The sequence below is a fragment of the Lepidochelys kempii genome, chromosome 6 (assembly GCF_965140265.1).
Source record: "Lepidochelys kempii isolate rLepKem1 chromosome 6, rLepKem1.hap2, whole genome shotgun sequence".
In the NCBI taxonomy this organism is placed as follows: domain Eukaryota; kingdom Metazoa; phylum Chordata; order Testudines; family Cheloniidae; genus Lepidochelys; species Lepidochelys kempii.
In genome coordinates, this window is record NC_133261.1 from 13,701,359 (window position 1) to 13,960,293 (window position 258,935).

General features: G+C 54.0%; 6 protein-coding genes across 38 annotated transcripts; 4 read left to right on the plus strand and 2 right to left on the minus strand.

The window, feature by feature from the left end:
- Window positions 1-2,823: 2,823 nt before the first annotated feature.
- SLC43A1 (solute carrier family 43 member 1) lies at window positions 2,824-17,732 on the plus strand. 7 transcript variants are annotated; one of them, XM_073346781.1, is made up of 16 exons: window positions 2,824-3,085; window positions 4,966-5,142; window positions 6,293-6,331; window positions 6,407-6,590; window positions 6,949-7,004; window positions 7,612-7,688; window positions 9,631-9,723; window positions 9,922-10,055; window positions 10,319-10,497; window positions 12,996-13,142; window positions 14,657-14,692; window positions 15,186-15,324; window positions 15,672-15,813; window positions 16,028-16,101; window positions 16,529-16,652; window positions 17,526-17,732. In XM_073346781.1, exons 1-16 carry the CDS (start codon window positions 2,875-2,877, stop codon window positions 17,718-17,720), a joined length of 2,007 nt encoding a protein of 668 aa, XP_073202882.1. In that variant the 5' UTR covers window positions 2,824-2,874; the 3' UTR covers window positions 17,721-17,732. The 7 variants fall into 7 exon arrangements, with proteins under 7 accessions (XP_073202882.1, XP_073202887.1, XP_073202883.1 ...); XM_073346786.1 differs by lacking the exon at window positions 10,319-10,497 and having other exon boundaries at window positions 12,996-13,120; XM_073346782.1 differs by lacking the exon at window positions 6,293-6,331.
- Window positions 17,733-35,494: 17,762 nt separating this feature from the next.
- RTN4RL2 (reticulon 4 receptor like 2) lies at window positions 35,495-43,065 on the minus strand. The gene is made up of 3 exons (XM_073350585.1): window positions 42,446-43,065; window positions 38,377-38,864; window positions 35,495-37,331 (listed from the first exon to the last, which is right to left on the minus strand). The coding sequence occupies exons 1-3, from the start codon at window positions 42,474-42,476 to the stop codon at window positions 36,540-36,542; spliced, it is 1,311 nt and encodes a 436-aa protein (XP_073206686.1). The 5' UTR covers window positions 42,477-43,065; the 3' UTR covers window positions 35,495-36,539.
- Window positions 43,066-101,408: 58,343 nt separating this feature from the next.
- On the plus strand, window positions 101,409-135,337 carry SLC43A3 (solute carrier family 43 member 3). 12 transcript variants are annotated; one of them, XM_073346788.1, is made up of 13 exons: window positions 101,410-101,514; window positions 109,912-110,150; window positions 110,728-110,857; window positions 115,941-115,987; window positions 116,937-117,013; window positions 119,972-120,064; window positions 122,338-122,477; window positions 123,156-123,301; window positions 124,266-124,448; window positions 125,156-125,275; window positions 125,411-125,597; window positions 125,841-125,964; window positions 126,274-132,052. In XM_073346788.1, exons 2-13 carry the CDS (start codon window positions 109,961-109,963, stop codon window positions 126,481-126,483), a joined length of 1,647 nt encoding a protein of 548 aa, XP_073202889.1. In that variant the 5' UTR covers window positions 101,410-101,514; window positions 109,912-109,960; the 3' UTR covers window positions 126,484-132,052. The 12 variants fall into 12 exon arrangements, with proteins under 12 accessions (XP_073202896.1, XP_073202889.1, XP_073202891.1 ...); XM_073346790.1 differs by having other exon boundaries at window positions 126,796-132,052; XM_073346794.1 differs by having other exon boundaries at window positions 125,392-125,597; window positions 126,796-126,888.
- A 16,405-nt stretch (window positions 135,338-151,742) lies between these two features.
- Window positions 151,743-176,659, minus strand: P2RX3 (purinergic receptor P2X 3). The gene is made up of 13 exons (XM_073346821.1): window positions 175,785-176,659; window positions 174,857-175,044; window positions 172,321-172,456; window positions 159,652-159,723; window positions 159,341-159,407; window positions 158,822-158,915; window positions 157,768-157,845; window positions 156,650-156,791; window positions 156,250-156,386; window positions 155,613-155,706; window positions 154,926-154,991; window positions 152,386-152,463; window positions 151,743-152,102 (listed from the first exon to the last, which is right to left on the minus strand). The coding sequence occupies exons 1-13, from the start codon at window positions 175,929-175,931 to the stop codon at window positions 151,989-151,991; spliced, it is 1,413 nt and encodes a 470-aa protein (XP_073202922.1). The 5' UTR covers window positions 175,932-176,659; the 3' UTR covers window positions 151,743-151,988.
- SSRP1 (structure specific recognition protein 1) lies at window positions 176,488-191,214 on the plus strand. 4 transcript variants are annotated; one of them, XM_073346819.1, is made up of 17 exons: window positions 176,488-176,636; window positions 177,524-177,753; window positions 179,349-179,534; window positions 181,683-181,788; window positions 182,661-182,851; window positions 183,007-183,237; window positions 183,520-183,623; window positions 184,111-184,239; window positions 184,769-184,990; window positions 185,287-185,359; window positions 185,918-186,056; window positions 186,343-186,388; window positions 188,875-188,992; window positions 189,556-189,726; window positions 190,085-190,176; window positions 190,396-190,558; window positions 190,652-191,214. In XM_073346819.1, the coding sequence occupies exons 2-17, from the start codon at window positions 177,700-177,702 to the stop codon at window positions 190,718-190,720; spliced, it is 2,094 nt and encodes a 697-aa protein (XP_073202920.1). In that variant the 5' UTR covers window positions 176,488-176,636; window positions 177,524-177,699; the 3' UTR covers window positions 190,721-191,214. The 4 variants fall into 4 exon arrangements, with proteins under 4 accessions (XP_073202920.1, XP_073202919.1, XP_073202918.1 ...); XM_073346818.1 differs by lacking the exon at window positions 176,488-176,636 and adding an exon at window positions 176,673-176,749; XM_073346817.1 differs by lacking the exon at window positions 176,488-176,636 and adding an exon at window positions 176,731-176,815.
- Window positions 191,215-191,305: 91 nt separating this feature from the next.
- On the plus strand, window positions 191,306-224,167 carry TNKS1BP1 (tankyrase 1 binding protein 1). 13 transcript variants are annotated; one of them, XM_073346807.1, is made up of 16 exons: window positions 191,306-194,432; window positions 197,203-197,394; window positions 197,769-197,929; window positions 199,355-199,572; window positions 200,194-200,349; window positions 201,267-201,417; window positions 201,888-202,665; window positions 203,837-203,909; window positions 205,657-207,213; window positions 208,348-210,038; window positions 214,336-214,639; window positions 215,326-215,473; window positions 215,904-216,040; window positions 217,042-217,208; window positions 217,409-217,515; window positions 218,514-218,602. In XM_073346807.1, the coding sequence occupies exons 6-15, from the start codon at window positions 201,315-201,317 to the stop codon at window positions 217,500-217,502; spliced, it is 5,052 nt and encodes a 1,683-aa protein (XP_073202908.1). In that variant the 5' UTR covers window positions 191,306-194,432; window positions 197,203-197,394; window positions 197,769-197,929; window positions 199,355-199,572; window positions 200,194-200,349; window positions 201,267-201,314; the 3' UTR covers window positions 217,503-217,515; window positions 218,514-218,602. The 13 variants fall into 13 exon arrangements, with proteins under 13 accessions (XP_073202908.1, XP_073202903.1, XP_073202914.1 ...); XM_073346802.1 differs by having other exon boundaries at window positions 200,194-200,253; XM_073346813.1 differs by having other exon boundaries at window positions 200,194-200,253; window positions 217,442-217,515.
- Window positions 224,168-258,935: the final 34,768 nt, after the last annotated feature.

Below are 258,935 nucleotides of genomic sequence, written 5' to 3' on the forward strand. Positions count from 1 at the left end.
GGGGATTCCACCACCTCCCCAGGTAACGCATTCCAGTGTTTCACCACCCTCCTAGTGAAAAAGTTTTTCCTAATATCCAACCTAAATCTCCCCCCACTGCAACTTGAGACCATTACTCCTTGTCCTGTCATCTGCTATCACTGAGAATACTCTAGATCCATCCTCTTTGGATCCACCTTTCAGATAGTTAAAAGCAGCTATCAAATCCCCCCTCATTCTTCTCTTCTGCAGGCTAAACAATCCCAGCTCCCTCAGCCTCTCCTCACAACTCATGTGTTCCAGACCCCTAATCATTTTTGTTGCCCTCCGCAGGACTCTCTCCAATTTTTCCACATCCTTCTTGTAGTGTGGGGCCCAAAACTGGACACAGTACTTCAGATGAGGCCTCACCAATGTCGAATAGAGGGGAACAATCACATCCCTCGATCTGCTGGCAATGCCCCTACTTATACATCCTAAAATGCAATTGGCCTTCTTGGCAACAAGGGCATACTGTTGACTCATATCCAGCTTCTCGTCCACTGTCACCCCTAGGTCCTTCTCTGCAGAACTGCTGCCTAGCCATTCGGTCCCTAGTCTGTAGCGGTGCATTGGATTCTTCCGTCCTAGGTGCAGGACTCTGCACTTGTCCTTGTTGAACCTCATCAGATTTCTTTTGGCCCAATCCTCTAATCTGTCTAGGTCCCTCTGTATCCTATCCCTACCCTCTAGCGTATCTACCACTCCTCCCAGTTTAGTGTCATCCGCAAACTTGCTGAGGGTGCAATCCACACCATCCTCCAGATCATTAATGAAGATATTGAACAAAATTGGCCCCAGGACCGACCCTTGGGGCACTCCACTAGATACCGGCTGCCAACTAGACATGGAGCCATTGATCATTACCCGTTGAGCCTGACAATCTAGCCAACTTTCTACCCACCTTGTAGTGCATCCATCCAGCCCCTACTTCTTTAACTTGCTGACAAGAATACTGTGGGAGACCGTGTCAAAAGCTTTCCTAAAGTCAAGGAATAACACGTCCACTGCTTTCCCTTCATCCACAGAACCAGTTATCTCATCACAGAAGGCAATTAGATTTGTCAGGCATGACTTTCCTTCCTCTCCCACACCTTTTATCAGTTCATTCTTTCCTTTCTGTCACTCTTTCATTCTTTTCTTCTTTCTTTCCCCTTTTAATTTTTCTTTCCTTCTCTAATGCATTCTTTTATTTCTATAGTTCATTCTTTAATTCTTTTTCTCATTCATTTTTTTCCTGTTTTCTTTCCTTAATCCTTCTTTCTTTCATTTATTCCATCTTTCACTTGTTTTTTCTTTCCTTCTTTAGTTCTTTCCTTCATTCCTTTGTTCTTTCTAACATTTTTTTCACTAATTTTTCTTTCCTTCTTTAGTTCATTCTGTATTTTGTTTCTTCTATCTTTTGTCTATTCTTTAATTCTTTCACAAGAACATAAGAATGGCCAGAGCGGGTCAGACCAATGGCCCATCTAGCCCAGTGTCCTGTTGTCCAACAGTGTCCAATGCCAGGTGTGTCAGAGGGAATGAACAGAACAGGGAAATTATCAAGTGATCCATCCCCTGTTGTTCAGTCCCAGCTTCTGGCAGTTGGATATTTAGGCGCATTCAGAACATGGGGTTGAACCCTTGACCATCTTGGACAATAGCCATTGATGGGCCTGTCCTCCAGGAACTTACCTAATTCTTTTTTGAACCCAGTTGTAGTTTTGGCCTTCCAAACATCGCCTGGCAACGACTTTCACAGGTTGATTGTGCATTGTATGAAAAAAGTACTTCCATTTGTTGTAAATCTGCTGCCTATTCATTTCGTTGGGTGACCCTTGGTTCTCCTGTTACGTGAAGGGGTAAATAACACGTCCTCATTCGCTTTCTCTATGTCAGTCCTGATTCCATAGACCTCTGTCATGTCACCCCTTAGTCACCTCTTTTCCAAGCTGAACTGTCCCAGTCTTTTTAATCTCTCCTCAGGTGCCAGCTGTTCCAGACCCTCAATCATTTTTGTTGCCCTTCTCTGCACCTTTTCCAATTCTCATGCATTTTTTTTGAGATGGGGCGACCAGAGCTGCAGGCAGTGTTCAAGGTGTGGGCTTACCATGGATTTACATAGTGGCATTATGATATTTTCTGTCTTATTATCGATCCCTTTCCTAATAGTTCCTAACACTGTTCGCTTTTTTGACTGCCAGTTCACATGGAGCAGATATTTTCAGAGAACTACCATGATGACTCCAAGGTCTTCCTTGAGTGGTAACAACTAATTTAGACCCCATCATTTTGTATGTAGAATTGGGGTTATGTTTTCTGTGTGCATTACTTTGCATTTATCAACACTGAATTTCCTCCAATTCATTTTTTGCTTGTTTTTTCTTGAATTCATTCTTTTTCACCCATTCTTTCCTTCTTTAGTTTGTTCTTTCATTTCTTCTTTCATTCATTCTTTAATGCTTTCGCTCATTCTGTCTTTCCTCCTTCAATTTGTTCTTCATTGCTGTTTTTTTCTTTAATTAATTTTTTCACTCATACATTCTTTCCTTCAGTTCATTCTTTTTTTCACGTTTCCTTCTTTAATTCTTTCACTGATTCTTTCTTTCCTCCTTCAATTCATTTTTTGCCTGTTCTTTTTTTAATTTGGTCTTTCTTTAATTCACTCTTTCTTTGCTCATTAGTTCTTTCATTCTTTCAGTCTTTCTTTAACTCATTCATTCTTTTATTCATTTTTCAATTCCCTCTTTATTTTGTTCTTTGCCTTTTTAGCTCCTTCATATTTCCTTATTCTTCTTATCCATCTCCTGGCTCTTGCTCTCTCTTTCTCAAACACATATGCAGAGTTGATGCCCTTATAAAGCAGACAGGCACATGCTCTTTTCACTTCCTGCACTGCTAGACACACACAAGCGCTCTTCAACTCCGGAGCCGTTTGTAACCCCAGCTGTTAGCAAACAGCAGGCAAAAAAAACAACCCGCTTAGCCAGTGGCTTGAGGCAGAGGGAGAGTTTGCTCAACCTCTCCCTGCCCCGGGATCACCGAGCTGGGCCTCCCCCCAGCCCCGACCCTTTTCTTCAGGAGGGTAAGTTTGGGTGGGAGGTGCCAAGGGGGAGCGGTGTGAGGGGAGGTGGTGGCTGGGGAGGGGGCCAGCTGGGCCAAGGGGACTGGAGTGTGTCACACGTGTGAGACTGGGGCAAAGCGATCGTTGTGCGGTCCACGTGGCAGGTCAGCCAGGCCGGGCCCAGCCCAGCCCTGTATTGACTCTGGGCTATTTTTGGGGAGGGGTAGGGCCATGTGGCTGGCTGTGCTGGAACAGGAAGAGAAGGTGAGGGGGACTCACGGAGGCTGCCGGGTGGTGGGAAGCCATGCTGAAGAGGATGCTTGAGTCGATTACAGAGCTGGGATGTTGGAGGGATACAGGGGCATTGGAGAGGAGACCCCTGCGATGGGGGTACCCCAGAGTGCTGCCAGAGAAGCCTGACATGAGAATCCTGGCAGCTGGGGAAGGCCTAGCACCTCCACTCCCGCCAGGGGGTTGTGGGACAGCCCAGGGGCAGGGCAAGCCCCTCAGGTACACGGGTTGGTCTAGGGGCTGATCTTCCCCCAGGGAACAAATCTTTGGCTGGATCCATCCCCCTGTAAGGGAGCGACAGGGCTCCTGGCTCTTCCCCCAGGGGGCTATTCCCCTTTGAAGCCATTTTCCCACCTAAATTCCTCTTTCTTAATGTTCTCTCATCCCACCTTTGGAGATTTGCAAACTCAACAGAGTTCCAAACATTTTGTCTCCCCTTGGAAATGAGCCCCATGTAGGATCAGCCCCAGCACCAGGCCAAGGGCAAGCCTGGCTGGGATGGCGTGGTTTCCAGCCCCATGTTGCTCCGGCCTCTTCACTCCAGCTTCCAAACTTGTGCCTCATTTCGGGGAGCGCTGCCCCACTCCCCCACCTTGGTCTCTTTCAAAGTCTCTGCCCTCAGCCCCGGTGGGGGGGCGCCTGGCTTTGGGATCGGGTTGTTCCAACTGGATTGGCTGCCGCTTTCCCCAGTGCTTAATTTATGCCAGGGCTCAGCCCCGGCACCTCAGAGCTTGGCAGATCATAGCCCCCACATTGCTGGGCTTGGCAGATCATAGCCCCCACACCTCTGAGTTTGCTGTGTCAGTTAAGAAAGCAAAACAATTGCTTGAGCCTGGCAACTCTTTCGTTACAAATCAAGCACTGGCTTTCCCATGTGAAATCCCGTGTTGGTATTTGAGAGTCACAGATCCCAAGGCCAGACCGGCCCACTGTGAACCGCTCGTCTGACCTCCAGCTGCCTTGACTGAGTCTGTGTTTGAAAGAGAGAGACCAGGTAGGTGAGGTAACCCCGCTCATTGGACCAACTTCTGTCCAGTTTTCCAGCTCTACAGAGACCAGCACAGCTACAACGACCCTGCAAACACTGCTGAGCTAGAGCAGATCTATAAAAACAGCCAGTCTCCATTTCCTGCCCAGGTGGACTAGCTCTCCCAGCCTGGTGGGTATTTCCCTGGCCTGGCTCATAGCATCTGTTACTTTCAATAGGAGGAAGGATGGCCCAGTGGTTAGGGTGCTAGCCTGGGACTGAGTAGACCTAGGTTCAGTTCCTTGCTCTGCCACAGACGTGGGCAGGTCACTTGGCTTTTCTGTACCTCAGTTTTCCCCATCTGTACAAAATGGATAATTGGCCTGTCTGTGTGAGGCTACAAAGGCATTGAGGGGCTCAGACACTACAGGCCAGGTAAGTCTCTTTGACAGATGGATACTATGCTGTTTACTCCCTCTTCCAGACTGGTACGGCAGAGGTTAAATAAGACCAGATCTCTGCAGCACCCCCCTCCTATGCTTTACCATTTATTTAGAGAGGGGAGGGGCAAGGAGAGAAAGTGGGAGCGGGCAAGCAGGGGACGGGAGGGGCAAAGAATGAGCCAGTCATTCTGTGTCCTCAGCCTGTGGCCCCAGTGGAGCCAGGATGGCACTGACTCTGCAGCAGGCGTACCATCGGCGCTGGTGGATGGCATGCACCGCCGTACTGGAGAACCTCTTCTTCTCCGCCGTGCTGCTGGGCTGGGGCTCCCTGCTCATCATGCTCAAGCATGAGGGCTTCTACTCCCACATGTGCACAGGTGAGAGGGGAGGGGCCCAGGGAAAGTGAGTGGGGTTGAGTGAGAGAGTGGGAGGGACCAAGCTGGAGACGAGAGAGGAAGGTCAAAGAGAAAGTGGGAGGGGCCAAACATGAAAAAGGAAGGACAACAATAAAATGGGAGGGGCCAATCAGCAGAGGAGTGGGGGATGATATGAGGAATGGAGGGCAAAGGGAAGCAGTGGGAGTGGGCAATCCGAGGAGGAGCTGAGATGTGGACAGGTGTGGCCAAGCAGGGGACGGGTAGAGCCTGAGATGAGATGGGGCAGAGCTGAGATGGGGTGGGAGGAGCCACAGGAAGATGGTGGAATGGGGGAATGTGGGTGTGTTTGGGGCATGGCTGGGGCTCAGTCCCTGCCAGAGGCCCCACATAGCTGGGTTCCTCCCCAGATCAGCCGGGCTGGTTCTGGCCCCTCATTGCAGGCGGGTGGGCAGACCCGGCGGGGTGGATGGATCTGACAGGGTCTGGGTCCTCTGCCTGGCACGAGGCACAGCCAGCCAGACACAGCCCGGGGAGGCACAGACGGACCTGTGGGGGATTGACAGGCACCATGCCTCTGGCTCCTCCCACTGACCCCAGCTGCTTAGGGCCAGGCCAGGCCAGGCCCCCCTCAGTGGGCCCTGGGCACTGATGTACATGTCTGCCCTGTGCCAGGCTGTGCAGGGACACATCCTGCCTTGGCCCCCCTGACATTCACCCCATGGGGCTGCAGCATGCTTGTGGACAGGGTGACAGCAAGACCGGCGCTTGTCACAGACCCTGCCAGGCGTGATGCCGTACAGCATTCCTGAGCCAGGGCTGGGAGGCTGGAGACCCGCAGGGACACCTCTACTTCACTCCTGCCCCCAATGGGATCCTGCTCCCTGCATGGGAACCCCTGCCCCTCCCATCCCCCCTTGCCTCCTGTTTCCCCATGGGAACCCTGACCCTCCCCCTGACAGCCCCCTGCTCCCCCTTTGCCCCTTATCCCCCATAGGGCCCCCTCAACCCTCATAGAGACTCTGTTGCCCCCATTGAGAGTTCTGCTTAAATCTCATGAAACCTCTTGCCTCCTGTTCCTCCACTGAGAGCTTTCCTGCCCCGCATGAGCCTTCTTGCTCCCTGACGAGACTCTGTGCTTCCCCCCAAATAGCTTCCGCCAGGGGCCCCTGCCTCAGTCATGGAGTGAGAGGTGGGTACGGCCCTGGGGCAAGGGGGGTCAGGGTGAGTGGGGGGGGGGCTGGTCTGACACTGCAAATGTCCCCAGGTGAAAACGGAACCAACGGCTCGGCTCTGGAGCTGCCCCCCAACCACTGGCCTAGCTGCGTGGAGCAGGAGGAGATGCTGAACCTGGGCTTCACCATCGGGTCCTTCCTGCTAAGCGCTGCCACCCTGCCCCTGGGGGTGCTCATGGACCGTCTGGGGCCCCGGCCCCTCCGCCTCCTCGGCAGGTGCGGGGGAGTCCGGGGGTCAGGAACCCCCTGGGTGGGGGTGTGTGGAAGCGGGGCCCATGGATTGGGAGCTGTGGCCCTGAGGAAACAGGGCTGGGTCCTAAGATGGGAGAAGTGGCTGGGACAAGGTAAATGGAGGGGGAGGTGTCTACTGGGGATGTCCCAAGGTGGGGGGTGCAGGAGGTGCCCATGGGGGAGGCTTGGTCCTGTCGGGGGGAGGGGGGGGGCTCAGGGATATGCTTAGGGTGGCTAGATCTCAAGGTTGGGGGCACTGTGGGAGATGGCCATGGGGATGGAGGGATCCCAGGGTTGGGGAAGGGCCATAGGGGATGCTGATTACTACCCTGTGTCCCTGTAGTTTCAGCTTTGCTGTCTCCTGTGCTGTGATGGCCCTGGCTGCCTACAACCCCCCAGGTGAGGTGAGGGCCCCTTCCCACAGCTCCCCACCCCTCTGTCTCCCCAACCTGTTTCCTGAAGCCGATCCATATCTCCACTGACACAGTCCCCCCATCTCCACTGCTTATCTTGCTTTCTGCCGTCCCCTAGTCTCCCAGCCCTGCGCTCCTCTGCTCCCCAGTCTCCCAATACCCCAGCCCTGTGCTCCTCTGCTCTGCCATGCCCCAAACACCCAGCTCTGTGCCCCTCTGCTCTCCCATCTCCCCAAATCCTCGGCCCCACGCTCCTCCGCTCTCCTGTCCCCCACCAAACACTAGCCCTGCTCTCCTTTCTCCCCAAATCCCCAGCCCCGCACTCCTGTCATAGAATCATAGAATATCAGGGTTGGAAGGGACCTCAGGAGGTCATCTATTCCAACCCCCTGCTCAAAGCAGGACCAGTCCCCAATTTTTGCCCCAGATCCCTGAATGGCCCCCTCAGGGATTGAACTCACAACCCTGGGTTTAGCAGGCCAATACTCAAACCACTGAGCTATCCCTCCCCCAGCCCTGTGGTCCTCTGCTCTCCAGTCTTTCAAGTTCTCCAGCTCAGACTCATCTACTCTCCCCATCTCTCTCTCCCCCAGTTCTCTCCCCACTGATTTTCCTCGGCCTGTCCCTGAATGGCTTCGGGGGTATCTGCCTGACATTCACCTCGCTGACGGTGAGTGTGGGATCTGTGCCCCCCTGGGAAGAGGGGCTGTGCTTGTCCCTGTGGGGCAGGAGGGAGTGCTGAGCCCCTTGGGAAGGCTGGCTGGGGGGAGCAGAGGGGAGGAAGAGGTAGCATGCCAGCCCTCCCCAGGGGCACAAAATATCTTTGGTCCCAAGGCTCCCCCTTTGATGCCCACAGGGGTCAGTGCCCTGGTCTCCTCCCAGGTCTTGCCGTGGGGGCCTGAACCCCACAGCTGAGTACCGAGGAGGCAGGTGGCATGACAGGACCCTGGCCTGGAGTCACATGGCAGGGGAGTGACTAGCTCCCCTGCCTGTTTTTGGGTCTCCACGACTCCCTGCTGTGCTGTGCCCTGCCCCGCTGAGGAGGCCTGTGCCCAAGAATGGAGGCGTCACAGCTCACTCAGCCACTCCTGCCCCATGTGAGATTTGGTTCAGGAGCGTGGCGAAGCACCCAGCTTTCAGGGTGGGGCCCAGCCTGGGTCCCCAGTGTGTGTGTGTGTGGGGGAGTGCGAAACGTCGTGCTCACTGGCAGGGGGCTCTGTGCTGTCTCTCGCCATCTCCCAGGCTCAGCATGCTCTCCCCTCATTGCTTCGGGCTGATGTGCCACTCGCCTGCCTTCCACGTCCACGGCTCCCATCGCTCTGGGCCAGGCTCTGAGCCATCTGCCTCCTGGCTTCCTCTGCATGGGCCCGACTGGTGGCTTGTCCGGTGGGGCAGGGGCACTGGCCCGGCACCCAGCGTGGCTGGGTGGGGCTGGTTGCCCTGTGGGGTGGGGACAGGGCCAAGCTCTGAGCCTGGCACAGGAGGGCCTTGTGCGCCCGCTTGGGTCAGGTGGCAGCTGGGGCTGTGTTCGCCCCATGCTGAATGCTCCTGTCTGTGTTGGTTTCTGGGGGGTGCGCAGCTGGGCACTGCGGTTCTGGGCACACAGAGAAGGCCGGTTGGCGGGAATGTCGCTGCAGGGTTTCCATTGGGGGCGGGGCTGGGTCCCCAGTTGGTGGAACTGGTCTGGGGTGTTCTTGGGGGCCATATCCACATGCCAGCTGCCAGCATGAGCCCGCACGCTGCCCTCTGTGATGGGGTCTGACCTGGGGGTTGTGCACACGCTGCATGCAGCACTCTGAGTGGGGAAGTGTGGCAGCATTGGGTGCCAGCGAGCTCTCAAGGCCGGGCTGCCAGGTGACCTTGGCAAAGGGATGGGAACTGCTCTATATGGGCAGAGCAGAGCAGAGTGGGCAGTGCTGCAGCCTCTGGCATGGGGCACTGCCTGGGTCAGGGGAGGGGAATCTCTCCATCCAGCATATGAGGGGTTACACACTCCCCACCCCTGTGGGGTCATGTTGCATCTTGGCACAGGCACAGCCCCGCCCCCCCACCTGCCAGCAGTCACGTGACCTGGGCAGGTAGCTGGGCAGCCAATAGGAAGGCAGGATCGTGGGGCACACCCCCTTGCTGAGGGGATGGGAGGCAGGGCACGTGTTGGAGCTGGGCTAGGGCCCCAACCACGTGCTGGCCTGTTTACTAAACCAAGGTGCCCTGCTGCTTGCAGCTGTATCTGTGGGAGGGGAAGAACAGCCCTGATCCCCTTCCCCATGGGGCCCCGACACTGTCCAGAGTGGGATCCAGCCCTAACCCTCCCCCATGGCACCCTAACCCTGTATCTAGGATCCCTCCCCAGGGGGAATCCAGATCTCCTCTCCCCTTCCCCCACCCGCTGCTCCCCTAGTGAGACACCCCCCTCACCGGGGGTCAAAGGGAAACGGCTACCCCAGGCCTGAGGAGAGCTGGGCCCCTCAGGGCAAGTGGGCCTGAGCCGGGCCCGGGGAGGGGCCTACAGCAGGGAGAAGTGGTGTCCATGGGCTGGAGGGGGAGGGAGCTGTCCCTCACCCCCCCGTGCCTCTCCCCCCACTAACCTCTCTGCTCTGTGTCCTCCCCAGCTGCCCAACATGTTTGGGAACCTGCGCTCCACCTTCATGGCGCTGATGATTGGCTCCTACGCCTCCTCGGCTGTCACCTTCCCCGCAGTCAAGGCAGGTTCAACCCCCTCTTCCTGCCCTAGAGCAGTGGGTGGCCTGGGCTGCTGGACTGGGGGGCTCACAGAGAGCTATCAGCACCCCTGGGTTACGTGGGGAGAAATCAGGGGTATCGGGGTGACCCCTGCCCAAGAGGCCAGCCAGATCCTCCCTGTCCACATCCGCCCCCCTAACCTCCTGCTCCCCTGTTCCCAGCTGATCTACGACGCTGGCGTCTCCTTCATTGCCATTATGCTGACCTGGTCAGGCCTGGCCTGCCTCATCTTCCTCAACTGCCTGGTCAACTGGCCCAAGGAGTCCTTCCCGGCACCCGAGGAGGCGAACTACACGTGAGTGAGGGTGGGGGAGCTCCAGCCTTTCCCAGCAGGGGGCGCTGTAGGGAGCAGGGCGGGGGCACTGGCTATGGGGGGAGCTCCCGGCTACTCCAGCTTCAGCTTCTCCTACCAGGTGTTAGTGGCAGGTCTCCCCTAGCAGGCGGCGCTATGGGGACAGTGGCTGGTCTCCTGCAGCAGGGGGTGCAATGGGGGGCAGTGGTAGGTCTCCCCCAGCAGGGGGCGCTGGTTCTCCTCTCACCCCCCCTTTCCTGGGTCAGGAAGAAGATCAAGCTGAGCGGGCTGGCACTGGATCACAGGGTGACAGGCGATCGGTTCTACACCCATGTCACCACCGTGGGGCAGCGCCTGAGCCAGAAGGGGCTGTGCCCGCAGGAGGGCAAGGAGCTTTGCCCATCCACGCAGGACCTGTGCCATGGGGCCACGATGCCTGCCGAGTGTGAGTGCCAGCTGGACCCAGCCTGGGGTGGCCCCAGCACCCATGGGGGCAGATCTCAGGGTACCTTGCAGAGGGCAGGGTCTCTGGGTGAGGGAAGTCCTGCTGCAGCGCTCCCTGCTGGGCTGTGTGCGCCCCGGGTGGGCAGGGTTTGGGGGCTGCTGGGCTTCCCCAGAGTGTGTGGGGGGGAGGTTCAAGGTGTTAAGGGGGAAGGGCTTTGCCAAGGTGGGAGGCAGCGCTTCCTGAGGACGGCAGTATGACAGGGCCACCCAAGAGTGTCTGAGGGTCTGACACCCCCACGGGGAGCAGTGTGTGTGAAGGGGTTCTGTCAGGCTGGGGGGTGCGGGCAGGTGCGGGGCTCTCCCAGGCTGCGGCTACAGGAAACTGTAGGGAGTTGCAGGGCTCTCCCAGGCTAGGATTGCATGGGGGTGCAGTGCAGGCAGGGCCAGATTAACCTTTTGTGGGCCCAGCACCAAACATATCTGTAGGCCCCCATGAAGGCAATGGAGCATGGCGCGGGGAGGTCAGTCCCTAGAGCAAGGCCAGCCATGGGCAATGGGACATGGCATGGCAGGGGCGGCCCTGCTCCACCCAGCCCAGTGCGAGGGCACTATTTACAAACCAGCAGTTGCCAGGCGCACAGTGGCCTGCCTGGCCCTGTGCTGCCAGCATACCCCTTTTCCTCGTGGGGTGGGCCCATGCTGTGCCACACAGCCCCCCCCAACCAACACTTCCCGACTCCCTATGGCCAGGGCTCCCCTGGATCCACTATGCCCAGTGCCCTCTCCACCCCTCCATAAATGCACAGCGCCTTGCACAACACCACCCCTGCCCAGAACCCCATCACAAGTGCCCTGCACCCCCCGTAGAACCCCCACTCCTAGTGCCCCAACACACACATCTTCCCTGCCCCCTTACAGCCCAGCACCGCCACAGAGAGAGACCCACTCCCCCACGCCCTGCCTTCTGGCCGCGCTCACCAGCCCTGCTGGGAGGTGGCTGTCTGCCAGGCTGAACTGTCAGCTCAGCCAGAGCTGGTCCCAGGTCCGGGAATCGCTCTGGCCCCTTGGGAGTGGCGCGATCAGCCAAACAGGACCTGCCCCGGCTGGGCTCCCTGAGGACCCACTTGCCTGGAGAGGCCCACCAGACCCCCTCTCCCCACCACTGTCATCCCCCCGCACCGGCTGAGACCTGAGACTGGCCAGGCTTTTGCACCAGTCCCAGGCGGCTCAGCTGTGGGGAGACATGCGGGGCCGCACAGGTGGTGGGAAGCAGAGACTGCTCGGAGCCAGAGATGCACTGGAGGCCAGCCGGGGGCAGAGAGAAGCAGGGGGCTGGGGATGAGGATGGAGAGGAGCCCTCGGCCAGCCAGTGGGCAGGCTGAAATGAGCAAGTGGTGGGCAGGGAGCCAGTGGGGTCTCGGGGCACAGTGCAAATGGAGCAGGCCAGGGCCCCTTCTGAGCATGGGCCCGGCTCCATTGTAAACCCAGCACTGAGTGCAGGGCTCTCCTAGGCTGGGGGTACAGGGCACCGTAGGGAGGTGCAGGGCTCTCCCAGCCTGGGAGGTGCCAAGCTCTAACAGGCTGGGTGCTGCAGGGGCTCTCCCAGGCTGGGAGGTGCAGCCTGGGGCAGCAGGTGGTGTGTGCGTGGGGCTTCCCCAAGCTGTGTGTGGGTGGTGCCAGCTATGCCCCCAACCTGCCAATTTATGGCCCGGCAGCTGCTCCGCGCAAGGCCACTGCATCAGGCAGTGACTCTGCAGGCCAAGGGGCGCTGCCTGGGTGTCTGACTCCACCTGCTGGAGGGATCGGGGAGCCTGACCTTCCCTGGCCATATGCCAGACGCCGATAAGTTGCGCTGGGTTCTGCCTGCGGGATCTGGGGCGGCCCTAACCCACAGGGGGAACGGAGCATGCAGTCACCCACGCGGCCAGCCTCCTGCGCAGCTGCTAGACTGGGCTCAAGGTTGGAGAGAACCCAGGAGTCCTGGCTCCAACAACACCCTCCCCCCGCCCCAACCACTAAATCCCACTGACCTACCAAAGCTGGGCTACAACCAGGAGTCCTGACTTCCACCCTGTAACTAGACCCCACTCCTCCCTCTCACAGAGCTGGGAGTAGAAGCCAAGAATCCAGCAGTGTTGAGATTCACCTTTCCCACATACAAGAGAAGAGGTGGGCTGTGACAGACACCCCTGTCTGTTTGTAGGGGGGTGATGGGGGCTGCGGTGAGGAGAGCATGGGAATGACTCTGGCTGAGGCTGTTGGGGGGATGGGGGCTGCGGTCAGGGGAGCGTAAGGATGACTCTGGGTGAGGCTGTCGGGGGGACGGGAATTGCGGGGAGGGGAGTGTGGGGATGGCTCTGGCTGAGGCTGTGGCGGTGATGGTGTCTCTGATGGTGGGTACTATCATGTCTGGTGGAGGAGATGTGGGGGTTGTCTGGGGCAGACAGTGACATCTCCTCCTTGCCTTCTCCCTGCCCCTGCCCCCGCCCCCACCTGCAGACTTGATCCCCTTCCGCCGCAGTGTCTGCTCCCCCATCTTCCTGTGGAGCCTGATCACCATGGGCATGACCCAGCTGCGCGTCATCTTCTACATGGCAGCGATGAACAAGATGCTGGAGTTCCAGGTGACAGGCGGCGGCCAAGACGGTGAGGGGAGCAGAGGGGTGCAGTGGGGTGTCATGGATCCACAGGCTCTGCTCTGCTCCATGCCCAACCTCTCACCAGTCCTTGGCCCCCAAGGCCCCACCTCGTTCCACAGGGGCAGGCCCATGGCCTCTAGGGCCCCAGCAAGCCCTGTCTGTCTCCGTGGCTCCCTGCAGCGAATCCAGCTGAGCCAGTCCCCTGCGGGAGGTTTGTGCCCTTTGGGGCGCTGTACTGTCAGTGATATCTGCAGCAACAGCAGCAGCCTTCCCAGGCACGGGGGAACAGCGTATTACCTGCCTGCCCATGGCATCGGAAAGGCCTTGGGTTAACACAGAGAGGCAAAGGTTGAGCTATAGTCCAGCCTGGCCAGCGCCGGTGCAATTAGCCAGCCAAGCTGTTATGGCCTCGATCTCCATCTGGCTCCTTGTCAGCCCCGAGGCCTGGCCACCAGCCTCCTTTCCCCTTTGTTCTCCCTCTGGGGCCTTTGCGCTGCTTCCCATCTGAGGGCCAGGGGAATATCTCCCTCCTCCTGGCTGGTGGCTGCTGGGGTGAACAGCACGGTCATTGGGGTTCTCGCTCTCTTGCTGGATTCTCCATTGATGTGGGTTGGTTTTCGCCAGTCCTTTGCCTACCCTTTGTACCACCCCAGCCAGCCACGGGACACACCCACACCTCATGGTTCTTGCTCTGCCCCAAGAACAGCTGGTTAATCCTTTGTACTCCTGTGCAGAGCAATCAAAGCACAGGGAAACTGTGGCATGCATAGGGCTCATAAACATAGTACAAAATTTCCACTTGGTCACAAGGGGACATAGGCCAGGTGGAGGCGTTAGGTGGGGGCCTGCTCTCATGGACCCACAGGGTGCGTACTGTGCCCTGACGTTTCCCCTGTCCCTCGGAGGAGCCCCACAGAGGGCCCCACTCTTCCTTAAGGGCCAGTCACGCGGCCTCCCTGCCTCTTGGCTCCACCGGGAGCTCTGTTCAGTGAGGCCGCGCAAGCCAGGCTTCTGGCCACAGACACATCCACTCTTCGTGCCAATGTGATTTTCAGCACAAACCTGCCCTAACTCTCAGCCCAGCTGGCTCTCAGTTTGTTGTCCAAGGGCTGAGTTCGTCCATCCACCTGCAGGAGGATCCCAGGGATCGCTGGGGCTCCCACTGGCTTTACAGACCCTCAATCGATGTGGAGCCAGGCCCCAGGCTGTTATGGGACCCAACACCTCCTGTCCCCAGAACCTCTTTTAATCCTTTTGTGCCCACAAGTAGCGAGGGAAACTGAGTCATGCATAAAAATATCTCAGAAAATCATCACTTCATCACAGGAGGGCATAGAGCACAGAGGGAGCTGTGTGTGTGGGGAGTTGGGGTAGGAGGGGGAGGCAGAGGCCAGCAGGAGGAGCTGGGTTTGGGTGTGGGGAGGAGAAGATGTTGGAGGGACATAAGCTAGGATGAGGGAGGGGACCTTCTCTCCAGGCCCTTTATCCCCTGTCTGTGTCTCTCCCCCTCTTTGACTCTAGTGCCGGAGGAGCGGATGGAGCAGGCCGAGGACACAGGTAGGAGCGGCTGGGGGTAGCCAAGGCCAGCCCTGCCCTTCCAGCCTTGCTAGCCAGGCCGGGGTGGAGAGAGAGGCAGTGCTGTGGAGCATCCCAGAGTCCTGTCCCTGGCCCCAGCTCTGGCAAGTTATGGAGCTGCCAAGAGACTGGGGAGCCCCAGTCCGCAGTGGGGCAAAAAGTGGAAGTGGGGTCTCCCACATGGGGTGGCCGATGCACTGATGCCCTCCCCAGGTGATGTGTGGGCGGAGCCTGCAGGCAGGGTTCTCCCCTATAGGGCAGAAGGATGGGGTCTGGGTGTGGTGTTCTCCCCCTGATGGGGAAGGGCATGGGCATGGGCATAAGGGTCTCCTCCCTGATCAGGGACTGGGGGTGGGGACTGGGCACAGGGGTCTCCGCTCTGATGGGCGTGGGGTCAGGGCCTGGGAGTCTCCGTGGCAGTGGGGTTGGGGGCGGGGCCTGGGCACCGGGTTCTCACAGTCTCCCTGATGGACAGTTGGGTTCTACGCCTCCGTCTTCGGGGTCATGCAGCTGCTCTGCCTCGTCACCTGCCCCTTCATCGGCTACGTGATGGACTGGCGCATGAAGGACTGTGTGGACGGGCCGCTGGGCATGGGTGCCATCGCAGCAGCTGGGTGAGAGTGTGTGCCCGGAGCATGGACCCTGCTGAGGGGCTGGGAGTGTGAATCCTGGCACTAGTCCCTCGGGGTGCAGACCCAGCTTGGGGGTCTGGGGGTGCGAATCCTGGTGCTGGTGCCCCAGGGCGCAGACCTTAGTGGGGCTGCTGGGGGGTGAATCCTGTCTCTCATGCCCGGGGGCATGGACTCTGCTGAGGAAGCTGGGGGGTGAATCCTCACACTGGTGGCCCGGGTCATGGACCCTGCTGGGGGGACGGGTGTGTGTATGTGTGAATCCTGGTGCTCATGCCCCAGGGCGCTGACCCCGCTGGGCTGGCTGGTGACTCTTCCCCTGCCATTCCCAGCGCCAGGGCCGAGAAGTCACCTGCTAGGCCCCGTTACCGCAAGATCCAGAAGCTCACCAACGCCATCCGGGCCTTCACCTTCACCAACCTGCTGCTGGGGGGCTTTGGGGTCACCTGCCTCATCAACAACCTACCTCTGCAGGTACCGCTGGCACTCTGCCCTGCTCCCCCATGGTGCCCCAGGCAGGTGCCGCCCCTGGCCTGCTCCCTCCCACCCCATGGCCCGCCAGAGCTGGTGCCGCACTGAGTCTCCTGACCTTTCCCATTGTGCCCCAGGCCCAATGGTCATTGTCTGCTGCTGATCCCCTGTTCTGATGCCCCCATCTCTCTCTCTCTCTCTCTCTCTCTCTCTGCAGTTTTTGACCTTTGTCCTTCACACCATGGTGCGAGGCTTTTTCCACTCCGCCTGCGGTGGTCTCTACGCGGCTGTGTGAGTCGCCCCCCCCCCAGCTCCGCCCCGACCTTCCTGCATACCCCGCCACACCCAGTCCTGGAGCACTGGCCGGGGATGCCCACAGGGGCATGACCCAGTAGCTGGGGACCCCGTCTCCCTCCCTCCTTAATCTTCCTGGGGGTCCAAGCCCAGCTGGCTAAGGTTGATGGAGTTCGGTGTGGGTTAGTTGTTCTTGATGGCCAAATATATGGGGGGAGGGATACAAACCAGCTGGGATGTGGGGCAGGCGGGAGGGGAGATGGGGGGTTGCCCCCTTGAGTCCTCTCGTTCTCCTGTCTGCTGGGGCCAAGGGGAGAGGTTTGGGGGTCACTAATCAAGGGGGCCTCACTCCTAGGACTTTGGTTACCCGGAAGGAGCGCCAGGTGGGCAGAGCCCTCATTGGCCGCTTGGCCTGTGGTTGCAGGTTCCCGTCCAGTCACTTTGGCACTGTAACTGGCCTGCAGTCGCTGATCAGCGCCGTCTTTGCTCTGCTGCAGCAGCCACTCTTCATGGTTGTGGTGGGGCCCCTGGCCGGCGACCCCTTCTGGGTAAGTGAGAGGGCCATGACCTGGGGCCAACCCTGTCCTGGGATCCCCTTCCCACAGGCCTCAGGCTGGGGAGCCCCCGCCCCCACCCCATGGAGCTAGCATATGGCAAGGGGGCAGGGCAATACCAGTTCCTGACCCCACCCCCAAGGGCTTAGACTCTGCCCTGCTCTGGGGCTGATCCACCAAGGGGTGAGGGAGGCTGGGGCGGGGGGTTGGATCTGGTGCCCTTTCCCCTGGCTGGGCAGGGGGCTCTGTGGAGCACCTGGCCCCGTTAGACCAGAGGTTGCCATTTGCCCCAGTTGAATGCATTAGCTGACACTGGAGAGGTAAGGGGTGGGGCTAGACCCAGGCTCCTCCTACCATCCTGGAAGGGGCCACAGGGACCTCCCTGCCCTTGGAGAAAAGGAGCATCTTTTGGTATACTGGGTGGAAGGAACAGGATGGCTCAGGGAAGAGGGGAATGGGACATAGGGCCTTTCCCTTTTACGAGGCACTGGCTCTGATCTGACCCCAGGATGGGGTCACTGACTGGCTTGGGGGGTAAGACCCAGAGTCTTTGCCCTCTAGGGAGTGCTGGCCCCTGCGCCTGGCTGGCTTGGAGTGGGACAGTCCCTGGTGGGGCAGGTGCCTGTGTCCAGATTGGCAAAGCTGCCCAGTTGGCACTAAAAAGGTCTTGCCCCCCCCAGGGGAGGAGTGCAGGGCTGTGGAGCGGGCCCCTTTCCCAGCATGCCGTGCAGTTAATAGGGGGTGGAGAAGGAACATATTTTGGTGGCTGAATCACTGAGTGGGTAGCTCAGCTGTGAGATGAAATCACTGATTTCCCCCCCCTCCAAATCTCTCCCACTTGCTTTGCACCCCCCCTCCTCCCCGCAGGTCAATTTTGGCCTCCTGATCTTCTCTCTCCTGGGCTTTCTGCTGCCTCTCTACCTCTGCTACTTCCGGCGCACCCTGCTCCAGGACCAGACGACGCTCAGAGAGATCCCGGACCTGGCTGAGAGTGCCCAAGTCAAACTCCAGGATGGCGTGGCCCTCAATGGCATGCTGAGCGCTGATGACACTGAGGCATAGGGGGGGCTGGAGAACGGGGGGGGGCGGGGGGGAGAGCGTGGGTGACATAGAACAAAATGCCAGATCCGCTCATCAGACGATTGCCGAACAGATGGGATGAGACACTAAGAGCAGGAAAAAGAAACACTTGTAGGTTTCAATACGCGGGAGCCATGGAAATAGCCGAGCTGCGTCGAATTTCTAATAGTTTTTTTATATATATCTAGAGAGAGAAAGAGAGATCTATATATTTTTGCAGTGAACTTTATAAAGCTCTATGGCTGTAAATAGCTAACCAAAGATCGGGGTGCACTCCTAAGCCCCAAATCAGGACGCGCCTTCCCATAAAGATCTGCCCCATGGAAAGGGGTGCTGGATCAGGGCATTCAGGATAATAATTTCTAGCACTTACCTAGCCACTTTCATCTGTCAAACTGATGGGTGAGTATCAGAATTCCCCTCCTCCCCCCATGTTATAGATGGGGAAACTGTGTAGCTGCCAGGTCCTGGGTTTGAATCACAACTTCCCCCTCTCTGCCCTGCCTGACTGAGCCTTCACCTATCTGCTAACATGGAGGGGTCAAAAAATTTCCTCACCCTGCTAGGATGTCCCTCATTGGCTCACACTGGGTTGTTGATAAAGTTTCTTTTAAAACAAATGAAAGGAAGTATTTCTCCACACAACACACAGTCAGCCTGCTGGAACTCTGCCAGAGGATGTTGTGAAGGCTAAGACTAACAGGGTTAATAAAAAAAGAACTAGATAAATTCATGGAGGGTAGGTCCGTCAATGGCTATTAGTCAGAATGGGTAGGAATGGTGTCGCTAGCCTCTGCTTACCAGAAGCTGGGAATGGGCAGCACAGGGACTGTCCCGATGTTTAGGTCTTTGTCCCGCATTCCGACCGATGCACGGTGGGGACGCCATTTGTCCTGATATTGCGGCTTTGGCCGCTCTGGCGTTTTTTTTTTGCTTCATCAACTCCGGCCGCTTTTTTTTTTTTTTTGCTTCCCCCATGTGTCCCGATATTTTCTTCATTTCATCTGGTCACCCTAGGGCAGCAGGAGATGGATCACTTGATGGTTACCTATTCTGTTTTGTGTCCAGTTTTGGGCCTCACACTACAAGAAGGATGTGGATAAATTGGAGAGAGTCCAGCGAAGGGCAACAAAAATAATTAGGGGTCTAGAACACATGACTTATGAGGAGAGGCTGAGGGAGCTGGGATTGTTTAGCCTGCAGAAGAGAAGAATGAGGGGGGATTTGATAGCTGCTTTCAACTACCTGAAAGGGGGTTCCAAAGAGGATGGCTCTAGACTGTTCTCAATGGTAGCTATGATTCTTGTCTCCTGACACTGGAGTGCTGATCAGGTTTCCCCTCCCCTATTTTATAAGCTATCTCGCTGTGTATGGTGGCTGTGGATCCCACCCCACCCCAGCAGAACCAGTCCCTGGGAGGTGTCTGGGGTGAGTGGCTGCCGGGTGCATATTTCTCAGGTACTCCTATTCATCTCTTATTTGGGAGAGAGCAAACGTCCATGTCCACAAATAGTACTAAGGGTGGATCAGATCCAACAGTGGGTTCTGAGTCTGGCTGCGGCCTTCTCGGGGGATGGGTGCAGGCGCTGGGTTGGCAGTACTGAAGGGAGGTGCTTGAAATCATAGGCTATCTCTGTCATTCCGGGCAGCATTGGGGAGCAACCACAGTTGGCCACCTTCCAGTGACATCCATGGAGGCGTTGCATCCATTCTCTGTGGTGCTGCATCCCCTTCCCGGGGGCCAGTAAAGGGGTTGGCCAGGAAGAGGTGGGAATGGGCCCCTGCCCCCCTCCTCTCTGTAAGCCCCACTGTCTCTCTCCTCCCCCATCGCTGGTGCTCCACAGCCGGGGGGGGGGGGATTTAATTTATTGTTCTGCTCATATGTTTCAGAGGAAATAAAAAGGCAAATATGAGGCCTGGTGGTGATTGTGTCTAGGGGATCTGGGCCCCACCCCAGTGATATCCCATCTCTCTTGGGGCTTCCAGGAATCTCAGGACAAGGCTCCTCGGGAGGTGGCATCTAAGGAACAGGGGCTCAAGTCTTGCCCCAGATCAAAAACGGGCCAAGAGGCAGGAATCAGAGAGCAAGATCATCCTGGCAGCGGGTTAATGCCAGGTCTGCTGGCTCTGCACCGGTTCCTGTGTCTAAGCGCTTAGAGTGCTGGCAGAGAAGGTTAGTGGCAAAGCGGCAGCAGCTGCAGTGGAGAGCACACCCAGGGCGTGAGGTCAGTCAAGGCATAGCGAGGGAGCCCAGAGGGACAGGAACGGGCGACATGCCAGGAGCTGGAATTCAGTGTCTGCTCAATGCAAGGAGATGGAAGAATTTGAACCCCACGTCCCACCTGACGGGTCTGAAATAATTGTTGCAGCTCAGAAAGGGGCCTGGGTGTCATTGCAGACAGATCAGTGGAGAGCTCTGCTCAATGTGCAGCCACGGTCGGAGCAGCAAAGCTGTGAGGATGCCGAAGGAACGAGATGGTGAATAATAGTGAGGATATTATAGTGCTTTCCTATCAGTGGATGGCGCAGTCTCCTCTGGACACCATGCGCTGCACAAGTCGCCTCATCCCCAGAAGGATAGTGCAGATCTTGTGGGGTTCAAGGAAGGGTGACAATGATCCAAGGGCCTGGAAACATGCTCCAACAATGAGAGAGTGAAGAAATGGGGGATTGTTACCTTAGAAGGGATGTGGGCGCAGACGGGATGGAAGTCTATAAAATACCAAAGGGAGAGCTGGAGCTGCTGCTTTCCTTGTCTCCTGATACAAGGGGACAGTTGGAGATGTGGAAAGGGGGCAAATTCCCACCTCAAGAGTGGAAAGTCTTATTTTATACAAGAGACCATTAGCCAGGGGAACTGCCTGCCACAAGATTGCAGTGAGGCCAACAGCAGGGCTCCAAAAAGGGACTGGCCATTTCTGTGAGTAACAAGATTAGGCTGAGTTTTAGTGAATGCTGCCTGCGTTGGGGCAGGGATATTAGAGCTCCGGCTGTGAGGTTTAAGCCAATCTCTGATTACTAGTGATGATGATGAGACCTAATGTGTGTGTGGGGTGGGCAGATTATCCCACATCGGATCCTATGGGATTCTTTACACTTTCCAGGGTAGCCGCTGGTTCCAGCCACTATTGGAGATGGGAAACTGGGCTAGATGGCCCTGGGCTCTGCTCCAGTTGGCTGGGCTCCGTGTCCTCCATGGTGATTGGCCGCACCACTCGCTGCAGCCTCATGACACCCTGTGATCACCCAGTCAGAACAGGGTTGGGTCTGGTTAGTACTGTGGTGGGAGGTGCTGTCCCCTCAGTCAGTGCTGGCTTCTATGCCCCAGCGTGGTGCCAGGGGGCGCTGTGCTGTAGGGAGCAAGGGTGGGGTGTCACGGATCTACAGGTTCTATGCTATGCCTTCCCTGGAAGCCCTCACTTGGGAAGACTCCTTTAAACACGCCAGACCCCCAAAGGGTCACACCTTTGCACCAGGACAGGCCATGTGGCTTCAACGCCTCCAAGACCAAGCCTCTGTCTCCAGCCCTCCTCCTTCATCCCGCAAACTGCGCCCAGCATGTCCAGTTGAGCCAGACGCCTGGCCAGTGACCAGCGCGCCTCTACACTTATCTGCAGTGATCCCAGGCTGCCATCTCCAGGGTTATTAGTCACCTGGCCCCACGCATGGGGAAGGCCTGAGGTCAGCAGGGAGAGGCAAAGGGTGAGACAGAGCTCAGCCTGGTCTATGCCAGGGCTCCTTAGAGCCATGCTGCTCTAGGAACCATCCTTGGCTTTCTGGCTTCGTCTCGGTCCCAGGGGAGAGCACCAGTGACTCTGGGAGGCCAATATTCACTGCAGGTTCCTGCTACTGCTCTGCTCCGGATGGTACTGGGCTGCGCTGACATGTTCAGCTGCCTCTGTAGGGAGGCATTCAGCTTCACTTGCTGGGGACGGTGTGTGCAGCGAAACAACTGGCAATCGCGGCTCTTTGGTGGTGGTCATTGGGGTTGCCATTGTCTCTGTAGGCTCTGCCAGTGATTGGCATTGGTGCCAGTCTGCCCTTAATGAGTCCTTCAGATCACCCCATGCAGTTACACATGCCAGACGCCTCGGGTCTCCTGTGCTTTACACTCCGTGTATAGCCAGCCGCATGGAGCACTAAGAGAAATTGAGGCACGCATTGAGTCATACAAATATGACAAAAATTCCTAAATTTGTCACGGGGCTCAGTAGGGGGCACTCTTCCCTCCCACTCCAGACTGGCCCCAATGCCCCACTGGAGTACTGGGCATGCCATTCTACAAAGAGCAGGGTATGGGCTCTGTAGGGCTTCATCTCGCCTCACAGTCAGTGCAGCCTCCAATGCCCCAGCGCAGCACTCGGGGACACTGTGCTGCAGGAAGTGGGGGACTAGATAGGGGGTGCTCTCCCCTCACAGTCAGTGCTGACCCCAATGTGGCATTAAGGGGCTCGGTGCTGTTTTAGGTTCTAGCTTTCAGATGAGACTGACAAATGAGGCCTGGCTTAGGTGCAATAACAGAAGAGCCTGTTTACTTTCCAAAAGCACAGGGGCATTTCCTCGCTCCCCCCTCCCCACAACTCCAGCCCTGTATTTATCTTCTGCTTCCCCTCACTGCCCCATGGAGTTTCATTTCGGCAGCGCTTTGGTCTGTTTCTTTGCCTAAATGCTTCTGCTGTGGTGTTAATAACAGCTGCTGCGCCTCCCCCCCAGAGGTGGCTGCATTTGCATTTGCCCCTGGAAAGGGCTGTGGGGGGTCCTTCGGACTGCAGTATCAGTGACATGGATGTTATTGCCCCATCCTCTTCTTAGTGGAGCTGAAGCCCAGACCCACATGATTGCCCAGAGCTGGGTTTGTATTTAGGGGGACTGTCCCCTGTTGCTGTCCCCTCAATATCTTGGCAGCACAGTGTGCTCCCAGTCACGATAGGCGTGGCATCTGGATCCCACTCTGCCGCTCGATGGGCTGCGTCTCTCAGTGCCAGGGACCCGCTGGCAAGCATGATGGACGCACTGACTGAGGGCGAGGCTTGCCAGCAGGCAGGGTAAGGGAAGGAGCAGAGTGGGGGGAGCAAGGCTCCTGGGAGGGGGCTCCCTCATGAGCTGAGATTCCTGGAATGGGGTGGGTAGAGGGGCTAATGGCTGGGGGGCACCTATGAGTGGAAGAGGAGGTTAGGCTCCAACTACAGGGGTCTGTGTCAGGGTGCAGCCTCCAGGCTCTGTCTCTTCAAGCTCTGTGGGGAAATCCCAGCCCCTGTGCCCTAGTGCCCATCTCCTGCCGACTCTGGTGGGTCCAGCCCCCGCCTGCCCTCCCCCGTGCCACCACACACTGGTGCCCTCGTGTCTCCATAGGAGCCAGCTCCAGCAGGGCTGGTGCTGGGGTCAGTCACGTATTAGCCTGTACACACTATGTGGGGTCCCTGGCCCCTTTCTTCCCCTACGCAGGGACCAGCTGCTGATGCCATGTGTGGCGGGGTGGGGTGGGGCAGGGCTCTCTCTCTCACATACTCTCATGCTCTCTCTCATGCAATGCAAAGCAAGGCTGGATGGTGCCCTGGTCAGAGCAGCCGAACCCTGCAGGAAGTTTGGGGTTAACAGCAGGTGTTTTGCCTGGGGGGAAGGAGGAGAGAATTTCCTTTGCTTTTCTTTTTTTCAAAAATCAAAGGAGAATTCAGTGAGGTAATGCAGGCCGTGCCCTCAGCCAGTGACCCGAACAGTCAGCCCTTAGTAGGGTTTCAGCATATTTCCCTATGCTGATGTAACCCTTCTGCCCGTCAGAGTTGGCAGCAACAAGGGCCGGGTTCAATATCTAGGGGTTCCATTCCAATAACACAATGCAAACCGGCTCGAGCCCCCACCCAGTGACCTGGGACAAATCTATACCACCCCCGCTGGGCGCCTCCAAGAGGCAATACTTCCCCTCTCGCAAGCACATAGTCTGAGTGTAGGAAAAGCCTTTTAATAACAGAGAGAAACAATGTGGCATTATGTTGGAAAACACCACCAACAGGATTCATAACACAACCCATGAGCAAAAACAACCCCACCCCAGGCAAATTGGGGCATGCCCTTTTCCCTTTGGTTCTTGAGTCCAGCAACCCCAAATCACCCAAAGTCCCAAAAGTCCAATGCCCCAAAAGCCTCTGTCCTTGGTCAGGGCAGCCCCAGAGTTCGAAAGTTTATCTGTGGAGCTTTACCTCCCAACCTGGGTGGAAATGGGACAGGGGTCGGAGGCACCTTACATGATCTGAAGCTGACCGCCCCATAGCGGCGCTCCGCTCTGCCAGCCGCCCCACAAACTCCTTCGCTCAGCTGCACTCCACTCCGCCAGCTGCCCCACGAGCTCCTTCGGTCAGCTCCATGGCCCACAAGCAGCTCCTGCCATCCACAAACTGCTCCACGTCAAACTGCTTCACCAGCCATCCCGCAAACTGCTCCACAATATATCTTCAGGCTCCCCCACTACTTAAAACAACACTCAGTGATTTCAGCTCTTAGGTGAATTCAGCTTGTAGTAGGGAGAGCCCCACTGCTGGTGCACTGTCAGCCCAAAGTGAGCTCAGCAGCCTATAACTAGACTTCTAATGAAATCAAAATTAGTTCTGATATTCCACAGTGGAGAGAGGAGGAAGTGCAATTAGCATGTAAGACCCTCACCAAGGGGCCCATACCACCAAGTATTAATACTTGTCCCAAGCCTCTCTCCATTCACACAGTTTTGGAACCCATGACCCTTGCCTAGCGAGTGCTACTTAGTTGATGGTGAATCCCTCCATCATAACAAAAGGCCACGTGCAGTTCCAAGCACAGTTCCCATAATCAGGGTAATAACAATTTATTCTTCCTGCCCCAATAACAGAGACATTGGGGATCCCACAGCAGCCAAAGTGACCATTTGGGCAGCTATGGTCTCATTCTAGGCGTGGTGGGTGTGCCTATGCAAATGAGGTTGGCCCCTGAAGTTCTTTTCCACAATTTGCCACACCTCACCACCAGATGTCAGGGTGGAGCTCATCCTGACACTGCTTACACTGAATATGGGAAACCTGAAAAAATTACTAATATTCAAGTGAGTTCAACAGTAATCAATCAGAACTATATAGTACAAACATTCAAATTAACATCAAGTTGACTGAGCTCCTGTTAAAAAGAAATACTGCCTAGTTGGATTCTTGCTATTTACCTTCTTATCTTTAAGGCAGGAAGGAGCCTGCTGGCCCAGCTGCTAGTGAGCTGAGTGCTCCAATGGAGGGGGGAGCACCACACAGCGCTGGAAGTGGGACGTGCCCCACCAAGGGGATATGGAGGAGCAGCGGGGCTGGGGGGGGGTGAAGGGGCAAAGCAGGGAGAGGACAGCGAGAGGGGGAGCACGTAAAGGGCCAATGGGTGGGCAGCAGAGGCAACCCGTAACTGGCCACTGCCTGGTTCCTGCCCACACTCACCAGCCACGGCAGTTTGCAGTGTGCAGCTAGCGCCAGCTGGAAGCGGGACAGGGGTTGGGGCCCTGCAGGCCCAAAGCCAGCATGCAGCGGGGGCTGTGCTGACGGACCAGCAGGGGGAGTGGCCAGCCCCGCATGCTGCATCTTCACCCCGCCAACCAGCCTTGCACACCCACCCACATCAGCGGCCACTGGATTCCCCCCACTCCACTGGTGGGCGGGTGGCTGGCGAGCAGCGATCTGACCAGCAGCCGGACCTGCCAGTACTGATGGGGGGGAGACGGAAAATATGGGACAATTTGCGCATTTTTAAGAAAAAATCGGGACGCCTGCAGGAGGGCCTAAATATGGGACTGTCCCTTTAAAAACAGAACATCTGGTCACCCTAGCCTTGAGACCACCTCGCCCTGTGCCCATGGCAATCCCAGACCCCTCTCCTGCCTGGTACCAAATCCTCCCATACATACTAAATTAAAAAAAAAAAAAGGGGGGGGGGGAGGGGCTTGCCCATTGCCAGAAGAGTATGTATCACATCCAGGTGCAAGGATGTGATACACTGAAGAAGATTAAAGCACTGGGGTGGGGGCCAGGACTCCTGGGTTCTATTCCTGGCTCTGACCTTTTGGGTGACCCTGGGCAAGTCCCTTCCCTGCTTTGTTCCTCAGTCTCCCCATTTGTCGAAAGGGAGTAATGGGAGGGTCATGTGGCTAATTTGTTAATGACAAAGGACTTTGACCTCTGGGGCTGGAACAGGCTAGAGAGGGGAAAAGGGAAATATGATTTATCGGCTAGGGCTGAATCTAAAGGCCATTTATGTTAATAAACGCAGAGTTTCTTTTTCTCTTTCTTTCTTTGATGTTCTTGTCTCACGTCTTTCCTCTGGCCCAGCGCCACGCTGGTGGCTGCCATCTCAGTTCATGCCAACGGATGGCAGGGAGATGCAGCAGGTAGACTTCCATCAGGTGGGGGTGCTCCTATACGCTGGGCAGGAAAAGGGCAGAGGCAAGAGGGAAAGCCAGGCCCTATTAACTCTTTGGCTGCTTCCCCAACCACAGGGGCAAGAAGGGAACGCTCTGCTCCCCTTTCCGACACTGCTTCAAGGAAATAAGCCCGGGGTGAGATCCAAGTTTGCCATTAAAAGATGGGCTCCAGGGCAAAGCCTGCTCCACCGCTGGGTTTAATGCACTCACCCGCAGGGACGGCAGGTGACACAAAGGGCACTTGGCAAATACCCATGAAAGGAGCCTCCCCGTCCTACCTGTGGGGTGGGTAAGTATTGATCTCCTCATGGGCCAGATGGGGAAACTGAGGCCCAGAAAGGCGACGTGACTTACCCAAGGCCAGATAGCACGTCAGTGCCAGAACCAGGAATAGAACTCAGGACTCTGACTCCCAGGCCCACCCCTGCTCTGTCCCTAGACCCCCAACCCCCCCCCACCCCTGCTCTGTCCCTAGACCCCCCCAGAGCTAATGATAGAACCCAGGAATCCTGGCTCCCAGCCCCCCCTCCCGCTGTAACCACTAGACACCACTCTTCTCCCACTGGTAGGGTTTCACTAGGCCTTGTGCCCCCACACTAGGGGCGGCTGCCCCCACAGCGACCCCTTGTGTTATACGACCTTTCTCACCGTTGTCTCTCACTGAGGTTATTCCATGGGCAGAGATGCCAGGACCCCGCCCCAGTACTTCCCAGGGCAGTTGCACACAAAGCCCGTTGGGGGTGGGGCACAGAGCCAGCTGCCCGGGGGCAGAGGAGGCCACCTTGGGGGCAGCGGGAGCAGGAGAGCGGCGCAATGGCCCATGTGTGGCTGGCTGCCCAGTGAGATCTCCACCCACAACATCAGCCGGGCAGGGCGGGGGCAGAGGCTTGGCTGGTGCCCATTCAATCCATGGGTGAAGCTGTGGGTGCCAGCAGGCGCATGCCAAGCCGGTGGTGCTGCAGCACCATGACCAGACAGACCATGCTGCCCATCCTGTGTGGGCCACCTTCCCATGGGCACAGGGGGCCGCCATTCTGCAGCCCTGGGGAGCGCAGACACCAGTTGGGGAAGGTGTGGAGGGGTCTCACCCGGCAGCCGCAGGCGCAGCCCAAGTGGCCAGAGCAGGGCCATCCACCTGGCAGTGGCAGCACCATGCTGCTTGTCGGGAGGGACCACCCCAGGGTGTGGCACTATGCCACACCTCCCCGATCTGCAGGGGAGGCAGCCAGGCAATCAGGGCAGGCCCACCCCGGGCCCAGCCAGAGCCCTTCACTTCCCTCTCCCTGCCCATGCTAATCCTTGCAGGAGGAAATAATTCCCCTTGCAGGGAAGATTATTAGAAGAAGCCGGACTGCGCCCCTTCTAATCCCGGCACCCGAGGGGGGGGTCATGGGCCAGGTGGGGAGGGGCTGGGGGGGTCAGTGTGGGGGCTAGCACAGCCACATGCCTGGGGTGGTCTCTTCCCCAAGCAGGGGCACGAGGGACCTGACCCTCCTGGGGAGGGGGCAATCAGGCTGGGGTCTCCAGGCCACAGGGCCCCCGCCCCCCCCTCCATTGTCTTGGTTCCCTGGGAAGGCAGCCTCCAGTATTAACCCTTGAGGGGTCAGGCCCAGCAGAGCTGGGTGTTGGCAGGCAGGGACCAGGAATGCCATCTCCCACTTGGCTGCTGTGTAGATGGGCACTGGCTGCGGTCAGGGCAGGGAGAGACGAGCAGCACTGGGCACTAATGCCTAGGGCATCAGGACAGGCCCCTGTGCCCTTGAGGGTCAGATCATCCTTGGTGATGGATCTCCCCCACAGCAGCATGCCCCACACACCCCACTCTGTTTGCCTTCAACCCATGCCCTGGTGTGGAAAGGGGACCCCATTCCCATAGGGACCCCCGATTGCTCATTGCAGGGCCAGGAGGGGAGGGCTGGCTTGAGGAGGAGGGTCTTGGACATGTGGGGAGGGGCCCAGATGTTATTGGGGGTGAGGGCTGGACTCCTCCCCCCGAAGCTGGCATGGGGGCAGGAGGCAGCGATGAGTAAACAAAGGTGCTGGGAGGGGCTAGAAAAGGGAAAACAACCCGATTTTTGCAGGGAACAGATGCTGTGAAAGGGCTGCGTGTTGGGCGAAGGGATCATGGAGGAGGGTTGAAGCCAGGGAGCAGGGCTGAGTCCCCTCAGCACTCCTCTGCGCCCCCAAGAATCCAGGGGGTGAGGCTGCCCCCCAAGCATCCTCACTGCCCCAGGGCCATTGAGATAGGGGTCCCTGAGCAGGGGATCTGTGCCCTCTGGGCACTGCCCTGCCAGTGGGCAGTGGGGGGCCCCTGGTGCAGCTCTGCCAGGAGGAAAAGCCTGCCCCACATACACATGGCTCCCCCCGCCCTCTCCACGGCTCCCCAGCCAAGTTTTAAGGATGCTTTCTGCCCATGCCCCCAGCGTACCTTGTTCTGATTGGGAAGAGGGGTGCAGCACCCCCTCCGAGCTCTCTGTCATTGCACCCCCTTCCCAGCAAGGGCAGCCTCCCCCCCCACCCCAGCTGGAGTGGGGTCAGGCAAGGGTTAACAAAGGCCAGGCACTGTGAGTGGGAGGTTCTCGCTTAGTCAGGGCTGCAAACGCCTGGCAAGGTGTTGGGCTTGCACCACAGGAGGGAAGAGGCGTGAGCTGGGGGAGGGCAGGGGGAGGGGCACAAAAGGAGGGAGGGGAGACAATAGGGACCAGGCAGTATCACAGCAGGAGGGCAGGGGCCTGTGTGTGCCAGGTGGGCACTTCAGGGGCTGTCAACCCCCTCCGACCCGCATGGGGCCATGGGGGGGAGGGAGACGAGAGCGCCCGCCAGCATGCCCTGGGTTCACCCCACCTGCCCAGCACACCCTGCACTAACCCCAAGCCGCAGCCCCAGCCCAGGATTCCCGGGTTTGCATCCAGCTCCGCTGGCAGTTAAAAAAGCAGCAGCAAGTTTCTTGCCTTCGGAAAACACATCAAATTGTGACCCTGGTGTGAGCGTTGCAGTGATCCTGCCTGGGGCTGCACATAGCCTGAACCCATCACTGGGAGGGGTGTGAACAGCCCCGTGTGTAACTGACACGCTGCCTGACTCTGCACAGGGCCTGAGCTGATCTCTCTGAGAGGGGTGAACTGCCCCATGGGTCACTCTGGGGTGTTAACTCCAGTGTCCTAGGGCCATCTCTCCTCCCCCCTGTGCCTGTCCCCCTTTCCCCAGCCTATGCCTCTCCTCCCGCCCTCCCCACACTGAGCAGTCAGGTCCACACTGGCAAGGGGCGTGCGGGGTGCATGGGGTGAGCACCGAAGATCATGGCGGGGGAGGGGGTCAGGCATTTAATAGCACCAATAACTGAGTCTGGTCCTCCTCCCCACAAAGGGATTCCCCCCTTCTTTGACTGCTCCCCCAACTCCTGGGGGGAAGGGTTCTTTCTGGGTATGCCCCCCCCAGCATGGGAAGGGTTAACTCCCCTTCATCTGCTTTGGGGTGGGGGGTGCGGGGCTGGTCAGTTGTGCCCCCTGCGGGGAGGAGGGCAGGCAGGTGTGTGCCTGGGACAGCGGACGACAGGCCAGGCTTGGTGTGCAGATCTGGGCAGGATGATGAAGGGACTGTCCCCAGGGAAGAGAAAGAGCTGAGCCCGCAAGACCAGGGGTCACCCCCGCAATGGGGGGGCAGGAGAGAGACAGAGGATGAAGAGAGACAGAAAGGGGGGGATAGAGGGGCCCTTGGCTATGTTCTGGGCAGGCTGGACCCTACTGTCCCCCGCCCCCTTGTTACTTGGGGCAAAATTGTTTCTCTGTGTCCCTGTGTAGGGAGGTTGTGGGGTTGGGGGGGAGTACAGAGAAGGATCTGTGGTCCCAGAGGCAGTGGGGGGTGGTGGTGGGGAACCAGAGACAGGATCTGGGGGCCAAAGGAAGTGGGGGCCCCAGAGATAGGAGCTGGGGCCCAGAGGCAGTGGAGAGGACCACAGAGACAGGATCTGGAGAGCCCAGAAGCTGCGGGAGGGACAATGAATCACGGAGGCAGCTGAAGGTGGGAGGGAGGGAGGGGATCAGCTGCCTGGCTGTGGGGGGAAGGGCCCAGCTGGAGTGGGGGGCGGGGGCGTAAGGTGAGTGGCACCTCTAGGGTTTCAGAAGGTCTGACAGGGCTGTGGGGTATTAAACATTCATGCTGGTAACCTGACCCGCTGCATTGTCTGCACTGCCACTGGCATGGGTCACTTTACAGACTTCGGCTCTGCCAGCTTGCCCACGGTGCTGCGACCTTCCTCACAGCAGTGCCAGCCTTCCCACAGCGCTGCGAGCTTCCCCGCAGCAGTGCCAGCCTGCCCATGGTGCTGCGAGCTTTCCCACAGCAGTGCCAGCCTGAGCACAGAGCTGCAAGCTTCCCTGCAACAGTACTAGCTTGCCTGCAGCACTGCGAGCTTCCCCGCAGCAGTGCCCATTGCGTGTCTTTCTGTGTGTGAGCATATGTATCTGATGTTTCTGTGCGTATTGTGAGTGCGTGTGCATTGGTGTGTGTGTGCATGTCACTCTATGTGTGTGTGTGTGTGAGTGTGTATCATTGCATGTGTGCATCAGTGCGTGTGGGAAGTGCCCCGCGTCCCAAGGATCCTGTGCTCGTGGGGCTCGCTGACTGGCTGGAAAGTGGGTCAGTGAGCTGCTGTGATGTCACACGCAGTGCTGTGCTCTGGGCACCGGGGGCCCGGGAATCTGGGCCAGACACAGGGAGAGCGTGGCTGTAACCTGCCCTGCCAGTGCCCCCTGCACAGAGAGTGCGCCCTGCTGTACTGTGCAGAGCCTTGCCTCTCCAGAGACTTCCTGCCCAGACAGCACCCCTCCCACACCCCAGCACTTGGACAATCCGGGATTTGTCATTTTTTGGGAGCAGTATGGGGCCCATGACACACATCTATGCTCCCCTCCAGCAGAGGGCGGTGGTGGGCTAACCAAGGGGCTCTTCCCAATGCAACGGATCCTCTGCAGAATTGAGGAGGGGAAAGCAGATGCAATCCTGGGACACATGATCACAGAGAGGATCACTGGAGGCAGGGGGGTCAACTCTTATTGCAGAGCGTGAATTGGTCGGGGAAGGGGGAATCGGTCTGCCCCAAGGGCCTGTCTCTTTCCTACCCCTCAGCCTGTTACACTGGGCACAGCACCCTCAGACATGGGCACACACAATGCGCTGTCCAGTTGCAGTTCGTTTCTTCTCCTGCCCAGACTCTGATACCTGATCATTCCAAGGCCTGGCTCCCTGGACTCCTGGCTCCCTCCTAGATGCCAAGGCCATTGTGATCCTTTTGTCTGATCTCCCGTGTAACACAGGCCAGAGACCTGCCCCCAAATCATTCCCAGAGCAGAGTGGAGAAAAGTGGCCCCTCTTGATTGAAAAATTGCCAGTGCTGGAGAACCCACCACAAGGCTCCTAAGTGGGTCCAGTGGTTAAACATTTACACCTTGTTCCCAGGCTGAATTTGTCTTGTTTCAGCTCCCAGGCATTGGATCATGTTAGATCTTTCCCTGCTAGACTGAGGAAACCATTAGTAAATATCTGTTCCCCATGTGGATACATTTAGACTGTGATCAAGTCACCCCCATAACCTGCTCTTTGTTAAGCTAAATACCTGCTCTTCCTTTGCCTGTCTCCTCAGATCCCTGTATGGGCATCAGCTGCCCGCAGCCCCATGTGCTTGCTCTCCAGCTCAGAAGCTGAGTGCATTGGGCCACTTTTCTGCACCCACGCCCCACAGCTGCCAGCATGGCCCCATGCTGCCGGGCTAAGAACCGCCCATCTGCCCCCTTCTTTGAGTCATCCCTCTGCCCTGGCCCTGTAGACCACCATAGGGCAGGGGAGACCCACCCCAGCATGGTGGGCAGGCACCAGGCTGCATTCACAAGAGGAGATGTTCTGGGGCATGAGGGGGTGTTGTCTGTGCTGGGCCTGCGCTACGGCTCATGTTCCCCCTGCCAAGCCCCACCAGGGTGGATCTACCCCCCTGGCGTTACCACAGGGGGGTTGGTCCCATCAGGCAGCGAGACTGTAGCTTTGATCAGCACCCCTGGCTGGTCCCACCAGCTGCCAGGCTATGGGGATCCCTACGGTGCAGCTGGCTCCCTGAATCGTGTCCCGTACTTTCTAATAGCCTTATGGCTTTAAGATATAAAACCATTGAAGATGTTTATCTTTTGCTTTCCTGCCGCTTAATCCCCTGATCCCGCGGTGAACAGCTGTTCAGGCCATTAAATTGGAACTTCATTAATGGGAGATCGCATGGCTGCCCAATAGGTTGTGTGTGGCAATTCCCTGATGACCCCCAGTAGAGGCTTCCCAGCTCTCTCCTGGCACAGGGAGTGGGAGAGAACATTACTATTTGTAGCACCTACAGGCAGCAACCAAAATCAGGCCCCTGTCATGTCAGGCCACCGTGCAGTGATAGGCCCTCCACAGCCCTCCACAGGGCCCCCATTGTGCCAGGTGCTGCCCAGACCCCCACCAGGGTTGGAGTCCTCCAGCCTCTGTCTGGAGGCTGCACAGACACACAATGAGAGACAGCCCCTGCCCCAAAGAGCTCACAGCTTGAATAGATGAGGAGTGGGAGGGGAAACTGAGGCCCAGAAGGGAAAGTGACTTGCCTGAAGTCATGCAGAAGAGCCAGGAATAGAACCCAGGAATGCTCTAGCTACTGGACCATGTTGCCCATTGGGCTGATCCTGAATGCTCACAGCTCTGCCGCACCTTCCCATCTCATGGCTCTGCAGTGAGGTTATTCCCGGGGCTTGGCCTGCCAGAGAACATAGCCACAGAGAGCTGCCTTGGACCCTTGTGTTACGTGTCTCCCTGTCCTCGATATTTTCCCAGGTGCTTCCGCACAGCCAGCGCCTGGCCCAGTTGCTGGAGAACAAGGTAGCAGCCTGGAAGAGGGGCCAGCCAGCTGGGCGGTTACTGGCTTGAGCCGGGCTCTGCGTGGCTGAGTGGCAGGGGGTTCGATGTGCAATGGGCACTGGCTATGAAGATCTGCGGAGGGCAGCTTTGGGGTGCTATAGGGACCCCAGAGCCCCGCTGCTGCTCCCCATGGTATGTGGCTGTGCCCCCTGTTGGCAGGCACTGGGCCTGGCCTTGACCCCAGCTGCAAGCTCCATCCTGGCTCACTGATTTAAAGGGTTTAAAGGGCCAGCCCCATTCTTCCCAGCTGCCTTGCCGATGCACTCCCCCTACTTTAAAGGGCCAGCCACATTGCCTTCAGGTGCCTTCCTCCCCCACCAGATTTAAAGGGCCAGCCCTGTTCCCTCAGCTGCTTCCCCACCTTCAGCTGCAAGTGTGTTCACAATAGCTGTTGTGCAGGAGAGTGTGACACTGGGGGGGGGGTGTGAATTTGGGGCTGGCAGTGGCTGGGCAGACCTCCCTTACTATCCTACCACGCTGCACTGTGGTTGAGCTGCAGCCTCCCAAGCCCTGTCCCCCAAACCAAGACCCACCCCCAGGAGTACAAATCTCTCTCCATCCTTCCTCTGCTTCCTCACTCACTTTGATCAGCAGCAGAGCCATGTTTCACTGGGTTGGCACCACAGGGGTCACCAGTAGACTCCAGAGTTGACAGCTCCATGTGATGAATAAGGGTGGCTAGTACCCATGCTAGAGCTGTTGTTTCAGGCTGCGGGCAGACTCAGGCATGCAGCACTCCCTCTGGTTAGACTCCGTTCCCATTAGCTTCCCACCCAGGGGCATCATTTCAGAAAACTTTTTTTGGGGGGAAGGGGAATTGTGTCAGCACACAGAGTCGCTCTGTGCCTTGGTTTCCCTCTGTACGATGGGGAGAATAGCCCTGTTGCATGGGGCAACTGGTAACTACATTACAGATGGAGACGGGAGGGGGCCAGAGAAGTGCTGAGATACAGATGCACTGAGCTACCTTAGCTGCCCCTCAGCCAAGTGGTTTTTTTTGAGAGAGGGAGGGAGGGGAGAAGATAGCTCTGGGCTAGAGCCCCTCACATGGTGGCTCACACCAGCCAGCCTGCTGAGGGGAGGCTGAGCCAGTTCCTGCCCTGTGTGGCTTTAACTCCTCTTGTAAACACAAAAGCTGTACCATGGCCAGACCCGTCCCTCCTGCCTCCCTGGTGTCCCCAGGCAGGTGGTTGTTCTGTCCTGGGCTCTGTTCTCCCCCCATGGCTGGCCAAGCCCCCTTGAGCCTCATGAGGATTGGGGTAGAAGGGGCAGGGGTGGGACTGGGGTTCATGTGGCATGAGGCGACCCCTGGATGCTGATGGGGGAAGGGAGTGCTGGGTTGCCCTGCGGGAAGGCTCTTTCACGCAGCCGTGCTCACTGGCTTGTGTTGCTGTTCTGCAAGAGAGGCCATGAATATTTCAAGAGGAGAATGACATGACCTGGAAAGGCAGAGCCACCCCCTCTGGCACAGCGCCAGATCTGCCTATGCCGCCACAGCACAGGGCTCCAGTGAGACCCTGCCTTGACCCCCCTCACTGACCTCCAACGCCCATCCCCATGTGACCACCCCACCCCATCCCTCACCTCCACCCCATGATCAACCTCATGCTCACCCTGCACCCACCCTAACCCCAATAATGGGGAGACAGAAGTGGCGGGGGGCAAGAGAACACGAGTGAACATGGGGTCCAAGCGTGCCAGGCCCCTGAAGGTAGATGCTGGGCAAGGGGCTTTGGGCAGCAACCCACAAGTTCATGTCATTTTCAGTGAGATCACCATCCTTGGGTTCCAGAGTTAACAGCCTACTCAGCTGAAAGGGACACCCCCAAGGCCATCGGCTCACGCTGGCTGCAGACTCAGGCAGCAGCATGCACGTCACGCCTCTGTGGGGTTCTCTCTACGATGCTGAGAGCGAGAGCCTGCAATGGGGATAGTCATCAGGGGCAGGGAGGCGTGGGGCCAATAGGTTGGGCCACCAGGATTCCCCCAAATCACTGCCAGCTTCAGGAGACAGAAGCTGCTGTTTTGAAATGAGAGCAGATTCTGTGGGCAAGAGACCAAAAGCTGCCAGAGCTGCTGCTGCTCACCTCCTCTGCCTGCTGAGTCCATGCCCGCTCTGCGGGGATGGGAATCTGTGCCAGCTGACATGAGGAGCTGGTAATGAGGGCACCTACCCCATCAGGACTCAGACCCACCAGGCTTGGCACCCTCCTGGCCTGAGATGGGATCCAGAGAGCCAGCCAGGAGCCAGCAATCTGAATACCCCTGTGCTGCCCGGACAAGAGCAGGCAAGCTCAGGAACTGGACTCCAAGGCAGCTGCTGCCCACGTGCTTGAGTGACTAAGTCCAACAAACTGGCCTAAAATAATAGAATTTTTTTTAATAAATAATTTTCCAACCCCCCCCCTTTTTTTTTTTTGCTTGTTAGAAGGGGGCTGGGGTGAGCAGCAGAAAAACATCCAGCATCAGACGTGTCGGCAAAGGGGGGGTCAGAGCCGCAGAGCGGGGCTTGGGGGAGATCCCACCAGACTAAGAGGAGGGAAGGGGAGAAGGAAAGAGCTTTCATCCCTGAGGGCCAGTCCAGGAACACGGAGATGGGGGAAGGGAGAGGTGGGTGGGGATGAGGGGGGGGGTGTCATGTGGGAAAGGGAAAGAAGGGGCTGGGAGTACTGTAGGGGAGGGGACGCTGCTCCCTCTCTCTCTCTCCATTAGGAGGCAGTGGGGGGGGGAATTGTGTGTGGGGGGGAAAGCAGTAGCTTGGAGTGGAGATTATAGGGATGTGGGGAATGGGCTGGGGGGGCAGCTGTGGGCATGTGGGAGCAGGGGGTGGTGTGGCTTAGAAGGGACAGTAGGGGATTAAAAGGACACTGATCCCCCTCTCTCTTCAGCAGGAGGGGAGCTATAACTCCTAGGGACCATGCTGTGGACTTTTGCATGGGGAAGAGGCATCCAACAGCTGGTCCCCCTGCACAGTTTGCTCTAGCCAGGGTGGGAGAGATGGTGCAGTGGGTGGGGGGGGGTCCAGTGAGCAACATCAATGGGGTTGGGGGCTAGCATGGAATGGTCCCTTGGGGTTGGGGTCCTATGTGGGTGTTCCCTGGAGGTGTGAGGGCCTAATGGGGAGGGAAGCTGGGGTGCCAGCAGGGGGTTCTCTGGGGGTCCTGTTTGCACTGATAGGCTCCCATCCAAAAGCAGACAAGCAGCAGGAATCCACTGGGCATCGAGAAAGCACCCGTTGCTCAAACTCCACATTCCCCACTAGCCAGCTGCCCACAAGGGCAGGTGTGTGTGAGTGAGTGTGAGAGAGAAACAAGGCAGGCTCAGTCCCAGAATGGGGGCTGAGGGCCTGCCCCCCGTCTCAGTGCCATGGGGGGTTATTTAGGGTCTGTCCTCCCCTCCTCCCACAGTCGCTGTCCTTGCTCAGTCCGGGGCAGTCTGGTGGGGCTGGGTCAGAGCCCGGGGGGCCCCAACAGCAGCAGCAGGAGTGGGGGTAGGGCTGCGGGCAGTGTGCCTGGCTGGCAGGCCCCAGAGTCCAGCGGGGAGCAGCCAGGCCCGGCACAACCCTCCTTGAGCCGGCCCTCCTCACTACCATAGCCGGCCCAGTAGTCCACCTCGGTGGGCGAGTCGTACTTGGGGCTGCGGATGTCACTGGCCGGCAGGTCCCGGTAGAAGGAGGAGGGGTCGGCGGCAGGCGCCCCAGCTTCCCCCAGCCCATACAGGTGGTTGGAGGAGCTGTTGCTGCGGGGCCGGCCTGCCTCGGCCTCCCCACCCCACTTCGGCTTGGTGCCCCCGGCAGGCTGGGCCGGGCCGTGGTTGGCCGGGAGGCAGTCCCAGAAATCAGCCTGGCTCAGGTGGCGCAGGTCACGACCCTGGCGCTCAGGCGGGGTGGCACAGGCCACGGCCGAGCTGGAGACGCGGGAGTGCTGGAACCAGGCCCACAAGGAGCGGGCGCGGCAGTCGCAGGCCCAGGGGTTGTTGTTGAGGCGCAGGAACTCCAGTGAGGGCAGCTCGGCCAGCGTCTCGCCTGGCAGCGTTGCCAAGCTGTTGTTGAACAGGTAGAGGATGGTGAGTTTGGCCAGGTCGCGGAAGGCCCAGCGGTGCACTGAGTGCAGCCGGTTGACATGCAGCAGCAGCCGGTCCAGCCCCCACAGCCCCCGGAACACGTGCTCTGACAGCACCCGGATCTTGTTCCCGTGCAGGAAGAGATGGCTCAGGTTGGCCAGATCCATAAACAGGTCGTCCTGAGAGATCAAGGTGGGAAGGATGGAGAGTGGGGAAAAAAAAGGGGAGGAGGGGCGGATGGAGAGCCGAGTAGAAAAAAAGAAAAAGGAAGGGAGAGAAGAGGAGAGAAGGGGTAGAGATGGATAGATGGAGGAATAGATGGAGAGGGGGTGGATGGATGGAATGAAGCACAGATGGACAGAGGGGGTAGAAAGAAGGGAGAGAGGAGTGGTAGAGTTGGATGGATGGAGGAATAGATGGGGGTAGAAGGTGGATGGAGGAAGGGAAGGGTGGATGGTGGAACAGAGGGGGAGGAATGGAAGGAAGGATCCAGGGATGATAGAGGGAGGTGGAAGGAAAGCAGGAGGAGAGGAAGAGATGACAGAGGGATGGAGAGAGAGAGGTTGGAGGAAGGGAAGAGGGGCGAGATGACAGTGAGAGGGAGGGACGGATGGCAGGCAAGTCAGATGACATGACACAAGCTTTGCCACCTAACCACCCAGCTCCCAGCCCTGTGATCTCTGCAGGGCAGGGCACGCTATGCTGAAGGCAGTGCTGTCTGGCAGGGCCTCCCTCTCCTTGCCCCCCACCCTGGTGCAAGCTGCAGGGGCTGGGCTGCTCCTTTCTGTGGAGGAGCCGCAACGCCTGGGGCCGGATGGACTGTGGTTTGAGAGTAGCTGGCTGGCAAGGCACCAAAGAGCCCCTCTGCTCCCCGCAGCCTGCCTGCAGGAGAGTGGGGGAGGGGAGCTGCATCGGCCGGGAAGCCCGACTCCCAGCAAGACGACAGGTGGGGATCTCAGCCTAAGCCCAGGGAATACAGCCCCCAGCTCAGCAGGACTGTAGCTGGTGCCCCCTAGGAGGGAAAAGTCTCCCAGGTCCCACTCATCACTTTCTGAGCCAGCCAGTGTGCCCGCCCTGGAGCTGGGTGGGAACTGGCGCCCCCTAGAGGGGAAAGGCCATGTCACATTCCCCACCCCTGGAGCCAGCCAGTGCCCCAGTCCGAGCTGCTGGCACGCAGGCATCTGTATGTCCATCCCTGTGGCCAGGATCCCTGCCCCCACCCACCTGGAGGTAGAGCAGGTTGTTCTCCTGCAGGTACAGGTACTGTAGGCTGAAGAGGCTGCGGAAGAGGGTGCTGGGCAGGCTGCTGAGCTGGCAGCGGTAGAGGTGTAGGGACTGCAGACGCTCCAGCCCCCGGAAGGTGTCGGGGTCCAGGCTGCGCAGGTTGCGGTTGTCCCCCAGGTCCAGCTCCTCCAGGGCGGACAGGTGGCGGAAGGTGCCGGGTTGGATGGAGGAGATGTTGTTGGAGTACAGCCAGAGGGTGATGGTGCTGGGCCCGAAGGTGCCCGCCCGCAGTGCCCCGATCAGGTTGTTCTGCAGGAAGAGGCGCTGGGCATTGGGGGGCAGCACCAGGGGCACCGACGAGAAGTTGTTTGCTTGGCAGCTGACCGTGGGTGGGGAGAAGTAGCAGGTGCACAGCATGGGGCAGGTGGGCACCCCCAGGGGCAGGGCCGCCATCAGTGCCAGAAGGCAGAAGAGGGGGGTGACAGAGCCTGGAAAACAGAGAGGCAGGAGGTGAGAGGGGCTGTTGCACCAATACCACCCAGTGCACTAAAGCCCCAATTCCACCCAGCCAGGGCCACCCCCACGCCCCTGCCTTGCATGTGCTCTCCTACCCAAGCATTGTGATCCTGGTGTGTGTGTGTGTGTTGGGGTGTCCTTTGGGTACCTTCCAATATGGAGTCTCCATTCCCAGGGGGATGGGGGAGTATTCCCAGGCCTGGGGCCATGGGTGCTCCTGATCCCAGGCGGCAAATGCGCTCGTGTGTTCTCGTGTGAACACTTCTTTGCGTGTGTCCCATGTGCAAATGCATGTGCCCAGAGCATGTGTAGGTGGGCGGCTGACGCCAGAGCGAGTGACACAAGCTGCTGCCATTCCTGTTCACACCACCTCCTCCTCCTCCTCTCCCCTTCCCCACTCAGGACCCACACGTGTTCCTCTCCCCACAAAGCAGCTCCAGCCACACACCCAGTGTGTGTATGTGCGTGTGAGTGGGGCTTACTCAGGGGGTGATCCCCACACTCAGACCCCCCAGGCTCAGTCAGGTATAGGACAATCATAGAGCTACCCAAGGACGATCCCAATCACATCATGCTCTGGGTTTCCCTAGCCTCTGATTGCCAGAAGCTGGGACTGAACAGCAGGGGATGGATCACTCAATAATTGCCCTGTTCTGTTCATGCCCTCTGAAGCACCTGGCATTGGCCCATGTCAGCAGACAGGATACTGGGCTAGATGGTCCATTGGTCTGACCCAGTGTGGTAGTTCCTAGGAGCATTCCTTGCTAACTCCACTCCCTGTCTCTCACTGAGGGGTGTTGATAAAGTTCCCCCAGGCCCTGTATAGGGCACTTCCTGTCTCTCTCTGGGAATCTCAGGAGCTGAATTCTGATCCCTTAATCCTTCTCAGAGGATTAAGCAGTGTCCCCTTAGGACTGGTCCAGCAGTGCCTCCTTAGCACTCCTCTGGGGATGGGCAGGAGTCCAGCAATGCCCAGTGCCTGGGGGGCTGTTCTGGGCCCCCACCCCTGGTAGAGCAGCTGTAACCCAAGAAGCCTCATCCATAATTCAGGCCTGTGGCTCTCTCTAAGTGCAGGTTGAGGGAGGGGGAGGGGGGCTGGAAGATTCTCAGCCTACCCACCCTCCCAATTCTGTATGGCCATATCAGCATTGTCTGTGCCATCAGGGCAGCTCTGCCTGTGCCCCTGGGCTCATCTCCCACAAGGCCTGTCCTATTCTCTCTCCCTGCTCCAACCCTTCCCCCCTCAGATCCCCCTCTCCCAAGGCCCTGTACCTGCCCTAGCTGGGCTGCCGCTCCATTCACTCCCTGCTACCAGCCAGTGGGCAGGGGTCCCTTACTGGAGTCTGACTCCGCTCCCCAAAGAGAGGCCGGGATGGCACCCCTCACCCAGTCTGCATTTCACCAGCCTTCCTGCCTTATCAGCACCTGGCCCCAGGGTGGGGAGGTTGGCACAGCTGCCACCTCTCCCCTCCCGCTTACCTTGTGGGCCCCCTGCCAGCACCCCAGAACCCTGCCCAGGCATATTCCCCATGCCCTCCCCCAGGACTGTGGCAGTCCCTCCTTTTCTAGATCTCCAGCCACTTTCTTGGCTCTTTGCAGTGACCCAGGCACCGGCTGTAGGTAGCTCCCTTGGGGCTGTCCCATCCCCCTCTCCCTCCTGCCGAGGGCTGGGGCAGTGTCTGTGCCACCCCAGCTTATGCCCAGTTGAGCAGCTGACCAACCAACAGGGGAACCACTGACCCAGGAGGCAGAGCTGCGGGAGTGGGGTCCCCAGGACATGGCACGTGGCCATGGAAAGAGGGGAGCAGGGAGGTGGGTATAGAATCTGGTGGGCATGCCCCCCCCCCCGCAAACCAGGGCAGTGAGCCCTGGGGGAAGGAGAGATCAAGGGGGGGATCAGAAGAAGGGGAGGGGAAGCAGAGGGGCAGAAACTGCAGATCTAAAGCCTGGGGGAGCAGTCCAGCCTCCCACAGAGGAAGAGGATGGTGGGGATGGAGGGTGGGAGCAGTGCAGAGATGGCTACTGATGGGAACGAAGGTGAGGGGTGGTCCCCATAGGATCAGATGCTCAGACAGATGTGGAGTGGGGAGCCCTAAGAGGAGGCAGCTGGCTGGCAAAGAAGGCTCCACAGCTGAGGGAGCCCCCGAAGAGAAAGATGGGGTGAGGATGAAGGCTCTGGGGAGCAAAAGGGCAGGGGGCAATACCTAAAGAACAGCCTCCCACACTCCGCAGCAGAGCGAAGGCTGGCAGGGAGGCTGTGGGGTGGTGACGCAACGTGTGATGCAGGCGAGGGGGCTCCGTGCTGCCGGGAGCTGCTCTGTGCTTGTCCATAATTTAAGACCCCCAAAATAAGCTGCTAGCCACGCCAGGAGCTCTTGCAGAATGCAATGGCTATAAATGGCACCGGTCGCCTGGGGCACCAGGACCAGGCCAGCAGGGGGCAGCACTGCCAAGCCTACCCCCAGTGCCAGGGGAGCAGCAACACCAGACCCACCCCTTATGTGCTCAGCTCCTCTGATCCTTGCTTCGCCCCCTCATATCCCCCCTGCCAATCCCTCCCCATCTGCCCCCTCCCTCGACCCATCTGTCTCCCTCCCCCTCTCATCAGCTGAGTCAGCTCTGGAGTACCAGCCCCTGAGCACCAAATACCCTAGAGAAGAACATGCCCCCCCATCCACCCCAGCCCTGTCCTGCAGGGGGCACAGCTGGAACGCCTCTCACAAGATGCGTGCATTTGGGGGTCTGGGAGAACACCCCCCCCAGCCAGCCAACCCACCCCTCATCTCCATGGCTGAATCAGAGCCAGCACCCCCTACAGGGGAAGATCCCATGGCCCATTCCCTGGCCTACCCCAGGTAACTAAGCAGCTGGGTGTGTGGCGAGGAGGGTGGCGCCACCCCTGGCCTCGGGAGCAGGGGGTGCTCAGCTCCCCCGTTCCCTGTCCCTGTGCTTGCTGGGTGGGGGGAGACAGAGTGTGGCCTGCACTGCTCTGGCTTCCCCCTCCCCCATTGCAGTGCCCTGCACCCCCCAGGCCAGGGCATGAACAGTCCCCACCCACCCCAGGGCTTGTCTTGCTCATGCACCCAATGCTGTGTGTCCTGCTGCCCCCTGGCACCCTCCTGTCCACAGCTGCCCTGTACCCTCCCATCCTCCCCGCCGCTATCCCCTTCCATGCCCGTCCAGGGTGCTTGTGTTCTCCCCAGCACCACCGCAGGGAGCTGTGCTGTCAGTGCCCCGTCACAGTTCCCTCCATCCCTGACACCCCCCCCAAGGGTGCTGTGTCTCCCACTCAGCAATGTCTCATCTGTACCCCCCCAGCACTGTCCCTCTCCCCCTGCCAGCAGTGTCCTGTCCGTGTTCCCCTCACCCAGGACACTGTGTCCTCCAACCCTAACACCGCCCCATCTGTGCCCCCCCCCCGCATTGCCCTCCACCTGGTAGTACCCCTCAGCACCATCCTATCCTCCTCATGCTGCCAAGCCAGCAGCAGCTCCCGTCCGGTCCCACCGGGCCCCGGGGTGAAGCCTAGGAGCCAGCTGGCAATGGCGCTTACCGTGCAGAAGGTGTACCGGCCGGGGCAGCATGTTGCCAAGGTAAGCGAAGAAGGGCAGATGGACGGAGCAGGGCAGGGGCAGATCCAAGCCTCAGTGACCCTCGGCCAGCAGCATCCAGGTGCCCAGCGCCGATCCAGCTGGATGCGGTGTTTGCCAAAGCCCAGCCTGCAGGGGCTCAACACCAATGCACGGGGGACTCAGGCCACTGCCAAGTCTGCAGGGCTTACTGGTGCCCAGGCGTGGGGTTCTCAGGCCACAGTGCTCGCTGGTGCCTGGGGTGCTCGGCTCCGTGCCAGTGCCCAGCCTGGTGCTGGCGCCTGGGCAGAGGGCACTCAACACTCTCTAAGGCCAGTGCCGGGTGCGCTCAGCCTGCGGTGCTCTCCAGCGCTCGGGGGGACTCAGTCCAGTGCCCGCGCCTGGGCAGGGGCGCTGAGCGCACAGCACTCTCCAATGCTGGCACCCGGCGCTCTCTCTGCGCCCCTGGAGGGCACCTTAGCCCCCGCTGCGCCGGCGACAGCGAGCGCACGGCGGCCTCATGCCGGTGGGGGTGGGGGCGCGAACGGGACGGGGCGTGGCGGGGCTGGGGGCGCTGCGCTCCGGACACCCTACGCTGCGCTCCCGGCAGCTCGCGGGGAGGAGTGAGCTCTGCGAGCCGCGGAGCCTTATCCCGGCCCGGCGGCTCCTCCCCTTGCCGCGGGGCCGCCGCTTTTAGGGCCGGGCTCCGCCCCGCCCCGCCCCACCGGGGGCAGCCCAAGGGCTCTGGGCTCCAGATGCCAACAAAGGGCGGGGAGCGGGGCAGCCAGTGCCCCTTGCAACAGGCGAGATCAGTGGGCAGGACACCGCCCCCCAGCCTCGCCACCCTTGGGAGGGCATCACCGCGGGGTGGATGGGATCTGGCACCCTCACAGGGAAAAGGCCCCACGTCCCATTCCCCACCCCCCTGAGCCAGCCAGTCCCCTGCTCTGGGTGGGATCAGATCCAGCGTCCCCGAGAGGGGAAAGGCCCTGTGCCCCATCCCCTGCCCCCCTGAGCCAGCCATCCTGGGGGCTGGGCTGGCTCACCGTCTAGCAGGGCAAGGGAGCTGGGGGCTGAGGCGGGGCTTAAGGTGGGAAGTGGGAGGAGCCAAGAGAGGGATCCTCCCCATCCAACCCCTCTCTTGCTCTGGGGCTCTGACGGGCACATCTGGGAGCAGAGCCGGGTGGGAGGGGGAGGAGGAGCCGCTGCCAGAGAGCTGGGAATGGGCACCAGCTGGTGCTGGCGTTGCCAGGGACTCATCTGCCAGCAGGCAACACACTCCCAGGAAACCAACCAGCAACTTTGGCCCTGTGCCCACCCTGCCCCCCTTCTCTGCTCATCTTGCCATGTCGGGGCAGTTCTGGAGCCGTATGCCCAGCTGAAAGTAGAGGGATCCATGCCCCAGGGCACCAGCACCAGGATTCACACTCCCAGCCCCCCCTCCCCCCACGAAGGGTCCGTGCCCCGGGGCACCAGCGCCAGGATTCACACTTCCAGCCCCCCACCAGCCCAGCAGTCTGTGCCCCGGGGGGTTGAAATGAGCTGTACCCTGTGGCTGGCAGGGCTGTGTGTGCCCCAACCATGGCCATGTTGCCCAGGGCTGGACAGGGGGGTGGGGGCCTGGGTTGGTGGGCTATGCCAGGCTGCTGCGGCACAAGCTGGCGCAGGATTTGTTTGCTGCGCTGCCTCCGGTGCAGCTCCCGGGGAGTGAAATATCACAAGATGGAGAGACAGACGCTGCGGGTGCGGGTGGGCGGTGGGTGCTGACTCAGGGGGCTGTCATCCGCTGCTGGCCATGTGCTCCGTGCCCAAGAGGGACCCAAAATGCACCGGGGACCCAAGCAGGGATGGGCTATGCAGAGTCTGGGTGCTTCCCAATGCCCTCCATGCCCCCTTTTCCAGCATACCCAACCCCCCACTGTGCCCCCCATCCCTAGAGCTACCCGCCCCTCCAGCACACCCAACCCCCACCCCACATAGCTACCCACCCTCTCCACACACCCCCATTACATGTCTGGGCCCCAAAGGGTTAATTGTCAGTGAGAGGTAAAATTCCTTTGCTTCCCAGCATCTTTTGGGAGCCTTATGTGGGGCAGAGATGTCCTCACCCCCACATGCAGAGCCTCATGCTGCCTGCCCCCCGCCCACCAGAGAGGAGCAGGCTGTGGAGCTGGGCACCCCAGGGGCAAGGTGGGGTGTCTGTGGTGGTGGGGACCAGCAGCCTCTGGCACTGTAGCCCCTCCCCTGGCACCAGGGCAGGTATGGCCTGGTCTCTGCATGAATGGGAAAGGCCCAAGTGCAATATCCCTCTAGCATCATGGGGTGAGGAGTAATGCCCCTGAGAGGATCCATGGCACTGACCTCTGACCACCGTGTCAACATGAGTTCATAGAATCATAGAATATCAGGGCTGGAAGGGACCTCAGCAGGTCATCTAGTCCAACCCCCTGCTCAAAGCAGGACTGATCCCCCATTTTTGCCGGAGATCCCTGAATAGCCCCCTCAAGGATTGAACTCACAACCCTGGGTTTAGCAGGCCAATGCTCAAACCACTGAGCTATCCCTGAGAGCTGTCCCCCAGGACCTGAGCTGGACAGACAGACAGACATGTATGGGATAGATGTGGATGTGAGCAGATAGGTAGAGACAGAGGTGCTGTAGGGGATGTGGGGTGAAATCTATAGTTAGAAGTTCATATAGAAAGACAACTAGACAGGTGTGTATGGGTAGATATATTTATTGTCGTATTTGAGATGGAGGGATGGATAGATGTGCACGTGACAGATAGTTGGATAGAAAGATTGATTGATGTATAGCTATGGAGATTGATGGATTGGTGGACAGATAGCTGATTGCCTATGCACATGGTGCTCTCTAACACCATACGCTCACTTAACCTTCATTAACCCCACTACCCACCCGCAGCTCCCAGCTCACTGTTGACAATCCCCACGTCAAGATGCTTCTGTGGCCCGCTAGTGACACAACGTACACAACTCAGTGCTGAAATGAGGCAGATCGGATCTCCCCAGGTGCACGTGCACCGCTCCTGTGACCACACACATGGGGGGCTGGGAGAGAGGCTCACATACAACCCCAGAGGGGCACAGCCTCCAGGGCACCTCATGTCACAATCACAGCTCTGCCAAGCTGCTTCAGCCAACCTCTCTGTCATTCAGTACAGCAACACCTAGCCCAGGGACTGCAGCCAGAGTGCATGAAGAGAATTGCCAGTGACTTCAGCCGGCTCCAGGGGTCAGAGTTAAGGTTGCGGCGGCATCTACCTTCATACTGTAGCTGCAGGTTTTCTGAGATTTAAGTTTAGTTGAACTTGATGTTCTGTAAGGGCATGAGATAGCACCGGGCATGCATCACTCTGCATTAACAAAGAGTTTTGCTATTTAATAAATAGGCAGACAGACAGTCGTGGCGCCCCAGCGCTGCTGTCGTTAATATTAAGACTAGCATTCTGTTTACAGCTCAACATTTGTAAGTGCTCTGAGGGCCACGCAGCCTCAAATGGCCTCCAAATTTGGTGTCCCCTGGGGGGGGGGGGGCGCATGGGCAGAGTTCAGTTACTGAGCCAAACTGGGGGTTATTTCATAGACTCAGAGTGTCCAAGGCCAGAAGGGACCACTGTGATCATCTAGTCTGACCTCCTGGAAAACACAGGCCAGGGAACTTCCCAAAATCATTCCTAGAGCACAGCTTTTAGGGAAACAGCCAATCTTGACTTAAAAATGGTCAGTGATGAAGAATCCACCAGGACCCTTGGTAAATTGTTCCAACAGGTAATTACCCTCACTGTTAAACATTTACACCTTATTTCCAGTCTGAATTTGTCTAGCTTCAACGTCCAGCCATTGGATTATCCTAGACCTTTCTCTGCAAGATTGAAGAGCCCATTATTAAATATTTGCTCCTCATGTAGATACTTAGAGACTGTGATCAAGTCACCCCTTAACCTTCTCTTTGTTAAACTATATTGAACTCCTTCAGTCTACCACTATAACATTTCTTTTCTTTTCTTTTCTTTTCTTTTCTTTTCTTTTCTTTTCAAGTGTTTGTTATTTTTTAGAAAGATGTGTAGAAAAAACAAACATAACAAAACATACATAAACTTCTCATAATATATTAACCATTTGCTATCTAACCATTGTGATACAGTAGACATTTAATAAGGCAGGTTTCTAATCCTTTAATCATTCTTGGGGCTCTTCTCTAACCCCTCTCCAATTTCGCCCCATCTGTTAGAGGTTTGCCGTTCCAGGATAGCCAGGTCCATGGCTGGTTAGTTTGTGAGATCTAAGGAGATCACAAGAATCATAGAATATCAGGATTGGAAGGGACCTCAGGAGGTCATCGAGTCCAACCCCCTGCTCAAAGCAGGACCAATCCCCAATTTTTGCCCCAAATCCCTAAATGGCCCCCTCAAGGATTGAACTCACAACCCTGGGTTTAGCAGGCCAATGCTCAAACCACTGAGCTATCCCTCCCCACAAAGGCAATGTGGTGGCAGATTGACCCTGGGGGTCCTGAGATACAGGCAAAAAAAATCTTGTCTTAAAGTTAAAAGAAAAGGAGTACTTGTGGCACCTTAGAGACTAACCAATTTATTTGAGCATGAGCTTTTGTGAGCTACAGCTCACTTCATTGGATGCATACCGTGGAAAATACAGAAGATGTTTGTTTTTATACACACAAATCATGAAAAAATTGACATGTTTTGTCTTTTTTTTTTTTTTTGTAGATAGCTGGAGATCAAACCAGAGTTGAGATCGTCACACCAGGATCTCAAATGCTCTAGAGTTACCCCAACTGAGTTCACCGTACCCCCATCCCTGGGGGCGGAGGAGCGGGGGGAATCAAATTACAATGTTATGAGTCAAAGGGTGTGGTTCTCCAGTTAGAAGGGCTAAGGCCATGTCCACACTTACAAGCTTACACAGCTGTGCCGCAGTAAGAGCACTCATGTAGCCATGTTATGCCAGCAGGAGAGAGCTCTCCTGTCGACATCATAAAACCAGCTCAATGAGCAGCAGGAGCATTGCTGGCAGGAGAGCATCTTCCACCAGCACAGTGCTGTGCACACAAGTGTTTATGCCGACAACTCTTATGTCGCTCAGGGTGTGTCTGTGTTTTTTTCACATCCCTGAGTGACAAAAGTTTTGCCAACATAAATGCTAGTGTAGGCATGGCCTAAATGGATAGTGCTGTGCATTTGTGGAGAGAGCGGCTGTGGGGGTGGAAATGTGGCTGTGATCTGTTGGGTGTGAGTGGTTCAAGGGGGGGGCTGTTGTTGCTGCTAAATCTCAGTGTCACCCAGGCACTAACAGTTCATATCTGCCCAGGGCAGAAATCTGAAATGAAGAAAGGAGGCACCTTGCTCCAAGATGGCCAAGGGGTTTTGACTGGGGGGGGGGGGGAATGTAATTGGAAGGCTGCTAAATATTCAGAAGGCATTGGCACTATTTTTGATCCCCCCAAAAAACATGCAAATGTTGGCTGGGAGGTGATTGGGGGTGGAGGAATAGGTGGGAATAGGGGGAGAGGGTTTGGGCTTCAGTGAAGGGAGGGCAACACTAGGAAGTGGGATACATAGAGCTGGGTAGGTAGGAGAGAGTTGGTGGGTGGGGGAGGGGGGTTAGATGGAGATGGAAGTGTGGGGTCAGGCACTGGGAAGGTGGACATGGGGGTGAGTGATAGGGGGCTGGAGCATAATAGGGGCAGCTGCCAGCCCCCCATTACCCTCCCATGGGTTCCAGGACATAGGGGGTATCTCTCTTTGGGGCTTTGAGCATCTCTCCCTATCTTTCAGAGTAGCAGCCGTGTTAGTCTGTGTCCACAAAAAGAAAAGGAGTACTTGTGACACCTTACAGACTAACAAATTTGTTAGTCTCTAAGGTGCCACAAGTACTCCTTTTCTTCTCCCTATCTTTGTGTGTGTCCCAGGATCTGGGGATCATCTGGGATCTGGGGGGATCTTGTCCCACTATGGGGGTCTGAGCCTGTCTCCCTAACCCCCATGTGTGCCAGGATTGGGGATGCCCTGCCCCTCTGGGTATGAAGCTGAGAACAAGCAAACTGGGAGCATGCCCCAAGGACACAGTGCTGAGGAACTGAGACTGGACATGCTTGATGCATATTACAGGCTCTCCAGGTCTGGCGCAGGGGGATGGGAACACCTACTGACATGCATGGAGCAGCTGAGACCTCTCCGAGCTATTGTTTCAGGCTGTTTTCATCTCCACGGAGTGTTCTCCTTCAGCTGAGAGCATCACATTGGGAGATGGGCCCTGTCCCACCACTTTGAGCCTGCTGTCCTGTGGAGAGCTGTGTACAGCCCCTTCCCTCAGATCTCCCACTAGTATAGTAAATTGCCAGGTATATTTCTATCCGCAATCAGCTTTCAGTTTAAAGCTTGGCTCTCCTAAGTGGTCTAAAATCTGCCCAGATAGTCAGATTGCCTTGACCTTTGATGTGCCTCATGTGGGCGAGGGCAAGGGCTAGGGTTAGTGAGCCGAACTTGGGGTCTTTTGAGCTAGAAGTTCCCAAGATAAAGCTCCCCTCCCAAAAAAAAGCATTTCACAAAGTTCTACCAACATCTTTGGTGCCCACCTGGCTCCTCAAAGGCTAATGGCTTAATGGGATGGGCAGAGGATGGTAAACTGAAACTGTGGGGAGTGGGGTATATGTTGTGAGGGATTGTGGGGGTGGGGAAGGGAGGAGAGAACCACACCAGTCTTCTCTCACAAGCTTAAAGTTCCTGTAACGATCATGTAATAAATCTGTCAAATTCTTGGGCCATGGACCAGGTCTGAGATTTCTCACCAGCCTTTTAGCAGCTATACCAGTGGTTCTCAAACTTTTGCACTGGTGACCCCTTTTTCATAGCAAGCCTCTGAGTGTGACCCCCCCTTATAAATTTAAAATACGTTTATATATTTAACGCCATTGTAAATGCTGGAGGAAAAGCAAGGCTTGGGGTGGCGGCTGACAGCTCGCAACCCCCTATGTAATAACCTCACAACCCCCTGAGGGGTCCCAACCCTCAGTTTGAGAACTCCTGAGCTACACACTCCAAACATTTCAAAGCATGACCATTATCCCCATCCCACCATAACAACGTGTACAGGGGGACCGTGTGTGTGTTGGGGGGGAGGGGAGGGGCGCATAGAGGCCACATAGCAATTGTGTGGCCTAGTGGGGACAATGGTAGATAAGGCCTTGTGAAACCTGGGCTCTGCTACTGATTCTGCCACTGGCCCGTGGGATGACTTTGGCCACATGTGTGATAGGGTGGGCAACAGCAGCTGATGCTGGTCACTGCAGCTCCAAGTAGTTGCTCGGGAGGATCCTTGATTTGGCAGACCTGTGCCTGACTGGTGGATTGGGACAGGCTGAGGAGACCACAGAAGGCTCATTTACCCATTACGCAAGAGGTGGAAAAGGCACAGGAAGGGTGTGCCTGGCAGGTTCTTCAGAGCCAGGAGAGATCTTTCAGGGGGAAGATAACGTCTGTCTCCCCCATCCTTGGCCGAGTGAACTATGGAATGGATGAGATTGTAAATACAGGGCTGTACCAGTTTGTAGAGGATGGTGGGGAGAACATGAGGTGTTTGACCAGAAGGTCTATGAGTGGTTTGTTGCTTATAAAGAGACAGGAGTGGGACCCTGCCCTGTGACACCAAGACACTTTGTCTCTCTGTGCCATAGTTTCCCCACCTGTACAATGGGGTTGATGATGTTTCCCTCCTTGAGATCTCCTGATGAAAAGCGCGGTGTAAGAACTTGGTATTATTATCATGATCTAGCCAGAGAAGTGACCAAATTGCACATCCACATAATAATTACAACTGCCTAAAGAACCTACCAACAACGTTTCACTTTCTGTTCAGAAAACTAGGAACTGAAATGGCAAAAAGCTTTGTTAATGTTGCCTGTTTTGTATCTTGTGCCCTTCTAGAATGGTGAGTTCAGCAAAACTCAAACCTCTGAAAATGAGGAAATCCAGAGTTAAGGTATGTGCCATCTTACCCTCACTCTGCCCTCTTTGAGCGATGCCCCACAACACCCATAATATGGACTCACACTCTGCCTTTGACCTTTGTTTAGAAAAGAGATGAATGGGAAGAATATGACAGAGGTCTATAAAATCATGAATGGGGTGGAGAAAGTGCATAGGGAAGTGTTAATTACTTCTTTGCATGACACAAGAACCAGGGGTCACCTGATGAAATTAGCAGGTTTAAAACAAAGTCAGCAGGTTTAAAACAAACAAAAGGAAGCACTTCTTCACACAACACACTGTTGACCTGTGGAACTTGTTGCCAGGGGATGGTGTGAAGGCCAAAAGTATAACAAGGTTCAAAAAGGAACTAGATAAGTTCATGGAAGATAGGTTCACCAATGGCTATTAGTCAAGATGGTCGGAGATGCTACCCCATGCTCTGGTGTCCCTAAACCTCCAACTTCCGGAACCTGGGACTGGACAACAGGGAATGGATCACTAGATAACTGTCCTGTTCTGTCCATTCCCTCTGAAGCACCTGGCACTGGCCCCTGTTGGAAGACAGGATATTGGGCTAGATAGGCCATGGATCTAATCAAGTATGGCCGTTCTTATGCACCAAAGAGGAGCCCCTTACACTTAAATACTGAGCCTGCTCCACAGGAAGAATCCCACAGCTGCTGAAATGTACAACCCCTTCAGCCCCTTTTACGGGTCCTTCTCCCTGATCCTTGGGTGGGGGAGGAGGGATAGCTCAGTGGTTTGAGCATTGGCCTGCTAAACCCAGGGATGTGAGTTCAATCCTTGAGGGGGCCATTTAGGGATCTGGGGCAAAAATTGGTGAATGGTCCTGCTTTGAGCAGGGGGTTGGACTAGATGACCTCCTGAGGTCCCTTCCAACCATGATATTCTATGATTCTATGTGCACCATGCCATCTACCACTGTACCTTCACTTAACCTTCATTAACCCCACCTCCCACCTGCAGCTCCTACCTCACTGCTGACAATCCCCAAGGCAAGACGCCCCTGTGCCCTGCTAGTGACACGACGTACGGAAATGAGGCAGACCGGATCTCCCCAGGTACATACTGTGACACAGAGATGTCCAGGTGTGTGCTGGCAGGGATATTACAGCTCCGTCCGAAGGTGGAGAAAGTGGAGAAAGCTACTGGGGAGAGGATGCTCTAGATTTGATTTTGACAAATAGGGAGGAACTAGTTGAGAATTTGAAAGTGGAAGGCAATTTGGGTGAAAGTGATCATGAAATGGTAGAGTCCACGATTCTAAGGAATGATATGAGGGAGAACAGCACAATAAAGACAATGGATTTCAAGAAGGCAGACTTTAGCAAACTCAGGGAGTTGGTAGGTAAAATCCCATGGGAAGCAAGTCTAAGGGGAAAAACAACTGAAGACAGCTGGCAGTTTTTCAAAGAGACATTATTAAGGGCACAAGAGCAAACTATCCCACTGTATAGGAAAGACAGGAAGTATGACAAGAGACCACCCTGGCTTAACCAGGAGATCTTGAATGATCTAAAACGCAAAAAAGAGTCCTACAAAAAGTGGAAACTTGGTCAAATTACAAAGGGTGAATATAAACAAATAACATAAGTATGTAAGGACAAAATTAGAAAAGCCAAGGCACAAAACAAGATGAAACTAGCTGGGGACATAAAAGGAAACAAGAAAACATTCTACAAATACATTAGAAGCAAGAGGAAGACCAAGGACAGAGTAGGCCTGTTACTCAATGAGGGGGGAAAGACAATAACAGAAAATGTGGAATTAAGCAGAGGTGCTTAATGACTTCTTTGTTTCACTTTTCACCAAAAAGGTTGGTGGCAATTGGACGTCTAACATAGTGAATGCTAGAGAAAATGAGGTAGGATCAGAGTCTGAAATAGAGAAAGAACAAGTCAAAAATTACTTAGACAGGTTAGATGTCTTCAAATCACCAGAGCCTGATGAAATGCATCCTAGAATACTCAAGGAGCTGACTGAGGAGATATCTGAGCCATTAGCAATTATCTTTGAAAAGTCATGGAAGATGAGAGATATTCCAGAAGACTGGAAAAGTGCAAACATAGTGCCCATCTATAAAAAGGAAATAAGGACAACCCGGGGAATTACAGACCAGTCAGCTTAACTTCTGTACCCGGAAAGATAATGGAGCAAATAATTAATAAAAAAATAATTTGCAATCAATTTGCAAACATCTAGAAGATAATAAGGTGATAAATAACAGTCAGCCTGGATTTGCCAAGAACAAATCATGTTAAACCAACCTGCTAGCTTTCTCTGACAGGGTAACAAGCCTTGTAGATGGGGAGAAGTGGTCGATGTAATCGCCTTCTATGATGAGATTACTGGTTCTGTGGATGAAGGGAAAGCAGTGGATGTATTGTTTCTTGACTTTAGCAAAGCTTGACATGGTCTCCCACAGTATTCTTGTCAGCAAGTTAAAGAAGTATGGGCTGGATGAATGCACTATAAGGTGGGTAGAAAGCTGGCTAGATTGTCGGGCTCAACGGTTAGTGATCAATGGCTCCATGTCTAGTTGGCAGCCGGTGTCAAGTGGAGTGCCCCAGGGGTCGGTCCTGGGGCCGGTTTTGTTCAATATCTTCATAAATGATCTGGAGGATGGTGTGGATTGCACTCTCAGCAAATTTGCGGATGATACTAAACTGGGAGGAGTGGTAGATACGCTGGAGGGCAGGGATAGGATACAGATGGACCTAGACAAATTGGAGGATTGGGGCAAAAGAAATCTGATGAGGGTCAATAAGGACAAGTGCAGGGTCCTGCACTTAGGACGGAAGAACCCAATGCACAGCTACAGACTAGGGACCGAATGGCTAGGCAGCAGTTCTGCGGAAAAGGACCTAGGGGTGACAGTGGACGAGAAGCTGGATATGAGTCAGCAGTGTGCCCTTGTTGCCAAGAAGGCCAATGGCATTTTGGGATGTATAAGTAGGGGCATAGCGAGCAGATCGAGGGACGTGATCGTCCCCCTCTATTCGACATTGGTGAGGCCTCATCTGGAGTACTGTGTCCAGTTTTGGGCCCCACACTACAAGAAGGATGTGGATAAATTGGAAAGAGTCCAGCGAAGGGCAACAAAAATGATTAGGGGTCTGGAACACATGACTTATGAGGAGAGGCTGAGGGAACTGGGATTGTTTAGTCTGCAGAAGAGAAGAGTGAGGGGGGATTTGATAGCTGCTTTCAACTACCTGAGAGGTGGTTCCAGAGAGGATGGCTCTAGACTGTTCTCAGTGGTAGAAGAGGACAGGACAAGGAGTAATGGTCTCAAGTTGCAGTGGGGGAGGTTTAGGTTGGATATTAGGAAAAACTTTTGCACAAGGAGGGTGGTGAAACACTGGAATGCATTGCCTAGGGAGGTGGTGGAATCTCCTTCCTTAGAAGTTTTTAAGGTCAGGCTTGACAAAGCCCTGGCTGGGATGATTTAATTGGGGATTGGTCCTGCTTTTGAGCAGGGGGTTGGACTAGATGACCTCTTGAGGTCCCTTCCAACCCTGATATTCTATGATTCTATGATTCTATGTGGTATATCTTGACTTTAGTAAGGCTTTTGATACTGTCTCCCATGACCTTCTCATAAACAAACTAGGGAAATACAACCTAGATGGAGCTACTATAAGGTGCGTGCATAACTGGTTGGAAAATCGTTCCCAGAGAGTAATTATCAGTGATTCACAGTCATGCTAGAAGAGCATAATGAATGGGGTCCCGCAGGGATCGGTTCTGGGTCTGGTTCTGTTCAATATCTTCATCAATGATTTAGATAATGGCATAGAGAGTACACTTACAAAGTTTGTGGACGATACCAAGCTGGGAGGGGTTGCAAGTGCTTTGGAGGATAGGATTAAAATTCAAAATGATCTGGATAAACTGGAGAAATGGTCTGAAGTAAATAGGATGAAATTCAGTAAGGACAAATGCAAAGTACTCCACTTAGGAAGGAACAATCAGTTGCACACATACAAAATGGGAAATGACTCCCTAGGAGGGATGTGGACAAACCGGAGAAAGTCCAGAGAAGAGCAACAAAAATGATTAAAGGTCTAGAAAACATGACCTATGAGGGAAGATTGAAAAAATTGGGTTTGTTTAGTCTGGAGAAGAGAAGACTGAGAGGGGGACATGATAACAGTTTTCAAGTACAGAAAAGGTTGTTACAAGGAGGAGGGAGAAAAATTGTTCTTCTTAACCTCTGAGGATAAGACAAGAAGCAATGGGCTTAAATTACAGCAAGGGTGGTTTAGGTTGGACATTAGGAAAAACTTCCTAACTGTCAGGGTGGTTAAGCACTGGAATAAATTGCCTAGGGAGGTGGTGGAATCTCCATCATTGGGGATTTTTAAGAGCAGGTTGGACAAAGGATGGTCTAACACTTAGTCCTGCCTTGAGTGCAGGGGACTGGACTAGATGACCTCTCGAGGTCCCTTCCAGTTCTAAGATTTTATGATTTTATCGCTCTTACTGCAATGGGGATTGTGTGGGGTCTCTGCCGACAGCGATAGTCGAGCTGATTGCCATGGTTATTGCAAGATGTTTGTCCAGGAAACACCTGTAGAGTTACGGAACACTCGGATCTTGTGTTCCAAATCTGATGCCTGGGAGCGAAACCTAGCACCTGAAGAGGGGAGGTCTGAGAGCTGAGCCAATCAACATGAGAACAAGGGACACCCCTGGAGACAGCTGCTGTTTACTGTCTGGAGTAGATGCAGGCCCTGTCTACACTGGTAAGTTTCTGGGCAGTAAAGCAGCTTTCTGAGCTGTAACTCCTGAGGTGTCCACACTGCCAAGCCACTTAGTGCACAGAAACTGTGCAGATGTAGTGCTGTAACAAAACCACCCCAACGAGAGGCGTCAGGGCTACAGTGCTGCGGTGCCAGACACCATGGTCGATTACAGCGCTGCGACTGGCCTCCGGGAGGTGTCCCACAATGCCTGTTCTCGCCCCTGTGGTCATCGGTTTGAACTCTACCCTCAGGTGACCAACCGTCATCCCCACCCCATAAATTCTTTTGGAATTTTGAAAGTCCCCTTCCTGTTTGCTTGGTGATGTGTGCAGTGGTCTAGCGCATCTTTCCAGGTGGCCATGCCTGCTCCACACAGGACTGGAAAAAGTATTTATTGCACCTGCTGTTTGCATACAGGGAAGTGCCCCAGGAATCCACAGGGTTTTCCTCGTTCAAGTTGCTGTATGGGAGGAGAGTGAGGGAACCCCTGGACTTGATGAGGGACGAGTGGGAGGGGAAGGCCTCTCCCAATGGAGAGTCAATGTTGGAGTATGTACTGACCTTCCGGGAAAAGGTTGCTGAACTCATGAGCTTGGCCAGGGGAAACCTAGCCAGGGCACAAAGGAAGCTGAAGGTCTGGTACGATCGCTCAGCATGTGCACAATCCTATGCTACCGCGGATCAGGTGATGCTTCTTATCCCCATGAGGAAGAATAAGCTGCCTGGGACGGTCCCTTCAAGGTCATCAGACAGGTAAATGAGGTGAACTATGGAACTGTCCAACTGGGCACACAACCACTGGGTGTACCATGACCACATGATGAAGCCATACCGGGACAGGGAGAAGTTGGGGCTGGCTGTGTGTGGGCAGAAGGGAGAGGATCCCCGGTGGGTCTCCTCCCTGAGGCCGGGGCTGACCCCTTTCTGGAATCAATTCCCCTATCAGACAAGCTAATCCCTGCCCACAAGGCTGAGATCAGAGGGGTGCTGCATTCATACCGGCAGCTGTTTTCCAACTGACTTGGGCTCACGAACCTGGCTGTTCACTGGGTGGAGACGGGAGTCAACCCTCCCATCAGGTGTTCCCCGTTTCGGGTCACTGGGAAAGCAGCCCAGGACTTGGAGAGAGAGGTTGGAGACATGCTGGCTTCAGGAGTGATCCAGCCATCCTCCAGCCCCTGGGCCTCTCCCGTGATGTTAGTGTTGTGCGGACTATAGGAATCTTAATGCTATCACCATGTCTGATGCCTACCCCATGCCTAGGGCTGATGAGATCCTAGATAAGTTGCGGGCTGCCTGGTACCTCACAACCATGGATCTCACCAAAGGCTACTGGAAGTGCCTTTGGACCCAGAGGCCAGGGCGAAGTCTGCCTTCACCATCCCAATAGGGCTCTTCGAGTTCCTGGTCCTGCCTTTTGCCCTCAAGAGGGCACCTGCAACCTTCCAGCACCTGGTGAATCAGTTACTAAGGGGGATGGAGGACTTTGCTTTAGCGTATATTGATGATATGTGTATTTAGCCAAACCTGGGAGGATCATGTGTCCCACGTGAAGAGGGTGCTGGGTTGCCTCCAGGATGCAGGGCTGACTACAAAAGCTGGAAAGTGCAAGGCGGGGATGGCAGAGGTGTCATACCTGGGCCACAAGGTGGGGAGCAGCCACCTGAAGCTGGAGCTGGCCAAAGTGGAGGCAATCAAGGATTGGCCTGCTCCCCAGACTAAGAAGCAGGTCCAGGATTTCACTGGGGTGGTGGGGTACTACCAGAGGTTTGTGCCCCACTTTAGCTCCCCTGACAGAGCTTTGTAGGAAGGACAAGCTGGACAAGGAGGTCTGGACCGAGCAGTGCCAGAGGGCTCTCTGTGCGCTGAAGGGGGCACTCATCCAAAGCCAGATGCTGGTAAACCCGGATTTTAACAAACCCTTCCTGGTGTTCACCGACGCCTCAGACACCGGGCTGGATGCAGAGCTGATGCAAACTGATACTAAGTGGGAGAGATATCCCATTGTGTACTTGGGCAAGAAGCTGCTGCCCTGGGACCAGCATGATGCAGCCATAGAGAAGGAACGCCTGGCCATTAAAAGCCGCAGTCATATCTATTTGGGGGGTGCTTCACTGTGTACACTGACCGTTCACCTCTAATGTGGCTACACCAAATGAAAGGGGCTAATGCCAAGCTCCTGAGAAGCGGCCTGCTCCTGCTGGGTTATGACTTGGAGGTGGTCCATGTGAGGGGGAATGCCAATGTTATAGCCGATGCTTTATCATGGAGCAGGGCCCCTGAACTTCCCCAGGTCACTGGCTAAGTGACAACGCTCAGTTCAGACTCCAAGGGGGGAAAGATGTGATGAACTGGGGGATTTTCTTGGTTTTTTTTCTGGGTTTTTTCAATGATTTGCATGGAGGAGGGGTGGGGCTCTGTTTCCCTGGGTGTTACTGGTTTAATGAGGTGATGGGAAAGGGAGTTTGTTGTTACAGAGGACCAGCAAGGGAACTTGGGACCCCGGCCAATGGCTGGGAGAATGGATACTCCAGCGACTGGTGACTAGTGGACAGAAGGACTAGCTCGGATGCCACAGCTGGTTCTGGCCAGTGGGAGGACAATGGGCTGTCGGTGACCTGATCAGCCGGTTCCAGCCAGTGGGGAACAAAGGATGGATGAGAGGAGAGGCTGAGAGGAGAGGAGGCCCAGGTGACCCTGTTTATCTGGACAGAAGACAATGGACAGAGGCAGGGCTTGGGGGGAGGTGATATCAGATGCCCAGCTGGAAAGCACAGGCTCTTTGGACTGGGGAGAGAGAGCAGGCAGAGCCCACCTGGATGCCGGAGACACCAGGCCTCAGGGCCCTGAGAGTTTCCTATGCTGTGTTCGGATGTTCAATAAACCCTTCTGCTTTACGCTGGCTGAGAGTCACTCCAGTCTAGAGAACAGGGTTGCATTATTCCCTCTGGGAGTGGAGGCCCCAGGGGTCCAGAGTGAGTGGACTCCCTGAGAGGGCCCACGGTGAGAGACAGGCGTGCTAAAGGCTCAGAGAGGTGCAGTTCAAGGAGACGGAGGGGGCTTAACCTCCGAGAGAGAGTGGACCCCTGAGAAGGGCTGTCTCATTGAAGGGGGTTCCCCCCAGGGACCCTATGGGGCCAAGAGTGGGCATGACCTGTGAGTCCGTGACACCATGCACCATAACAAGAAAAGGACTACTTAATAAGTACAGTCTATTGATTGCATCTGATATTTTTATTTTTCCTGTAACCTGATGTTTCCAACTCCTTACACCTGCTTTTATTTGAATCTTTCCCTCTAGTTCTATTTAATAAACTTCAGTTTGGTTCTGCTCTAAACAGGTTGAAGTGCCCTGTGCTAAGGAGAGTGTTGAATCAAATCCAGTGCCTGAGGGCAGCAGATCGATGTGCATGGCAGGTGTCCAGAAGACAGGGGACTGGGCACCCGAGTGTAGCAAAATGAGGTCTGTCAATTGCTAGCCTGCACTGGGAAAGAGCCGGGCTCATGGAGCATGGTGCGGTGCGACTCTGCTGCCAGCAGCTGGTGACTGGGGTGGGTTTCCCTTGGTGGGCACAGAGAGGGCTCCCTCCTGCTGTCAGCAGGTGGCAGTGATTCCTCCCAGAACCTTGGCTAACCCCCAAAAGTGTCCCACCCACACACCTCTTTCCTTTGATCACACACAGGGGGCAGGGAGAGGGGCTCACCAACCCCTCTTGAGAGGTCCCGCCCCCGCAGGTCACAATCACAGCCCTATCAAGCTGCACTCACCAACCCCTCTGCCATTCAGTACACCTAGCTCAGTGACTGCAGCTAGAGTGCATGCAGAGAACTGCCAGTGACGCCAGCCGGCTCCAGGGGGCAGAGTTAAGGTTACATGAGTGTTTACCTTCACGCTGTAGCTCCTGGTTTTCAAAAGTTTAAGTTTGGCTGAACTTGATGTTTCAGGAGGGCAAGAAGTAGAGACAGGCAATCCTCACTGGGCAGTAACAAAGATTTTTGCCATTTAGTAGACAGACAGACAGCTGGATAAGGGGGTGTGATAGGTAAATTGATCTCTATGGGGCAGGGGGATAGATCCATAAATAGAGGCTTATGAGTTAGATAGAAAGTCAGATAGATGATTGTATATGGAGATAGATAGAGGGTTAGGTAGCAATATGGAGCCCATGGGACTGGCTCCCACGGGGAACTGCAGGCCTGTAGCCCCTTGGCAGGGTGACCCGGACTCTGCACTCCAAAACCCCGGTGGGATTGTAGAGACAGAGCTGGGGGGTCAGAGGCAGAATGGCCCAGGGTCCAAATCACTAGCCTGCCGCTCAGGAGACTGGGATCTCTGGTTCTCATGGGTGACTTTAATTTTCCTGATATCTGCTGGGAGAGCAATACAGCGGTGCATAGACAATCCAGGAAGTTTTTGGAAAACGTAGGGGACAATTTCCTGGTGCAGGTGCTAGAGGAGCCAACTAGGGGGGGAGCTTTTCTTGACCTGCTGCTCACAAACGGGGAAAAATTAGTGGGGGAAGCAAAAGTGGATGGGAATTTGGGAGGCAGTGACCATGAGTTGGTTGAGTTCAGGATCCTGACACAGGGAAGAAAGGTAAGCAGCAGGATACGGATCCTGGACTTCAGGAAAGCAGACTTCGACTCCCTCAGGGAACAGATGGGTAGGATCCCCTGGGGGACTAACATGAAGGGGAAAGGAGTCCAGGAGAGCTGGCTGTATTTCAAGGAATCCCTACTGAGGTTACAGGGACAAACCATCCCGATGTGTCGAAAGAATAGTAAATATGGCAGGCAACCAGCTTGGCTTAACGGTAAACGTAAAAAAGAAGCTTACAAGAAGTGGAAGGTTGGACATATGACCAGGGAAGAGTATAAAAATATTGCTCGGGCATGTAGGAATGAAATCAGGAGGGCCAAATTGCACCTGGAGCTGCAGCTAGCAAGAGATGTCAAGAGTAACAAGAAGGGTTTCTTCAGGTATGTTGGCAACAAAAAGAAAGCCAAGGAAAGTGTGGGGCCCTTACTGAATGAGGGAGGCAACCTAGTGACAGAGGATGTGGAAAAAGCTAATGTACTCAATGCTTTTTTTGCCTCTGTCTTCACGAACAAGGTCAGCTCTCAGACTGCTGCGCTGGGCATCACAGCATGGGGAGTAGATGGCCAGCCCTCTGTGGAGAAAGAGGTGGTTAGGGACTATTTAGAAAAGCTGGACGTGCACAAGTCCATGGGACCGGACGCATTGCATCCGAGAGTGCTAAAGGAATTGGCGGCTGTGATTGCAGAGCCATTGGCCATTATCTTTGAAAACTCGTGGCAAACGGGGGAAGTCCCAGATGACTGGAAAAAGGCTAATGTAGTGCCAATCTTTAAAAAAGGGAAGAAGGAGGATCCTGGGAACTACAGGCCAGTCAGCCTCACCTCAGTCCCTGGAAAAATCATGGAGCAGGTCCTCAAAGAATCAATCCTGAAGCACTTACATGAGAGGAAAGTGATCAGGAACAGTCAGCATGGATTCACCAAGGGAAGGTCATGCCTGACTAATCTAATCGCCTTCTATGATGAGATTACTGGTTCTGTGGATGAAGGGAAAGCAGTGGACATGTTATTTCTTGACTTTAGCAAAGCTTTTGACACGGTCTCCCACAGTATTCTTGTCAGCAAGTTAAAGAAGTATGGGCTGGATGAATGCACTATAAGGTGGGTAGAAAGCTGGCTAGATTGTCGGGCTCAACGGGTAGTGATCAATGGCTCCATGTCTAGTTGGCAGCCGGTGTCAAGTGGAGTGCCCCAGGGGTCAGTCCTGGGGCCAGTTTTGTTCAATATCTTCATAAATGATCTGGAGGATGGTGTGGATTGCGCCCTCAGCAAATTTGCGGATGATACTAAACTGGGAGGAGTGGTAGATACTCTGGAGGGCAGGGATAGGATACAGATGGACCTAGACAAAATTGGAGGATTGGGCCAAAAGAAATCTGATGAGGTTCAATAAGGATAAGTGCAGGGTCCTGCACTTAGGACGGAAGAATCCAATGCACAGCTACAGACTAGGGACCGAATGGCTAGGCAGCAGTTCTGCAGAAAAGGACCTAGGGGTGACAGTGGACGAGAAGCTGGATATGAGTCAGCAGTGTGCCTTTGTTGCCAAGAAGGCCAATGGCATTTTGGGATGTATAAGCAGGATAGCGAGCAGATCGAGGGACGTGATCGTCCCCCTCTATTCGACATTGGTGAGGCCTCATCTGGAGTACTGTGTCCAGTTTTGGGCCCCACACTACAAGAAGGATGTGGATAAATTGGAGAGAGTCCAGCGAAGGGCAACAAAAATGATTAGGGGTCTGGAACATATGACTTATGAGGAGAGGCTGAGGGAGCTGGGATTGTTTAGTCTGCAGAAGAGAAGAATGAGGGGGGATTTAATAGCTGCTTTCAACTACCTGAGAGGTGGTTCCAGAGAGGATGGTTCTAGACTATTCTCAGTGGTGGAAGAGGACAGGACAAGGAGTAATGGTCTCAAGTTGCAGTGGGAGAAGTTTATGTTGGATATTAGGAAAAACTTTTTCACTAGGAGAGTGGTGAAACACTGGAATGCATTACCTAGGGAGGTGGTGGAATCTCCTTCTTTAGAAGTTTTTAAGGTCAGGCTTGACAAAGCCCTGGCTGGGATGATTTAATTGGGGATTGGTCCTGCTTTGAGCAGGGGGTTGGACGAGATGACCTCCTGAGGTCCCTTCCAACCCTGATATTCTATGATTCTATGATCTAGTCCTGCCTCTGTTGGGTTACTGTGAGCAAGTCACTGCCCTGCTCTGTGCCTCTGTTTCCCCATCTGCCTTGTCTATTTGGAGTGTGAGCTCTTTGGGGCAGGGCCTGACTCCCACTGTGTCTGTGCAGTGCCTGGCACAACAGGGCCCTGATCTCAGCTAGGGCAGGGCCTGTCTCTCACTGTGTGTCTGGGGAATACCTGGTGCAAAGGGGCCCAGATCTCACTTGGTGCAGGGCCTGTCTCTTGCTGTATGTCTGTGCAGCACATGGCACAATGGGGCTCTGATCTCTGGGTGCTACTGAAATAGAAACAACAGCCAAACGGCAGATGCCCGCAGAGCCCAACAAATTGTTCCCATCGTTTACTCTGAGCATTTCCATCAGGCCCAGTCTCGGGGGATCCATCTGCAGGGCTGTGACCAGGAGGCTGGTGGGAATCCAGGCAGGGCTGCCCACACAGTGCAGTTTGTGATCCCCACTTGGGGGCTCATGTGATGTAGCCATATGGCATGAACACAGCGATCACCAGTGCCATTAGGATGGGGTCCATTGGGAAACAAGCTGTTTGTGCCAGCAGAGGCCCCAGGGACTGAAAGGGACCAGGATCAAGGCGGGGAAGGATTGTGCTTCCATAGCGCCAGGGAGAGGGGCCACAGGATGCCCTGCTACCCACCCACCCATCGCCTCGCCCTCTATATATCTCATATGCACCTGCTAGCCTTTCACCCTTCTGTTCGTGTATTCCATCTGCACCTTCCAACCCCACACTCTGCACATGTCCCATACTCACCCTCTATCTATCTATCTATCTGTAACCCTTCTGCCTGTCAGAGTTGGCAGCAAGAAGGGCCAGGTTCAGTATCTAAGGGTTCCATTCCAATAACACAATGCAAAACCGGCTCAAACCCCCACCCAGTGACCTGGTACAAGTATATACCACCCCCGCTGGGCACCTCCAAGAGGCAATAGTTCCCCTCTCACAAGCACAGAGTCTGAGTGTAGCAAAAAGCCTTTTAATAACAGAGAGAAACAATGTGGCATTATGTTGGGGAAACACCACCAACAGGATTCAAACACAACCCATGAGCAAAAAACCCACCCCAAGCAAATTGGGCCGTGTCCTTTCCCTTTGGTTCTTGAGTCCAGCAACCCAAAGTCCCAAAAGTCTCTGTCCCTGGTCAGTGCAGCACCAGAGTTCAAAAGTTTATCTGCAGAGTTTTACCTCCCAACCTGAGTGGAGATGTGAGGGAGGGGGTTAAGGGGCACCTTACATGGTCCAAAAGCCAATTGCCCCACCTCTCCATGGGGCTCCACTCCAGCAGCCACCCACATGAGCTGCTCCAGCCATCCTGCAAACTGCTCTGCAATCTATCTTCAGGCTCCCCCACTACTTAACACAACACTCAGTGATTTCAGCTCTTAGTCAGTTCAGCTCTTTTGTGATTTCAGCTTGTAGTAGGGGAGCCTCAGTGCTGGTGCACCATCAGCCCAAAGTGAATTCAGCTCAGCAGCCTGTAACTAGACTCCTAAGGGAATCAAAATTAGCTCTAGTATTCTACAGTAGAGAGAGAGGGAAGGATAACTAGCATGTAAGGCCCTCACCCAGGGACCCATACCACCAAGCATTAATACCTACCCCCAGTCTCTCTCTATTCACTGGATTTTGGAACCCATGACCCTTGCCTAGCAAGTGCTGCTTAGTTGATGGTGAGTCCCTCCATGATAACAAAAGGCCAAGTACAGTTCCACTGTCCTTGAGTCACATAATCAGGATAATAACAGTTTATTCCTGCTCCAATAACAGAGAAACTGGGGCTCCTACAGCAGCCAAAGTAACCATCTAGGCAGGGTGGGTGTGCCTAAGCAAATGAGATCAGCCCCTGAAGTTCTTTTTCACAACTCATCATGACTCGCCACCAGATGTCAGGGTAGAGCTCATCCTGACTCTGCTTACATATCTATCTATCTATCTATCTATCTATCTATCTATCTATCTATCTATCTATCTATCTATCTATCTATCTATCTTCATAGACTCTAAGGCCAGAAGGATCAGCTAGCCTGACCTCCGGTTTAACACAGGCCAGAGCGCTTCCACAAATCATTCCCAGAGCATAGTTTTTAGAAAAACATCCCCTCTTGATTTAAAAAATGTCAGTGATGGAGAATCCACTGTGAGCCTTGGTAAGTTGTTCCAATGGGTATTTACTCTCACTTTTAAAAATTACCCCTTATTTCCAGGCTGCATTTGTCTAGCTTCAGCTTCCAGCCATTGGATGGTGTTAGATCAAAGAGTCCATTATTAAATATTTGTTCCCCATGTAGATACTTATAGACTGTGATCAACTCACCCCTGAGCCTTCTCTTTGTTAAGCTAAATCGATTGAGCTCTTGGAGTCTGTCACTATTGTCAAGGTTCCTTCCCCACTCTGAACTCTAGGGTACAGATGTGGGGACCTGCATGAAAGACCCCCTAAGCTTATTCTTACCAGCTTAGGTTAAACGCTACCACCACCAAAGTGTTACACAAAGAACAGGGAAAGAGCCCACTTGGAAACGTCTCCCCCCCAAAATATCCCCCCAAGCACTATACCCCCTTTCCTGGGGAAGACTTGATAAAAATCCTCACCAATTTGCATAGGTGAACGCAGACCCAAACCCTTGGATCTTAAGAACAATGAAAAGCAATCAGGCTCTTAAAAGAAGAATTTTAATTAAAGAAAAAGTAAAAGAATCACCTCTGTAAGTTGAGGATGGTAAATACCTTACAGGGTAATCAGATTCAAAACATAGAGAATCCCTCTAGGCAAAACCTTAAGGGTACGTCTACACTACGAAATTAGGTCGAATTTATAGAAGTCAGTTTTGTGAAAAGCATTTTTATACAGTTGATTGTGTGTGTCCCCACACAAATGCTCTAAGTGCATGTAGTCGGCAGAGTGCGTCCACAGTACCGAGGCAACCATCGACTTCCAGAGTGTTGCACTGTGGGTAGCTATCCCACAGTTCCCGCAGTCTCCGCTGCCCATTTGAATTCTGGGTAGCAATCCCAATGCCTGATGGGGCTAAAACATTGTTGCGGGTGGTTCTGGGTACATATCGTCAGGCCCTCGTTCCCTCCCTCCCTCCCTCCGTGAAAGCAAGGGCAGACAATCATTTCACGCCTTTTTTCTTGAGTTACCTGTGCAGACGCCATACCACGGCAAGCATGGAGCCCGTTCAGCTAACCATCACCATATGTCTCCTGGGTGCTGGCAGACGTGGTACTGCATTGCTACACAGCAGCAATTTATTGCCTTTTGGCAGCAGACAGTGCAGTATGACTGGTAGCCGTTGTCAGTGTAGTCTTGGGTGCTCTTTTAACCAACCTCAATAAGGTCAGGGGCGCCTGGGCAAACATGGGAGTGACTCAGCCAGGTCATTTCCCTTCTAAGTTTTGTCTCAGGGCAATTGAGTCCTACCAGCAGTACGCTGTCTTTTAAGCAGCAGAAGATAATAGCCAGCAGTCATACTGCACCGTCTTCTGCCGAGCACCCAGGAGATGACGATGGCTAGCGGTCGTACTGCACAGTCTGCTGCCAGCAAGATGTATAAAGATAGATGAAGTAGCTCAAAGCAAGAAATAGACGAGATTTGTTTTGTATTCATTTTCTCCTCCCTCCCTCCATGAAATCAACAGCCTGCTAAATCCAGTTTTGAGTTCTATCCTTGAGGGGGCCATTCAGTTTCTTGCAAAGCCACCCCCTTTGTTGATTTTAATTCCCTGTCAGCCAACCCTGTAAGCCATGTTGTCAGTCACCCCTCCCTCCGTCTGGGCAATGGCAGACAATAGTTCCGCACCTTGTTTCTGTGCAGAGGCCATACCACGGTAAGCATGGAGCCCGCTCAGATCACTTTGGCAATTAGGAGCACATTAAACACCACACGCATTATCCATCAGTATATGCAGCACCAGAACCTGGCAAAGCGAAACCGGGCGAGTAGGCGATGTCAGCACAGTGACGAGAGTGATGAGGACATGGACACAGACTTCTCTCAAAGCACGGGCCCTGGCAATGTGGGCATCATGGTGCTAATGGGGCAGATTCATACGGTGGAACACCGATTCTGGGCTCGGGAAATAAGCACAGACTGGTGGGACCACATAGTGTTGCAGGTCTGGGACGATTCCCAGTGGCTGCAAAACTTTCGCATGCGTAAGGGCACTTTCATGGAACTTTGTGATTTGCTTTCCCCTGCCCTGAGGCGCAAGAATACCAAGATGAATACCAAGAATACCAACCTCACAGTTGAGAAGCGAGTGGCAATAGCTCTGTGGAAGCTTGCAACGCCAGACAGCTACCGGTCAGTCGGGAATCAATTTGGAGTGGGCAAATCTACTGTGGGGGCTGCTGTGATGCAAGTAGCCCACGCAATCAAAGATCTGCTGATATCAAGGGTAGTGACCCTGGGAAATGTGCAGGTCATAGTGGATGGCTTTGCTGCAATGGGATTCCCTAACTGTGGTGAGGCCATAGACAGAACCCATATCCCTATCTTGGCACCGGAGCACCAAGCCGGCGAGTACATAAACCGCAAGGGGTACTTTTCAATAGCGCTGCAAGCACTGGTGGATCACAAGGGACGTTTCACCAGCATCAACGTGGGATGGCGGGGAAAGGTTCATGATGCTCGCATCTTCAGCAACTCTGGTCTGTTTCAAAAGCTGCAGGAAGGGACTTTATTCCCAGACCAGAAAATAACCATTGGGAATGTTGAAATGCCTATAGTTATCCTTGGGGACCCAGCCTACTCCTTAATGCCATGGCGCATGAAGCCGTACACAGGCAGCCTGGACAGTAGTCAGGAGCTGTTCAACTACAGGCTGAGCAAGTGCAGAATGGTGGTAGAATGTGCATTTGGATGTTTAAAGGCGCGCTGGCGCAGTTTACTGACTCGCTTAGACCTCAGAGAAACCAATATTCCTATTGTTATTACTGCTTGCTGTGCGCTCCACAATATCTGTGGGAGTAAGGGGGAGATGTTTATGGAGAGGTGGGAGGTTGAGGCAAATCGCCTGGCTGCTGGTTACGCACAGCCAGACACCAGAGTGGTTAGAAGCGCACAGGAGGGTGTGGTGCGCATCAGAGAAGCTTTGAAAACCAGTTTCATGACTGGCCAGGCTATGGTGTGAAAGTTCTGTTTGTTTCTCCTTGATGAAACCCCCTGCCCCTTAGTTCACTCTACTTCCCTGTAAGCTAACCACCCTTCCCTCCTCCCTTTGATCACTGCTTGCAGAGGCAATAAAGTCATTGTTGCTTTACATTCATGCATTCATTCATCACACAAATAGGGGGATAACTACCAAGGTAGTCCAGGAGGGGTGGTGGAGGAGAGAAGCACCAGGAGGGGTGGTGGAGGAGGGAAGGACAAGGCCACACAGCACTTTAAAACTTTAACACTTATTGAATGCCAGCCTTCTGTCACTTGGGCAATCCTCTGGGGTGGAGTGGCTGGGTGGCCGGAGGCCCCCCACCGCATTCTTGAGCATCTGGGTGAGGAGGCTATAGAACTTGGGGAGGAGGGCAGTTGGTTACACAGGGGCTGTAGCAGCGGTCTGTGCTCCTGCTGCCTTTCCTGCAGCTCAACCATACACTGGAGCATATTAGTTTGATCCTCCAGCAGCCTCAGCTCATTGAATCCTGCCTCCTCTCATCACGTTGCCGCCACCTTTCAGCTTCAGCCCTCTCTTCAGCCTGCCACTTACTCTCTTCAGCCTGCCATGTCTTCTCCTGGTCATTTTGTGCTTTCCTGCACTCTGACATTGTCTGCCTCCACACATTCGTCTGTGCTCTGTCAGTGTGGGAGGACAGCATGAACTCAGAGAACATTTAATCACAAGTGCGTTTTTTTTGCCTTCTAATCTTCACTAGCCTCTGGGAAGGAGAAGATCCTGTGATCCTTGAAACACATGCAGCTGGTGGAGAAAAAAAAAGGGACAGTGGTATTTAAAGACACATTTTATAGAACAATGGGTACACTCTTTCATGGTAAACCTTGCTGTTTACATTACATACATAGCATATGTGCTTCCGTTCCAAGGTCGCATTTTGCCTCCCGCAGTGCATGGCTAGCCCCTTCCCCCTCCCCGTGGCTAACAGCGGGGAACATTTCTGTTCAGCCACAGGCAAACAGCCCAGCAGGAATGGGCACCTCTGAATGTCCCCTTAAGAAAAGCACTCTATTTCAACCAGGTGACCATGAATGATATCACTCTCCTGAGGATAACACAGAGAGATAAAGAATGGATGTTGTTTGAACACCAGCAAACATACACTGCAATGCTTTGTTCTACAATGATTCCCGAGTACATGCTACTGGCCTGGAGTAGTAAAGTGTCCTACCATGGTGGATGGAATAAGGCTGCCCTCCCCAGAAACCTTTTGCAAAGGCTTTGGGTGCACATCCAGGAGAGCCGTGAATGCCAGGGCAAATTAATCATTAAATATGCTTGCTTTTAAATCATGTATAGTATTTTAATAGGTACACTCATCAGAGGTCCCTTCTCCACCTGACGGGTCAGGGAGGAAGTCTTGGGTGGGTTCGGGAGGTACTGGCTCCAGGTCCAGGGTGAGAAACAGTTCCTGGCTGTCGGGAAAACCGGTTTCTCCCCTTGCTTGCTGTGAGCTATCTACAACCTCATCATCATCATCTTCCTTGTCCCCAAAACCTGCTTCCATGTTGCCTCCATCTCCATTGAAGGAGTCAAACAACATGGCTGGGGTAGTGGTGGCTGAACCCCCTAAAATGGCATGCAGCTCATCATAGAAGCGGCATGTTTCAGGCTCGGACCCGGAGTGGCCATTCGCCTCTCTGGTTTTCTGGTAGGCTTGCCTCAGCTCCTTAAGTTTCACGTGGCACTGCTTCGGGTCCCTGTTATGGCCTCTGTCCTTCATGCCCTGCGAGATTTTGACAAATGTTTTGGCATTTCAAAAACTGGAACGGAGTTCTGATAGCACGGATTCCTCTCCCCATACAGCGATAAGATCCCGTACCTCCTGTTCGGTCCATGCTGGAGCTCTTTTGCGATTCTGGGACTCCATCATGGTCACCACTGCTGATGAGCTCTGCATGGTCACCTGCAGCTTGCCATGCTGGCCAAACAGGAAATTGAAATTCAAAAGTTCGCAGGCCTTTTCCTGTCTACCTGGCCAGTGCATCTGAGTTGAGAGTGCTGTCCAGAGCGGTCATAATGGAGCACCCTGGGATAGCTCCCAGAGGCCAATACCATCTAATTGTGTCCACAGTACCCGAAATTCGACCCAGCAAGGCCAATTTCAGTGCTAATCCCCTTGTTGGGGATGGAGTAAGGAAATCGATTTTAAGAGCCCTTTAAGTCGAAAAAAAGGGCTTCGTCGTGTGGACGGGTGCAGGTTTAAATCGATTTAACGCTGCTAAATTCGACCTCAACTCCTAGTGTAGACCAGGGCTAAGTTACAAAAAGATACAAAAACAGGAATATACATTCTATTCAGCACAACTTTTTTATCAGCCATTTAAACAAAACAGAATCTAACGCATATCTAACTAGATTGCTTACTGACTTTTTACAGGAGTTCTGACCTGCATTCCTGCTCTGGTCCCGGCAAAAGCATCACACAGACGGAGAGAACCCTTTGTTCCCCCCCTCCCCCAGCTTTGAAAGTATCTTGTCTCCTCATTGGTCATTTTGGTCAGGTGCCAGCGAGGTTATCTTAGCTTCTTAACCCTTTACAGGTGAAAGGGTTTTTCCTCTGGCCAGGAGGGATTTAAAGGTGTTTATCCTTCCCTTTATATTTATGACATGCCCCCCAAATCACAGATAGGGTGAAACGCTGGGTGTGATTTCTTCCTGGAGCTCTAGGAGAAAACAGAGTTAATAAGACACATGCACCTCTAAATATACTACAAAATATATAAAGACTAACAATATTTTCCACATCTGAAGGATGATTTTAACCAGTTGATTCTGGGAAACTTTCACAGGAGAGTGCATCAGCCACTTTGTTAGAAGCTCCTGAGATGTGTTGGATGTCGAAATCAAAATCTTGGAAAGCTAAACTCCATCGAATAAGTTTTTTGTTATTTCCCATGGTGGTATGAAGCCACTGTAGTGTAGCATGGTCGGTTTACAGGTGGAAACCTCCTTCCCAAACGTATGGGCGTAGCTTTTCCAGAGCATAGACAATGGCGTAACATTCTTTTTCACTGACTGACCAGTTGCTTTCCCTCTCAGACAGCTTCTTGCTGAGAAACACAACAGGATGGAATTCTTGATCTGGTCCATCCTGCATTAAAACTGCTCCCACACCATGTTCGGACACATCTGTGGTTACTAGGAACGGTTTGTCAAAGTCTGGGGCCCTTAGCACAAGGTCAGATGTGAGTGTCGCTTTAAGCTGGTTAAAGGCCTTCTGACACTCTTCGGTCCACTGAACAGCATTTGGCTGTTTCTTTTTGGTTAGGTCTGTCAGTGGGGCGACGATTTGGCTGTATTGAGGTACAAATCGCCTGTAATATCTGGCCAAGCCTAACCTGTTTCTTTGACTTTGGGACAGGCCACTTTTGGATAGCATCCACTTTGGCCTGTAGGGGGTTGATAGTTCCTTGACCCACCTGGTGTCCAAGGTAAATCACTCTGTTTAGGCCTATTTGACACTTCTTAGCCTTAACAGTTAGTCCTGCCTCCCGTATGCGCTCAAAGACTTTTTGTAGATGTTCCAGGTGTTCTGCCCAGGAATCCAAAAATATGGCCACATCGTCAAGGTAGGCTACTGCATGTTCTCCTAATCCCGGTAGGCGATCATCTACAAGTCTTTGGAAGGTGGCGGGTGCATTCCGCAGCCCGAAAGGGAGTACATTAAATTCATACAGCCCGACATGTGTGATGAAGGCTGACCTTTCTTTGGCGGATTCATCTAGCGGTACCTGCCAGTACCCCTTGGTTAAGTCCAAGGTAGAGATGAACTGGGCCCATCCCAGTTTCTCTAATAGTTCATCTGTGCATGGCATTGGATAGTTGTCTGGGAAAGTTACAGCATTTAGCTTATGGTAGTCCACGCAGAAACGTATCTCCCCCTCTGGTTTGGGAGCTCCAACCACTGGAGATGCCCAGACACTGCCAGAGGGGATCTTTTCCCTTCGTAGTAGACACCTTCAGGCCACTCAGCGTCGTCTCCTCCCTGGGCTGTAAACTGACAAACCTTTAATTCTCTGGAAGAAAAGGGCTTTAGAGAATTAATATGGTACACCTTAGGCTTTCAGTTATAGGTAGGGAATGCTATGAGATAATTAACAGCTCCCAGACGCTCCTGGACCGTGAATGGCCCTTCCCATGACACTTCCATTTTATGGGCCTGGAGAGCCTTTAAGACCATGACCTGGTCCCCTACTTTGAAGGAACACTCTCTGGCATGTTTATCATACCAGGCTTTTTGCTCTTTTTGAGCATCCTGTAGGTTTTCTTTAGCAAGGGCTAAAGAGGTTTGGAGGGTGTTTTGTAGGTTGGTTACAAAGTCCAGAATGTTAGTTCCTGGAGAAGGTGTAAATCCCTCCCATTGCTGCTTCACCAACTGTAATGGCCCCTTAACCTCACGGCCATATACAAGTTCAAATGGTGAAAACTCTAAACTGGGATGTGGTATAGCTCTGTAGGCAAAGAGCAACTGCTGCAACACTAGGTCCCAATCATTGGAGTGCTCATTTACGAATTTACGTATCATGGCCCCCAAAGTTCCATTAAATTTCTCCACCAGGCCATTTGTTTGATGTCGGTAAGGGGTGGCAACCAATTGATTCACCCCATGAGCTTCCCAAAGACTTTCCATAGTTCCTGCCAGGAAATTAGTTCCTGCATCTGTGAGGATGTCGGAGGGCCAACCTACTCTGGCAAAAATGTCTGCTAGTGCCTGGCACACACTTTTAGCCCTGGTGTTGCTTAGAGCTACTGCTTCCGGCCATCGGGTGGCAAAATCCATGAAAGTCAGTATGTACTGCTTTCCTCTGGGTGTCTTTTTCGACCCAGGACCCAGAATATCCACAGCTACTCGCTGAAATGGAATTTCAATGATGGGGAGTGGCTGGAGAGGGGCTTTGACCTGGTCTTGGGGTTTTCCCACTCTTTGGCATACCTCACAAGACCGGACATAGGTAGAAACATCCTTGCCTATTCCCTCCCAGTGGAATGACCTCCCCAGACGGTCTTTGGTCCTGTTCACCCCAGCATGGCCATGAGGATGATTGTGGGCTAAGCTCAAGAGCTTTACCCAGTACTTAGTTGGAACTACCAACTGTCTCTGAGGATGCCAGTCTTCCTGGTGTCCACCAGAAAGAGTTTCCTTGCATAAAAGTCCTCTTTCTACAACAAACCTGGAGTGATTAGAAGAGCTGAGAGGCGGTGGGTTGCTCCGTGCCGCCATCCAAGCTCTCTGAAGGCTTTCATCTGCTTCCTGTTCGGTCTGGAACTGTTCCCTTGATGCTGGAGACATCAGTTCCTCACTGGATTGTGGACCTGGGCTTGGTCCCTCTGGAAGTGATGTAGGTGATGGGGCTGTTTCCATTGTCTGTGAACCGCTCTCCGCTGGTGCACTGTGTTGGGGTTCAGGCTCCGGCTGAGCCTCTTGTGTAGAGTTATGGGCTGCTGCCGGTTCAGGTTCGGTGGGGCCCTCTGGTGTTGAGGTTGCAAGTAGTGGATTCAATGCTGGCAATGGGTCTGGTGCTAGTTGTTCCGTCGGTTCCGGTTCTGGGGCTGGCTCTGTCTGGGTCTCTGGGACTGGATCCACTACTGCTGTTGCAGACGTTGGCATGGGGTCCAGTTCCATCACCTCTGACTGGGACCTGGTAGAAGTTTCCGGAACAGAGCTAGGCGTGACGGCTTGTTTAGCCTGGCTGTGGGTGACCATTCCCACCCTCTTGGCTAGCTTTACATGGTTGGCCAAGTCTTCTCCCAACAGCATGGGGATGGGATAATCATCATAGACTTCAAAAGTCTACGTTCCTGACCAGCCCTTGTACTGGACAGGCAACTTGGCTCTAGGCAAATTGAAAGAGTTGGACTTGAAGGGTTGAATTGTCACTTGGATCTCTGGGTCGATTAAATTTGGGTCCACTAAGGAAGCATGGATAGCTGACACTTGTGCTCTGGTGTCCCTCCATGCGGTGACCTTCTTCCCACTCACACTCACAGTTTCCCTCTGCTCTGAGGATATCTGGGAGGTATCTGGGCCTGAGGACCTCTGGTGTGATTCCCGTGCAATGAACCATAATCTGTTGGGGTTCTTGGGGCAGTTGGCCTTTACATGCCCCGTTTTGTTACATTTAAAACATCATCCAGCTGATGGGTCACTGGGGCGAGGTGGCTTGCTGGAGAATGGTGTGGCAGGACAATAAGGTGTCTGGAGTATTCCTTGGTGTGTAGTTGGGGCCTTGGGCTGCCCCTGGTAGTAGGGTGTGGTCTGAGGGTGTCCCTTCTGGTATTCGCTCCAACTGCGACCAGGGTTGTTCCTCTCTCCTCCCTCCACCTGTTTTGTTCCAGCTTGCCTCGCCTCTTTGGCGGTCTGGGACTGCTTGTATCAATCAGCATAAGAAGCAAGACTTTCTGCTGAGTCCAATTCCTTATCCCATAAACACTGTTTTATTTCCTCCTTGGACATATTCAGGAATTGCTCCTGAGCTATCAAATCACACATTCCTTCAAAGCTAGTGACACCCCTTCCTTGGACCCATTTATCTAACAGATCCTTCATCTGGTTTAGATAAGCCACATTACTTAGTCCAGGCCCTCTCTTAAGGGTTTGAAATGTTACTCTGTAAGTTTCAGGTGTAATTTGAAATAGTTTTAAAACCAAATCCTTGAACTTATTATAGTCAGAAGCCTCATCAATAGGCATCTTATTGAATATGTCCAGAGCTCTTCCAGTCAATTTTGTGACCAAAGTGGTCATCTTGTGAGCTTCAGGAATTTTATGGAGAGTGCACAGTCTCTCAAAGGTGAGAAAATATTCAGCAATATCACTGGATTCATCATACTGTGGACATAGTCGCTCCCATTTGTGGATTGTTGGGGAAAGATGGTTAGGGTGATCCAGTAGATTAGGCTCAGCCCTTACCTTCTCCAACTCCAGTTCATGCTTCCCCTCTTTTTCCTTCTCCTCCAGTTCTTTGTCCTTTTCCTCCATAGCTCTCCTGTGGGCAGCCTCTTGGTTTTTTTCTGCCTCTTTTGCTGCCTCCAGTTCTCTCCTGTGGGCAGCCTCTTTGGCTGTTTCTGCCTTGGGCTCTGTCATGTTTGCCTCTCTGCTTTTAACTAACTTTACACCCGAGAGGTAGATATAAAACAAACAAAAAACTTGGCTTGTCAAAAAAAAAAATAGGTTGTGCTGTCACCGGATACTGATGTTCTTGGATAGGGATTGTCAGCCAACAGAAAAACCCTTTTAAAAAAAAACCCTAACACCATCTTTGTCTCCAGGCAAATAGACAGAAAAATCCTCTAGTTTCTCTTAGCTAAAACAAACAAACTAACAAAAAAACCTCTTCAGGTCTGTGAAAAACTTGGCAATTTCCCTGCAGGAGGTTAACTACCTTGCCTTTAGGTAGAGAAACTCCAGCTCACAAAAGACAAATCCCTTTTGTTATGCTTGTTACTTTGTCCTCTTTTATAAAACCCTTTAAAATCTTTTAAAATCCTTCTGTGTTTCTGGTTCAAAAAAAAATCTCAAAATGATTTCAAATAAATCCCACTTCTAACACCATATCAAGGTTCCTTCCCCACTCTGAACTCTAGGGTACAGATGTGGGGACCTGCATGAAAGACCCCCTAAGCTTATTCTTACCAGCTTAGGTTAAACGCTGCCACCACCAAAGTGTTACACAAAGAACCGGGGAAGTGCCCACTTTGAAATGTCTCCCTCCAGAAATATTCCCCCAAGCCCTACACCCCCTTTCGTGGGGAAGGCTTGATAAAAATCCTCACCAATATGCATAGGTGAACACAGATCCAAACCCTTGGATCTTAAGAACAATGAAAAGCAATCAGGTTCTTAAAAGAAGAATTTTAATTAAAGAAAAAGTAAAAGAATCACCTCTGTAAAATCAGGATGATAAATACCTTACAGGGCAATCAGATTAAAAACATAGAGAATCCCTCTAGGCAAAATCTTAAATTACAAAAAGATACAAAAACAGGAATATACATTCCATTCAGCACAACTTTTTTTATCAGCCATTTAAACAAAACAGAATCTAACGCATATCTAACTAGATTGCTTACTGACTTTTTACAGGAGTTCTGACCTGCATTCCTGCTCTGGTCCCGGCAAAAACATCACACAGACAGAGAGAACCCTTTGTTTCCTCCCCTCCAGCTTTGAAAGTATCTTGTCTCCTCATTGGTCATTTTGGTCAGGTGCCAGCGAGGTTATTTTAGCTTCTTAACCCTTTACAGGTGAAAGGGTTTTGCATCTGGCCAGGAGGGATTTAAAGGTGTTTACCCTTCCCTTTATATTTATGACAACTATAAAGCAGGTTTTCCAATCCCTTAATCATTCTCATGGCTCTGTTCTGACCCCTCTCCAATGTATCAACATCCCTCTTGAGTTGTAGGCACCAGAACTAAACACAGGATTCCAGCAGCGGTCACACCAGAGCCACATACAGAGGTACAATAGTCTCCCTGTTCCTACTCAAGATTCCACTGTTTATGCATCCCAGGATTGCATTAGGCTTGTTGGTCACAGTGTCACACTGGGAGCTCATGTTCAGCTGATTTTCTATCCCTACCCAAAATCTGTTTCAGAACCACTGCTTCCCAGCACGGAGCTCCTCAACATGTAATCTCCTTCACTTCAGCTTGCACTCACCACCAGTTTGACCACTGTATATACACTGTGTGGTCAGGCAGGTGTTTTCTTTAGATAGATAGATAGATTATATGTATGGGGATAGATAGATAGACAGATGTTTATGGGGCAGATAGATGGTTGTATATGTAAGCAGTGTCAGGATGAGCTCCACCCTGACATCTGGTGGTGAGGTGTGGCAAGTTGTGGAAAAGAACTTCAGGGGCCGATCTCATTTGCATAGGCACACCCACCACGCCTAGAATGAGACCATAGCTGCCCAAATGGTCACTTTGGCTGCTGTGGGATCCCCAGTGTCTCTGTTATTGGGGCAGGAAGAATAAATTGTTATTACCCTGATTATGGGAACTGTGCTTGGAACTGTACGTGGCCTTTTGTTATGATGGAGGGATTCACCATCAACTAAGTAGCACTCGCTAGGCAAGGGTCATGGGTTCCAAAACTGTGTGAATGGAGAGAGGCTGGGGACAAGTATTAATACTTGGTGGCATGGGCCCCTTGGTGAGGGCCTTACATGCTGATTGCACTTCCTCCTCTCTCCACTGTGGAATATCAGAGCTAATTTTGATTTCATTAGAAGTCTAGTTATAGGCTGCTGAGCTCACTTTGGGCTGACAGTGCACCAGCACTGGGGCTCCCCTACTATAAGCTGAATTCACCTAAGAGCTGAAATCACTGAGTGTTGTGTTAAGTAGTGGGGGAGCCTGAAGATATATTGTGGAGCAGTTTGCCGGACGGCTGGTGAAGCAGTTCGACACGGAGCAGTGTGTGGATGGCAGGAGCTGCTTGTGGGCCGTGGAGCTGAGTGAAGGAGTTCGTGGGGCGGCTGGCGGAGCGGAGCGCAGCTGAGCGAAGGAGTTCATGGGGCGGCTGGCGGAGCGGAGCGGAGCGGAGCGGAGCGGAGCGCAGCGCAGCTATGGAGCTATGGGGCGGTCAGCTTCAGATCACGTAAGGTGCCTCTTACCCCCGTCCCATTTCCACCCAGGTTGGGAGGTAAAGCTCCGCCGATAAACTTTCGAACTCTGGGGCTGCCCTGACCAGGGACAGAGACTTTTGGGGCATTGGACTTTTGGGGTTGCTGGACTCAAGAACCAAAGGGAAAAGGGCATGCCCCAATTTGCCTGGGGTGGGGTTGTTTTTGCTCATGGGTTGTGTTATGAATCCGGTTGGTGGTGTTTCCCCAACATAATGCCACATTGTTTCTCTCTGTTATTAAAAGACTTTTGCTACACTCAGACTATGTGCTTGCGAGAGGGGAAGTATTGCCTCTTGGAGGCGCCCAGCAGGGGTGGTATATATTTGTCCCAGGTCACTGGGTGGGGGCTCGAGCCGGTTTGCATTGTGTTATTGGAATGGAACCCCTAGATATTGAACCCGGCCCTTGTTGCTGCCAACTCTGACGGGCAGAAGGGTTACATATATAGCAATAGAAAGCTGGGTATGTGCGGATAGATGTTCTGGAGATGGACAGGTATGGGGTATAGATAGGTACAGGGTATATATTGATGGATTGCTAGTAGGTATGGGGATAGATAGATAGATAGATAGATGCTCTAGGAAGGTTAGCAAGAGGGACTGGATGGTGAGCTAGCCAGTGGGTATGGGGACAGATGGATGGATGATGCTATGGGGATGGCTATTGAGTGTCTGGATGGATAGATAGCCAGTTGGTATGGGAACAGATGGACAGTTGATGCTTTGGGCAGGACTAGCAAGAGGTTCTGGATGGCTAGTTAGCTGCTGGGTATGGGTACAGATGGCTGGATGATGCTTTGGAGATTGCTAGCAAGAGGGTCTGGATGGCTAGCTAACCAGTGGGTATGTGGACAGATGAACAGTTCATGCTCCAGGGATGGCTAGCGAGAGGGTCTGGATGGCTAGCTAGCTGGTGGATATGGGGAAAGTTGGATGGATGATGCTCTGCAGAAGAGAAGAATGAGGGGGGATTTGATAGCTGCTTTTAACTACCTGAAAGGGGGTTCCAAAGAGGATGGATCTAGACTGTTCTCAGTGGTAGCAGATGACAGAACAAGGAGTAATGGTCTCAAGATGCAGTAGGGGAGGTTTAGGTTGGATATTAGGAAAAACTTTTTCACTAGGAGGGTAGTGAAGCCCCGGAATGGGTTACCTAGGGAGGTGGTGGAATCTCCTTTCTTAGAGGTTTTTAAGGTCGGGCTTGACAAAGCCCTGGCTGGGATGATTTAGTTGGGGATTGACCCTGCTTTGAGCAGGGGATTGGACTAGATGACCTCCTGAGGTCCATTCCAAGCCTGATATTCTATGATTCTCTGGGGATAGCTAGTGAGAGGTTCTGGATGGCTAGTTTAGCTGGTGGGTATAGGTACAGATGGACAGATGATGCTCTGGGGAAGGCTAGTGAGAGGGTCTGGATGGCTAGCTAGCCAGTGGGTCTGGGGACAGATAGACGGACAATGCTCTGGGGATGCTGAGGTCTGTGGCTAGGAACCAGTGCTCAGGGGATAGGCATACACAGTCACCTTCGCCCAGTGGTGGATTTATCATGAAACAAACAGTGTGGTGGCACAGGACCCCCAATGACAGGGGCCCCCAAAATGCATGACAAATCTCATCTGACAACCTGGCCCCGAGTCCCGGCTGGCGGTGGGGAGTGTCTCTACGTGTTGCCCCCGCCCTGAGCTTTGGAAGCAGTGCACAGAGACCCCCTCCCCCCACACCTAGAAGCCGCTGCCAGAGGAGTGTGCCGGTGTGCCCTCCTGCACCCCAACCCCCTGCCCCAGCCCAAAGCCCGCACCCAAACTCCCTCCCAGAGCCCCCACCCCTCACCCCTTCCCACACCCCAACCCCCTGCCCCAGCCTAGAGCCCACACCCAAACTCCCTCCCAGAGCCCCCACCCCTCACCCCTTCCCACACCCCAACCCCCTGCCCCAATCAAGGTGCCTCACTTTTATTTTCATTTACTTCCTATTACTTATAATACAGGAGGAGGATGAAGAAAAAAAGAATGAAGAAGGGGGGAAGATAAGAGGGAATGTTCTGTTTCTTGGCTGGGTCCAGAGGCCCCCCCCCCAAAATGAAGCTGGGCACAGGGCCCCACTAACTCTAAATCTGCCACCGCCTTCGCCCATGACCCCGGCGTCCCTCCAGGACCGGACTCAGCTCCCTCCTTACCGCCTGGGGCATTGGCGATCCCGGGGCGCCCTCTGCTGGCCGCCCGGCAGAGTCCCCCGCTGTGCTGCCAACCCCTTTCCCGCGGAGGCGATGCTGTGGCGCCGCGCCGGGGCCAGCTGGCCGGAGGAGACGCCCCGGGCCGGCCAGGCGGCTGCCCGAGTGGCCGCGCGGGACGGCGGCAGGGGGTGATGGCAGGAGCCGCGGGGGTCGTGGCGTGAGGCGGGCGGTGTGTGCTTGGCACGGCCTGGAGCCCCCGGGGGAGCCCGCCCCGCCGATCCACTGGGCTGGGGCCGCTGGAGGCTTCGCCGCCCCGGGGGGAGGGGGCAGATCGGGGAGCGCACGGAGGCTAGGAGACAGAGGGGGCTTGGGGCAGTGTATGTGGGGGCTGGGGAAGGGGACTGGAGCAAGTGGGGGTGGGAGCCCTGGGCACCGGGGTGGGGCTGGGAGAAGGTCCTGGAAGTAAGGGGCTGCTGATGGAGCAGGCAGCCCGATGGAGCAGGCTGGCATCGCCCCCAGCCCGCGCCGGGCGGGGCCCTGACTGGACAATGGCATGTTGCTTCGGTCCTGGCTGTGGCTGTGACTCTGGCCTGGTGGTGTGCTGGGAGTGGCAGTCTAAGGACGGGGGGGCAGGAGGGGACTTCCCTTGGGCAGGGGGAAGTGTGACACTTATGGGGTAACTCAGGGGGTTCAGGGTGAATAAACTACGAGGGAGCCTCGTCCGTGCCCACTGGGGGAAACTGGCCCCAATCCACTGGCTGGTGGCCACTCTGGGCTCCGCAAGCCCTGCTCTTACCCGCCTCAGGCTAACAATTTATACTCCTCAGCCCCTGGGCTCCCTACGTGGGGCCTTGGGGCAGAGCAGACATACCCTGTGGCTAAATCTATGGAGCTCGTCAGCCTCCGCAACATGTCTGTATATCTCCCAGCATCCCACTGCGTGCCCAGGCCCTTGACTTCTGGACACCGCAATGTGCATGGATTTGCTAACCCTGCGGAAGCAGAACCCCCTGCACACTAGCTTCTCCTTGGCACCCAGTACTGACCATGTCTGCAGTAAAACCAATTGGGAGTTTATGTGATAAAGCTTAAGATAAAGCTTCAAATATAAGTGAGTGGAAGGATCAGAAACATCTTGTTACAGATAAACCAAAAATAGAAAACACCTTCTAGAGCCCCTCCTTAGGAACAAGTTCCTGCCCTGCCTACTAAGGTATTTCTCATCCAGTGGTCAGTCGATCTGGACAGCGTTTGGCCAGTTGAGAGCTGGGATTCTTTCTGCTCATGCGGGTGGGCAGTGCCCCTCCATAACAGATGTCATTTTGTGCCCTCCTTTCCCATCTTATACAGCTTATATTTGTCTCTTTTCCCAGCCAGGGAGTTTCATTAACTTCAGCTCACCCCTGCTGGGCCCCCTAGGCAGGGTCCTTTTCCCTGGATTCTTTGGAGCTTTGTAAAGGCCCGAGCCAGCCTCTGTCTAGGCTGTGAACACTTGGCTAGGCTGGGGCAAAAGATGGCAGTTCTCATTTTGAGCTAGGTCTGAGAACGCTCCCGCCTGTCCGGTGACCAGTTTCACGTCCAGCAGCTTTGGCCACAATATTCTACATAGTACCTGACTTGTCTACACTGCAGCCTACGTTGGGAAAGAATATGTCACTCAGGGGTGTGAATATGCCACCACCTGGAGCGACATAAGTTACACCAACATAAGCACTGATGTGCATAGCACTGTGTCAGCGGGAGTGCTTCTCCTGCCAAGGCAGCTCCTACCGCTTGCAGAGGTGGGTTTTTATGCCGACGGGAGAGCTCTCTCCCGTCGGCATAGAGCATCTTTCCTAGACACGCTGCAGCTGTATGGAGCAGCAAAGCCGCTGCAGCGCTGTACATATAGACGTACGCTTCGACTGTTTCCTGTGTGTGCATCCCACAATAACCATGACAACCAAAGAGTAGGTTTAGAACAAAGATAAGGCAACACTTCTACACACAGCACACAGGCAACCGGTGGAACTCGTTGCCAGGAGAGGCTGTGATGCCCAAAAGTGTAACTGGGTTCAGAAAAGGACTAGATAAGTTCATGGAGGAAAGGTCCGTCAATGTCTATTGGCCAAGATGGTCAGGGATGTAACCCCATGCTCTGGGTTTCCCTAAACCTCTGACTGCCAGAAGCTGGGACTGGACAGCAGGGGATGGAATTGCCCTGTTCTGTTCATTCCCTCTGAAGCACCTGGCACTGGGCACTGTCAGAGACAGGACACTGGGCTAGATGGACCATTGCTCTGACACAGTCTGTCCATCCTGTTCTTAACCAGTAGGCTCTGAGTTTTCGGCAGAGGCCATGCCCAGCCCCTTTTGGGGAAATAGCAGGAAGGTGGCACTCACAGGGGATGGGCCTGTTTAAGCTAGTCCCTGGGTACACTCAGCTGTGTTTCCCCATCTGCTGCCAACATGGGGCACTGGGATCATGACAGGTTCATGACTGTAGGGTCCTGGCGCCTTCCTGGGAAGCAGCTGTTGCCGGACGGTGTTGGGGACTGAGCAAGATGGGGCTGGGATCAGATCCAGCCTGGCCGTTGCTGCGTTCCCAAGTTCTGATGTGGCCTAATCTCTGTGTCCAGCCCCTTCCCCCCTCCTGGATGTGAAGAATTCCTCCCTGTTTTGCTCCTGGCTCAGAACTATCCAAAATGGCCTTGTGAAGAAGGGCCATCCATGAGTAGACAGGATGCTTCCCCACATGCATGGTGGAACTGTCCCGGAAGCAACGTCAATGTGAGGAGAGGGGGAGATCAGTGAGTGAGCAAGAACTGCAGCTCAACAAGGGCAGGGTTAACTGCCCTTGGCCGTGCTCCCAGATGGCAACCCACAGTAGAAAGGCAGCGAGGGACTGATGTCCCAGAATTAACTCTCACCCAATGAGGGGGAGATTCTGATCTGTGATCCAGGGCTATAAATCTGAAGGGGCCCCATGGGAAGCACTCCCAAAAATACACTGGGGTAAGTGAGAGCCGTGCCCGAGGAGCTCCATGCACCTGGTTCACCATTTCTTGCCCCTCACCTCATCATTACACCAGCGCAAGATGGGATGGAAAGCTGCTGAACCCAACTGGTAGCAGTTTGCACTGCCCCTGCATTGGTGTGAATTTTCACCCACCTTGCAAGGCTGTGGATTCCCCATTGTGAATTTCCACCCAGTTCATGCTCGTCTTGCACTGGTGTGAACTTCCACCCCGTTTGTATTGGTGTTCATTTCTCCCCTTTTGTGTCCTCGCTCAACCAGTGTGTATTTCCACCCACCTGGTAATCACATTGCAGTGATGTGGATTCCCGGCCTGAGTTTCCACCCAATCTCCACCCGCCTTGCACCTGGGTGAGTTTCCACTCAAAATCCCATTTATTAACAAAGCATCTTAGCAGCTAACCCTGAAGCTCAACAAGCAAAATTCACATGTGAGAATCCTCACGCTCTAAGAGATGCAAAAGCACCAATTCCACCTTCTTAATTGCACTGACACTTTAAAAACAGCCCAGAAAAGCAACATGCCAGAATCAAATGGGTTCTGGAGGAATAATTGGATTCTCTTGGAACCCCAGAGAAACGTTAATTTTTGCACCATTTGTTTTGTATTTTTGCCACTCACACAGCTAATAGGGCAACTGAATGAGCCAAAACCTTATCTGTGTAAGAAGAGTCAGGATGAGCTCCACCCTGACATCTGGTGGTGAGTTGTGGCAAGTTGTGGAAAAGAACTTCAGGGGCTGATCTCATTTGCATAGGCACACCCACCCCGCCTAGCATGAGCCCATAGCTGCTGAAATGGTCACTTTGGCTGCTGTGGGATCCCCAGTTTCTCTGTTATTGGGGCAGGAAGAATAAATAAATAATTGTGTGAATCAAGGACAGTGGAACTGTACTTGGCCTTTTGTTATGATGGAGGGACTCACCATCAACTAAGGAGCAGTCGCTAGGCAAGGGACATGGGTTCCAAAACTTAGTGTTTTGATTCTATTGGGAGTCTAGTTATAGGCTGGTGAGCTGTATTTACTATGGGACAATGGTGTACCAGCACTGAGGCTCCCTACTACAAGCTGAAATCACAAAAGAGCTAAATGTGTTAAGAGCTGAAGTCACTGAGTGCTGTGTTAAGTGGGGGGGTCCTGCAGATATATTGCAGAGCAGTTTGCAGGACAGCTGGGGCCTGCAGATATATTGCAGAGCAGTTTGTAGGATGGCTGGGGCCTGCAGATATATTGCAGAGCAGTTTGCAGGCTGGCTGGGGCCTGAAGATATATTGCAGAGCAGTTTGCAGGACGGCTGGAGTGGCTCATGGGAGCAGCTGCCAGAGTGAGATGAGCTGCCAGAGTGAGAGTGGAGCGTTTGGCTTTTAGATGGTGTAAGGTGCCCCTTAACTCCCTTCCCCCCCCATCTCCACTCAGGTTGGGAGGTGAAACTCTGCAGATAAACTTTTGAACTCTGGTGCTGCACTGACCAGGGACAGAGACTTTTGTGACTTTGGGTTGCTGGACTCAAGAACCAAAGAGAAAGGACATGCCCCAATTTGCTTGGGGTGGGTTTTTTGCTCATGGGTTGTGTTATGAATCCTGTTGGTGGTGTTTCCACGACATAATGCCACATTGTTTCTCTCTGTTATTAAAAGGCTTTTTGCTACACTCAGACTATGTGCTTGCGAGAGGGGAAGTATTGCTTCTTGGAGGCGCCCAGCGGGGGTGGTATATATTTGTCCCAGGTCACTGGGTGGGGGCTCAAGCCTGTTTTACATTGTCTTATTGGAATGGAATCCTTAGATACTGAACCCCTGCCCTTGTTCTGGTGAGGGACAGAAGGGTTACATCTGAATGGTTCAGAGGTGACTTGATCATATTCTATAAGTACCTAGCCCTCTTGCTTCATGCGGTGAGCTCTGCCCAGCAAATCCAACAGAGACGGGCATCCTGGTCAGAGATCTTTTGCCCTCCTCAGAGATCAGTGCTCCTGAGCATATATTGTGCAGGGACACGGGGCAGCCTTTGCAAACCAAATAAGGGTCTGTGATTGTTACACAGCATCTCAAGGCCCTGGGTTAGCAGAAAGAAGCAAAGGTAAAGCTAGAGCAGTGGTTCTCAAACATTTGTACTGGTGACCCCTTTCACATAGCAAGCCTCTGAGTGCAAACCCCCTTATAAATTAAAAACACTTTTAAATATATTTAACACCATCGTAAAGGCTGCAGACAAAGCGGGCCTTTAAGGACCCATTTGTAGCCCCCCCCCCCCCGGCTGTGTGACACACACCCCTCCTGTCCCTTGCTCTGCCCCAGGAACAGCTATTTAACCTTTTTGCACCCAGTGGGGAGCAGTCCCTAGATAAGTGAGCCACTGCCATGCACGGCATTTATAAAAACATTACAAACAACTCCCACTTTGTCAGTTGCTGGCTCCCCTTCTGGCCTTGCAATCTATGAACTGTTGCATAACAAGTATTTGCCTTTTTGAGCCAATGAGGCAAAAGGACCAAGATTGGAGAGAGCTGTTTAGTTCTCAAAAAACTCTGAAAGCAACAAAATAGGAAATGATGGAGCAAATCTGTCCAGACCCGCAGGCTCCAATGCGCTGATGTCTCTCGCTGCTGGAAGAGAATACTGTGAACGTTTCCTGCTATACCAAGGTGGCAGGGGCCTAGATCTTCTTTATCAGTGACACTTGTGCTTTCTGCCAGCTGATTAGTGGAGATTTAGCCAGCAAAGAGATTATAATGGGACTTTGTTTGGTACCAGGAGCGCTGTTCATTAATTTGGTTGGATAAGATGGTATGTTTCATGAGTGCTTGTTGGAACCTTAATCATTCTTGTCACTCTGGGGTGGTGTGGTGGCTGTATGCTCAGCAAAGAAAGTCTATCCATGAGAGTCATGTTGACAGCTTCAAATAGCCAAAGATGCTCCTCAGATCTCCTGGTCTGTTGTTATTATTCCTATTTATTGTAAGCCTTTTCAGCTATCATCTTCTCAGTTATTCATTTCCACTCAGCACTCTCATAGCACTGGTGTCAATTTCACTCATGTGAATGTCCCTCCCCTTTGCACTTGCTTTTCACCGGCATAAATGGCCACACAAGGTTGCACTGATGCTTAGCAATCTGATGAGCAGCAGAAAATATTTTCTTTTGGTGATTTGAATTCATTACCGTAATATAGCTTCTTGAAGTGGAGAGGAAATGGTGGGGTAGTCGGAGCTTCTGCTAGTGGTATTGGGTTTGCACGTTGTGTGATGTAGCTAATACCTTGTGTTTCCATGGGTGATATGATCAAAAAGATAATAAAACATTTCTTATACAAAATAAAATAATGTATTTCTGCTCTTTATCAGAAGCTTCTCTGACAAGCTGTGTGTTATTTTCTAAAGAGCCAAACTCTCTTGCATGAGAAACGTATCGATTGAGCTATTTTGTCTGAAACAGCTACATTAAAAGAACACTGAGGTTGCAGTGCCAAGCACTTCCAAGTTAGGAAATGCCAGAGTTCAGGATGCCAGAGCAATCTAAATTCACCCCTCTTGTGTATTACAATCAGGTCTTTAATTACATGATCACAGAGTTTTTTCACAGGGTCCCTGCCTCATTCAGCGCACAGGATGGATGGGGCTTGTTCACTGAGTAGCTGTTCAATATGTCTTTGTATCCTCATTGTTCAGTGCATGACCCCTGAGCTGATTGACTGCCTTCTATTCTAACCCAGTTCTGAAGCCAGAATTCTTAATTTCCTCTTGGGCGTTTCTGTGGTTCCTGTCACTATAGCATTGGAGAGCTTCACAATCACTGGTGACCCCATCTTCACTGTCCCCGTGGGAGACAAGGGTGTGGGCATATCCCCACTTTGCAGGTGGGGTGCGGAGGCATGGAGATCAAAGCCAAAATTGTCACCCATTTGTCGCCACTAATTGTGGGTGCCCAGTTTGAGGTGCCTGGTCCTGACTTACCAGCACACTTAGTGCTAGGTTGCCACTTTGTGTGTTCAGAGGGCAGCCACCACTGATGTCCGATGCAGCTGGGAGTTCTCAGTTTGGTTTACATGACTTGCAGAGACAGGGCTAGAATCCAGTTCTCCAGGGTGGCATTGAGCTGCCTTGGCCATGAGACCCTCCCTTCTCTGCCCCCCCTTCGCCCCCCGACCCGATACCCTGCCTCTTGTGTAACATACCTTCTAGCTTCTGCAACAAACGAGGCAGGGGTCTTGCAAACAGCAGCCCCCTTCCCTGCACAGTCCTGATTCTTCACCAGGGCCGGGGTCCTATGGAAAAAAAAAAACGTGATCCCACTCCCACTTCTTGAGCTTCTCTCCTCCAGTTCCATCCCAGAACCCTTTCAGTTTGTCTTCTGCCTCTTGCACTCCACTGAAACTGTCTCTCCTGAGCTCTTCCTAGACAAAGCTCAGAACCATACTCCAGCCTCATCCTCCTTGACCTGTCAGCTGCCTTTAACACTGTTGACCACGCAGTTCTTGAGATCTTCTGCTCCTCTGGCTTCCATGACCCTGTCCTCTCCTGATTCTCCTCCTACCTCTCTAGTCACTCCTTCAGCACATCCTTCAGAGGATCACCCCTCCAGCCTTCTGTGGGGGTCCACAGGGCAGTGTCCATGATTCTCTTCTCTTCTCCCTGTACACCATATCTTTGGGTAATCTCATCTGCAAACAATAATTCAACTCTGAGGAGTTCTTGTGGCGTCTTAGAGACTAACAAATTTTTTGGGCATAAGCTTTCATGGACTATAACCCACTTCATCAGATGCATGGAGTGGAAGATACAGTAGGCAGGTATACATACACAGCACATGAAAAGATGGGAGTTGCCTTACCCAGTGGGGGGTCAGTGCTAACAAGACCAATTCAATTAGGGTGATGTGGCCCATTTCCAACAGCTGGGTAGGGGGGAAGCCTTGTGGGTAGATGTGGTATATCTTGACTTTAGTAAGGTTTTGATACTGTCTCGTATGACCTTCTCATAAACAAACTAGGGAAATACAACCTAGATGGAGCTACTATAAGGTGCGTGCATAACTGGTTGGAAAATCATTCCCAGAGAGTAGCTATCAGTGGTTCACTGATCAGTCATGCTGGAAGGGCATAAGAAGTGGGGTCCCGCAGGGATTGGTTCTGGGTCCAGTTCTGTTCAATATTTTCATCAATGATTTAGATAATGGCATAGAGAGTATACCTATAAAGTTTGCGGACGATACCAAGTTGGGAGGGGTTTCAAGTGCTTTGGAGGATAGGATTAAAATTCAAAATGATCTGAACCTACTGGAGAAATGGTCTGAAGTAAATAGGATGAAATTCAATAAGGACAAATGCAGAGGACTCCACTTAGGAAGGAACAATCAGTTGCACACATACAAAATGGAAATGACTCCCTAGGAAGGAGTACTGCAGAAAGGGATCTGGGGTTCATAGTGGATCACAAGCTAAATATGAGTCAACAGTGTAACGCTGTTGCAAAAAAAGCAAACGTCATTCTGGGACGTATTAGCAGGAGTATTGTAAGCAAGACACGAGAAATAATTCTTCCGCTCTACTCCTCGCTGATTAGGCCTCAACTGGAGTATTGTGTCCAGTTCCGTCCGCCACATTTCAGGAAGGACATGGACAAATTGGAGAAAGTCCAGAGAAGAGGAACAAAAATGATTAAAGGTCTAGAAAACATGTCCTATGAGGGAAGATTGAAAAAATTGGGTTTGTTTAGTCTGGAGAAGAGAAAACTGAGAGGGGACATGATAACAGTTTTCAAGTACAGAAAAGGTTGTTACAAGGAGGAGGGAGAAAAATTGTTCTTCTTAACCTCTGAGGATAGGACAAGAAGCAATGGGCTTAAATTGCAGCAAGGGGGGGCTTAGGTTGGACATTAGGAAAAACTTCCTAACTGTCAGGATGGTTAAGCACTGGAATAAATTGCCTGGGGAGGTTGTGGAATCTCCATCATTGGGGATTTTTAAGAGCAGGTTGGACAAACACCGGTCAGGGATGGTCTAGATAATACTTAGATAGTATTATAATATTATAATATTAAATATAATTTAATATATAATTAATACAATATATTATATAATATTATAATAAGATTATACTTAGATAATACTTTGTCCTGCCTTGAGTGCAGAGGACTGGACTAGATGACCTCTCAAGGTCTCTTCCAGTTCTATGATTCTATGAAACCATCCCTTATATCCCAACCAATATCAGGTGAGTTACCCATGGGATCAACTTGGCTTGGGACTTTCCCTCTGTAGGAGGAAAAATGATGCCATGTGACTCGATCACATCCTTCGTTGTAGCCAAATCCATTACCCAGAGCTCACAGGGTATATCTGGGCTTCATCTGGGCGCCAATTTCCCAGCCCAAGTAAGGCAGACACACGCTTTAGCATGCTGAAGCTAGCAGCACGGATGTTGTGGCAGGCTTGCTGGATGAGCTCAGATCTTGAAGGGGCTTGAGGTAATGCACCCTTTCCAATCATAATGCATCGATCTCACTGCACTTTACAAAGCAGGTCAGTAGCATTATTCCTATTATACAGCTAGGGAAAATGAGGCACATAGCAAGAGGAAGTGACGTGCCCAGTGACAGAACTAGGACTAGAACCCTGCTCTTCTGAGTCTGAGCCCAGCTCCCCACCCACTAGGCCATACTGCCTACCTTTGTTGCTTGTCTCTTTCTTCCTCCATTAACTTTCCTCCTCACTCCCCTAATCTCTCTCATACCCTGGGTCAAAATTACTTTCACCCCAGCATCCAGCCTACTGAGTTATCTAAAAATAGCCCATGAGAAATAGAAGGTGCGAGGCTCCAACTGTCTCAAAAGCTTGCGAGCTCTTGGCACTGTGGCAGCTCCCAGCATCCCCAGGGATGTAACTGTTTGGACATTTCAACCCCGGAGATAAGGAGCCCTCACTGAGAGTTGTTAATTGACAGAAATAACCATGGGCTAAGGTCCAAAGACTTGTCCAGGATTTCAGCTCTTGCCCAGCAGGAGGCTCCTAGTGGGGCATGGGGCCGGGCTCCGGTGTCAGGGCAGAGACCAGCAGCAGTGACCTGTGGGGAGAAGGGGATGGCTAGCTGATCCTGACCCAATGGGGAGCAGTGCAGCACTGTGGATTAGAAGTTGGCTTTGGTAAGTGCCAACTGCCACACACAATGTGTGTGTGTGGAGGGGGGGTTGTCTCATCAGAGAGGCTTGGAGCCTGGGAGAATCTGCTGGGGTGCAAGTTCTAGGGGCTGAGCTGCACAGGTGCCATGGTGAGGGGCACAGCATGAAAATAGAGCTAGGTGTGTGGAGACAGACAGGTAGATTGTAACACTACCTAGCTTATCTTTAGTGCTTTCCATCTGTAGACCTCAAAATGACTTCCAAAGTCACTATCATTATCCCTTCAGATGGGGAACTGTGGCACAGGATGGGAGAGAGGCAGAGTGACAGAGGGCCCAGGTTGTGTGAACCTCAGTCCAGCACTGTGTCCACTAGGCCACACTGCCTCTCTGGTGTAATGACAATGAGGATGATCCCTCTCTGCAGTAGCCCATCAGGGCCCCAACCAGGGAGGGGGCTTAGAGGTGGGGAGAGCCCGTTGGAGGTGCTGGGTAGAGGTATAAAGCAGAGCTCTCTGCCCTGGATTCCCACAGTCCATGCCAGAGGACAAAACAGGCCGGGGGAGAGGGGAGGAGCAGCAGGGATGCAAGTGCCGAGGAAACAGAAATGTGTGTGTGTTTCTGGGGGGTTTGGTTGCCAGGCTGATGCCGGGGGGAGGGATTGGTAGAGGTAGGTTCTAAGGGGTGGGGGTGGCAAGGGGATCAGGCAGCAGCTTTGCTGAGGACAAGTGGAGCAGCAACAGGGCAGGTGGGTGCAGCTGGCAGAGAGTGGGCAGGGTGGAGCAATGCAGCTGGGGGACTCACCGGGCAGGATGTGACGGGACATAGCGCTGGGGATGGGGCAGGTGGGCTGGGGTGGGCATCGAGGGCTGAGCGGGGGTGGTTGGGTGGTGGTCAGTGCAGATGTGGGAGATGAGAGCAGACAGCCTTGGGCACAGCCTGGAGTGGGGAGCCTGGGAAAATTAGGGGGTGGAGTGGGTGTGGAGTGGAGGGGCCCAGGTTGGGCTAAGATCAGTGTCAAGTGAGGAGGCCAGGCCAGGATAGCATTGAAGGGCATGGGTACTGGAAAGCCAACTCTGAGTTCCCTTCACCCAATCATGGAGTGGAGGAGGACCATGTGACCTGGGTGAAAATGGGATGGATGGCTGCATGGGTGGGTGGCCGGAGGGGTGTGTATGGGGGTGGAAGGGGAGTGTATGGGGATGGATGGATGGCTGAATGGAGGGCTATATATGAGTGTGGATGGGTGACTTTTGGGGTGGGGAGGGAAGGATGGGTGACTGGAGGTGTATGTATGGAGATGGATGAATGTGTCATTTCAGGGGTGTGGATGTGGATAGATGAATGGATGTATAGATGGATGTGTGTGTATGGGGATGGAGGGATGCGGGACTGGAGGGGTGTGTATGGAGATGAATGGATGGGTGACTGGTGGGGTATTTATGGGGATGGAGCAGTGTGTATGGGGATGGATAGGTGGCTGGAGGGTTGTTTATGGGGATGGCAGGATGGGTGGCTGGAGGGGTGTTGGATGGGGTGGGTGGATGGGTGGATGGAGGGATGTGTGGCTGGAGGTGTGTGTATGGAGATGGAAGGATTGGTGGCTGGAGGGGTGTGTGTGGGTACGTATGGGTGGCTGGAGGGCTGGGGATGGGGATGGTTGAATGGGTGGCTGGAGGGGTGTGTATGTGGATTGATGGATGGATGGATGGGTGGCTGAAATGGTATGTATGTGAATGGATGGATGGGTGGCCTGAGGGGAGTGTATGTGGATGGATGGCTGTCACTGAGTGTGGGGGAGTCAGGGCCCTGCACCCCCCACTTCCTGCGATTCACCATGACTCTCAGCCAGCCAGTAAAACAGAAAGTTTATTAGACGACAAGAACACAGTCCAAAACAGAGCATGTAGGTACAGACAACAGGACCCCTCAGTCAGGTCCATCTTGGGGGCAGGGAGACCAGAGCCCCATCTACGCCTCCCTCCATTTCCCCAGCCAGCTCCAAACTGAAACTCTCTCCAGCAGTCTCACCCACCCTCCCCCTGGCTCCTTCTCCAGCCTTTGTCCAGTTTTCCAGGAAAAAGGTGTCACCTGGCCCCAACCCCCCTTCTGGGTTCAGGTTACATGCTCAGGTGTTGTCCCTCAAGTGAAGTCACACCCTGGTATCCCATCACCAATGCAGACAGTCCCAATAAAGCTCCCCTGCAATATTCCCAAGTCAATCCGCCCCACTCCCTATTCCATCACAATGGGTGGATGGAGATTGTGTATTGACATGGATGGATGGGTTGCTGGAGGGGTGTGTATGGGGATGGATGGGTTGCTGTAGGGGTGTGTATGGGGATGGTTGGGTGGTGGGAGGGATGTGTATCGGGATGGAGAACACCTCAACCGAGTTACCATAATGACTAGCCAAAATGGGGAGGCCTTTCTGGTTTCTATCAAATGGGTCACCACTGCGATCTGCTGGCTTCCAGAGCATTGGTCTATCATAGTGGCCCCATACTTGACCAGGCCTGTACAGACCTCTTATCAGTAAGTAGGCCCCACGGACACATTTGATTACTCTATAATGAAGGCAACCATCCTGGACATGATCAAATGTGCTGGGTTGGCTTGGCCATGGTACTTTCGTACCTGTGATCCTGGGATGTGACTGGAGATAGTTTGGGGAGGCTTTGCATACATGGGGTGGCCAACTGCTGGCAGAAACAAATCTGAGACCTGGGCCAGAGGGAGACCGAAGGAACAGAGGGAAGAGAGGAGGTACGCTAAGGGCTGCATTAGGGAGGCTGTGTTGGTGAGTATCTGAGTGTCTGTTGTGGGGACAGTTTGACCGTGTGCTTGATTGGTTGTTTGGTTGAAAAGTGTGAATTGGGAGTGCTTTGTTCCAGGTGAGCCTTGAGTGGGCCTGACTGTTATAAAAAGCCAGTCAGCTGTGAACCAGCTGAGCGGCAAACAGCAGAGAGGCTAACAGAGGGAGTTTGCCTGGGAGTTCACCTGGGGAGAGCCCACTGAGGCTTACATCTTGCCGGCTTCTCTGAGTAGTTACTACAACTCCTGAGGAAGCTCGTAGAAGAAAGGTAATGTGGATGGGGAGAGTTCAGCTGTTGTGACCTGCACTGGATGTGCCATGTTTGTCTTTCTTCCACAGGACAGAAGCGACTTTGTCTGTACAAAGTACAAGCTGGCCTCCATATTGGAAGAGAAGGTTCAAGGTCTGGAGCAACAGGTATCGACCCTGCGTTGCACAAGAGAAACTGAAGATTTCCTGGACAGACGTCAGGATATGCTTCTATGGGCACAATGTTCTGAAGATTCAGAGCAGGCTGCACTGCGGGGACAGGAGGACGGTGAAGAAATTTGGCAGCATGTGACCTCCAGAAGAAGAAAGGGGAGCGTCCATGTACCATCAGTGCAGATACAGGTAAGCAACCGTTTTAATGTTCTCTCCACAGGTACTAACGCGGAGAGTGGATTAGATGATACATCTGAGGGAAGGGAACAGAAGGAGACTCCGCCGACTGGAAGGCATGAGATGCACTGTCCTAGGGATGGGGGTTCCACGACCACTGCTCCGAAGAGGAGGAGGTGGGTGTTGGTGGTCGGGGACTCTCTCCTCAGGGGGACTGAGTCATCTATCTGCCGCCCCAACCAGGAAAACCGAGAAGTCTGCTGCTTGCCAGGAGCTAGGATTCGCGATGTGACAGAGAGACTGCCGAGACTCATCAAGCCCTCGGATCGCTACCCCTTCCTGCTTCTCCACGTGAGCACCAATGATACTGCCAAGAATGATCTTGAGCGGATCACTGCAGACCACGTGGCTCTGGGAAGAAGGATAAAGGAGTTTGAGGCGCAAGTGGTGTTTTCGTCCATCCTCCCCGTGGAAGGAAAGGGCCTGGGTAGAGATGGTCGAATCGTGGAAGTCAATGAATGGCTACACAGGTGGTGTCGGAGAGAAGGCTTTGGATTCTTTGACCATGGGATACTGCTCCAAAAAGGAGGAGTGCCAGGCAGAGACAGGCTCCACCTAACGAAGAGAGGGAAGAGCATCTTCGCAAGCAGGCTGGCTAACCTAGTGAGGAGGGCTTTAAACTAGGTTCACCAGGGGAAGGAGACCAAAGCCCTGAGGTAAGTGGGGACATGGGATACCGGGAGGAAGCACGAGCAGGAGAATGCAAAAGGGGAGGGCTCCTGCCTCATACTAAGAAAGCAGGACAAACAGCAAGTTATCCCAAGTGCCTATGCACAAATGCAAGAAGCTGGGAAACAAGCAGGGAGAACTGGAAGTCCTGGCACAGTCGAGGAATTATGATGTGATTGGAATAACAGAGACTTGGTGGGATAACTCACATGACTGGAGTACTGTCATGGGTGGATATAAACTGTTCAGGAAGGACAGGCAGGGCAGAAAAGGTGGGGGAGTGGCACTGTATGTAAGGGAGCAGTATGACTGCTCAGAGCTCCGGTAGGAAACTGCAGAAAAACCTGAGTGTCTCTGGATTAAGTTTAGAAACGTGAGCAACAAGGGTGATGTTGTGGTGGGAGTCTGCTATAGACCACCAGATCAGGGGAATGAGGTGGATGAGGCTTTCTTCTGGCAACTAACTGAAGTTACTAGATTGCAGGCCCTGGTTCTCATGGGAGACTTCAATCACCCTGATATCTGCTGGGAGAGAGGTGCACAGACAATCCAGGAAGTTTTTGGAAAGTATAGGGGACAATTTCCTGGTGAAAGTGCTGGAGGAACCAACTAGGAGCAGAGCTCTTCTTGACCTGCTGCTCACAAACAGGGAAGAATTAGTAGGGGAAGCAAAAGTGGATGGGAACCTGGGAGGCAGTGACCATGAGATGGTTGAGTTCAGGATCCTGACACAGGGAAGAAAGGAGAGCAGCAGAATACAGACCCTGGACTTCAGAAAAGCAGACTTTGACAGCCTCAGGGATCTGATGGGCAGGATCCCTTGGGAGAATAACATGAGGGGGAAAGGAGTCGAGGAGAGCTGGCTGTATTTTAAAGAATCCTTATTGAGGTTACAGGGACATCCCAATGTGTAGAAAGAATAGTAAATATGGCAGGTGACCAGCTTGGCTTAACAGTGAAATCCTTGCTGATCTTAAACACAAAAAAGAAGCTTACAAGAAGTGGAAGATTGGACAAATGACCAGGGAGGAGTATAAAAATATTGCTCGGGCATGCAGGAGTGAAATCAAGAAGGCCAAATCACACCTGGAGGTGCAGCTAGCAAGAGATATTAAGAGTAACAAGAAGGGTTTCTTCAGGTATGTTAGCAACAAGAAGAAAGTCAAGGAAAGTGTGGGCCCCTTACTGAATGAGGGAGGCAACCTAGTGGCAGAGGATGTGGAAAAAGCTAATGTACTCAATGCTTTTTTTGCCTCTGTCTTCACGAACAAGGTCAGCTCCCAGACTGCTGCACTGAGCAGCACAGCATGGGGAGGAGAAGAGCAGCCCTCTGTGAAGAAAGAAGTGGTTCGGGACTATTTAGAAAAGCTGGATGAGCACAAGTCCATGGGGCTGGATGCGCTGCATCCGAGAGTGCTAAAGGAGTTGGCAGATGTGATTGCAGAGCCATTGGCCATTATCTATGAAAACTCATGGCGATCAGGGGAAGTCCCAGACGACTGGAAAAAGGCTAATGTAGTGCCCATCTTTAAAAAAGGGAAGAAGGAGGATCCTGGGAACTACAGGCCAGTCAGCCTCACCTCAGTCCCTGGAAAAATCATGGAGCAGGTCCTCAAGGAATCCATTCTGAAGCACTTAGAGGAGCGGAAAGTGATCAGGAACAGTCAGCATGGATTCACTAAGGGCAAGTCATGCCTGACCAATCTAATTGCCTTCTATGACGAGATAACTGGCTCTGTGGATGAGGAGAAAGCAGTGGACATGTTGTTCCTTGACTTTAGCAAAGCTTTTGACACAGTATTCTTCTTGCCAGTAAGTTAAAGAAGTATGGGCTGGATGAATGCACGATAAGGTGGATAGAAAGCTGTCTAGATTGTCGGGCTCAACGGGTAGTGATCAATGGCTCCATGTCTAGTTGGCAGCTGGTATCAAGGGGATGTCCCAACGGTCGGTCCTCGAACCGGTTTTGTTCAGTATCTTCATTAATGATCTGCAGGATGGCATGGATTGCACCCTCAGCAAGTTTGCAGATGACACTAAACTGGGAGGAGAGGTATATACACTGGAGGGTAGGGATAGGATACAGAGGGCCCTAGAAAAATTAGAGGATTGGGCCAAAAGAAATCTGATGAGGTTCAACAAGGATAAGTGCAGAGTCCTGCACTCAGGACAGAAGAATCCCATGCACCGCTACAGACTAGGGACCGAATGGCTAGGCAGCAGTTCTGCAGAAAAGGACCTAGGGGTTACAGTGGACGAGAAGCTGAATATGAGACAACAGTGTGCCCTTGTTGCCAAGAAGGCCAATGGGATTTTGGGCTGTATAAGTAGGGGCATTGCCAGCAGATCGAGGGATGTGATCGTTCCCCTCTATTTGACGTTGGTGGGGCCTCATCTGGAGTACTGTGTCCAGTTTTGGGCGCCACACTACAAGAAGGATGTGGAAAAATTGGAAAGGGTCCAGCGGAGGGCAACAAAAATGATTAGGGGACTGGAACACATGATTTATGAGGAGAGGCTGAGGGAACTGGGATTGTTTAGTCTGCAGAAGAGAAGAATGAGGGGGGATTTGATAGCTGCTTTCAGCTACCTGAAAGGGGGTTCCAAAGAGGATGGATCTAGACTGTTCTCAGTGGTAGCAGATGACAGAACGAGGAGTAATGGTCTCAAGTTGCAGTGGGGGAAGTTTAGGTTGGATATTAGGAAAAACTTTTTCACTAGGAGGGTGGTGAAACACTGGAATGCGTTACTTAGGGAGGTGGTGGAATCTCCTTCCTTAGAAGTTTTTAAGGTCAGGCTTAACAAAGCCCTGGCTGGGATGATTTAGTTGGGGATTCATCCTGCTTTGGACTAGATGACCTCCTGAGGTCCCTTCCAACACTGATATTCTATGATTCTATGATAAGATCCTAAACCACTTCCTGACAAGACAGAGATACCGGGTGGAGCCAGACTAGCTGTTGATGGAGATTTTGTGAGGGAGCAGAAGGAAGACCCAACATTAAGTCAAGTCTGGGAAGAAGTGACTGACTCTGAAGAGGAGGGGAGCACCAACTGACAGATACCCCAAGGGCCCCGCTTTGAGGTCCACAACAACCAATTATCCCGTTCTACCCAGGGACCTGCAAACCCAAGAGATGCACCGACAGCTACTGGTAACCTGGAGATTCTGATGGAGTCTGCTGCGTTTAGCTCACTTGGTGCCCTGGACCTGGTATCTCGGGAGAGAGAAGACCTTATAGTGAGTGGCACCTAGGTTCTGGCCTGGCATTCATAAGGAGGTGAGTGATTTTTGTGCCTCATGCCCAACATACCAACATGCTGGTCCCCAAGGTATACCCAAGGCCCCCCTGATCCCGTTCCCTGTGGTTGGAGTGCCCTTCGAAAGGATCGGCATGCATCTAGTGGGGCCCCTGGAAAGAAGCGAGTTGAGGTTCTGCCATATACTCGTGGTGGTAAACTATGCAACCTGGTATCCCGAAGCTGTTCCATTGCGTATGGCTATGGCACCTATGATAGTGGCAGAGCTCCTGAACATCTTCACCTGGGTCAGGATACCAAAAGAGACACTGAAGGACAAGAGGACTAACTCTTCATCCCAGTTCATGGCAGAACTGTCCAGGCTATTGGACATCCATGGCCTTAAGATATCTGTCTACCAACCATAAACGGATGGCCTAGTAGAAAGGGACCCTGAAATTAAGGCTCAGGAAGTTCGTCGACGATGATCCATGACACTGGGAAAAACTACTACCTGCCTTATTGTTCGCAAGCCTTCATGGGGTTCTCCTCATTCGAACTGCTCTGTGGGAGGGACCCCAGGGGAATCCTGTACCTCCTCCATGAGACCTGGGAGGAACAGGAGGCCTGAGTCGTGGGGTTGGTTCCATGCATCTTACAACTTTGTGAATTCCTAACAAGCTTGGGGAATTTCCCCGGGAGAAACTACTATGAGCCCAGCAGTCCCAGGAGCATAGATACAGCCATGGGACCAAATTACAGACCTTCAAACACCAGGGACCAAGTCCTATTATTGCTGCCCTCAGCCAAGTCCAAGTTGTTAGCCAAGTGGCAAGGACCATTGGAAGTGATCCGAAGTGGGGCTGGTAGACCATGAAGTCCAGTTGCATTGACGAGAGACCTGTATGTACCATGTGAAACTGTTGAAGGCCTGGAAGGCCCACGATGGTTTGTTGATTGCCCCCTACCCCTCTGAACCAGAACTGGTGCCAATAGCGTTAGGCTTATCTGATCCGACTCCTGTGTCAATCATACATGAGCTCAGTGGAGAGCAGCAGCAGTAGATGCGACAACTGGTCCAATCTGTTCTAGCCATGCTATCGTCCTGCCCCAGATGGATGAACCTAACGCACTATCACATAGCCACCAGCCCAGGGAAGAGGGTTCAAGACCATCATCAGCCACTACCCAAGAAGATGTGGGTAGTCATCCAAGAGGAGCTCAAAGCAATGCAGGCCCTGCGGGTCATAGAAGAGTCTTGAAGGGAGTGCAGGAGCCCCATTGTATCTGGGTCAATGAGATTCTGCATCGACTTTATGAAAGTCGGTGTTGTCTTGCATTTCGATGCTTACTCAAACCTCAATGCCACAAGCTACTCAAACCTCTAGGGAATTTATATCCATGCTTATATATATATCCAAAGGGATACTGGCAAATTCCCCTGACCCCAACATTACGGGAGAAAACAGTCTTTGCCATTCCTTTTCCGGTTTATAACCTTGCTGTTCATACTCCGTGGGGCCACAGCGACCTTTCAATGGCTAACGGACCAGCTGCTGCACCTCATAACCAAAGATGGGCAATCACTCATTACCAAGTACAATCATCTTCCGTGGGAGTTATGGGTCCTCAGGTGGCTAATAAAGCCAATCCTTGAACCACAAGTTCTATTAAATGAGGGCAGATGTTTTCAGGCTCAGGAGGAGGCTGTTGACCATGACTGGAGACCAGTCTCTCCGTCCTCCTGTGCCTCTTGTCCTCTTCGGCTTGTCAGCAAGCAAGTTCAAAATGAAGGGGACCATCACGAAGGACTTCACTCCATGTTAAGCGATCCTGGGCAAGTGTCTCCCAAGTATCAATGTCAATATTACATTTTTTTAGGTTGTCCTTCAGCAAGTCCTTATAATGCTTCTGTCATAAATATAAAGGGAAGGGTAACCACCTTTCTGTATACAGTGTTATAAAATCCCTCCTGGCCAGATGCAAAACCCTTTCACCTGTAAAGGGTTAAGAAGCTAAGGTAATCTCGCTGGCACCTGACCCAAAATGACCAATGAGGGGACAAGATACTTTCAAATCTGGAGGGGGGGGGGAGATGAAAAAAGGGTCTGTCTGTCTGTGTGATGCTTTTGCTGGGAACAGATCAGGAATGCAGTTTTACAACTCCTGTAAAGTTAGTAAGTAATCTAGCTAGAAAATGCATTAGATTTTCTTTTGTTTAATGGCTTGTAAAATAAGCTGTTCTGGAGGAAATGTATATTCCTGTCTTTGTGTCTTTTTGTAACTTAAGGTTTTGCCTAGAGGGATTCTCTATGTTTTGAATCTGATTACCCTGTAAGGTATTTACCATCCTGATTTTACAGAGGTGATTCTTTTACCTTTTCTTTAATTAAAATTCTTCTTTTAAGAACCTGATTGATTTTTCATTGTTCTTAAGATCCAAGGGTTTGGGTCTGTGTTCACCTGTACCAATTGGTGAGGATTATTATTAAGCCTTCCCCAGGAAAGGGGGTGTAGGGCTTGGGGGGATATTTTGGGGGAAGACGTCTCCAAGTGGGCTCTTTCCCTGTTCTTTGTTTAAAATGCTTGGTGGTGACAGCATACTGTTCAAGCACAAGGCAAAAGTTTGTACCTTGGGGAAGTTTTTAACCTAAACTGGTAAGAATAAGCTTAGGGGGTCTTTCATGCAGGTCGCCACATCTGTACCCTAGAGTTCAGAGTGGGGAAGGAACCTTGACAGCTTCCATTGTCCACCCACGTTACGGTACCCTTCTTTCATCTGAGAGAACAGGACCTGATGATGATGACTCATAACCAGTACACAGCGGCTTATGTTGCTGATATTGTGATTTACAATACCAGCTGGGAAGACCATCTATGACACCTCACCACAGTGCTGCAAACACTTGGGGAAGCCAGGCTAACTGTGAACCTGGCTAAATGTTACCTAGGGCAAAGGGAGGTAACATACCTAGGGTACATGGTGGGACAGGGTCAGTTACACCTGATTGTGGACAAGATCCAAGCCCTGAGAGACTGCCCATGACCACGAGGCAGGTGAGGCAGTGCTTCTGGCTGACTGGCTACTACAGGTGCTTTGTGCCCGAGTTTGCCGCCTAGCTGCGCCCCTTACAGAAAGACAAAAAACTCCTGGCCATGGAAAGTACAGTGGTCAAAGGAGTCTGAACAGGCCTTCCAGGTCCTTAAGGGCCGGTTGAGTCAGGAACCAGTCCTGTTCCATCCCAGTAGTGGGATGGGGAGGCGCATCCCATACTTTACTTAAGCAGGAAGTTATTCCCCCATGAAACTAAATATTCTACAATTGAAAAAGGCCCTGGGAGTCAAGTGGGCAGTCAAAGCCCTATGGTATTACCTGCTGGGGAGCCCTTTCCAACTCATCACTGACCACACACTCCTTCGGTGCATTAACTCCACAAAGGACACCAACGCCAGGGTTAAGAGGTGGTACCTCTCCCTCCAGCCCTATGAGTTCCAGGTCTTTCATCATCTGGGTAGGGCTCATGCGAATGCTGACTTCTCCTGAGTGAGAGGGGGTAACATCGGGCCCTAACTTGAGGGAGAGGATGTGCGACAGGGTGTATAAACCCAGCACTGGTCAGGAGGGGGTTAACAAATCACTTTGGGCAGAGAAGGCCATGCCCGCTCGCCCCTGCTGTGCATGCTCCTGGTGGAGAGAACAAATAAAAGGCAATTGGTCAGTTCAGTCGGGGCTGGCTGAGGAGGAGGATGGATGTGCTGCAGGCTCCTGCTGAAGAACTGTCAGCTCTCCAGATTGCTGAGGTGGGTATCCCAGACTATCCTTCAGGGGATCCACCAGCTACGGAGACGCCAAGCCACTGCCCAGGGAAGACAAAGCTGCGGAAGGCTCAAGGGTAAGAAGTGACCCAGAGACTGCATTGGGAGCCGACGCTTAAATACTTAAGCAGGTTAGAGGTTTCACAGGACCCTGGGTCAGAACCAGGGCGTAATTTGTAATGAAAGAGGTGCTGGGGCTTAAGCAATTTTTTTACGTTCATAACTGCCACGGCAGACCTAGAAGTGCCAGGGCTGTGAATTGCCAAGCCCAGAGGTGCTGGAGTATGAACGGCCAACCTCAGAAGTGCTGGGGCTGTGAACTGCCAAGCCCAGTGGGGCTGGGACTGTGAACTGCCAAGCCCGGAGGTGCTAGAGCTCAGCCCTGCCAAGCCCTGTCACAAATTAAGCACTGGTCGGAACCCAGTGGAGTAGGATGGAACTGGATATCCCTACCCTCACCCCGTGCTTGCCACTAGGCATTACAGCCGGGGATCATTGATATAGACTGTTCTGCCCTGCCCAGAGGGCTGGAGCCCCAGACTGCTATTGTCTGCCTCAGCCAGGAGGCTAAGGGTTATAAACTTGCCCCGCATGGAGGGCTGGGGCCAAAGGTACACCAGGTGAACAAGGGTGGTACTGAGGACTTTTTGTCACCTGATGGCGATGAAAGAAGGGGTAGGTCAGTGGACCGTGTCTGATACTATGTTGTGACGTGCAAAAGGGACAATCCCTTTTTCAACAGTGCCCTGTGACAGCCCCTGAGAGCAACTGGGCGTTGGGGGGGGCAGGGCAAGGTAGCAGGGATTTGCAACAGTGCGTGTGTTTGCGTGTGTGTGTGTGAGTGTGCGTGTTGTGTGTGCATGCAGCATGTATGTGCATGTGTGTACATGTATGAGTGGAGTGTATGTGTATATGTGCTGGGTGTGTGCATGTATCCGTGTGTGCTGTGTGTGCATGCATGAGCATGTGTGCGTGTGAGCAGTGAGTGCTCAGTCCAACGTCTGTTTCCTGGGAGGGGGCAGAGGCGGGGGTGGAGCTGGGAAGAGGGACAGAGTGGGGAGGGAGGAGAGGGCGTTCCCTGGAGTTTCTTGGCTGTGCTCTCATGCTGTTGGTAGTCCGGTGCAAACAGCCCTGCTCCTGAGCTGGTGACCCACGGTGAGTCTCCCCGTCCATCTGTTTTGGGAGGGGCCCAGAGATTTGCAGGAGAAGGGGCAAGAGCAGAGGAGGGGGATGCTGGTTGTGCAGGGGTCAGGTAGGCTGTGTCCCTCTGGCACTGCTGCCCCCCTGCCATCTGCTGCCCCATTGCTTGACACCCTCCACCCCAGATCTCGCAAGTGCCCAGCCAGGCACCTGGGGGACAACATAGGGAAAGGTGGATGGGGGAGGGGCAAGGGTGTGGGGGGCTTTGGAAATACTTAGCTGGTGACGTGGCTCAGGCTGTGTCTACACTACAGACCTTCCCGCGGCACAGCTTTATCGCAGCAGCTGCACCATGTAATGTCTCCCACGTAGCCGCTCCATGCCCATGGGAAAGAGTCTCCTGCCAGCCTAATTAAACCAATGCCAATGAGCGGCAGTAGCTATGTCCCGCCGACACAGCACTTTCCACACCAGCGCTTTTACTGGTGAAACGTATGTCAGTCGGGGTGTGTTTTTTATCACACCCCTGAGTGACAAACTTTTACGGACAAAAGTGCTAGTGTAGAGATAGCCTAAGAGAAAACAGATGCATCGTGAGTGATGTAGGGGGAGGGGGAGGTGGCTCTGGCTGCTGCTAAGGATGAGTGACTCAGACACTGGGGGGAGGGCATGGGGCGCAAAGGGGGGAGAGATGGGAAGGCATTACTGTTCAGGAGGTTCCCAGATAATCTGGGGATGGGGGACAGAGAGAGGGAGAGAGGAGAATTGAAAGAAAGAAAGAAAGAAAGAAAGAAAGAAAGAAAGAAAGAAAGAAAGAAAGAAAGAAAGAAAGAAAGAAAGAAAGAAAGAAAGAAAGAAAGAAAGAAAGAAAGAAAGAAAGAAAGAAAGGTGTGCATGGGATAGATAGATTAGATAGGGTGTAAGCAGATAGATTGATAGAGTATCTGCAGATAGACAGATGGGGAGCATGCAGATAGTTTGATAGAGGGGTGTATGCAGATATATTGTATGCGGATGCATGGATGGATGAATGGACTATAAGGTGGATAGAAAGTTGGCTAGATTGTCGGGCTCAACGGGTAGTGATCAATGGCTCCATGTCTAGTTGGCAGCCGGTATCAAGTGGAGTGCCCCAAGGGTGGGTCCTGGGGCCGGTTTTGTTCAATATCTTCATAAATAATCTGGAGGATGGCGTGGATTGCACCCTCAGCAAGTCTGCAGATGACACTAAACTGGGAGGAGAGGTAGATATGTTGGAGGGTAGGGATAGGATACAGAGGGCCCTAGACAAGTTAGAGGATTGGGCCAAAAGAAATCTGATGAGGTTCACAAGGACAAGTGCAGAGTCCTGCACTTAGGATAGAAGAATCCCATGCACCGCTACAGATAAGGGACCGAATGGCTCGGCAGCAGTTCTGCAGAAAAGGACCTAGGGGTTACAGTGGACGAGAAGCTGGATATGAGTCAACAGTTTGCCCTTGTTGCCAAGAAGGCCAATGGGATTTTGGGCTGTATAAGTAGGGGCATTGCCAGCAGATCGAGGGACGTGATCGTTCCCCTCTATTTAGTATCATCTATTGCGGATGATACTAAACTGGGAGGAGTGGTAGATACGCTGGAGGGGAGGGATAGGATACAGAAGGACCTAGACAAATTGGAGGATTGGGCCAAAAGAAATCTGATGAGGTTCAATAAGGATAAGTGCAGGGTCCTGCACTTAGGACGGAAGAACCCAATGCACAGCTACAGACTAGGGACCGAATGGCTAGGCAGCAGTTCTGCGGAAAAGGACCTAGGGGTGACAGTGGACGAGAAGCTGGATATGAGTCAGCAGTGTGCCCTTGTTGCCAAGAAGGCCAATGGCATTTTGGGATGTATAAGTAGGGGCATAGCGAGCAGATCGAGGGACGTGATCATTCCCCTCTATTCGACATTGGTGAGGCCTCATCTGGAGTACTGTGTCCAGTTTTGGGCCCCACACTTCAAGAAGGATGTGGATAAATTGGAGAGAGTCCAGCGAAGGGCAACAAAAATGATTAGGGGTCTGGAACACATGAGTTATGAGGAGAGGCTGAGGGAGCTGGGATTGTTTAGCCTGCAGAAGAGAAGAATGGGGGGGGATTTGATAGCTGCTTTCAACTACCTGAAAGGGGGTTCCAAAGAGGATGGCTCTAGACTGTTCTCAATGGTAGCAGATGACAGAACGAGGAGTAATGGTCTCAAGTTGCAGTGAGGGAGGTTTAGATTGGATATTAGGAAAAACTTTTTCACTAAGAGGGTGGTGAAACACTGGAATGCGTTACCTAGGGAGGTGGTAGAATCTCCTTCCTTAGAGGTTTTTAAGGTCAGGCTTGACAAAGCCCTGGCTGGGATGATTTAACTGGGAATTGGTCCTGCTTCGAGCAGGGGGTTGGACTAGATGACCTTCTGGGGTCCCTTCCAACCCTGATATTCTATGATTCTATGATTCTATGAGTCTATTCGACGTTGGTGAGGCCTCATCTGAAGTACTGTGTCTAGTTTTGGGCCCCACACTACAAGAAGGATGTGAAAAAATTGGAAAGCATCCAGCGGAGGGCAACAAAAATGATTAGGGGAGTGGAACACATGATTTATGAGGAGAGGCTGAGGGAACTGGGATTGTTTAGTCTGCGGAAGAGAAGAATGAGGGGGGATTTGATAGCTGCTTTCAACTACCTGAAAGGGGGTTCCAAAGAGGATGGATCTAGACTGTTCTCAGTGACAGCAGATGACAGAACGAGGAGTAATGGTCTCAAGTTGCAGCGGGGGAGTTCTGGGTTGGATATTAGGAAAAACTTTTTCACTAGGAGGGTGGTGAAGCACTGGAATGCATTACCTAGGGAGGTGGTGGAATCTCCTTCCTTTGAGGTTTTTAAGATCAGGCTTGACAAAGCCCTGGCTGGGATGATTTAGTTGGGGATTGGTCCTGCTTTGAGCAGGGGGTTGGACTAGATGACCTCCTGAGGTCCCTTCCAACCCTGGTATTTTAGGATTCTATGACTGGATGGATGGATAGATGGGGTGTTGCGGATGGATGGATAGATGGGGTGTTGCAGATGGATGGATAGATGGAGGGGTATGTATGGAGTTGGTAGATGATCAGGTAAGTGGGAGAGACACCAAGGAAGGGCTGGGTTGCAGGTGGAGCAGGGCAGCCAGGCCACTGGCCATGGTCAGTGCCTTGGTGCCTCCACCCTTTCAGCCCCCACCCCTGTTACGCTCGCTGACCCTGTGCCCCAGCCAGGGAAGATGGGGACAGGGCAGCTGGTAGTGTCCCTGCCCTATATGTGGGATCTCAGACTCCCTGGGAAGTAGGGAGGATGCCCCTGGGTTTGTGTCTGTCTAGCTCGGAGCATGTGCAAGGGCAGAGAGCAGTGATGCCTAGTGACACACGTAGGGAGTGGGGTGCTGGCAGCCAGCTGATCCCGACACTGCCATTCCTCCCCCAGGGCAATGCACGTTGTGTCTCTTGGGCTGTGTCAGGCTGGAAGGCTGCTCCTTGCAGGGAAAGCTGCGGGCTGCGAGTTGGGTGGGCATTTGCCCTGGGGAAAAGCAGGGCCCCTGGTGGTGACAGCAAGCGAAGAATCCCAGGTGCACATGGTGCACAGAGGTCAGGTAACACAAGTGACATGGCACATGTATGCTGCACGGGTTGGTGTCAGGCACTCTACGTGGCTGCTGTGTTACACACATATAGATTCCAAAGCCAGACGTGAACGTTGTGATCATCTAGCCTGACCTCCTGGATAACACAGGCCAGAGACCTGCCCCCAAATCATTAGAAACCGGCCCCCCTTGATTGAAAAATTGTCAGTGATGGATCTATCTATCTATCTCCACACACTTTGCACAGCTGTTGGGTCACACACAGGCTGCACAGTTGTCATGTTACACATGCGTGTGACATTGCACATACACATTTCATAGGGTTGTGTTGCACATACTGCAAGGGGGCATGACACACACACTGCCTGGTTGTCATGTCACACACATCCATGTGACATGTTGCACACACACTGCATGGCAGTTGTGTTGCACACATGCTACATAGGGTCTCATTGCACACGTGTGACACCTCACACACACACTGCATGTCAGTCATATCGCACACATGACATCTCACATGCTGCACGGCAGTCAAGTCTGACACATGTGACACCTGACAGGCTGCATGGCAGTTGTATGACACACATGACACCACACACCCACTGCCTGGCAGTTGTATCACACACATGCGTGACATCTCACAAAGGCTGCATGGCAGTTGTGTCACACATATGCGTGCCAACTCACACAGGGTGCATGAGGGTCAGGGCTGAGGGGGATCTGGCCTTTGCTCCAGGGTATGTAGCCTGGAATGAGACAGCCCCTGGTTGTGCCTGAGTTTCCCCTTCGGGGAGTTGGGGATCAGGCACATACCATGGCGATGGGGCTCCATGCATGGGGGAGGGGGGAGCGCCTGGATAGTGGCATGTGTCGCTGCCATAGAAATGCAGATGATTATTTATAACATTTCCCACCACCCACAGCTGAGAGGAACAGGCTTCAATACAGCAACGTGCCATTAATGAGTCACCCGTGCACCCCCAGTCTAGAGGCCAGAGCTGGGGAAGGCTGTCACCTAGGGGCTGGGATATCTATCTATCTATCTAAAGAATACACCTGCCTCTTCCTTCCCGCTGGTGTATATACTGTGGTCAGACAGTGTGACAATGATCATCATATGAAGGGCGGGAGATAGATGGGAAGAAAGATGAGGTGTATGGGGCTGGATGGATAGACAGAGGGTGAGTAGGGGACAGGTGCAGTGTGTGGGGTTGGCAGGTGCGGATGGAATACACGAACAGAAGAGTGGAAGGCTAGTGGGTGCATATGGGATAAATAAAGGGCGAGGCGATGGGTGGGTGGTTAGCAGGGAATCCTGTGACTCCTCTCCCTGGCACTATGGAAGCACATTCCAGCCCCGCCCTGCTCCTGGTCCCTTTACACAGCCCAGGGGCTCTGCTGACACTAACAGCTAGTTTCCAGACCGGTTCTGTCCTCATGGTGCTGGCGATTGCAGTGTTCGTGCCACATGGCTACATCACATGAGCCCAAACGGGGATCACAAACTGCACTGTGTGGGTGGCCCTGCCTGGATTCCCACCAGCCTCCTGGTCACAGTCCTGCAGACGGATCCCCTGTGACTGGGGCTGATGGAAATGCTCAGAGTAAATGATTCAGTGGGAACAATTTGTTGGGCTCTGCGGGCATCTGCCGTTTGGCTGCTGTTTCTATTTCAATAGCACCCAGAGATCAGAGCTCCATTGTGCCAGGTGCTGCCCAGACACACAGTGAGAGACAGGCCCTGCCCCAAGTGAGATCTGGGCCCCTTTGCACCAGAAACTGCCCAGACACACAGCGAGAGACAGGCCCTGCCCTAGCTGAGATCAGGGCCCTGTTGTGCCAGGTGCTGCACAGACATAGTGAGAGTCAGGCCCCGCCCCAAAGAGCTCACACTCCAATTAGACAAGGCAGATGGGGAAACAGAGGCACAGAGCAGGGCAGTGACTTGCCCATAGGCCCAGCAGAGGGTAGGACTAGAACCCAATCTCCTGAGCGGCAGGCTAGTGATTTAGACCCTGGGCCATTCTGCCTCTGGCCCTCCAGCTCTGTCTCTATAATCCCACCAGGGTCCTGGAGTGCTGAGTCCAGGTCACCCTGCCAAGGGGCTCCAGGGAGCTGGTCCCCTGGGGATGTCATAAATCACTGCCCTTGGCCCTGCCCCTGAGTGTCCCCGGTGTCCTTCCTAGCTCAGCATTAAAATCCTGCTGACAGGATTGTCCTTGCCAGTACCCAAGGCGCTGGCTCCCACGCTCGGCCAGCACCAGCCAGGCCCTTATCGTCCCCAGAGCACAGCCTGCCCAGGGTGAGGAGCTGATTCTCGGCACTGGGGGGCAGGGAGTAACCCGACTGGCTCCGCCTCAGCCTCGGCACAGTGCCAGAGCCCCCAACATAGTCCAGGCTGGGCAAAGAGGCACAGAGAGAAGGAGGGGGAGGAGCATGGAAGACGGAGGGGGAGGCTTTTGTTGGTTCCCTGATCCATGTCCCTCATTTTCCCCACCGCCACATTCATTTGCGCTGAGCTCAGCACATGTCCCCTACTGATCCCCCATGTTGCCAGCACCCAGTGCCCAGAGTCAAAACAACAGCAGGGGTTCGTTGCCCGGTGTGCGTCACCCAATAAACACAGCAGGGTGGAGAAGCATAGAAGTTTATTTGGAATTCCAAAGAAAGGTACAGGGAGAGAAATCTCAAATCCTGCACATCAGAGCAGGTCATTACGCACACTTTTATATTCCTTAATGCTATTGCACTACACATCAGCCAATCAAAGCTTTGCACAAATACTCTGCCTTCCTTATATGGGTTAAACAATGATTATTTCCTGCAACCTCTAACAAGCATTCCTAGCAACTTAAACAACCAGAACATCCTGTCTGGCCTTGTAGCTGTCTCTCCTGTTATCTTTAACTTGGCGTCAGCAAACCTTACACTATGAGGCATTATCTACAACTGCAACATTGTTTTAAGAGCAAAAGAGCTTACTCAAACCAGCCAGGCCTGAGTTCTATTAAGGGGGGTTGACAAGAAGCCCTTAGGCCTACAGCAGGGAGACTTCCTCGACCCTTATGGCCTTCCATCCCCTCGACTTAACTAGTGGCCATGCCCTGGGGTCTGCAACACCCATCTGCCCCTGGCTCTGTGCAGGTGGCAGCTAATACAGACATCTCCGCTGGGGAAGTGACACTCACTCTGACCCTGCAGGCCTCCCACTAAGTCAGGGGAGCTCTGGGATGGGGGACTGGGAGAAACCCAAATGGTTCGGTAGAGGGCACACTCTCCTCAGAGTCAGTGCAGACCTGAGTGCTGGGGGCGCTGTGCTTCAGGGAGCAGGGCAGGGGCTCACGAGGGGGAGCTGTCCCTGCACAGTCAGTGCTGACACCAGTGCCCCAGTGTGATGCTAGGGGGTGCTGTGCTGCAGGGAGCGGGGCAGAGGATCAGTAGGGGGTGCTGTCCTCACACAGTCAGTGCTAATCCCAATGCTACCAAGGTCTCTTGAACTTTCCAAGGGCATGGAGGATCCAGTGGCATTTTTCACAAGACCTCCCCCCATGCGCTGGCCTGTTTCCCAGAGGGTTCATTCCAGTTTGCCACACTCAATTTCTCTTTGGTTCCAGCTGGATACATCTTTTGTTCCTTACTTTTTGCCTCTAGCAGTCTCCATTACTTCGCTGTTTAGTCCTCCTGCCATCTTTTTGGATTTGGGGGGTGGGTTTTGTCTGAGCCTCTCGGATGGTGTTTGTAAGTATCTCCATGCTGCTTGCAGGTGTTTTACCCTTGGCACTACTCTTTTTAATTTCCATCTAACTACCATCCTCATTTTTGTCATTCCCCTTTGTAAAGTTAAGTATGAGTGTGGTGGTTTTTTTGGATTTCCTCCCCTACATGGCTGCAAAATTTAACCACATTATGGCCACTATTACCAAGTGATTCAGCTGTATTCACCCCGAGGTCAGATTCTGTGTGCCACTGAGGACTAAATCAAGAATCCTCTTTCCCCTTGTGGGTTCCAGGACTAGCTGCTCTGAGAAGCTGCCATTTATGGTGTCTATAAACTTTATCTCCGCATCCTGTCTTGGGTGACATGTACCCAGTCAATATGGGGAAAGTTGAAATCCCCATTATTATTGGGTTTTGTGTTATTTTAGCCTCCCTGATGTCCTTGAGCATTTCACAGTCATATGTTCGGTAGTATATCCCTATTGCTCTACTTTCATTGTTCAAGCATGGAGTTTCTATCCATAGAGTTTCCATAGAACTGTTTGAGTAGTTTAAGATTTTTACTTTATTTGACTTGTTGCTTTCTTTCCCATACAGTGCCACTCCCCCACCAGCACAACCTGCTCTCTCATACCCTCCTACCTGGTATTTGTGTCCCATGGATTATCCTCATTCCATCAAATTTCTGTGCTGCCTGTTATATCAGGTGGGGGATACTGACACTAATGCCAGGCACTCAGGTTCATCCAGCTTAGTATTTCGATGTCTAGCATCTGTGTATAAGCACTTGTGCATGTTGTCTATATGCAGTTGCTTACCTCCATGTGTTGTGTTTAAACGGGATGCTTACATTTGACTGTTCCTCATCTGTACTTTACCAACGTCTTTCCTAGCCCGCATATTAGGATATAGATTTCCCCCGAGGCAGCTGCATCTCAGTGTTGGGTGGGGGAACCCTGTATGAACATCTGATCCCCCCCCTTCCCCAGAAGCAGCTGCATCTCAGCACCGGGCATGGGCTCTCTTTGCAAACTGTTGACCTCCTGGAGTGTCTCTTTGTGGTTCCAGGCTCAGAAAGGGACCCTCCCAGGAGCAGAAGGGAAGCGGACAGGGTGCCATGGAGGAGCAGGGCGCAGGGCTGGCCAAGCGGCTGGGCACGCTGCTCTCAGGCCTGCTGGAATGCATTTGCTTTGCCGGCATCATCTTTGGCTGGGCCTCATTGGTTTATGTGCTCAAGGACATGCACTACTTCGAGGAGCTGTGTGTGCCAGCGGCTAATGGCACGGGCAATGGCACGCAGGGCCCAGGTACGGCAGGGGGCAGCACTAGAGTGGCAGGGGTGAGCGCTGCAGGGGAGTGGGCAGTGCTGGAGGGGGATGGGGCATCAAAGCAGGGGCCGGGGGGATAGGGGGATGTCTCCATCTCAGGTGCTGCACCGGAGCCAGAAGGCTGATGAGGATATGCAAATAATGCAACACCCTTATTTGCATATTCAGGACTATGCATTGTCTCATTTGCATATCCCTAAATTAAGGTTCCTTCCTTTTCTGGTTCCCAACCTTGAGCTCCCCTCTGGCCCAGTGCCACCCATTTCCCCTAGACACCCTCTTGGGCCATGGGTGTGGCGGAGGAGGGGGCATGTGAGGGGCCATGAGTGAATGGTGTGAGGGAGGGTAGCGGGCGTGGGGGCTGTGTGTATGGGATGGGATGGGGTGTCAGGGCAGGGGGTCCGTGTCTGGGGGTGAATCCATGTTAGGGTCCTGTAGGGGTGTTGGGATCCAGGAGGGGGTGTGTGTGTGGGGGGGTGTCAGAGTCCATGAGGGGCATGTGGGAGCTGTGGGGGTGGGTTGGTCAGTTCAGTGTCTCAGGCCATGTTCTCCCCAGACTGCCGGGCACAGGACGAGCAGCTGTCACTCATCTTCACTGTCGGCTCCTTCATGAACAACTTCATGACCTTCCCCACCGGCTACATCTTTGACCGCTTTGGCACTCTGCCAGCCCGCTTGCTGGCCATGTGAGTGTGGGGGAGTGGGGCCTAGGGATCCACCCCGTGGGATACTCCCACTGGGCTGCTGCACCACCCCCACTGCGACCCTTAGCCCCCTCCACTAGGACCTTCTCTGGGTCCCACCCCACCCCACTGGGACCCTCCTCTTGGATCCCTCCCCATGAACTGAATCCCCTCCGGAACCCCTCCCCTAGGATCCCTGGGGACCCGGGGGTGGGGGATGGGGCGCTCTCCCCTCTGGAGCCAGGCCTCATCTCCATGAGTCTGGCTAGTGTGTGTGTGTAGGATAAACCCCATGGAGTCGGGGGGAGGGGAGAAGGTTCCCCAGGACAGGATCCCCATCCCTCCCCACTCTTTCTTTCTTTGGTTGTTTCTCTTCCTCGCTCTCCCCACAATGCAGTGAAAATCAGGGACCACGCCCAGCCCAGGTTATCCAGTGAGCCCATCTGACTCCCGCCCAGCACGGCCCTGCCTGGTCCCACAGATCAGTGCCTGTAGCAGCCAGCCTCACAGACCCTGCCCCTCCACACTTTCACAGGGTCAGCCCCCCCAGCACAGGCCCCTCCCCACAGCTGGGACTGGTGTTTGCCAGCTGTCCCTTGCCCTTAAGGCTCCAGGGAACCTGCAGCTCATTTGTTTCTCCTTGGCTGAGTTAGTATCTGTTAACTGGCCAGGGACTAAGTCAGCAGGTCCTGTATGCGACTGGGCCCGGGGCACTGGTGCAGCTGGCTCTGGGCTAACTCCCCTGCACCCCAGAGCATGGCCAGCAGGCTACTGCTAAGGTTGCACAAGTACCCAGAAGGAAGTGCTCACTGCTTGCTTACCCACAAGCTGTTCCCTCACCCGTCCACACTGCAGAGCTGGGGCTGCTGCTTCTGGGGCTCTGCTGGGAGCTCTGCAGCTCCAGTCCCTCCCGCTCAGGTGAGCTCCTTCACCAGGATGCTGTGGGCCAGCCCCAGAGCCCATGGCAGTCAAAGCAAAGGCCTGCTGCCTGGGCTGGGGAGGAGGCTCCGGCTATGAGGTGGGGGGTACTGGCACTAACTGGACCCACTGGCCTCCAGGCAAAAGGCTCCAGGTGCCACCTGCCCCCACTAGGGCTCATCCACTCCCCCTGTGCTTGGCAGGGTTCAGCCAGCCCCCTCCTAGGGATCCAGGCCCTGCCACAGGGCTAAGGTTAGCCACCCACTGCCTGGGCCTCTGACACATGCCTTTGCCCTCCCGAGGTCTTGATCCGTGCCTGAGAGGTGAAAGAATGCAGGTAGCTATCTGTCTATCCATCTCTCTATTGACATACATCCCATCCATCCATCCATCAACATCCCCTCCATCAATCGATTGATTGATCTGCATCCATCGACATACCCTCCATCAATCCATCGACATGCCCTCCATTGATTGATCAATCTACATACACCCCATCCATCCATCCATCTGTTAGGGGCATATTCCTTCACCCGCTCACTTCCCTGGTCCTTCTCGCATGAACAGAGCGCCACAATACCCGAAGTCCAAAGGTGCAAACAATTCGATGTTTATTGGGGTAAACTTCCATCAAGCAATGATTCCAATTTCCTTCCTTAGTGTCCCCATTCCCAGCTCTGACAACACAGAACCTTGCCTGTGTCCCTGTTCCCATTCCCCCTTTAGCAAAACATGATTCCAATTTCCTCCCCCTTAGCAAAACATGATTCCAGTTCCCCCACCCCCATTCCCCATTCCCATTCCCCCACTTTCTTCCTGATTGCAGACTATATAGTAAAACTTGAGTTCTGCTTAGCTATAGCTTAACCAATCATTTTACTGAAATTTAATTAACCAATTCTAACATATTGTAACATGATTATTTAACCAATTATATCCCACCACCTTAATTAGTTTACACCCAGAAAAATGAATAATACAGCAGATAGAAACAATCACAGAACCAGACAGAGATTATGCAGACAAACAATAGGGAAATGGGGATAGAACAACAAAGAAATGAGGAAAAAGAAAAGGAGTACTTGTGGCACCTTAGAGACTAACAAATTTATTTGAGCTACTCAAATAAATTTGTTAGTCTCTAAGGTGCCACAAGTACTCCTTTTCTTTTTGCGGATACAGAATAACATGGCTGCTACTCTGAAAGAAATGAGGATTTCACATCCCAGCTATTGATAAGTGAGTTCTTGCCAGACAGGATGCTGTCAAACTAAGTTTCCTTTTACATAGAATCATAGAATATGAGGGTTGGAAGGGACCTCAGGAGGTCATCTAGTCCAACCCCCTGCTCAAAGCAGGACCAATCCCCAACTAAATCATCCCAGCCAGGGCTTTGTCAAGCCTGACCTTAAAAACTTCCAGGGAAGGAGATTCCACCACCCTCCCTAGGTAACGCATTCCAGTGTTTCACCACCCTCGTCGTGAAAAAGTTTTTCCTAATATCCAACCTAAACTTCCCCCATTACTCCTTGTTCTGTCATCTGCTACCACTGAGAACAGTCTAGATCCATCCTCTTTGGAACCCCCTTTCAGGTAGTTGAAAGCAGCTATCAAATCCCCCCTCATTCTTCTCTTCTGCAGGCTAAACAATCCCAGTTCCCTCAGCCTCTCCTCATAAGTCATGTGTTCCAGTCCCCTAATCATTTTTGTTGCCCTCCGCTGGACTCTTTCCAATTTTTCCACATCCTTCTTGTAGTGTGGGGCCCAAAACTGGACACAGTACTCCAGATGAGGCCTCACCAATGTCGAATAGAGGGGAACGATCACGTCCCTCGATCTGCTGGCAATGCCCCTACGTATACATCCCAAAATGCCATTGGCCTTCTTGGCAACAAGGGCATGCTGTTGACTCATATCCAGCTTCTCGTCCACTGTAACCCCTAGGTCCTTTTCTGCAGAACTGCTGCCAAGCTATTTGGTCCCTTATCTGTAGTGGTGCATTGGATTCTTCCGTCCTAAGTGCAGGACTCTGCACTTGTCCTTGTTGAACCTCATCAGATTTCTTTTGGCCCAATCCTCCAATTTGTCTATGTCCCTCTGTATCCTATCCCTACCCTCCAGCGTATCTACCACTCCTCCCAGTTTAGTGTCATCTGCAAACTTGCTGAGGGTGCAATCCACACCATCCTCCAGATCATTAATGAAGATATTGAACAAAACTGGCCCCAGGACCGACCCCTGGAGCACTCCACTTGATACCAGCTGCCAACTAGACATGGAGCCATTGATCACTACCCGTTGAGCCCGACAATCTAGACAGCTTTCTATCCACCTTATAGTCCATTCATCCAGCCCATACTTCTTTAACTTGCTGGCAAGAATACTGTGGGAGACCATGTCAAAAGCTTTGCTAAAGTCAAGGAACAACATGTCCACTGCTTTCCCTTCATCCACAGAGCCAGTTATCTCGTCATAGAAGGCAATTAGATTAGTCAGGCATGACTTGCCCTTGGTGAATCCATGCTGACTGTTCCTGATCACTTTCCTCTCCTCTAAGTGCTTCAGAATGGATTCCTTGAGGACCTGCTCCATGATTTTTCCAGTGACTGAGGTGAGGCTGACTGGCCTGTAGTTCCCAGGATCCTCCTTCTTCCCTTTTTTAAAAGTGCCTTCTAGGCACTTCCCTTTCTCTGGAGGTGATAGGCACAATCAGGACAGGATTGTATTCCCAACAGCCCAATAGCACCTTATTTCAATGTGACTGGTTTGGAATGTGAGGATGTGACCGTTCGCTTCCCAGCTTATGGCTGCCTCTGCTGCTTAGCCAAAGGCCTTAGCCTAAGAACAGGGCCTCAGACTGTCACAGTGAGAAAAGGCCTTATACAGTCAGACAGTGATTTTGATTCTTTCTTTTATACCTCTATAACTAGCTAAATGATAAACATATACCTACATTCTTAAAGTATAGGCCTTTGCAAACAGGCCTGAATATCTATGTCCTAACACCATCCATCCATCCATCCATCCATCCATCCATCCACCAACATACACTCCCTCCATCCATCCATCCATCCATCCATCCACATTCACCCAATTCATCCATCTATCCGTCCATCTATTGACATACACCCCACCCACCCAATCCATCCATCTATTGACATACAACCCCCACTTCCATCCATCCATCCATCCATCCATCCATCCATCCATCCATCCATCCATCGACATAGCCTCCATTGATTGATCGATCTACATACACCCCATCCATCCATCCATCCATCCATCCATCCATCCCATACATCCCTCCACTCACATACACCCCATCCATCCATCTATCCATCCATCTACATACACCCAATCCATCCATCCATCCATCTGTCTACAAGCACCCCATCCATCTAGCCATCTATCTATCCCATTCAGGAAGGGCACTAACTGAGGGCAGGTCTGCCCAGGTATATTAACCAGTCAGGCTGTACCATTCCTGGCTGTCCTGAGACCAGGGTAACTCCCTGGGGGACCCGGTTCTTCACTCTTTAGAGCGGTGCAGTACTGGGGTCAGTATCCCAGGTGCAGACAAGCTGACTGGCCTGAGCCCCAGTGTCCAGGGCCATGCTGTGACCATTTGTGCCCCAGCTGCCAACACCCACCAATAGCCCCCTGACCCCAACCCAGCTCTGCCCCAGCCACCACGTAGTGTCACCTGTTCCGTCCCTTCCCTTGTCGTGCACAGCCAACCCACTTTTATTGCTCCCAGCATCCCCTGGGGTACAACCAGTGTTTGCAGCTTCCAGCCTGCGGCTCCTGGCTCACTTGGGCCCCCCTCCCAGCCCTGTCTCCTGCCCTCCACTGCCTTGACTGTGGGGTTAAATCCTGCCTCTGTCCCCCATCCTTCCCTGTCCCCCACCCCCACCATCACCCCTTCCCTGTCCTCCTTCTTCCTTCCACTCCCTCTCCCTGCCCCCCTTGCACCCCAAGTGTCTAGCTCCCCCACTGTCTACTCCACCACTGCCTTCAGTTAGCCCCTCCCTTACTCCCCCCATCCCCAGAGCTGTGATGGGAGCTGCAGCCTCCTCATGTGGGACAGGAGCCACAGTGGGGAGGGGGTGTCCTCTGCCCCGCACCCCCGGTCGCTCCCCCAGCATAGCCCTGTGTATGTGTGTTTCAGATCCCTCTACACCAGCGGCACGCTGCTTATTGCCTTCTCCACAGCAGGTGAGGCCTCTGCATGTGGGGCGCAATGGGGCAGGGTACCTCTTGATGACCTGAGCTGGGGTTGGGGCACCAAGCACCCTCATGGCAGCACTGGGGGGACCCAGCCCTTCAGTGTAGGAGCACCCCCACTGGGCCGGTAACTCTGTCTCCGCTTATGATTGGGCTCTGGGCGCAGCTCTGCCTCCTTCTGGGCAGAGAGAGTCAGTCCTGAGCCACCGTCACTTGGAGTCCCCTCTGGGCGAGTGTGGCTGGCCACCTACCTCTGTGTCTGTGTGTGTGACACTCGCTGGGGCTTGTTACAAGGCCTGACAGATGTGTCTGTGTCTGTGACACTAGCTGGGGCTTGTTATGAGGCCCAACAGGGTGTGTGTGTGTGTGTGACACTCGCTGGGGCTTGTTATGAGGTCTGACAGTGTGTGTGTGTGTGTGTGTGTGTGCGTGTGACATTTGCTAGGGCTTGTTACGAGGCCCGACAGGGTCTGTGTATGTGTGACACGCACTGGGGCTTGTTATGAGGCCCAATTTTGTGTGTGTGACACTCGCTGAGGCTTGTTAGGAGGCCCGACAGGGTGTGTGGGTGTGGGTGTGACACTCGCTGGGGCTTGTTATGAGGCCTACTTTTGTGTGTGTGCATGTGTGTGTTACGCTGCATCTTGTTATGAGACCTGACTCTGTGTGTGTGTGTGTGTGTGTACATTCACTGGGGTTTGTTGAGGCCAGATGGGTGTGTGTGTGCTACACTCGCAAGGAATTGTTATATCTCATGATTGTGCATGTGTGTGTGTGTCACACTCACTGGGGCTTGTTAAAAAGCCCGATAGTGTATGTCCCTGTGTGTGTGTTGCACTTGCTGTCTGTGTGCGTGCCTGGTGCCTTGGTGTGTGCGGTGTATGGTACGTGTCTGTGGTGTGCAGCTCCCTGACATGTGGTGCTTGTGTGTCTCCTGCAGCCACTGCGCTGATCCTCTTCCCGGCTATGTGTCTGCTCTCCATTGGTGGGATCCTCCTCATCCTCACCAACATGCAGGTCTGACCCTCCCACCCCGCTCCGTCTGGGCAATGGCAGTGTGCAAAATGCAGCCCGTTCAGCTCTGGGCTTTGCTTCTGCCATCATTGGCAGAAGACATTTTTGTATTCATAGAATCATAGAATATCAGGGTTGGAAGGGACTTCAGGAGGTCACCTAGTCCAACCTCCTGCTCAAAGCAGGACCAATCCCCAATTTTTGCCCCCGATCCCTAAATGGCCCCCTCAAGGATTGAACTCACAACCCTAGGTTTAGCAGGCCAATGCTCAAACCACTGAGCTATCTCTCCCCCTGAGCTTTGAGTATTAAGGTAAGCTTTGAGAACGCTCGCTCTGCTCCGCAGCTGGCAATGGGCACAGTCCAATACAGCCTCAACATGATGCAAACAGTCAGGAAGACATTACTCAGACCTTGGTCGTGCAAAAATGTGATGATTTCAGGAGCATACTCACCCTGCACATCACAGTATCTTATAAATGCTGAAAATTGATCCATTTTGGGGATAAGCTGAGGCTTTAAATCATTTGGGTAAGCGCTGAGTAGTGCTGGCATGCATTACAGTTCAGCACAACGTTCACTTCTTCTTTTCAGTTCTCAACTTAGCTGGTGAAGGAGAGGAGAACAGCACTCAACTTCCGATTTCCTCCTTCCTCACTTTGCCATCTGGAAGTATTTGGGTTACAGAACATTTGTGGTTTGCATGTAGGACTCATCACCTTCACTTCCCAATTCTTTTCGCTTGCATCTCAAAATAGTCAAACTGAGATCGGAAGCTTGTGGTGAATTCTTGCAAGGAAGGCAGCAAATGAACAGCAATGACAAGACCCAGGCCTGGCTTTTGAATCCTTAGGCTAATTTTGTCCAACCTTTCTAATATCCCATTCCATAGGGTACTCATAAGGTGCAGGTGGTTGCGCTTTCCTTTGAGTTTCACTTTTTTCCTCGGCGTTGTCCATTGTTCTTTGAAACAATGTTGAATGTCCTCACGGTTCACTACAATTGCTTTACAAGATTCAGCCTGACAGGACCAGCTTGTATCTGGCAGGGTTTTCAGGACAAGGAGAGTTACTTGTTTACTCTTGGTCAGCTTCTTGCACAGATGCTGCCATCGCCTGGGCGATGCTGCAAAACAAAAACGTTTCTGTTTCCGAACAAAACAGAGAAAGTTTATGGCTTTCGTGCATGCATCAATGCTACACGTTCCAGCTACGTTCAGAGATGAGCTGTGTGTGACACGTACCCAGCTAGTGAGCTTAGTCTTTTGATCTGAGCTTGAAGACCTTCATACTTTCCAGCCCTGTAACTTGCATTATCGTTGGATTGACCTCTGCAGTTTTCAATAGCAGTGTTGTTTGTGTCCAATAAAGGGTCTGCGGGCTGGAAGAGCGACTTTGTTGTGTGGCTTTTGATGGGTATAAACCCAACGAGACACACAGTGCCAGATATGAGCAAGCCATATCGGAAAATGACAGATAACTGTCCAACATGAGTGATAGCAGGAGTTGTACCTGTGATCAAAGAGTAGTATTTCGCCTCTTTGACTTCACTTACAATGAATTCCAAAACCTTACATCCCATTGGCTCAATGAACTCATCACAGATTGTTTTCAACAAGTAGGATGTTTCCATTGTGTTTAACTCACTCACATAGACACAGATCATATTCGGGCAATAGCTTCAAGAATACCTTGATAATTTCCATTTTCAGGAGAGCCGATAATGTCCCTCCTTCCTCTAAATGCTAAACCATATTCAGCGAGAAGCTCAATTGTCACAATAAGCCTTAAAACTTCCCTCCAGGATGCAGTTCAAAAATAGAGCCGACCTTCCTCCATACACTGCATGCAAAACTCCTCCATTATCAAAGGCCATTTATCCAGATCTTAGTTTATCTTAATGGCGACTTTATCCTCCTTATCACGACTCGTCTCTCCACCTTCTGTTCAGACAGGTGGAAGGAAAAGTGGGTCTTCTCTTTCATCATGACATTTGTCTGGATTTCAGGAATGCTTGCCTTTTCTTTTGCCCTCTCCTGAGGGAAGAAGTTCAAAGCCATAGCTTCACTGTGATAATCATTTTTGGAGTAATCTGACCTGGTATCTTTGGAAGCTGATTTAGAAGCCGTACTAGCAGAGAAATAGTTTGTACATTTGGGTAGCTTGCTTAGTGTTTTCTCTTTCTAACTTTAGCGTTCCTTCTCGAACGTGACATCCAGTTGAAGGGAGGTTCACACAATACTAATAAAGCACTGTGCAGTACTACCATTAGCAGCCAGAAAACGGTGATTAGTGCCACCAATTCACACCCCTGTCTCCAGCAACTGAAAGTCTCTGAAAAAAATTAATTACACTTGAAGTGTGAAAACTTCAGAAACGGGGACAAAATCACTGTCAGCAGGGGCCACAAATGATTGTTTTGTTCTTTTTTTGTGTTAGCATGAATCCAATCAAAATCCCACTTATATATAGTATATAGAATCAGAGCCCCCCACAGAAAAGCAGAGAGCTGGGGGTGAGGGCGTCCTCATGGGAGCAGATGCCCCCAGCTCCAGCTGCCCTGCCAGAACAGCTGCCAGTTGAGTAATGGAGGCAGAGAAAAGGCCCTCCTTCAGCCTGGATCCCCAGAGACCCCAGCCCACATAGCACCCCCAGCCTGGCTCCCTGGGAGATCTCCAACCCCACAGTGCCCCCCTCAGACCAACTCCACAGGGACACCATACCCCATAGTGCCACTCCCACATCCCAGCCTCCTGGGGAAACCCTGACCCTGCAGGAGCCCGCAGCCCAGCTCCCTAGGCACCCCAGGCCACATGGTGCCACTCTCCCCCATCCAGCTCCCTGTGGGTCCCAGACCCCACAGTGCTCAATCAGCCCCCATCCCATGGTTCCTGTGGCCTGGCAGGACTGGGGTGCCCTTGGGGTGGTGTTGATTGGGTGTGGGGGTGTATCGTTCCTTCAGGTGGGGAACCTGTTTGGGAAGCACCGCTCAACCATCATCACCCTCTACAATGGGGCCTTCGACTCGTCCTCCGCCGTCTTCCTAGTGGTCAAGGTGAGCCCCTGGGCCCTAGCTCCTGGGACGGGGGGAGAGGAGGTGGCTGGAGGAAAGAGCAATAGGGAGGGTGGGAGGAGTGGGTCAGAACACCTCCTGGAAACCCCATCCTGAGTGTCACAATATCAGATAATGTCTCCTCTGTCATCAATCTGGATCTGGCAGGTCCCGGGTCCCACCAGTGATGGAGTTAGCCAGCAACTGGAGGGTTGGGATCCCCCCGGAGGGAGAGGGTGAGCCCTTGGGAATGTAGGAAGTGCTCTGGGATTCCCCCAGACACCCTAGGAATGCAGGGTGTGTTCTGGGATCCCCCGGAGGGAGAGAGCTGAGCCCTGGAGAATGCAGGGAGTGTTCTGGGGTCCCCCAGAAGGAGATGCCTGAGTCCCAGGGAACGTGGGATGTATTCTGAGAGCCCCCAGAGGAAGAGGCCTGAGCCCCTGGGAATGTGGGATGTGCTCTGGGATCCCCCCAGAGACCCTGGGAATGTGGGGCCTGCTCTGGGATTCCCCAGAGGAAGACAGCTGACCAGGGGGAATGCTGGGTGTGTTCTGGGGTTCCCCTCAAAACCCCTGACCTGGTAGCGCTGGGGTGAGTTTCATGTTGGCTGGCCCAGCGACAAGAGGCAGCTGCTAGAGTTAAGCTTGCAGCTCTTGCATTGTCTAAGCACTGTTTTGTCTTAGCACCCATGTGCCAATTTGCATTGTATCAAAATTAGCTCTGCTGCATGGGGGCCGAGGGCAGGGTTAAATGTGCACGTTTGGGATCCATTTAAGCAAGGAGTTCTCTAGATACAGCCACCTCCTAAACCTTGTGACATGCAAATGTTCAGGTTCTTATCACCCTTCCTGCACACCCCCTGAGGTTTGCACTGTGTTCTTGTTTCCCCAGACTGGCCTCACCTGTGCAGGATTGAGCTCAGCCAGCGCCCAGCCCCAGCTGCCCCTCTGAGGGAGCAACATTGGGCTGCAAGTCAGCTCTAGTCCAGCAAGGGTACCAGAGAAAACCACTGGTGTGTGTAGCAGGACTGGGGCTGTCCGTAGCCAGGAGAGTAGAAAGACAGTGTGGCCCAGTGGAGAGAGCACAGAGCTGGACCTCAGGACACCTGGCTTCTATCTCCTGCTCTAACCTTGGGCCAGTCCCACCCCCTCTCTGTGCCTCAGTGTCCCCTCCTGCCCTTTGTCCATGTAGATGGCATTGGCTCACCGAGGCAGGAATTGTCTCCTTCTGGATTACAGGTTTCAGAGTAGCAGCCGTGTTAGTCTGTATTCGCAAAAAGAAAAGGAATACTTGTGGCACCTTAGAGACTAACAAATTTATTTGAGCATAAGCTGTCACGAGCTACACTGAATGCATCCGATGAAGTGAGCTGTAGCTCACGAAAGCTTATGCTCAAATAAATTTGTTAGTCTCTAAGGTGCCACAAGTCCTCCTTTTCTTTCTGGATTACAGTACCTAGTGCAGGGTGGCTCTGATCTCCATAGAGGCCTTGAGGTGCTCTGCCCCTGGTGGTGCATTTTTAGTGTGCTGGGTGCCCCCCACCAGGCCAGGTGGCCCCTATGCCTCCAAGTCTTCAGGCTCCAGTACCCCATTTCTCTCTGCTGGGATCAGGATCAGGGCCCCCATTGTGCCAGGCCCTGCACAGACACATAGCAAGGGACATCCTGTGCCTTGAAAAACTCAGTCTAAACAGATAAGGGGAAACTGAGGTATGGGGAGGGGAAGTGACTCAACCTGCCCCCTGAGTCAATAACAAGGCCAGGAATAGCTCCCACATGGCCTGATTTCCAGACCCGTCGTTTAACCACATCCACACTTCGTCCTGCCCTCATCCCAACAGCCCAGCACCTGTCTGCCCCTTCATACATAATAATCCTGTGATGATCTTCCAGCCCTGTGCTGAAATGTATGAAGGGCACCTGAGCCACTCAGGGGCAGACAGGTGCTGGGCTGTTGGGATGAGGGCAGGACGAAGTGTGGATGTGGTTAAACGACGGGTCTGGAAATCAGGCCATGTGGGAGCTATTCCTGGCCTTGTCATTGACTCAGGGGGCAGGTTGAGTCACTTCCCCTCCCCGTACCTCAGTTTCCCCTTATCTGTTTAGACTGAGTTTTTCAAGGCACAGGATGTCCCTTGCTATGTGTCTGTGCAGGGCCTGGCACAATGGGGGCCCCGATCCTGGCTGCAGCCTCTGGGAGCCAGCCTAAGAACAATACAAGTCACTGAGTCTAGGTTGGCCCCGTATGCAACCGCTGACAACTTGCTCCGCCCCCAGCTGATGTACGAGCAAGGCCTGACCCTGCGAGACATGTTCCTCTTCCTCTCGGCCTGCAGTGCCTGGCACCTGACCCGCACCTTCTTCCTCATGCCTAGGTGGCACATCCCCTACCCGCTGCCCCCAGGATACACATATGGGTGAGTCACCCTCCACCCTTACCATCTGCCCCCCATGGGTCCCTCCATCCCGTCTGCCTCCCGTGGGCCCCTCTGCCTCCCCTGGGTCCCTTCATCTACCCCCCCCGTCTCCCCTGGGTCCCTCTGCCCCCCATGGGTCCCTCCATCCCCCATCTGCCTCCTGTGGGCCCCTCTGCTCCCCATGGGCCCCATCACCCCTCATCTGCCTCCAATAGGTGTCTTTGCGCTGTCCGTTCCCCATCTGTGTCCCATGCACCTCTTTGTCCCCACTTCTGCCTCCCCCAAGCCCCTCCACCCCCGCATCTGTCTGTTGTGGACCTCTCTGTCCCCCATTTGGGCTCTGTGCCCCCCAATCTGCTTCCCATGGATGCCTCCATCGCAGTCTGTCTCATAACTCCACTGCACCTTTGCTGCCCTCCCTCAGGGAATGGGCTCTGCTGGGTGAATGGGGCTCAGTCCTGGCAGCACCAGTGCCGAACCCCTGGGAGCAATTCTCCCCTGGCCCCCAAGCCATGCTACCTCGGGGCTGCTCCCATCCTGCAGGTGAGCACTGGCGGGTGCTGGGGAGCCTTGGCTCTTACATGGGGGTCGCTGGTCCTAGTGGTGGGCCTGGGTGGGTGCTGTCTCTGCCCATGCCCTGGGCTGTGGTGGACAGTGACTGGCTTGCTGTGCCCACAGGCTGAGGTGCCAGAGGCAGGGGTGCTCGTACCATACCCATGAGGAGCAGCGGCCAGGCCTGGGCGATGGAGCCCACGAGCCCAGCGACCCGTGCTTGGAGGTGGGCCCAGGAGGTGCTGATGCCAGCAAAGCCATCATGGGCAAAGGTAGGGTTGGAGAAGTCCCCACCACCACCACAAATTCCTCCTCTGTCTCCTGGGGCCCCACCCAAGAAATGCCCCCAAAATCCCCTCTGCCCCTGCAGCACCCATGGCCTCCAATGAGCCCCCCACAGATCCACAGGCCTGGTGCTCTGGGACAGTCCCTGGAGGACCACCCCCCTTTAGGCTCTCACTCTGTCACTGGGGTAAGCCATTGCCTCTGGGGCCCAAACCTCAGAGACTTCAGCACCTCTGCTTCATGCCATGAGCTCCCTCAGTGACTCCATCTGAGATGGGTGCGAGGAGAGCCTTGTGCCCCCAAAGGGAGCAGGGCAGCCCCCCCAGCCTCTGCAGTGACTAGCCAGTGCTGCGACATCTGGAGAGAACGGAAAGGTAAAACAGGGGCCAGCTTGGGCAGCCCTGAGCCCTCTGACCCTGCTTTTGGCCCAGTTCAGGGGAGACTCCAGCTCCCAACAGCCCACATTTAACACCCCCCCCCGCCCTTAACCTCCACCTCAGCCCTTTGTTCTTGTTCCCCGGGCAGACAGCGTCCCCTGGAGGTGCCCCCTCCAGGGCAGCAGAGCCACAGCCCAGATGCAGGCGTATTTCTGGGCTCCCTGGGGTCGGCCCTCTCCTAGGCAGGCACCTCTGACCACAGGAGCCCGCGGGGGAGGTTGGGGGATGGTTTGTGGAAGATCCCAGGATGGACAGCCACCGCCACCTGGGCTGGGTGGGGTGAACCAGCAGGGCCGGGAGCTGATCCCTACTCTCCCTCCTCATTCTCTTTCCAGCCTTCACAGCCTCAGGTCACTTGCTCCCCTCAGGCCCCCTGCAGCGTCCCTGTCTTTCTGGATCGCCTAGGCATGGGCCCCCACTCTGAAACTACACCCCCTCCGGGTGTGGGCTCCCCCCCACCGCACCCCACCTCCAGATCTAGGGCTAATACTGAGTGCACTGTGTCCATCCCCAGGAGAGTCAGGGGCCGGGCCAGGCCACGGAGAGCTCCCTGCCATGTCTTTCCGGGCCTGTGTCTTCTCCAAGCTCTTCTTCTGGCACCTCATGTGGCTGTCGGTGATGCAGCTGCGGCACTACCTCTTCATCGGCACCCTCAACCCCATGCTGGAGCACCTGGCTGCCCATGACACCACGCTAGGTACGGGGCACCTGGCCTACCACAGCGGGGGTACAGGGGAAGGGGGAGAACAGAACAATGGAGCAGGCAGAGGGGGAGGAAAGATGGTCTAGGGAAGGATGGAGGCAATGGAGCAGGCAGAGATGGAGAGAGATGATTGAGGGAAAGACGGGGGAATGGAGCAGGTGGGGATGGAGAGAGATGGTAGAGGGAAGGATGGAGAGATGATTGAGGGAAAGATTGGGTAATGGAGCAGGCAGGGATGGAGAGAGATGATGGAGTGAACCAGGGAGGAAATAGAACAGGTGGGATGGAGAGAGATTTTGTAGGTAAGGTTGGGTAGGCAGCGATGTCTCTGAGCTGGGCAGTTCTTCCCCCTACTGTCTGATGAATGCATTGTACTTATTGGTATGGATGGTTTGAGGATAACTGAAGGGGAGAATGGGGTAGGCTTCAGAGGAGGGGAGGGAGGCTGGAACAAGTACAAACCTTGGCCCTTCCTGCCCAGTGTCTCGAGTGACCTGATGAGCTTGGTACTATTGTCATGCATGGGAAACTGAGGCAGGGGGAGGGGCAGTTGCTTAGCCAAGGTCACCCAGGGCTGGGTGCGGGACCCAGGAGTGCCTGGCCAATGCAAGCCATCCTCCCGTCCAGTGGATCAGGAAGTGAGCAGAGCATGCCGGGTGGAGTCTCAAGCATTATGTCTTGCTGCCTGTCTCTGTTCCCAGTGAGCACCTACACCAATGCCTTCGCCTTCACCCAGCTCTGTGGGGTCCTGTGCGCCCCTTGGAACGGGCTCATCTTAGACCGGCACAAACGTGGGAAGAGCAAGGATGGCCGTGCCAAAGGTAATCACCCCATCCATCACCAGCTGCTGGACCCAGCTCTGCCCACTGCTGCTCCTCCCGGTGCTGCGAGCTTCCCCGCAGCCAGTGCCCCATGCCTTTCCCTTGCCCCTTGCCAGTGTGTCTCCTGTCTCTCAGGTGGCTCAGACTCCCTGGCGGACCTGCACTCCTGCGTCCTGTCGCTGGCAGTGACGGTGCTGCAGTGCGTGGCCTTCTCGGTGTGTGCCTCCATGCCAGTGCTGCCGGTGCAGTACGCCACCTTCGTCCTGCAGGTGCTGAGCCGCTCCTTCCTGTACGGGGGCAATGCCGCCTTCCTGGCCATCGCGTGAGTCACCTCGGGGCACAGGCTGCGGGAGGGAAGATCCTAGGCATGGAGGGGGCAGAAAGGGGCAGGGGTGCAGAGCTGGGGTGGAGGAAAGGAAATGGAGGGGAGGGATGGCAGGGCACAGAGATGCCCAGCCATTGGCAGTGGGGCAGGGTATGCCTCTGGCCTGTCTCACAGCAATGCCCCCTGCATCTGTAACACCCTCCTCCCCTACCGCCGCCCCCCCGGGTCGGCTCTCCACAGGTTCCCCCTGGACCATTTTGGGAAGCTGTATGGGCTGGTGATGGGTATATCAGCCGTGGTGTCACTCCTTCAGTACCCCTGCTTCGCACTCATCAAGGGACCACTCAGCGATGACCCCTTCTATGTGAGTGTCCTGTCCCATCTGGAACCTGAGGAGCTTCATTGACACCCTGCAGTCAGAGACAGGGAGTGCTCCGTCGGGGCTTGGGGAACTTTATCGACACCCTGCAGTGAGAGACGGGGAATGCCCTGTCTGGGGCCTGGGGAACTTTATCAACACCCTGCAGTGAGAGACGGGGAATGCCCTGTCTGGGGTCTGGGGAACTTTATCAACACCCTGCAGTGAGAGACGGGGGGGTGCCCCATACAGGACCTGGGGAACTTTATTGACACCCCACTTCTGTGTTGTTCAGAACCTGATTTTCCCATCCAGGTGAACATTGGCCTCATCATCGTCATCCTCCTGGCCTTCATCAGCCCACTGGTGGTGCTGCGGGAGTACCAGCACCGGGAGAGGGAGCAGAAAAAGCAACACGTTGACTCACACCCCCTGACCCTGGCCAAGGCTGGTGTGGAGTCATCCATCAGACCCCCCACCCCCAGCAGGAATCTTCAAGGGCTCCTCCCGCCCAAAAGGGAATGAGGAAAGGGAATTAGGAGTGCACCTGAGCCCCAGCCAGTCCCCAGCTGTGTCCCTCCAGCCCAGCATTGTCACCATCTGCTCCAGCCATACACTCACTCCTCTCCAGTGGCAGGGTGGGGAGTCACAATGGGTTATTTTTACAGATACTTGATTTTCTAAGTTTTTGTATAGCTCAGTTGGTATAAATCCAGCCTTTCCCTCTCCCTGCTCCCAGGGTGCGTGGCGGAGGGAGGGGGATGGGAGGTGTATTCTAGTTCCCCTTATTGACAGGGTGTATTTCAATCCCCCCTATTTCCTTCTCTTTTATTACAGAGATTTATTTCTGTGCTTCTTTGTAAAAGCGAGGGAGCAGGACACCCCAGCGCCTTCCTCCCTGAAATCACATAAATGCTAACGAGGAACTAATCCAGATCTGCATTTAACCTTCTCCAGAGGTCACTGGAGGCCCCTGGCCCACTCTGCCCGGCTTGTGCCCATCTTGTCTGACTGCCTGAACCTCCCACAGCGCTCTCCCCCCCCCCCCGCAGGAGGCTCCAGTATGGCGTATTGTCTGAGACAGGCATCCAGTTTTGATTCGGTGCCCCCAGGCTCTGGAGAACCCACCATCTCTTGGGAAGAGGATCCAGGAGTTAGATACCCTCCATGTAAAAAACATGCCCCCTGTTCCTGGTCTGAATTTGGTGCGTGCCCGTGCCCAGCCCCTGCCAGACTGAAGAGCCTCTGCTGTGAGAAATCTCCTCCCACCGACGGGGCGCCCAGACTGGGCGCAAGAACCCCCAAAGCTGCTCTTGCTGAACAAAATGGCTGGCACTTCCTGACGGTGCAGCCTACGGCAGGGGCTGCAGCCCTCAGCTCCGTTCTGATTGGGCTTTTCTGAGCCCTTTGCTTGCTGGGAATGTCCCGGGGGTAGGGGAACCCCAGAACTGGATGCAGTTCCCACTAGTAGGCTCCGTAATGCCCTGTGAAGTGGTAACTCCCCCTCCCAACTCCATCCCTGGGTGGAGGTAACCCCCAGCCCCTTTCCCCCCAGGCCACCTCTTGCCCTCCCCCAACCCTGGCCCTGTCCCCTGGAGGGCCCTCTTTGTCCCGGGGCAGGAAGGAGCAATACCAGGGGTGATGAGTGAAGCAATGTTTTATTGCAGTGAGTCACAGGCAATGAGCGAGGGTGGAGGGTAGGGGCTGCCCCCTCAGGGAGCTGGGGCAGGGCCGGGAGTAGAGCTGAGTCCAGGGAGCAGGGGCGTCTCTGGCAGAGCAGAGTGGGGAGTCTCAGGCCAGCGGAGAGGTGTGGGCAGCAGGATCCCATGGGGGGGAACAGCCCCCTCAGTACTTGCAGATAAAGGGCAGGCGAGTTTGGCAGCTGACGCTTCTCCAGTGATCACCTGGCAGAGAGAGAGGTTAGTCCCCTCCTAGCTGGCACCTGGCACCCAGCTCACAGCAAACCCTGGATTCCTTGCCCCAGACTCCCATAGCACCACTAACCCAGATCCTCTGCCCCAAACCCACAGCCCCATCTACCCTCGGATCCCCTGCTCCATACCCCACGGTTCCACCTACCCTCAGATCCCCTACCCCACGGCCTCACCTCCCTTCGCATCCCCTGCCCTACACCCCATGACCCCACCTATACTCAGATCCCCGGTTTCCCTGCCCAAGGGTTTTTGTTCCCACAAGCAGTGAATAGATCACCATCTCCACCCTTCCCCCCTCAGGGGGATCCTCATCTGCAGTGCTCAGGGCAACACACATTTTCCAAAAGCACCAGGGGTTCCCTCCAGCCCAGCTGGAGTAGTTCCAGCAGGAGCGCACATGCTAGAACTGTGGGGAAGTGGCTGGAGTAGGATCTGTGCTGTCCCATCCGCAGAGTGTCCCAGGAAATCCCCTCCCCTCCAGCCCCTGCATTGGAGCCTGCCGGGGGCCACAGTGAGGGGCTCTGGATTTGCTGGGAAGTACCTGTGACTTGCTGGCACCAGTCTCTGCTCTGGCACCAGCCCTGGCACCTCATGGGCAGCCAAGGTCAATGAGTCACAAGGATACTGCCAGCTGTCGGGGGTCAGCTGGGACCCACACCTGAGCTGCCCAGGCCTACCTCCCAGGGTGCAAGCGAGGGGTGGGCTGGGGCTGCCCTGAGCGGGGTCCCAGCTGGGGACACACTGAGCTGCAGTGGAGGATGGATCCCCCTGTCCGCTCTGCACTGGAGGGGAGGCCAGCCTCAGAGCTGGCAGGGCCCTGATGAGGGAGTCGGTGTGTGTGTGTTCTGGGCCAAGCCCAGGCAGGGAGGAACGGAGGAAGCAGGGCCAGACACTCTCCTTACCCAGCGGGAGGTGACGCCTCCGATCCACACCTGCCCCGGTTGGTGTGGGGGGCGCTGTGCAGCGCAGGCGCTCATTGGTCGAATGGCTGTGGATGGAGGCCAGGCAGCCACGGTAGCAGCGAGCACACAGTTTCTGTGGGGAGAGAGTGAGGGGGACATGGGGCAGTCAGGGCCCAGGCACAGAGTCACATCCACCGGCCACCACCCCATGCACCATCCACTGCCCCTATGCCCCCATGTCACCCCTTCGTCCCCTCCACTGCCCCTATACTGTCTCCACTACCCCACTGCCATCTACTATCCCTCCACTGCCTCCATGGGTGCCCCATCACCCCTATGCCACCACCCCATGCCCCCTCCACTGCCCCCATGCCTCTTCCACTGCCTCTATGGGCCCCCCATCACCCCTATGCCACCCCTCCACCAGCCCCATGCCTCCTCCACTGCCTCCATGGGCCCCCCCATCACCCCCTATGCCACCATCCCATGCCCCCTCCACCACCCCCATACCTCCTCCACTGCCTCCATGGGCCCCCCCATCACCCCTATGCCACCCCTCCACCACCCCCATACCTCCTCCACTGCCTCCATGGGCCCCCCCATCACCCCTATGCCACCCCTCCACCAGCCCCATGCCTCCTCCACTGCCTCCATGGGCCCCCATCACCCCTATGCCACCCCTCCACCAGCCCCATGCCTCCTCCACTGCCTCCATGGGCCCCCCCATCACCCCCTATGCCACCATCCCATGCCCCCTCCACCACCCCCATACCTCCTCCACTGCCTCCATGGGCCCCCCCATCACCCCTATGCCACCCCTCCACCAGCCCCATGCCTCCTCCACTGCCTCCATGGGCCCCCATCACCCCTATGCCACCCCTCCACCAGCCCCATGCCTCCTCCACTGCCTCCATGGGCCCCCCCATCACCCCCTATGCCACCATCCCATGCCCCCTCCACCACCCCCATACCTCCTCCACTGCCTCCATGGGCCCCCCCATCACCCCTATGCCACCCCTCCACCAGCCCCATGCCTCCTCCACTGCCCCCATTTCCCCTCCACTGCCTCCATGGGCCCTCATCACCCCTATGCCACCCCTCCACCAGCCCCATGCCTCCTCCACTGCCTCCATGGGCCCCCATCACCCCTATGCCACCCCTCCACCAGCCCCATGCCTCCTCCACTGCCCCCATTTCCCCTCCACTGCCTCCATGGGCCCCCCCATCACCCCTATGCCACCCCTCCACCAGCCCCATGCCTCCTCCACTGCCTCCATGGGCCCCCCCATCACCCCCTATGCCACCATCCCATGCCCCCTCCACCACCCCCATACCTCCTCCACTGCCTCCATGGGCCCCCCCATCACCCCTATGCCACCCCTCCACCAGCCCCATGCCTCCTCCACTGCCCCCATTTCCCCTCCACTGCCTCCATGGGCCCTCATCACCCCTATGCCACCCCTCCACCAGCCCCATGCCTCCTCCACTGCCTCCATGGGCCCTCATCACCCCTATGCCACCCCTCCACCAGCCCCATGCCTCCTCCACTGCCTCCATGGGCCCCCATCACCCCTATGCCACCCTTCCACCAGCCCCATGCCCCCTCCACCACCCCCATACCTCCTCCACTGCCTCCATGGGCCCCCCCATCACCCCTATGCCACCCCTCCACCAGCCCCATGCCTCCTCCACTGCCCCCATTTCCCCTCCACTGCCTCCACGGGCCCCCCATCATCCCTGTCCCAACCCTCCACTGCCCCATTCCCCCTCCACTGCCTCCACAGGCCCCCCATTACCCCTCTACCGTCCCCATGCCTCCTCCACTGCCTCCATGGGCCATCCACCAGCACCATGGGCGTTCCACCCCACTTCCTGACTCTTCTGCGAGTCCTCCCCACCACCTGTCCCCTTGCCCCACTCACTTGGGCTCTCTAAAATGGCTGGCAATTGTTCACAAACACATAGTGACAGGTGTGGCCCTCAGTGCTCGGCACTATCATCCTGAAGCTCTCACTCCCCATGGGACATGGTGGCTCTAGCTCCCCCAGCTCCTCCTCACCTTGCTCAGCTGGTACCTCCTGCTCTGGGGTGCCCTCATCAGCGGGTGGGTGCGGGAGACACCAACTGGCCCTTCCAGCCGCAAGACGCAGCCCAGATCTCAAACAATCCTTGGAAGCAGGATCAGCTCTAGCAGCCGAGGACACAGGTGTCCAGGATAGAGAGGGTATGGGTGTCATTGCAGGGCCGGGGGACCCTGGTGTCCAGGCTAGAGTGAGGCAGAAGGTTACTGGGGGCAGGGGACCCAGGTGTCTGGAACAGAGTAGGGCTGGGGACTAACTGAGCACAGGTCTGGGGTATCGGAGCGCCGTACAGTGCTTGCTGGGGTCTGACCCAAGCCCATGGGGTCCATGCAGTGTCTGCTGGGGACAGGGGGTGGAGGTTCCCATTGGAGGCAGTGGCCTGTGGGTCAGGTTCCCCACAGAGTCAGGGAGGGGCTGTAGCCACGGGGTCTTGGGCCCCAGGACTTACGGAGCTGGCGAGCAGAGATGGCCCCCAGGAGGGCAAGGAGTAGAGACAGCTTCATCTTGGGCAGACCTGGGGTGGGTGGTGGTGGACCGCTGTGAGACAGAGACAGATTGACCCCCCCATCTAGACCCCCCTCAATCACTGAGCCAAGACTGACGCCCCTGCCTAGAGTCCACTCCCTCCCTCCACTTAGCTCAGACTGACCCCCCCATCTAGGGACACCCCAATCACTGAGCCATGACCTATCACCAAGCTCCCCTGGGTTGATGACCACCCCACAACCAAGGCAGCCTTTCCCAGCAAAGGTAGGGCTGGGCCAAGCAAAGCGGGAGGAGGGAACCTGGGTCCTTGGCTCAATCTGGGAGCACAGGGGCTCTCACTCACCTGCCCAGAAACACAGGGACAAGGGGGTACATGCACACATTGGCTATGGGCAGAAGCAGTCAGGAAAATTCCAGCATGTACTGTTAGCCTATGGAACACCCTGCCACAGGATACAAGGGGCCAAGAGCACTGAGCAGTGCCAGGCCTTTCTGGGCATCAGAGCAGCCTCAGTGGCCAACAGTGAGGCCTCGTGATCTCAGTCTCCAGGGCAGGAGCTGAGCAGCCCCTGGAGTCAGGCAGCGATCTGTTCCTCCCTGCCACAGAGAGGTGAATAATGGCAGTCACCTCTTCAAGGAAACCAGCGCTGGCTGCTGTAAGAGCCAGGCCCCAACCAAGTGACCCCACTCTGGAGCAGGTCCCCATCACCCACCATAGCCCCTGGGGTCACCCAGAGACCCCCCCACACCTCTGTGATGGCTGTGGGTCCTCAGCAAGCTCCGATGGCTACAGCCATCACAGCCCTTTATATTGGGCTGGAACAGGAAGCTGAGGAAAGAGCCACTATCAGCTCCCAGCTGCTTGTGCTCCTCCCTTCTCCCCCGCACCACATGGCTTGCGACACCCCCACACCCAGTCTGAGCACTGACCGACGAGCTACCCCAGAACCTTGGGGGAACTAGCCAGTGCTGAGCCCGGGGGCACAAATGGGCTTCCTCCACTTCCCATAGTGCCCCCCCGCCCCTCACACACACACGGCTGGCACTGATGCCCCTTGCAGAGTTCATCTGGTGCTATGAGCCCTACTTCCAACCCCTGGAGAATGTGTGGGACCCTGAGTGGGGGCTGATGTGGGGGCTCTGCCATGGAACTGACTTTAGTCCCAGCAGAGCTCCGTAAACTCCAAGAGCAGGCAGCCCATTGCGCCGTCTGTCTGTGCTTCTGCGTCACACCAGGCATCGGCCCTGCCCAGGGGCTCCTGCCTCCCCCCTCAACAGAGCCAGACCCCGGCCTGGACTGAAAGACTCTGAGTGACGGAGCATCTGCCCCCACCTGGGTGAGTTGTCTCCAGGGAGAATCCCCTTCACTGTTCAAAGCTGCCTTAGGTTTGCCCCGAATCTCTCTAGCCTCCATCTCCGGCCATCGGGTCTCACTCGGCCTTTGGCCACTACAGCCTGGAGCCATCTTGTCTCAGAGATCTGCTCCCATGGGACCTGTCCCTGGTCTTCTGGGTCTGCCTCTTCCTCCCAGCCCCCCAAGAAGTCATGATTTTTCCACGGACAGGCCACACGGCTGCATCCTCCAGCCCTCCTGCTTCTCCCCGCTAGCACTGCCAGGTGCAGAGGCTTTTCCCCTTGGCAGGGGCACAGCTTCCTGTGTTCGCATAAGCACCAGGCAGCCTTGCCCCAAGCGGGCCAGCTTCACTGGGCACAGAGGCCGAGTTCAGCCTGGCAGCAGCCAGGGCTCCAGCCAGCCACGCTGTGGCTCTGGCTTGCTACGTCCCTCTGCCTCTCAGGCCTGGTCTCACTGAAAGCACTGGCACGGCAACGTCAGGGAACCCAGAGTAGCTGTGGTGGCACAACCTCCAGAGTGGACTCAACTAGGTTGATGGACGGGTGTTGCCATTGGCCCAGGGAACGCTGTTCAGGGCGATGGCGTCTCTACAGCAGCAGCAAAGGCTCCTCCACTGGCCTACGGTCTGTCTGCCCCGGGAGCTGTGCTGGCACAGGTTGGGTAGTGTAGACACAGTCTCTGTCCCAAGCCAAGCTCCTGTGTGTCTGGGAACCTTGTCCCGATAATGCTGGTTCCTGACCCCTCCAGTCCCGCTGAGCTCACCCAGGCCTACACCCCAAATTTAGATCCATCGAGCTAAGCCACTCTGTGTGTGGGTGTGTGAGAAAAATGCAACCCCCCACCCCGCCCCCTGAGCGCCACAGCTAGGCCGACCTAACCCCCAGTGTAGACATAGCTAGGGAGACAGAAGAAAGAGTCCATCCATCTAGCTACAGTTACCGGAATCAGTGACGGTGTTTGTCCCAGGGGGCTCCAACAGCAACTCCAGGGTGCTCCCACATATGATACCTGCCAGGCCACGCTGTACAGAGGACAGTGAGCAGGACAGAGCAGCTGATGCCAGGCGGGCCAGATCTGGCTTTCAGGGGACCCCTCGCTGCCTTGAGCCCCTCTGCGATTGCCTGGATCATAGTCGTAGGCACTCGGGTTTTACACCCATTCCGCCTGCTGGGGCTGATGGCTGGTATAGTCGGTCATTGGCTAAGGCCATTGTCTCCTCTGTTAGCACGTGATAGTTGCAAACAGCTCATCATGGTGTATTCTTATCACCTCAGCCAGCTACCATTTCAAAGGCCTCATGCCTCTGGCTCTGTGCCAGGAGAAGAATGAAAGCCCCTTCGCACCCAGCAGGTGACCATGCCAAGGCCAATGGCGGAATGGAGATGCCTCTTCCTGAGAAAAGTATTACAGACAATTCTCACTTTTGTTACTCTCCCTCACACACCCAGCCCTGCAGACTTCCCTCAAACCCAATCCATGGACCCTGCTAGCCCAGTCCTGAGTTCCCCACACACCCCGCCGACTTCCCTCAACCCCGACCCACGGCCCCTGCTAGCACAGCCCTGAGTTCCCCACACACCCAGCTCTGCAGACTTCCTTCAACCCTCACCCATGCCCCCTTGGTAGCCCAGCCCTGAGCTCCCCACACACCCAGCCCCGCCGACTTCCCTCAACCCCAGTCTGTGGCCCCCTGCTAGCCTAGCCCTGAGCCACACCCAGCCCCATCAACTTCCCTCAACCCTGACCCACAGCCCCCTGCTAGCCCAGTCTTGAGCTCCCCACATACCCAGCCCACCGATTTCGCTCAACCCCTGCCCACGGCCCCCTGCTAGCCCAGCCCTGAGTTCCTCTGTGATGTTACTGAGATAACCTGTGACCATATAGATCATTGTTGCAACCACTGTTACATATTTGCAGCAAATATTGAACTAAGGTTCTCGTGTAAGGTGTCTCTGGAAAGGTTATGATTTGCTGATTATGAGTATGCTATCGTATGGGTATATCATTTTTGTTGTTGAAGTTATGAATATTGGCTATGTACTTGTATATCAATGTGTTTTAATTCTAAGTAGCCTCTGTGAAGCATTTGGTCAGCTTCTTGAGAAGGGGCTGTTCTCAGTAAGTGCCCAGTCAAGAAACACTTAATGACAATGGAGACGCCAATCCACATCTGAGCTTTCCTGGGAAGGTTCAAACTAACATGTAAACAATGGCGTCGGCCTGTAAAGAACTGAGTCATGCATGGACATGTGACTTGCCCATGTGACTCCAAACTTCCATCTTACTGTCTTCTTGCACAGGAGAACCAAGGGGTTTCCACCCACAAGAGAAAAAATATAAAAGGCCATGGAAACTCCTCCATTTTGTCTTCAATCCTGCTTCTTGCCTCTGGAGGAATCTTGCTACAAACTGAAGCTCTGAACAAAGGACTGAATGACCCATCCCAGCTGTGGATGTACTCCAGAGACTTGATTTGAACCTGCAGTTTATTCCACCACTGTTACAAGCCTGAACCAAGAACTTTGCCATTACTGTATGTAATTGATTCCATTTAACCAATTCTAGCTCTCATCTAGATCTTTTTGCTTTTATGAATAAACCTTTAGATTTTTAGATTCTAAAGGATTGGCAACAGCGTGATTTGGGGTAAGATCTAATTTGTATATTGACCTGGGTCTGGGGCTTGGGCCATTGGGATTAGGAGAACCTTTTTCTTTTACTGGCATATTCGTTTTTGTAACCATTCATCCCCATGACGAGTGGCACTGGTGGTGATACTGGGAAAGTGGAGTGTCTAAGAGAATTGCTTGTGTGACTTGTGGTTAGCCAGTGGGGTAAAACTGAAGTCTTCTCTGTTTGGCTGGTTTGGTTTGCCTGTCTGTGCAAAGGAACCCCAGCCTTGGGCTGTAACTGCCCTGCTCTAAGCAATTTGTACTGAATTGATACTCTCAGAAGTGTCCCACCAAAGGCAGCATCGTTACAGCAGCCCTGAGCTCCCCACACACCCAGGCCTGCAGATTTCCTTCAACCCCAACCCATGGCCCCTGCTAGACCGCCCACCCCCCAGTCCTGCAGACTTCCATTAACCCAAACCCATGGCCCCCTTCTAGTCCAGCCCTGAGCTCCCTACGAACTCAGCCCTGCCAACCGCCTTCATCCGCAGCCCCTGCTAGCACAGCCCTGAGGTCCTCACACACCTAGCCCTGCCAGCTTCCTTTAACCCTGACCCACGGCCCCTGCTAGCCCAGCTCTGAGCTCCCCACACACCCAGCCCTGCCAGCTTCCCTCAACCACAACTCACAGCCCCCTGCTAGCCTGGCCCAGAGTTCCCCACACACTCTGCCCTGCTAACCGCCTTCAGCCCTGACCCACGGCCTCCTTCTAGCCCAGCCCTGAGCTCCCCTCACACCCAGCCCCTCCGACATCCCTCAACCCTAGGGTGACCAGATGTCCTGATTTTATAGGGACAGTCCCAATATTTGGGGCTTTGTCTTAGATAGGCACCTATTACCCCCCACATCCTGTCCTGATTTTTCACCCTTGCTATCTGGTCACCCTACTCAGCCCCAACCCATGGTCCCTGCTATCCCAGCCCTGGGGTGCCCACACACTCTGCCCTGCCAGCTGCCTTCATCCCTGACCTACGACCCCTGCTAGCTCAGCCCTGAGCTCCCCACGCTCCCAGCCTGCCGACATCCCTCAACCCCGACCTACGGCCTCCTTCTAGCCCAGCTGATGTCAATGGGCCATAGCTGGTGTAAACTGGCCTAAGCCCTGCCATTTTGGTGCATGCTCCAAGGACACTGTGCTGAGGAGCTGAGACTGGGCATGCTTGATGAATATCACAGGCCCTGCAGCCCTGGGCCAGGGGGATGGGAACAGCTGCTAACATGCAGGGAGCAGCTCCGAGCTATTGTTTTCAGGCTTTTTTCATCTCCACGGGGCGTTCTCCTTCAGCTGTGTGGAGTGTCCCACTCTGATCCCACAGTACTGCAGAGAGCTGCGTAGAGCCCCTTCAGAGCTCCTGCCAACCTGGCGCCAGCTAGGCTATAGATTGTGGCAGGATGCCTTTGCCAGTTAAAGGCCGACTCTGTGAGTCTTCTCAGTACTCCAAAATCCGCCCGCGGCCATGGACTGGCTTGAAATGCGCCAGGCCTTATAGGCGCATAGGGCAGGGCAAGCAACCCAAATGTGGGGTCGTTGGCCTGAGGGGTTGCTGAGATACAGCACCCCCAGCAAAATGCCGGCATTTCATAAAGTTCACAGGTCAGGCAACTTTGAAACCGGCCCTTGGCTGGAATCTGTCAAGAAGGTAGAGCCAAGTGGGGAAAAGCCACCTTCATCCAGGGTGTGGGGTTTGGACTCGCATGGGGATCTGAGCAGGGCAAATCAGCCAGAATGGGTGGAAACTATTTCAGAAGAGAAGATAAATGGCACATGGGAATGCTCACGGGGCGGTGGATTTGGGGTGCTAGCAGGGGCAAGAGGGTTGGGACTGTGGCAAGGGGTGGGGTATTATGGGGAGGGGTGAATGAGTGGTAGGGGAGGAAAGGGGCTCAGGTGAGGGGTTCGGATGGGAGGGGTTCTGAGAGGCTCTGTCCCTCTGCAGGTGCCTGAGCCCCTCATCCCTGCCCACCATGTGTGCTGGGATAGGGGACAGAAGGGGGGAACTGAGGGGATCAGGAACATCTGAAAAGCAGGAAATGGCCCATTTGGACACACACCACCCCTGTGGGAGGGGCCAGCTGGAGTGGGGGTGAGGGGCTGGGTTCGGAGGAGGGACCTGGGCTGGGGAAGCGTGGTTGCAGCAGGGGCAGGCGCCCCACCGGGGGTGGAGAGCAAAGTGGGGGACCCCACACACTGTGAAGCTTGGGCGGCAGTGGGCGCCCCCCCCCCCCAATAAGCAGCTGCCTGTGACAGGTGCACACAACAGCCTAGGGCAGGAGACAGCTAGGGCCACCGCTTTCGTTTTCAGGGACTCTGCAGAGCTAGTAAATGGCTTCCTGGACTGGGCAGGGGAGGGGAGTGGGCAAGGTTGGGGGACTTCCTGTGGTGGGGCAGGGGGTGGAGAAGGAGAGAGATCCCCACACACACCTTTGCAGCTACAGTGACAATCAGGTCATCAAACTGCCAAGGTTCGGGACCAGAGAGTCCATGGGAGGGGGTGGGGTGTCTCACAGCGGTCCAGTTAGCAGCTACATGTTGCAAATGTTTCAATTGCACTGCACCAAACTGTACAGAAGGGGGCAGGCAGAATTGGAGAGCAACTTTGTGGTCTAGTGGAAGGACCACTGGCCTGGGAATTTTTGCTACTTATCTCGCCACAGCACGGTGTCAATTTACCCTCACACTGTAGCTCCTGGCTGCCAGAGATTTAAGATTGGCTGAACTCACTGTTCTGGATGGGCCCAAGCTCCCACCAGGCAACTGGCACTCAGCACTGATTGTCAGCAAATCCCCTCCGCCTTTCAGCCTGGCTTTGTTGACCAAGATCAGGGCCCCCTTTGTGCCAGGCACCAGACAGACCCTGATTGAGATTGTCGCAAGCTGTGCAGTGCTGGGGAGGAAGCACAAGGGGCTGGGAGCTGGCGGGGGAGGGGAGGGGACCCCAACCCTGGCACTCAGGGGGTCATTGGCAGCAGCCATTGGTGGCTTCCCTGTTCCCTGTTGCCCAGCGCTGTTGAAAATGCAAATGTTCAATTATATGCAATTAGCATATAAAGCCCACACAACACCACATATTAATACCTGTTCCTAGCCTCTCTATTCACAGAGTTTTGGAACCCATGTCCCTTGCCTAGCGAGTGCTACTTAGTTGATGGTGAGTCCCTCCATCATAACAAAAGGCCAAGTACAGTTCCACTGTCCTTGATTCCCATAATCAGGGTAATAACAACTTATTCTTCCTGCCCCAATAACAGAGACACTGAGGATCCCACAGCAGCCAAAGTGACCATTTGGGCAGCTGTGGCCTCATTCTAGGTGGGGTGGGTGTGCTTATGCAAATGAGATCAGCCCCTGAAATTCTTTTCCACAACTTGCCACACCTCACCACCAGATGTCAGGGTGGAGCTCATCCTGACTCTGCTTACACTCACACATGCCATAAGCCACCAAACAGCTGTCATACGGTATGGGCTTGGAGTTCAAAGCCAGGCTGTATTTGACCCAGCAATCTAGAGGCCAAAAGTCTTCTATGCCCATTAGTAGCCGTGGACTCTTTGTGCCGCATGCCCAGCTTGGTTTGAAGACTGTCGTGTTGGCCAGTGAGAGAGTCATGTTGACCAGCAACAGAAAAAGCCCTTCCATTCTGCTCCATGGACTTGGCTCTGCTCCCAGCCTGGCCCCAGCTCCCCACATGGTGGGGAAGCCCCTGTCCCCTACTCTTGGTGAGTGCCTGTGACTCCCTGCAGTAAAAAATTGCATCATCCCCTGGTATCGCTCCTTCCTGCCCCAGGACCAGGGCACCAACTGCCCTTCAGCTCCATGGGGCTGGGCCAGGGGAAGTGAGGGGTGGAGCCAGGGTGGCCAGACTGGGGAGAGAGGGCTGGGTCCCTAAGGGCTGCCTGTCAGCATCTGCCCTGGTTCTAGCAGCTTCACCCCAAGGTGGGAGCATCTGTCTGAGAGATGGGACCCTGGGGCAATGCAGGGGTGTGTGTGGGGGGGGGGTGTTGGGTGTTTGGAGGCTTTAGGGAGTACGGGGAGGGCTGTAGATGATGGGGGAGTACATTGGGTGGTGGAGTGTTGGATGTGTTGTAAGGTCTGTGGCCTTTTTCTTTAGTAAGCAGCAGCAGCCATGAGCTAAGAAGCAGAAAGTCACATCATCCCCTTTCATCTAAACTGTAATATCAGGCTGTTAAGAAGGCTGGCTCTGAGGTGTGACTCTGAGCTGTGGGGGGGCTGGGACAGCAGTGGGGGTGGGAAGGGATTGAGGGGCATTGTGAGAGCCATGTGGGACCCTGGCCCTGGGATCTCACTCCAGACCTGGTGTCCCCAGCACTGGGTGCCAAGGTGTGGAGGGGAATGTTACACACACAGCAACTCAATGGGACCCGCCCCCATTGGGAGGTTGGGGTCAATAGAGCCAAATATGCTTTACACCATCTGGGATCTGGCCCATTGACTCCAGTGGAGCTACGGCTGATTGACACCAGCTTGGATCCCGCCCATTGACCCTAGCTGGGCTGATGCCCCATTTTGTCAGGTGAAAAGAAAAGGAGTACTTGTGGCACCTTAGAGACTAACCAATTTATTTGAGCATGAGCTTTCGTGAGCTACAGCTCACTTCATCGGATGCATACCGTGGAAACTGCAGCAGACTTTATATACACACAGATACCATGAAACAATACCTCCTCCCACCCCACTGTCCTGCTGGTAATAGCTTATCTAAAGTGATCATCAAGTTGGGCCATTTCCAGCACAAATCCAGGTTTTCTCACACACACACCCCACACACACACAAACTCACTCTCCTGCTAGTAATAGCCCATCCAAAGTGACCACTCTCTTCACAATGTGTATGATAATCAAGGTGGGCCATTTCCAGCACAAATCCAGGTTTTCTCACCCTCCGCCCCCCCACAAACAAACTCGCTCTCCTGCTGGTAATAGCCCATCCAAAGTGACCACTCTCTTCACAATGTGTATGATAATCAAGGAGGGCCATTTCCTGGACAAATCCAGGTTCTCTCACCCCCTCACCCCCCTCCAAAAACCACACACACAAACTCACTCTCCTGCTGGTAATAGCTTATCCAAAGTGACCACTCTCTTCACAATGTGTATGATAATCAAGGTGGGCCATTTCCAGCACAAATCCAGGCTTTCTCACCCCCCCCCCGCCCCATACACACACAAACTCACTCTCCTGCTGGCAACAGCTCATCCAAACTGACCACTCTCCAAGTTTAAATCCAAGTTTAACCAGAATGTCTGGGGGGAGGGGGTAGGAAAAAACAAGGGGAAATAGGCTACCTTGCATAATGACTTAGCCACTCCCAGTCTCTATTTAAGCCTAAATTAATAGTATCCAATTTGCAAATGAATTCCAATTCAGCAGTTTCTCTCTGGAGTCTGGATTTGAAGTTTTTTTGTTATAAGATAGTGACCTTCATGTCTGTGATTGCGTGACCAGAGAGATTGAGGTGTTCTCCGACTGGTTTATGAATGTTATAATTCTTCACATCTGATTTGTGTCCATTTATTCTTTTACGTAGAGACTGTCTATTTTGACCAATGTACATGGCAGAGGGGCATTGCTGGCACATAATGGCATATATCACATTGGTGGATGTGCAGGTGAACGAGCCTCTGATAGTGTGGCTGATGTTATTAGGCCCTGTGATGGTGTCCCCTGAATAGATATGTGGGCACAGTTGGCAACGGGCTTTGTTGCAAGGATAGGTTCCTGGGTTAGTGGGTCTGTAGTGTGGTATGTGGTTGCTGGTGAGTATTTGCTTCAGGTTGGGGGGCTGTCTGTAGGCAAGGACTGGCCTGTCTCCCAAGATTTGTGAGAGTGTGGGGTCATCCTTTAGGATAGGTTGTAGATCCTTAATAATGCGTTGGAGGGGTTTTAGTTGGGGGCTGAAGGTGACGGCTAGTGGCGTTCTGTTATTTTCTTCGTTAGGCCTGTCCTGTAGTAGGAGACTTCTGGGAACTCTTCTGGCTCTGTCAATCTGTTTCTTCACTTCCGCAGGTGGGTATTGTAGTTGTAAGAAAGCTTGACAGAGATCTTGTACGTGTTTGTCTCTATATGAGGGGTTGGAGCAAATGCGGTTGTTTCGCAGAGCTTGGCTGTAGACGATGGATCGTGTGGTGTGGTCAGGGTGAAAGCTGGAGGCATGTAGGTAGGAATAGCGGTCAGTAGGTTTCCAGTATAGGGTGGTGTTTATGTGACCATTGTCTATTAGTACTGTTGTGTCCAGGAAGTGGATCTCTTGTGTGGACTGGACCAGGCTGAGGTTGATGGTGGGATGGAAATTGTTGAAATCATGGTGGAATTCCTCAAGGGCTTCTTTTCCATGGGTCCAGATGATGAAGATGTCATCAATATAGCGTAAGTAGAGTAGGGGCGTTAGGGGACGAGAGCTGAGGAAGCGTTGTTCTAAATCAGCCATAAAAATGTTGGCATACTGTGGGGCCATGCGGGTACCCATAGCAGTGCCGCTGATCTGAAGGTATACATTGTCCCCAAATGTAAAATAGTTATGGGTAAGGACAAAGTCACAAAGTTCAGCCACCAGGTGAGCTGTGACATTATCGGGGATAGTGTTCTTGACGGCTTGTAGTCCATCTTTGTGTGGAATGTTGGTGTAGAGGGCTTCTACATCCATAGTGGCCAGGATGGTGTTATCAGGAAGATCACCGATGGATTGAAGTTTCCTCAGGAAGTCAGTGCTGTCTCGAAGGTAGCTGGGAGTGCTGGTAGCGTAGGGCCTGAGGAGGGAGTCTACATAGCCAGACAATCCTGCTGTCAGGGTGCCAATGCCTGAGATGATGGGGCGCCCAGGATTTCCAGGTTTATGGATCTTGGGTAGTAGATAGAATATCCCAGGTCGGGGTTCCAGGGGTGTGTCTGTGCGGATTTGATCTTGTGCTTTTTCAGGAAGTTTCTTGAGCAAATGCTGTAGTTTCTTTTGGTAACTCTCAGTGGGATCATAGGGTAATGGCTGGTAGAAAGTGGTGTTGGAGAGCTGCCGAGCAGCCTATTGTTCATATTCCGACCTATTCATGATGACAACAGCACCTCCTTTGTCAGCCTTTTTGATTATGATGTCAGAGTTGTTTCTGAGGCTGTTGATGGCGTTGTGTTCCGCACGGCTGAGGTTATGGGGCAAGTGATGCTGCTTTTCCACAATTTCAGCCCGTGCATGTCGGCAGAAGCACTCTATGTAGAAGTCCAGTCTGCTGTTTTGACCTTCAGGAGGAGTCCACCTAGAATCTTTCTTTTTGTAGTGTTGGTAGGGAGGCCTCTGTGGATTAGTATGTTGTTCAGAGGTATTTTGGAAATATTACTTGAGTCGGAGACATCGAAAATAGGATTCTAGGTCACCACAGAACTGTATCATGTTCGTGGGGGTGGAGGGGCAGAAGGAGAGGCCCCGAGCTGAGACGTCCCTTACAGTGCCAGTGTAAAAAGAAAAGGAGGACTTGTGGCACCTTAGAGACCAACAAATTTATCTGAGCATAAGCTTTTGTTGGGAACACGGGGGCATGGCCACTAGGTAACTCGAGGGGATGGAAGACCACGAGTGTCGATGAAGCCCCCTCGCACTAGGCCCCGGTGTCCTTGCCCCCCCCCCCCCCCGCCTGGAGGCACTTGCAGCAGCTCTGCGTACTAGGCCCGAGTGTCCTTGGGCCCCCCCCCCCCCCCCGCCTGGAGGCACACACAGCAGTTATGCTGAGAATCTGCAACAATATGTTGCAGAGTCAGACTGCCTGAAACTAAGCAAGGCCAAACAGGGGAGATATGGAAGAACAATGCTGAATAAAGCAGCTTTATGTATAGTTTAACAAATGATACAGAGAATCAGGGCACTAGCTGGGAACTGGATTGGCTGGCTATATGGATACTTGGGGCAGCTTGCTATTGGGTAAGTATGCTGGGAAAAAGGATGTATAAAAGCCTGTGTAACTTCCTGCTCTGTTGTGCAGGATTTGAGATTTTATTCTCCCTGTACCTTTTTGCAGCTGCAAATAAACTTTTCTGCTTCTCCACCCCGTTGTGATTATTGGGTGTAGCACACCGGGTAACGAACCACTCAAGCTGTTGTTCAGCCTCTCGGCACTGGGTGCCGGCAACAGCTTTTGGCGTCCCTGGGTGGGCGACGAGGCTGCAATTTAGCCTTGCCCGGGCCCCTCCTGGAGGTCGAGGATTGTGGCGAGAACCGACGCCCAGCGCGCACCGGTGAGTTCATCGGGGGCCTCGGAGGAGACGCGATTTGATCAACCCCAGAGGGCACAACGGTGCAACGCACTCATATAGTGGAGAAGCTGTTGTGGACAGCAGTGAAGAACCGGTCCCTTAGACATGGGGGAGGAGCAGCTGCGGGCCACGGTGAAGAACCGGTCCCTTGGATAAGGTAGGAACCTTTTAAAATCCGGATTATATGCTCTGTTGGAACCTGGGGACGCCCAGAGTTACCCTGTAGGTATGGGACAGGGACAGAGCTCAGAGGTTAGGGCACGGTGTACGCCCCTAGAGTGCATTCTAGCAAACTGGAAGGTATTTGGTGCGGATCCGATGACTAAGAGCCAATTAAAACGATTCTATACAGTTGACTGGCCTCAATATCAACTAGAGGACCAGGAGTGGTGGCCACCAGGAGGGTCAATTAATTACAACACGATCCTTCAGTTACTCCTGTTCTGTCAGAGAACAAGGAAATGGAATGAACATATGTATGCGCATTTGTTTCTGACTTTATGTACTCGACCAGATATTTTACAGCACTGTAATCTGACTCCGACTGGTTCGGAAGTAGCTAATGTTAGTCCCCAGACCCCCACCTCCACTGTAATGGCAGAGCCGGTGTCCCCTTCGGCCCCCACACCCTCACCGTATAAGGGTAGGATGCCTCGGGTTACAGAGATTGCCCCCTCGGTGGGACTCTATCCTTTGCTTACCGAGACTGTTGTGGCTTGCCCAGGGGCAGATGGACGTCAGGCTACCACTATGCAAGTTTACACCCATGTGCCATTCAATCCAATAGACCTAGCAGCTTTTAAAACACAGGCTGGGGAATTCTCAACGAACGCAAGCAGGTTTATTTCAGTCTTTGAGGGGTGCCTCAGTAGTCACAAGCCGATTGAGACGACTGTAATATCCTCCTGAGAACCCTGTTGTCTGAGGTGGAGAGGGATCAGGTTACAGCTAAGGCAAGGGGAGCGTCAGCGTTCAAGCGAAAAAAAAGAAAGGAATCTATCTGTCAAGTTCCTCTCCAAATAATTGTAAGCTGCTCAGGGCATTTCTGGGTATGGCAGGCTTTTGCAGGATATGGATCCCAGAGTTTGGACTGTGGGCTAAACCCCTGTACGACTGTGTAAAAGGAGCGGATCATGACCCCTTCTATTGGACCCCAGAGGCTGACAGGGCATTTAAAATCCTGAAAAGAAAACTGATGGAAGCCCCAGCTCTGGGCCTGCCGGATCTCTCTAAGCCGTTTCAGTTGTATGTACATGAACGAAGGGGGCTGGTCCTAGGAGTGCTCACACAGCTGTTAGGAGCATGGAGACGTCCCGTGGCTTATTTTTCTAAGCAACTGGATCAGGTTGCAAAGGGTTGGCCGGCATGTTTACGGGCGGTCGCAACTACAGCCCTAGTGCTTGAGGAAGCCGAGAAGCTAACATTGGGAGGGGTTATGCAAATCTATACTCCCCATACCGTCCGAGCCTTATTGGATGCAAAGGGAGGGCTTTGGCTCACCCAGGCTCGGATTGCTCGGTACCAGGCTAAGCTGTTAGAGAACTCTGAAGTCACCTTACAGCCTTGCCCCTCCCTTAACCCAGCCACTCTCTTGCCAGAAACAGAGGAACAGAAACATAACTGTTTAGAGATCATAGATGTCCAGTACTCCAGCCGTCCGGATTTAAAGGATGTACCCCTCCCAAATGCAGATTATGAGTGGTACACTGATGGTAGCAGTACTGTAATAGATGGGCAAAGGAGGGCGGGTTATGCTGTTGTGAAAGGAGGGATGGCTTCATTCCCCAGAAGGGAAGGTCCTCTTACCAAAGGGCCTAATCCGGCCAGTGCTGCAGAAACTACATCAAACCACTCATGCTGGCAGGGAAGCACTTATCCAACTAATGGGAAAATACTTTATCACTTCCGGACTCCGACCCCTGGCTGCCCAGGTACAAGTGAACTGCTTAGTCTGCCAAAAGAATAACCCCCGACCGGGACATCCTGTGCCACCAGCTGCCCTAGAACCCACTCCGGGCCCCGGACAAGTGTGGCAAATAGACTTTACTGAGTTTCCCCGGACCCAAGGGTTCAAATATCTCCTTGTTATAGTGGATCGGTTCAGCGGATGGCCAGAAGCCTTCCCATGCTGTAACTGCACTGCCAGAACAGTGGCCCTCAAGTTTGTTAAGGAGATCATTCCTCGCTTTGGACTCCCCCTGTGGATGGAATCTGACAACGGGACACACTTCACGTCAAAAATCATTCAAAGCATCTCACATGCCTTACAGATCCCCTGGAAACTCCATACGCCCTGGAGACCGCAAGCCAGTGGGGTAGTGGAGCGTACCAATCAGACCCTTAAACGGCATCTCTCAAAAGTGTGCCAAGAAGCCTCACTGCAATGGCCTGACGCTTTGCCCCTCGTCCTACTCCGTATCCGCGTTCTCCCAAAGGGTAGATTAGGGCTCAGTCCCTTTGAAATTATGTTTGAAAGGGCATGGCCTATGAATGGCACCCCGGTTCTGTCAGGGGAATGGGAATTGGGTAATGGTTTTTTGTCACAGTATATGTGTTCCTTGTCTGCTGTTCTCTTGTCTCTTCACAGGTATACCAAGGATTCCCAGCCTCTCCCCTTGGACTCTCCCGTTCACTCCTTACAGCCCGGTGACTCTGTGCTTGTTCGCACCTGGAAAGACGAGCCTCTCCAGGAAAAGTGGAAAGGACCCTATACCGTCCTGCTGATCTCCCATACAGCGGCAAAGATCGAGGGACACAAGAACTGGATCCATCACTCTTGTCTGAAGGCAGTACCCGCCCCCTCGTCAGCAGAACAGTGGACCGTCCAACCTGCTGACTCCTCATCTAGTGACGATCTCGGGCTAAAGCTACTGTTTAAAAGACACAAATAGCGGGCACCTTAATGCTAAAATGGGCCCACCCAGGTACTGGAGACCCTGGGTTGGGAAGACTCTGGTAATAATTAATTGGGTAACATTGTTATTCTCTGTATTGGTATTTCCAAACTGTGCATATCGGGAGCATAACTCCTTTGTTTTGCTTGCGCACCATGTTGCTAATTTAACAAACCAGACTGATTGCTGGGTGTGTGCTCCAACTCCACTATCCCCCAAAACGGGAATGCCCCTTGATATGCTGCCCTTGACCCTAGCAGAATTAGCCACCACCAAAGAGCAGGAAAGAACGGACTCGCCGTTCTGGAACAAGACCTCTTTACAGCAAGCCACCTATCAGGACCAGGAGTATTCAGTTGCAGTACTCACTGAGGGAGTGTTATGTTTTACCCAAAACCAATCTGATCACTATGGGCATCCTGTGGGAAAGAGCTCCTGTGTTATTACACAGTGGGCTGATGGGTATTGAATAAAGACCAAAAGGGGAGGCCAGCAGTGTGGGTGTAATGGTTCCTCCCCTTTTAGGGAAACTCTTACAAATAATTTTACCACAAAAAAGAAGGGTTTGGAAATATAACTTGCCGTCCAGTTAACATCTCCAATGTAGCAAGCCAATGGTGGGTTTGTAGTGGTCCCTATGGCGAGTGTAATTTGAACGGCACAATTAGAAATGCCCCCACTTGTACCCAATCAGGAGGATGGGATGCCCCCTTAGGGGCATATAAATTGTTTAAAAAAGCAGCCAAAGCAGCCTTAAATATCCCAGGAATCCCCTTAAGAAACAGTCCTTACTGGGCCCTACAGGGTCACTATTTTGTATGTGGCCGAAAGGCTTACAAGGTGCTGCCAGCCAACTGGACAGGTAGCTGTTATATAGCTCATGGAGTTCCTCATCTTTCCATAACTGCCACACTGCCCAAAGGAAAGATGAGAAATGCCCGAGACACCTCTGTTGAGTCACGAGAAAAGACCCTGCGGCGACTGACTACGGCATTGGAGAGCAATATGAAGAATCCCCTCACAACCGAGAAGCTTGTAGGGTGCTCTGTACTGGGAATAGCGCCACTGGTTTCCGGGCCAGCCATGGCATGCATAGGCCGCTATACTATAAGGCTGCAGATGGTATTTGAGAAGGTGGCCTTAGAGTTAGAGGACTCGGTTAGTGATTTAGGGTCAACAGTAAAAACATTAAATGAAGAGGTACAGCAGCTCAGGACGTTTTCCCTCCAAAACAGGCTGGCTTTGGACTATCTCTTGGCATCCCAAGGAGGGGTTTGTGCCCTCGTCGGGCCCCAATGTTGTGTATATGTCAATGATAGCAGTTATGAGATCTATGAAAAGGTGGTACAGGCTGAGGCCCATGCCCGAGCCGGAGCACAGGTTGCCTATACTGCCCCAAAGAACGATTGGTTGCAAACCTTGTTTTCAGGCTGGGGTTTGTTGTCTTGGCTTGGTGGTTTATTTAGTCTGCTATTGAAAATTCTCTTTCCTGTATTGCTTGTATTACTGGTATTATGCTGTGCAGTATCATGTGTCAGGGCCCTTTTGCAAAAGTTAATAAGTCATTCTCTTCAGGGCTATCACAAAGTGCTTATGCAAAGTCATATTGTAAAGAAATAAGTAGCCCAAGTGAGAAAACTCAGAGCCAAGGCTGTTGAGTGTTCTCAAAGGGGGGAGTTGTTGGGAACACTGGGGCATGGCCACTAGGTAACTCGAGGGGATGGAAGACCACGAGTGTCGATGAAGCCCCCTCGCACTAGGCCCCGGTGTCCTTGCCCCCCCCCCCCCCGCCTGGAGGCACTTGCAGCAGCTCTGCGTACTAGGCCCGAGTGTCCTTGGCCCCCCCCGCCTGGAGGCACACACAGCAGTTATGCTGAGAATCTGCAACAGTATGTTACAGAGTCAGACTGCCTGAAACTAAGCAAGGCCAAACAGGGGAGATATGGAAGAACAATGCTGAATAAAGCAGCTTTATGTATAGTTTAACAAATGATACAGAGAATCAGGGCACTAGCTGGGAACTGGATTGGCTGGCTATATGGATACTTGGGGCAGCTTGCTATTGGGTAAGTATGCTGGGAAAAAGGATGTATAAAAGCCCGTGTAACTACCTGCTCTGTTGTGCAGGATTTGAGATTTTATTCTCCCTGTACCTTTTTGCAGCTGCAAATAAACTTTTCTGCTTCTCCACCCCGTTGTGATTATTGGGTGTAGCACACCGGGTAACGAACCACTCAAGCTGTTGTTCAGCCTCTCGGCACTGGGTGCCGGCAACACTTTCATGAGCTACAGCTCACTTCATTGGATGCATTCAGTGGAAAATACAGTGGGGAGATTTATATACAAAGAGAACATGAAACAGTGGGTGTTACCATAGTTTGTGATTTGGCCAATTTCACAGCCTGAAGGATGGGGACTGCCTTCTCTGGGGACTTCAACACTTTCCCACCTCCCCCCACCCCCAGGAAACTCCCCCAGCAGGGAAAGTGCCATAATGGTCAGTGGGGCAGGACTCTACCTGGTATTGGCCATCATGGCACAGCGGGCAGTGGGCTGGAAGGACGCAGCTCATTGATTTCTGGAAGTTCCTCAGAGCCCAATGCCGCAGGGTCTTGCGTGTCAGAGGCATGTCGGCAGAGCTGTTGGGGGTGGGGAAGGCCAGGGCTGGGCTAGTAGGGACTGCGGGTCAGGACTGAGAAGCACTGCTGTCAGTCGCATGCCCCTGTTCTCCCCTGCCCCCAGGACCAGCCGTGCACTGGCTTGGGGCGTCCCTGCAGATAAGCATTTCCACACTGCGCTGGGCAGGATTCGCAAGGGCATTTCACACAGTAATGGCTGCGCTGTGACCCAGCGCCTGGGCCGTCCCGATAACCCCAGGGACGTTTCACCTCAGGCCGCAGCGCTGGGCAACAGGGAACAGGGAAGCCACCAATGGCTGCTGCCAATGACCCCCTGAGTGCCAGGGTTGGGGTCCCCTCCCCTCCCCCGCCAGCTCCCAGCCCCTTGTGCTTCCTCCCCAGCACTGCACAGCTTGCGACACTCCCAATCAGGGAGAAAATGCAAATGTTTCTGCTCTTATTGGGAGATGGCAAAGGGGGAAAGCCACGATTAATGCAATTGTAGGAAGACATTAGGGACGTCAAATGACTTTTGGGGGCAATACATCTGAAGTGGATTTGCTGGGAAATCCACGGAGGGGCAGGAAAATGCAAACAACCCACCTCAAATCCCTCCTTTTGCAGCGGCACGGTGAGCAGTGACCCAGTGTCTGTCTGATGGCCTGTTCAGGATCTCTTCACAGGCCCAAATGGGAGCAATGATTGACTCAGTAACAGGTTGTTCTCTTTCTGAGCAAAGTATGACAAATGTGTAATGCCAGGGTGGCTCCTGCCAGCCCCATGCTAGAGGGGTTGAGCTCGGATGAGCTGAGTAGCAGGCACGTAGGTTCTTTTACGGTTTGAATGTTTTCTCTGTAGTGCCTTTACCACAAGAATAAAATGTGCTTGCTTAGAAGAGCTGAGTGGTACCTTCTAACTGTGGGCAGTTACGCTGTTGTTAACCGACGGCGAGAAAGCAAGCAGGCCTACATAGGCAGTCTGATCCTGAAAGGATGGGCCAGGACACACGTGAAGGGGAAAGGTGGGGAAAGCGCTCCCTGCTGGGGGATGACTCCCCTCTCTGTGCACTGTGAGGGAATAACACTGTGCTGCCTGGCAAGAGAAAGACAAACATGGGTCTCTCCCTGTGAAAGGCAGTGGCTGGGGAGCTAGATAGGGTTGTCCCTAGCTATTCTGGGGCCCTACGCAGCCCCCCCGCAAGGGGGGCAGGCCTCCACAGGGTGGGCGGGGCTTGGCTTGCGAGGCAGGGCGGAACCACCCCCCAGCACTCACTGGCAGCACAGCTGGGGCCGGGTTGCTGCACTTCCTGCTGCTGGTGAGGGCAGGCCCGGCCCTGCTTCAGTCCTCAGGGGAGTGGGGCAGAGTGGGGGCGGGAAGGGGCGGGGCAGGGGCTTTGGGGAAGGGGTTGAGTGGGGGCAGGGCTGGAGTGGAGCAGGGGTGGAAAGAGGCAGGGCTAGGGCAGAGCAGGGGCGGGGGCCATGGGGAAGAGGCGTGGCAGGGGCTGGACAGCACACAGCTGCACAGGGCACCAGGAAATTTGGTGCTCCAAATTTCCTGGTGCCCTACGCAGCTGCATACTTTGTGTATGGGTAAGGACCGCCCTGGAGCTAGAAGCCTTCGGATGGTGGCCTGGCTGGACTAAGGAAGGGAAATACAGGTGCAGTCGCCCCAACTAGTGACACTAACCAGGTCCACACTGGTGGGGGTCGTGCCAGGACTGGTAAAACTTCTGCTGTAGCTGAGGGCTCAGAAGCTGAGGCTACACCCCAAGGAGAGCCCCAGCCTGAAACAGGCTAAGATGTTTCTGGTAAGCAGCAGTACGACCGCTTCCCCAAGCAGTGGGGTCATGGTGCTGAAATCTCAGCAATCTCCCTAGTTGGGCTTGAACAGACGAGCCCTGGCTCTGGCCAATCCAGCGCTGATCAGTGGTGATGGTAACACCGGCCATACAGAACAGAAAGCTCCTGTTACATGTGCCTGCCACCTCCATGTCCCCCAGCAAGCCCTGGAGAGAGCCGCAACCTACACGCCTGCCCCAGCACAGTCCAGAGGGACACCGACAAGAAAGTGAGTTTTATTGATTAAAAAGCCCTGGCGTGGGAGAATGGAGTCAGCACTGGAGGGGGGTAATAGCATGTCCCTGGGTCCGGATGCCCTGTCCCGCCAAGGCCTGCTTCCTCCTCCTCCCCCCTCCGGAATCTGGAAATCTGCCAGGATGGAAATAGGAGCAAAGATGGGGAGAGAACCCCCCGCTGGCGAAAAGAGACCCCACACTCCCACCCTTGGGGTGCCCCTCTCAGTGCTGGAGAGAGTGCCTGAGCTGGAAGGACAGCCCCCTGCTGGGACAAGGGAACCAATCCCATCCACCCCTCCGTTGAAAGGGTTCCCTCCTGAGCTCTCAGCACCCAGCCAAACCCGGAGAGAGTGTGCCCTGCTGAGGAGCACGTGCTCCCCAGGGTGAAGAGTGCTGCCCATTTCTTGTACAGTGCCAGGCATGCTGGTAACTGAGTGGTGCCAGTACCAGCAGCCACCACATTGGTCTCTGCCTGCCATGCCTGCTCCTTGGCACTGTCCAGGTTCGATGGGGAAGGAATGGTGCACGCTTCCTGACGGAGATGGCAATGCTTTCTTGAGGACATTCCGGAGGAGAGATTTCCACCCCCTTGGCGAAGGAACCTATGAGGAAGACTCTGGTCGGTGATGAGGAAGATGGAAGAAGCAAAGGATCAGAGGAGGGGAGTGTACAAAAGATGCCCTTGCCAATGAGCAGGGGCAAGGTGCCTGCGGCAACAGAGGGCAGGCAGGAAACTGTCTAGTTGCCAGGGGCAGGGGCACTAGAGGCCGATGGAGTAGGCCCCCGAGTCGGTGGATTGCTTCTCATCGTTCCGGCCTCCCAGCATCTGGCTGCTCCTGTACACGGGGCTGTGGCACAGGGTCACATCCATCACCTGCAGGAGGCACAGAGCCGGGTCAGTGCCCACCACAAGGGCATGGAGTGATCTCTCCTTGCCCGACAGCCAGCGCTCCCAACCCCACTCCCCCCAGTGCCCCCTTCTTGGAGAGGCTGGGACTGGAGCAGCCGGAAGCTCCCCCCACAGCCAGCGCCCCCACCCTGCTCCCTGCAGCACCCCCTGCTGGGAGACATCAGGACTGGAGTAGCCAGGAGCACCCCCAGGAGCCTGCACTCCGCTCTCTGCTGGGTATGCCAGGCTCCGCCTCCCTTGGACTCACCTCTTCGAACTTCTTTGCCTTGTACTGCTCTGCGCCCTTCAGGAAGTTGAGGAGGATGATGTCGCACAGCACAGTGCCCTGCAGGGGAGGGGAGACAAGCTGAAGGGGGGCCCAGCCAGGCTCAGCAGAGGGGGTGTGTGAGTTATTGACATAATCTGGGACCATATAGATCATTGTTGCAACCAAGGTCCTGTAGTGGCACCAAATCTTGTATGAAGACGGTCAAATGAGGTGTCTAAGACAAGGTTATGGTTTGCTGGTTAGGATTATGCTGTCTATATGTGTGTATCATTTTGTACTTAAAGTTATGATATTGGCTCTATACTGTCTGTATTTACAAACTTGTGCTATGGTTCTGGGGAACACCCCAGACAAGTTGGTGTCAGCTCTGCCTAGCCTGCTTGATGGCCCATTAAGGACCATCAACTATACAATTGACCCATTGAGAGAAGGCAGATACGCCTTGCGACTCAGCAAGGTATGCAGGGACCTGCCTATGGACAGAACTCTGAGGTGTTTCCAGGCCATGTGATGGACAGCTTGTCTTTGGAACAAAGAAAGAGAGACCACATGGCAAGAGACTATAGAAAGCTGCTGCAGCTCCTCCATCTGGTCTTCAATCCTGCTTCTTACCTCTGGAGGAACCTTACTACGCTGAAGCTTTGAACAAAAGTCTGAATGACCCATCCCAGCTGTGGATGTGCTCCAGAGACTTGATTTGAACCTGCAGTTTATTCTATCACTGCTGCAAGCCTGAACCAAGAACTTTGCCATTACTGTATGTAATTGATTCCATTTCAGCACTTCTAGCTCTCATCTATATCTTTTTCCTTTTATGAAGAAACCTTTAGATTTTAGATTTTAAAGGATTGGCAGCAGCGTGATTTGTGGTAAGATCTGATTTGTATATTGACCTGGGTCTGAGCCTTGGTCCTTTGGGATCGAGAGAACCTTTTTTCTTTTACGGGGGTACTGGTTTTCATAACCATTTGTCCCCATGACGAGTTGCACTGGTGGTGATACTGGGAAAGTGGAATGTTGAAGGGAATTGCTTGTGTGACTTGTGGTTAGCCAGTGGGGTAAAACCAAAGTCTTCTCTGTTTGGCTGGTTTGGTTTGCCTTGGTGTGCAAGAAACCCCAGCCTTGGGCTGAAACTGCCCTGCTTTAAGCAATTTGTCCTGAATTGGCACTCTCAGTTGGGTCCCACCAGAACCAGCCTCGTTACAGCGGGGCCTTCCTTTCTGGGTGTGGGGCCGTCCCCAATCACCTGGGGATGACAGGGGCCCAAAGGTAGCAGGGCAGGGCCCACAGGCCAGGGGGATCCTGGATCCTTAGCCAAGAGAGGCTGATGAGCTGGCTTAGCCCTTCCCCTTCAGAGCTGGGCTGAGCGCAGGTGCCCGGACTCGTGTGTTCAGAGCCTACACTGCTGGAGCATCAGTAACTTCTCTCTGGGGTCCGGCCACCATTAGCAGGGACAGAGCCCTACACTGCGTGTGGTGGGTGACAAACTGCTGAATGGAGGTTAGAGCACCTCCCGTGGCATCGCCAAGGTGCCATTTTGGATTCCCCCGGGCCACTGCCATGGTGCCATCTTGGATTCCCCCTGCACCGTTCCATAGCACTGTCTTGGATTCCACTGTCTTGGATTCCCACCCTGTTTCTATGGCACCATCTTGGATGCCCCCGTGCCATCACCACAGTGCCAACTTGGATTCCCCTGTGCCAACACCACAGCGCCAGAGCACCTCCCGTGGCATCACCATGGTCCCATCTTGGATTCTATTCGACATTGGTGAGGCCTCATCTGGAGTACTGTGTCCAGTTTTGGGCCCCACACTTCAAGAAGGATGTGGATAAATTGGAGAGAGTCCAGCGAAGGGCAACAAAAATGATTAGGGGACTGGAACACATGAGTTATGAGGAGAGGCTGAGGGAGCTGGGATTGTTTAGCCTGCAGAAGAGAAGAATGAGGGGGGATTTGATAGCTCCTTTCAACTACCTGAAAGGGGGTTCCAAAGAGGATGGCTCTAGACTGTTCTCAATGGTAGCAGATGACAGAACGAGGAGTAATGGTCTCAAGTTGCAGTGGGGGAGGTTTAGATTGGATATTAGGAAAAACTTTTTCACTAAGAGGGTGGTGAAACACTGGAATGCGTTACCTAGGGAGGTGGTAGAATCTCCTTCCTTAGAGGTTTTTAAGGTCAGGCTTGACAAAGCCCTGGCTGGGATGATTTAACTGGGAATTGGTCCTGCTTTGAGCAGGGGGTTGGACTAGATGACCTTCTGGGGTCCCTTCCAACCCTGATATTCTATGATTCTATGATTCTATGATTCTCTCTGTGGTTCTGCTGTCCCTGGCAAGCCTGGATTTGACCTTTGACTCAGGGCTTCACTAAGCAGTGAGGAGGCCTGCCCAGATGAGCAGCTCTTTGCTCGGCCCAGGGCCTCCCTTTTCCCTGCAGCCCGGGGCTTGCTCACCCTGGCTCCTGTGGAGCAGGCGGAGGGGAAGAAGAAGGAGGCAGAGAGACTGTTGCACTCACCACCCCGACGGAGGTAAAGGCTGCCACGGTGTTTATCAGGGTTGGGATGATGTTGAATTTCCCAGCCTGAGAGGACAGAGAGTGGAGTTAGTGGTTAGGGGAGGGAAGGTTTGCCCCTAGGACGCCACATGAGGGGGGGCCCCCTCCTCCTGTACAGGGTGGTGTAACCCCCTCTCCACAGCCAGCCTCAGGATCTGTGTCCCCTCCCCTCCTGCCTTGTGGTTTCTGTTGGGCACGTGAGTCTTAGCACTCTTGTCCTCCTTCATTAAACATGGCCACCAGGTGGCACTGCATCTCCAGATGCATGACCACACCCAGCCAACTCCTCCTACACCCCATGGTGCTTCGGCAGGGGCTTGAGTCCATGCGGGGGAGTCCTCCATTCTCATTGCATGGGGAGGAGGGATAGTGAGGGGCCAACCTGGAACCCTCCTCACCAACAAGAGGTGGGGTGGCGTCGAGAGTCAGGCACATGGGGGCAGTCCCAAGCCTGGACCACATGGAGGTGAGGAGGAGCTCCAATGTTTTGATTGGCCAAGAGCTACACATGCTCACAGGGTGGTCTCTACAAGCCTTGTATAGACCCCTCAGACACATTGGTGATTCCCCATCAGCTCCCTTCCCCTGTCCTAGGGCTTCAGTGCTGGTTCCTCGCAGTGACCCTGCTGGCTGCCTGGCCGTACATACGTTCCCGTAGACCAGCACATCGAAACGGATGCCGAAAGCCTTCATCAGGGTCCGGTACTCGGTGCCATTCTCTCGCCTGTAGTACTTGGCATACCTGGGGGACAGGGAGAGGGACTGTGACTTGCCATCCCCTGGTCCCCGCTGCACCAAGGTGTGCACACCGACGGGCGGCTGTGTATGAGGGGGGTGTGACACACAGTGTGTGGAAGAAAGGGTCTGGTATGAAGGTAGTGGTTGCGTGTGTGTAGCAGGGAGGGTGTATGTAACTCGGTGAGTCAGTATGTAGGTGTGGGTGTGTAACTAGGAGAGTGTGTGTAACAGTGAGTCGGGTGTATCTAGTGTGTATGTGGAGGGCAGTGTGTGTTGTGTGTGTAGTTGGGTGTATCTGGTGTTTTAGTGTGTATCTGGAAAGCAGTGTGTGTACTTGGGTGTATCTGGTGTGTCAGTGTGTATGTAGAGGGCAGTGTACATAGTCAGGGGTATGTGCTGTGTCTGTGTGTAGCTGGAAGGTACAGTATGCCCGTGTGAGAAGAGGTACATGTGCCCAGAGAGTGTCCAGGCGAGTGAGTTAACCCCAGGGTCTCACACAGCTTTTTCCTTGTGTTTGCATGTGTGCATGTACACCCTCTGTGCTTGCCTGAAGTTGTAGCCGGGAGAGACGTTGTTCTTCTCGGAGACACTATCAAGGCGGGTGAAGGTGTAGCTGGGCACGCAGTGCTCCCATGAGCGATCCAGGTCACACACCCACCCGATCTTGATTCCCAGAATTCCTCCCTGTGCACAGAGATGGGGTGTTAAGCCAAACTACCCCAGGCAGCATCATAGAGGGGCCACTACGCCAGGTCACTGGACGGACCCCTTCCCCCATGCTAAGGGACTGACCAAGGCCCCAGAGTCCCCTGCAGCTCCCCGCTTCCGCTGCGTGTTGAAGGACACTCCATGGAGATGGTCCTAGCTCACATGCGCCAACACACATGTGCTCTCTCCTGGCATGAGGCTGTCAGGCCACAGCCCATGGGGGAAGCCGCGAATCTCACCGTGGAGGCCAGCTTGGCAAAATCCTGGCCAGCAAAGCGGACGATGTCGCCCAGGCGCAGGATGGGGCAGAAGGGCTGGGTGACAGGATGGAAGCGGCACGTCCGGATGTCCTGGGCCGTGAGGTTGGGCAGCAGGTTACCCCTTGGAGGGAGGGAGACACAGAGAGGGGACTGTGAGAACAGGGTCCCATGGGGAAAGCCCATCCCTAACCCCACCCCATCCATAAACCCAAAGCCTACTCCCAATCCTAACCCCCTTCCATAGTCTCTAACCCTAACCCCAACCCCAACCCCAACCCCTGGCTGGCTCGGCCACAGGCTCCCCTGCTGTTATTCCCAGCTGGAGGGAAATCTTGACCATCACCAGGAGGAGGGTGGCTCCAGGAGCTGGGAAGTCCTGTTTATCTGCAATGCAGCCGCTCAGACACACACAGCCTGGGGGCATGGCTCTCTGTGAGGCAGAAGGTCCAATCCTCAGCTTGCCAGATCCTATGCTTGGGGCAGGCTCAGATGGGGAGGTAAAGGGGCTTCAGACCTGCTTTGCACTCGCCATACTCTGGGGGCCTGCCTGGTCCTTAGTATCAATTAGAGCAGCCTCAGGGCTGCATGGACTTAGACCTTACTTTCTATGGCCCATGGGGGGCAGATAACAGCCACAGTGCCATCACCCCCAGTCATGACCCTGCTTCATCTTCTATGGACTTGGGGGAAACGGGGGGGCAGAGAATAGCCACAGCGCAGAGACACCTGGCCATGCCCCCGTTCCACCCACTATAGGCCCTGGGGGGCAGAGAATAGCCACAATGCAGTTCCATCTGGCCAAGCCCCCAATCCACCCCATATGGGCCCTGGGGAGCACAGAATAACCACAATGCAGTGCCACCTGGGCCATATTTCTGATCTAGTGTCTGGGAGTAGGGTGCATGCAGGGCCCTCCCCAGTCCCATGCCAGCTGGGGAGACTCCTCAGAGGTCATTTCCACCCACCTCAAGGCCCCTCTACACTGCCAATGCAGGGCAAAGCAAATTCCATGTCCCTGAGTGTCAGCCCCTGACCCCAAGGTGAGCTGAGGCGGATGGGTCCTGTACACACCCCATGCAAACGCCCCGAGTACTCACTTCTCGAAGTCAAAGAGCGGGAAGCGGATGCTGTTCTTAATGAAGAGGGTGAAATTCTCTGCCTCCAGCATGATGGGCCTGCAGGGAGAGTGCCCTGAGAAATCACCCACATTGGATATAGGCAGGGGGCTGTGGCCTGGGGCCTGCCTGGGTGGCAATGTCCCATTCCCATCTGCCCCCCTGCTCCTGTTATTTACCCACCGCAGCTTAGGGCTCTTTGTGTCTGTGGAGTCTGTGCAGCTCCTTGCACAATCAGGGAAAGCTGTACATGGCCTGGGCTGAGGGGCGCTGATGTGATTGAGAATAATCCTGTCGGGCTGGATGGGCTCTGAGGCCAGGTACAGTGTGGATGGCAGTAGCTTGAGCTCAAGGTGACTAAACAGTAAAGATCCCTTTGGGCCTGTGGGGCAGAGCATAGTCACAGCACAGTGCCACCAGGCCATGGCCCCAATCCACCCTCTATGGATGCTGTGGGGCAGAGCACAGACACAGCACAGTTATACCCGGCCATGGCCCCAATCCACCCCCTATAGGCCCTGTGAGGCAGAGAATAGCCACAGCACAGTGCCACCCGACCATGGCCCCAGTCCACCCCCTATGGACTCTGTGGGGTACAGCATAGTCACAGCACAGTGCCACCAGGCCACGGCCCCTATAGGCCCTGGGGGGCAGAGCAGAGACACAGCACAGTGCACCCGGGCCACGACCCCGATCTGTCCTCTCTTGGCCCTGGACAGCAGAGAATAACCACAGTGCAGTGCCACCTGATATACCACATCCCTGCTTCACCCCCTATGGGTCAGAGAATAGTGCACAGTGGGGTCCCCCCTTCATGTCGAGAGCTGAGGATGTGGGAGGCTCTCTGCACCTGGCCATGCGGAACAGGTGACCCAGCCAAGCACAACTGCCACCAGAAGGTGGCCCTGGTACGGCGCCCCAGACTCCTCTAGGTGCCAGTGACTTCCAGGAGGGCTCTCAGAATGGGGACCCCTACGCTGACAGAACAGGGTGCTGAAGCGGGGAAAGGGGGACTGCCCCGAAGGGCCCAGCTTACGCCTGAACTGTGTCCACCTCAGCCGGGCACCAGCCCTGGATCTCACAGGTCCACAGGCTCCTGTTGTAGTTCACACACCGGCCAGTCAGGATCCCTGTGGAACCGCCCCCCATTTATTAGCATCACAAACCCCACTCCCAGCCCCTCCACCCTGCCTCCTGTGCCCACATTGGTCCCTGCTGCCACCCCCACAGAGCCCAGATCCTGCAGAGAGGTTTGAGTTGGCTACCAACTCCCAGCTGGCCGGCCTGGCCTTTCGATCACGCCATGGCAACTCCTGATTTTACATCCAGATGCAGCAGGTTCAGACACTGCCAGACATCAATCCATCCATCCACCCCTTCTTCTTCCACTCATCTATTCTTCACTCTCTCCTCCCTCACCGATCCCTCTCCCTCACCCCACAGGCTGATGCTGCTCCCTCCTGGCCATCGCCCCATACTAGGGCATCCACCCACCATTCCCACATGCTAGGCCCTAGCCTCCTGTTGGAGCTGCTGTGTGGTTCTGGGTTCTTACCGCCTCCTGTAGTAGGGACAGGCCTCTGGCAATCACTGTCAGACACACAGCTGTACTTCACTTCGCTCTGGAAAAGGAGAGCAAGGGGGAGGCAGGCAGAGGGAATGAGCCCCAGGGACAGACAGGCAGGCATATAGATTGCCCCCCCCCCTGCCACCGCTCTGATGGTGGTGGGGACCCTAAATGCCCCAACAGCGGGTACCTCAAGGCAACCTCTCCAGAGAATAGCTTCACTTTCAGCTGGGGAAGATCAACCCTTCTTCCCCTTCCCAAGCCCTCCCACCATTCTCCCGCACTCCTCACCTGCTTACCTCAGGGCAGAAGCCTTGCACCTGGTTCTCCGTGACAATCTGCTTAGTGATGATCACAAAGACGGACGTCCCCTGCAGAGATGGGATGGGGTCAGAGAGACAGGATAGGGAAGGGCGCAGAGAAGAAACAGAGCAAGTGAAACAGCCAGGAGCTAGGGCGTGTTGAAAACTGTTAAAATTGTGATTGATCACTTTAAATTCTCTGGGATTTTTCCAGGCCCGCATGCAATCAGCATCAATCTGCAGAGAGCCCGCCTAGAGTAAGGTGGGGGGTGAGTTGTACTAGAGAGCAGCCTGCTTTGTTTCGCTCTGCTTTTGGTTTTAGTATGTTAAGGTTCTGAGTTCTAAGAAATAAAACCCTGTTATGTGGCAGCCTTCCAGCAAGAGCATTTGATAATTTTATTAGGGCTGTCAAGCAATTAAAAAAATTAATCATGATTAATCACACTGTTAAACAATAATAGAATACCATTTAAATATTTTCGGATGTTTTCTACATTTTCAAATACCTTAATTTCAATTACAACATAGAATACAAAGTGTACAGTGCTCACATTATATTTATTTTTGATTACAAGTATTTACACTGTAAAAAAATAAAAGAAATAGTATTTTTCAATTCACTTAATACAAATACTGTAGTGCAATCTCTTTATCGTGAAAGTTGAATTTACAAATGTAGAATTATGTACAAAAAACCTGCATTCAAAAATAAAACAATGTAAAATTTTAGAGCCTGCAAGTCCACTTAGTCCTACTTCTTGTTCTGCCAATCACTCAGCTCCAGTCTACACTATGAGTTTAGGTCGAATTTAGCAGCGTTAGATCGATTTAACCCTGCACCCGTCGACACGACAAAGCCATTTTTGTCGACTTAAAGGGCTCTTAAAATCGATTTCTGTACTCCTCCCTGACGAGGGTATTAGTGCTGAACTCGACATCGCCTGGTCGAATTTGGGGTAGTGTGGACGCAATTCGATGGTATTGGCCTCCAGGAGCTCCATTGTGACCACTCTCGACTGCACTTTCAACTCAGATGCACTAGCCAGGTACACAGGAAAAGCACTAGGAACTTTTGAATTTCATTTCCTGTTTGGCCAGCGTGGCGAGCTCATCAGCAGAGGTGACCATGCAGTCCCAAAATTGCAAAAGAGCTCCAGCATGGACCGAATGGGAGGTACTGGATCTGATCGATGTATGGGGAGACAAAGCCATGCTATCAGAACTCTGCTCCAAAAGACGAAATGCCAATATATTTGAAAAAATCTCCAAGGGCATGATGGACAGAGGCTATAACTGGGACCTGCAGCAGTGCCGCGTGAAAATTAAGGCGCTCAGGCAAGCCTACCAAAAAACCAAAGAGGCAAACAGCCACTCCGGGTCAGAGCCCCAGACATGCCGCTTCTATGATGAGCTGCATGCAATTTTAAGGGGTGCCCCTACCACTACCCCACCCCTGTCCGTGGACACCTGCAAGGGGGGAGTCTCAAGCAACAGGGATGAGGATTTTGGGGATGAGGAAAATGAGGAGGAGGAGGAGGACAGCACCCAACAGGCAAGTGGAGAAACTGTTCTCTCCAACAGCCAGGAACTCTTTATCACCCTGGAGCCAACACCCTCCCAAGGTGGGCTCCCGGACCATGAAGCCGGAGAAGGCACCTCTGGTGAGTGTACCTTTGTAAATATAATACATGGTTTAAAAGCAAGCGTGTTTAATGATTAATTTGCCCTGAAGACTTGGGATGCATTCACAGCCAGTACAACTACTGCAAAAGTCTGTTAACGTGTCTGGGGATGGAGCGGAAATCCTCCAGGGACATTATTAAGGGGACATTCAGAGGTGGCCATTCCTGCTGGGCTGTTTGCCTGTGGCCGAAAAGAAATCATCCCTGCCTTTAGCCATACGGTGGTGGGGGTAGGGGGGGTTAATGCTGAGCTGTCTGCGTTTGGCTGGGAGCGATCTTCCCTGATAGTAGTCACTAAGTTCCTTACGGACGCAAAAGTTTCGCAGCCACTGGGAATCATCCCAGACCTGCAACACTATGCAGTCCTACCCAGTCTGTGCTTGTTTCCTGGGTCCAGAATTGGCATTCCATGGCATGAGCCTGCCCCATTGCCACCAGGATGTCCAAATTGCCGGGGCCCGTACTTTGAGAGAAGTCTGTGTCCATGTCCTCATCATTCTTGTCACTGCACTGCCATCGCCTCCTCGCCTGCTTTTGCAGGTTCTGGTTCTGCACATACTGCAGGATAATGCATGAGGTGTTTACAATGCTCATAACTGCTGCGGTGATCTGAGTGGGCTCCATGCTTGCCGTGGTATGTCGTCTGCAGGAGAGCAGAGTTGCAGCGGAAGCGGTGGATTACGACAGTTAGCACCGTGCACATTTCCCGAGGAAGAACACACATACCCAGGAGCCCATGACAGACAACATGGAGAAATTCGCTATTGAGACAATAGCAGCAGAGCAGAGTTGCAGCAGAAGTGGTGGATGACAACGGTTAGCAGTCCTACTGCACCGTCTGCTGAAAGCAGTATGGCGTCCGCACAGAAAAAAGGAGTGAAACAACTGTCTGCTGTTGCTTTCACGGATGAGGGGCGACTGACATGTACTCAAAACCACCCGCGACAATGTTTTTGCCCCATCAGGCATTGGGAGCTTAACCCAGAATTCCAATGGGTGGCAAAGACTGTGGGAACTGTGGGATAGCTACCCACAGTGCACCGCTCCATAAGCCGATGCTAGCCATGGTAGTGAGGACGCACTCCATCAACTTAATGCGTTTAGTGTGGACATACACAATTGACTGTATAAAATCGATTTCTAAAAATCGACTTCTATAATGACAGGTTTCAGAGTAACAGCCGTGTTAGTCTGTATTCGCAAAAAGAAAAGGGAGTACTTGTGGCACCTTAAAGACTAACCAATTTATTTGAGCATGAGCTTTCGTGAGCTACAGCTGAAGTGAGCTGTAGCTCACGAAAGCTCATGCTCAAATAAATTGGTTAGTCTCTAAGGTGCCACAAGTACTCCTTTTCTTTTTGACTTCTATAATATTGACCTAATTTCATAGTGTAGACATACCATCAGACAAACAAGTTTGTTTACATTTGCAGAAGATAATGCTGCCCGCTTGTTTACAATGTCACCTGAAAGTGAGAACAGGCGTTCGCATGGCACTGTTAGAATCACAGAATCATAGAATATCAGGGTTGGAAGAGACCTCAGGAGGTCATCTAGTCCAACGCCCTGCTCAAAGCAGGACCTAATCCCCAACTAAATCATCCCAGCCAGGACTTTGTCAAACCTGACCTTAAAAGCCTCTAAGGAAGGAGATTCCACCACCTCCCTAGGTAACCCATTCCAGTGCTTCACCACTCTCCTAGTGAAAAAGTTTTTCCTAATATCCAACCTAAATGTCCCTCACTGCAACTTGAGAGCATGGAATCTAGCTGGCATCACAAGATATTTATGTGCCAGATGCGCTAAAGATTCATATGTCCCGTCATGCTTCAACCACCATTCCAGAGGACATGCTGATGGGTTCTGTTTGGTAACAATCCAAAGCAGTGCAGACTGATGCATGTTCATTTTCATTATCTGAGTCAGATGCCACCAGCAGAAGGTTGATTTTTTTTTTTTTGGTGGTGGTGGTTCAGGTTCTGTAGTTTCTGCATTGGAGTGTTGTTCTTTTAAGGCTTCTGAAAGCATGCTCCACACTTCATCCCTCTCAGATTTTGGAAGGCACGTCAGATTCTTAAACCTTGGGTCAAGTGCTGTAGCTATCTTTAGAAATCTCACATTGGTACTGTGACGTTGCACTCCATATTTTTATAAAAATATGTTTATAAGTGTGGATATGATGTAACTGGAATATGCTTTATGAAAGAGGTATCTTGTAAGGTATCATTACAAAGCTTATAATCTACTGACTGTGGTCATCCTTTTTGTATGAATGTATCATTCTTGTATCTGAAACTAGGAATATTAAATATAACTCTGAGGTCCTACTGTAATTATGCAAAGTGTGGGCCATTAATGGTAGTTTGGAATCTTGATGGCTCCCATCAACCAGGACAATTGGTTGTAAATGGCTCTGTTTACTTGTAAGACTTCCTGTATACATGTGTGCCAGCACGTGGGTAATGAAGCCTCACAGGACATGTGATCATGTCACCTGAACTGGAATACATCTTTAACCTGGTGCTTTTCCATTTAGAAGGAGAGGTGGGGACTCAGAGAGAGACAAAGATTCCCGCCTTGTGCTAAAGCTATTAAAGGGGGTGGAACAGAACAAAGTGGGCTGCAGTCATGAGAAATCTCCTAGTTACCACCTGAGCTGGAACTAACAAGAACTGTACCAGGGGAAAGGATTGGGCCCAGACTAAGAAGGAGTCTGGTCTGTGAAAGAAGCTTATTGGAACATCTCTGAGGGTGAGATTTACCTGTATGCAGATTCTCAATGTATTAGGCTTAGACTTGCGTGTTTTTGCTTTATTTTACTTGGTGACTTACTTTGTTCTGTCTGTTATTACTTGGAACCACTTAAATCCTACTTTTTATACCTAATAAAATCACTTTTGTTTATTATTAAACCCAGAGTAAGTGATACCTGGGGGAGCACACAGCTGTGCATATCTATCAGTGTTATAGAGGCCGGACAATTTATGAATTTACCCTGTATAAGCTTTATACAGAGTAAAGCGGATTTATTTGGGGTTTGGAGCCCATTGGGAGCTGGGTGTCTGGGTGCTGAAGACAGGAACACTTTCTGAGCTGTTTTCTGTTAAGTCTGCAGCTTTGGGGGCGTGGTTCAGACCCTGGGTCTGTGTTGCACCAGGCTTGCGTGTCTGGCTCAACAAGACAGAGTTCTGGAGTCCCAAGCTGTCAAGGTTCCTTCCCCACTCTGAACTCTAGGGTACAGATGTGGGGACCTGCATGAAAACCTCCTAAGCTTACTTTTACCAGCTTAGGTTAAAACTTCCCCAAGGTACAAAATTTTTTTACCCTTGGATTTCCATTGCCACCACCAAATTTTATCTGGGTTTACTGGGAAACGTGGTTTGGACATGTCTTTCCCCCCCAAATCCTCCCAACCCTTGCACCCCACTTCCTGGGGAAGGTTTGGTAAAAATCCTCACCAATTTGCATAGGTGACTACAGACCCAAACCCTTGGATCTGAGAACAATGAAAAATCATTCAGTTTTCTTACAAGAAGACTTTTAATAGAAGTAAAGGAATCATCTCTGTAAAATCAGGATGGTAGATACCTTACAGGGTAATTAGATTCAAAACATAGAGAATCCCTCTAGGCAAAACCTTAAGTTACAAAAAAGACACACAGACAGGAATAGTCATTCTATTCAGCACAGTTCTTTTCTCAGCCATTTAAAGAAATCGTAATCTCACACATACCTAGCTAGATTACTTACTAAGTTCTAAGACTCCATTCCTGTTCTGACCCCAGCCAAAGCATCACACAGACAGACAGACCCTTTGTTTTTCTCCCTCCTCCCAGCTTTTCAAAGTATCTTGTCTCCTCATTGGTCATTTTGGTCAGGTGCCAGCAAGGTTACCTTTAGCTTCTTAACCCTTTACAGGTGAGAGGATTTTTCCTCTGGCCAGGAGGGATTTTAAAGGGGTTTACCCTTCCCTTTATATTTATGACACAAGCCATCAAAGAAAGTGGGCTCAGAGGTAGTTTCAGCACATCAGGTGACAGTCCCAAGAGGGTTTCTGTGACCGAACCCATCACAGGTACCTTCTTTGCGCTTTGTGAAATCTGCAGTGAAAGTGTTCTTAAAATGAACCACATGTGCTGGGTCATCATCCAAGACTGCTATAACATCAAATATATGGCAGAATGTGGGTAAAACAGAGTAGGGGACATACAATTCTCCCCCAAAGAGTTCATTCACAAATTGAATTAACGCGTTATTTTTTTAACATGCGTTATCAGCATGGAAGCATGTCCTCTGGAATGGTGGCTGAAGCATGAAGGGGCATACGAATGTTTGGCGTATCTGGCACGTAAGTACCTTGCAATGCCAGCTACAAAAGTGCCATGCAAATCCTGTTCTCACTTTCTGGTGACACTGTAAATAAGAAGAGGGCAGCATTATTTCCTGTAAATGTAAACAAACTTGTTTGTCTTAGCAATTGGCTGAACAAGAAGTAGGACTGAGTGGACTTACATGGTTTTGTTTTTGAGTGCAGTTATGTAACAAAAAAATCTACATTTGTAAATTGCACTTTCACGACAAAGAGATTGCACTACAGTACTTGCATGAGGTGAACTGAAAAATACTATTTCTTTATTATTTTTACAGTGCAAATATTTGTAATAAAAATAATACACACTTCAATTTCAATTACAACACAGAATACAATATTTGTGAAACTGTAGAAAAACATCCAAAATATTTAATAAATTTCAATTGGTATTCTATTGTATTACAGGGCGATTAAAACTGCGATTAATTGTGATTAATTTTTTAATCACGATTAATTTTTTTGAGTTAATCACGTGAGATAACTGTGATTAACTGACAGTCCTAATTTTTATCTAACTGCTCAGCCTGTATGCCATGAACACAACAGGATCGATGTGATTAATGACATGTTAGACATAAGTGAGGATTGAATGAGAGATCTCAAGAGCGCATTCCCTTTCATTCTGACTCCTGTGTCCCCCCTCTGCTGAGCAGTGGCAGACATCCAGGGTCTTGCAGATCAGTTTCCCAGATGAGGGTAAATCAGCAATACAGCATCTGGGTCTTTCCTAAAGGTCTGCTCTCACTGCAGAGATAACTCGAGTGATGCTGGTGTTAGCTCCTCTTGAGTCAGCTCAGCTCCAGTGAGAGCTCCACACTGCAAAATGACACTGGCCTGCAAACGTGAGCTCACTTGAGCTGTCGCCTCTCCCACCAGCACTGGAACCAGGGGCAAAGGTATAGGGGACCAATCCCCTCCCACTTTTTAACAAAAGAAACATATGCATTATGGGAAAAACAATTGTACTGCTAAAGGGCAAGACACACTGTGTACTCCTGGGGGAATTCTGCGCCACTGCACAAGTGTAGAATTCATGTCCCCTGCAGATTTCTTTTTTCCATGTAGAATAATAGATTCTGCCAGGGAGGCACTGCAATTACACCTTTCGCCCACCAGGGCCTGCTGTGGTGCCAGAAGAGAAGGCAGCTGGCTCACCACCGGAGCAGATAGCTGCAGAGAGGGAAGTGGCACTTTGGCCTTGGCCCCCCACTTCTACAAAGATTCCAGTGTCCTTGGCCTCTCCCCTTCTTGGGCTGGCTAGCTCAGCTTAGGAGCACCACCGTGACCGAGGAAAGGATCTGTGAGGATGGTGTGGATTGAACCCTCAGCAAGTTTGCAGATGACACTAAACTGGGAGGAAAGGTAGATACGCTGGAGGGTAGGGATAGGATACAGAGGGACCTAGACACATTAGAGGATTGGGCCAAAAGAAATCTGATGAGGTTCAACAAGGACAAGAGCAGAGTCCTGCACTTAGGACAGAAGAATCCCATGCACCGCTACAGACTAGGGACTGAATGGCTCGGCAGCAGTTCTGCAGAAAAGGACCTAGGGGTTACAGTGGACGAGAAGCTGGATATGAGTCAACAGTGTGCCCTTGTTGCCAAGAAGGCCAATGGCATTTTGGGATGTATAAGTAGGGGCATTGCCAGCAGATCGAGGGACGTGATCGTTCCCCTCTATTCAACATTGGTGAGGCCTCATCTGGAGTACTGTGTCCAGTTTTGGGCCCCACACTACAAGGAGAATGTGGAAAAATTGGAAAGAGTCCAGTGGAGGGTAACAAAAATGATTAGGGGACTGGAACACATGACTTATAAGGAGATGCTGAGGGAACTGGGATTGTTTAGTCTGCAGAAGAGAAGAATGAGGGGGCATTTGAAAGCTGCTTTCAACTACCTGAAAGGGGGTTCCAAAGAGGATGGATCTAGACTGTTCTCAGTGGTATCAGATGACAGAACAAGGAGTAGTGGTCTCAAGTTGCAGTGGGGGAGGTTTAGGTTGGATATTAGGAAAAACTTTTTCACCAGGAGGGTGGTGAAGCACTGGAATGCATTACCTAGGGAGGTGGTGGAATCTCCTTCCTTTGAAGTTTTTAAGATCAGGCTTGACAAAGCCCTGGCTGGGATGATTTAGTTGGGGACTGGTCCTGCTTTGAGCAGGGGGTTGGACTAGATGACCTCCTGAGGTCCCTTCCAACCCTGATATTCTATGATTCTATGTGTGCGTGGACAGGGCTCCAGTTGAGGCAACATTGGAGCTAACTCTGCACTGAAGATCAGCACTGGGGGAAAAATCACCCAAAACCTTTTTTGGGTGAAAAATGTAGATGCCATGCCTCCAAAACGTTTTGTAAATTCAGGGTGGTTTTGCCGAGTTGTTCATATCAGTGGGTGTATTTTTACAAAGTCAGAACATTTTGTTTAGACATTTGCTCAGTGAAACCTTTCCACCTTTTTAGTGCAGAGCAGATTTTCCTTTCAAAACTTCCATCAATTTTTTTTCTAAAAATTATTTAAAATCCACTTGCAATCAAAACAAACTGTTTTATTCTATCCAAAATGATTTTTTCCCCCAGTTCACTGAAAATTTCAAAACACTTCATTTTTGGGTGGACCTGAAACATTTTCTCCCCCAGCCCCTACTTTTCCTATTTGCCAATGAACCCAAAATGTTGTTGGTTCCTGAAGGTAACTTGCATGGGAGGGTGTGTTCCTCCCTGGAGACAGGCCTCACAGCTTGCTCCTGACCATGCACGTGTTGCATCTGATCAGCCCTGATCATGTCTTGCATAGCTGGCAACCCCCTACCTAAAGCCTCACCCCCCACCCCAGGAACTCTGGGATCTGTATGAGGCACCATGTGTGGGTGGTGGGCTGAAATCCTAAACCTTGTAGATTCTGAGCAGGGCTTTGCATTCGATCCAGCAAGCTGGTGGAGCTCACGCCCTGGGTTTGTTGCGGTCTCTACTTACCAGGCCAGTGGGCAGCTGGGTGCTGTATGAGCTGGAGTTTCCATGTAGGTTTTCCTACCAACCCCAGCTGGCTAAACGTTCACTGTGGTCTCTATAGCACAACCTGTGGACAGGGATCCAGTCCGAGCCAGAGGGCACATAAGCAATAACAACTGCTGTTCTACAGCATTCTCAACCACAGAGCCCAGCGCACATTACAAGGGAGTCCCTGCCAGGGGAGCTGTAAGCCCTCATATGTTTTGATTGTGCAAAGATGATCCAAAAGGGAACCCCAATTTGTTCCCCAGACTGCTGGGTCAATAGCACAAGGATTACTCTCAGCACGCTGGAAATTGAGGCTAGATGCAGACAGCTTTCGCAAACCCAAGGGTTTAGTCTTCGCCAGATTGAAGCTAGGGCTCATCCATCCTGTGATATCAGAGAAGCAAAGTGATCCCAGACAACGTGAGTGACAACTGTGTCAGTGGTTGTACCAGAGAGCGTGTGTGTGAGAACTTCCCTCTGATGTACAAGCCAGGATGTGAAATTTTTAGTAGCAGTATGAGATTAGTAACTGAGACCGGGGCCCTGTTGTGCCAGGTGCTGCACAGACACACAGTGAGAGACAGGCCCTGCCCCAGCTGAGATCAGGGCCCCATGGGGCGGGGCACTGCACAGACACACAGTGAGAGACAGGCCCTGCCCCAGCTGAGATCAGGGCCCCATGGGGCGGGGCGCTGCACAGACACACAGTGAGAGACGGGCCCTGTCCCAGCTCAGATCGGAGCCCTGTTGTGTCCCTGCCTTAAAGTGCTACAATCTGAAAGACAAAGGGTGGGAGGGGAAACTGAGGCACAGAGTGGGGCAGTGACATGCGGAGGACAGTTAGCCTTCAGAATAAGCCCAGCAGCCAGCCATCCCAAGCCTGTCTCACTATGCATTGAGCAGCGGTCACCCATCACGTTCAGATGTGAAGTCCAGAAAACCAAGCGTGTCTCACATGCCCACTGAGGACTCCCTTGGCCTGCCCTCCATAGGGAGCTGCAGCAGGACAGTAGGCGAGGCTGAGACACAGGGGCCATTGAGGAGGGCTTGGCCAACCCACTCTGCCCCCTGCCTCTCAGCATGAGGCAAGCAGCCCCATGACTAGCACTCCCTGGGGCTCGCATGAGTGAAGATGACTGAATGGCACTGACCTCCTCTGTGACAGGCAGCCTCACCAGCCTGTCAGGACACACCCCCAAGTCCTTTTGGGAAGGGTTAATGATCCTGGTCCCTTTAATGACCAGAGCAGATCACGGGGCTGGTGGGAAATGAGCAAATTGCTTATTGCAGCTGAGCAGCCAAGCCTCAGAATAAGGTCAGCCTCAGCATAGCTGCAGCTACAGCTTTTCAGTGTGCGTGTGTATTGGACACTGGGCCAGATCCCCAGCTCATGTCAATGGGCCATGGCTCCATTGAAGTAAATGGGCCAGATCTGCAGCCCCAGCACTAGTGGCTCCTTCTCCCAGAAACAGTGGGTCTGAAAATGCCTTTTATTTCCACAGGAAATTTTGAATTGTTGGCAAAAACAACCAGAAATCAAAATATTTCCATTTGGAAACATCACTGTGGTGCCTCATGGGAGCTGTAGTTCTGGTGCCTCATTCATCCCCTGGTTCTCCTCTCTAGGCCCGGTTTCTTGGCCAGACTACACCTCCCATGATGCACTGCAGTCTCCCCTTATAGTGAAGGGAAGTGGGTGTGTCATGAAAGCCCCTGACCATTCATGGGAAATGTAGTCTGGCCCAGGAGCCCAACCTACACAGAACAGGAACAAGGGGCAAATGAACTACAACTCCCATGAGGAATGAACGCAGTAATTCCTGACTGAAATATTTTTTTGAGTTTATGGTGTTTGGTCTTTTTAATGAAAAAAATCCAATTTTCTGAGGAAAGAGGGCACCTCGCTCAAAAAATGTGTTTAGCTGAAAACCCCATTTCCACTAAAAAACAGTTTTAATGGAAATTTTTCAACCAGCAAGTCTCTTAGATCAAAGCACCTTGATTTGATCCCTGTGCACAGAGCTGGGAGAATTATTTATTTGTATTGACAAACAGATCCTTCATCGAAAAATCAAAACATTTCATTTCAAGATGTTTGTGTCATTTTTCACTTTGCTTTTTTGAATTCAAATTTGCCCCATTTTTTTCAAAACATGCAAAAAAGGAAAAATCCACCCAAAAAACAGGTGATTAGAAATGAACAACGTAAACAGAATTTCATTTGACTCACCCAGGATCTGTAGACTAAAAAGCATGAGCCCCTCCTATCTCAGCTCACAGACCTGAACAGAAGCTCTGTGTGGCTTGAAAGCTTGGCTCTTCACCAGCAGAAGCTGGTCCATTAAAAGATATTATCTCATTCAGCTGTCAGCTCACAGCCAGCAGCAGGCTTTACATGATGCAGCCACTAGAGGGAGAAAGCGCCCCATACTGAGTTCTTGTGGTTTCTCCAGGAAGAGCATGATCTAGGGGTTAGACCAATTTTTGCTCCCCTCTCCCTTCCAGTTCAACTACAATTTTTGCTCAGTTCTAGTTCTGTATCCTCCATCTTCCTAATTTACTCTGCACCTGCTCTGGGAATTTCCAAGCAGGAGAGCACTGTGTTTGTAGTCCCTGTTTGAGCTAGGGGAAGGAGCAGTAGCTACAATTCAATGTCAAGGCCCGTCTGTTTATCCTGAACACTGTGTGCTTGTGCACACAGCTTGTAAAGGGGACACAGGAAAGCTGCTGATGGCTCAGAAAAATGCTATATTTAACCTCCTATGTCCTAAGCTGTTCTTAGGAGGGATCAGATATTTTGCTTTATGATTCTGATGAGGCCAAAGTAAAGGAACAGAATTCCCCTAGCTCATGGGTCCCTTCACAGATCCCCCACGCGTGTGTGTATGGGTGTCTCCCCCTCCATCTTCATAAAGCTGCTGCCTTCTCCTCTTTCAACCCCCTCCTCTGCCATGACGCCCACAGATCTCTCCCTGTTCTGATCTAGGGTCCTCATCCTCTCAGAGAAGGGATTGCTGGGGTGCCACGATTCTGTGAGGGGGCACGCAGGGGGCATTTCCTGAACTCAGGAGTACACAGGCTGACAGCTGGTTGTTTAATTGAATAAGGCACATATCAGGGATATAGTTCTTTGAATTCAAGCTTAGAGACTGAAGCAGCAGACAGTAGGGACCAGTATTCATTGTATCAATGTAGTATCAGCCAAGATCAGGGTCCCCACTGTGCCAGGTGCTGCACACATTAGTAAGAGAGAGTCCCTGCCCCAAAGAGCTAGCTAGATAAGATTAGACAAAGTATTATTAACCTCCTCATTTTCTCAGTCAGGGCAGGACCTCTCTCTCGCCATGTGTCTGTGTAGCGCCTGGCCCCACAGGGCCTGGGTCTCAGCTGGGGTAGGGCCTGTTTCTGTGTGTGTGTCCGGGCTGAGCAGAGCCCAGCATGACCAGACCCTGATCTCAGCTGGAGCCTCTAGACACTACCATAACATGAATAATAGCAATAATAATCAAGTCCCTCCAGACCTTTTGGGCATCCTTAGCTCCAATCACACAATACCCCAGTCCTGACTATTTTTAACCACTCCTCTGGTACTGGCCCTCCAGCATGAGGATTACCTGTGGGGGTGTAACGTAGTCTGCCGTATCCATGACCCTGTTGGTGTATTTGCCGAAGCCCTTGACCTTAGTCACCACAGAGGACTCAATGGAGGTGTCCCGCACCTGGTACGCCTTCTCATGGAGAAACACCCAGCTGCGGGGGGAGGGGGGAGAGGGACAGAGACCCACATTAGCCTCTCACCGGAGGGGCAGGCTGGGGAAACTCCCCCACAATTCGCCAACCTGGGACAGGCTCGGTAGAGAGCTGTGAAGATCCCTTTGCATTGTCCCCAACTCTTGGGATTTTATTGGGAGTCTTTGCTGGCCTTGCTAAAGCCCCACCTCCTGGAGTCATGGGATTTAGTGACAACCTTAGGTCTTGTCTAAATGCAAATGGTTTTGTTTTCGGGTTAACTTTAGTTTTCTTCAGCCTAAACTGCATTGGGTCCACACACATGTCCTGTTTTCAAACGATCCAGCGTCTTGTGCCGCATTCATCAATCCATTTTGGAAGCGAGTGAGCTCTTTCAGACTGAGTTCCTGGAATTCCCCTTTCAAAACGATCATTTTGCTCCTGACCTCCCTCCTGCTGCCCTCGCACACTACACTGCTGCCCACCTGGAGCAGCTCATCTGTTTACCTGCGTTCCTTGCTGTGGGATCACCTCCCTGTTTAAACGCTGTCACACAGCCAGCAGTGCCCCTTGGCGAGCTGAGGTCACACACTTTGCTTTCATCAACAGAAACCAAATGCAAGTGTCTAGCCCTGCTGATTACCAAGAAGAACATGATAACAGGACCCCCCATGTCGCCTACCAGCTCAGGAACCAGAAGGCAAAGGAATTTTATAAGATTGTTGCCTGATTTTGGGGGCGGCTTGATTCAGTAACCCCAGTTACTGAAATGACACTTCCTTCTAAAAAGCGGCAGCCAATGTTAAAATGTCCCTTTAAAATAACAAGTGAGAGGAACGGGCTCAGAGCCAGCCTGGCTGTAAAAGACACACAGAGCTCTTCTTCCTACACATCTCGTGCCACCTAGTGGCCCCCTGCAGATTCTTCTCTGCAGTTGTATCCCCACCACCTTCACTGCTTTTTCTTATAGCTCCGTGGTAGATTTTCCAAAAGTGCCCAGGTAATGGAGGATCTAACGTCCCAGGACTTAGGAGCCCGAAAAAGAGATTTTCAAAAGAGCACAAAGTCAGATTTTTTTTTTTGCAGTCACCTGGCACACGATGGGGGCCAAATTCGCCAAGCACATGATGGCTTCTGGTGCAGCCTAATTATTTACAAGAACTCAGGGCCAATCGCTAAGATATTTTGGAAATCTGGGCTTTTGTTTTGGGGCATGAAAGGGAGTGAAAGGTTTTTGAAAATCTGGCCCTGAACCTCATTGGAAATCACAGAGATTTAGGATGAAATAATCCAAAGCATCTAAGTGATTTAGGAGTACAAGTCCCATTTTCAAAAGTGCCAAGGGGATCACCGGGGCAGGGGGTGAAGGAGAGGGGGCTGTGTGAATGTCACTAGGCTGGGGGACCATGCAAGGGTCACTGGGCTGCGGGGGAAGGGGTGCATGAGAGCCACGAGGGTTGTGGTGGGGGATAGAGGGTGCTCAGCAGCCCCATGCTGTCTGTGGTACAGCATCCCTTTTGGGGAAGGACTGGAGGTTAATTCCCTTGGCCTTCACTGATGGTGAAGAAAGTGCCCCACCCTCCCCCTCCCATGCATCCCGCCCATCAACCCTCTGCTCTGTCCTCCCAGCCCCTCCTCCCCACTCACACAACCTCTGCTGCACCCCTTCCTCCCAGCCCCACCCCCAGCTCACACAGCCCCCCAGCTCACCCTCAGCTTGCACAACCTTCCCCACCCTCACTTCTCAGATCCACACAGAGCCCTACCTCTCCTGTTCACACAGAGTCACACATACACACCAGCCCTGCTCGGACACCCAACCCAAAGACTGTCTTTACACTCTCCTGCGGGGAAGCTGATGGGCGGGGATGGGCACTGTCAGGCGGGACAGTGTGTACAACCATGCACCAAGGGCTTCTCCAAAACCAGCCTCCCACCCTTCGATTCAGCACATTGGTGGCAAAAAGGGGATAGCTGCCTCTCTAGGTGATGCTGTCTGGCCCCAGTGGTTAGGGCCAGCAGGGCTCAGACCTCTTGTGTCCCCCAGCACAGCCCCACCTGGTAACGCCCATCAGCAGCAAGGAGCGGGGAGGAGAGAGACCCTTGCTGTTGGACGAGTTGATTACATTTCTCCCAGAGAGCATCTCCTCCCCACCCCGACCCCTGTGCAACCCACATGCAGGGCCGGGTCGGTGGGCAGGCGGGACTCTTTAGCCTGGGGAGTGATCCTGTGCCAAGCTGAGGTTGAATCATCCCCCAGCCTCCTTCCTCCGGGAGTGGGGCTCTTTGGAGATCAGTGTATGGTGGTACCCACCCTGAAGAATAATCCTCCTGGTCCTCTGGGACGAGGCCCAAGGGGAAAGGGGTTTGGCCATGAAGCCCGAGTGCCAGGGAGACTCCCCTGGCCTGGGGGGCACTCACCCGATGAAGTATGAGATGACGAGCAGCTGCACAACCCGGTTGATCACGCCAACGGTCCAGCTCTTCACCACCACCGACTTGGTGGTCTCATAGGTGAAGAACTCAGCTACGCAGTTCATGCTGGAGGAGAGCATGGGCATCAGGAGCAGGGCGTGGCCCACCAGCCCAGGGCAGACTGGATGCCTGGACTAGAGACAAGGAGTACCCCAGGGGGTGATGGATGCCCAGGGCTAATTGGGAGGGCTGTCCCTTTAAGATAGGGAACAGAAGTGGAGTCTTCCTGTGCCCTGCGGCTACTCTGGGCTGCCTGGAGCCAAGGGACCCCTTTAATATACCTCCCCCCCCACCCCTGTGGTGATGCCATCAGGGAAAGGTGGGGCTTCCTAGCCCATCCATTACCAGTTGGAGTCTCTGGGGTGTGTGTGGGGGGGGGGGGAAGGTCTTTAATGCATTCCATGAGTCCAGAAAGGAATCTGCTCTCTGCACATTTCATCTCAGCTCTCATCCTTCCTGCAACAGCTCTGCTGGTGCCCCTCACTTCCAACCCGAACCCCTGTTCCAGCCATGGGCTCCCCCCACCCCACCGCACCCCAGCTCTGCTGGTGTCCCTCAATCTCAACCTGCAGCCCCTGGCTATCCCATCCCTGGCCCAACACACAGGCAGCTGTGGAAGAATAGCCAGAAAGGAGAGCCAGCTAAACAAATACCACACTGATTTTTCTCTGGAGACAAATTAGCAGCTGATGGAATATGCTGGGCAGTGGCAGTCCCTGAGCCTGAGGTTCTGTAATTATCCTCAGAGCATGCACAGTATGGGCTGATGCAGGGCTCTTGCTTGGCTTCCCCTGTGAGACAGATCCCCATCCCCCAGGGCCCAGGCTATCCGTGGCCCTGCCCCCTCTGCTTAGGCTGCCAAGAAGGGAGTCACCTGAGTAACTCGCGCCAGTGGGACTGGTGGCTTCTGCAGTGTTTGACACCCCCATTCTGCTAGAGAAAAGAAATGACCCCTGGTCGTTTCCCACAGCCCTAGGGGTGGATTTTCCAGGTCAGTTGGGGAAGGGTGTTGCGGAGACATGCAAATCCCACCAGGCCCCTCCGAGCAGCAGCTCGCCCAGGCCGCAAGCCTCCCATGGACTATCCAGTAAGGTTTGCTCCTCCAAGGCTCAGGGTGCTGTGTGAGCAGTAACTGCAATGTAAGCGATGGCTAGGCTGCACAAGTATACTGCAATGGGGGCAGATGTCTGGTGTAATCTCCCCTTGCCAGACAGTTTCCCTTGGAAAGAGCACGGCAGCAGAGCGAGCCAGGCCTACGCAGAGGGGGAGCAGCCCCGTGGTTCTTTCAGTCAAGCTGTAGCAGCTTGCGAGGCCCCCAGTTTGTTAGTCACGGCGGCCTCCTCGGTCACACGAGCACAGGGATCGCAGCCTCCATTACAGTGTCCCAGTGGAGCGGTTCGCAGTTGGGGGTCACGCCGGCTGTGCGGGACCATCCAGCGAGGTCAAAGCCGGGCGAAGGGGCGGCTGAGAGTCCGGAGGGTCAAGGGGGAGCTGGGAGAGGGGCCTAGGGGTGTGGTCTGGCGATACAGGCCGGGGAGGGGGGGTTGCGGGCGGTGTCTAGGAGGCTGGCGAAGGGAGGGGGCTGGGGGGAGGCTCGGTGTGTTCGCGGCCCCAGCTCCGCCTCCCATCCCGGCGCTGCCAGACAAGCTAACGCAGGACAGCTCGAGGACGGACCTCGAACCGCCCCAGGGGGCCCCATCGACCGAAGCCGCACTCGGACTCTATGGTAGGAGCAGTGCGCACGCGCGAGGCGCCCTTCATGGCCGGCGTCTCTATGGTAGCGCGGGCCGGAAGGTGGAGGGAGGGAGGTTTCCGGTGGGGAGGGAGGCTCCGCATGAGGTTCGTGCTGCGCAGGCGGGAAATCGCCCCAAGGGGTGGGGGTGTGTGTGTGTACCTGGGGCAGAGGTGGGTCAGTGCCCGGGGCAGGGGGTTCCGGGGCACGGAGGGGAAGTGGGGGGGGTCCATGTCTGGGGGTGGGGTTGGCGCAGGGTGGGGTGTGTGTTGGGGTTCTGGGGCAGGGAGGGGAAGTGGGGGGGGGTTGGTGTCTGGGGGTGGGGTTGGCGCAGGGTGGGGTGTGTGTTGGGGTTCTGGGGCAGGGAGGGGAAGTGGGGGGGGGTTGGTGTCTGGGGGTGGGGTTGGCGCAGGGTGGGGTGTGTGTTGGGGTTCTGGGGCAGGGAGGGGAAGTGGGGGGGGGTTGGTGTCTGGGGGTGGGGTTGGCGCAGGGTGGGGTGTGTGTTGGGGTTCTGGGGCAGGGAGGGGAAGTGGGGGGGGTCGGTGTCTGGGGATGGGGTTGGCGCAGGGTGGGGTGTGTGTTTGGGTTGGGGGGGGCAGGGAGGGGATTGGTCTCTAGGAGGGTCTGGTGGCAGGGTGAAGCCAGGGATGGGGAGGGTTCTGTGTGATCCTTCTGCTGGTGCTCAGCCTCCAGCCCCTGGAGAGCTCTGTAATGCTCTCCAGCTGCCCAGGCCCGGCTGGGTGAGGCTCGCTGGTTGGATGGGAGCCAGCCCCTGTATCTACTCTGTGGCTACCCCATGGGTTCAGTCTCTGGGGGTTCCTGAGCTGGGTCCCTGCTGGGCCTCATCTGCTGGTGGAGTCATCTCTCTCCTTTCTCCCCAGGTGCTTCGCGGCTTCCTCCCCTCTGTGCTACTCTGGGCATGTGGGACTTGGGAGGGGACTGAAGAACTTCATCATCTCTGGAGAGCTCCCTGACTGGACCTAGTCTCCAAAGCTCTCCCAAACCGGTTGCTGGGAGACAGACCCCACCAGAGTGGGCGAGGTGGGGAGGGGCCATCATGGCGGACACGCTGGAGTTCAACGAAATATACCAGGAGGTGAAGGGGTCCATGGTGAGAGACACAGGAAGCCTGGAAAGCCATGCCTTCCTGGGGGTGGGAAGCACAGAGTCTGGGAAGGTGTCGTTATTGTGGCTGGTTGAGTGGTGTGTCTAGGGCTGAGAGAAGGTGCTGAACCATGGTTCCGATTTCATTACAGCTCTCAAGCTAAGTGGGGTCACAGCTGGAGTGCCACCCCAAAGTAAAACCTAGAAGCTGTAAGTGACTTGGGGGAGGGGTGTGTGCTTTTCCCCTGAGTCATTACTGAACCCACAGATCAAGCAGCATGCTAGGGGACCTGGGATGAGACAAAACATGGCCAGACCCCTGTAAGTATTAAAGATCCAGTGACACTTTCCTGGGTGTTGGGGAGTTAGCGCCAGTTCCTGGCTGCATTCCCGCTCTGGTAGGTAACACTCAGCTGACCGAAGTTCACAGCCCGTTGGACTTCAGGGAGCAGACTCCTTGCATTTCATTCTAAACTCTTGCATGATGTCACCAAGTGCTGTGGGAACTGACGTTTGGCCTAGCCTGAATGGCTGAAACTTGGGAGCCTTTCAGAAAATGCAATGCACGATCCTGTTTATTCCCAGACATGAGTGTTTAAGTGATCTCTCTCCTGCCATCCATCTCCACCCTCTAACAAACAGAGGCTAGGGACACCATTCCTTACCCATCCTGGCTAATAGCCATTAATGGACCTAACCTCCATAAATTTATCCAGTTCTCTTTTAAACCCTGTTATATTCCTAGCCTTCACAACCTCCTCAGGCAAGGAGTTCCACAGGTTGGCTGTGCACTGTGTGAAGAACTTCCTTTTATTTGTTTTAAACCTGCTACCCATTAATTTCATTTGGTGGCCCCTAGTTCTTATATTATGGGAACAAGTAAATAATTTTTCCTTATTCACTTTTTCCACACCACTCATGATTTTATATAGCTCTATCAAATCCCCCCTTAGTCTCCTCTTTTTCAAGCTGAAAAGTCCTAGCCTCTTTAATCTCCCCTCATATGGGACCCGTTTCAAACCCCTAATCATTGTCAATTTACAGCGAAGGTGCATGGTGGCCTGAGCTTCATAAATGAGTCGGTTTCCATGCCAAGAAATCCAAATCTTTGGCTGTTAGTAGTGAGGGTTACATTGGGGAATGTTGTCCCTACATCTGAGAAATGCCCTTGATTGGGCTATTGTTCCTAAGTGGCCAGTCAGTCCTCAAGCTAAAGCGAATACAGGCTTTATGGTGCCGCTCTGGCTGACTTAAACTGCAGAGCTGGTGCTATGGCCCTGTGATGCATGTGGGGGTAGTTGGAGGGGGAGGAGGGGGGAATCTTGGAGTGAAGCTTGCATGTGGGTGAGGGAGTGTGTTTGGGGTGGTGTTAGTTGGATATGGGGTGAGTGCACCCCGTGTGGGAGAGGAGAGATGGTGGGGTTTCTGTTTTAAATGCATGGGGGTGGGTGTTAAGTAGCCTTTTCCCTGGAAGAAGAAGGGTGTGACTGGCTGATGTGGGGTTCCGGGTGTATTCTTTGACACCATTCCAGAGTGTCACCACTGTTGTTCTCACTAGCGTGTTGTCCCTGTGCCCCCTACCAACCCATCTCTCTCTGTCAGAATGATGGGCGGCTGCGGCTGAGCCGCCAGGGTGTCATCTTCAAGAACAGCAAGACAGGCAAGGTGGACAACATCCAGGCCTCAGAGCTAGCAGAGGGCATCTGGCGCCGTGTGGCACTAGGCCACGGCCTCAAGCTGCTCACCAAGAATGGACACGTCTACAAGTATGACGGCTTCAGGGAATCGGTGAGACCTTTGGCCTGGCCAGCTCCCCCTCCTAGAAGCTCCCACCCCACCGTGTGTCAGGACTCCCAGGGGGAATTTATGTGGGTGGGCATCCCCAACCAGCTACAAGGTGACAATTGCTTGGCAACCTCCCGGATTTGCCCATGGCATGAGTGCCTCAGTGCAGCCCACATGCTCACGAGCCCTGGATCCCATGTGGCTCTGTGTAAACACCTCTCTCGCCCTGCCGTAAGGATCCTGTTCTTGGCCCAAACCGTTTGCCATGAGTTTAAGCTTCCAGGCTCTCTCCTAGGAGTCTTTTTCAATTAATTGTGTTTATTATGGTAATGCCTAAGGATCAGCTGAGAATGGGTCCCATTGCCCTAGGCTCTGTACAGAGTAGTAGATAGTCCCTGCCCTGAAGAATTTAGTCTAAATAGACCAGACAGACACTGGGGTGGGAGTGGAAAGCACAAGCCCAGTGAACTGTGTGATGGCAGCAAGTGTCTTGTTAGTGCCCTGGTGTTCTTTCCTGGTGGGTGTAGTTAGGAGGGGATCAGCCAAAGGGAATGGGGGGAGAGAATGGAACAGGTATCGAGGGAAATTTAGGTGAAGAGACTGTGAACGAGGGGCAGTATTCCCTCTAATTTTTCCCACCTATGTGTGGAATGAATTTTGTTATGTGCACCAATATGGAGGTGATATGTGACACATCATCTTCATATTGGTGAATGTAACAAAATTCATGTGGTGGGTGTGGGGCCAAGGAGTTTGGAGTATGGGAGGGGGCTCAGGGCTGGGGCAAAGGGTTGTGGGGGGAGGTGAGGGTTCCAGCTGTGGGTGTGGTCTCTGACAGGGCCATCCCTAGTGGGGTGTGGGGCCTGGGACAAATCAGCCTGTATGGGCCCCCCCTTAACATTTTTTATAAGGTGAAATCTGGTGTGGGGAGGGGACACCAGTGCTGCGGGGCGAGGGATAATGCAGAGTCACAGGGTGGCACCTGTGCTAGGGGCCAGTGGGCCCCCTGTGCTGGGGGATCCTGCAAAAGGGAGGGGTCCGGGGTGGAAGGGCAATGGATAGGGTCAGCCTGGCCCTGGCTTGTTCCGGCAGCACTAGGATGGTGGCAGCAGGCGAGCAAGAAAAAGAAATACAACGCGCGCTTCCTGCCGGCTAGTGCGGGCCCGACCCCTGCTGCCAGCGCCAGGCCCCCCTGCTAACCTCCTGGGCTGGCCTGGGCCCCCTAACCCCACCCCTCCTGGGCCAGCCTATCACCCCCCGCACGACCCCCACACACTGAAGTGTGGGGCCTGGAGCAGTTGTCCTGGTTCACCATACTAAAGGGATGGCTCTGGGGTGGGGCTGGGGATGAGGGGCTTGGGGTGCAGGCTGCCCTGGGGTTATGGCGGGGAGAAAGGACTCCCCCCAGCTCTCTCTCCCCGCAGCAGCACCTGGGCTGGGGGGGGGAGGGGTGCCTCTCATGGCTGTGGCAGGTCCAGGCCGGGACTGGATTTGGGCCAGGGGAGGGGCACTTCTTCCCTGACCGTAGCAGGTCTGTAGCCGGGCTGGGTTGCGTCCGGGGCTGTGAGAGAGGAATCTCTCCCCACCACAGCCCTGAGTGCCTGCGCAGTGCTTAATAGGCTGCTACACAGCTTAAAGGGAACTTAGGCGAGTGGGAGGGCTGGAACAAACAGCCCATCAGCACCAGGTAGAAAAAGTCCAGTCAAACTGCAGGGAGTTCTTTGAACATGTAAGTGTCCCTGCTTTGGCTGCAGCTGCTCCGATCAGCTGGGGACTCTGGCTGACGCCTCTGCAGGTGCCAGTCATGTAGTGGGTGTATCCCTCCGAGAGGTTTCAGCTCCACGTGAGCATCCAGCAAAGATGCAGGGCTGGTAACTCCTGTTTGCTCTCCCTTAGCTCTGTGGTCGTAGTTCTCCTAGTGACTGATTCTTTCCCCAGCTCACTTGCTTCCTGGCACATGCAGTGTGTTGCAGCGAGCCATCCTAGATGGAAGAGCGCTGGAGCTCCCCGCTGCTGCTGTTTGTTACCAAGGGGGAGCTGTGGGGTAGTAGCAGTGGCCGGACCTCTCTGGGAGGGAAGGAGCCCAGGAACCACGTCTCAGGCTGCTAGGTTATGGTGGCTTCTGATGGCTGTTCTCTACTTCCCACTCAGGAGTTTGACAAGCTGTCAGAATTCTTCAAGTCCCATTATCATCTGGAGCTGGCGGAGAAGGATCTGTGTGTGAAGGGCTGGAACTGGGGGACTGTGAAGTTTGGAGGTGACTCTGGGGCTATGTCTTCGCTGCTTGTGAAGCTTGGGACACATTTACCTGTGGTAGCCTAACCCATGACAGTGCATTTACCCTGCTTTCACACCCCATACCTGTGCTGGCACTGTATCTGGTCCTTGCAAGCCATAGAGCTAGCTCCAGGTTCATAGCACCACAACTCCTTGTGTCACTCTGCTCGTATTCATGGGGCATTGGGGACGACTTGTCTGCCTGCCCTGGATGCTCATCCCTGGGCAGGTTAGCCCGCCTCCTCCTCTACCAGATGGAGGCTAGTGGAGAGGCTGCAAATGGAGAGCTGAGCAGAGGAAGACAGACAGTCCATTTCTGGTCAGGGGGCTGATGGGAAGGGATTGGAGGATCTCATGTCTCAGTGGGTGTGAGCGCCTATGGCTTTGTTTCTTGACTGCATCTACCTCAGGGCAGCAGTACATGTTGACAGCCGCCTGCGGCATGTGGCTGTGTGAACACAGAGCACTTTGGGGAAGAACCTGTGACTGAGCTGGAGTTAAGTCTCTCCGGTGAAGACCAGCTCTGGGAAAAGAGGGGTGTATAGCAGGGAGAGGAGCACAGCTCCTGCAGTGACTTGGATTTGGGGGCTAGCGTTGGGAGTGGATGGCTCAGTGTGCTGCAGAGAGGAAGTAGTTTGTAGCTCCACCTTCTCCTGCAGGGGGCGCTGTGTTGTGGGGAGCTCTGAGTTGCTCCTGTCTGCCCAGTACCAGCTATAAGCAGCTATAAGGTGCTCAGCCCTGTCCTTGCCATCTGGGCTGCTGACTGCGGAGGTTGTCTGACAAGAGGAGCAGCTGGCTGTGGGAGGTGCTCCATTGCCTCCTGCTGACTCACTGGGTTCCCCCTCCCCACAGGCCAGCTCCTGTCATTTGACATTGGGGAGCAGCCCGTGTTCGAGATCCCGCTCAGCAATGTGTCCCAGTGCACCACGGGCAAGAATGAGGTGACGCTGGAGTTCCACCAGAATGACGACGCCGAGGTGTCACTCATGGAGGTCCGCTTCTACGTGCCGCCCACTCAGGAGGATGGCTTGGATCCTGTGGAAGTGCGTGTGGGCCGGGGTGGGGGTGGCGTGGCCCATGTGGAGGTGGGAGTTCATGTGGGATGGGGTTGTGGCCTGTGTGAAGGTGCTTGGAGGGGTTATGGGGGGGCTGCATACAGCTGTCCGGAATAAAGCCCCCCATCCTCCCCCACCCTTAGGCCTTTGCCCAGAATGTGCTATCCAAGGCGGATGTGATCCAGGCAACTGGGGATGCCATCTGCATCTTCCGGGAGCTGCAGTGCTTGACACCACGTGGCCGCTATGATATCCGCATCTACCCCACCTTCCTGCACCTGCACGGCAAGACTTTTGACTACAAGATCCCCTACACCACTGTGCTGCGCCTCTTCTTGCTGCCCCATAAGGACCAGCGCCAGATGTTCTTTGTGGTGAGGAGGGAGGCAGGGAGCTGGCAGATCCCCCACTGCATTTGAGGGGAATGGGGGGGCTGGTAGATCCCACTCCAGTGTGCCTGGGGGGTAGGGTAGCCAGCGGATCAGAAGGCCCAGACCAGCTACTTGTGTTGGGGGCTGAGAACTCGGGGGGGGCGGGGACTGCCCTGCAGTACTTGGGAGGGATGTTGCATGAAGGTGGGAGCAGGCTGGAATGGAGGAGAGCCCTTGGGGGTTCTGGGATCCCTTACCTGTCCATATCCTTGGCTTCCTTTCCAGATCAGCCTAGACCCTCCGATCAAGCAGGGCCAGACACGCTATCACTTTCTGATCCTGCTCTTCTCCAAAGACGAGGACATCTCCCTGACCCTTAACATGAATGAGTGAGTGGCCTTTCTTCCCTCCTCCGCCAGTCTGGCCCTGCCCCCAGCCCCGTACGCTCGCAGGATCCCTCTGCCCCTGCCAGCCTGGCCCTGCCCTGTGCCCTGGCCTGACCCCCTCTCTTCTGCCCACTCCTGCCATCCTGGCTCTGCCCCCTGGCAAGACCCCCCATCTTCTACTAGCCTTGCCATGCTCCTGGCAGGATCCCTCCAATCTCATGTGGACTCCCAACCATTGTCTGGCATAAGTGTCTGGCCATCCCCATCCGGACTGACTCACTTCCAAGCCTTGGGCGGGGGTTAGCATCTACTCCCAAGAGAAGAGGTTGCCCGAGGACTATGCATTGTCCTCCTTGGTGGCCCTTTCATTTCTGGGTGCTGAGGGCATGCTGTCTCTCAGTTGGCATGGGAGCTCCTGCGTGTTGTTCCTGCTGGTGTTGGGCTCTCTCCTGCCTTCTGTCCTCATGCTGCCATTCTCCCCATGCTGTAGGGATGAGGTGGAGAAGCGCTTTGAGGGCCGACTCACCAAGAACATGTCCGGCTCACTCTATGAGATGGTCAGTCGGGTCATGAAAGCGCTGGTGAACCGCAAGATCACTGTGCCCGGCAACTTCCAGGGGTGAGCACACAGCGTGCAGGGGAGTGGGACATGGAGCCTTCCCCTCTAGGGGGCTCCTGTCCCAGGGCATGGGTAATGTCTAACTCAGGGGGTGGTGAATGGGACACGGGGCCTTTTCCTTCTAACAGGCTCTGGCTCCAATCTGGTCCCAGGTGGGAGATTGTCTTGGGGTGGGGAATCGAATATGGGCCCTTTCATCTCTAGGGGGCACCAGCTACGATTCTGGTCTGGCTAGCTCGGGTGGCAGGGAATGGGATACAGAGTCTGTTGCTAATTAAATGCTTAGAAATGACTCTGATCTGAGGTCCCGTCCCTACACACCTGGCTCTGGTGGACTTTTTCCCCATCCTGTGGCTGGGAGTTCCCAGTGGTGGGTGGGAGAAGAGTTGTGCCTCAGAGGTACGTGTGACAGATTCTCATCCCTTTATTCTGCCCCCCGTTGGCTGCTGTCCCATGGGGGAGCGTCTGTGCAAGGAAGCCTTGCTGGTGTAACCCCCACTTTGTCTCCCTCCTCTCCCCCTCCCCCAAGGCACTCGGGAGCCCAATGCATCACTTGCTCCTACAAGGCCAGCTCGGGGCTGCTCTACCCACTGGAGCGTGGCTTCATCTATGTGCACAAGCCCCCGGTGCACATTCGCTTTGATGAGATCTCCTTCGTCAACTTCGCCCGCGGCACCACCACCACCCGCTCCTTCGACTTCGAGATCGAGACCAAGCAGGGCACGCAGTACACCTTCAGCAGTATAGAGAGGTGAGGGTGAACCCCTGCCCAAGCAGCTGCTGTCTGCTCTCTCCCCTCTGTACCCATGGCTGTACTGCCTATTGCCCCGTCTGTTCTCCTGGGCCGCCGCCACCCTCTCACGGCCTGCACTGGTATCCTGCTCCTCACTCAGCCCTGGGAAGCCATTCGTACCACAGCCTGGCAGTGCAGGGGAGTGCCATTCTCCATGCCATCACTGTGCACTGCCCTCTCGCTTGCTCATGGTTGGGGGAGCGTTAGACTTCGCCTCTCCGTGACCCCGTCTCCCTACTGTTACCCACCTGCAGGGAGGAGTACGGGAAGCTGTTTGACTTTGTCAACGCCAAGAAGCTGAACATCAAGAACCGAGGCCACAAGGAGGTACCTGCAGTGGGGTGGGGTGGGGCGGGGCACTTGCTGGGTCCCCTGTCCCATCCCAACCAGGAGCCCCATAGCGTCCGGGGGGTGCTGGGTGAGGGCAGGGGTTCTTTCTCTCTCTCTTTCCCTGCAGATTCTGCCTCCTCACTTTCTCTTCTCTCCTTGCCCTTGTAGAAGAAAAAGGTCCGTGCGATTTCCCCTCCTCCTGGTGCAGGTCTCCTCTGCATGGCTGTGGTGCTCTCTACTAATCACAGTAACCCCGCGTGAGCCATGGGAGGGAAGGGGGGAGCCATGCCTCCCCCCCCCTGCCCCGGATCTCCTTGCCAAGTGGGCCCCACCTAACCCGGTTAACACCACTCCTCTGGTCCGTGCATGCAGCCTGTGCTGGAAGTGCTGGGGATTCTTTCCTGGAGTGGGGGGTGCACCCAGGAGCATGTTGGGAGTTGTAGTTCTCATTTTTCTGCACACTTGGGGTGGGGAGTGGCATCTGCCCTTCCCCTCTGCTGAGGTGGGAGGGGTGGAGAGTGGCACTCACATGACCTCCCCCTGCTCCCCCTGCAGTCCATGCCACAGAGCTATGATGAATACGCTGACTCTGACGAGGACCAGCATGATGCCTACCTGGAGAGGATGAAGGAGGAGGGAAAGATCCGGGAGGAGAATGCTGATGACAGCAGTGATGAGTCTGGGGAGGAGACTGGTGAGACGTGCTCCTGTGCCTGGGGCTCCTCCCCCTGGCTGTGAGATCTGCCCTGTCTGTCCAGTGTTTGGGGCTCCTCCCCCAGCTGTGAGATCTGCCCAAGGCTGTCCAGCGACTGGGGCTCCTCCCCATGGCTGAGAGATCTGCCCCCAGCTGGGGTCAGAGAAACATTCCCATGCTCTTTACTCAGCCCTTTCCCCATGGCTGTTGCCATCCCCATCCCCCTCTCCTGCCCCGCCCCCCACCCAGAGGGGGAGAATGACCAGTGCATTCCTTTTCCTTCCAGATGAGTCATTTAACCCGGGGGAGGAGGACGAGGATGTAGCAGAAGAGTGAGTAGGGGACAGGGGCTGCCTGGCATGGGGCTTTCGGGCTGTGACCTCGCCCTTTGATTGGCCCATTCTCAGATGGGAACTCTCCGCACGGGGGCCACAGGGGCAGGACATTGAACATGTAGTGCCATCAGTGCTGGCCTCCCTCTGGTGCTATGGGGTGCCATGCACAGCGAGTGGCTCAGTATGGGGTGCTCTGCCTTTGTGGGGTCTCCAGAGCAGATGGCTCAGCAGGAGGCACTGTCACCTCTGCTAGTGCTCCAGTGTGCTTGGTGGCCTGGTGGTGCTGTCTGAGGTTTTTGTCTCCCTGGCCCTTTTCACAGGGTTAAGGCCATTAGGCTCAGTGGCCAGCCATCAACCCTTCTGTTGGCCTAAATTGCCCTGTAGCCCCAGTTGAACGTGGGGTTCTTCTCTTCCTGTCCTGAGCTGTTAAACAGCTTCTGCCTTTCTCCTCTGAGGTGGCTGCATCTCAGTGTTGGGTTGTACAACTGTCTGAAATCAATGGGCTGCTTAGATTGTCTGGGGCAGGGACTGTCTTTCTTGCTATGTGCCTGTACAGCGTCTTGCACAGTGGCGCCCTGATCTCTGACTGGTGCAACCACAATACAAATAATAGGCTCCCTGAATGAGGCAGAGTGGTTTCAGAGCAGAGGATATGCACTAGGTTTTTGCCTCTGCTGCTTGCAGAGATCTGTGCTCTGGAATGAGCTGGAGCAGTGCAGTTGGCACGCCTGCCAGAGGGAACACTGCTGGCAGTCACAGAAATGATCGGGGCTGAGGGGACTGCCGAATCATAGAATCATAGAATATCAGGGTTGGAAGGGACCCCAGAAGGTCATCTAGTCCAACCCCCTGCTCAAAGCAGGACCAATTCCCAGTTAAATCATCCCAGCCAGGGCTTTGTCAAGCCTGACCTTAAAAACCTCTAAGGAAGGAGATTCTACCACCTCCCTAGGTAACGCATTCCAGTGTTTCACCACCCTCTTAGTGAAAAAGTTTTTCCTAATATCCAATCTAAACCTCCCCCACTGCAACTTGAGGGAATGATGGGGAAGATGCCTCTGTAGCATGGAACAGCAATAACTGTGGGTAGACGTTGTACAGCTCTGTGAATCCTCGACCTTGGAGGACCAGGAATCTGGGGGTGCTACTCAGGGCATGATGGGAGCAAATGGCAACAGGGAGAACTCTGGCGAAGATTTCCCACCACCGAGATCCACTGGGCTGTGGGATGGTGTCACAGATAGTGTCCAGTCCATGCCCAGCCTATAACCAGTTCCTTGGGAGTGACCCCTTCAGTGTGCTAGGCCCCAAGGACCCACACAGGGGCAGGCCCATGGCCTCCAGGACTCCCAAACTGGGCCTTGGGGCCCCAGCGATCCCTGCCTCTCTCCGTGGCTCCCTGCAGCAAATCCAGCCGAGCCAGACCCCTGCGGGAGGTTTGTACCATCCCCCTTCGGGGCGCCGTGCTGTCAGTGATATCTGCAGCAACATCAGCAGTCTTCCCAGGCACGGGGGAACAGCGTATTAGCCGCCTGGTCCATGGGATCAGAAAGGCCTTGGGTTAGCACAGAGAGTCAAAGGTTGAGCCATAGTCCAGCCTGGCCAGCGCTGGTGCAATTAGCCAGCCAAGCTGTTATGGCCTCTATCTCCATCTGGCTCCTTGTCAGCCCCGAGGCCTGGCCACCAGCCTCCTTTCCCCTTTGTTCTCCCACTGGGGCCTTTGCACTGCTTCCCAGCTGAGGGCCAGGAGAATATCTCCCTCCTCCTGGCTGGTGGCTGCTAGGGGTGAACAGCCCGGTCATTGGGGTTCCCGCTCTCTTGCTAGATTCTCCATTGACGTGGATTGGTGTTCACCAACCCTTCATACCACCCCAACCAGCCACGGGACACACACACTTTGTGGCTCTTGCTGTTCGAGCAGATTCAACCTTTTTGCACCCCTGCATAGCCATGCAAAGTATAGAGGGAAACTGAGGCATGAAATGAGGTTCATAACAATGTTACAGAATATTCCCTCTCGGTCCCAGGTCAGGTCCCGTGTCAGGAACAGGGAACCCGTCGCCTGGAAGGCTGGGAAGTGGCCTGGAGGGAGCAGCCCCATGCTCTGCTCAAAGGGGCCCACGTCTCTCCAGCGGGGATGTCTGTTCTTGGCATTGCCACTCGGGTTCTGCTGCCAGCAGGTCTGGGGTGACACCCAGGGATGGGAACAGTTGGTGTGGGGAAGAGCTGTCTGTGCCCCTTGTACCCTGTCCAGAGTGCTTGGCAGAGTCCCTTGCCACCCTGTTTCCAGGGACAGGTGAGGTAGCTGTTGCCATGCCCAAGCCATACTGGGGATGCCCTATCTCTTCCAGTCAGCACCCCTCGAGCAATCTGCCCATGCTAGGCCTGATCTCTACTAACCTCGCTGAGCTGGGGGCTGCCAGCCCTGGGATCAGGGGTGTTTGGGGATGGGGCTGACGCCAGGCTACCATTCCCTCCTGCAGGTTCGACAGCGAAGTCTCTGCCAGTAGTGACGGTGGCAGTGACCGTGAGGAAAAGAGGAAGCCAGCCAAGAAAGCCAAGATTGTGAAGGAGCGCAAGCCCCGCAAGAAGTCATCGGAGGTGAGAGCTCCGCCCTGGCAGAGGCGGCTGCGTGGTTCCCAACCGCTGGCTCTGAGGGGTGGGATCCTCTGCCTCCAGCGCACAGGCCAACCCTGTGGGGAGATTGAGCCTTTGGGAGCACTACTTAGGGGCTGATGAGGCCATGAGTGAGTGTCCTCTGTGATGGGGAGCTGTCCTGAAGGTCCCGCTACTCCCCAGCTTAGGACACTGGACAGCCTCCAGCTGTGGGTGAGTGACTCCGTCCCCGCCATGACACGGAGCTCTTCAGCCCTGTGCTGCTCCCCCAACCTCACCTGACAGCCTGCCCCAGCTGGGCCCGCTGGCTCCGTCAGGCTCCTTGGCCTTCGCTGCCTTGTCTTAGTCTTGTGCTGCCTGGGCCCCATGAGTGTGTCTGGCTGCTGGGGGGAAGGGCTGGGATGTCAAATGCCCTGCCCCAGTGTTAATGGGGGGCACAAGGGGCCTTTGCCATGGGGGTCAGAGCTTCTGGTCCAAGGAACTCTAGAGCCACTTCTTGATGGATCCCTTTCTTGTTCTATCTCTGTACCTCCACTTCCTCTTGCCAGAGTAAGAAAGGGAAAGACCCCAACGCCCCAAAGAGGCCCATGTCTGCCTACATGCTGTGGCTGAATGCCAGCCGTGAGAAGATCAAATCAGACCACCCTGGCATCAGCATCACGGACCTGTCCAAGAAGGCTGGGGAGCTCTGGAAGGGCATGTCCAAGGAGAAGAAAGAGGTGGCCTTGGTTGGGGGTCAGGGGCATGTTCTAACTCTCTTTTGGTGGTGTGGTTGTTTGGGGGAGGAGGAAGGGGGCTGTGTGGGCTGGCAGGGCTGTGTCTGGGGATGGTAGGGGTAGTATTGGGTGTAGGCCTGGCTTGGGAAATCTTGGGGAACCAAATGGAAGAGGTCTTGGAGGCCACCCCAACATGGGGCAGAGGCTGTGTCTTGTTTAGGGAGGGGATGGGGATGGGCTTCTGGTTTTGGGGGGCTGGCAAAGCAGGCTTGGGGTAGCTTTGTGTCTGATGGGGATCAGAAGTTAAACTGTGGGCAGGTGAGCAAGGAGGGTCATTACCAACTCTGTGTTCTGGTAGCAGGAGTGGGATCGCAAGGCGGAAGATGCCAAAAGGGACTATGAGAAGGCGATGAAGGAGTACAGCGAGGGGGGCAAATCTGAGAACTCCAAGAAGTGAGTTGGCTGAGCTGCTGGAAACACTGGGGTGGGTGACGAAGGGCCTTGGCCCCATCTCACTGGAGGGTAGGCGCGAGATGACAGGGAAAGGTGTGGCCCATGTGGAGCGCAAGGAGTGGAGGACTGTCTATTTCCTCCCTGCCCTGTGGCACCTCCACCAGTGCAGTAGGGGCTCGGGGTGACTGCTGATTGCTCGCTGTCTCCCACCCTGCACAGAGAGAAATCCAAGAAGAAGAAGCAGCAGGGGAAGGGGAAAGCAGAGAGGAAGGCAGCACCATCCAAGGCCCCAGCCAAGTCCCCCGCTAAGCAGCTGGGTGAGAGCTTCAAGAGCAAGGAGTTCGTCTCCAGTGAGGAGAGCTCTGGTGACAACAAGAAGGAGGTAGGTGCGGGTGGGGCAGGAGGGGCTTCCGCCCCAATTGGCAGCTGTGGCTGTATGTGGTCTCCTGTTAACACACTTCCCCTCCCCCCACAGGACTCAGAAGAGGAGGAAATCGCTAGCACGCCCCCCAGCATGGAGGACTCAGCATCTGGCTCGGATTAGAGCAACCCCTCCCTTTAGCCCTGCCCCTTTCCTGACTGCACAGGTCACTGAGTTGAGGCCTAGACATACCCTCTCTCCCCAGTGCTCCCAATTCCCTTCTGCCAGGGGCATGGGCTGAAGGGGTGACGTGGCTGCTCCATTGGCTCGAACCAGCCCTACTTCCAGACCTTCCCTGACCCTCCTCCCCCATGGAACTGCAGGACCTTTGCTAAACTCTGGATAAAAGCACAGGGTGCTAGAGAGCAGGGGATAGGGCTCATCCCTCCTTTCTCTCAATGCTGTGGGAGCCCCCCTGTGTCCTATCAGGAGGCCCTCCCAGCAAACGGTGGGGGGCATGGCCCACAGGCCCTGCAGGGGGGAGCTGGCTGGCTGGGAGGGGTCCATCCCCTGGCCTGTAGTCGGGCTCCATCTGTGTTTTTTATGTTCTGTTTATTTTTGTATTTCTGGTCTGTTCACACGGCAATTGGACGGAATAAAAACCAAGCGACTTCGGACGGCGCTCCTGTCTGTTGGAGCGTGGCCAGGGGACAGATGGACGGATCTCCCAGTGCCAACAGAGCTTCCCCTCTAGAGCAGGCAAAGCCCCCTCTTGCCAGAGGGGGAAAGAGGCCACTCTGCAGCTGCGGTCTCCCCTCCCGACGGCCGCATTTCCCGTACATCGCAGCAGGAGCGGCTCTGCCTGCAGCATGGGGCTGAATATGGGCCAGAGCCTTATCTCACTGTGTTCCAGTAAGCTGTGGCCCTGATTGTATTAAAGGCCATCTGGCGCCTTGGGGAGCCACCTAATGAAGGAGGCAGTCGATAGCAGTGAGGTTTAGCCAAGTGTTAGGGGCTCCCTTCCCTCCCCTCTCTGGCTGCTGGGGCCATCACCAGCCTCAGCAAAGCTGGGAGGGTTCCCAAGATGGCTTAATGTAGGGAACTCTAGGACAGCAGGGGCTGCTGTGACCCAGGCTGGGGAAGCCCTTCCCTCCTTGACATACCCAGTACCTCCCAGCTGCGTGTTGCTGAGGGATGCAGTGTCTTGGAGCTGTGGGCAATTGGTTGGCATCCAAAACTTCCCATCCACCTGGTTCTGCTAGCGGCCGCCCTTAGGGCTGCATGGAGGGCTGAGAGCCTCATCGCTATCCCTTCTGGGCCTGGAGCTCTGACCAGCTCCGAGAGTGGGTGATGAGGAGTGTGAGGTGCTGACCAGCAGGTGGATGCAGCATCCATCTCCATTACAGCCATCACAAGCCTTTCTTCAGTGTGCCTTGCTGCCAGGACAACTAATCTGAGCTGGAGGAAGGATGCCTGATCTGATTAGAGCCTATTATCGGACCTCAGTGCCCCATTAAAGTGTCTTTGGCTCCACTTCCAATCACCTGTGTGTCAGAGGGCACACTCTGCCTCACTCTAATTGAATCAGCACTTCTGCCAGGCTGCAGCTCTCAGAGAGGGAAGAGAGCTGTGTGTGCTGTGGGAGGGAGAGGAATGTGCCCCAGAGGCAGTGGCTTTTATAACCAAGGCTGCAGCAGGTTAATTGTGCAGATGGAAGCTGGCTCCCATGGGAAATTCTCCAGGGTCCCATTTCCTTTGGCCTAATTTCTGTGGGTTATTTACCAGAACTCTGCAGCTGCCAGGAGTAAATGGGAAGGAAGGGCTGCAGGCAGCCATGGCAACTCCTCTCTTCAAGCACCATGTACTATGCTAGAACACGGGTCCAGTAATGTTGTGGAGTTTAAAACCAGCAGGGACGTCTGCCCACCTGGATGTTACAGCCACCCAACACCTGCACCCTAAACCCAACAACCAAAATCATACCACAGCCTTAACCTCTGTTCCCCGGCGGCTTCCCCTTTTCACCTCTCCCATCACAAGGCTATAGCAAGGAGTGGGTACAACAGCCTCTGCCCTTCCTGTGTTCATCCTGCAATCCTATCACAGCTGTAATTAGGGGGCTGTTTTTCCCTGGGTGCTGGGCAATGTAAGCAGCTGCCATGATGAGACTGGTTGGTCTTATGAGGGGTGGCTGCCTGGCAGGGGCAATGTGGTGCAGAGAGTCCAAGGGTTGGCTGTTCTTAAGAGTGAGATTTACAGGCCCAAAGAGATTTTCCAGGTGATGTGTTAGGTCATTGCTTAAGACGGGGGCTCTCATCTTTCGTCCTTGGTGCCACCCAGCAGTCCAGGATTTTAATGTAACCAGCACTTAATAGTTTGTTTTAAAGTGTACCCTGATTAATATTGCATATGAAACACTTAAATGTCCTAATTCATACTAAAGTCTAGGGCACTTCAGAAGTCTCTATGCAATGTAAAGCAGTGGATTTTAATAATTATTAGCTGGTTGAAATAAAACCCTAGATGGTTGGAGAGCCTGGAGGACATGAATTTGGCCAGTGTGGTTTAAATTTTGAACTGTTATTTTGCAGAACCTGCAAACTTTCAATCAAGTCCTGCTTGTTTTTTGGCAAACCCATAATTTCTTGATCATCAGGTAGCTCCCTCCCCCCCCCCCCCCCCAGCCTCTCCTACAGATCAAGCCTGTAGTCTCCATGGTCACCACAGTACAGAAGCTTAGAAAGAGGCTTTCCAAGCCCTGGATGTATTGTCTCTTGCTGGGCCCAAGTAAAAATATTTTAAATCTTTGTCTATTTTCTCAAAATGAGAGAAGCTTAGGAATGTGAGAGTGAAACAGCATGCTAAAGAGTGAGTCTCACACTCAGTGAGCGACACTTGATGTGTCTGAATGGGGGTGAAACAAGTTGAGGGTTTTAAGTCTAGCACAATGCGGACAAATGTCCTCTCCCTGAGCTATTGCCCCGACCTGTCCTCCTTGCTGGTGGTTTCCCAAGAGATGCTAATTAACGAACAGGCTTTCACAAACTGAGCAAGGTGGGCATGAGTGTATCCGGAGAGGGGACTCTGGCCTCTGGCCTTGCCCCTCCAGCATTAAAGTTCATGTCACTCTTACACCAAGGAGCTCACAGTGCCACCCTCAGCCACTTGGCCCCAGGTTTCTGTCAGGAGGGCACCCCCCCAACCCTCCCATTTGACAGAGGAGCAGGCTTTAGGGGAGCAAGGGGACAAGGATGGGTGAATAGTTAAGATGTCTCTGGAGCTGGGCATCAAGGATTGCAGTGATTCTATTTATTAGGGGGCACTGGCTCTCTGGGTGCAGGACATCTGGTACCAACCTGTGGGGGCTAGTAGCCAGCCCTCTGCAGCTGGCAGGCATGGAGTTGCCTGTTGTGATCACCCTAGATAAAAGCTAGGGTGAACACACACACACTCCACACACATGAGCTGGGGAAGAGATCCCTCCCGCACTTAGGGATTAGTGCCGGTGGGGTCTTGGCTCTCCAGCTGACAGAGGCCCCAGGGACATTGCAGGCTGTGGTGGTAGGGATGAAGGGGTCATGCCCTAATGATAACTAGGAGTGGAGAGACAGGTACTCCAGTAACAGCTGGGGAGGACGCAGCCCACCTGTGGGACAGGAGAGGGGCCCCTCTAGCTCCACCCTCTATGGCTAACCCTGCCTGTTGGATGATGGCTTCAGCAAGATCACACGTGAGAGTACACAGGGTGTGGTTATTTGCATAGCTCATGAATATGCAACAGAGGGCGGAGCCGCCCTGCGCTTGTTTTGCTTCTCATGAATATGCCGCAGAGGGGTCGGGGCGGTGCTGACTCCGAGCGCGGCGCGGAGGCCGGTGAGGAGCTGCTGGGATCCGGGTAGGTAGGGGACGTCGGTGTCTGTGTTGAGAGTTTCTGGAAGGAGGAGTGTGTGGTGTGACTGGGGGTCCCCAGAATGGGGTGTGCGTGGGGTTGAGGGTGAGAACAGGAGTGGGGTGTGTATGGGTGATTGGGGTCCCAGGTTGAGGGGTGGGTGTTTGTTGGCTGCAGGTGGTGGGAAAGGGGGTATGGGGTTTTGAGGCTTTGGAAGGGACGAGGCATGCGTAGGAGCAGGAAAGTCAACAAACTTTCCCGAGTATAACAACTTGGGCGGTGGGGGGCATGGCAGCAGGGAGGGGGTGATGGAGGGGAAGGGCAGGCTATGAATGCCAGGGTGGCCAGATACAGTGTGTCACTCAGCTCCATGTGTCACTGAGGGTCTCAGTACAGTGTCCCAGGGTGCCTATCGCTAGCATCACTGGTCCTCAGCCAGGGCCAGCTCTAGGATTTTTGCTGCCCCAAGCAAAAAATTTTTTGGCCGCCCCTGCTTTTTTTTTTATGCCTCCCTCCCCGTCCCAGGCTCTGCCCCAACTCTGCCCCTTCCCAACCCTTTCCCCAAATCCCCGGCCCTGCCTCCTCCTCTGAGCGTGCCACATTTCCACCCCCCGCCATTGCCTCCTGCAGCTCCCCCCCGCCCTAGCTCACCTCCACTCCGCCCGCCTGCTCCCCTGAACACGCCACCGCTTTGCTTCTCCCCCCTCCCTCTCAGGCGAGGGAGAGGCGGCACGTTCAGGGGAACAGGCGGAGTGGAGGTGAGCGAGGGTGGGGGGGAAATGTGGAAGAGCAGGAAGTAACGGGGGGGGGGGGGTAGAGGACCCTCTCCCTGCCCCAGCTCACCTCCGCTCCACCATCGCCGCCTCCCCCGAGTACGCCGCCACTCGGCTTCTCCACCCTCTCTCCCAGGCTTGCTGCGCCAAACAGCTGTTTCGCGTGCGGCAAGCCTGGGAGGGACGGGGAGAAGCGGAGCGGCGGCGGCGCGCTCAGGGGAGCAGGCAGAGGTGGAGGTGGAGTGGAGGCGAGCTGGGGCGGTGGGGGCACGTTCCTGGGGCGGCGTGGCCGGCGCCAGAAAGCCACCCCTAGAAATGTGCCACCCCAAGCACCTGCTTGTTTTGCTGGTGCCTAGAGCTGGCCCTGGCCTCAGCCACACCCTGGGGCTGTTCCCAGCTCCCACTCCTTGACCTCTGGCCTCAGCCTGCCCTGGAGGATTCAACCTGTATCTCCTCCACAGCTCCTCCCGTCGGTTGGCCAAGCCCTCTGGGCCCTTGCCAGAGCCAGGCCCTGGACTAGCTCATAGAGTTGCCTGCAAAGGGTTGTGTGTCTGTGTCTCTGGGAGGACCCGGTCTGGTCAGACAGGGCTCACAGTGCCACCCTCAGCCACTTGGCCCCAGGTTTCTGTCAGGAGGGCACCCCCCAACCCTCCCATTTGAAGTCCAACCTGTGCCCTCATCAGCAACCCACTCTTTCCTGACCACCCCTCCCTGCATCCACCTCCTGCCTGCCTACAGCTGGACACGCCCTGCTGCCTCCACCCCTGCCTGGCCGTGTTTGTCCAGCATCTTGATCCCAGCCTCCCCACCCCAGCTGCTGAACACCTTCTACTCACCAGCACTCTCCATCTGCACGGCTCCCTGCCACCCTTCCTCTCCCTCCCGCAGCAGCCTGGGCTGGTTTCCCTCTGGCTACAACAGCTCACAGCCACTCTCCGTAAAGTAGCTAATAGGCTTCTCCTTCCTGCTGGAGGGGGAAGGTGAAGGCTCAGTTTTGCCTTTCACCCTCCTGGATCCGAGTGCCTGGTCAGCTGGGCTGGCCCCTAGCTCTGCAGGTGCCAGAGTCCCTGAGAGCAAGGGCTTGGTCCTGTCCATTGCACTGTGCTGATCCCTGGAGCCACTCAGGGCTTGGCCCTCTTGCTCTTTTCACTTTGCCTCCCCAGGCGTGGGCCTGGTCTGCACCACAGTTAGGTCAACCTAACTCTGTCAGTGTCTACACTACAGTGGGGCTCCTGCCGATATAAGTTCCCCACTACACTGACTTAATAACTCCACCTGTGGTGGAGGAGGAGTGCTTAGGGTGATGCAGTGTCTGTATAGATGCTGCGTTACTTAGGTTGGCTGTCAGCCCCAGATGTCAGCTGACAGCTGGAGTCTCCCTCCCCCCTCTTCCCAGTGCTGACAGCCTGAGCTGTCAGTCGGGCATAGGGCACACAGCTGGAACTGCCCCCTGACCTGGGGCCCAAGTCTGAGCCAGGGGGCTCAATTTCACAGCAGGGTGCCAACCAGCAGTGAAACTGACATTTTTGTCAGTTTCACAGCTGCTATTATTTCACATTTTGTGAGCCCTGTGTGGCTGTCATTGCCCCACAATGACTCACTTCAGTTGGTGCAAGCGCTCCTGGTGAGAATGTGCACCACTGGCAGAAGGAGAGCAGTATGGACACCAACAGCTGATTTAATTGCTGTGGTGGCTGTAGGTCAACCTAACTGAAGTTGACCTAATTTTGTAGTGCAGACAAACCCTTGGTCTCCTGTGCATCACTGTTAGCTGTGACCATGACTAGCTGCATGTAGCTTTGGACTCCTTCCTGCTCATTCCCTCTGCCTGTCCTAAGATAGTTCCTGGCCTGGTTTGAACGTTTCCAATATGAACATGGAGGTGTCCCATGGGAAGACCCACGTCAGAGGCCTGGCACCCTTGGGTATTCCCTCCCCTGCTTCAGCTTACCCTCTGCCAGTAACCTTGGCCTCCTTCTGTCTGAACTGTCCTCTGTCCCCAGGCCTGGTCTCCACTTAAAATCTACACTAGAAACTTGCATCAGCACCGCTGTAGTGCTTGCAGTGAAGATGCTCTAAGCTGACGGGAGAGAGGTCAATAGCTACGCTGGCAAGAGAAGATTTCCCGCCAACACAGTGCTCCCTAAACTGAGGGTTAGATTTTCCACACCCCTGAATGACATAGTTATAACGAAGTAAGTGTGTAGTGTATGTAGATCTAGCTTTAGCTAGATACTTTTTCTGCACTCCAAGGTCTGAATAATCCATGTGTAGTTGCGGCTAGGTGGATAGATGAATGCTTCTATCACCCTAGCTACTGTCACTCAGGGAGGTGGTGTTGATACATGGATGGAAAACCTCCGTCCGCCGCTGTAGCGTGTGTCTACACTACAGCATTACAGCAGCATCGCTACAGCACCTTAGCTGGGCTGCTGGAATGCCCATAGTGTAGACATGGCCGAAGTCTCCTTTGCTTGCTACTCTGCCCGTGGACTCTATCTTTATTGAGGCTCGTCCCGCAGGGATCTCCTCTCACCTTGATGATTTGTTTCCCTTCTCCATGTCCCAGTGTGGCCAGAAGCTGCAATCCACCTTCTTGCACCTATGCAGAACCCAAACCACGACTCCCGTGTCCTTGGACATCTTCTTTGGGTCCATGATTGGCTGTAGACACGGTCTACGTGGTTGGTCCTGTTCTCAACCCCTTCTGTGGAGCAACCTGGTCTTTTAGTAAGTATTTGATGACTGGCTCTTCAGTCTAGCAGACAAAGGTCTAATGAGCCAAGGCTGAAGCTAGAGAAATTCAGACTGGAAATAAGGTAGACATTTTTAACAGTAAGGGGAATTAACCACTGGACCAACTTACTAAGGCTTGTGATGGATTCTCTAGTACTGGCAAGATTTCAAACAAGAGGGGATGTTTTCCTAAAAGCTCTGCTCTAGTTGGTCAGGGAAGTCCTATGGCCCGTGTTACATACAGATGATCACTGTAGACCCTTCTAAGTTCTATGACTCTATCCCATGAACCCTATAGCCGGCTCTTGTATCCCTACTTGACCTCCTCCATGAGCCTTCTCCTGTGGTGGCCCCTGAGACTTGCCTTCCTCCCAGGACTCATCTGTAAGCAGCTTAATTCTCCCTGGGGCCTGAACCACTTTTAAATCCTCTTCCACTTGATTCCTTGCCTGTGGACCACCCGTGCTGTAATTGAATCGCTGTGTAAATGGTTCAGTTATCTGCAGAGCCCACAGGGGCCTGGCCTGAGCTGTGTGGTTGTCTGCAATGGTGTTGGGGGTATGTCACTTTTGGGGTGCAGGAGGATTCCCCAGGAGTGGGGGAGGCAGGCTGGGGGCGCAGATCACTAGAGGAGTGTCCCTCCGTGACCATCCTTGCCTCCCCCAGCACCTGCCCACTGAACCACTCGCCCCGCAGCAGGCAGGAGAGCCACAGATATTCAGATCCTGCCTCTGTGCAGTCTGGCTTGCCCAGGGATTGGCACAAGCTGGGATCTGTTATCCACTGAAGGGAGAGCACTGTGCAGGGTCTCAGAGCAGAGCTCAGGAGGTAAGGGAGGGGCGCTGACTGCTGGCAAATGGTGATAGCGCTAGGAATCCTCACTCAGCTGGAAGGTCTGGTGATGCCAGGGCCTGGTGCGGGAGGAAGGCAAGGGGCATGGGCAGGAGGCTGCAGCAGTGTTGGGAAGAAGCAGGAGAGGGTCAGGGGGCACAAGAGGAGTGGGCATGAGGAAGAGGGAGGAGTGGGAAGGGGGTATTGATATGGGGGGAGGCAGGGTGTGGAGAAGGGGGCTATGTGTGGATGGGACATGGGGGGTATTAGCATGGGGAGGCAGAGTGTGGGGGAGGCAGTGGGGAAATGTGTGGGGGGGGGTACTGGCACAGTGGAGGGAAGGCAGGGTGTGGGGAGCGGGTGTGGTGTGGATGGGATATAAGGGGTATTGGCCCAGGGGGAGGTAGGATGTGGGGAGTATTGGCATAGGGAGGAGGCAGAGTGTGGATGCTATGTGGAGTGGGTTGGCACAGTAGGAGAAGGCAGGGTTTCGGGAGGGGGCATGGTGTGATGGGGGGGGGGGTATTGGCAGGGGGGAAAGCAACTTCCGCATGCCTAGTCTTCCCTGATGCTTGTTCTGCCCCGCAGCCCCCGTCAATTCCCTCCTGCCCCGCCCTCCCAGCACCCCGCGATTCGTGCGCCGCCCTGTCTCTTAGAAGCCCGTGTGGGGTTGGCACGGGACCGCCACCCCTTCCTCTCCCTGCTCCGGCTCTGGCTCGCTGCGCAGATTCAGGCAGGAGCCGGCCGCCGCGGCGCAGCTGGGCCGCCTCGGATCCCAGCGCCGCGCCAGGAGGCTGGGAAATTGGGTGAGCGGGAATTGGGGAGAGAAACCCGATGGCTTCCAGATGTGCCCGCCCCGCCCGGCTTGGCTGGGGCAGCTGTGACGCCAGCTCCCCGGGGCGGGGCGGGGCGGAGATCGGTTCCCACTGCGCCGGGATGGGGAGACTGTGACTGGGGGTGGGGGGCGGGTTAGGAGACGGAATGGGGGAAGCGGGTGGGGCTGGAGAAGAGGGGGGATAGGGCAGCAGGAGTGGTGGAGGGGAGGGGGAAGGGAGGCAGAAGAAAAGGGGAGTGGAGCGGAGCAGGAGTGGGCGGGGTAAGGGAGGCGGGGCTGGGGGGAGTGGGACGGGTTAGGGGTGGGGCTGGGGGAGAGAAGAGGGGGAGTGAGGCAAGAGGAGTGGTGAAGGGGAGGGGCTGGGGGGAGAGGAGATGCGGAATGAGTCAGGAGGAGGGGTGAAGGGGAGGGGCTGGGGGAAGGGAGGCGGGGCTGGGGAGGGTGAGGAGAGGGGGAGTGGGGCAGGAGGAGGGGTGAAGGGGAGGGGCTGGGGGAGTGGGGCGGGGGAGGGAGGCGGGGCTGGGGCTGGGGCTGGAAGGGGAGGGCTCGGAGTCAGGCCCTCGGAGCTAGCTGGTTTTTCTCGTCCCTGCAGCCTGAGTCACGGGAGCTTGTGCACCCCAGCCCGGCCTACGATGAGGCAGCTGCCGGGAAGGTGAGCCAGGCTCCCAGCGGCCGGCCCAGGAGAGTCCAGCTGGTGCTGAACCACGCTTGACCCAGAGGGGTGTGGGCACCGTGCGTTGGGGGCCAGGTTGGCACCGGGAGTTGGCACTGTGTGGGTGGGGAGTCAGCGCTGTGAATGGGACAGGGCTTGGGGCGTTTGTGGGGGAGTGAGGCCTTGGACCTGTGTGCAGAGGGCTGGGTGGGGCTGGGGGACTGGCACTATGTACAGGGGCTTGGCATGTGTGGGGAGGGCTGGGGGTGTGGGCCGGGGGTCTGGCACTGTGGAGGGTGTTGGCTCCATATGTGGTGGTAGGGGTGGGGAGTTGGTGCTGTGTATGGGGGTGCTGAGGGGAGGCAAGGGTCTGGCACTGTAGGGACATGAGAGTTTGGAACTGCGTAGGGAGGAGCAGGGGGTTGGCACTGTGTGGGGGGGTAGGGGTGAGAAGTTGGTGATGTGCATAGGGGGCTGAGGGGAGGCAGGGGTCTGTCACTGGGGGGGGTGGGAGTTGGCACTGAATAAGGCGGGGTGGGTGTTTGGCACCATGTGTGGGGGTGGGGTGGGGAGTTGATACTGTGCATGGGGGCACTGAGGGGAGGCAAGGGTCTGGCACTGTGGGAGGAGTGCTGGGGTCGGCACTATGTGTGGGGTGGGCAGGGTGGAAGTTGGGGTAGGGGACTTTGTTTGGCAGCTGTACATGGGGTGCAGAGCAATGGAGGTCGAGGTGCGGCTGGGGCTGTGCAGTGAGTGTGGGGCCTGTGGTGGTACAATGTCCTGCGTGGCTAGGGGGCATCCTCGGGAGGTGACAGCATGATGTGACCAGAGGGAGGCGGGGGCTGATGGGAGCCATGTGGGGCTTTCACAGGAGCAGCAAGGAGGGGGCTGCAGCTGGAGCTGAGGGGCATGCTGGAAAATCAGGCCATGGCTGGGAGCTGGGGTGGGGGTGGGGAGGACCAAATCTGACTGCTCCTTTCTAAGACAGCCCTGATCTACCATCTCTCACCTAGGGGCTGACGCGTGCACTGAGTTCATTGAGCCTCAGCCCAGGTGCCACCATGGCCTCCCAGACACACCCCCTGCGCCCCCCACCTCCCTGCCCTACCTCCAATGGCAGCATGGGGGCCAGAGGTGGGCAGCCGGCAGGCAGCCCCGAGACAGGTACGTGCTAGTGGGTAAGGGAAGAGTAGAGGGGGACTGGGATGGAGAATAACAGAGCTGGGGAGCAGCTCGCTTGAGTGATGGGCACAGGGGAATGAGGAGCATCACAGAGTTCAGAAAATGCCTGGGTGTGTGGAGTGGGACACAGAACCTTTCCCCTCTGGGGCCATCCGCTCTGATCCTGCCCCAGGCTGACTCTGGGGGTGGGAGGTGGGACACAGGGCCATGCTTTTCAGGGGTCCATCTGTGAGACAAATTTGAGTTCTCAGAATGGTGCAACCATCACAACCCCCCAGCACTGAGCATCTGTCAGCGCAGACCCTGGAGAGCCATGTCCACCCCGGAATGGCTAGTCTGCAGGGGTGGGGTTGCTTGGGCTGTCTGGGTTGCCCCTGCTGGGGGGCTGGCCAGGGCAGTGACTGCTCTGTGGCTGGGCTCTGAGAGAAGCTCTTTCTCTCCCCCTGCCCCAGGTGACACTTGCCTGAAGCCGTCAGTTGGGCCCAAACCCCGCATGCTGCCCAAACCGGCTGTACCTGCCAAGCCCTGCACCCCGGCACTGTCCCCTGGGTCGCGGCCTCCCCGCCTCGAGTTCCCCTCTGCCGAGAAGATCAACCTGCTGGCGGGTCCCAAGCCATACGGTGGCAGCAGCACAGCCCTTAAACGCCTGTCCTTTGGCCTCAAGAGCCCCCCAGGGGAGACCTCCAATGGGAAGGGGGCACCGCCACCTGCAGTGGGAGCCCCACTCTGTACCACGGAAGAGAGATCGCTTGCTCCTGTGACGCTCCCTGATCAGGGGCCCCTAGGAGTCCTCAAGGGCACTGCCCCGTTCAAAGTGAAGCCGGTGCCAGTGGCGGCCAAGCGGGAGCGCTTCCCCGGCACCACAGTGGAAGAGATCTTGGCCAAGATGGAGCACCCCTGCAAAGAGGGGTCGGGCAGTCCTGACCCGGCCTGGGGCCCGCGCTCAATCTTCAGCCCTGATGGCAGCTCCCGCTTCGGGCCCAAAGGCTATGCCGCCTTTCGGAGACAGCCTAGTGCTGAGGGAGGGGAAGGTGACGCCATTGCCCCCCGCTTTGAGGCCTCCTGGGTATCTGGGCCCCCCGAAGCACAGGAGAGCAGAGCGTCCTGTGGGGACAAGCCGGTCGCTGGCAGGATGAAGAGGGAAGGAAGCCCGAGTCCCATTGGAGAACTTCCACCAGAGCCCTCAGATGGAGAAGCAGAGAGACACCCTGGCTCAGCCTCCAGGGAAAGGTGAGGGGCTGATGTGCAGAGGTGGGGCATGCAGGACATTGTGGGTAAAGGCCTTGTCTGTTCTGTGCTGGAAAGGGTGTGTGTGGAGGAGGAGTGGGCAAGGTGTGCTGCACTACATTATGGGTAAGAATCTGGCAAAGGCGCTAGGATCTGGTGCCAGATCTTCCCCCCAGGGAAGCGGAGAGGAAGCCAGAAAGGGGATTGTTACATGGTGCTTCCTGGATGTAGAGGAGAATCCTAGAGGCATCCAAACAGCTCTTTGACACCTGTATAAAATCAACTCGGTAGTTAGATGAGTGCAGCTCTGCATATGGACAAGACCTTAACACTTAATACAGAGTTAGCCTGTGGAACTCCTTGCCACAGGATGTGGCTGAGGTCACAAATTTGGCATGATTCCCAAAGGGAGTGGATATTAGATAATTGTAACATGTCCACAAGGCCTTGGTTTATTTTGAGTTGGTTAGGAATGCGGTTAAGCTAAACCAAAATAAGCTGTTCAGTAAGGGTCCACATGTCAGGACTGTGTGCTTGGTTTAATTAAACCAAGGTGAGTTGACAGTAGATGAGGCCTGGGAGATGTTCCCATTCCCTGAAAGCTGGCAGTCTGAGACACACAACATGGAGGTACGTGGCGAGAGTGCCAGGTAGGAAGGAACCCTGGAGAAATGTTTGGAAGAGGAGAGTGGACCTGGAGCATGATCCTGGTGCAGGGGACACTGGGTGGCTGGTGTGGGAGAGGATGGGAGAAGATCAGCTGTGGGCAGGTGGTGAGGTTCTCACTGGCTTTGGATGTGAGGGTGAAGGGCTCTTAGTAGAGAGGAGAAGGGGCCATCAATGGAGGTGGGAGTTGAATGGGATGCAACTGTGGAGTTAGAGAGGACAGGGTGGATCCTGGTGAAGATAATAGTATCAAGCTCTTCTGGAGAGCTTTAAATCCATAGATCTCAAAGCACTTTCCCAAGGAGGTCAATATCATTATCCCCATTTTACACATGGGAAAACTGAGGCACAGGGAAGGGATATCCAAGGCACTCAGCAGCAGAGCTGCAAATAGACCTCCGGAGTCCAGTGCCCTACCCGCTAAGCCATGCTGCCTCCATCCTGCTGACTAAAATATTCCTTGTTCTGGAGACTAACCCCCCATTTCTCCATGTTTTCTCTCTCTCAGTGGCTCCTCCCCAGCCAGCGCCAGCTGCAACGGGGACCAGTCCGGACGCAGAAAGCCGCCGTCCCCCCCTGGTGTGAGTTCTCGGCTCGCCCCCTCCAGCGTGGCAGCTGCTCTGCTCAGTGCTCTCCTTCCGGGCTCTCCTGTCTCCTCCTGGGCTCCCTCTCTCTGGGGTGCGTGTCTCCTCTCCCTTCTCTGCCAGCCCTAGGGCACCAGCTCCTGCAGCTCTCCCGGGAGGTGAGGCCATAGGAACTCAAGTGTCCTCAAGTGTCCTGCATGGCACCATGGGTCCCCCACTTGTTGAGTCCTTGGCACATTGAACCTCCCCCATGCATGGGAAGGGAGTGATCAAGAACCCAGGTGTTCCATGGGTCTCTGGGCCTATTGAACCTCCCCCAGGCATGGAAAGGGAGTAATCAAGAACCCAGGCATCCTGCATGACACCATGGGTCCCTGAGCCTATTGAACCTCACCCAGGCATGGAAAGGGAGTGATCAAGAACCCAGGTGTACTGCATGGCACCATGGGTCCTCCACCCATAGGCTCCTAGGCCAATGCTGTTTTATCTCGCCCAGCCCTGGGGAGCGGGTTGGACACACGAGACCACGCCAGCCAATATAATCAGGATCTCCTGAGGGGGGTGCTTCCCCCCGTGGCAGCAGCCCTGGGTGGTTGGCCCAGGGGACTGGGAACCCAGCGCTCACTCTCAGTCTGTATGCCTGCACCCAGGAGGGAGCAGCCCTGACTCACCGTGTTGGGCTCGCTGACCTGGCAGGTATGCAGCAGGCGGGCGGTTCCCAGCCCCACTGGGCCCTTGGCCAAACCTCTAGGCAGGGAGGGTGGAGAGGGCCCGCCCCCCCCCCCAAGCCACTCCTCTCAGGATTCCTGGGAGATAGCCAGGAAGAGGTTAACCATTAACTCCCTTTTCCTGGTGGGGGCGGAGTGGGGAACTGACACTGGGGCCCCCTTCCCTTCTCCCTGGTGGGGGAGGGGGCATCTGACCCTCCTGCCCTGGGGCTGGGGGTCTCCAAAGCCCTGAATGCCACTCTGCAGCCATATGGCTTGATTCCTCCTGCTTCCTCCTTCCTCCTCCTCCTCCTCTCTGCCTTCATCTCCCTGCCATGGGGCTCCTCGCAGTGGGGAAGGGGCGGGCACCCTAGATCATGGGAAGCTGCAGCTGAGGCTAAGCTAGGGAGCTGGGCGTGGGACAGGAGCCAGGCTGGAGGGGTCGCCTGAGCCCAAAGGGTGGGACAGGGCTAGGCAGCAGCACCCCCAAAGGAGATTGGGATCCAGCTGGGCTGAGTCACATGGGAAACTTCTTTAATGCCTCCAGTGAGACACTTCACATGGGGAAGGGACACTCTAGTGGGGACCCGGGCAGTGGAAGTCAGGGGGCATCCAAGGGTGATTCCTGGGTGGTGGAGGTCAGAGGCTGTCTGAGGGATGGGGGGAAGCCTCAGGCGGTGTGGGTTGGGGGGAAAGCAATGTGTGTGGGGGGGTGTAGTCCTGGGGGTTGGGGGGCCATCCGGCAGGGGGAGCCCCAGATGCTGGGGGTCGGGGGGGTGAGGAAGCCCTGGGAGCTGGAGGTTGGGAGCTGTCTAGGGGATGGGGCACAGCCCTGGACACTGGTGGGGGGAAGCTCTTGGTGATGGGGGTCATGGGCCATCTGGCAGATGAGGGGGGAAGCTCCAGGCGCTGGGGAGCGGGATGCACCGGGGGATGGTGATGGAAGCTCTGGGCAGTGGTAGTTGGGAGCCGTCTTGGGGGGGAGCCCCATCAATCTGGGGGGGTGCATGGATAATGATCTCCCGTTCTTCTCACAGTTCGCCTTGGCCCGGACCTGTCCCATCCCTGTGGCTCCTGCTGAGCTCCCGTTCAGGGTGGCCCCTGGCAACTCTGCTGGCCTTGCCCTGGCCCCAGGGGCCCTCTACCTCCCTGCCGAGCATCCTGCCTCAGCTCTGGGGTCCCCTGCTGTGCCTGCCGAGCTCCCTGCCCTGGGCTCGCCCCCTGCCCACACTGAACTCCCCACCAGTGTTGGGCCCGGCTTCCCAGGCACCCCTGAGTCTCTGGCTAAGTTCCCCATAGGCCTAGTCCCGGCCCCTGATGCTCCAGCTGAGCTCTGCCACAGAATCTCCTGCTCCCTGGGGTCTCTGGAGGCTCCTGGTGAGGGGTCCCAACCCCCCTCTGGCCTCCCTGCAGGCATGGCACCAGGCACTCCAGATGCCCCCGCAGAGCTCCCCCGTAGCCCCCCTGCAGGGCGGGCCCTGGCCCCAGGCATCCCTGCTGAGCTGCCCCACAGAATCACTCACTCCCCAGGGGCCTTCAAAGCTCCTGTTCCATCCCCAGACACCCCCAATCTGTGTCCTAAGCTCCCCACCAGAGTCTCTTGGTCTCCGGGGTCCCCCGATGGACCCACTGAGTCCCCAGTGTCCCCATACAGCTCCCAATCTCCTGAGCGGGGCTCCCCTTCACTCTCCAGTGATGCGGAGCCATTCACAGGGCCTGCGCCAGCAGATGAGGACTTCCAGTGCCCACAGCTGGGGCTACAGCGCTCCTCAGATGGGGTGGTGCAGCTGCCAGACAAGGAGCTAGGAATGGGAGTGCTGCGGGGCTCCCTGGCTGCCCTGCCCAGGGGAGGGCCCCCCCACCCTGGGCCACCCCTGGAGGGTGAGTCCAACTGGAACCTGTCACAGTCATTTGAGTGGGCGTTCCCATCCCGGGCTGTGGAGTGGGAGCCCCCCAGGTCCCCCCTTAGAGAGGCAGATGACTCTGGCCTCTCTGAGCAGGGGGACTCGGAAGGGGAGGGCCTGGCCCCCAGCCCCAAAGGGTCTGAGGAAAGCAGCAGCTCTGAGGGGCAGAGGGCAAGGCAACTCAGCACTGCCCTGGATTGGCAGGACGCCGAGGCTGCAGGGAGTTCTGCCCGCCTGGATGGTGCCATGGGGGCCCCATGTGATCAGGGAGCGACTGAGGTGGGGGGCCTGGAGGCCACATGTCCTGGGGGCCCCGTCGCACAAACGGAGGCAGCCGTGGCCGAGCTGAAGGGCCCTGCAGTGGTGGATGAGGTGGCCACTATCTGGGAGGAGCAAGGCAGGCCACTGCTAGGCGCCCCCCTGCGGCTGACTGAGCCAGAGCCAGACCAGGAGCAAGCCGCCCCAGTCCTGTTGTCTGACACTCCCCGGCCAGTTGGTGCTGACCAATGCCAGGAGGACGACTTGGCGTCAGTGGGGAGCTGCCAGGAGGGCCTGAGGCCAGGCAGGGCGGGTTCTGAGCCACATCCCAATGCACACTGGCTGGATGAGCTGCTGGCATCACCCCCGCCCAGCGCAGATGAGACCAAGAGAAAGGGCACGCCCGAGCCCAGGGACCCTGCAGGGCCAGAGGTAAAGGAGGGGTGACCGTCTGCGGGAGGGAAGGGGGGATCTCTTGGCACCGGGGGGGTGGGATGCGGGGTGGGAGGAGGACTTCGTCTCCTCAGTGTGTGTCTCTCTCTCCCCAGGCCCAGCTGGAGGTGCTCTCCCCAGGGTGAGTGTGGGGGAGGGGTATCTCCCCACGGTGAGTGTGGGAGGTGTCTCACTGTGGGTAGAGCACCTCCTGCTGGATCTGGGGACTGTGGGGGGGCATCTCCCAAGGGTATGTGGGTGGGTGGGGTATCTCCCCAGGCCCAGCAGGGGGCACTCTCCCCAGGTAAATGTGGGGGAGGCGAAAGCCCCCTTCTCAGCCCATCCCTGCTGGGACGAGGGGTGGGTGTTCTACGCTGAGCAAGCTGGGCTCAGTTCTGCAGGGCTGGGCATTGGCCGCTGGCAGAGTGTGCAGAGCAGTCGGACAGGTTGGGCAGAGGCAGAGTGAAGCATGCTGGGGCGAGCTGGGACAGGGAGAGCCGTTGAAGGCAGCCATAGAGCTGGCCTCTCCTGGGCTATCCCTCTTGGGGTGCATGGGGTGGCCTGCCACAGCCATGGCCAGGGAGGCTGGCAGGATGTCTGTCCTGGGGCGACTCTTGGCTAACTTGGAGCTGCGGGATGAGGCTGGGCGTGCTCAGCAAGGGAGTGAATGGAGCACTCCCTGTCTGGCTTTGAGTACAGATGGTGCTTCTGGCAGCATCTGGGTGGGGGGACCCAGGAGACCTTGTTCCTGTGGCCGCTCCGCTGGGCTGGGTTGGGTGGGAGTTAAGATTGGCTGGGGCTGCCCAATGAGATCTTGCTCCTCCCAAGTGCTGTGGCAGAAGGGCTGTCCCTGAAAGCAAAGGGCATTGGGGCAGGATCAGAGGGGCTAGTGAACCGGAGACCTCAGGAAGGGTGAATGAATCTCCTGCCTGTCTTGCTGGGTGGAGGGTAACCCAGGACCCCAATGCTGCAGCTATGGGGGAAGTGCCCCCAAGAGACAGATTCCCCTGGAATCCTGCCTGCCTCTCATACAACCTGGCCAGTTTGGGAGGGAGAAGCTGATCCTCTCATATCCCCTTCCCCACAAACTCTTTCCTCTTTTAACCCTATTCTCCTTCCCCTCCCACCCCTCAGGATCTCCTTGGTTGGTCGCGGAAGGATCTGTGCAGCGAGTTTGGCATCAGAGGGGCCCACCGGGCCGGTGAGTTTGGCTGGGCTAGCGAGACTGGCATGGGGAAGACAGAATGGCCCGGCAGTTACAGAGCTGGTGAGACAGAGCAGGATGGGGAGTTTGGCACCGGCACACGGGACTGGAGTGGCGTGTACAAAGAGACAGAGCTGCTGGGTGATTCCAACGTGGGACACAGAAACTGGCCTGACGCCTACGGCATCGGGGACAGCTGCCGGCAGGAAGGGGAGTTCAGCCCCGGCAAGCCAGACTGGAGCAGCCAATACGACATTGGTGGTGCCGACAGCTCGGATGGGGAGTTCAGTACCAGAAAACTGGACTGGACCAGCACCTACGGCATTGGGGACAACACCCAGCAGGACAAGAGGTTCAGTACCAGCAAACCAGACTGGACTCCTGAGTACAGTGTGGGTGATACAGCCCGGCAGGATAGAGAGTTTGGTACCAGCAGGCCAAACTCTACCCATGAGCCTGGTGTCGGTGATATTGACCAACAGGATAGAGAGTTTGGTATTCGCAAGCCAGACTGGACCCGTGAGCACGGTGTCGGTGATACAGACCAGCAGGATAGAGGGTTTGGCACCAGCAAGCCAGACTGGACCCATGAGCACGGTCTCAGTGATACGGACCACCAGGATAAGGAGTTTGGTGCTGGGAAGCCAGACTGGACCCATGAGTGCAGTGTCAAGACCAGTGGGCAGGGTAGAGAGTGGACCCGTGAATATGAAGTTGGCAATACTGCCCAGGAGGACAAGCCAGATTGGACCCGCAAGTTCAGTGATGATGCCCAGCAGGACAGAGCGTTCAGCCCTGACAAGCCAGCTTGGCTTGGTGAATATGACATTCACCATATAGATCAGGAGAGTGCCTTTGGTTCTGGTGTTGGAGACCCCGACAGCTCAGCCCAAGAGCCTGGTGCCAGGAAGCCAGGGTGGAGTGGCACCAACTGGCAGGAGAGCAAGTTTCTCTTTGCTAGGAGGGATTGTGTCAGCGATTTCAGGATCGGAGGAGCTGAGCACGAAAGCCAGTATGGTGTCATTGGGACTGAGCGGGCAGGTGGCTTTGGCTTGAGTGCTTTGGATCCATCTGGTGCCATCAGGACCCTGGGCCCAGCAGAGCTTGGAGAGAGCCAGACTGACTGGGCTGGCCATACCAGGACTGTGGACCTGGATGAGCCCAGAGAGGCTGGTGTGGGACACTCTGACTGGGCCCAAGATCTAGGACTCCATGGCATAGGTCCCTCTGTTGGCCTGGGGGCAATCAGTCCTGAGGAGCCCAGCAGGGGATGGATGGACTGGACAAATGAACTGAGCGTGAGCAGCATGGATCCGTCTAGCAGTCTGGGGATGGAGGGCTTCGATACACCCAGAGAGCCTGGCGTGGGGCAGCCAGACGGGGCCAGCGACCTCGGTACGGGAGGCCCGGCCACAGCCCATGGCTTCGAGAGCGTGGGCCCAGCAGAGGCCAGTGCGAGACAGACTGACTGGAGCCATGAGTTCGGCTGTGGGGACGAGGGGTCCGCTGAGACCGGGGAGGCTGGAGCAGGGCAGATGGACTGGGCCAGCGAGGTCAGGATTGGACGTGGGAAACAAACCAATGCCACAGCCATGACTGGCTTGGAGCTGCATGGAGACAGGTGAGGGCTGCACTGAGTGCATGAAGGTTGGGCAGAAGTGTAGGGTGATCCATCCCAGCCTTCACTGCTCATCAGAGCAGGTGGTGCCCCACCTAGGCTGGGTTCTGGTCTCAAAAAGCAACTGTTTTCAGAGGGGAAGGGGGGAGATCTTGTCCCAATCCCAGTGTGGGGCTGTTCAGACAGAGTACTCCCATTGTGGAGATCAGCACTGCTGCGCTTGCCTAAATGGCAGATGCCTGCTGCTGAGCTCATTGCTCTCAAACATTCTGCAGCAGTGAGTTCCACTGCTTAACACCTCCTCTCCTTGGGGACGCCTCCCGTGGACTGCCACCCAGCATGGTCATGTGCCTCCTCGTGCTGTCTTGATCCGGGCAGCTGAGTTGCTTTCCACCCACCACCTGTGGACCTCCTCCTTCCTCTCCTGTAACCCTCCTTGCTTCGGCGCCTTGGCTTTGAGTCAAAGAGCTGCCATGACCACTTGAACATTCCCGTTTGCATCTTCGTCCCCTTTCTCACTGGCTCAGCTGGCCTTGGCTTTGAGCTGCCCGTGGCCCTGCCAGGAGTTCTGTTGTTCACCCACAGCCTGTTTAATTCAGACCGGGAGGCAGCTGCCCAGGCAGAAGGCGCTAGCCCATCCTTATGTCTCAGGGCAGTTTTATGCTTCAGCGTAGGCAGGATGTCCGCCCAGAGAACCACTCCTCTGCCTGCCCTGGGCTCCAGCGCCCAGACGTTTCCCTCCCATCTCTGTGTGCTGAAAGGAGGATGCCCACCTCTGTTCAGCCCCCTGAATCAAAGCCCAGCTTCCTTCCCTCTGAGCTCCCCCAGCCCAGTCTAGAAAACCCCTTTCTAGCTCGCCCTGAGAGTCGACCAGGGGTGGCCAGACGCAGGCCCCCTGGCCCAGGCGGGCAGGCTGTTCCTTACAACACACCTTAGATTGTGTCTGTTGAATTCCATCTGTCGCTGGGTTTCCTGGCCTCGGTGGGTGGCCTTGGCCATCCAGTAGCTTTGTCTCATTGGTGAATGTTGCTATCCATCTATTTTCTCCTCCTTTGTCCAGCGTGTAGTCTATGGTGCATCAGGCCCACGGGACTTTCTGCCACTAGCTTCGTTGTGCTAGGAGAACAGGCCGTCCATTCTTGCAGCGCTTCCTGTTTTCAAATCAGAGATAGCGCTTCCCCTCCTGCCTCGGCTCCCGTACTCTCAGTAGCCTCGAGTGCAGGGTCTTTTGTCTAAGCCATTAGAGCCACTGAGCAAACTCATTAGCCCAACTGGAAGTGCCTTCAATGGACCTTCTTCCGAGGTGCTCTGTGCTTTCTGAGAACTTGAGCCCCTTTCAGCTGTCTCAGATTGCTACCCCCCCCCCCCAAATCATTAACCACTGTGGAAATTGGAAGCCACTGTGGTTGGGGCAGTTCTCTGGCCTGTGTCATCTTCCGGATCCTAGTCACCTGAGCCTCATCAAATGACACATTCAGATTAGGAGGGAAGGCCACACTTTGAACAGATGGCCAAGGGAGGTAGTGGATTTTTCCATCCCTTGGTGTCTTCAGATGAAGCCTGGCTGCCCTCCTGGAAGACACATTGAACCAAACACAAATTACTGAGCTCATGATGGGGGTAACTGGCTGTGTTATGCAGAAGGTCGGGCTAGATGATCAATTGGTCTCTTCTGGCCTTAACACCTATGGAAGGGGAAAGTTCCAGAATTGTGGGGGAGGGTCCCTTGCCAAGAACCCTTCCCCCAACAGCTGTTGTGTGTACTTTGTGCTTTTCCCCACTGGGTGCTGTCTGAGGGCTGATCGCCAGCAGCAGCCTCTAGTCCCAGAGGAGAACACCAGCAGGTAGAGGGAGGAGAGCTTAGCCAAGGCGTTGGAGCAGAGTGGGGAGCTCTCACTGTATGGGAGCTGTGCTGCTTTGGAGACATCTCGTGTGCTGTGGTGCTCCCCTTAAAGCATCATCAGCACCCCCTTCCCTCCCGTGTAGTAGCTGTTCCCAACCGGCCTCCTTTAGTTCACTGGCTTAGTTCTTCAGATTCCTTCCCAGCTCTCAGGCAATGTGTCCCTTTCATGTTCCTCCACGGGGTCCGACAGCTTCACTTGGCCCATATGGAGTATCCCGGGGTTGGGATCCACATTCCCTGTATGCTGCACAGCTGCACAATGGCCAATTTAGCACCACGCAGGCGCTCAAGGGACCTGCTCAGGGACCTTCTGCAGTCTGGGGGAGAGGCAGCCCTACCCTGGCCCCAACCTAGTCCAGCCCCCAACCTGACCTGGACCTGTCATAGCCGGGGTGCCCCTCCCTGAACCCAACCCCGGCCCGGACCTGTGGAGAGGTGCCTATCCTGTGTCCCAGCCCTGGAGCTGCCATGGCGGGGGGAGATGCCTCTCTCCCCCAGCCCAGGTGCTGCTGCAGGGAGAGAGAGAGAGAGCTGGGGCAAGTCCTGTCTCCCCGCCATAGCCCTGGAGCACCCTCCTGCACCCCTAATCCCTCATCCCCACCCGGAGCCTACTCCTCCCCTGCCCCAGCCCCAAGCCGTTCATTCCCGGTCCCACCCCAGAGCCCACATCCCCAGCCGGAGTCCTCACACCCCTGTACCCCAACCCTCTGCCCCAGCCCTGAGCCTCCTCCCAAACTCTGAACCCCTCAGCCCCACCCCCACCACATGAATTTTGTTACGTGCACCAATATGATGGTGATGTGTCACATATCACCTCCATATCAGTGCAGATAACAAAATACATTCTGCACACGGATGGGAAAAATTAGAGGGAACACTGGTTGGGGTTTCCAGGTGGCGGTCCATGCTGGATGGAAATGTGCTGACGTCCCACAACAGCTAAGTACCCCCTTCACAGCCTGGGAGCCTATGGGCTTCTGGCACATGGCTTCCCCCTCTGGAGTCCCTGGAGCAGTCCTGGTTCCCCATTAGCTTCTGATACAGGGGATGCATCCACAGAAGGGGACCCTTCCCCCCGAACTCACAGCAGCGCTCTGGTCTGCATGCTCTGCAGGAAGGCTCTGGCACGTAAGAACTCAGGCTGCAGTTGGTGGTGGATGATGTAATTGGTTCTGGAGTAGCTGTCCAGTTGTCGGAGATCATGGGAACCAGCCAGCAGTCAGTTGTTGCATGGGGCTTGGAACTCAATGTCCTGGCTGCTGGCTAAGCTGGGTTTGCACCGCTTCCAGGGTTGTAGCGGGGCGCTGCCCAGGATCAGGGCCCTGCAGAGCTAACAGCCGAGCCATGGCATCTAGGCACCGCCAAGAGCAGTGTGTTTCTGCCCCCCACTTTTGGGGTAGCTGAGGCTGTAGATGTACCACGTGTGTCCTTCATCCTGTGTCTGTGCATCCGTCACTCTGCCGGCCCTCCTCTCAGGCTGCCCATCAGTGTGCTGTCCACGCGCTCTACTAACATGCTCCATTTGTCCTCCTTGGAACAGGGAGAGAACCTGGAGGAAGATCTTCCAAAACACAAAGAGAGCCACTACCCTCAAAGCCCCAGTTGAGCTTCCCAGCATTCGGGGCCAGATGCTGGGAGTATCCAGTGTTTAAAAACTGCCTCTGCCCAACCTCTGGAGTGGGCTGATCAGCCCCAGAATCTGCATCCGCTGACTGGCCTCTGATAGCCTGTCAGGTTCCCATTCTCTTCTTCCCAAGCCCCAGACCCTGCTGACTGAGAGTGGCAGCACTGGGCTTCTCCTCTCTGGCTGGCATGTTCCTTCCCTGATGCCAGGGATCTTCTGGGTGCTGGGGCCTGGCTCTGTTGTCCCACCTGTTGCTCTAGGCTGTGCACCCCTCCTGTGGCTCTCTGAAGGCCTCTGCCAGCTGCTCCCAGGCAGGACACCTTCCCGCCCTACCCAGTGAATTAGGTTAAAGGAATCAGAATGTGTCTGGGTTCTATCCCCAGCTCTGCTATTGAACCCCCGGGCAAGTCGCCTCCCTGTCCCTTGCCTCAGTTCCCTCATGGGGATAATGATTTTGATCTTCTTGGAGGGAGTGTTTGTGCCCTAGAGTTAGTGCTACATTGGGGTGAGTTGCGCTCATTTCCTGGGCAGGTGCCCAGGCCAAGCTGCGAGGAGCCCCATCTGTTGTATGCCCCATAAGGCCAGGTGAGGGGACTGTAGATGTGGGCTTCGCGCACAGCGAGGGGGGAGCAGAGGAAGCTGGGAGGGGAGTATGGGGGAGGGGAAGCAGAGGAGGCTGGGAGGGGAGTGGGGGAAGGGTCTGGAGCAGAGGACTGGGGCATGGGGGGCTCCATGGACCAGGGACAGCAGGGTCTCACTGTTCTCTCCCCCAGCAGTGGCCCCGGCAGCCCCCAGCTCTCTGGCCCGAGCCCCCTTCTGGAAGAGATGTTGGCCAAGGCAGTCGCCCAGCGCAAGAGCCCCAGAGAGGAGAGGGGGCTGCCTCCTAGCCCTGACGCTCCCCCCTCTCCCTTACCACAAGAGGAGGATGGCGGGCCCCGGCCCGAAGGGGATGGCGCACCCAGCCCGTCGGATGCCACGGACAGGGGCTGGCTGCCAATAGAAGCGAGGAAGCTGAGCCAGCCAGGGTGCTGTGGGAGCCAGCCCTCCCCGCCAGGCGAGGACTTCGCCTTCCTGGAGGTGACCCTGGGGGATTTCCCAGCAGCCTCTGCTCCCTCCTGGGCCTGGTGCTGGTTGTGGTTGGGTACATGGGCCTCCTTCCCCCACCACTCATGTCCACATTGGGAGCCGGGACTGTAGGGGGCAGGTGACCTCGAGCCCCCACTTTTCCCTGCCCGATGGGGACACCAGGCGGTGACTGGCATGGGGGCATCGTGGGCTGCCTTCAGAAGGGAACTCTCCCCATGCCCTCCCTGGTGACCCTCCAGCTGGGGGACCCCATGTCTGGGTTGAGAATCCCCCACTGCCATGCTGCGGGGGAGCCTGACTGGAAATGTCCAGGGCTGGATGACTAACCCTTCATTGGCTTTAGTGAGTCACATAGGCTCTTGATCATGTACCAGGGCCCCCGAGGGAGTACACCCATCCATACCCACTTCCTTGTGGGTTGCCTCTGGGATTGGGTCCCTCTGAGGGGTTGACTGGGATTGCCCCTGCTGGAGTCCCAAGGCAGATGGGGCAGCCTGGCACCCCCATGGGCTTTCCCCTTATGGCTCGGCATGGGTCCGCGGCTCTCCTGGATCAGTAGCCATAGCAGCTGCGGGGTTGGTGGGCAGCGTGGTGCTCCTGTGGGCTCTCCCCTCGCATCTGGGCACTGATCAGTATCTTCCCCCCCCCCCCCCGGGGCATGTATGGGACATGTACAGGGCATGGAAGTTCTTGACAGCACCATCTACCGGAGCAGAGCCAACCTGGGCCGCAAGCGAGGTCACCGGGCGCCGGCCACGCGCACTGCGGGCACCCTGGCACTGTCTGAGGCGGAGGTGGCCGACTGGATGTTCCAGGACTCTACAGGTGGGACGTGGGGTGGGGCATGCTGTGGCTCGCTGGCCAGCCTAGTGTTGATCTGGCTTTCTGTTCAGTGGTGTGCCGTGATGTTGGCGTGGTGTTTGTCTTGCATGCTCTTGGCGTGCTGTTAGCGTGTGGTCCTGTGTCGGAGGGGTGTTGGCATGGCCGTGGTGGATGTTGCCATGTGGCATGATGGTTACGTGTGTTTCTGGGTGGCACATCATTGTGGGTGGGGGGTGTATTGGGGGTGTTATAGGGCATGGTGTTGGTGCCCCACTCCCGGGTGGAGCGTGTGTGTTGGCGTGTGAGCCCACATGGCACCGGCACCAATGCACATGTGCTGCCGTGGCAGTGGCATTGGCGTGTGTCCCCACGCAGTGGCGGTGCTGATGTGTGGCCCTGGGTGGCCTGACACTGACCCTGTGTCTCCCCTCAGAGCCCAGAGCGATGCGCTGGGTGTCCTCAGATGAGGAGGCGGCAGAGGAGCCCCGGAGCCGGTGGACACGGCCCTCGCTGGCGGCCAAGGGGTTGAAGGTGCCACTCTTCCCAGGCCTGAACCCCTCAGCTCTCAAGGTAGTGCCTGCCAGGGCTCCTGGGCCGGAGGAGGGGTGGGAATGATCCGGGGTGCCCACCAGGGATGCAGCCAGTGCCCATGGGATGTTGAGAGGGCTGAGTAGGAGAGGGAGTGGGAAGGGGGTGAGGAGGAGGGGTCTTGAGAGGAGAAGTGGGGCTGGGGGGTGAGGTGGGTTCTGGAGGAGGTCTTGGGTGGTGAGGAGCAGGATGGGAAGTGTGGGGGGAATAGGTTGGGCCAGCATGTCCCCTTGGCTCTTGGGGAGGAGGCAGGGGACTCTGTGCACTGTCCCTGCCCCAAGCGCCTACTCCATAGGTCCAATTGGCCAGAAACTGCGGCCAATGGGAGCTGCGCAGGCAGCACCGGCAGGCAGGGGCAGTGCATGGAGACCCCTGGCCCCCCTCCCAGGGGCTGCAGGGACGTACTGGCCACTTCTGGGAGTGGCGCAGGGGCAGGGCAGGCAGGGAGTCAGCCTTAGCCCTGCTGCTCTGCTTACCAGGAGCCGCCCGAGGTAAGTACAATCTGGCCGGAGCCCGTACCTCTCCCCACCTCCCGCACCCCAACTCCCTGCCCCAGCCCTGAGCCCCCTCCAGCACCCAAACTCCCTCCCAGAGCTTGCAGCCTGTCCCCCCTCCTGCACCCTAACCCCCTGCCCCAGGCTCAGACCGGAGCCCCCTCCCATACTCTGAACCCCTCCACCTCAGCCCAGTGAAAGTGAGTGAGTGTGGGGGAGAGCGAGCGAGGGAGGGAAGGGCGATGGAGTGAGCAGGGCGGGGTCTCGGAGAAGGGGCGGGGGCGGGGCCTCAGAGAAGGGGCAGGGCAGAGGGTAGGGCAAGAGTGTTTGGGTTTGTGTAATTAGACAGTTGGCAACCCTATTGGGGACGGTCAGGGGGACGTGCTGTTTGTGGGGTGGGGGTGGGGGGGTGATGTACAGACAGAGACAGGGCATCTGTGTGTCTGTCTGAGACACCTTCCCCGCCTTCCCCCCCCCCCCCACACACAGGCCAAGCTGCGGGGCCGGAACCGCTCTGCAGAAGAGGGGGCCCAGCTGGGGGAGGCCAAGCCAACCCCTCCCAAGGAGCCCCACGTCCAGCGCTCCAAGTCCTGCAAGATTCCCGGCTTGGGGGGAAAACCCCTGGTGCTGCCCCCCAAGCCAGAGAAATCCTCAGGGTGAGTGTGTGTGGGGGTGTCTCTGGTGGGAGGTTGGGTTTGTGGGTTTCAGCAAGTGTCTATGCACCTAGGGGTGTTAATGGGAGGCTGCAGGTATTGGGGGGGTGCATAGACCCTGGGGGGTTGGGGCTGTGTAGATGTGATGGTGTCGGGGGGCGTAGACCCTGGTGGGTGAGAAAGTTCTATCCTTTTCCTGTCAGCTCTGTCATGGCCGCTGCCTCCTCGCCCCCTAGGTCAGATGCCACCTCGCCCCACTGGCTGCAAGCGCTGAAGCTGAAAAAGAAGAAATCCTGACGGCCCCATTGAGGTGAGGGCCCCATGTGCCTGCACCGAAAGCTGCGTCGCACTTCCACTGTGGCAGTTTGCACACGACATGCTGCACACCCAGCAGAGCTCTGTGCAAAGTCACGTCCGGCTGGTGCGATGCACAATCCCTCTTGCAAATGGGTGTGACACCGCCAAGGGACACTTGGTCCAAACCCAGGGGTGTAACACGTGTACAAGTGGGCTGTCAGCCAGTGGAAATCGGGCAGCCGGAGCCCAGACTGGGCTCTGGTACCTCAGATCTCAGACACATGGGTGCAGGACGTGGTTTTTGGGGAAGGTCTTGGCCCCTGGCCCCCTGGGTGCTCCTATGGGAGATTTCCCGTCCCCGTCCCTGGGCAGAGCAGGTGGGGGCTGTGCTGACTCCAGGGAGGTCAGGCTGGTGGTATCCTTCACCCCTTGCTTCCTGAATTCCAGCAATGAGCCATGTGTGACTCAGGCCGGAGTGCAGCAAAATGGTGTGGCCAGCGGCTCTTAGGGTTCCTTGCACCACCTAGCGGACAGTGTGGTGCTTAGCACCTAGTCCTTCCTCTGGGGCATGGCTCTGAGCCTGTCTGGGGAGGGCAGGAACCAAGCCGGTTGAAAGGGGATATTCACACTGAACAGCAGGGGAACACTTCCTGACGGGGCAGATCCAGCTGGGAATCGTCCCCCCTGCCAGAAGGGCCGGGAGCCCCATCGTTCCCTGACAGGGGGATGGATCTGGCCAGGGAATTCCTCCCCCTCCCCAAATAGCCACGAATGGGTCTACCTAGGAAAACATCCTTCTGGTGCCGAAGGGCTGGGAGCCCTGTTTGGCACTATACAGTTGCCTTTATGCCACTCAAGCTTAGATCCTGCTGGAGAAACAGGCGTGGACTGCTTGGGCTAGGGAGAATCTTCCTTGACAGTGTGGAGCACATGACACAAGCTGTGGCTATCCAGGCTCCCTTCAGAGGGGCAGTGACACTGCAGGGAGCCAGTCTCTCCTCTCTCTTCCAGGCCTTTCTCTCCTGCTGCTGGGGCTGGGACAGCTGACTCTCCAAAGAGGCTCGTCGGGGTGGAAGAGGGGACGGCGCAGTGATGGGAGACTCCCCTCCGCCCACCGTGCACAGCTGGGACCCCTGGCAGGGCTGTTTGGGGGTGGAAGTGGGGGCAGAGGAGGCACATCTATGCACTTTGTATCACACTCGCTCTCTCCCCGAGCTGCCGGGTCCCTCTGTCCCCGTCCCTGCAAGCTGGCTGCTTCCTCCGCTCTGCCCTTTATACCATGTACCTGGTCTAAAGCCTCTATTATTTTGTAATTGGTGACAGGGCCCAGCCCTGACCCTTCCCCTCTATGTCGCGGGCAGGGGGAGTCCTGGGGCTAGGGAGTTGGCTCACTCTCTGCTGCTATCCTACACTTTCCCAGCCAAGAGCAACAGATTACTTTTTCTATGCCACTTGACGAAACAATAAACGATTTTGGGTAATGGTGGGGGCAGCTGCGGTCTTGGGCTTGTCCCTGTTACGTCGTATCCCTTTGACCTCCTGGACCTTGCTCACTAGGCCATGCTCGGCCAGCAGGGGGCAGAGGATAGCACCCTGCAGAGTGCCTTCTGGAGGACTGGCACAAGGGGAACCCAGCCCTGACACCCTGAGCTCCTTGGATTGCTTGTTCCCCCAAGCCTCACAGAATTCATCTCCGCTGGGCTGCTGGGGGCTGTTGGGTTGGGGGGTGCAGGCCATTCTTGTGGGCTCTGGCTCTGGGCCAAGCTGCTGGTGGAGTCCAGCCCTGGCGGGGGAGCTGGGCTGCAGAATCTGAGCCCTGTCGGGTGGCTGCTTAGCTCGGGAGCTCTGGCTCTGTAGTGCTGAGTGGCTGAGGCAATCTGGCAGTGACACCTTGCCTGCCCCAGGTCCTGTCCCTCGCCTCAGGCCCAAAACTTTTCCTTTCCTCTTCTGCCTTCTCCCCCGGTCCCCACTCCCCTTCTTCCAGGGGAAAGGGTCTGGATCCATCACAGGCTAGAGACTCAGTTGCAGTAAATCAGCTTTATTGACCCCGGTGGAGCCATGGCCCATTGACCCCAGCTGGGACCTGGCCCTGGAAATACAGTTTCTTTCTAAGGCTAGGTGAGCTGACTGTGGTCAGGAATATCCACCCCATTGTTGCTCTGCACTCAGGGACAGGTGTGGCCTATGCTAAGGAAAACTCGGCCATGTAATTCACCCCAGAGCAGCTTTTGGATAGGTTGTGAGTTGAAGCCTTAGTGCAGGTGTGGCTCAGGTGCTCTTACTGGCACCTCTCCATTGAGCATTGCCCCAGGCATGACAACTATGATGGGTTCACAGCCCACACCCATGGACCTCCCCGGTACGTGTTGTGTGATGTGGGCCAGTTCACAGAGCCAGATGGAACGTCTAACAACTTCTTAAACGTAGTTGTCTCACCTGGAACTGGCACCGGGCACTAGCACAAGGTTTGGTGCAGATCAGTGCTGTCATTTGAGGGACGGGTGCTTTCCTACTCTGGTTTTTACGGGCATAGCCTATTGATAGGCCCTTATCTCCAGAAGCCCTGGCCCAAATGATGAGTGGGATGGTCTGTCCTCTCCTTAACTGATCTCACCATCTGTGGAGAATGATGGTCCTGCATTTTGCCCATGGAGATAAAGCCATGCATGGAACAAGGGGAGGCCTCATGGCAAAGACATTGGACTGAGATTCAGCAGCTCTGGCTTCAGTTGTGCCACACACTTTCTCTCCCCAAATTATTTAGGCCCAGATCCCTAAAGGTACTTAGGTGCCTAAATTCCATTGATTTCAGGAATCCTTTGGGGGTTGGGTTGCTGTTCCCCATCAATGACACTGAGGTGACTCAGATTCCAAGGCCAGTAGGGAACATTGTGACCATCTTTTCTGCCCTGTGTAACACAGGGCAGGGACCTGTCCTCAAACCATTCCTTAACTAGAGTTAGAACTGGAGCGTAACCATGTGTTCTTCCCGTCCCTGCCTTTGTCTTGGTTTTGTAGGCTGTAGGGCCAGCCAGGAAATGGTCTTCCCAGCCTGGGAGAATTTCCAACATTTCAATTTGGTTTTTCATCCCAAATGGAGCCAAAATGTCTGTCAACTTTTTCAAAGGAAAATGCGGGGAAGAGAATCTGTTTGGGTCAATTGAAATATTTTTTTCTCCATTTTGAAATGTTTTGTTCAATTTTGATTCTTTTTCTTTTCTTTTTTAGCACAAATTACATTAAATTTTAAAACATGAAGGATCTTTCCAAAGGTGAACCTGATACTTTTAATTTTGAAAACAACCGGGGGATGTTGGACAACTTCAAAACTTTTTTCTCGACGGTTTTTTGAGTTGGGAAACGAGTCAGTACTGACACTGTTCTGCAAACAGTTTTGGTGTCAATGAACTGACAGTTTTTGGCCAAAAATAATTTTTAAAAAATCCTTGAAAAATTTCCCACTATCTCTACTTGACTCTAAACTCCTGGGGGCAGGGAGTGGCTAGACAGTGGGGCCCTGATTTCAGCCTCTGCAATCCCTGCTTTACTGGAATTTAATAATCATCACAGAATCCTAGAAATGTACAGTGAAAGGGACTTGGAGAGATCAACTAGTGCAGGAGCTATGGCTGTTGTGGGTGTTAAGGAAGTTGCAATCTGCAGCAGAAAGGAAATCTGTGCTATATCTTTGACTAGCAGAAACAGGCACGATAAATTACTTCTCTGGAGATGCCCTGTTGGCTTTGCTGCTTCAAACAGGATGCAAGGGGCTCAGAATGTATAGCTTAACAGAAAAGGTTAAGGGGTGTCTTGATCACAGTGTGTAAGTACCTTTACAACATCTGTGTGGCATGCTTTGCATCAACTGGAAGGATAAAGTTCTCGATAACGAGGTTCTTGAATGCAGCCGCCCTGCAGGGACAGAAGCCACGTGCATCATGTCAGTTGCTCTGGGCTGGTCATGCGTTGAGGATGGATGACACTGGAATGCCAAAACAGTTGCTGTATGATGAACTGAGGAGATAACCACACATGAAGTATAACTTTTTAACCTTGAGGGCAATTAACCACTGGAACAACTTAACAAGGGGCATGGTGGATTCTTCATCACTGGCCATTTTTAAATCAAAATTGGATGTTTTCCTACAAGCTCTGCTCTAGGAATGATTTGGAGGCAGTTCTCTGACCTGTGTTACACAGGAGGTCAGCGTAGCTGATTACAGCTTAGAATCTAGGATCCACACATGTGCATTAAGCAGGAAGAGCGGCTTTGAAGGGCGTCTCTCAGAGAGGTGTCTGAATATGGGAGATTCCAACCATGTTGAATATTTGATTTTCACTGTTTTGTGTGTCGAATCCAGTGCCATTCAGGTCTCTTCAGCCTGTTTACCTACTTATAGTACTGGGAGAGCGGCTCAGAATTTTTATTTTTTCTGTTTGATGGGCGGGGGGGGGGGGGGGGGTTGAAATTCTCCACTAAAATGTTGAGTTTACAGCAAAAACCATCAAATGCTGAAATGTTTTGATTCTGAAATGCTGCCACGCTGCCTTATCGGAGTTGTAGTTCAAATGGCTCATTCTGCCATTCTCTCAGGGTGGAGTGCTGTCAGGGGACTACATCTCCTATGATGCACCATGGCATCCCTTCATGGTGAAGGGGCGGTACATGAGGGATTTGGGCTTGAGGCTTCATGGGAAATATAGTTCAGCTAGGGAGCCCAGCCCAAAGAGGAGAAGGAGAGAAAAAGGCACTGCTTTGGAATCAAAATGTTTGTGTTTTGGGGTGTTGTTTTTCTTTTTTTTTTTTCTTTTTTTTAAACAAAAACTCAATTTTTTTCCATGGGAAATGGGTACTATTTGTGGAAAAATTTTGGTTAGTCAACAGCTTAATTTTCTGTCAAAAAACAGAAAAGTTGGTGGAAAAGTTTCAACCATCCCCAGTTACTTCTTTCACTAGCTCTGAATATTTATTGAGCTTGGACTCCTGCGAGAAGGGTAGGTAACCCCATTTTACAAATGGGGATGCGTTGGCTGTGTGCAAGGTCACACAAGTGACTCAGCGGCAGGACTGGGATTGGAGCACGGCAACCCATAGCTTCCAGCCCTGAGGTCAAGTTCTTAGACCTGTGTCTTCTGAAGTCTGAAAAATGCCCCCGGGGGGAAGTCAGGAAAGAGTTGGTGGGGCCACCAGGAGCCTCTCAATTGTTCTCTGGAACCTCCACTTCCTATAGAACAAAAACTCCTTCTTACTGTTCTGATGATCTGAGTGTGACTGCTGCAGCAACCTCTGCCAGAGTTTGCAGATAGCCTGAGCCAATGGCTCAGAGAAGGTGAGATGGCTGAAGTGTGACTGCAGCGACAATGCTGCTGGAGTCTGCAGAGAGCCGGAGCAGATTGCTCTGAGGATGCCACTAGCTAGATTTTCTAAAGTGTGGTTAACTTTGCTAATGCTCCTCATTATGTGTAAGGTAGGAGGGGGAAGGATCCGATTACAATGAGTTAACAGCGTTGAGTAAATGGTGCAGGAGGGAGCAGATGCCTAGAGGACTGCAGGAGATGTATAAATGAAGATGTGTAGGTCTTTAACAACATGGGCTGGGGAGGTGGGTGCAATGGCCTTCACTTCCATTTTCTTTCTGTCCAGTCACACCGTTCCTGCTCAGCTCAGACTTCTGGGCTGGAGCCAGTAAGCCTGACTTCAGTACCAGGCAAACTGGTTGAAACTATCATAAAGAAGAAAATTGTCAGACACATAGATGAACATAATTTGTTGGGAAATAGTCAACATGGTTTTTGTAAAGGGGAATCATGCTTCACCAATCTACTAGAATACTTTGAGGGGGTCAACAAGAATGCGGACAAAGGAGATCCAGTGGATATAGTGTATTTAGATTTTCAGCCTTTGACAAGGTCCCTCACCAAAGGCTCTTAAGCAAAAGAAGCAGTCATGGGATAAGAGGGAAGGTTCTCTCATGGATTGGTAACTGGTTAAAAGATAGGAAACAAAGGGTAAGAATAAATGGTCAGTTTTCAGAATGGAGAGAGGTAAATAGTGATGTCCCCCAGGGATCTGTACTGGGCCCAGTCCTATTTAACATTCATAAACGATCTGTAAAAAGAGGTAAACAGTGAGCTGGCAAAATTTGCAGATGATACAAAACTACTCAAGATAGTAAGTCACAGGCAGACTGTGAAGAGCTACAAAAGGATCTCACGAAACTGGGTGACTGGGTAACAAAATGGCAGATGAAATTTAATGTTGATAAATGCAAAGTAATGCACATTGGAAAGCATAATCCCAACTATACATGTACAATGATGGGGTCTAAATTAGCTGTTACCACTCAAGAAAGAGATCTTGGAGTCAGTTCTCTGAAAACATCCACTCAATGTGCAGCGGCAGTCAAAAAAGCGAACAGAATGTTGGGAATCAAGAAAGGGATAGAGAATAAGACAGAGAATATGTTGCCGCTGTATAAATCCATGGTTCGCCCACACCTTGGATACTGTGTGCAGATGTGGTCATCCCATCTCAAAAAAGATATATTGGAATTGGAAAAGGTTCAGAAAAGGGCAACAAAAATGATTAGGGGTATGGAACTGCTTCCATATGAGGAGAGATTAATAAGACTGGGACTTTTCAGCTTGGAAAAGAGGCGACTAAGCAGGGATATGAAAAAGATCTATAAAATCATAAGTGGTATAGAGAAAGTAAATAAGGAAGTGTTATTTACTCCTTCTCATAATACAAGAACAAGGGGCCACCAAATGAAATTAATAGGTAGCCAGTTTAAAAACAAACACAAGAAAGTATTTTTTCACGCAACACACTGTCAACCTCTGGAACTCCTTGCCAGAGGGTGTTGTGAAGGCCAATACTGTAACGGGGTTCAAAAGGGAGCTAGATAGATTCATGGAAAATAGGTCCATCAATGGCTATTAGGATGGGCAGGAATGGTTTTCTTCCCTCTTGGCTTTGCCCCCCCCCTTCAGAGTCAGGTGAGCATTACCTCATTGTAGTCCCAAACCAACCAAAGGAAGGGGGGTGACTCACTCGAGAATCCAACAGATCCTTTGTTGCTGCCTAGGCCAATGTCCTTTGTTCCTGTGAGGCTGGGCTGGGTTTGTCCCATCCATGCCCTGAGGAGGTGTGAACTGCCCCTCTGCTCTTGGAGAGTTTTGCCTGGGCCTCTGCTCTTGGAGAGTTTTTGCTTGAGCTTGTTTTAAGCCATGAGGACACATTTTCAGCCTCATAACTATATACATGAAATTACAACCTATAACATCACTATAACTACAATGCTCAGTGCATCATGAATTTTCTGAAGACACCCACATGACAGACTTTGCACTGGATACCACACAATCATATGATAAGGCTGAACATGGGGGTGCAGAGTGTTCCCCTGAGATACTGAGTGTCACAGGGTGGAGGTGCTCTGGGGGCAGAGTAAGGCTATGTGGCACTCCCTCCCTACCCCCCGTGGGGGCTGGCCTGAGCTCTGCTGTGCTTCTCTCCCGAATGTGCCTCTTACCCCCTTAGGGGGACACACCCCACAGTTTGGGGACCACTTCTCTAGTTCAAATCATCAAGTGACCCGTGCTCCATGCTGCAGAGGAAGGCGAAAACCCTCTGGGTCTCTGCCACACTGACCCGGAGGAAAATTTTTTCCTGACCCTAAATATAGCAATCAGTTAGACCCTGAGCATGTGGGCAAGACCCACCAGCCAGACATCTGGAACAGAATTCTCTGTAGTAACTCAGAGCCCTCTCCACCTAGTGTCCCATCATTGGCCATTGGGGATATTTGCTGCTAGGAGTTGCAGATCAGCTATATGCCATTGTAGGCAGTCTCATCCTACCACCCCCTCCATAGACATATCAAGCTCAGTCATGAAGCCAGTTAGGGTTTTTTTGCCCCCACTGCTCCTCTTGGAAGGCTGTTCCAGAACTTCACTCTTCTGATGGCTAAAAAAAACCTTCCTCTAATTTCAAGCTTAAACTAGCTGATGGCCAGTTTATAGCCATTTGTTATTGTGTCAACATCGGCGCTTACCTTAAATAAATCCTCTCCCTCCCTGTATCCCTCTGATGTATTTAGAGAGAGCAATCACATCTCCCCTCAGCCTTTGTTTAGTTAGGCAGATCAAGCCAAGCTCCTTGTGTTTCCTCTCCTAAGGCAGGGTGTCTTCCTCTGATGTCCTTCCAAGTTGCCCTTCTTTGCACCTGTTCCAGTTTGAATTCAGCTTTCCTAAACGAGCAGCTCAGAGTGATGGAAACAGGCCCCCTCGATTGAGCAAAGCGTTACGGGCTGCAAGGGACAATTCTCCAAGCCACCTAGCGTCACTAAATCACAGCCCTTGTGCCTGGTCCCATCTCTTGGCTTTTGGCGCCATCCTGTGGCGGTTTGCTGTACTGCATGAGACGCTGGCTCCCATCTCACCCTGCGCCCCTTGCAGTGCCAGCAGCCGGAGTCAGACACCCAGCAGAAGGCAGCGACAGGAGAAGCCGCCCCCAGGGAACCGGTCTTCCTAATGCTCATGAAATGCAGGCTGGGTTCGCAAGCCCGGCACTTGGTTCTCCCCTCCCTGCAGCTCTGTGCGAAGGCAGTGGCTGAGCTTAAGCTCTCCCAAGGCTAGAGTTGACAAAATCAAGGTGTAACCCCACCCTCCCTGAGTGGGGAAGCTCAGTGGGGGATTCAGCAGGCCAACCCTCTGGGCCAGGCAAACACTCGGCAATGTCTTTGTACCCTCCAGGCAGCGTTACAGACGCTGAAGTCAAAGCCGCTGCTGGGCCTGCGGTCTGTGAGTGGAGATAGACGCTCTGCCACGAGTGCTGAGTGCCTGATTAGCAATTTCAGAGATGGCTGTGGCATGGGCCTACCAGATATTAAAAGGCCTAGTGTTAATTTAACCATTGGAATTGAGATGCAGGAGAAGGCAGCGGGCTGTTGAAGGCGGACGTCCCAGATGCTAAATGAGGCAGAGAGGCAGATTGTATTTAGTGCTTGGGTGGGGTGGGGGGAAGGGGAGTGACAGCAACCTCGGTTAGGCTCTGAGTCACTGCAACATTTTACCAAATATGGACAGGATGCTTTCCCCTTTCCAGCCTTTCTGTGGAAAATGGTGCACTCTCTTTCACAAGCACTTGCCAGGCTTGGAAAGGGAGGCCTTTTCTGCTTCCTTGAAAGATAGGTGAAAAAGAGACAAGGTTGGCTCCCCATGGTACCACTGGGAGTCAAATGCAGGATCTCCTGTTTACAAGGCAGCTTAACTGCAGTGCCAAATTCTGGGGGCTTGTTCCTGACAATGCTTGTTGCTCACCAAAGACAATACAAACAAAAGCCCAATTTCTCCATTTCCTGCAAGGACCTACAGTCAGGAGCTCTGTGCATGGCAAGACATGGGCCTGTGGAAAGGGCTGCTGGTGAAGGTTCTGATGATTGTGTAGCGTTTCATACTCTGCCACACAAACTGCAGCCATCTCAGTTTGAATCCGTGTCATTGCAACTTTTCTCTGTGTCCAGACTTTGGCAAAATGCCTTAAATAAGCAGTTAACAGAAGCTAATAAAAGGAAGTGCTTTTCTGGGGAAAATGCCAAATTGTAAGGACACAGAGATTATTTAGAGCAAATGGCTAAAACAACTGTAACCCTTCTGCCAGTTGGAGTTGGCAGCAACAAGGGCTGGGTTCAATATCTAGGAGTTCCTTGTCAACAATGCAACAAATAACCGGCTCGAGCTCCCACCCAGTGACCTGGGACAATTACTCACCACACCCTGGGCACCTCTAGTGGGCAATACTTCCCCTATCGCAAGCACTGAGTCTGAGTGTAGAAAATAAACTTTTAATAAAAGGAGGGAAGTAATCCGGCATCAATTCTGGAAAATGCCAGAAGCAGGATTCATAAACATAAACCATGAGCAAAAGCCCCACCCCAGAGTATGTTAGGTAGAGTCCTTTCCCCTCAGGTTCTTAAGTCCAGCAACCAAAAGTTCCTTTAATGTGTCCCTTCCTTTTCCACACCCCAATCACAATTGCTGTCCTTGGTCAGTGCAGACCCGGAGTTCGGAGGTGCATCTACAGAGTTCACCTCTTACTGTGCTGGTAAGGGGGACAAGGAGGCTCCTCTCCACCAGCCACCCGCTGCTCCGCTGTACCTCTGGTCAGCTACTTCTCTTTGCTGGGCTATTTTCAGGTCCCACCACTTAACACAGCTTTCAGGGGGTTGAACTGTTAGTGGGGCAGCCTCAATCAGGGTGTGCCAAGCACAGTTCTGCTGCCCTTGATTCACACAAGGATAACAACCCTTGGTGCCCCTGCCCCAATAACTGACCAGCCAATAGTGATCATTTGGGCAAAGCAGTCCCATTATGCTTTGCATCTAGGCAGGGTGGGTGTGGCCATGTAAACAAGGTCAGCTCCTGAAGTTATGACAGGTTTCAGAGGAACAGCCGTGTTAGTCTGTATTCGCAAAAAGAAAAGGAGTACTTGTGGCACCTTAGAGACTAACCAATTTATTTGAGCATGAGCTTTCGTGAGCTACAGCTCACTTCACGAAAGCTCATGCTCAAATAAATTGGTTAGTCTCTAAGGTGCCACAAGTACTCCTTTCCTGAAGTTATGTTCCCCAGCTCACCACTAGATGTCAGGGGAGAGCTCATTCAGACTCTGCTTACATAGCAAAATGCCCAAGCACAAGATTTAACAGTAACAACGGGCCAACAATAATAAGGGAGCTTGTGAATCTTTTGTAAAACACTAACTAAATGGGGGCTTGTTCACTCAGGAGGCCCACACGACACAAAAGTGACCCCTGGGACACATTCTATGAAGTACAAGCTTCACAAATAAGGAAAGAAATTAAGGAACTCAAAGTAGGGTCAAAAGGAGAACAAGATCCAAAGGAGGAATTAAAACAGCAAGGGGAAGGCATAAGTAACTTGAGTACCCCTCTCGCTTACAGTCTGCTTGAAATGAAGGGAAGGCTGGGAGATTATCAAACAAGGTTCAGCCAGTACGAGGGACTGAGATTAGGCAGGTGGGGACAGGCTGTGAATCTTAAAATAATTTATTGGGTTGCCCAGGAACAGGGAATTGCAGCAAAAAGGGGCACTTGGCAGATCACACAGAATGTAGAAAGGAGGATAAGGAATTAAAAGAACAGGCTCAGCTTTTACAGGGAGAGGTAGCAGCTGCCACTCTCCTCCCAGAGCTGGGCTAAAATTGAGACACCCTAGTGCCCAGCTCCAGCCCCACTAAATCAGCAGGTCCCAAACTGTGGCTCACACCATCAGCAGGTGGATTGCGGCAATCCCTAGTGTGCGGAGGATGCCTTTGCTCCTCATATTGTGACCTCTCATGTATGTGACGTGCGAGGTCACGATTCATGAAGGATGCCATATTGCTCTTCAAAATGGCATCCTCTGCATAGCGTGACCATGAGTGTACCATATGTACGAGGTCACACTGTGCGGAGGACACCATATTGCTCTGCAAAATGATGCCCTCCATGCTGTCTGGGATACTGGGAGGAATTCTTTAAAATAATTTTTTAAAATGTTTTGGAACTGCTGCACTAAATCCCACTCCCCTCCCAGAGCTGATAATATACAGGAAGACAAATATTTTTATGTATAATTCCAGTTTTTCCTTCATGTCCTTTCTCCGTCCAATCTTCCCCTCTCCTTCCCACCTCCCTCCAATTCTCTCTCTTGCACTCCTCCATGCTCAATGCCTGTGTTGTGGAGTAATGCCCTCTTCAACCTTAGCGCAGGTTTCCCCCATGAAAGAGAACGCTGTGGAGGGAAAGCTTCAAAGAAGAGGAGCTCAGACTCTCACCATTAGGAATAAGGCCCAGGTGCCCCATGAAATCCACAGTGTCAGAAGCCTTGACTTCTTGGCTTGGTATTGTACAGGCAAAGGCTCCCCTGGCACCGGCGGTGCTGGAAAGTCCTGGAGCTCTAAAGAAAAAAGTGGCTCTGACAGGCCCCCAGTACTGTTTATGAAGGACAAGGAGGGTAAGGATAAGCACTACTCCAGACTGGTCTTATCTGGCACAGCTCTGTCATCGATACCTCCCCAGTCGGCACCCTTGGTACCGAGCAAACCAAGAGGCCAAACATTATCGGCCCCTGCATTGGTACGCTCCCAATCAACAGTACTTTGATGACCACATAGGTACCGGGTATCTCTTACTCAGTACCACAGGAATTCAGGTATTCTAAGGACTTGTCAGTGATGGAGGAACCGGAGTCTCCACTGAGTACTGACAGGTTTAAGAGTAGCAGTCGTGTTAGTCTGTATCCTCAAAAAGAAAAGGAGGACTTGTGGCACCTTAGAGACTAACAAATTTATTTGAGCATAAGTTTTCATGAGCTACAGCCCACTTCTCTAAGGTGCCACAAGTCCTCCTTTTCTTTTTATGAGTACTGAGTGTCTCTCAGTACTGAGACTCCTATCTCTGGATTACCATCACTCTCTGATGCTGCAGAACTCTCCACCCTTTTCTTCTGGTGCCCTCCGGTGGAGGATATCGAGGAGAATGAAGGAGACCTCTAGTCAGTCTTCTCCTATCCAGCTGTATAGGAACCTGTTCTTTGACACTTGCAGGAAAGAGTCTCATGCATGACGATAAAGGTGGTGGAACCAGTGGGTAACATAGGGCTACACCAGCCACTGTAAGTCCCTCCCTTCCTTCCACTTCCTATCCTGTCCCTTTTCAGGGACTCCTCTCATGAGCTTTCATTAGAGAAGAAGTGAACCCTCTCCTTCGGTTAGGAGCCATAGAGCTGGTCCGACCTCCTCACAAGGGAAAAGGATTATATTCAAAGTTTTTCCTTGTGCCAAAGATGGATGAAAGGTGGAGACCAATCTTGGATCTAAGACTACTAAATAAATTTGTAAAATCTCAAAAGTTCAAGGTGGTGACTCTGGCAGCTATAATCCCTTCACTAGAGGGAAGAGATAGGTTTTTGGCTCTCGACCTACAAGACACCTAATTTCATGTAGCGATACACCCATCACACAGGAAATACCTATGTTTTATTATAAACCAGAATAATTTTCAATACTGAATATTTCCCTTCTGTCTCTCTTCAGCTTCAAGGGTGTTCTCAGAGGTCCTGGTGATAGTGGCTGCTAACAGGGGAGGCCAGAACAGGGGGGACCAGGGAGCTATGGCCCCATCACTTTTTAGTTGCTGTAAGAGTGAGCAAGGGGTGGGGGGGAGAGGGGAGATGAGTGAGAGGGGGACAGGGTCTTGGGGAAAAGAAGCGGCACTGAGGTGGGGCCTTGGGGGGGAGAGGTGGCGTGAGGGCCGGGCCTCAGGGGGAAGGGGCATTGCAGGGGTTGGAGCCATGGTTTGGGTACCAGTGGTCCCCCCACTTTTAAGGAAATTCCGCTGCTACTGACTGCTTACCTCCACACACCCAGCTCAGTAGTTATCAGACCAATTCTAGTATTGAATCCTTAACTGGTATCCAAAATACTGAAGCTGCCTAATTTCATTGTGAGTTCCCCTGAAGGAACACCACCCATAGCCAGGAATGATTAGTTCCTATTGTCTAGCCTAAAGAAAACCCCCGAATCATCAGTTTACCCATAAACAAATCTAGTGTTCTCCCTTGAACCATTGTTGTTTCCCTACAAAGACCCCTACCCATGCTCAAGTAAGTGTTCTGATGCCTGGATTCAAACTCTGCATCAGTTCCACTGGAACTTCATCTTCTCCTGACTGATGGTGCTGGGGGCTCTGCCTGTCTCCAGCACTTAGAACCCTGAGCTACCACCATCGCCTGGGAACCCCGACCAGTTCAAGCTTCATGGATTGGTGAGACCCCAGCTCCCTCTTGCTCTGTTTTCTTTTCTACCTCAGGTATAACTTTTTAACCCTGATTTGTTTGATCAGTTTTTGAAATCTTTAATAATGTAACTGTTATGTCTGTTTAGGCTCTGCTTGTGTGGTTATCACTATTATTCAATAAATAACTTTTATGGTTAAGCTGGTTCTCTCTCTCTCTTTTCTCTCCCCCTCCCCCCTTACTCTTTTTTGTTGTTGGCTTCCCCATTTACTCTGCAGCAATGCTCTTCTCACCTGAGCTAAAGATCCCTGTAGCTCTCAAAAATCCTGTGGGGTTTGCTCATCAAGTGGGTTCCTACCAGAACAACTGTAACGTGAAAGTGGGGATAGGGACATGCTGAACCTGGGACATACAAGTGTGGCAGCTTGGAAGTGCTGCTCGACCCAGCCTGCTGGGTCCAGGGGCATACCAGGGTGGCAGCCTGGAAGTGCTGCTTGGCCCAGCCTATTGAGTCCAGGGGCCTATAAGGGTGGCAGCTTGGAAATACTGCTTGACCCAGCCCACTGAATCTAGGGACATATAAGGGGTCAGCCTGAGAGTGCTGATTGACCCGGTCCACTCAGACTTGCTCTGTTAGTGTGTGTGTGTGTGTGTTTATCTGCTTCTGGGGCTGAAGGAACTCAGTCCTGGGGAACGTAGGTCCTGCAGGTTAGCTCCGTTGGGAGGGGACTTGCAGAAGGGAGAAGTAGAACTCCATATGAACACACAAGTGACAAAAGCAGTACACTGATAGAATTACAGAACCCCTCCCCGCAGAAGAGTAACCCTAATAAATAAGTGTACCCAAAGTAACGGGCACATCTGGTAACAAGACTGTTCCCTGCTGTGCCCCACCCAGAAGATCCAAGCCCCAGACTGTTCAGGTCATCAGCCCAGCCAGAAGGCCTGGGCTAAAGACTACTTATTACTTGGCCCCACCCTGAGGGGCAGAACCCCAGACTGTGGTGACTGTCTGCCCTAGCCAGGAAGCTAGACTGAAGACTGTTTCTGACTCTGCCCCACCCAAAGGGCCTGAGCTATAGACAGTTAATTGTTGTCTGCCTAGCCAGGAGTCTAGGCCAAAGAGTCACAAGTCCCTACGTTTTGGCTGTTTGATATAGTGATGCAGGGTGGCCTCCCTCCGAGCCTGACGGACAAAACCTTAAAGTTACAGAAAACAGGAATAAACCTCCCTCTTAACACAAGGAAAATTCACATAAAACAAAAGATAAACTAATCCGCCTTGCCTGGCTTACCTATATGGATTAAGTTTAGAAGTGTGTGCAACAAGAGTGATGTAGTGGTGGGAGTCTGCTATAGACCACCGGACCAGGGGGATGAGGTAGATGAGGCTTTCTTCCGGCAGCTCACGGAAGCTACTAGATCGCATGCCCTGATTCTCATGGGTGACTTTAATTTTCCTGATATCTGCTGGGAGAGCAATACAGCGGTGCATAGACAATCCAGGAAGTTTTTGGAAAGCGTAGGGGACAATTTCCTGGCGCAAGTGCTAGAGGAGCCAACTAGGGGGGGCGCTTTTCTTGACCTGCTGCTGACAAACCGGGTAGAATTAGTGGGGGAAGCAAAAGTGGATGGGAATCTGGGAGGCAGTGACCATGAGTTGGTTGAGTTCAGGATCCTGACGCAGGGAAGAAAGGTAAGCAGCAGGATACGGACCCTGGACTTCAGGAAAGCAGACTTCGACTCCCTCAGGGAACGGATGGCCAGGATCCCCTGGGCGACTAACATGAAGGGGAAAGGAGTCCAGGAGAGCTGGCTGTATTTCAAGGAATCCCTGTTGAGGTTACAGGGACAAACCATCCCAATGAGTCGAAAGAATAGTAAATATGGCAGGCGACCAGCTTGGCTTAATGGTGAAATCCTAGCGGATCTTAAACATAAAAAAGAAGCTTACAAGAAGTGGAAGGTTGGACATATGACCAGGGAAGAGTATAAAAATATTGCTCGGGCATGTAGGAATGTTATCAGGAGGGCCAAATTGCACCTGGAGCTGCAGCTAGCCAGAGATGTCAAGAGTAACAAGAAGGGTTTCTTCAGGTATGTTGGCAACAAGAAGAAAGCCAAGGAATGTGTGGGCCCCTTACTGAATGAGGGAGGCAACCTAGTGACAGAGGATGTGGAAAAAGCTAATGTACTCAATGCTTTTTTTGCCTCTGTTTTCACTAACAAGGTCAGCTCCCAGACTGCTGCGCTGGGCATCACAAAATGGGGAAGAGATGGCCAGCCCTCTGTGGAGATAGAGGTGGTTAGGGACTATTTAGAAAAGCTGGACGTGCACAAGTCCATGGGGCCGGACGAGTTGCATCCGAGAGTGCTGAAGGAATTGGCGGCTGTGATTGCAGAGCCATTGGCCATTATCTTTGAAAACTCGTGGCGAACCGGGGAAGTCCCGGATGACTGGAAAAAGGCTAATGTAGTGCCAATCTTTAAAAAAGGGAAGAAGGAGGATCCTGGGAACTACAGGCCAGTCAGCCTCACTTCAGTCCCTGGAAAAATCATGGAGCAGGTCCTCAAAGAATCAATCCTGAAGCACTTGCATGAGAGGAAAGTGATCAGGAACAGCCAGCATGGATTCACCAAGGGAAGGTCATGCCTGACTAATCTAATTGCCTTTTATGATGAGATTACTGGTTCTGTGGATGAAGGGAAAGCAGTGGATGTATTGTTTCTTGACTTTAGCAAAGCTTTTGACACGGTCTCCCACAGTATGCTTGTCAGCAAGTTAAGGAAGTATGGGCTGGATGAATGCACTACAAGGTGGGTAGAAAGCTGGCTAGATTGTCGGGCTCAACGGGTAGTGATCAATGGCTCCATATCTAGTTGGCAGCCGGTATCAAGTGGAGTACCCCAAGGGTCGGTCCTGGGGCCAGTTTTGTTCAATATCTTCATAAATGATCTGGAGGATGGTGTGGATTGCACTCTCAGCAAATTTGCGGATGATACTAAACTGGGAGGAGTGGTAGATACGCTGGAGGGGAGGGATAGAATACAGAAAGACCTAGACAAATTGGAGGATTGGGCCAAAAGAAATCTGATGAGGTTCAATAAGGATAAGTGCAGGGTCCTGCACTTAGGACAGAAGAACCCAATGCACAGCTACAGACTAGGGACCGAATGGCTAGGCAGCAGTTCTGCGGAAAAGGACCTAGGGGTGACAGTGGACGAGAAGCTGGATATGAGTCAGCAGTGTGCCCTTGTTGCCAAGAAGGCCAATGGCATTTTGGGATGTATAAGTAGGGGCATAGCGAGCAGATCGAGGGACGTGATCGTTCCCCTCTATTCGACATTGGTGAGGCCTCATCTGGAGTACTGTGTCCAGTTTTGGGCCCCACACTTCAAGAAGGATGTGGAAAAATTGGAGAGAGTCCAGCGAAGGGCAACAAAAATGATTAGGGGACTGGAACACATGAGTTATGAGGAGAGGCTGAGGGAGCTGGGATTGTTTAGCCTGCAGAAGAGAAGAATGAGGGGGGATTTGATAGCTCCTTTCAACTACCTGAAAGGGGGTTCCAAAGAGGATGGCTCTAGACTGTTCTCAATGGTAGCAGATGACAGAACGAGGCGTAATGGTCTCAAGTTGCAGTGGGGGAGGTTTAGATTGGATATTAGGAAAAACTTTTTCACTAAGAGGGTGGTGAAACACTGGAATGCGTTACCTAGGGAGGTGGTAGAATCTCCTTCCTTAGAGGTTTTTAAGGTCAGGCTTGACAAAGCCCTGGCTGGGATGATTTAACTGGGAATTGGTCCTGCTTTGAGCAGGGGGTTGGACTAGATGACCTTCTGGGGTCCCTTCCAACCCTGATATTCTATGATTCTATGATAGTGGTTGCAATATTGGAGCCTTGGATTAGGATGGGTTGGAGAAGATGGATTTCTGTCTGGCCTTTTTCAATCCCAAGAGAGAACAAACACGTAAAAAAAGAGCACAAACAAAAGCCTTTCCCCCCAAGATTTGAAAGTATCTTGTTTCCTTATTGGTACTTTGGGTCAGTTAACAGATAGGTTAGCTGAGCTTCTTAACCCTTTACAGGTAACAGGATGTTGCCTCTGGCCAGGAGGGATTTTATAGCACTGTATACAGAAAGGTGGTTACCCTTCCCTTTATATTTATGGCAGCTTGTGTGTGTGTGTGTATGTGAGTGCATGAGTGTAATATGTATCATACACATGTGATACAGTGTTGATTGATACATGTATTACCAATAAATGTGGTGCTTTGCCTTATTCCCACTGAAAAGCTCCTGTGCAGTACTTTAAGGACAACATCTACATCCCTGTGAGCTACTGTGGCAGAGCTCCGACCTTGTCCCTATGGGTCCCGCTCTTCCAGGGGATTTATGCTAGCTTCAGAGACTCACTGTGACCCTCACATAGCCCTTCTCTCTCTAGGGCCAGGGATACAGTCTCCTGAGCCCTTTTCATCATAAGCCAGCAAGGAGGTTGGTGAGAGAATTCCCACAGTCTCTGTTGCTCCTACAACCTCATACTAAAACATTTTAGCCTCCTGTCCTGACAAGGGCCTGTTTTCCCCTACCAGGAGGTGTTTCTGTAGTGGCGGGTTGGGGGGAACCCGGGCCTGCCTTCTACTCTGGGTTCCGGCCCAGGAACCCTTGTGGTAGCAGCTGTTGGTAGCCAACCTTTCACTGTCAGAGTTGCTACACCATACGCTGCGAGAGGCGCTGCGGTGACCTCTGGGGTGGTGGAAGGAGAGCTCCCCTCCATCTACGAGGAGATCGAGGCCCTGGGTCTGACCCCGGTCACCCAGGGGGAGGACGACCCTCTGCCAGCGGGCCTCGATCTGAGCGACATCACCCCGGCCTCGCCTTCTCCATGCTCCCTCCCCCTAGCCACTGCTTCTGCTCCCGCCTCCGAGGGTTCCCTGGGCTCCTCCATCTGCCCAGCCGCAGGTGGCACCCTGCTGTTGGCCGCCAAGCCCACCGAGGCAACTGCCGGTGCCGTGCGGCTGGGACCCGAGCCCCATGGGCTGTCCCTCATGGGCGTGGGGCGACCGACCTCCTTCCCGGGCGGGGACCCCACTGAAGATGCCGTGGCTACTACGCTGGCTGTGGTGCCGGAGCCCAGCGTCACAGAAGGTCCCCTGCCCCCAACTCCCTGAGACGATCAAGAGGGGCTATTTCCCAATGGCCTGACTACTGGGGCCCAGGATCCTGCTTTGCCCCTTTCCCTGACTCTGCACCCGACCCCTGCCTTGCCCCTACTCTGGATCCCTGCCCTGCCCCTGATGTGAACCTCATCCCTGCCCCCTCCATCTCCCGTGATATCATTGCCGCCCCTGGGGCCATCATCTCCTCGCTCCTAGAGGATAGCTCCCAGGGAGTGGCCTCTGTATTTCCCAGTCCCGACTCATCAGGGGCTACTCCTGCTATCATCCTGCTATCTTCCCTCCACCGCCCCGAATCGAGCCAGGGTTTGAAGGGGGCTGCGTGGTGCCAGCCTATCGGGCGCCACGTCGGGGGTCCGTGCCTTGCCTGCCCTTTTCGGTGGGCCACGGGGCTGTGTCAGTGGTCCCTCTGGAGGAAAGACAGGGGCTAGTGACCCCAGCCCCCCATATGCTGTGAGAGGAGCTGCGGAAGTTCCTTGAGGACGTCCGGGGCTCCCGTAACAGGGTGCAGCTCGCTCTCCAGCAATGGGGGGACTTCCATCAAATCCTCTGGGCCGTGAGGGCCCTCATGGGGGAGGGTAAAAGGACTGGGAAGCAGGCCGCCGTGGCTTACCAGCGGGTCCGCCTCTTCCGTGACTCCCTACTCAACTACGGGGTAGGTCATGGATTGTTGCACGGCCCGTTGGGAACCACGAGCATCCCTGCTGGCGAAGATCCACCCCAGCCCTCCTCATGGCACCTCTTACCATCACAGCGTTGACCACCCGGGGCTGTAGGATGGGTCTCCGCAGGTGCCAGGTGCTCTCCTTCCTTCAGGAGGGTGGGTACTCTGTGGTTTTCCTGCAGGACACCCATACGGATCCAGCCACCAAAGATAGCTGGTGGCTGGAATGGGGGGACAGGGTCTACTTTAGCCATCTCACAGTTCGTACGGCTGGAGTGGCGACCCTGTTCTCCCCCGACCTATGGCCCGAGGTGCTGGGGGTCGCCAAAGCTGTGCTGGGCCGCCTGCTGCACCTCTGGGTCCGTATGGAGGGGCTCGTGGTCAATCTTGTTAATGTCTATGCCCCGACATCGGGCCCGGAGCGGCTTCGTTTCTTTCAGCAGGTGTCCGCCTTCCTTGGCACCTTGGATCCTCACGAGTGCCTGGTCCTGGGCGGGGACTTGAATATGACCCTCGAGGAGCGGGACCGCTCGGGGACCAAGCAGTGCCTGGACACCGCAGATGTCCTCTGGGAGTTAGTCGACCATCACTCCCTGGTGGACATCTGGTGCGACCACCACCCTGACGACATCTCGATGTTCACCTTTGTCCGGGTGGAGGCCCATCGGTCGCGCCACTCCCGGTTGGACCACATCTATTTATCACGTTTCCACCTTTCATAGGCCCATTCCTCCAGCATCCGGCCGGCCCCGTTCTCTGATCATCATTTAGCCACAGTGACAGTCTCTCTCTGCGCAGAGAGGCCGGGGCCGGCCTATTGGCATTTTAACAACAGCTTGTTGGAGGATGTGGGCTTCGTGGCGTCCTTCCGGGAGTTCTGGCTGGACTGGCGTGGGCAACGGTGTGCCTTTCCCTTGGCGCGGCAGTGGTGGGACCTGGGGAAGGTGCACACCCGGCTCTTCTGCCGTGACCACACCCAGGGCGCCAGCTGACGGAGGGATGTGGTGATAGGGCAGTTGGAACAGGAGGTCTTAGAGCTGGAGAGGCGTCTGGCCGCCAGCCCTGAGGATCCATCCCTCTGCGGGGCTTGCCAGGAGAAGCGGGAGGAGCCCCGGGCCCTTGAGGACCATCGGGCTAGGGGTGCCTTTGTTCGATCCCGCATCCACCTTCTTCAGGAGATGGATCGCGGCTCCCACTTCTTCTACGCCCTGGAGAAAAAGAGAGGGGCCAAGAAGCACGTCACCTGCCTCCTCGCAGAGGATGACACCTCCTTCACGGATCCGGAGGAGATGTGCGGGAGGGCCAGGGCCTTCTACGCAGGCCTGTTCTCCCCGGATCCGACCGATCCTAGCGCTTGCAGAGTGCTCTGGGACGAGCTCCCGACAGTCAGCGTGGGCAACCGAGACCGGCTAGAGCTGCCTCTCTCTCTGGCCGAGTTCTCGGAAGCCCTCCGCCGCATGCCCACCAATAAATCTCCAGACATGGACGGGCTGACCGTGGAGTTCTACCGCGTGTACTGGGACATCCTCGGCCAGACCTAGTCACCATCTGGGCCGAGTCTTTGCAGAGCAGGGTCCTCCCTCTTTCATGCAGGTGAGCTGTGCTCACCTTATTGCCAAAGAAGGGGGACCTCTGCGATTTACGAAATTGGCGTCCCATCTCGCTCCTCCGCACAGACTATAAGGTCGTAGCGAAAGCCATCTCGCTGCGGCTTGGGTCCGTGCTGGCGGACGTGACCCACCCAGACCAGACCTACACCGTTCCAGGCCGCAGTATTTTTGATAACCTATATCTGGTCCGGGACCTCTTGGAACTCGGGTGTAGAGACGGTCTGTCATTCACCCGCCTGTCCCTGGATCAGGAGAAGGCGTTTGACAGGGTGGATCACGGGTATCTCCTGAGCACTCTGCGAGCATTTGGCTTCGGACCCCAGTTTGTTGGTTTTCTCCAGGTGCCTCTGCAGAGTGTCTGGTCAGGCTCAACTGGAACCTGACCAAACCGGTCAGCTTCGGGCGAGGAGTATGGCGGGGTGCCCCCTCTTGGGCCAGCTGTATGCTCTGGCGATGGAGCCCTTCCTCTGTCTCCTCCGCAGGAGGTTGACAGGGTTGGCGCTGCAGGAGCGGAGCTGCGGCTGGTCCTGTTGGCGTATGCCGACAATGTGCTCCTCGTGGTCCAGGACCCGGGCGACTTGGTGCGAGTGGAGGCTTGCCAGGCCGTTTAGTCGGCAGCCTCCTCCGCCCGGGTCAACTGGGTCAAGAGCTCTGGCTTGGTGGTAGGGGACTGGCGGCAGGCAAGCTCCCTCCCACCCGCGCTTCAGGCCAACCGGTGGAGCACAGGTCCGCTGCTCTATCTCAGTATTTACCTTTCTGCCATGCATCCATCTGTGCCAGAGAACTGGCACGGTTTAGAGGACAGGGTGATAGAGCGGCTCCGGAGATGGACAGGACTACTCTGGTGTCTCTCCCTTCGAGAGAGGGCACTGGTGCTTAAACAACTAGTCCTGTCCATGCTCTGGTACTGGCTCAACACCCTGGTCCCGGCCCCGGATTTCCTGGCCAACCTCTGGACGTTGATTCTGGAGTTCTTCTGGTCAGGACTGCACTGGGTCTCTGCAGGGGTCCTCCATCTACCCCTGGAGGAGGGAGGGCAGGGCCTGAAGTGTCTCTGCACTCAGGTCCATGTCTTCTGCCTCCAGGCCCTGCAGAGGCTCCTTTATGGTGCAGGTAGTCTGGTGTGGAGCACACTGGCGCACGCCTTCCTGCGCCGCTTCCGAGGGCTCCGATGTGACCGGCAGCTCCTTTATCTCCATCCGAGAGGTCTTCCGTGAGACCGCTCCAGGCTGCCGGTCTTCTACCAGGACCTCCTCCAGACCTGGAAACTGTTCACAGCGACCAGGTCCGTGGCGGCCTCCGTGGGGGAAGATCTCCTGGCAGAGCCCCCGCTACACAACCCCTAGCTCCATGTGCAGGTGGCGGAGTCCCCCTCGGTGCACCAGAGGTTGGTCCTGGCAGAAGTTACCAGAGTCGGAGACCTCCTGGACTACGACCGGGGAAACTGGCTGGATCCCCTGATGCTCGCTCAGCGCATGGGGCTCTCCAGACCTCGTACTCCCCTGCACGTACTTCAGGAGGTGAGGGCCGCTTTGCTGCCCGCTGCTCGGGTCTACCTCAACCGGGTCCTAAGGGAGGGCATGCCCCACCCACCCTCCACCCCAGGCCCTCTGGACCTTTTCATTGGGCCCCTGCCCCGTGGACCCAACCGACCCCCCCGCCCCTTCACTGTGAGCCGGCTACACGAGCTGCAGCCAGTCCGATTTCAGACCATGCCAAGGAAACAGCTATACATGCTCATGCTCCACACCCTTCACGTCCTCACCCTCACGTCCCATCCTGACACAAAGTGGCGGGACCTCCTGCCACATCTAGAGGGTGAGGAGCCCCAGTGGGCCGGCCTATGTTCCACCTTGGTCCCGAGGCCCGCCGGGGATATCAGTTGGCGGCTCCTTCACGGGGCCATGAGCAAGGGCGTGTACTTGGCGCTGTTCACCCCAATCCCGGACACCTGCGCCTTTTGCGGCGTGAGGGAAACCCTGGCGCATGTCTACCTGGAGTGCGCCAGGCTGCAGCCCCTATTCCGGCTCCTCACGAATATTTTAAGATTTTGGTTGCACTTTTCCCCTCACCTCCTTATCTATGCACTCCCTGTCCGTGGCCCCACTAAGCCATGGGACCTCCTGCTCAACCTCCTCCTGGCCCTGGCTAAAGTGGCCATCTATAAAACCAGGGTGAGGAGGTTGGCCGATGGAGTCTCCTGTGACTGTGGGGCCTATTTCCGATCCTCCGTCCATTCACACCTCCGGGCAGAGTTCCTCTGGGCGGCATCCACTGACTCCCTTGACGCCTTTGAGGAGCAGTGGGCGCTGTCCGGGGTCCTCTGCTTGGTGTCCCTGTCCGGTTCCCTTCGTTTGACCCTTTGACCGCACTCCTGTCCCTGTTGTTCATTAGTTGTCCCCTGTTATTATTTGATTTTCCAGGTCCTGTGGACATCCCCTTAGGCTGGGGGAGGATCCTTTAGCAGTGGGTGGACTTTGCCCACCCACTTCCTGGATCCCAATATGGCCAGTAGATCTGCTTTTGTCTGCTCTGCTGAACCCAACTGGAACCCAATTGGCCTGGAGGGAGGAGGGAGATTGCTGCTGCTGGGCCTTGGGCTCTTGCTGCCACTGCTGTCGTCACCCCAGCTACTCCTCTGGCTGGGCCAGACACCAACCACCCCCCTTCTCTGCTACCTGGTTGCTGGCCGGCTGCTGGACTCCCCCAACCCTTGGGTGCTGCTACTGCTCCAATTACAGCCCCTTGCGGGGAGGTGGGGTGGCCTGCTGGCCTGCTCCCCAGAAGGGGGGAGCGAGGACACCTACCCCAGCTTTTGCTACTGCTGCTGTGAACACCACCACCACCACCTGTGAGGGGTCCTTTCTGCCTGCCTGGCCACCAGGCTGCTGCCTAGAGCTGCTGCTGCCTTTCCTGCCTGGGAGCTGCTGGACCCCGAAGGAGGAGGGGACAAGGCCATCTGCTGCTGGGGGAGCGCACAGGGACTCTGCAGACCACTGTAGAGGAGGCCTGGAGGCTGAGTAACTTTTGAACTGTGCTCTTGTGGTGGGGGTTTTGACTGTGTTTGTGGGACACGGGGTGTGGTGTGGAGCCTGCCCCCCAATCCATCTGTGTGTCCCCCTCCAACCCCCACCACCACCGTCGTCGCTGCCCCCTCCACCACCCCCAGTGGACACTTACCGTCTGCCTCAAGCTCCTGCCTCTGGGACTCCGTTGCTTGCTTGGCCTGCCGCCCCCTTTCACCACCTTTTGGGCCTGAAGCAGCAGCCAGCCCGCACTGTCTCTCTTTGCAAGTGCACGTGGGCGCATGTCTCCCTCCCCCCCGTCCCCGGACTGGCCCCCTTCGGCAAGCCCCCAGCTTTGTCCCTTGTTACCTGCCCCATTTGCCCGTTGCAGCCTTTTTGCCTTCCCTTTAACCCAGCACCTCGGTAGCTTCAGTTGGTTTGCCTGCCCCGCCCTTTTCCCTCTGCAACATTTGTTTGTTTGCCCCGGCCCAGCCTCTGAAGCTAGCTCCTTAGTTCCCTGTCCCACCTCCAGCCTCATTCTCCCCCCTTCCCATGTGGTACCCTTGACCGGATTGGCCCCTTACTCAGTGTACCCATGCCCCCTCCCATGCGCTTGCGCCCTTCCCCTGTTTGAGTTTGCCCCATCTCACTGCACTCCCCTAACGTTGTTATGACCCCCCTCCCCTAGTGCAGCTAGAGGAGCCGGATTCCTATCCTGAGTCAGTGACTGTCCCCACACAAGCCCTTGATAGCCCTCCTGTCCAGCCCACCCCTTTTGGAGCCCTCCTCCCCTGCCTGCAGCCTAGCGGGGAGGAGTGGTTGACCTGCCTCCCCTTTCCCCTCCTCTCTCTGGTGTTTTCCCCTCCCTCCCCGCTCATTATGGCGAGGGACACGACGGTGGGGCCCCTCCAGCAGCCCCAGATACCCCTCCGCTGCCTGCCCCTCCTTCAGCCCCCCAAGTCTCTACCTCAACTGCCGCTGCCAAACCACCTGCCACTGACCCCGCTGAGGCGCCAGCAGCGGCAGGCACCGGGGTGACCTCCGCTGCTGCCACGTCCCTCGCCCCCTCAGATTCTGGGGGAGCCCCCCCAGCCGGCAGGAAGGGCCAGGGTAAGAAGAAGGGGAAGGGCCCCCCCCAAAAGACCAGGCCCTCCATGGCAGGGACTGCCCCCACTGCCGCAGCCCTGCCACCGGCAGTGGCGTCCCTCCCCGCTGTTCCCTCCACCAGTTCTGCAGGTGTCCCTCCCCCGGCCCCCAGGGCGTTCACCCAGGTGGCGGCAGCCCCCACCACCTGCCGCTACGTTGTCTCTCCCGCCCACAGCCTCCGCTACCAGCTGTAGCGGCCGGGGCCCCTTTTCCACCATGACCGGGAAGCACGGCGTCCATTGCCTCCTGGTGCCCACCTCACCCCACATGGAGACCTACGTGTGGGCATTGGCGAGGGTGATGGGGCCCACAGCCATTGTGGCAGCCTCCAAAATGTACGGGAAGGTGGTCTTCTTCCTGGCATCGGAGGCCACCGCCCAGGAGGTGGTGGTGAAGGGCCTGGCGGTGAGGGGCGTGTTCGTCCCCCTGGAGCCGCTGGACGATCTGGGTGTCCGCCTGGTCCTGACCTCTGTTCCTCCCTTCCTTCCCAATGCCACTCTATTACCCACCCTTTCGACCCTGGGGAAGCCTATTTCTGTCCTGAGCCCTCTTTCCCTGGGCTGCAAGGACCCCGCCCTCCGTCACATCCTCTCATTCCGCTGGCAAGTGCAGCTTCAACTGCCGCTGGCAGCGTGTGATGGAGATGCGCTTGAGGGGTCATTTTTGATCCCCTACCAGGGGGCCCATTACCGGGTGCATTATTCCACAGGGGAGACCCGGTGCTACCTCTGCTGGGCAATGGGGCACGTCCAGAGGGACTGCCCCTTGGCCCGGCAAGGAGAGGCATCCAGTGCCGCCGGTGCCCTGTCTTCCCGGAGCCTGAAGCCGCCCCTCCTCCTACTCAGTCCACCACTCTTCCCACTCAGCCCAAGGGGCGCTCCCCCCTAGCACGCCCAGATGAGTGGGAGAGCCCCGCCTTTGCAGCTTTCCACCGATGCAGAAGCTCCCCGGAAGACCGATGCCGAGCCCTCTGCCTTGCCCGCAGGCGTGTGCCATCCCCCGGTACCGGCTGGGGAAAACGTGGCAGCACAGGAGTGCAGCACCGTTCCTCCATTGGAGTCCCTTCCCTCTAAGGCCCCCGATGGAGCCCCTCCTGCCCCATTACCATCCGGAGCCCCTGTGATCACCGGGGCAAGCGTCGCTTCGGGCACTGCCGGGGAGACCTCCGGGGTGGTGGAAGGAGAGCTCCCCTCCATCTACGAGGAGATCGAGGCCCTGAGTCTGACCCCGGTCACCCAGGGGGAGGACGACCCTCTGCCAGCGGGCCTCGATCTGAGCAACCTCACCCCGGCCCCGCCTTCTCCATGCTCCCTCCCCGTAATCGCTGCTTCTGCTCCCACTGCTAAGGGTTCCCTGGGCTCCTCCATCTGCCCAGCTGCAGGTGGCAACCTGCTGTCGGCCACTGAGGTGACCGCCGGTGCCATGCAGCTGGCACCCGAGCCCCACAGGCTGTCCCTCATGGGCGTGGGGCGACCGACCTCCTTCCCGGGCGGGGACCCCACTGAAGATGCCATGGCTACTATACTGGCTGTGATGCCGGAGCCCAGAGTCACGGAGGGCCCCCTTCCGCGACCCCAGCTCCCTGAGCTCTATTGAGACGGGCCATTTCCCAGTGGCCTGGCTACTGGGGCCCAGGATCCTGCTTTGCCCCTCTCCCTGGCTCTGCACCTGACCCTTGCCCTGCTTATTCTGGATCCCTGCCCTGCCCCCGATGTCAACCCCATCCCTGTCGCCTCCACCTCCCGTGATATCATTGCTGCCCCTGGGGCCGTCATCTCCTCGCTCCTAGAGGATAGCCCCCAGGGATCGGCCTCTGTATTTCCCAGTCCCGACTCACCTGGGGCTGCTATCTTCCCTCCACTGCCCCCAATCAAGCCAGGGTTTGAGGGGGGCTGCGTGGCACCAGCCCATCGAGCACCAAAGCAGGGATCCGCCCCTTGCCTGCCCGTTTCAGTGGGCCACGGGGCTGTGTCAGTGGTCCCTCTGGAGGAAAGGCAGGGGCTAGTGACCCCAGCCCCCCATACGCTGTGAGAGGAGCTGCGGGAGTTCCTTGAGGATGTCCGGGGCTCCCGTAACAAGGTGCAGCTCGCTCTCCAGCGATGGGGGGACTTCCATTAAATCCTCCGGGCCACGAGGGCCCTCATGGGGGTGGGTAAAAGGACTGGGAAGCAGGCCGCCGCGGCCTACCAGCGGGTCTGCCTCTTCTGTGACTCCTTGCTCACCTACGGGGTAGGTCATGGATTGTTGCACGGCCCGTTGGGAACCACGAGCATCCCTGCCGGCGAGGATCCCCCCCAGCCCTCCTCATGGCACCTCTCACCAATGCAACGTTGAACACCCAGGGCTGTAGGATGGGTCTCCGCAGGTGCCAGGTGCTCTCCTTCCTTCAGGAGGGGGGGTACTTTGTGGTTTTCCTGCAGGAGACCCATACGGACCCGGCCGCCGAAGATAGCTGGCGGCTGGAATGGGGGGACAGGGTCTACTTTAGCCATCTCATAGTTCATATGGCTGGAGAGGCGACCCTGTTCTCCCCCGACCTATGGCCCGAGGTCTTGGGGGTCGTCGAGGCTGTGCCGGGCCCCCTGCTGCACCTCCGGGTCTGTATGGAGGGGCTCGTGGTCAATCTTCTCAACATCTATGCCCCGACATTGGGCCCGGAGCTGCTGTATTTCTTTCAGCAGGAGTCCGCCTTCCTCGGCACCTTAGATCCTCACGAGTGCCTGGTCCTGCGCGGGGAGTTTAATACTACACTCTACAATACAAATACAATACTAATACAAAGGGACCGCTCAGGGATCAAGCAGTGCCTGGCCGCCGCGGACGTCCTCCGGGAGATAGTCGACCATCACTCCCTGGTGGACGTCTGGTGCGACCACCACCCGGACGACGTCTCGACGTTCACCTTTGTCCGGGTGGAGGCCCATCGGTCGCGCCACTCCCAGTTGGACCGCATCTACTTATCACGTTTCCACCATTCATGGTCACCTGGTTGAAATAGAGTGCTTTTCTTCAGGGGACACTCAGAGGAGCCCGTTCCTGCTGTGCTGTTTGCCTGTGGCTAAACAGAAATGTTCCCCGCTGCTAGCCACGGGAAGGGGGGAGGGTTGGGGGGGTAGCCACGCAATGGGGGGAGGCAAAATGCGACCTTGTAACGAAAGCACATGTGTTATGTATGTAATGTTAACAGCAAGGTTTACCCTGAAAGAGTGTAGCCATTGCTTTATAAAATGTGTCTTTTTAAATACCGCTGTCCCTTTTTTTCTCTCCACCAGCTGCATGTGTTTCAAGGATCACAGAATTTTCTCCTTCCCAGAGGCTAGTGAAGCTTAGAAAGAATAAAAAACGTACTCGAGATGAAATGTTCTCCGAGCTCATGCTGTCCTCCCACACTGACAGAGCACAGACGAATGCGTGGAGGTAAATAATATCAGAGTGCAGGAAAGCACAAAATGACCGGGAGGAGAGGTGGTGGGCTGAAGACAGGGCTGAAGCTCAAATGTGGCGGCAGCATGATGAGAGGAGGCAGGATTCAATGCTGAGGCTGCTGGAGACCAAACCAGTATGCTCCAGTGTATGGTTGAGCTGCAGCAAAGGCAGCTGGAGCACAGACTGCCACTACAGCCCCTGTGTAACCAACCGCCCTCCTCCCCAAGTTCCATAGCCTCCACACTCAGACGCCCAAGAATGCGGTGGGGGGACCACCAGACAACCAGCCACTCCGCCACAGAGGATTGCCCAAAAAAAAAGAAGGCTGGCATTCAATAAATTTTAAAGTTGTAAACTTTTAAAGTGCTGTGTGGCATTTTCCTTCCCTCCTCCACCACCCCTCCTGGGCTACCTTGGTAGTCATCCCCCTATTTGTGTGATGAATGAATAAAGAATGCATGAATGTGAAGCAACAAGGACTTTATTGCCTCTGCAAGCGGTGATCGAAGGGAGGAGGGGCGGGTGGTTAGCTTACAGGGAAGTAGAGTGAACTAAGGGGCGGGGGGTTTCATCAAGGAGAAACAAAGAGAACTTTCACACCGTAGCCTGGCCAGTCATGAAACTGGTTTTCAAAGCTTCTCTCATGCTTACCGTGCCCTCCTGTGCTCTTCTAACCGCCCTGGTGTCTGGCTGCGCGTAACCAGCAGCCAGGCGATTTACCTCAACCTCCCACCCCGCCATAAACGTCTCCCCCTTACTCTCACAGATATTGTGGAGCACACAGCAAGCAGTAATAACAGTGGGAATATTGGTTTTGCTGAGGTCAAAGCGAGTCAGTAAACTGCGCCAGCGTGCCTTTAAACATCCAAATGCACATTCTACCACCATTCTGCACTTGCTCAGCCTGTAGTTGAACAGCTCCTGACTACTGTCCAGGCTGCCTGTGTACGGCTTCATGAGCCATGGCATTAAGGGGTAGGATGGGTCCCCAAGGAGAACTATAAGCATTTCAACATCCCCAACAGTTATTTTCTGGTCTGGGAATAAAGTCCCTTCCTGCAGCTTTTGAAACAGACCATAGTTCCTGAAGATGCGAGCATCATATAGCTTTCCTGGCCATCCCACGTTGATGTTGGTGAAACATCCCTTGTGATCCACCAGAGCTTGCAGCACTATTGAAAAGTACCCCTTGTGGTTTATGTACTCGGCGGCTTGGTGCTCTGGTGCCAAGATAGGGATATGGGTTCCGTCTATGGCTCCACCACAGTTAGGGAATCCCATTGCAGCAAAGCCATCCACTATGACCTGCACATTTCCCAGGGTCACTACCCTTGATATCAGCAGATCTTTGATTGCGTGGGCTACTTGCATCACAGCAGCCGCAACAGTAGATTTGCCCACTCCAAATTGATTCCCAAGTGACCGGTAGCTGTCTGGCGTTGCACGCTTCCACAGGGCTATCGCCACTCACTTCTCAACTGTGAGGGCTGCTCTCATCTTGGTATTCATGCGCTTCAGGGCAGGGGAAAGCAAGTCACAAAGTTCCATGAAAGTGCCCTTACGCATGCGAAAGTTTCGCAGCCACTGGGAATCGTCCCAGACCTGCAACACTATGCGGTCCCATCAGTCTGTGCTTGTTTCCCGAGCCCAGAATCGGCGTTCCACAGCATGAACCTGCCCCATTAGCACCATGATGCATGCTTTGGCAGGGCCCATGCTTTCAGAGAAATCTGTGTCCATGTCCTGATCATTCACGTGACCGTGCTGACGTTGCCTCCTCGCCTGGTATTGCTCTGCCAGGTTCTGGAGCTGTGTATACTGCTGGATAATGCATGTGGTGTTTAATGTGCTCCTAATTGCCAAAGTGAACTGAGCAGCCTCCATGCTTGCCTTGGTATGGCGTCCGCACAGAAAAAAGACGCGGAACGATTGTCTGCCGTTGCTCTGACGGAGGAAGGGGCGACTGACGACACGGCTTACAGGGTTGGCTTCAGGGAGCTAAAATCAACAAAGGGGGTAGCTTTACATCAAGGAGTATTTCAGGCAGGACTTCACAGAGGGTTCCAATAAGAAATGGTGCACCTAAGTTATTGTTCTTATTGGAACAAGGAGGTTAGTCTGGCCTCTGATTGATACATGGCTAGATTTACCTCGCTGCACCTTCTCTGTGAGTGACTGCAGTTTGACCTAGAGGAATGAGTCCCCTAGACAGGGGAGGAGGCAAATGAGTACAAAACAAATCTGGTCTATTTCTTGTTTTGATCCACTCCATCTATCTTTTACATCTTTGGCTGGCAGCAGACGGTGCAGAAGGACTGCATGCCATCCACATCTCATGGCTGCTCGGCAGAAGATGATGCAATAGGACTGCTAGCAATCCGTATTGCCTGCCTGCTCACCATAAGATGGTTCAATAGGACTGACTGCAGGACTAAAGAGAATGACCTGGTCAAGTCACTCCAAATTTGGCCCCTGCGCCCATGTCTGCCCAGGCACTCGTGGCTGACATGGCCAGGAGCACCTCGGACATGACGATGACGGCTACCAGTCATACTGCACCGTCTGCTGCCAGAAGGCAATGGGTTGCTGCTACTGTGTAGCAATGCAGTACCACGTCTGCCAGCACCCAGGAGACATACGGTGACGGTTACCTGAGCGGGCTCCATGCTTGTTGTGGTATGGCATCTGCACAGGTAACTCAGGAAAAAAGGCGCGAAATGATTGTCTGCCCTTGCTTTCACGGAGGGAGGGAGGGAGGGAAGGGGGGCCTGACGATATGTACCCAGAACCACCCGCGACAATGTTTTAGCCCCATCAGGCATTGGGATCTCAATCCAGAATTCTAATGGGCAGCGGAGACTGTGGGAACTGTGGGATAGCTACCCACAGTGCAACACTCCGGAAGTCAACTCTAGCCTCGGTACTGTGGAAGCACTCCGTCGAGTTAATGCACTTAGAGCATTTTCTGTGGGGACACACACACTCGAATATATAAAACCAATTTCTAAAAAACCGACTTCTATAAATTCGACCTTATTCCATACTGTAGACATACCCTCAGACTTATACAATTTCAGTGTCAACTCTTAATTTGATTAATACTTCACACACATAGAACAGTAAAAATAAATAATAAAGCAACACAGACAGCAAAAAAACCACAAACAAGTGACAACACTGAAAATACAAAGGGAAGTAAAACGTCAAGTGGGTATTATTATGGGTATTTTAAATGAGTGTTTAGGACCCAGGCTGTGCAAGTGCAACAGAGCCCTGTAGAAAGAGGCAAAATTATCTTGGTTTCACATTGTGTGTGTTATCAACTCAAAAAACTCAGAGTTGGCTCATTAAGTTTTTACAAGCCCCTTAAGTAAACAGAGCACATTAACACATGGCTTTGGAGTTTGCAGACAGAGCCCTGCTTCAGAGAGCTTGCAAATAAGCTGTACAAAACACCTAGCGATAAAAACCTAGAACTGCTTGCTACTTATGAATCAATGGGAGTACTCTGAAGAGTCAGAACTATACCAGATGGAAACAATTAAAGCCAGGTTTCATAAATGGCCCAACTTGATGATCACTTTAGATAAGCTATTACCAGCAGGACAGTGGGGTGGGAGGAGGTATTGTTTCATCGTCTCTGTGTGTATATAATGTCTTCTGCAGTTTCCACGGTATGCATCCGATGAAGTGAGCTGTAGCTCACGAAAGCTCATGCTCAAATAAATTGGTTAGTCTCTAAGGTGCCACAAGTACTCCTTTTCCTTTTAATTAAAGCCAGATCTTTCTAATATCTCTCCCCAAACAAGACAAGTGAATCCAGACAAGTGATTTCCATTAGCTTTTAGAATTTGTTTGGGGAGAGGCATCTCTCCCCTGCTGCCACAGCCCAACTGGGGTGGAGAGGCATCTCTGGACAAATCAAAGAGGATGGGAGGAACAGCCTGAGGAGTGCAAGGGGTTGGTAAGCAGCTCAGAAGCTGCTGCATGCCTTCTCTGTCAGAGCCCTAATGCCTATTTCTCAGAAAAGACCTCGGCTGCCTGTAATTGCTCCTGTCCCTACTGCTTTCCTCATTTTGAGGGAGGTCCTGATTGCTGTCAGGCTCTGTCACTTTAAGGGTAACAGCCGGAGAAGAAGTACAGGAAATCCAATGAACTCTGCTTTGTGTGGGGGAAAAAAAAAAGACATGGAGACAGGGCCATCCTTAGGATTTATGGGGCCCTAAACAGTATTATTAAACTGGTGCCCCTATGCTCGATGGCAGCCTGAGCTCGCAGCCTGGGGGGCGGAGGGGAAAGGGATGAGGCAGCAAAGAATACCGAGCCGCCCGGCCCACCTCACGGTGGCAGAAAGTCAGTTCCCCTCAGAGAGCCCCGTACCCTCTCCCTCTCACAGAATGCACAGCACCGGCCCATTTGGCTCTGTAAATACGGCCCCTGCCTAAGGACTCTGCAGCGCTTGCTGGGTGTGCGGGAGCCGATCCTCCCTTACTTGCTGTCATGGGTGGTGGGTGAAGCTGCTGCTTGGGGAGGCTAACTCCCCAGCCCACCTCTTCTTCCTGGGGCCCCGCCCATACTCCACCCCTGCTCTGCCCCAGACCCCGCCCCCACTCTGGCCAGGCCCTGCCCCTCCCCAGTCTCCCTCCTCTCTTCCCTCCCCTTCCCTGTTCACCCCCTTCCAGCCAAATCCCTGAACCCAAATGAAGCAAATGACATTAGAAAGAAATTGCAGAAGAGTGTTTTTTGCAAAAGAAAATGGAGCATGTTTTCCACTGCATGCCAGAAGGTGAAGACTGAACATGCAGAAGGTATCTAATTAAAAGCACTAAATTTAGGGAAAAAAATGTCAGTCACAGGTATTTTGATAAACCCTGAAGTTTGTCAGAGATTTATTTGCAAAAACTTTGTAGTAAGGGCAAGTCAGCTGCCCTGCTGAATACAACATTAAATATTAAGGAATATATGATGCAGCTCTTCTCTGTTTTACATTTTCTTAATCAATATTTCTAAGATGATTTTATATATTAAATGTACTCTTAAGCCTTCATAAAGTAACCATTCCAGATTACTACATATTTAACTCACTAAAACAAAGACATTCTTTTAAATTAATCAGTCACAGAGGTTTAGTGTGTTCATAACAATGTTCATTGATTTTAGAAAAAGGGAACACTAATTTACTTGATGTGATCTCCATAACAATAGACATGTTTATGAAATTTCACCAACTTCATAAAATATGTTTCCAAAGATTTTAGGCATAACAAAGGATTTTATATCTTACGAAGGTACTGATTTTGCTGGAGGGTTCTCTTAAAACTAGTTCATCAAATAGTCAGAAGTAAAGAAAGGGAAACTCGTTTGTCCGGCTATCTGGAAGGAAAGGGGTGTTGTCACTTTAAGGGCTAGCCTCTCTTCAACAGGGGGGGTGAAGGGAAAAAGGAATGGACAGAAAGGACAGGAAGACCTTGGAAGCAAGTTTTTTTGTACTATAGTAATTAAAATGTGTATTTTAGATAAGAGTGGTCTTTTGAAAGATTTATTTAAAAAACTGTATGTCTGAAGATCCAAGCATTTAAGGCTAAGGATAAATACTCAGATTGTGGATCTGAAAATCTATGCAAGGATTTTTTAGAGATGTGATTTTATAATCTTCAGCAATCTTCTAATGAAATATTTTTAAAGCTAATTTTAAATGAAGGTCTGTAGATTAACATGTTCTGAGTAAATATTACAGTAATGCACAACTGTTTTAGTCAGTAAATTCAGAAACTGACAGTATATACCTAGGGGTTGGCAAATGGCTGTTAAATGGCTTCATTACCACTTGAATGGCTCTTTAACAGTTTCAGTGTTGTGCTAGTAGGTCTGGCAGACTGGAAGGCTCTCTCACTTTTTAGTTACTAGATCCCCTCTGGAGTAAGAGTCACCAGGCTGCAGCAGCTAGCTGTGGGAGCCTGCAGGAAGGGTCAGAACAGGGATAGGAAGATGCGGGATGGTGGACAGTAAGACCCGGGGTGCCCCAAATTTTCACAAAAAGAAAAGGAGTACTTGCGGCACCTTAGAGACTAACCAATTAACAACTAAGGTGCCACAAGTACTCCTTTTCTTTTTTGCGAATACAGACTAACAGGGCTGTTACTCTGAAACCAAATTTTCAGGTGCCCTACGCAGTCCTGTATGCTGCATATGCCTAAGGGTGGCCCTGCATAGAGACCGTGAGGAAGGAAGCAGGAAAGCAAATACATGGCTGTGAATGTCAGTTGCAGAAGAAGCCAGCTTTCTAAGGGTTTATGTGATTGAAGCAGAAAGTTACGCAGTAAGGCGTATTCAGGAAGGTTGATTCAACAAAGCACTTCTCTCCCCAAGTCCCTGGCTGCCGCAGCCCAACTGGGGCTGCAGGAGAGGCATCTGTCCCCGGTCACTGCAGAGCTGGGGCTGGGAGAGAGGGGAGTCTCTCCCTGGTCGCCGCAGCCCTGTGTGCCCAAACTCCCCCCCCACCTCACCCCACTGCCCCCCACCTACCCCCTATCTCTATTCTCCTGCCCAGCTCACCTTCCTACATGTGCGTTCTCTCCAGGGTCCAGGCACCTAATTAGTGGAACCGCACCTGCACAGCTCCACTAATTAGGTGCACAGCCCTTGATGCCCTCTTGCATGGCCACCCAGGTGTGCACCTTAGAGGGAATGCAGCAAGGAAGCCTTGTTTGTGCTGGCTGTGAACCAGCTCCCCAATTCCACCAGTTTGTGGCAACACAAGCACTGCCTTCCAGGCTTCCACAGGCCTCGCTGATTCTGCGCAGCTGGGCAATAGGCAGACACCATCCTCCGAGTGTCCCTCTGCTCAGCCCCTGTTCCAATGAACACGCCCAGAATGCTTAGATTCACTATTTCCCAAGGAATAGGATACACCAGCTTGTCAGATTCAACTCAGGATCCCCACTCAGCACTTAGATATAGTGATATAGTAAAAACAAGAGTAAGTATTATCAAAGAACAGAGATTCAAGTAATAGCAAATAAGAATTTTGTTAAAAAAATCATGACCTACTTTCTAAGACTAAATTTAGCTTACAAGACATTCCCCAGTCTCCTATAGCTTAGTTCACATCCTTTTCCCAGCATTTTCAACCAAGCGGGCTGAGATCCCACTTTCATAAGATCAAGCCTGCTGGCAGCTTGTCTTTACTGACAGAAGGAAGACAGGGTGTCTCTCTGCCTCTCCAAATGTACCAGAACAGACCTGTGGTGTTTACCTGAAAATAGGCTTCCCACCCTGCTGTTAATTTCTTTCTAAAGTTTCCTTCAGTTCTTCATTAGCATTTAACTCAGCATGCTACTACACTTCTAATGTATGACTCAAAATGGTCCACCAGTGAGTAAGTGTCTCCCATCCCCCATCTGGAGATGTTTGATTCAAGGTATGTTACCTTTGGGCGACCTGTCTTTAACTACAAACCTAGAGAACATAATTTTGAGTAGATATACGTTACTCCTTACATATTTTCCATACATATGTCTCACAATGGTTATGACGACCAATGTGACAAGCTTTCAGCAGAGACCTTACATGATCCCTTTTGGTGAACCAGTGGGATCCCTGTGCCCCATATACCCTCCACCTGTTGGCATCAAGAGGTCCTTGGGTCACATAAATCCACATGGGTGGAGGTGTCACATCCATGTGGACTTGCTGTCCAAGCCCTGGAGCACCCTAGAAAGATACAATTTGTTGTTTCCTCTCTTTTGTTGGCTCGCCCGAGTTCTCTGGAGACATTTTGTATGTGTGTCTCTTCTGTGCCAAGGAATAGTTCCAAACACTGCTGATGGGGCTGACATCATCTCACCCTTTAGGTGGCTACTAATGCCGCATTAGTTAGGAACTTGGCTGTGGTTTCTGGGCACCACCAGAAGAGCAAAAACTCCTTTACACATTTATTGAACATACCCACACACGGCAGAGGAAGGGGAGACAATTGAAAGAATTAAAAATACAAATATTTAGGAACCATCATTTACCATATCCCTTGGAGAGAGGCCCTGGGCTGCTAGCCCATGCAGCAGAGATATCTCGTCATGCCCCAGCCCCTGTAGCATGGTCTTGGGAGATGAAGTGAAGGCTGTACATTCAGCTCATCTTCTGCATTTCCCTACAGATGCCCCATCACCTGGATGTGGTTCTTTATGGAATAATGGAAGAAGTTCAACCCATAGGGATATTCTGAATGAGGGGCCTTCGCCAGAGCAGAGCCTCTGGGCAGAGGTCTCTGTTCCTGCTGATACTTGTGTGACGCCACAATTATTTTCTCTCTGTCCGAGCCAATTTGCATTTGTTCTTGTTCAGTTGCAGGGTCCTGCCATGACACCTGTCTAGAACTCTTTTGAGCCTTTCATCCTGTTCGCATCTGGAATTTCCTTACAGCAGGATGTCATCTACATAACATTCAGCACCTTGGATCATGCTTCAGTACCCTTCAGGAGCTTCACAGATATAAGAAGGAAATCTGGCGAACCTGTATCTTCCAAATGGTGTGCTGAACATACAGAGTCTAGAACTTTGGTCATCCAGCTATATTTGCCTAAATCCATTAGTGGCCTCTAAGTCAGTGAAAGTTCCAGCTTTTGCCAACTTGCTGGTGATTTCTTCTACTCTTGGCAATTGAAAATGTTCTGTTCATATCCCTTTATTCATATCGCTTGGATCCAAGCATATTCTTATGTCGTTTCGACCTGGTTTGTCTACAGTTACTATAGAATTGACCCATTATCCAGTGGCCCTCACCCTTCAGGGCAAGACGAGTTTGAAGACTCCAGGACATAGGGATGAAAATGATCCTTTCCCAATCTACCTCTATCCACCCACCTAAGCAGCCAAAAAAAATCATCCTATCTCCTCCACTACCTCTCACCCAATGTAATGCGTTCATGTCAAGGATTTAGCACCCAACGCATTCACACTCCAGCCCTGCTAGCCCATATCCCAGAGGAAGCCTGGCTGTGATTGAGACCTTGCAATGGGGTGGCACCCACCTTTTGCAAGCACCGCATTGTTTGGGTGTGTGTCTGTGTCTTTCAGTCTGTGGTGACTCCTTCTGGAAGTTTCTTTGGCTGTTTCTAGTGACTCAGCCCTCTGGCTGAGTCACTGTCTGTACAGAACTCAAACAGACCCTTTCTGCGGCATTAGATCAACAAAGTCTTTAAGTGCTCCTGGCCCTAGTAGGGGACTGTGTCCCAGGGCTTCCTCCCTAGAAACTCTTCACCCACTCTGGTCTGTTCTGGACCCAACTATCCACCTGGGCCTCTTAACAATTCAGATCCCCTTCTGGGGGTTTATTGCTGTCCAATTGCAGGCCACTTACCCAGTGGTTTATGGAGGGGTCCCAGGGACCCTAAGAATAGCAGCCTTGTGCTGCCGTGTCCCTTTAACTAAACTGCTTTCAGTTCCTGGGCCACTTCACCGTGGCCCCAGCCTTTACCAGTGCTTCACCCTTACCTCAGGGCTCTTCTATGTTCAGTCCCAGCAGCCAACCAGGAGCTCTTCCTCACTCCCCCATCCCTGTCAGCACTGAGCTGTCCATGGTGCTGCAGTCCTTCAGTCTGCTAGGAGCACCAGTTTCACTCCTCAGGCTCTAAGCAGCAACTGACTCTGGTCTGCATTGCAGCTCCTCCTTTATAGCCTGCAACCCCCTGATTGGCTTCATCCCCGACAGCCTGTCTATGTAGCTTGGAGGACTCCTCTACTACTCGTTTCCTGGGATGGATGTGGCAGGACACTGAGGCATCCAGCAGGGGGCCACTGGGCCTATTCCACCCCTTCACAGACCTCCACCACTAATACTTGTCCTACACAAACACCCTCACACCATTATAATGGGGAGATCCTGTTGGCCTCCACCCTTTGGTCATTAATATCTCCCTAAAATAAAGTAAACCGTAGATTAGATTAGATCAGAGATTAGATGGTAGAGCAGCAGGAGGCAAGGAGGTGACAAGCAGGTGGCAAGGAGTTGAGTTTAGAGATTAGATAAAGGAATGAGATATTGGAGTAGAAATCAGATTAGATAGATGGATTAGATTAGTTATACAAAAAGAGGGACAGATGGATGGTTTAGACCTAAGGATGGAAAAACGGGAAGATGGATTAGAGATTGGGATGGAGGGATGGGTGTAGTCAGAAAATAGCTTGATGAGAGAGAGAGAGAGAGAGATTGATTGTATGGGGATAGTGTGACATACGGTACAATCCAGACTAGTGGGGGGCTGTGTCATCCCTACCGTGCAACTTTGGGTGTCTTACAATACCTTGCTAAAGTAACTCCCACTTGGGGTGCTCACAAACAGCCTTCCAGCATGCAAGCCAGCCACACCCTGAGTGTTCATGTGTAACTGCAGCCTGCCAGCTATACCCTGGCTCTGACCAGCCTGGGTTATATGGCAGGGTAACCCCAACACACCCCAGAAATGTATGTCCTGTACTGCCCAGCCCTCACCTGGCCAGTACAAATATGTAAAGTCTGTTATTCCTCTAAGGGAATAATATGCCATTTTATTATCTTAAATAGAGTTACCCAGACACTTAAACACACCGGATCAGATAAAACAATAAAACAAGCCTATTAACTATAAAGAGACAGATTTTAAGCAAGTACAAGTAATGAGGCATAACATTCAGAAATGGTCACAGAAAAATAAACTGCTTACTAGTATCTACTTGAGAAACTTTCTTAGTTGCAAAGCAAACTTTCTCACCACATGCTCCAGCAGATTACTCACCAAACTCTCAGGTCTCATTTAAATGATACGTCTCATTTAAATGAACACCTAGACTTTTGATTAAAAAGAAAATGAAAGTTTTGATGGAATTTTTTTGTTCACTCCTAGTCATGACCCTCATCAGGGGATCACAAATGAGCGTTGAGGGTTATGACCATTCTCATATTGCTGAATGGGATGCAGGTCCCGGCAAGATGCGAGGAGGGCCTGGAAGTTGAAAAGATTGAGAACCCCTAAACTAGAGCATGAAAAGCAGAAATGCAAGGTTCACACCCCACATACCTGCCAATGTGCCACAGTCCTGCCCTGGAGGGTAAAGATGGTGAAAAAGTTTTAATCAAAACTGTTTTCCATCAAAAAATGCCTATTATTTAAATAGCCCAACCTAGGGCTGGATGGGAACATGTGCTCTAAAGGTGAAGGGCTTCATATTTCATCCTTCTAGCTGTGTAAGCTAGTAGCCAGTCATAGAATCATAGAATCATAGAATATCAGGGTTGGAAGGGACCCCAGAAGGTCATCTAGTCCAACCCCCTGCTTGAAGCAGGACCAATTCCCAGTTAAATCATCCCAGCCAGGGCTTTGTCAAGCCTGACCTTAAAAACCTCTAAGGAAGGAGATTCTACCACCTCCCTAGGTAACACATTCCAGTGTTTCACCACCCTCTTAGTGAAAAAGTTTTTCCTAATATCCAATCTAAACCTCCCCCACTGCAACTTGAGACCATTAATGATTTCTCGAAAAGCCCTTTCACATCTCTCATCCCACCGTGGCCCAAATGGTTCAAAGGGGCCATAGTGTCTCTGCACAGGAGGCTTTGTGGACCTCCCCTTATTCTTGGTCTTAGATTTGTTCTTGCTGGACTGATGTCCCCTAGTAAGATCATTCAGAGGCTTTACAATCGTAGCATAGTTTTTCACAAATCTGCGGTAGCAGCCACTAAATCCAAGAAAGGTCTTGAGTTCTCTGTAGTTACTTGGACGCGGCCATGTAGTGAGTGCTTCTATTTTATCAGGATCAGTACTCACACCATCTTGGGACACGATGTGACCCATATACTTCACTGAGGTTCTGCAGAACTGGCATTTGTCAATTGAAAGCTTCAGACCAACCTATCAAGCACTTTAAGAAGTCTTTCTTCATGCTCCTCTAAAGTTCTTCCAAACACAATCAGGCCATCCAAATAAACTAACACTTGCAGTAAATTCATGTCTCCCACAACTTTCTCCATGAGACGTTGAAAGGTGGCAGGTGCTCCAGAAATCCCTTGGGGCATGCGTTCGAACTGATAAAACCCTAATGGACAGATGAAGGCTGTCTTCTCCTTATCTTCTTCTCCCAGAGGGATCTGGTAGTATCCACTTCGAAGATCCAACACAGAAAACCACTGGCTTCCCAGCAAATGGTCTAAGGCATCTTGCACTCGAGGCATAGTGTACTGGTCGACCACAGTACGGCTGTTTAGGGTGCGGTAGTCAATACACATCCAGATTTTCCCATTCTTTTTATGGACTACCACAATGGGTGAGGCGTATGGGCTGCGGGACTCTGTAATGATGCCATTCGCTGCCAGCGATGCCTGAAGATGATGTTGCACATCTTCCATCTCAGAGAGAGCAATCTTCCTAGATCTCTCCCTGAAAGGTCGAGAGTCATGTAGTCTGATATTGTGCTCTACTCCTTTTGCACATCCCACTCATGCCGTGAGAACACCTTGGATCTTTCATAAAGTTTCTTCCTCAGGCGATCTTTCCAGTCCTTGGACACTGGTGAATCTCCAAAGTCAAACTTTGCTGGGTCTATTGTCGGAACTTGAGTTTCACAC

Coding starts and splice junctions, on each gene's coding strand:
- SLC43A1 (XM_073346780.1), top strand. CDS start 2,875: ATGCTCTTTTCACTTCCTGCACTGCTAGACACACACAAGCGCTCTTCA. Junction 7,689..9,630: donor TGACATTCACCTCGCTGACG/GTGAGTGTGGGA, acceptor TGTCCTCCCCAG/CTGCCCAACATGTTTGGGAA. Junction 15,325..15,671: donor GGTGCCATCGCAGCAGCTGG/GTGAGAGTGTGT, acceptor TGCCATTCCCAG/CGCCAGGGCCGAGAAGTCAC.
- RTN4RL2 (XM_073350585.1), bottom strand. CDS start 42,476: ATGCTGCCCCGGCCGGTACACCTTCTGCACG. Junction 38,865..42,445: donor GCCGGTACACCTTCTGCACG/GTAAGCGCCATT, acceptor TCTGTTTTCCAG/GCTCTGTCACCCCCCTCTTC. Junction 37,332..38,376: donor ACAACCTGCTCTACCTCCAG/GTGGGTGGGGGC, acceptor TTGATCTCTCAG/GACGACCTGTTTATGGATCT.
- SLC43A3 (XM_073346788.1), top strand. CDS start 109,961: ATGGAGGAGCAGGGCGCAGGGCTGGCCAAGCGGCTGGGCACGCTGCTC. Junction 120,065..122,337: donor CCGTCTTCCTAGTGGTCAAG/GTGAGCCCCTGG, acceptor CTCCGCCCCCAG/CTGATGTACGAGCAAGGCCT. Junction 123,302..124,265: donor CAAAGCCATCATGGGCAAAG/GTAGGGTTGGAG, acceptor GTCCATCCCCAG/GAGAGTCAGGGGCCGGGCCA.
- P2RX3 (XM_073346821.1), bottom strand. CDS start 175,931: ATGTCTCCGCAACACCCTTCCCCAACTGACCTGGAAAATCCACCCCTA. Junction 156,387..156,649: donor TTGCCAAGCTGGCCTCCACG/GTGAGATTCGCG, acceptor CTCTGTGCACAG/GGAGGAATTCTGGGAATCAA. Junction 152,464..154,925: donor CCTTTACCTCCGTCGGGGTG/GTGAGTGCAACA, acceptor CCTCCCCTGCAG/GGCACTGTGCTGTGCGACAT.
- SSRP1 (XM_073346819.1), top strand. CDS start 177,700: ATGGCGGACACGCTGGAGTTCAACGAAATATACCAGGAGGTGAAGGGG. Junction 181,789..182,660: donor GGGGACTGTGAAGTTTGGAG/GTGACTCTGGGG, acceptor CCCTCCCCACAG/GCCAGCTCCTGTCATTTGAC. Junction 185,360..185,917: donor AGAACCGAGGCCACAAGGAG/GTACCTGCAGTG, acceptor CTCCCCCTGCAG/TCCATGCCACAGAGCTATGA.
- TNKS1BP1 (XM_073346807.1), top strand. CDS start 201,315: ATGGCCTCCCAGACACACCCCCTGCGCCCCCCACCTCCCTGCCCTACC. Junction 202,666..203,836: donor GGCTCAGCCTCCAGGGAAAG/GTGAGGGGCTGA, acceptor TCTCTCTCTCAG/TGGCTCCTCCCCAGCCAGCG. Junction 217,209..217,408: donor AAGCCAGAGAAATCCTCAGG/GTGAGTGTGTGT, acceptor TTTTCCTGTCAG/CTCTGTCATGGCCGCTGCCT.